General features: G+C 46.4%; 1 protein-coding gene across 7 annotated transcripts; it reads left to right on the top strand.

The window, feature by feature from the left end:
* Window positions 1-55,857: 55,857 nt before the first annotated feature.
* Window positions 55,858-239,538, top strand: ARHGEF7 (Rho guanine nucleotide exchange factor 7). Of its 7 annotated transcripts, none has more exons than XM_021667879.2 (22): window positions 55,858-56,022; window positions 90,732-90,818; window positions 134,202-134,286; window positions 138,164-138,294; window positions 145,844-146,045; window positions 168,012-168,100; window positions 178,544-178,638; window positions 178,875-178,970; window positions 201,337-201,459; window positions 207,472-207,610; window positions 208,423-208,482; window positions 209,224-209,370; window positions 211,261-211,347; window positions 214,017-214,095; window positions 214,288-214,427; window positions 216,846-217,070; window positions 219,918-220,011; window positions 222,188-222,277; window positions 225,956-226,132; window positions 234,516-234,615; window positions 235,227-235,281; window positions 236,667-239,538. In XM_021667879.2, exons 1-22 carry the CDS (start codon window positions 55,858-55,860, stop codon window positions 236,787-236,789), a joined length of 2,589 nt encoding a protein of 862 aa, XP_021523554.1. In that variant the 3' UTR covers window positions 236,790-239,538. The 7 variants fall into 7 exon arrangements, with proteins under 7 accessions (XP_021523554.1, XP_021523557.1, XP_021523561.1 ...); XM_021667886.2 differs by lacking the exon at window positions 55,858-56,022 and adding an exon at window positions 90,472-90,549 and having other exon boundaries at window positions 216,846-217,106; XM_021667882.2 differs by lacking the exon at window positions 225,956-226,132.
* The last annotated feature ends 48,820 nt before the right edge of the window (window positions 239,539-288,358 follow it).

The following is a 288,358-nucleotide window of genomic DNA, read 5'->3' as shown; positions in this document are numbered from 1 at the left end:
GTTTTTTTGTATTTTTAGTAGAGAAGGGGTTTCACCATGTTGGCCAGGCTTGTCTCGAACTCCTGACCTCAAATGATCCACCTGTCTTGGCCTCCCAAAGCGCTGGGATTACAGGCGTGAGCCACCGCACCCGATCCTGGCATGGCATTCTTGAACCTGATTTTTACACACGTGTGTTGACGACATAGTAACAAACAAGCACAGTAAATTAACTAAATGGAATGATTGAATCGAGTGATGAAACCCGTTTATCACTGGCATTTTAGAAACATCCCTACATTCTGCAACGAATCATATTTTGTTGACTTTCTTAAGCCAAGGCACAACTATCTCCGACTCCTTCCAACTGTGAGCCCATTCCATCTAGAGCCAGCACTTCTGGAAAAAGAGAAGAGAGGGGAGAAACACCGTCTCATTGTTGGCGTGTGTTGTGATGAGCCAAGTGATGACCCTGCCCGCTCGGTCCTGCGCTTGCTTCAGGGCTGAGAGGAGTGTTTCTTCTCCCCGAGAAAACACACCCAGTGGTTGACCCCAGTCACCGTCTCCTGGGTTGACCATGAGATGAGGACTACAAAGAAAGCCTGATCAAGGGGTTATGACTTTAAGGCAAAAAAAAAAAAAAAAAATTCTATTTTATTGTTTTTAAATACAGACATTTTATTAAGAAGTTAAGCATGCTGCAAGTTTCAGTCTCACGAATGGATATTAGAGATGTTTAGTTGCTAAAGCACTCATGACATGCTTTAAAATTAAACATCTATCTTTATAAACGAAGTCGAGGTAGTACCATCTAAATGCACGGACTTGGGTTTGGGGAGTGAATGCTGGAGCAGTTTGCAGACTTGCAGCTATACAGTGCGTCAGTTGCAGGCATTTTATAGCCACAAACTCAGGTGTGTCCAAATGAGACTTTACTTCTTCATGATTTGAAAATTTTATTTGACACAAGGTCTCACTCTGTCGCCCAGGCTGAAGTGAGGTGGTGTGATCATAGCTCAGTGCAGGCTTAAACTCCTGGGTTCCTGGGCTCAAGAGATCCTCTCACCCCAGCCTCCCAAGTAGCTGAGACTACAGGTGTGAGCCACCAAACCCAGCTAATTTTTAAAACATTTTTTTGTAGGGACAAGGGTCTTACTGTGTTGCCCAGGCTGGCCTCAAACTCCTGGGCTCAAGTAATCTTCCTGCCTTGGCCTCCAAAGTGCATATATTTAAGTCATAAAGAATTACGATACAGAGGCGCCAACAGTCACCACGCAGGCAAAGAGCAGCCAGGCACCAATGCATGGAGCTCCCCATGTGCCCCTCCCTGACCCCATCCCTGCCTCCCTGACCTCACCAGGGGTAACCCTACCCCAAACTGTGGGTTTGTTATTCCCTTCCTTTTTATTGGAGCTTGACTAATATATCTGAAATGCTAACCAGTATATTGTTTATTTTTTCCTAATTTGACCCCATGTATAACTGGAATTGTATCATATTTTTTCAGCGACGTGGTTGCTTTTGCTCATCTTCTGCCTGAGATTTACACATCTGCTGGTAGAACTGTGTCGTCGTCACATTTCACTGCTTTGCAGCACTCCATTGTGTGGTCATATCACAATTCTTTTCAAATCCATTCCAACTTTCATATTTTATTTTGAAAAAATTTCAAAACTAGAGAAAAGTTGAAAGAATCGCACAAGGAACACCATATGCCTTTCACCGAGTTTCTCAAGTCAGTAACATGTTACCGCATTTGCCTTCTCTCTCTCCAGTAATTTTCTTCTCCTTGAACCACTTGAAATTCTTTGTAGACATCGTTACATTTCACCCGTATTTCAGGGATGCATTTCCTATGAATGAGGATATTCTCCTTCAGAACCACAATGTCGTTATTATACACAAGAAAACTAATTCGATGATAGTTTTCTATCTAATATGCAGTCCATGTTCCAATTTTTTGAGTCATCTCAAAAAAGCATTTCTCTGGCTGTTTTCAATTCTGGAGGCTCTGAGGACTCCCTTGTTGAATGCTGGGTCCGCCTTTCTCAAGTGTGCTCTGAACCCCTCAGGAATTTTACGTTTGGGTGTGGAATGAAGTAGGGGTTGCGTTTTGCTTTTTTCCACATGGACAACCAAGGCCAGCACCATCTGCTAAATGGGCTACCTCCCACTCTGGCCTGGAGTGCTGGCTAAGCCATACCTCGGGGGCCCACCGTGAGTGTGAGCTGAGACCCCACCAGTCCCGCCGGCCTGGGGGCTGCACCCGCACCAGTGCTGCTGTGTTAACCGCCGCAGCTTCGCACTCCGTCCTGACAGCGGTAGAGGCGAGCGCCACGCCCTGCCCTCCCTCCGGCGTCCCGGCTGCTGTCCACCCTTTCCTTTTCCACCTGACTTTGGAATCAATTTGCCAACTGGGATTCTTAGAGGAATTACTTTTAATATGTGGGTCAATTTGGGGAAATGACACTTTTATGGCAGGGTATATCTCCATTTAAGCCTTCTTTAATGTCAACTTATTTTATAGGTTATTCTCCAGAACATTCTTACACATCTCTTACTTACATTTAGTCCTAAGTATATTTTTTCTTTTCTTTTTTTTTTTTTTGAGACAAAGTCTCACTCTGTCACCCAGACTGGAGTGCAATGGTGCGATCTTGGCTCACTGCAACCTCCACCTTTGGGGTTCAAATGATTCTCCTGCCTCAGCCTCTCAAGTAGCTGGGATTACAGGCTACCATGCCCAGCTAATTTTTGTATTTTTAGTAGAGACAGGGCTTCACCATGTTGTCCAGGCTGGTCTCAAACTCCTGATCTTAAGTGATCCACCCAGCTCAGCCTCCCAAAGTGCTGGGATCACAGGCGTGAGCCATGGTGCCTGGCTGTCCTAAGTATTTTTTATCACAATGTAGCTATCTATACCTTTTGACTACACTTAAATCTTTGTTACTGGAATATAAAAATGAAATTGCCCTTTCTTATGTGATTTTCTGTTCCGTAACCTTAGACAGTTTATTGATGCCATTCGGTTACCCCTAGGTTTTTGGATGGCGGAGAACGCTTTTCAAAGTATTCCATGTAATTATCATATCATTTGTAAATGAAACAATTTTCTTCCTTTCAAATCTTATGCGTTCTATTTCCTTTTATTTTTGCCTTTTATACTTGGCTATAATCTCTTGTATATTGTTGAACAGAACTGGAGACAATGGACATTTCGTCTCCCTGTAGATAGGGTACTACTCTCCACTTTCTTCACAGACAGGCGCGATTTTACTGTGGACTCTTACTAGACATCTCCTCTGGTTTGAATGTGTCCCCTCCAAAATCCAGCTGTTATCAGTGTGATGATACCAAGAGGAGATCAGGCCATGAGAGCTCCTTCCTCCTGCAGGGGATTAAAACCCTTGAAAACGAGGCTGCACTCAGCGATTGGCCCCTTGGCCTCATGCCTCCTGCCCCGTGAGGACACGGCGTTCCTCCTCTCCGGAGGATGCAGCCCTCTCCAGACACCAAATTCCAGCACCTTGATCGTGGGCTGGCAGCCCCCAGAGCTGTGAGGAATACTGTCCTCTGTCAATGGCCTGGTCTGAGGTGTTCTGCAATAGCAGCCACAAGCTGAGGGAGGTGACACCCTTTCACATGCGCAGGGAGATTCTTCCCACTCATAATCTGCAGTTGTTATGACGAATGTTGAACGCTAATGATTATTTTTTCACCCACTGAAGTTCATCCTATTAAACTGACCAGGAATTCAAGGGATAAACCTGAATATTTGTGTTTGCCATTTTTGTATACATTGATGGGCAAGTAATTTGTGTACAGTTTTGATGCTCATGTTTGGGAGTGACATGGGCCGGAGAATTTCCCTTCTCACACGATTCGTGCTGGGTTCAGATGACAAAGTGAGACTAGATCCGTCATATGAGTGGGGAGTGTTCCCGTTTTGCACAAGTCTCGGGAGGCCAGACTGCGGGGAGTGCAAATCTTCCCACAGAGAACTTTCTGCCAGACAGACACACGCCCCTGCTCCCTGTGTGAAGTGGTCATCTTAACGCCCCATGATAGTCAGGATCTGTCACCCGGGTCATAACAGGAACCCTGTTCTTCTCCATGGGTTCGTTGGCACGAGGAGCCCAAAGTGGCCAGGGGCCAGCGTCTTCCAATGTGGTGACACATGCAAGTGTGTCCTCCAGTCCAGGAAGGGCGTGTCTTCCTTCTGTGACAGGGAACCAACAGCTTGATGGAGCAGAGCCAAAAGTGGCAGGGATGGAAGTAAAACTCCTGTGAGTGGATCGCGACAGGGAGAGTAAGTGAGAGGGGCCAGTCCTACCTCAGCCCTTGGTTCCCAGACCCACACTTTCTGGCTGCAGGAAAAACAGCACCACCTCCTGGCCATTTTCTTTCTTTCTTTTTTTTTCTTTTTTTACTTTGGGTTTCTTGTGTCCAGGAAAAAGTTTTTATTTCAGTATTCAGTTTTTATTTTACTAAAATGGCACTGTTTTTCCTGCTGTTTGTTTTGTTTTTAGACAGAGTCTCACTATGTTCTCCAGACTGGACTCGAACTCCTGGGCTCAAGAGATCCTCTTATCTCAGCCTCCCGAATAGCTGGGGCTAAGGCATGCGACACCAAGCCTGACTGGTCACGTATCGACTCTGAGTCGTAACAAACCCTCTGGGACTTATCTCCAGCCCTCCTGGATGGCCATCCACCTTCAGTAACTGGGTGTTCACTGAGCCATTTCGCCATTGTATCACTTTAGGTGCTCTCGGGGGATGGAGTCCATGATCAGACCAGTTCCTTGCAGGACATGCACTCATTTTCCCAAAGAATTTACTAGAAAATCAGGCCTTTGTGAATTTGCTGAAAATTCCCTAAGTCCAGGGATGATGTTTTGGTAGAAACAGCCAGGAATGGCAAATCAATATCCACAAAGATGTCTTTCTAGTGAGGGCAGATCACTGCCCATTCCCTCGTGGCCACCCCAGTCCTAGGGCATAGTCCCCCACAGCGGCTGGGCATGAGCGTTCGGTGTTGACAGGTGGCCCCGTCCACAGGGACTGCAGTCAGATGCGCCCTGGGGAAGGCAGGCTTGTGTCATTGAGCTGGTGCATAACCACCCTCCCTGCTACCACAGGCCTTTTTTGTGTGTGTGAACCCACTGAACAAGGACCCAGGGGCTCAAGAGAGAGGCTGATACCCGCAACGTGGATCACCGTGTCCACCTCATCACTGGGCACCTGCCTACTATGGTTGGCTTGGCCTTGGAGACCCTTCACATGGGACACACATATCTCTTTAACACACCCATTCTGTTCTGGAAGAGCCATCTGCATGCCTCTACCTTAGACCTCCCTGTCCTCAAAGTCCCAATCTTATTCCTTTCCAGTTCCCAGGGTCCACATCAGTCCATATTGGAAACGGAGAGGATGCCATCCAATAAAGAAGAAAGGTGGAAAAAGCGGTATGAGGTCATTAATGGAAAGTTGACAAACACAGGGACAGTCAAAGTGCTTCCTCTGCTGGAAACGCCCCTTGTTTCTGGCAGTGCCTACTTTGTGGTGAGTAGAGAGTGTGTGGGGTATGTACTACAGGATGAAAAAATCCAGAAGTTTATGGAGTGGGCACAAGACACATATAGCCCTGACAAGTATCTCCGGGCTACCATCCGGAGGATCCCTGAAGTCCCGACCTCACCCTCTGCCAGCCAGAAGTACGATTTGTCTGACATGCACGTGGTTGCCAGGTTTGTCAAGTGGCAGTACTTTGAGGGTGATGTTTCCAAGGGTGCTCCCTACCCACCCTGCGACGGGGTGCATGTGCGCTCGGTGTGCGTTCTCGGAGCTGGCGACTTGAACTGGATGCTTCGCCACTTGTTTGCCAGTAAGTTTGACTTGGATGTTGACCTCTTTGCCATCCAGTGTTTGGAAGAGCATCTGAGACGTAAAGCTTTGGAGACATTCAAACACTGACCATTACAGGCAATTTTATGAATAATACGAAGGATACACAAAACGTACTCTTCTCTGGTTCCCCTTCCCTGTCAGTAAGCGTCGGGAAGATGGCATGAGGTCCTTTTCGAGGCGGGGACTCTAGGTCTTCTTGTCGGAGATGCTGCATGGCTTCTGCAGAGCATGACTGGCTAGAAAGGTGATAGCATGAAATGTTCATCTAGAGTTAATGATGGGAAGAGCCTTGAGGCCAGAGCAGGTAGCAAGGCATTCTGGGGAGAGGACCAGGGTGGCTGGGGAAGCACCCGATGCATAAGGTCAGCCTGTTCAAAGCACATCAGAAGATGTGACCTGTGCCAAAACTATTTTGAGATTTTAAATGTGACAATTTTTCTGGTATGAATAAACATATAGCAACAGATAATCAAAGAAAAGAAAAGACCCTATCTCTACAAAAAAACAAAACAGAAGAAAATTAGCCAGGCACGGTAGCCTGTGCCTGTGGTCCCAGCCATTCCAGAGGCTGAGGTGGGAGGACTGCTTGAGCCAGGGAGATCAAGGTTTCAGTCAGCTGTTACTGCGCCACTGCACTCCAGCCTGGGTGACAGAGCAAGACCCTGTCTCAAAAGAAAAAGAAATCGGCGAGATCAATAGCTGCTTACTATGGGCTGCGTTTATGTTGTTGAAGAAAGAGACTGTATCTGGAACGTTAGGTACATTTGGGTCAACAGATTATCAATTCAAAATAATCCACTGTCATTTTCTAAGATTCATCTGTCTTTGGCTCAGTCTGGGTAGAATTGATTAAGGTGGGTTAGGAATCAGAGCCCAAGCGTACATCAAATATTTGATGATGGCATTAATCTTTGACATTCCTGAAGGAATGTATTCTTGCCTTCCTTATTATTGAAATTCAGGTATAGTTCACAGATAGTAAAATTCAGCTTTTGTGGTGTAGTCTGAGAATGTTGGCATATGCACACAGGCGTTTAGCCAGCACTGACATCGGGATGTGGGCAGGCCTCTGCAGCCTCTCTAGCCCTGCGTCTCTGTAGCTGACCCCCTGCCTCCCTCAGCTCCCCAACACATCTCTGGTCTGGTTTCTGTTCATAGCTTTTTTCTCTGACTGTCACCCCTTTTTTGGGGGTGAGAGGGGGATCTGGCTTCTATTATTCAGCAAAATGCACTTGAGATTCATGGGTTTGCACGTATCAATACCTCATTATTTCTCGTTGCTGGCTGGTATTCCATTGTATGGATAAAGCAAAGTTTGTTTCAACGCCAGCTGAAAGGCATTTGGGTCATTTCCAGTTAGGGGTGATTAAAGGCCGTTATAAACAATAATGTATGCAGCTGGGCATACTGGCTCACGCCTGTAATCCCGACACTTTTGGAGGCTGCAGTGGGAGGATAGCTTCAAGCCAGGAGTTCTGAGACCAACCTGAGCAACATAGCAGGACCCCAAACCTACAAAAATAAAATTATCTGGGCATAGTTGTGCGCACCTGTAGCCCTAGCTAGCTACCTGGGAGGCTGAGGCAGGAGGATCACTGAAGGCCAAGAGTTTGAAGCTGCAGTGAGCTATGGTGGCACCGCTGCACTCCAGCCTGGGTGACAGAGCAAAACCCTTTCCTAAAAATAATAAATAAATAAAACAAAAGTAAACAAAAAAACCATTCAGGTGTGGTTTTGTGTAGACTTGTATTCATTTCACTATAAACATACCTAGGAGTGATCAGGGACTGTGTGTTTAACTTTGGAAAACACTGTCTGAGTGGTTTCCAAGGAGGCAGCACTGTTTTGCATCCCCGCCGGCAGCGTTTGAGGGCGCTAACCCTGCTCAGCACTGGCACCGTCTGTTTTAAGCCATTCCAATAGGCATGCACTCATCACTCACGGTGCGTTTTCTAATTGACAACTCACTATGGGTTTCTTGTGACAGGTTTATTGAGATGTAATTCCCATATGATAAAAGTCACCCTTTTAAAGTACAGGCAGATCTATGTTGGTTTACTGTGCTTTGCACATATTGTGGGGCTTTTGTTAAAAATAATTTCAACTTTAACTTTAGACTCAGCGTACATGTGCAGATTTGTTGCACGGGTATCTTGCATGTTGTTAAGGTTTGAGGCATGATTTGTCCTGTCACCCAGTGATACGGTTTGGCTGTGTCCCCACCCAAATCTCACCCTGAATTATAATAATCCCCACATGTCAAGGGTGGGGCCAGGTGGAGATAATTGAATCATAGAGTGGTTTGCCCCATACTGTTCTCATGGTACTGAGTAAGTCTCATGAGATCTGATCTGACGGTTTTATGCATGCGAGTTCCCCTGCACAGCCCTCTTGCCTGCTGCCATGTAAGACGTGACTGTGCTCCCCATTCACTTTCTGCCATGCTTGTGAGGCCTCCCCAGTCAGGTGGAACTGTGAGCCAGTGACACTGCTTTCCCTTATAAATTATTCAGTCTCTGGTACTTTTTTATTAGCAGTGTGAGAACAGACTAATACACCAGGTAGTGAGGACGGTACACAATAGGTAGCGCTTGGCCTTTGCCTCCTTCCCTCCCTCCCCACTTCTAGTAGTCCCAGTATTCATTGTTCCCTTCTTTCCCTTTTTTTTTTTTTCCCTTTTGAGACAAGAGTCTCCTCTGTCTCCCAGGCTGGAGTGCAATGGCACGATCTCAGCTCATTGCAACCTCTGCCTCCCGGGTTCAGGCAATTGTCCTGCCTCAGCCTCCCGAGTAGCTGGGATTACAGGTGTACGCCACCATGCCTAGCTAATTTTTGTATTCTTAGTAAAGACGGGGTTTCACTATGATGGTCAGGCTGGTCTCGAACTCCTGACCTCATGATCCACCCACCTCGACCTCCCAAAGTGCTGGGATTACAGGTGTGAGCCACCAAACATGGCCCATTTTTCTTTTCTTTGTGTTCAGATGTACCAATGTTTAGCTCTTCCTTACAAGTAAGAACACACGGTATTTGGTTTTCTGCTCCTGTGTTAATTTGCTTTGGATAATGGCCTTCAGCTGCATCCATGTTGCTACAAAGGACATAATTTCATTCTGTTTTATGGCTGCATCATTGAGGTTTTAGCATGCATTTTCCTTATGATTCTCGGTATTGAATACATGCTTATTTGCCACCCACACATCTTTAGCGAAGTGTCTGTTCAGACTGGGTGTGGTGGCACACACCTGTCTCAGCTACTAGGGAGGCTGAGGAAGGGAGATTGCTTGAATTCAGGAGCTTGTGGTCAGCCTGGGCAACATAGCAAGACCTCATCTCTAAACATACACACCACACACACACACAAACACACCCACACACCACACACGCACACAAACACACCCACACACCACACACGCGCACAAACACACACACACACACACACACAGGCAGCACTGCACTAAGGTCCAGCTTTCATCAGTTTGGCGGTTGTATTTGGGAATATAATTTGAATCACCCAGCTAAATATAAGTGCTCCATTTATTCTCCGATAACTACCCTGAGCAGCTCTCAGTCTCAGCAAGGTTGCCACGAACCTGTGTTGACGCTTCTATTGTTTTTAGTAGTATATTACGGCAAGGTTTTAATAAGAAGTTACCTGGAGGGCAGAACATTAAAAATTAATGAGATGTAAGACACACAGGCATGCCAAGAATAATTATGAAGTGTCAACATAATAAATTAAAAGTCGTACTTTGTTTGTGAATCTGCATTTTGGGCGTGAGTTGCTAATAAATTTCTGATGTAAAAACCTGCATACACATCTTAACGTTGCTATATCCTTGTTATGAAAATTGTCCACAAAGCTTGAGCACGTTCTAACAGCAGCATCACAGAACTGACGCGTAAGCCGTCCCGACGCACTTATCCATTCTGTCAGCTTGTCCAGAATGCTGCGGTGATTGTGATATGGGGAATCCAACAGGAAGTTGATATGCCCGAAAACTGATTCCACTGTGCCTGGACTTGCCCTGCTGCGCCTCTGCCACTGCACTTTCCCTGAAGCCCTCGTCCCCACTGGCCACTGGGCCTCTGAAATCACCAGCCTAGAGGTAGGAGAGAGGTACGTTCATGGCTACAGATGCTGTGGTGGGCTGGAACCGGGAGAGGCCCCTGCTGAGGAAAGCAATGACCCCTGTCTTGATCTCATTTGTGATCCTTAGCCACAAACACCAGTTGTAGTTGAGGCACAAAAGCCAGGTAAATGAGCTCATTGGAAGGAGGAACAGGAGTTGGGTGTTTTCAGCCCAAAGAGGGGCAGTGTCGGGAGGCGTGCGGTTGGGAAGGGTGTCTCTGAGAGGGATGGGATGGGCTGAACTGTGCCCCCTAATTCATCGGGAGGCGTGCGGTTGGGAAGGGTGTCTCTGAGAGGGATGGGATGGGCTGAACTGTGTCCCCTAATTCATCGGGAGGCGTGCGGTTGGGAAGGGTGTCTCTGAGAGGGATGGGATGGGCTGAACTGTGTCCCCTAATTCATCGGGAGGCGTGCGGTTGGGAAGGGTGTCGCTGAGAGGGATGGGATGGCTGAACTGTGTCCCCTAATTCATCGGGAAGTGTGCGGTTGGGAAGGGTGTCTCTGAGAGGGATGGGATGGGCTGAACTGTGTCCCCTAATTCATCGGGAGGCGTGCGGTTGGGAAGGGTGTCTCTGAGAGGGATGGGATGGCTGAACTGTGCCCCCTAATTCATCGGGAGGCATGTGGTTGGGAAGGGTGTCTCTGAGAGGGATGGGATGGGCTGAACTGTGCCCCCTAATTCATCGGGAGGCGTGTGATTGGGAAGGGTGTCTCTGAGAGGGATGGGATGGGCTGAACTGTGCCCCCTAATTCATCGGGAGGCGTGCGGTTGGGAAGGGTGTCTCTGAGAGGGATGGGATGGGCTGAACTGTGTCCCCCTAATTCATCGGGAGGCGTGCGGTTGGGAAGGGTGTCTCTGAGAGGGATGGGATGGGCTGAACTGTGTCCCCCTAATTCATCGGGAGGCGTGCGGTTGGGAAGGGTGTCTCTGAGAGGGATGGGATGGGCTGAACTGTGTCCCCCTAATTCATCGGGAGGCGTGCGGTTGGGAAGGGTGTCTCTGAGAGGGATGGGATGGGCTGAACTGTGTCCCCTAATTCATCGGGAGGCGTGCGGTTGGGAAGGGTGTCTCTGAGAGGGATGGGATGGGCTGAACTGTGTCCCCTAATTCATCGGGAGGCGTGCGGTTAGGAAGGGTGTCTCTGAGAGGGATGGGATGGGCTGAACTGTGTCCCCTAATTCATCGGGAGGCGTGCGGTTGGGAAGGGTGTCGCTGAGAGGGATGGGATGGGCTGAACTGTGTCCCCTAATTCATCGGGAGGTGTGCGGTTGGGAAGGGTGTCTCTGAGAGGGATGGGATGGGCTGAACTGTGTCCCCTAATTCATCGGGAGGCGTGCGGTTGGGAAGGGTGTCTCTGAGAGGGATGGGATGGGCTGAACTGTGTCCCCTAATTCATCGGGAGGCGTGCGGTTGGGAAGGGTGTCTCTGAGAGGGATGGGATGGGCTGAACTGTGCCCCCTAATTCATCGGGAGGCGTGCGGTTGGGAAGGGTGTCTCTGAGAGGGATGGGATGGGCTGAACTGTGTCCCCCTAATTCATCGGGAGGCGTGCGGTTGGGAAGGGTGTCTCTGAGAGGGATGGGATGGGCTGAACTGTGTCCCCTAATTCATCGGGAGGCGTGCGGTTGGGAAGGGTGTCTCTGAGAGGGATGGGATGGGCTGAACTGTGTCCCCCTAATTCATCGGGAGGCGTGCGGTTGGGAAGGGTGTCTCTGAGAGGGATGGGATGGGCTGAACTGTGTCCCCCTAATTCATCGGGAGGCGTGCGGTTGGGAAGGGTGTCTCTGAGAGGGATGGGATGGGCTGAACTGTGTCCCCTAATTCATCGGGAGGCGTGCGGTTGGGAAGGGTGTCTCTGAGAGGGATGGGATGGGCTGAACTGTGTCCCCTAATTCATCGAGAGGCGTGCGGTTGGGAAGGGTGTCTCTGAGAGGGATGGGATGGGCTGAACTGTGTCCCCTAATTCATCGGGAGGTGTGCGGTTCGGAAGGGTGTCTCTGAGAGGGATGGGATGGGCTGAACTGTGCCCCCTAATTCATCGGGAGGCGTGCGTTTGGGAAGGGTGTCTCTGAGAGGGATGGGATGGCTGAACTGTGCCCCCTAATTCATCGGGAGGCATGTGGTTGGGAAGGGTGTCTCTGAGAGGGATGGGATGGGCTGAACTGTGCCCCCTAATTCATCGGGAGGCGTGTGGTTGGGAAGGGTGTCTCTGAGAGGGATGGGATGGGCTGAACTGTGCCCCCTAATTCATCGGGAGGCGTGTGGTTGGGAAGGGTGTCTCTGAGAGGGATGGGATGGGCTGAACTGTGCCCCCTAATTCATCGGGAGGCGTGTGATTGGGAAGGGTGTCTCTGAGAGGGATGGGATGGGCTGAACTGTGCCCCCTAATTCATCGGGAGGCGTGCGGTTGGGAAGGGTGTCTCTGAGAGGGATGGGATGGGCTGAACTGTGTCCCCCTAATTCATCGGGAGGCGTGCGGTTGGGAAGGGTGTCTCTGAGAGGGATGGGATGGGCTGAACTGTGTCCCCTAATTCATCGGGAGGCGTGCGGTTGGGAAGGGTGTCTCTGAGAGGGATGGGATGGGCTGAACTGTGTCCCCTAATTCATCGGGAGGCGTGCGGTTGGGAAGGGTGTCTCTGAGAGGGATGGGATCGGCTGAACTGTGCCCCCTAATTCATCGGGAGGCGTGCGGTTGGGAAGGGTGTCTCTGAGAGGGATGGGATGGCTGAAGTGTGCCCCCTAATTCATCGGGAGGCATGTGGTTCGGAAGGGTGTCTCTGAGAGGGATGGGATGGGCTGAACTGTGCCCCCTAATTCATCGGGAGATGTGTGATTGGGAAGGGTGTCTCTGAGAGGGATGGGATGGGCTGAACTGTGCCCCCTAATTCATCGGGAGGCGTGTGATTGTGAAGGGTGTCTCTGAGAGGAATGGGATGGGCTGAACTGTGCCCCCTAATTCATCGGGAGGCGTGCGGTTGGGAAGGGTGTCTCTGAGAGGGATGGGATGGGCTGAACTGTGTCCCCTAATTCATCGGGAGGCGTGCGGTTGGGAAGGGTGTCTCTGAGAGGGATGGGATGGGCTGAACTGTGTCCCCTAATTCATCGGGAGGCGTGCGGTTGGGAAGGGTGTCTCTGAGAGGGATGGGATGGGCTGAACTGTGCCCCCTAATTCATCGGGAGGCGTGCGGTTGGGAAGGGTGTCTCTGAGAGGGATGGGATGGCTGAACTGTGCCCCCTAATTCATCGGGAGGCATGTGGTTCGGAAGGGTGTCTCTGAGAGGGATGGGATGGGCTGAACTATGCCCCCTAATTCATCGGGAGGCGTGTGATTGGGAAGGGTGTCTCTGAGAGGGATGGGATGGGCTGAACTGTGCCCCCTAATTCATCGGGAGGCGTGTGGTTGGGAAGGGTGTCTCTGAGAGGGATGGGATGGGCTGAACTGTGCCCCCTAATTCATCGGGAGGATTGTGATTGGGAAGGGTGTCTCTGAGAGGGATGGGATGGGCTGAACTCTGCCCCCTAATTCATCGGGAGGCGTGCGGTTGGGAAGGGTGTCTCTGAGAGGGATGGGATGGGCTGAACTGTGTCCCCCTAATTCATCGGGAGGCGTGCGGTTGGGAAGGGTGTCTCTGAGAGGGATGGGATGGGCTGAACTGTGTCCCCTAATTCATCGGGAGGCGTGCGGTTGGGAAGGGTGTCTCTGAGAGGGTTGGGATGGGCTGAACTGTGTCCCCTAATTCATCGGGAGGCGTGCGGTTGGGAAGGGTGTCTCTGAGAGGGATGGGATGGGCTGAACTGTGTCCCCTAATTCATCGGGAGGCGTGCGGTTGGGAAGGGTGTCTCTGAGAGGGATGGGATGGCTGAACTGTGCCCCCTAATTCATCGGGAGGCATGTGGTTGGGAAGGGTGTCTCTGAGAGGGATGGGATGGGCTGAACTGTGCCCCCTAATTCATCGGGAGGCGTGTGATTGGGAAGGGTGTCTCTGAGAGGGATGGGATGGGCTGAACTGTGCCCCCTAATTCATCGGGAGGCGTGCGGTTGGGAAGGGTGTCTCTGAGAGGGATGGGATGGGCTGAACTGTGTCCCCCTAATTCATCGGGAGGCGTGCGGTTGGGAAGGGTGTCTCTGAGAGGGATGGGATGGGCTGAACTGTGTCCCCCTAATTCATCGGGAGGCGTGCGGTTGGGAAGGGTGTCTCTGAGAGGGATGGGATGGGCTGAACTGTGTCCCCCTAATTCATCGGGAGGCGTGCGGTTGGGAAGGGTGTCTCTGAGAGGGATGGGATGGGCTGAACTGTGTCCCCTAATTCATCGGGAGGCGTGCGGTTGGGAAGGGTGTCTCTGAGAGGGATGGGATGGGCTGAACTGTGTCCCCTAATTCATCGGGAGGCGTGCGGTTGGGAAGGGTGTCTCTGAGAGGGATGGGATGGGCTGAACTGTGTCCCCTAATTCATCGAGAGGCGTGCGGTTGGGAAGGGTGTCTCTGAGAGGGATGGGATGGGCTGAACTGTGTCCCCTAATTCATCGGGAGGCGTGCGGTTGGGAAGGGTGTCTCTGAGAGGGATGGGATGGGCTGAACTGTGCCCCCTAATTCATCGGGAGGCGTGCGGTTGGGAAGGGTGTCTCTGAGAGGGATGGGATGGCTGAACTGTGCCCCCTAATTCATCGGGAGGCATGTGGTTGGGAAGGGTGTCTCTGAGAGGGATGGGATGGGCTGAACTGTGCCTCCTAATTCATCGGGAGGCGTGTGATTGGGAAGGGTGTCTCTGAGAGGGATGGGATGGGCTGAACTGTGCCCCCTAATTCATCGGGAGGCGTGTGGTTGGGAAGGGTGTCTCTGAGAGGGATGGGATGGGCTGAACTGTGCCCCCTAATTCATCGGGAGGCGTGTGATTGGGAAGGGTGTCTCTGAGAGGGATGGGATGGGCTGAACTGTGCCCCCTAATTCATCGGGAGGCGTGCGGTTGGGAAGGGTGTCTCTGAGAGGGATGGGATGGGCTGAACTGTGTCCCCCTAATTCATCGGGAGGCGTGCGGTTGGGAAGGGTGTCTCTGAGAGGGATGGGATGGGCTGAACTGTGTCCCCTAATTCATCGGGAGGCGTGCGGTTGGGAAGGGTGTCTCTGAGAGGGATGGGATGGGCTGAACTGTGTCCCCTAATTCATCGGGAGGTGTGCGGTTGGGAAGGGTGTCTCTGAGAGGGATGGGAATGGCTGAACTGTGTCCCCTAATTCATCGAGAGGCGTGCGGTTGGGAAGGGTGTCTCTGAGAGGGATGGGATGGGCTGAACTGTGTCCCCTAATTCATCGGGAGGCGTGCGGTTGGGAAGGGTGTCTCTGAGAGGGATGGGATGGGCTGAACTGTGCCCCCTAATTCATCGGGAGGCGTGTGATTGGGAAGGGTGTCTCTGAGAGGGATGGGATGGGCTGAACTGTGCCCCCTAATTCATCGGGAGGCGTGTGATTGGGAAGGCTGTCTCTGAGAGGGATGGGATGGGCTGAACTGTGCCCCCTAATTCATCGGGAGGCATGTGGTTGGGAAGGGTGTCTCTGAGAGGGATGGGATGGGCTGAACTGTGCCCCCTAATTCATCGGGAGGCGTGTGATTGGGAAGGGTGTCTCTGAGAGGGATGGGATGGGCTGAACTTTGCCCCCTAATTCATCGGGAGGCGTGTGGTTGGGAAGGGTGTCTCTGAGAGGGATGGGATGGGCTGAACTGTGCCCCCTAACTCATCGGGAGGCGTGTGATTGGGAAGGGTGTCTCTGAGAGGGATGGGATGGGCTGAACTGTGCCCCCTAATTCATCGGGAGGCATGTGGTTGGGAAGGGTGTCTCTGAGAGGGATGGGATGGGCTGAACTGTGTCCCCTAATTCATCGGGAGGCGTGTGGTTGGGAAGGGTGTCTCTGAGAGGGATGGGATGGGCTGAACTGTGCCCCCCTAATTCATAGGTTGAATCCACATCCTTCAATGTGATTGTATTTGAAAATGGGGCTTTTAGGAGGTAATTAAGGTTAAATGAGGTTATAAATGTGGGGTCTTAATTCCATGGGATTGGTTGCCATATACTAAGAGGCAAGAGACAGAGAGAAAGTTCCCTCTCTCTTCCTCTTCTTTTAACAGGGCCAATCTCCCTCCCTCTCTCCCCCTCCAGCCCTACCTTTCCCCTCTAGTGAGGACACAGTGAGAAGGTGGCCGTCTGCACCCAGGAAGGAGCCCTCACCAGAACTGCACCATGCAGACACCCAGATCTAGGACTTCCAGCACCCAGAACTGTGTGACGTAAATGCGTGTTGTTTAAGGCTGTGGTATTTGACTGAGACAGGTGGTAACTAATTTGCAGAAATGTTGTTACAAAGCCTAGACCTGAATTTTTCAGGACCAAGAGCTACAACCTGGTAGTGTGTAGGAAGGCGTGGACTCAAATGAACCGAACCTGCATTAGACTGATGTATAAATCAGATCACCAGTTATGTACTAAGAATACAGGGGTCTTGGGGACCAACTAGTGATGGCTTTTGCCAGCACAGTGACACCCACCCCCAGCATCAGCACAGGTGTCACCACAAGCACTGTTGCAGCACCAGGAGTGTGGTCCCCAGTGGGTGCCATCGGGCTCTGAGGGCACGCTCCCATGGGCCGGCCAAGTGGATGGTGGTCTGTGAGCCTGGCCACATCTTCCCCAACCAGTCCTAGTGTCCAAGACGGCTTTTTGCACCTTGGCTCCATTTCCTGCTTCATGCTGACTTCTCCATTTGGTCAGGATGTTCTTTCTACAGAAAAGAGTCTCCAGTTTATTAATAAGCTGCCCTCGATGGGATGAAAACAGAACGTTACTTTATTCTTTCTCTCCAAAGCCCCTTTAAACGAATCTGTTCACTCTTGCTCTGCAGGCGTCCCAGAAATGCTCGGAGCAGATCTAGGGCACAAGCCCTGGCCTTGCTGGTCGCTGTCGGGTGTGAGCTGAGCATCACAGCACTCGGGTATGAAACCGCCCCGTCGTCTGATGCGAAAACTCCACGACTCCTCTCTCCTCCCCCGTCTGGCCCTGACCTTGACTCGGACGCGGTGGGGAGGGGTGCAGCGTGACTGGGCTCTTCAGTCCCATCTTCCACCTCCCTCAGCACACGCCGCCTCTGGCTTCCCCAGGGAGGGAGAGGAGGAGAGAGAGGTGAAGGCAGGAAGGAAGGTTCTCCCTTGCTGTAGAGTTGGCCTCTGGGGTTGGCACAGAGCTTCCGTAGGTTCTCCTGAGACATCCCTTCGGAGATCTCCAGCCTCTGGTTCCCTGATGAGCATGGGGCCTCCTCCAAGCAGCCCTGAAGGCCCCGGGGCCTCTGGGCACCAGGGATGCCTCTACTCTCTTTCTGCAGTTACTGCATCTCTCCCGATGTCCCTTTCAGGAGGACTCAGGTCTGGATCCCTCTCATGGGGTCCACGTCCGGGCCCAGGGAGACAGGAGCACACCTCGTCCCAACACACTCCCAAGGCAACCTCGTGTCTCCCTGCTGCCTGTCCCTGCATTCCTGCAGACCCAGAATATGACATGAAGCTCTGAGGTGTCCCTCAAGCCCCTCCCTTGGCTTGGCGGGGTGAAGCACCCCCTCCTAGTGAGAAGGGAAAGAGCCACAGCTCACCTGCCCTGTGGACCTTGCTCCCCTGACTGTCCCAGCCCCCATGTCGCCTGGAGGTGGGGAAGGAGGGAAAGCTGACCAACCCTTCTCATGGGAGCACCTCAGCACCTTATTTTAGAATGCGGGGTCCCTGAGCACTTGTTCAATAACTCAAGACAGGAAGAGAGTCCTTAACCCTGTATGCATGCAGAAAAAGTGCGTGGAAGGATAAAGAAAAAATATTAGCAGCCATTCTTTCTGGGGAGAGGAGAAGGAAGGGAGGATTTTGATTGTGTGTCCGATTCCTCAGCGTGGTTTGAGTCTCTTGCTTTGTGCTTCATGGTATTCTGATCAATCAGAGCAGTTGTGATCGCATAGACTGCTAGCTGATCAATTAGCACAGTCATGTTTGCATACACTGTTAGCTGATCAATTAGCACAGTCGTGACTCGATAGGCTGTTAGCTGATCAATTAGAGCAGTCGTGATTGCATAGGCTGTTAGCTGATCAATTAGTGTAACTGTGGCTGGATAGACTGCTATCTGATCAATTAGTGTAACTGTGGCTGGATAGACTGCTATCTGATCAATTAGTGTAACTGTGGCTGGATAGACTGCTAGCTGATCAATTAGTGTAACTGTGACTGGATAGACTGCTAGCTGATCCATTAGCACAGTCGTGACTGGATAGACTGTTAGCTGATCAATTAGTACAGTTGTGACTGGAGAGACTGTTAGCTGATCAATTAGAGCAGTTGTGATTGCATTGGCTGTTAGCTGATCAATTAGAGCAGTCCTGATTGCATAGGCTGTTAGCTGATCAATTAGTGTAATTGTGGCTGGATAGACTGCTATCTGATCAATTAGTGTAACTGGCTGGATAGACGGCTAGCTGATCGATTAGCTCAGTCGTGACTCGATAGACTGCTAGCTGATCAATTAGTGCAGTCGTGACTGGAGAGACTGCTAGCTGATCAATTAGAGCAGTCGTGATTGCATAGGCTGTTAGCTGATCAATTAGTGTAACTGGCTGGATAGACGGCTAGCTGATCGATTAGCGCAGTTGTGACTGGAGAGATGGCTAGCACTCTGCACAACCCCTGGTCCTCATGCCATCTCTGTGAGCAATTCTACTCTGTTCTCTCCTTTTCTCTTCCTTGTCTAATAATTTTTCTGGCAAACTGATTACCCTGTTCCACATAACCCTGAGTCCTCCTTCCACTTAACACTTCCTCAGTCTTTGTATCTAACCCAGCCCTTGCCTGGCTTCCGTGGGCTGTTGTCTCCTCAATGCACATGCTGGCCAGGGTCCCCTGGGAAGCGGCATGGTTGTCTGCCAGGCAGGATTGCATCTGAGGAACCAGCTGTTCAATAGAACCCACTGGAGGCCACAGGTGAAGGGAGCTCTGAGTGTCCATGTGGTGACCTGCAAAAGGCCACAGGTGAAGGGAGCTCTGAGTGTCCATGTGGTGACCTGCAAAAGGTCACAGGTGAAGGGGGCTCTGAGCTTCCATGGGGTGACCCACAGGAGGCCACTGCCTACGGTGCTGGCAGGAGGGAAACATGGCCATCAGAATTGAGAGCCGGGGCAGGCCCTGTGGACCTGGAGCTTGGGCTGGACAGGGAGGGACTGACAGGCTTCTGGAGCCCAGGGGGTGCTGGCCAGTCCTTGGGACCAGCCCGGGAGAGCAGGCTGCTGGCTGCTGGTGGAGCCTCTAGTGGCTGCAAAGGGCTCATGTAGGGGAGCAGGGGGTGAACTGAAGAGGGGACAGACAGCTCTGCCAGAGCAGGGTGGCAGGGCAGCAAGCCTGGAGGAGGAGTGTGGCTTTCAGCTCCTCTGGGTGCCACTCTTGATAGCACTTATCAGGGGTGGGTGGGATTGGCGAGGGTGCAGGGGAACAGAGCTGTGAGGCCCCAGCGCAGCGGGATGTGGCAGAGCCCAGAAGGGCGCGTTGGGACCTGAGAGAGAACAGTGCCACAACAGGCATGGCCTGCCTTTTGGGGAATGTGGTAATTCAGATCGGTGTTGGTGTTGAAGAGAGTCATCATCCTGCCACAGGAAACACTGGCATTGTCTTCCAGCCTCCACAGGATGAAGCGCACTCCTGGACCGTGTCCAGATAGAACCTCCCCTGTGCCCAGGGCTTGATGCGGCGACCGGCTGTGTGGGCCTCGGACCCCTGCTTTTCTGGGGTGTGACCATAGTTATAGTATAAGCAGTCCTGCTTATTTTCTAGACACCAGCCTCACGCTCTTCACGTCCATTCTGACCTCGCAACAGTCTGGAAAGGTTCTACCCTATTTACCACGCTCTTTCCCAGTGACACGACTATTTCCAGGCTCCCAGATGAAGTAATAACACTGCCGTGAACACAGGCATGTGTGCTGCCTTTTCTTCATTCGATGTATTTCCTTATCCTAATACTTTACTTCTAAATCACTTTAGCCTTACGCTTGAAACAGTTGGTATCCCACTTTCACATTTTATTAGACCCTCCTGTGCTCGCGTGCTGCCATGAGCCTATTCTCTCTCTCTTCTGTTCTTTCTGCGTTTCTTTCTTAACCCTTTCGATGGATGACTCCTCTGTTGGGCTGGTTGTTCCACTCCTTATATATATTTTTTCCACTCCTTATTTTCTTAACTCCCCTCTGAACCCTCTGTTTCACTTCACTGCCTTCATCTCTATAACCAGTTTCCTGAGCTAAGGGAACCCACTTCACCAGAAGTTGTTTGGTGGGGATGGGGCTTTCTCACCCCAGGCCAGTAAGCTCACACTGTCCAGGCAGACTCTTAAGAAAATTTAGGACCAGGACAAGCTCACAAATCCCTGTTGCTTAAGGGTTTTCTGTATTTTCAATAAGACACGGCTTCTAAAATTGGGTTCCAATTAATCAAACCCATAATTTAATTGATGTACCTTTTTTCCTGGAATAAATAAAAATAAAAACAGCAAACAGGGCAGTTAAAAATGCTTCCCGTTGGAAGTAAAACTTACATTCAAATGGCCAAAAACATATAAAACAAAAAAATTTCACTTAACATTGATTTACTGCCCAGGTGCAAAATGTGGAGACAACTAACCATGCCACCAAATACTTACGTGTGGGCACCTGCTTCTGTTCTGCTTCAGAAACTACTGCTCCAGTGTTTTGAGTTTTGTTTTAAAAGAAGAATCAAAGCACCACCCACTTCTTCTTTATTTTATTTTATTTTTTAGACAGAGTCTCCCTCTGTCGCCAGGTGCCAGGCTGGAGTGCAGTAGCACAATCTCGGCTCACCGCAACCTCCGCCTCCTGGGTTCAAGCGATTCTCCTGCCTCAGTCTCCCGAGTAGCTGGGACTACAGGCGCACGCCACCACGCCCAGCTAATTTTTGTATTTTTTTAGTAGAGACGAGATTTCACCATTTGGGCCAGTATGGTCTTGATCGCTTGACCTTGTGATCCACCTGCCTCGGCCTCCCAAAGTGCTGGGATGACAGGCGTGAGCCACCGACCCCAGCCGGCACCAGCCACTTCTAAGGCAGTGTTTGTTTCAGGCTTCACGACAGATCAGCAGTTTTCACACCCAGTCCTGGATTCGGTCTCTGCTGTTTACGCCCAGGCAAGAGCGCTGAGGACCACACCGGTAAGTCTCTCTTAGGTACATTCACACGGAGAAGAAAACAGATTTCGTTTGTAAAACATTTGGCTTTCCAACAAGCCTTGTCTATGATCGCGTCCTGATGATGTGTATAAACAAGAGCTCACGTGACTGGTTTAATCTTCGAGCGCTGCCGCTTTCTCCGGAGTGGAATTTCTGGGCTGTGGAATCCTTCAGGCTCGTGTGTCCTTCGTTTGCATTTGCTCCCGAGCTAGCTGGCACCTAATGTGAGGCCCATGGCTACACCCCAGGGCATCCCAGTGCCCTCTGAAATGTTCTGCGTTGAAGGAGAGTTTCCTGAGCTTCCACCAGATTCTCAAGAGGCTTCTTGGCCCCACGACCACTAAGAATGAGTGTTAGAATCCTGTTTTGGAGCTTCTTGTTCTTGCCCTTTCTGGAAATAAAATGCTGTGAGAGCCTTTCCTACTTAGACCCCGGGAAGGTTCCGGTACCTGCCAGGTAGTTAGAACGTCCACAAAAAATATGCTTCATTCCTAGTTCCAAGGCTCATTTAGCAAACCAGTGAAGGAATTTTACTCAGTGCAAGCAAGCGTGATTGAGGGGTGAGGAACCAGGAAGGGGAGGGAGAATACACGACATGAACTTGAAGAGAAGATGACAGGGTTGTGGAGAGCTTGTTGAAGGCTGGAAGTGGAGGCAGGGAAGGTGGAGAGCATAGGGGCGGGGAAGGCGAGGGGGGAGAAGAATAGGGGTGGGGAAGGCGAGGTGGGGAGGACAGTAGGGGTGGGGAAGGCGAGGTGGGGAGGACAGTAGGGGTGGGGAAGGCGAGGTGGGGAGGACAGTAGGGGTGAGGAAGGCGAGGTGGGGAGGAGAGTAGGGGTGGGGAAGGCGAGGTGGGGAGAAGAGTAGGGGTGGGGAAGGCGAGGTGGGGAGGACTGGGGAATATTGGTTAGCAGAAGAGGTGAAGGGATCCAATGCAGAGGATGAGGAAGATGGAAAAGGGGTGGGAAAGTCAGCAGAATATCATCCAGAGGACAGGAGCAAGAGTTCTGGTGTGACCAACACACTCACCAAATTAGGGTTGTGTTTTGGAAAGAAGGAAATGAGGAATTGGAGTGTGGGATCTGGGGGGTGGGAGCAGAAATGCTGGGGGCAGCTGTGCTGTGAAATAGGAGAGGGGCTGCCACTTGCCCCAAACCTCCCGAGTCTTTCCCTCTACTTTGGCTGCAAAATAATGGAGCAATTGTTTTAACCACCATGAAACCCTGATTGTGAAAGAGAATTTTTGTTCTTCAAATATACATTTATTCTTGAAATTATAAACACAAGACAAAAATACGCTTAGGTAGTTTTAAGTGCAATGCACACACACACAACTTTCTGAAGCTAAAAGAAAAAATTATTGATGAATTAGAGGAGAAGAACATCCAAATGATTGGACTATCATCTAAAAGAGAAGACAAATCTCAAACCACAAACCTCAGGCAGTTGAGGCAGTGCAACATAATGTGTGTATGCGTGCGCTCTGTCTCTCTCTCTCCAACCCATTCAGACAACATGGGTGTGTGTGTCCACCTGTCACTGCAACATAATGTGTGCACGTGTGCACTCTGTCTCTCTCGCTCTTCAACCCAGACAACACGGGTGTGTGTGTGTCCACCTGTCACTGCAACATAATGTGTGCACGCGTGCACTCTGTCTCTCTCGCTCTTCAATCCAGACAACACGGGTGTGTGTGTGTCCACCTGTCACTGCAACGTAATGTGTGCACGCGTGCACTCTGTCTCTCTCGCTCTTCAATCCATTCAGACAACACGGAAGTGTGTGTGTCCACCTGTCACTGCAACATAATGTGTGCACGCGTGCACTCTGTCTCTCTCGCTCTTCAAACCATTCAGACAACACGCGTGTGTGTGTTCACCTGTCACTGCAACATAATGTGTGCATGCGTGCACTCTCTCTCGCTCTTCAATCCATTCAGACAACACGCGTGTGTGTGTCCACCTGTCACTGCAACATAATGTGTGCACACGTGCACTCTGTCTCTCTCGCTCTTCAATCCATTCAGACAACACGGGTGTGTGTGTGTCCACCTGTCACTGCAACGTAATGTGTGCACGCGTGCACTCTGTCTCTCTCGCTCTTCAATCCATTCAGACAACACGGGTGTGTGTGTGTCCACCTGTCACTGCAACATAATGTGTGCACGCGTGCACTCTGTCTCTCTCGCTCTTCAATCCATTCAGACAACACGGGTGTGTGTGTCCACCTGTCACTGCAACGTAATGTGTGCACGCGTGCACTCTGTCTCTCTCGCTCTTCAATCCATTCAGACAACACGCGTGTGTGTGTCCACCTGTCACTGCAACATAATGTGTGCACGCGTGCACTCTGTCTCTCTCGCTCTTCAATCCATTCAGACAACACGGGTGTGTGTGTGTCCACCTGTCACTGCAACGTAATGTGTGCACGCGTGCACTCTGTCTCTCTCGCTCTTCAATCCATTCAGACAACACGGGTGTGTGTGTGTCCACCTGTCACTGCAACGTAATGTGTGCACGCGTGCACTCTGTCTCTCTCGCTCTTCAATCCATTCAGACAACACGGGTGTGTGTGTCCACCTGTCACTGCAGCATAATGTGTGCACGCGTGCACTCTGTCTCTCTCGCTCTTCAATCCATTCAGACAACACGGGTGTGTGTGTGTCCACCTGTCACTGCAACATAATGTGTGCACGCGTGCACTCTGTCTCTCTCGCTCTTCAATCCATTCAGACAACACGGGTGTGTGTGTCCACCTGTCACTGCAACGTAATGTGTGCACGTGTGCACTCTGTCTCTCTCGCTCTTCAATCCATTCAGACAACACGCGTGTGTGTGTCCACCTGTCACTGCAACGTAATGTGTGCACACGTGCACTCTGTCTCTCTCGCTCTTCAATCCATTCAGACAACACGGGTGTGTGTGTGTCCACCTGTCACTGCAACGTAATGTGTGCACGCGTGCACTCTGTCTCTCTCGCTCTTCAATCCATTCAGACAACACGGGTGTGTGTGTGTCCACCTGTCACTGCAACATAATGTGTGCACGCGTGCACTCTGTCTCTCTCGCTCTTCAATCCATTCAGACAACACGGGTGTGTGTGTCCACCTGTCACTGCAGCATAATGTGTGCACGCGTGCACTCTGTCTCTCTCGCTCTTCAATCCATTCAGACAACACGGGTGTGTGTGTGTCCACCTGTCACTGCAACATAATGTGTGCACGCGTGCACTCTGTCTCTCTCGCTCTTCAATCCATTCAGACAACACGGGTGTGTGTGTGTCCACCTGTCACTGCAACGTAATGTGTGCACGCGTGCACTCTGTCTCTCTCGCTCTTCAATCCATTCAGACAACACGGGTGTGTGTGTGTCCACCTGTCACTGCAACGTAATGTGTGCACGCGTGCACTCTGTCTCTCTCGCTCTTCAATCCATTCAGACAACACGCGTGTGTGTGTCCACCTGTCACTGCAACATAATGTGTGCATGCGTGCACTCTCTCTCGCTCTTCAATCCATTCAGACAACACGCGTGTGTGTGTCCACCTGTCACTGCAACATAATGTGTGCACACGTGCACTCTGTCTCTCTCGCTCTTCAATCCATTCAGACAACAAGGGTGTGTGTGTGTCCACCTGTCACTGCAACATAATGTGTGCACGCGTGCACTCTGTCTCTCTCGCTCTTCAATCCATTCAGACAACACGGAAGTGTGTGTGTCCACCTGTCACTGCAACATAATGTGTGCACGCGTGCACTCTGTCTCTCTCGCTCTTCAATCCATTCAGACAACACGCGTGTGTGTGTCCACCTGTCACTGCAACATAATGTGTGCATGCGTGCACTCTCTCTCGCTCTTCAATCCATTCAGACAACACGCGTGTGTGTGTCCACCTGTCACTGCAACATAATGTGTGCACACGTGCACTCTGTCTCTCTCGCTCTTCAATCCATTCAGACAACACGGGTGTGTGTGTGTCCACCTGTCACTGCAACGTAATGTGTGCACGCGTGCACTCTGTCTCTCTCGCTCTTCAATCCATTCAGACAACACGGGTGTGTGTGTGTCCACCTGTCACTGCAACATAATGTGTGCACGCGTGCACTCTGTCTCTCTTGCTCTTCAATCCATTCAGACAACACGGGTGTGTGTGTCCACCTGTCACTGCAACATAATGTGTGCACGCGTGCACTCTGTCTCTCTCGCTCTTCAATCCATTCAGACAACACGCGTGTGTGTGTCCACCTGTCACTGCAACATAATGTGTGCATGCGTGCACTCTCTCTCGCTCTTCAATCCATTCAGACAACACGCGTGTGTGTGTCCACCTGTCACTGCAACATAATGTGTGCACACGTGCACTCTGTCTCTCTCGCTCTTCAATCCATTCAGACAACACGGGTGTGTGTGTGTCCACCTGTCACTGCAACATAATGTGTGCATGCGTGCACTCTCTCTCGCTCTTCAATCCATTCAGACAACACGCGTGTGTGTGTCCACCTGTCACTGCAACATAATGTGTGCACACGTGCACTCTGTCTCTCTCGCTCTTCAATCCATTCAGACAACACGGGTGTGTGTTTGTCCACCTGTCACTGCAACATAATGTGTGCACGCGTGCACTCTGTCTCTCTCGCTCTTCAATCCATTCAGACAACACGGAAGTGTGTGTGTCCACCTGTCACTGCAACATAATGTGTGCACGCGTGCACTCTGTCTCTCTCGCTCTTCAATCCATTCAGACAACACGCGTGTGTGTGTCCACCTGCCACTGCAACATAATGTGTGCATGCGTGCACTCTCTCTCGCTCTTCAATCCATTCAGACAACACGGGTGTGTGTGTGTCCACCTGTCACTGCAACGTAATGTGTGCACGCGTGCACTCTGTCTCTCTCGCTCTTCAATCCATTCAGACAACACGGGTGTGTGTGTGTCCACCTGTCACTGCAACATAATGTGTGCACGCGTGCACTCTGTCTCTCTCGCTCTTCAATCCATTCAGACAACACGGGTGTGTGTGTCCACCTGTCACTGCAACATAATGTGTGCACGCGTGCACTCTGTCTCTCTCGCTCTTCAATCCATTCAGACAACACGCGTGTGTGTGTCCACCTGTCACTGCAACATAATGTGTGCATGCGTGCACTCTCTCTCGCTCTTCAATCCATTCAGAAAACACGCGTGTGTGTGTCCACCTGTCACTGCAACATAATGTGTGCACACGTGCACTCTGTCTCTCTCGCTCTTCAATCCATTCAGACAACACGCGTGTGTGTGTGTCCACCTGTCACTGCAACGTAATGTGTGCACGCGTGCACTCTGTCTCTCTCGCTCTTCAATCCATTCAGACAACACGGGTGTGTGTGTGTCCACCTGTCACTGCAACATAATGTGTGCACGCGTGCACTCTGTCTCTCTCGCTCTTCAATCCATTCAGACAACACGGGTGTGTGTGTCCACCTGTCACTGCAACGTAATGTGTGCACGCGTGCACTCTGTCTCTCTCGCTCTTCAATCCATTCAGACAACACGCGTGTGTGTGTCCACCTGTCACTGCAACATAATGTGTGCATGCGTGCACTCTCTCTCGCTCTTCAATCCATTCAGACAACACGCGTGTGTGTGTCCACCTGTCACTGCAACATAATGTGTGCACACGTGCACTCTGTCTCTCTCGCTCTTCAATCCATTCAGACAACACGCGTGTGTGTGTGTCCACCTGTCACTGCAACGTAATGTGTGCACGCGTGCACTCTGTCTCTCTCGCTCTTCAATCCATTCAGACAACACGCGTGTGTGTGTCCACCTGTCACTGCAACATAATGTGTGCATGCGTGCACTCTCTCTCGCTCTTCAATCCATTCAGACAACACGCGTGTGTGTGTCCACCTGTCACTGCAACATAATGTGTGCACACGTGCACTCTGTCTCTCTCGCTCTTCAATCCATTCAGACAACACGGGTGTGTGTGTGTCCACCTGTCACTGCAACGTAATGTGTGCACGCGTGCACTCTGTCTCTCTCGCTCTTCAATCCATTCAGACAACACGGGTGTGTTTGTGTCCACCTGTCACTGCAACATAATGTGTGCACGCGTGCACTCTGTCTCTCTCGCTCTTCAATCCATTCAGACAACACGGGTGTGTGTGTGTCCACCTGTCACTGCAACATAATGTGTGCACGCGTGCACTCTGTCTCTCTCGCTCTTCAATCCATTCAGACAACACGCGTGTGTGTGTCCACCTGTCACTGCAACATAATGTGTGCACACGTGCACTCTGTCTCTCTCGCTCTTCAATCCATTCAGACAACACGGGTGTGTGTTTGTCCACCTGTCACTGCAACGTAATGTGTGCACGCGTGCACTCTGTCTCTCTCGCTCTTCAATCCATTCAGACAACACGGGTGTGTGTGTGTCCACCTGTCACTGCAACATAATGTGTGCACGCGTGCACTCTGTCTCTCTCGCTCTTCAATCCATTCAGACAACACGGGTGTGTGTGTCCACCTGTCACTGCAATGTAATGTGTGCACGCGTGCACTCTGTCTCTCTCGCTCTTCAATCCATTCAGACAACACGCGTGTGTGTGTCCACCTGTCACTGCAACATAATGTGTGCACACGTGCACTCTGTCTCTCTCGCTCTTCAATCCATTCAGACAACACGGGTGTGTGTGTGTCCACCTGTCACTGCAACGTAATGTGTGCACGCGTGCACTCTGTCTCTCTCGCTCTTCAATCCATTCAGACAACACGGGTGTGTGTGTGTCCACCTGTCACTGCAACGTAATGTGTGCACGCGTGCACTCTGTCTCTCTCGCTCTTCAATCCATTCAGACAACACGGGTGTGTGTGTGTCCACCTGTCACTGCAACGTAATGTGTGCACACGTGCACTCTGTCTCTCTCGCTCTTCAATCCATTCAGACAACACGGGTGTGTGTGTGTCCACCTGTCACTGCAACATAATGTGTGCACGCGTGCACTCTGTCTCTCTCGCTCTTCAATCCATTCAGACAACACGGAAGTGTGTGTGTCCACCTGTCACTGCAACATAATGTGTGCACGCGTGCACTCTGTCTCTCTCGCTCTTCAACCCATTCAGACAACACGGAAGTGTGTGTGTCCACCTGTCACTGCAACATAATGTGTGCACGCGTGCACTCTGTCTCTCTCGCTCTTCAAACCATTCAGACAACACGCCTGTGTGTGTCCACCTGTCACTGCAACATAATGTGTGCATGCGGGCACTCTCTCGCTCTTCAATCCATTCAGACAACACGCGTGTGTGTGTCCACCTGTCACTGCAACATATTGTGTGCACACGTGCACTCTGTCTCTCTCGCTCTTCAATCCATTCAGACAACACGGGTGTGTGTGTGTCCACCTGTCACTGCAACATAATGTGTGCACGCGTGCACTCTGTCTCTCTCGCTCTTCAATCCATTCAGACAACACGCGTGTGTGTGTCCACCTGTCACTGCAACATAATGTGTGCACACGTGCACTCTGTCTCTCTCGCTCTTCAATCCATTCAGACAACACGGGTGTGTGTTTGTCCACCTGTCACTGCAACATAATGTGTGCACGCGTGCACTCTGTCTCTCTCGCTCTTCAATCCATTCAGACAACACGGGTGTGTGTGTGTCCACCTGTCACTGCAACATAATGTGTGCACGCGTGCACTCTGTCTCTCTCGCTCTTCAATCCATTCAGACAACACGGGTGTGTGTGTCCACCTGTCACTGCAATGTAATGTGTGCACGCGTGCACTCTGTCTCTCTCGCTCTTCAATCCATTCAGACAACACGCGTGTGTGTGTCCACCTGTCACTGCAACATAATGTGTGCACACGTGCACTCTGTCTCTCTCGCTCTTCAATCCATTCAGACAACACGGGTGTGTGTGTGTCCACCTGTCACTGCAACGTAATGTGTGCACGCGTGCACTCTGTCTCTCTCGCTCTTCAATCCATTCAGACAACACGGGTGTGTGTGTGTCCACCTGTCACTGCAACGTAATGTGTGCACGCGTGCACTCTGTCTCTCTCGCTCTTCAATCCATTCAGACAACACGGGTGTGTGTGTGTCCACCTGTCACTGCAACGTAATGTGTGCACACGTGCACTCTGTCTCTCTCGCTCTTCAATCCATTCAGACAACACGGGTGTGTGTGTGTCCACCTGTCACTGCAACATAATGTGTGCACGCGTGCACTCTGTCTCTCTCGCTCTTCAATCCATTCAGACAACACGGAAGTGTGTGTGTCCACCTGTCACTGCAACATAATGTGTGCACGCGTGCACTCTGTCTCTCTCGCTCTTCAACCCATTCAGACAACACGGAAGTGTGTGTGTCCACCTGTCACTGCAACATAATGTGTGCACGCGTGCACTCTGTCTCTCTCGCTCTTCAAACCATTCAGACAACACGCCTGTGTGTGTCCACCTGTCACTGCAACATAATGTGTGCATGCGGGCACTCTCTCGCTCTTCAATCCATTCAGACAACACGCGTGTGTGTGTCCACCTGTCACTGCAACATATTGTGTGCACACGTGCACTCTGTCTCTCTCGCTCTTCAATCCATTCAGACAACACGGGTGTGTGTGTGTCCACCTGTCACTGCAACATAATGTGTGCACGCGTGCACTCTGTCTCTCTCGCTCTTCAATCCATTCAGACAACACGGGTGTGTGTGTCCACCTGTCACTGCAACGTAATGTGTGCACGCGTGCACTCTGTCTCTCTCGCTCTTCAAACCATTCAGACAACACGCCTGTGTGTGTCCACCTGTCACTGCAACATAATGTGTGCATGCGGGCACTCTCTCGCTCTTCAATCCATTCAGACAACACGCGTGTGTGTGTCCACCTGTCACTGCAACATATTGTGTGCACACGTGCACTCTGTCTCTCTCGCTCTTCAATCCATTCAGACAACACGGAAGTGTGTGTGTCCACCTGTCACTGCAACATAATGTGTGCACACGTGCACTCTGTCTCTCTCGCTCTTCAATCCATTCAGACAACACGGAAGTGTGTGTGTCCACCTGTCACTGCAACATAATGTGTGCACGCGTGCACTCTGTCTCTCTCGCTCTTCAATCCATTCAGACAACACGGGTGTGTGTGTCCACCTGTCACTGCAACATAATGTGTGCATGCGTGCACTCTCTCTCGCTCTTCAATCCATTCAGACAACACGCGTGTGTGTGTCCACCTGTCACTGCAACATAATGTGTGCACACGTGCACTCTGTCTCTCTCGCTCTTCAATCCATTCAGACAACACGGGTGTGTGTGTGTCCACCTGTCACTGCAACATAATGTGTGCACGCGTGAACTCTGTCTCTCTCGCTCTTCAATCCATTCAGACAACACGGAAGTGTGTGTGTCCACCTGTCACTGCAACATAATGTGTGCACGCGTGCACTCTGTCTCTCTCGCTCTTCAATCCATTCAGACAACACGCGTGTGTGTGTCCACCTGTCCCTGCAACATAATGTGTGCATGCGTGCACTCTCTCTCGCTCTTCAATCCATTCAGACAACACGCGTGTGTGTGTCCACCTGTCACTGCAACATAATGTGTGCACACGTGCACTCTGTCTCTCTCGCTCTTCAATCCATTCAGACAACACGGGTGTGTGTGTGTCCACCTGTCACTGCAACGTAATGTGTGCACGCGTGCACTCTGTCTCTCTCGCTCTTCAATCCATTCAGACAACACGGGTGTGTGTGTGTCCACCTGTCACTGCAACGTAATGTGTGCACGCGTGCACTCTGTCTCTCTCCCTCTTCAATCCATTCAGACAACACGGGTGTGTGTGTGTCCACCTGTCACTGCAACATAATGTGTGCACGCGTGCACTCTGTCTCTCTCGCTCTTCAATCCATTCAGACAACACGCGTGTGTGTGTCCACCTGTCACTGCAACATAATGTGTGCATGCGTGCACTCTCTCTCGCTCTTCAATCCATTCAGACAACACGCGTGTGTGTGTCCACCTGTCACTGCAACATAATGTGTGCACACGTGCACTCTGTCTCTCTCGCTCTTCAATCCATTCAGACAACACGGGTGTGTGTGTGTCCACCTGTCACTGCAACATAATGTGTGCATGCGTGCAATCTCTCGCTCTTTAATCCATTCAGACAACACGCGTGTGTGTGTCCACCTGTCACTGCAACATAATGTGTGCACACGTGCACTCTGTCTCTCTCGCTCTTCAATCCATTCAGACAACACGGGTGTGTGTGTGTCCACCTGTCACTGCAACATAATGTGTGCACGCGTGCACTCTGTCTCTCTCGCTCTTCAATCCATTCAGACAACACGGAAGTGTGTGTGTCCACCTGTCACTGCAACATAATGTGTGCACGCGTGCACTCTGTCTCTCTCGCTCTTCAATCCATTCAGACAACACGCGTGTGTGTGTCCACCTGTCACTGCAACATAATGTGTGCATGCGTGCACTCTCTCTCGCTCTTCAATCCATTCAGACAACACGCGTGTGTGTGTCCACCTGTCACTGCAACATAATGTGTGCACACGTGCACTCTGTCTCTCTCGCTCTTCAATCCATTCAGACAACACGGGTGTGTGTGTGTCCACCTGTCACTGCAACGTAATGTGTGCACGCATGCACTCTGTCTCTCTCGCTCTTCAATCCATTCAGACAACACGGCTGTGTGTGTGTCCACCTGTCACTGCAACATAATGTGTGCACGCGTGCACTCTGTCTCTCTCGCTCTTCAATCCATTCAGACAACACGGGTGTGTGTGTCCACCTGTCACTGCAACATAATGTGTGCACGCGTGCACTCTGTCTCTCTCGCTCTTCAATCCATTCAGACAACACGCGTGTGTGTGTCCACCTGTCACTGCAACATAATGTGTGCATGCGTGCACTCTCTCTCGCTCTTCAATCCATTCAGACAACACGCGTGTGTGTGTCCACCTGTCACTGCAACATAATGTGTGCACACGTGCACTCTGTCTCTCTCGCTCTTCAATCCATTCAGACAACACGGGTGTGTGTGTGTCCACCTGTCACTGCAACGTAATGTGTGCACGCGTGCACTCTGTCTCTCTCGCTCTTCAATCCATTCAGACAACACGGGTGTGTGTGTGTCCACCTGTCACTGCAACATAATGTGTGCACGCGTGCACTCTGTCTCTCTCGCTCTTCAATCCATTCAGACAACACGGGTGTGTGTGTCCACCTGTCACTGCAACATAATGTGTGCACGCGTGCACTCTGTCTCTCTCGCTCTTCAATCCATTCAGACAACACGCGTGTGTGTGTCCACCTGTCACTGCAACATAATGTGTGCACACTTGCACTCTGTCTCTCTCGCTCTTCAATCCATTCAGACAGCACGGGTGTGTGTGTGTCCACCTGTCACTGCAACGTAATGTGTGCACGCGTACACTCTGTCTCTCTCGCTCTTCAATCCATTCAGACAACACGGGTGTGTGTGTGTCCACCTGTCACTGCAACATAATGTGTGCACGTGTGCACTCTGTCTCTCTCGCTCTTCAATCCATTCAGACAACACGGGTGTGTGTGTCCACCTGTCACTGCAGCATAATGTGTGCACGCGTGCACTCTGTCTCTCTCGCTCTTCAATCCATTCAGACAACACGGGTGTGTGTGTCCACCTGTCACTGCAACATAATGTGTGCACGCGTGCACTCTGTCTCTCTCGCTCTTCAATCCATTCAGACAACACGCGTGTGTGTGTCCACCTGTCACTGCAACATAATGTGTGCACACGTGCACTCTGTCTCTCTCGCTCTTCAATCCATTCAGACAACACGGGTGTGTGTGTGTCCACCTGTCACTGCAACGTAATGTGTGCACGCGTGCACTCTGTCTCTCTCGCTCTTCAATCCATTCAGACAACACGGGTGTGTTTGTGTCCACCTGTCACTGCAACATAATGTGTGCACGCGTGCACTCTGTCTCTCTCGCTCTTCAATCCATTCAGACAACACGGGTGTGTGTGTATCCACCTGTCACTGCAACATAATGTGTGCACGCGTGCACTCTGTCTCTCTCGCTCTTCAATCCATTCAGACAACACGCGTGTGTGTGTCCACCTGTCACTGCAACATAATGTGTGCACACGTGCACTCTGTCTCTCTCGCTCTTCAATCCATTCAGACAACACGGGTGTGTGTGTGTCCACCTGTCACTGCAACGTAATGTGTGCACGCGTGCACTCTGTCTCTCTCGCTCTTCAATCCATTCAGACAACACGGGTGTCTGTGTGTCCACCTGTCACTGCAACATAATGTGTGCATGCGTGCACTCTCTCTCGCTCTTCAATCCATTCAGACAACACGGGTGTGTGTGTGTCCACCTGTCACTGCAACGTAATGTGTGCACGCGTGCACTCTGTCTCTCTCGCTCTTCAATCCATTCAGACAACACGCGTGTGTGTGTCCACCTGTCACTGCAACATAATGTGTGCACACGTGCACTCTGTCTCTCTCGCTCTTCAATCCATTCAGACAACACGGGTGTGTGTGTGTCCACCTGTCACTGCAACGTAATGTGTGCACGCGTGCACTCTGTCTCTCTCGCTCTTCAATCCATTCAGACAACACGGAAGTGTGTGTGTCCACCTGTCACTGCAACATAATGTGTGCACACGTGCACTCTGTCTCTCTCGCTCTTCAATCCATTCAGACAACACGGAAGTCTGTGTGTCCACCTGTCACTGCAACATAATGTGTGCACGCGTGCACTCTGTCTCTCTCGCTCTTCAATCCATTCAGACAACACGGGTGTGTGTGTCCACCTGTCACTGCAACATAATGTGTGCATGCGTGCACTCTCTCTCGCTCTTCAATCCATTCAGACAACACGCGTGTGTGTGTCCACCTGTCACTGCAACATAATGTGTGCACACGTGCACTCTGTCTCTCTCGCTCTTCAATCCATTCAGACAACACGGGTGTGTGTGTGTCCACCTGTCACTGCAACATAATGTGTGCACGCGTGAACTCTGTCTCTCTCGCTCTTCAATCCATTCAGACAACACGGAAGTGTGTGTGTCCACCTGTCACTGCAACATAATGTGTGCACGCGTGCACTCTGTCTCTCTCGCTCTTCAATCCATTCAGACAACACGCGTGTGTGTGTCCACCTGTCCCTGCAACATAATGTGTGCATGCGTGCACTCTCTCTCGCTCTTCAATCCATTCAGACAACACGCGTGTGTGTGTCCACCTGTCACTGCAACATAATGTGTGCACACGTGCACTCTGTCTCTCTCGCTCTTCAATCCATTCAGACAACACGGGTGTGTGTGTCCACCTGTCACTGCAACGTAATGTGTGCACGCGTGCACTCTGTCTCTCTCGCTCTTCAATCCATTCAGACAACACGGGTGTGTGTGTGTCCACCTGTCACTGCAACGTAATGTGTGCACGCGTGCACTCTGTCTCTCTCCCTCTTCAATCCATTCAGACAACACGGGTGTGTGTGTGTCCACCTGTCACTGCAACATAATGTGTGCACGCGTGCACTCTGTCTCTCTCGCTCTTCAATCCATTCAGACAACACGCGTGTGTGTGTCCACCTGTCACTGCAACATAATGTGTGCATGCGTGCACTCTCTCTCGCTCTTCAATCCATTCAGACAACACGCGTGTGTGTGTCCACCTGTCACTGCAACATAATGTGTGCACACGTGCACTCTGTCTCTCTCGCTCTTCAATCCATTCAGACAACACGGGTGTGTGTGTGTCCACCTGTCACTGCAACATAATGTGTGCATGCGTGCAATCTCTCGCTCTTTAATCCATTCAGACAACACGCGTGTGTGTGTCCACCTGTCACTGCAACATAATGTGTGCACACGTGCACTCTGTCTCTCTCGCTCTTCAATCCATTCAGACAACACGGGTGTGTGTGTGTCCACCTGTCACTGCAACATAATGTGTGCACGCGTGCACTCTGTCTCTCTCGCTCTTCAATCCATTCAGACAACACGGAAGTGTGTGTGTCCACCTGTCACTGCAACATAATGTGTGCACGCGTGCACTCTGTCTCTCTCGCTCTTCAATCCATTCAGACAACACGCGTGTGTGTGTCCACCTGTCACTGCAACATAATGTGTGCATGCGTGCACTCTCTCTCGCTCTTCAATCCATTCAGACAACACGCGTGTGTGTGTCCACCTGTCACTGCAACATAATGTGTGCACACGTGCACTCTGTCTCTCTCGCTCTTCAATCCATTCAGACAACACGGGTGTGTGTGTGTCCACCTGTCACTGCAACGTAATGTGTGCACGCATGCACTCTGTCTCTCTCGCTCTTCAATCCATTCAGACAACACGGCTGTGTGTGTGTCCACCTGTCACTGCAACATAATGTGTGCACGCGTGCACTCTGTCTCTCTCGCTCTTCAATCCATTCAGACAACACGGGTGTGTGTGTCCACCTGTCACTGCAACATAATGTGTGCACGCGTGCACTCTGTCTCTCTCGCTCTTCAATCCATTCAGACAACACGCGTGTGTGTGTCCACCTGTCACTGCAACATAATGTGTGCATGCGTGCACTCTCTCTCGCTCTTCAATCCATTCAGACAACACGCGTGTGTGTGTCCACCTGTCACTGCAACATAATGTGTGCACACGTGCACTCTGTCTCTCTCGCTCTTCAATCCATTCAGACAACACGGGTGTGTGTGTGTCCACCTGTCACTGCAACGTAATGTGTGCACGCGTGCACTCTGTCTCTCTCGCTCTTCAATCCATTCAGACAACACGGGTGTGTGTGTGTCCACCTGTCACTGCAACATAATGTGTGCACGCGTGCACTCTGTCTCTCTCGCTCTTCAATCCATTCAGACAACACGGGTGTGTGTGTCCACCTGTCACTGCAACATAATGTGTGCACGCGTGCACTCTGTCTCTCTCGCTCTTCAATCCATTCAGACAACACGCGTGTGTGTGTCCACCTGTCACTGCAACATAATGTGTGCACACTTGCACTCTGTCTCTCTCGCTCTTCAATCCATTCAGACAGCACGGGTGTGTGTGTGTCCACCTGTCACTGCAACGTAATGTGTGCACGCGTACACTCTGTCTCTCTCGCTCTTCAATCCATTCAGACAACACGGGTGTGTGTGTGTCCACCTGTCACTGCAACATAATGTGTGCACGCGTGCACTCTGTCTCTCTCGCTCTTCAATCCATTCAGACAACACGGGTGTGTGTGTCCACCTGTCACTGCAGCATAATGTGTGCACGCGTGCACTCTGTCTCTCTCGCTCTTCAATCCATTCAGACAACACGGGTGTGTGTGTCCACCTGTCACTGCAACATAATGTGTGCACGCGTGCACTCTGTCTCTCTCGCTCTTCAATCCATTCAGACAACACGCGTGTGTGTGTCCACCTGTCACTGCAACATAATGTGTGCACACGTGCACTCTGTCTCTCTCGCTCTTCAATCCATTCAGACAACACGGGTGTGTGTGTGTCCACCTGTCACTGCAACGTAATGTGTGCACGCGTGCACTCTGTCTCTCTCGCTCTTCAATCCATTCAGACAACACGGGTGTGTGTGTGTCCACCTGTCACTGCAACATAATGTGTGCACGCGTGCACTCTGTCTCTCTCGCTCTTCAATCCATTCAGACAACACGGGTGTGTGTGTGTCCACCTGTCACTGCAACATAATGTGTGCACGCGTGCACTCTGTCTCTCTCGCTCTTCAATCCATTCAGACAACACGCGTGTGTGTGTCCACCTGTCACTGCAACATAATGTGTGCACACGTGCACTCTGTCTCTCTCGCTCTTCAATCCATTCAGACAACACGGGTGTGTGTGTGTCCACCTGTCACTGCAACGTAATGTGTGCACGCGTGCACTCTGTCTCTCTCGCTCTTCAATCCATTCAGACAACACGGGTGTCTGTGTGTCCACCTGTCACTGCAACATAATGTGTGCATGCGTGCACTCTCTCTCGCTCTTCAATCCATTCAGACAACACGGGTGTGTGTGTGTCCACCTGTCACTGCAACGTAATGTGTGCACGCGTGCACTCTGTCTCTCTCGCTCTTCAATCCATTCAGACAACACGCGTGTGTGTGTCCACCTGTCACTGCAACATAATGTGTGCACACGTGCACTCTGTCTCTCTCGCTCTTCAATCCATTCAGACAACACGGGTGTGTGTGTGTCCACCTGTCACTGCAACGTAATGTGTGCACGCGTGCACTCTGTCTCTCTCGCTCTTCAATCCATTCAGACAACACGGGTGTGTGTGTGTCCACCTGTCACTGCAACATAATGTGTGCACGCGTGCACTCTGTCTCTCTCGCTCTTCAATCCATTCAGACAACACGGGTGTGTGTGTCCACCTGTCACTGCAACATAATGTGTGCACGCGTGCACTCTGTCTCTCTCGCTCTTCAATCCATTCAGACAACACGCGTGTGTGTGTCCACCTGTCACTGCAACATAATGTGTGCACACGTGCACTCTGTCTCTCTCGCTCTTCAATCCATTCAGACAACACGGGTGTGTGTGTGTCCACCTGTCACTGCAACGTAATGTGTGCACGCGTGCACTCTGTCTCTCTCGCTCTTCAATCCATTCAGACAACACGGGTGTGTGTGTGTCCACCTGTCACTGCAACATAATGTGTGCACGCGTGCACTCTGTCTATCTCGCTCTTCAATCCATTCAGACAACACGCGTGTGTGTGTCCACCTGTCACTGCAACATAATGTGTGCACGCGTGCACTCTGTCTCTCTCGCTCTTCAATCCATTCAGACAACACACGTGTGTGTGTGTGTCCACCTGTCACTGCAACATAATGTGTGCACACGTGCACTCTGTCTCTCTCGCTCTTCAATCCATTCAGACAACACGGGTGTGTGTGTCCACCTGTCACTGCAACATAATGTGTGCACACGTGCACTCTGTCTCTCTCGCTCTTCAATCCATTCAGACAACACGGGTGTGTGTGTGTCCACCTGTCACTGCAACATAATGTGTGCACGCGTGCACTCTGTCTCTCTCGCTCTTCAATCCATTCAGACAACACGTGTGTGTGTGTCCACCTGTCACTGCAACATAATGTGTGCACGCGTGCACTCTGTCTCTCTCGCTCTTCAATCCATTCAGACAACACGCGTGTGTGTGTGTCCACCTGTCACTGCAACATAATGTGTGCACACGTGCACTCTGTCTCTCTCGCTCTTCAATCCATTCAGACAACACGGGTGTGTGTGTCCACCTGTCACTGCTCACAGCTGTTTTTGTTTACTTCATCCCGTCATGCAGCCTCAGGGCCCTGCTCTGGTTTGTGCGTTCTTGGCGTGATGTGTCAGAGATTTACCTCCAGTGGGACATGTGGGTGATGATATAATTTAATCTATCCAATTCCCCATTCACTTCCTCTCAAAACACACATACATTGCCCATCTCAACTGTGGTGCGTGTGTTGGTCACAGAACTCACACCTGTCCTCTGGATGGTATTCTGCTGACTTTCCCATCCTTTTCTGTCTTCTCTGTCCTCTTGATGGGTCCCTTCACCTCTTCTGCTAACAAATATTCCCTGGTTCTTTGACAGTGAGTGAAAATAGGAGAAATCATTAGGAAAAATATCAGAGACGCTGAAAACACGTAAAGAATTCACAGGAAAATAATAAAAGTTCCAAAGTGTTAAAAGAAACAAGACATGGAGCAGAGGTATTAAACAAATAATCAAAGAAGATACGTCTAAACTGAAGAGAGATGGAGTCAGGAATTTGAAAAGACTCATCAACTTTCAGGCAAAGATGAGGATAAACGTGGACATGTGCAAGCGCACACCTGTGTATGCACGTGGAAATCACATCCCCATGAAAGTTCACACACGTGTAAGCGCACACCTGTGTATGCACGTGGAAATCACATCCCCATGAAAGTTCACACATGTGCACGTGCACACCTGTGTGTGCACGTGGTAATCATAGCCCCATGAAAGTTCACACACGTGCACGTGTACACCTGTGTATGCACGTGGAAATCACATCCCCATGAAAGTTCACACACGTGCACATGCACACCTGTGTATGCACGTGGTAATCATAGCCCCATGAAAGTTCACACACGTGCACACGCACACCTGTGTATGCATGTGGTAATCATATCCCCATGAAAGTTCTAATATCTAATGAGAAGGAGAGAATATTACAGATTTCTAGACCAAAATAACCAGCTATTCACAAAGAATAAAAGGATCAAACTAGCATAGGACTTCTTATCTGCAACACCAGAAACTGTGAGACAATGGCATAATATCCTGCGATTACTGAGAAAGACAGACATCCTAGTCATTCCCTACCCAGCCAGGATGGTAGCAATCACTGGTTGAGTGATAAAAACAGTTTTACAAACATGGATGAAATTAAATAGTTCATCACCCACGTGTCCCACTGGAGGTAAATCTCTGAGACATAACACCAACAATACCCAAACCAGAACCAGGGCCTTAGGATGTATGAAAGGATGAGGAAGAAGAAATAGTGTGAGCAGCAATAGACAGACGCATACCTACCCACGCTATTTTACAGATTAGGGGAGAGAGACTGCACATTTTATTAAATTGCCTGAGAATGTGTAATACAATGCTAAATAAAAGCTCCTGGAAAAGAAGGGATATTCTACAAGTGAAACTCTAATAATAATTGAAAACTAAAAAGACTAAACTGATTGCAAAATATAGGCACTGCAGGAGAAGATGAGGGGAGGCCAGAGCTCTCCAGGGGTCTCTCTGGGATGTGGGTGGGGCAGTGCCAGGAGCACAGGCCAGGGCCTTCGGCATGTCTCTTCCTGCTCATGTGGGTGATGAGCTGGAAGAAGAGAGAGCCTATTGGTGGAAAAGCAGTGCATTATGGTATCTCACTTTTAAAACTAGAGGAATATGTGTCTGACTACAAGCCACTAGAGGCTAGATGAGCATTTTCTAAATGGAAAATTATAACGGTATTTTTAACTTTTAACAAAAGGACAAAAACGGAAGTGAAGAGTAATTTGAACAAAGAACTAAAACATGTGGAATGAGAATAGAAAACAATGTAAAATAAATAATAATTTATTAAAATAAAAAGAACAAAGTGAAGTGTGTCAGTCAGTACAGTATGGACTATCAGCACGGACTATTTTTCTCTTAAAAAATACACTATCAAGCAAGTATACAAAATAAGCCTGATTTCATGCTATTTATGCATTCTAACTTGAAGTCTTGAAAAAAGCTTAAAAATAAAGATATGGTCAAAGAATTATCAGGTAAATACAAGTAAAAAGAAAAGAGATAGAAAAATATCAGACAGGCTAAAATTAAGGACAGAAGAATGAGGAAGGGACATCGTGAATTGATTTAAGGCATAACTTATGAGAAAGATATAAAAGTTTTTGGCCAAACATCATATGTAATTTTTAAAATAATTTGGAATTTAGGAAAAATGGCTTAAAACTTTATACCCTTGAGAGGAGGGGCCAAGATGGTGAACTAGAAGCAGCTCACATGCACTGCTCTCACGGAGAGGAAACGAAGGGCTGGTGAACACTGACCCTGCAGGTCCATCATCTGGGAAGCCGTGCTGGGATCCATCAAGACAGCAAGGGGACACAGAGCGCAGACAGGAGCAAAGCCGGGCCCCAGCCAGTCTGGGCTTAGTGAATAGCCAGGAGAACCTCCCCAGTATGGGAGAGGATGAGTGAGTGAGTGGGGACACCTGGAAGATTCACACTTTCCACACGGACCTGTGTAAGATTGGGAATGGGAGAATCCCCTGGCACCCTGCTGCACATCCCCCGTGCTTTTAGACTCAGAGAGCCACCTGGACGTTTTGTGGGGGCAACTCTTGAGTCTAAGGGGACCTCCTCAAGCCTTGGGTCCCAGAGCAGACCAGCACGGGTGCCACGGCTGCATTAGAGCCACAGCTGCAGGACCGAGGAACAGTAAGACTGCACCACCAGCCCGCACTGGACTGGGCTGGGCACTAGCTGCTGGCTTAGCAGCCCTGCTTCTGCCTGAAATCAGTGCAGCAGCAGCCTCCTGCTGTCCTAGGAAGCCCCCGCATGCAGCATGGGAGACCCCACCCATCCCCACCATTGGCAACCACATAAGCAACACTTGCTAGAGCTTGCAGCTCAGTGTTCTCACTTCTATGTGAACTCAGCCAGAGGATGCAGCCTCCCGTTGTCCCAGGAAGACCCAGACAGCAGGGCGGGTGACCCTGTCCAAACCAGCTGCTGGTAGCCAAGTGGGCAAGTCCTGTTAGAGGTTTCAACCCAGCAGTCTCTCTTCTGCCCGAACTCTGCTGGCAAGCACAACCTTGTGTTCCTTTGGGAAACAGACAGCAGATTAGGGCTGATCCAGCAAGGGAACTGCCTGTCTGCCAACTGCCGCCCCTGCCGGAAAGAGCCCCATGGACCAGAACACCCAACAAAAGAAGCAATGGGCATGGAGACAGTGATTAGAGGGGCTTCTCCAAGACCCAATAGTGGACCAGAATTGAAGCCAGGTGGCTGAACCCACCTTATACCACAAACAAACCCCCAAGGGCATCAAAGAAAATAAAAGCAAAACACTCCCTTCAAAGGGCACGAATTTCAAAGATTATAAGAACATCAGCCTACACAGATGAGAAAAGCAAAACAAAACAAAACAAAACAAAAGGGCAAGAACTCTGGCAACTCAAAAAGCCAGAACGTCTTCTTTTCTACAAATGACTGCACTAGTTCCCCAGCAGTGGTTCTTAACAAGGTGAAATGACTGAAAGAGCTAAAATGTCAGAAAAAAGAATTCAGGATATGGATAGGAATGAAGAGCATTGACATTCAGGAGAAAGCTGAAAAACAATTCAAGGAATCTCAGGAATGCAGTAAAATCATGCAGAAGATAACAGACAAAGTGGCCGTTTTAAGAAAGAACTGAACTGAACTGAACTGACAGAACTAAAAAAAAACTCAGTTCAAGAATTACATGGCCAGGCACAGTGGCTCACGCCTATAATCCCAGCACTTTGGGAGGCTGAGGTGGGTGGATCACTTGAGGTTAGGAGTTCGAGACCAGCCTGGCCAACGTGGTGAAACCCTGTTTCTACTAAAAATACAAAAATTAGCCAGGCATGGTGGCACATACCTGTAGTCTCAACTACTCAGTAGGCTGAGGTGGGAGAATCACTTGAACCCAGGAGGCAGAGGTTGCAGTGAGCTGAGATTGTGCCACTACACTCCAGCCTGGGCAACACAGCAAGATACCATCTCAGAAAAAATGATAATAATGCAGGCCTGTCATGGTGGTTCACGCCTATAATCTCAGCACTTTGAGAGGCTAAGGTAGGTGTATCATTTGAGCCCAGGAGTTTGAGACCAGCCTGGGCAACATGGAGAAAACCCATCTCTACAAAAATACAAAAATTAGCCAAGTGTGGTAGCACGTACCTGTAGTCCCAGCTACTCAGGAGGATGAGGTAGGAAAACCACTTGAGCCTGGGAGATGGAGGTTGCAGTGAGCTGAGATCATACCACTGCACTCCAGCCTGAGTGACAGAGTAAGACCCTGTCTCAAACAGCAGAATTGACCAAGCTGAGAAAAGAATTTCAAATCTAAAAGACTGGTTCTCCAAAATAGCTCAGTCAGACAAAAATAACAAAAAAACAACAAAGAAGAATTAACAAAACTTTCAAGAAGTATGGGATTATGGAAAGAGACTAAATCTACAACTCATTGGCATCACAAAGAGAGGGAGAGAAAGGGAGCAACTTGGAAAACTTATTTCAGGATACCATCCATGAAAATTTTCCCAACCTCGCTAGAGAGGCCAACATTCAAATCCAGAAAATTCAGAGAACCCCTGTGAGATACTCTACAGGATGACTATATTAGGTGGTTCTTGCATTGGTATAAAGAAATACTTGAGACTGGGTAATTTATAAGAAAAGAGGACTCATTATGTTTCTGCAGGTGGTACAGGAAGCATAACATTGGCATCTGCTTCTGAGGAGGCCTCAGGAAGCTTTTACTCATGGTGAATAAAATGATCCACCCCATCCAAACATCTCCCACCAAACCCCACCTCCAACATTGGAGATTATATCCTAACATGAGATTTGGGCAGGGACAAATATCTAAATGATATCAATGACCATCCCCAAGACACATAGTCATCAGATTCCCCAGGGTCAAAATGAAAGAAAAAATGTTTAAGGCAGCTAGAGAGAAGGGGCAGGTCACCTACAAAGGGAACTACATCAGGCTAACAGCAAACCTTTCAGTAGAAACCTTATAAGGCAGAAGAGATTAGGGGCCTATATTCAGCATTCTTAAAGAAAATAAATTCCAGCTGAGAATTTCATATCCAGCCAAACTAAGCTTCATAAGTAAAGGACAAATAAGATCCTTTTCAGACAAGCAAATGCTAAGGGAATTTGCCACCACCAGACCTGCCTTATAAGAGGTCCTTAGGGGAATACTAAATATGGAAAGGAAAGACTGTTACCTGCCACCATAAAAACAGAGTTAAGTACGTAGACCATTGCCATAAAGCAACAAGCACACACTCAAGTCTGCGTGATAACCAGCTAACAGCACGATGACAGCATCAAACCTACACATATTAATATTCAATCTTGAATGTAAATGGACTAAATGCCCCAATTGAAAGGCACAGAGTGGTACGTCGAATAAAGAAGCAAGATCCAACTATATGCTGTCTACAAGAGACCTATCTCACATGCATGTCACCCATAGGCTCAAAGTAAAGGGATGAAGAAAAATCTACTTAGCAAATGGAAAACAGAAAAAATCAGGAGTTACATTCTAATTTCAGACAAAATAAACTTTAAACCAACAACAGTCAGCAAAGACAAAGCAGGGCATTAGATAATGACAAAGGATTCAATTCAACAGGAGGACCTAACTATCCTAAATATATATGCACCCAACACAGGAAGACTCAGATTGATAAAGCAAGTTTTTAGAGAACTATGAAGAGACTTAGATGACCACGCAGCAATAGTGGGAGACTTCAACACCCCACTGACAGTACTAGACAGATCACTGAGGGAGAAAATTGACAAAGACATACGGGACTTGAACCTGACTTTGACCAAATAGGCCTAATAGATGTCTACAGAACTCTCCACATCAAAACAGCAGAATATACATTCTTCTCATCTGCACATAACACATACTGAAAAATCAACCACACAATTAGCCATAAACAATCCTCAGAAAATTTTTTAAAAACTAAAATTATATCAAACACACTCTTGGACCACAATGCAATAAAAATAGAAATCAATTCTAAGAAAATCACTCAAACTCATATAATTATTACATGGAAATTGAACAACTTGCTCCTAAATGACTTTTGAGTAAACAATGAAATTAAGTCAGAAATCAAGAAATTATTTTAAACTAATTAGAACAAAGATACAACATACCAGAATCTCTGGGACACAGCTAATGCATTGTTAAACCCCCTCAGAGACTGCTATGAACACCTCCATGCACACAAGCTAGAAAACCCAAAAGAAATGGATACATTCCTGGAAATATACAATCTCCTAAGATTGAACCAGAAAGAAACTGAATCCTCAAATAGACCAATAATGAGTTCTGACTGGATCAATATTAAAAAGCTCATCAACTAGGAAAAACCCAGGACCAGACAGATTCACAGCCAAAATCTACCAGATGTATAAAGAAGAGCTGGTACCATTCTACTGCAACTATTCCAAGAAATTGAGGAAGAGGGACTCCTCCTTAACTCGTTATACAAGGCCAGCATCATCCTGATATAAAAACCTGGCAGAGACACACACACAAAAAGAAAACTTCAGGTCAATATCATTGATGAACACAGATGCAAATTTTGCAGCAAAATACTATCAAACCAAATCCAGTAGCATATCAAAGCTAATCCAATAAAATCAAGTATGCTTTATCACTGAATGCAAGGTCGGTTCAACATATGCAAATCAATGAAAGTGATTCACCCCATAAACAAAGCCAAGAACAAAAACCACCTGGTCATCTCAATAGAAACAGAACAGTGGCTCACACCTGTAATCCCAGCACTTTGGGAGGCTGAGGCGGGCAGATCATGAGGTCAGGAGTTCGAGAGCAGCCTGACAACATGGTGAAACCCCATCTCTACTAAAAATATATAAATTAGCCAGGAGTGGTGGTGCACGCCTGTAATCCCAGCTACTCAGGAGGCTGAGGCAGGAGAATCACTTGAATCTGGGAGGTAGAGTTACAGTGAGCTGAGATAGTGCCACTGCACTCTAGCCTGGGCAACAGAGCAAGACTCCGTCTCAAAAAAAAAAAAAAAGAAAAAAGAAAAAGAAAAAGAAACAGAGACAGAAAGGGCTTTTGATAAAGTCAACATCCCTTCATGTTAAAAACCCTCTACAAACTAGGCATTGAAGGAACATATCTCAAAAGAATAAGAGCCATCTATGACAAACTGACAGCCAAAAGCCTGAAGCATTTCCTTTGAGAACCAGAACAAGACAAGGGTGCCCAGTTTCACCACTCCTATTCAACACAGTACTGGAAGTCCTAGCCAGAGGAATCAGGCAAGAGAAAGAAATAAAAGGCATCCAAATAGGAAGAGAGGAAATCAAACTTTCTCTGCTTGCAGAAATATGATTTTATACCTAGAAACGTCCACAGTCTCTGCCCAAAAGTTCCTAGATCTGCTACACAACTTCAACAGAGTTTCAAGATACAAAGTCAATGTACAAAAATCACTGGCATTTCTATTCACAAACAGTGTCCGAGCTGAGAGCCAAATCAAGAACATGATCAGGCCAGGCGCGCTGGCTCATGCCTGTAATCCCATCACTCTGGGAGGACAAGGTAGGAGGATTGCTCGAGCCCAGGAATTCAAGACCAGCCTGGGCAACAGAGGGAGACCCTATCTTAACAGAATTAAAAATTAGCTGGGTGTGGTGGCTTGTGCCTGTAGTCCCAGCTACGTGAGAGGCTGAAATGGGAGAACTGCTTGAGCCCAGGAGGTTGTGGCTGCCGTAAACCGTGATCACACCACTGCACTCCAGCTTGTGACAGAGTGAAACCCTGTCTCAAAAAAGAAGGGGGGAAAAAAAAAAAGCAAATGCAATCTCACTCACAATAGCCACAAAAAGAATAAAATTCTTAGGAATACAACTAACAAGGGAGGTGAATGAGAATTACAAAATACTGCTCAAAGAAATCAGAGATGACACAAATGGAAAAACATTCCATGCTCATGGGTAGGAAGAATCAACATTGTTAAAATGGCCATATTGCCAAAGGCAATTTATAGATTCTATGCCATTGCTATCAAACTACCAATGACATTCTTCAGAGAACCAGAAAAAACTATTTTAAAATTCATATGGAACCAAAAAGCAGCTCAAATAGCCAAGGAAATCCAAAGCATAAAGAACAAAGCTGGAGGAAACACTTTACCTGACTTCAAACTCTACTACAAGGCTACAATAACCAAAACAGACACCTAGACTAATGGAACAGAATGGAGACCCCAGGAATAACACCACACACTTACAACCATCTAATCTTCAACAAAGTCGACAAAAAACAAGCAATGGTGAAATGACTCCCTATTCAATAAATGAATAGTCATATGCAAAATATTGAAACTAGAACCCTTCCTTACACCATATACAAAAATCAACTCAAGATGAATTAAAGATTTAAATATAAAACCTAAAACTAAAAAACCTTCTGGACACAGCCCTGCCAAAGATTTCATGACAAATATGCCAAAAACAATTGCAACAAAAAGAAAAATTGACAAACAGGACCTAATTAAACTAAAGAGCTTCAGCACAGTAAAAGGAACTCTCAACAGAGTAAACAGACAACTTACAGAATGGGAAAAAATATTTGCAAACTATGCATCTGATAAAAGCCTAATATCCAGAATCTACAAGGAACTTAAACTAATAAGCAAAAACCAGCCCCATTAAAAAGTGGGCAAAGGATGTGAACAGACATTTTTCCAAAAGAAGACATACATATGGCCCAAAGTATTCAAAACGAACGCTCAACGCAGTTAATCATTAGAGAGATGCAAATTAGAACCACAACGAAATAGCATCTCACACCATTCAGAATGGCTATTACTAAAAAACTCAGAAAATAACAGATGCTGGCAAGGCTGTGGAGGACAGGGAGCACTTACACGTCACCGATGGGAATGTGAATTAGTTCAATCATTGCAGAAAGCAGTTTGGTGGTTTCTCAAAGAATTTAAAGTAGACGTCCCATTTGACATATCAATGCCTTTACTGAGTATGTACCCACAGGAATATAAATCATTCTCCCACAAAGCCACATGCACATGTGTGTTCACTGCACCACTATTCACAAGAGCAAAGACATGGAATCAACATAAATGCCCATCAATGGTAGACTGGTTAAAGAAAATGTGGTACACATACACCATGGAATACTATGCAGCCACAAAAAGTGGAGATCACATCCTTTGCAGCAACATGGATGGAGCTGGAGGCCATTATCTAAGTGAAATAATGTGGGAACAGAAAATCAAATACTACACTTGTTCTCCCTTGTAAGTGGGAGCTAAACATGAAATACACATGGACATGAAGAAGGGAACAACAGACACCAGGGCCCACTCGAAGGTGGAAGCGGGGAGGAGGGACAGAAACAAAGGACGGCCTCTCAGATTCTGTGCTAATTACCTGAGGGATGAAACAATCTTACACCAAACCCCCGTGGTGCATAATTTACAGATGAACAAACCTGCACATATACCCCTGAACCTAAAATAAAAGTTAAAAAAAGTCGTCCATGAGAATTGACATTTCTAATAGACAAAAAAGGTGGGAACAGGAAACAATTTAAAAACTCAATTGCCGGCCGGGCGCGGTGGCTCAAGCCTGTAATCCCAGCACTTTGGGAGGCCGAGACGGGTGGATCACGAGGTCAAGAGATCGAGACCGTCCTGGTCAACATGGTGAAACCCCGTCTCTACTAATACAAAAAATTAGCTGGGCACGGTGGTGCGTGCCTGTAATCCCAGCTACTCAGGAGGCTGAGGCAGGAGAATTGCCTGAACCCAGGAGGCGGAGGTTGCGGTGAGCCGAGATCGCGCCATTGCACTCCAGCCTGGGTAACGAGCGAAACTCCGCCTCAAAAAAAAAAAAAAAAAAAAAAAAAAACTCAATTGCCTATTGGGAGGCTAAAGTATTGCTTGAGCCCAGGAGTTTGAGACCAGCCTGGGCAATAAAGCGAAAACTGTCTATCAAACAAAACAAAACAGAACAGAGCAGAACGAAACACAAAAACCCTCAACGGGTGCAGTGTGAGTCTGAAGAAGCAGCTAAAGGTGGTTTTGTTTGTTTTGTTTTTTGTAGTTTTGGAACAGTTCTGTGGCCTGAATGTGGTAGTGGTTCTAAGAATCTACGCATGTGGTCAAATGTATAGAACGACCCACGTACGTTTAGTGCATGTAGAACCTGGTGAAGTCCAAATAACGTCTATAGTTCAACGAATAGTATTGTACCCACATTGGCGTCTTTATTTTGAAAGCGTTCTCTGGTTACGTGAGACATCATCTTCAAAGGAGCTGGGTGAAGGGCACGCGGGAACTCTCTCTACTTTTTGAAATCTATTGTGAGTATAAAATTATTTCAGAATAAAACGTTTTTAAATAAAGTATAAAAACTTTTTGTAATGTAACTGTATATTCCCTTGAACGAAGCATGCAGTTTTGCATAAGTTCATGAAATATTTAAAATTCTAGCAAGTTTTAGGAAGTAGGAATGTATAGGCTTGATTGCCTGATCTCAATCAATGGCCAATGAACTCTGAATTCCTTGGTAATTAAAAAAACATGTTCTAGATAAAGATTGGGTCAAAGAGGGGAGCCCTCATACACTGTTGGTGAGAATGTAATTTAATACCATCACTGTGGAAAACTGTGTGGAGGTTCCGCAAAAAACTAAAAATAGCACCATCATATGATCCAGCAATCCCACTGCCGGGTGTGTATCCAAAAGAAAGGAAATCGGGCCAAGTGCGGTGGCTCATGCCTGTAATCCCAGCACTTTGGGAGGCCAAGGTTGGCGGATCACCTGAGATCAGGAGTTCCACCAGCCTGGGCAACATGGCAAAAACCCATCTCTACAAAAAATACAAAAAATTAGCCAGGCATGGTGGCACATTCCTGTAGTCCCAGCTACTTGGGAGGTGAAGGTGGTAGGATCGCTTGAGCCAAGGGGGTCAAGGCTGCAGTGAGCTGCAATCATGCCACTGCACTCCCGCCTAGGCAACAGAGTGAGACTTTGTCTCAAAACACAACAAAAAAACAGGTGAATGAATTTTTAAAAAGCGGTATATATAAACTATGAAATATTGTTCATCCATGCAAAAGAATGAAATCCTGTCATTTGTTGTAACATGGATGAAACTTGAGGTCATTTTGTTAAGTAATAAGCCAGGCACAGAAAGACAAATATGGCATGTTCTCACTTATATGTGAGAACCAAAAAAGTGGATCTCAGGGAGATAGAGAGAGACTGGTGGTTACCAGAGGACAGGAATGGTGGAGGGGAGTGAGGAACGGAGAGAGGTTGCTTGATGGGTACCAAAATATGGTTTGACAAGAGAAAGAAGACCTAGTTCTGATAGATCAGTGGAGTGACTATAATTTACAATAATCTATTGCATATTTCAAAATAGCTAGGAGAGAATAATTCAAATGTTTCTAGCATAAAGGAAAGACAAATATTTAAGGTTATGGATATTCCAATTACACTGACTTGGTCTTTACAATGAATCTTTACAAGAATGTATTAAATTATTACATGTAACCCCCAAATACATACATCTATTGTGTACCTATTAAAAAAAAAGAATTTGGTCAAAGAGGAAATTGAAAGGGAACTTACAAATCCCCTTGGAAGCAATGAAAAGGAATGTACATTCTAATAAAATTCATGGGACACAGTGAAAGTTATATTTAGAAGGAAAAAGGTAATTGAACATTCGTCTTGAGAAATGAGTGAAGGCACTGTGAAGCACTAGACTGGATCTGAGATTTTACCCTACTCACAAACAAATGCAGTCAGCCATAGTTTCATGGATGCTGGAAGAAGACACTAGACTCCAGGGTCAGAAACGCTCTGGCTGGGCAGGCAGCATGGGCTCCAGGTTCATACTGGGCTCCTTGCTTCCAAGTCCCAGGAGGCCATGCAGAGGTGGCCCAGGGGGAGGCTTCAGGCATGGTGGGCTTGTGTCACAGCTAAGGGACTCCAGACTTAGGCAACTCTAGTCTTTAAAGGCACTGCAAGCAAACCTGCTCAAACTCTCCCAGAGAGAGCTATTTTTTAAATCTACTGGTTGACAAGCAAATTTGTCCTCTGCCAAAAGGGGAACAATATCTCTACTTTCCAAGGCTGTGTGCTTTAAAAGACTTTTGAAAAGATAGTTTGCAAGAAAAGCTGTCATTACCTCTGCTGCTCAGATATTCAGAAGTGGGAGAGACTCAGGGAGAAAGTTCTCCCAAGAAGGCCAAAAAGAGAAATTAGGAAGAGGGAAGTAAGAAATTGAAATGCATCAAATGTGTTTTTCAAAGTCTGTGAATTCATAACAACACTTGAGAAAAATCACTGGCCTCCTCTGAAGGATGCTGGAGCACCCACTTGTGATGCTGAAAAGTGGTAAGCAATGGAAAACGAGTGAGAATTTATCTTCCCTTTCTGTAGGAACTATATTTCAGAGTACCCACAGAGTTGATAAAGAACAGTACCTTTTGCAGAATCTAGCTGAAACATGACTGAAGGACTAGCAAGATATGGCAATTCCAAATGAAAGACTGAATCTGGTAGGAATTATGAATAGCTGCTGAAACAAACAGAGGATGATGGGTGGAATCACAATGGGTGGATCTGGATAATACACCAGAACCCACCAATTGATCCTAGCATCACAGACACCCCAAGACACCACGTGCCTCCTGAGTGATGTGATGGGAAGTTCCACTTCCCCTTCCTCTCATGTATTATTTCTGGGGCAGGCTCCCCATTTCTCAAAGGGCACTATTGTGAATCGATATCCCCCAAAAGATATGTTGAAGTCCTAACTCTGAGCACCTGTGAATGCAACGTTATTTAGAAATAGGGTCTTCACAGATACAATCGAGTCAAGATGAGGTCATCCCGGATCAGAGTAGGCCCTCATCCAGTGACTGGCATGCTTATAAGAAGAGAGAAATTTGGACACTGACATACAAAGGCCATGTGAACAGAGGCAGAGACTAGGGCAATTCGTGCCCAGTCCAAGGAGGGAACCCCACAGGTGGCTGGCTACCCACAGAAGCTGGGAGAGAAAGCTGCAGCAGATTCTCCCTCTGTAGTCCAGAAAGAACCACTCCTGTCCAGACCTTCGCTTCAGACCTCCAAACTTCAGAACTAGGAGAGAATATATTTCTTTTGATTTGAGCTGCCCAGCTCGTGAGACTTTGTTATGGCAGCTCCCAGGAATGCAAAGCCCCCAGTGGGACTGCACCCAGGTGTCTGTAGCAACAACCTGCCATTAAGGCAGCCTGTGTTTAGCTTCCCTCCTTCCCCATCCCATCTTCCCACTTTCTCCTTCCTGCTTTTCACGCTCACTTCCCAGACATGCAGCCTGCACTGAACCCCTGGTTCAGGGTCTGCCTTTGGGGGCTGGAGGGGACAGACCAAGGCAGATGGTATCAGAGGGGACCGTGGAAAGCAGATACCCAGGAAGAGAATCTCAAGGCATGTCTCTTCCTAGCCAGATGGCACGGTCACAGGCAGCTGTCAGTCAGCATTCTCCAGAGAAAAAGAACCAATAGAATCTCTCTCTATTGACCAACTGATCATTCAGGAGAAAGGGAGAGAGAGGGAGGGGAATGAGATCCATAACAGGGAATTGGCTCATGTGACTATGGACGTGGGCACATCTGCTCTGCAGGGGCTCACAGGCTGACAACCCACAGAAAGTCCTCCCTTACTTGGGAAAGGTCAGTCTTGTTTTCTATTCAGGCCTTCAGCTCATTAGATAAAGCTCACCACATTGGAGGAGAGGACCATCTACTTTACTCAAATGTTCATTACACCCCAAACCCCCTCTCACAGACACACCCAGAATAATGTTTAACCAAATGTCTGAGCACCCTGTAGCCTCATCAAGTTAACACATAAAACTCGCTGTCACAGACGCCATTGTTGCGCCATAAGCGGCAATCTCCCATGGCCATTTGGCACCATCACAGCAGCTGGGTCTCTCACCTGTGCAGAACTGGCATGAGAAGCAGGGGCAGTGGAGGCACTGGCTTATGAAACAATGCTAATGCCTGCAGTTGAATTGCCCCCAGAAAGACAGGTTGGGCTCTGCTGAATCTGAAGTCACTGCCGGAGGCAGCCCTCAATCCGAGTCCATGGGTAAAGTCAGCCTTCCTGCCCTCTGGCCAGAAGGTTCTGAGACCTGTTCCATCCTGTTCCATTTCTTTCTCAGCCGCCGCCCCCCCCCGCCCCCCACAAGGGGAACAGAGCCCCAGTGTTCATTTTCACCCCTTGACTCCCTTATCCGCCTCACTCCGTTCCTGGGATCACGCCCTAGCAGGCCACTTGCACCTAATTTGTTGGCTCAGGATCTGTTTCTTGGGGAAACCCTATCAGGATAAGTGTCTTGCTGGCGTCATGTTTCATAATGTACTACACTGGTAAAATGCTTTCTGATCCTGCAAACTCCTCCAGCCGTGTGTGTTGGTGGACTAATTTTTCCTGCATTTCATGTTTTAATTTTAGCATTTGACCATATTTATCCCAAATGAATAGGACCTTGTTTTATACAGTAACACCCAGCAGATACAGTGAGCTGTGTAGAACCCCTTTGCAGTGCATTCTTCAATCTAGACGGGGTCCAGTTGGATAAAAGCAGTGCTACAGGGAGTGATTACTACCCACTCTAGGTAAATGGTCATCTGCTTGTCCAGCTTAAGTTTGGAGCGGATTTTGCCTTATGTTTTAGATCTTGGCATTTTTATAGTGACCCCACACATGCTGAGTTAGCAGAGTTCAGCTGAGCTTTGGGTGGTAACTGGTTTTCAGTTGGGTTTGTGGGTGAATTCCTAACACTGATATGGAAGGGGGTTACAAGGCATTAGCAAGCAGCCATGCTGGGTGTGAAGCCGAATCCTCTTATGAGAAACGAGGGAAGTGAAGACACGGGCTTGCGTGGAAAGCTGTTCTACACTCTTGAGGCAAGTCCAGAGGGCAGCCACAGAAAGGGCTAAACTTCTCCTTAGACAACAGTCTTGACTGGAGCTGACCCAATAGCCCAAAAGTGATGGACGCCAGATTGCAGTCCGTATGGCCTCTGTAATAGGAACTTGGAATAGTGTTAAGAAAAGTTTAACCAAAATGCCCATTTTGGATACTGAAACAACTCAATTAAACACCTAAAAATATCTAGCTTTGAGCAATGTTACTTTCTAAAATCCCTTCCAAAAAACCCTTTTTTGAAATTAATATATACCCAACATAAAAGAATGCAACTAGTAACCATAAAGTGTTTAAAAGTCTGGGCTTCTCCCCACCAAAAAAAGACTAATTGTAATTTCCTCTGGTCTGACAGTAAGTGAGTCTCTGCTTCACTGGCCTCCCAAGGCCACTCCCTAGAGCTGGCATTCTGGAGGACAATTTAATCGAGTCTATTTGAATCTTACTCAAGTCTAGCAGCTTATAAGTACCAGGCCGAATTTAGCAGGATTCGGAATGGTAAGGACTGCCTGTGAAATGACTTCTCTAATTCCACAGTAAGGAGCGTGGACAGGAGTGTCGGTGGGCAACACCCCGGGGTTGACGTCCTTCCTTCCACGGAGACTCTGGGTACCAGCCTTGATGTAGCTGTGGATTGCTCTCCCGTTTCCTAGAAAGCTTACAGGGCAGCAGGAAGAAACGGGTTAGCTATGTCTTTACTGGTAGGAGCCAAGCTTCGGGTGTCACCTCTGCCGTGTGCTCGGCATCTGATCGGTAAAATGGGAACCATGATGGGAGGTGAGGCAGTAGGCAGCTCTTCGTGAGGGTTCCTACTGGTTGCTGCTATCACTGAGCACGTTGTCCTCGTAATCCAGAATTCACACTGCCATTTGAATATTTTGTGTATTTGCAAAGAAAATTTTAAACACTTAAGGCTAGAAATAAATGCAGTTAGTGATTGCAAGAGAAATCCACCGTTAGAGGCAGAGGCAGACGACCTAAGCCTCTGATTATTTTTGGAAGCTTTATATGCTTTCTAGCCTCTGCCATCGAATGGATTAATGGATGTGCCTGGCATAGAGTAAGGGCTTTGCTTGTTCAACTGCCCGCGGGTCGCAGCGAGCAAACTGGGGAGAGCGCTCAGGGGCAGTGGGTGGAGTGAATGGAGACGCGCGTCCTTTTAAGAAAAGGCTCCATTTCTTCCTCGCGTGGAAATGTGCGCGTGTCATCAGGTGCTCGAAGAAGCTCGCGCATGACCCGACAGCTGCCGTCTGGGCTCTCCAGGTTCGGCCTGGCGCGTTCACAGCGCGGTCTCCAGCCCTGCTGTTCCGCGGCGCTGCGCCCCCGACTCGCATCCCGGCTCCCGGCCCGGCCCGGCCCTTCCTCCGCACAGCCCCGCTTCAGGCCGCCCAGTGTCCTTGACCTTCCCCCAGCAGGGTCTGAGGCGTCGCCGTCCGTTTCCAGCGGGGTCGCGCAGGCCCCTTCCCGGCCTGGAAGGTCGGCGCCGCGCGCTGAGCGTCAGTCCCTCCTCACCCCCCGCCCCGGCTCCAAACCCCGCCGGCCGCAGATGTCACCCTCATTCGTGCTCCGCAGTGACCGGAGGGAGCGAAGGGAAACAAACCAACGTCTGGTTTTCAGCCTCTCCCCGCCACCGTGACATAAAACCGGCAAAAATAAAAAGAGCATTCTGGGAAGCACTTCATCATTTCAACGCTCACGAATTCAAAACATAAACAAAGGGCGCCCAGGGCCCCGGCCGGGGGCGCGGGGCGCGCGGCGGGCCCGGGGCAGGTGAGCGCAGGTGCGCGCCCGCCCCCGCCCGGGTCCCCCGGCTCCTTCCCCGCGCGCCCCGCGCCCCCCGCTCCGCTCCCCCTTCCCCGCCCGCTCCCCGCCGCCGCCGCCGCCGCCGCCCCGCGCACGGCCTGGAGCGGAGGCTGCGCAGGGCGCGGGGCGGCGCGGGCCGGGCGCGGGCCGGGCGGACGGCCGCGTCTTTCTTCTCCTGGCGGTGATGTCATTGGGCGACGGCGGCCGAGGCCGGGGGGCGGCGGCGGGCGCCCGCAGGTTCCCGAGCCGCTCCTGAGAAGGCGCCTGACCGCGGGCCGGGGCGCACGGAGGAGCGGGCCGGGCCGGGCCGGAGCTGCTGGGCCGCGCCGAGCCGATCGCCGGCGCCGGCCGCTCCATGGGCGAGGAGGCGGCGGCGGGGGCGGTGGGGGCCGCGGGCCGGGCCGCCGCTCCGAGGTGAAGCAGGCGCGCGCCCCTCCCCGCCCGCCCGCCCGCCTCCCGGGCCGCCGCGATGAATTCCGCCGAGCAGACCGTTACGTGGCTCATCACCCTGGGGGTGCTGGAGTCGCCGAAAAAAACCATCGCGGACCCGGAGGGCTTTCTGCAGGCGTCGCTGAAGGATGGGGTGGTCCTCTGCAGGCTGCTGGAGCGCCTGCTGCCCGGGACCATCGAGAAAGTAAGTCCCGGCCCGCGCCGCCGCCCGCGCCCCCCGGCTCGGCCCGGCCCGCTGCGGCCCTGGATGCGCGCGGAGCACCCGGGGCCGGCCGCGCTCGGGGGACCGCGCGCCCTCCTTTGTGCGCGGAGCGGCGGCGCGGCCGGCGCCAGGACCGTGGCGGGAGCTCGGGGGGCGCCATTGTGAGCGGGGCCGGGGAGGGGGCCGGGGGGGCGGGGGGAGGGGCGCGGGCGGCGGGGTCCCCGGGGAGGAGCGTTCCCCGCGGCGAGGAGACCCGGCTTCTGCGCCGCCGGAACGCCGAGTGGCCCCTCCGCGCTGGGGGTCGGCTCCGCTGCCTCGCCGCGGCCCGATCGGAACCGCGTTCGGACACCGTGCGGCTCTGTCCGCTGGCTTTGTGTGGACAGTTCTTGCCGGTGGCGTTGCGTGAGTTTCGCCTCCCGGTGAATGGACCGGTTGCTCTGCATTTTTGAAGATGCTCGCATCCGTGCCTGAGGGCTGCGCTGGGAAATGATGTACTACTTTCCCCTGGAGAAAATTACCCCCGATCCGAGAGGACGGCGGACACAGGGTTTAAGCCCCGGCACTCTGCAAGGCTTGTTTAAAATTTCAGATTTCGTTCTCAGGTCGCTCCCTGGTTCTGAATAGAACCCAGAGTCCTGCAGGCACTGCCTCTCCTTCCCCGATGGTAGTTCCCAGGCTGGAGCGTGTGAACCCTGACCCGAATCTCTGGAAGTGATTAAAGTTTGTTTTCATCGCCCACAAGCCGGCAGGCCGAGGAGACAGGAGAGCTTCTAAAAATGAGGTCTCCCTGTAGCTCAAAATACCAATCTTATTCCCGGGGTTTTGTTTTTTTTTTTTGGAGCGGGGGATGGTGGTGGGTGGCCAATATACAGCGTTCAGATCAACAATTATTTAAAATGTGTTAAATACAGAAACTGAAGGGTACCATAATTAGGAAGAACGATTTAAGTTTTTAAGTGGGGTGTATTGGCCACCATACAGCATGACAACTTGTAAATAAAATGCCACCTAAGTGACTTGAAAAAGTAAAATGTTTAATCTTATACACGTGCGCATGTTCTGGTGCTACATTTTAAATGAGGTCAGAAAACATTTAATATGAATTTGGCTTGCATTCCAGTTTTAGGTATTTTTCTTACTTGGCACATTTTTGTGAAAACGGAATCTGCATATTAGAGTGAACGGCTGCCTGCCTGTCCATGAAATAAAAACGTTCCTTTAAAATGAACCTGATGTCACAATGACATGATGATTTAGGACAGGAGGACTAAGGAGCAGGATCTGACTTTCAAGGCATTCAAAATACTTTGTTGTCTGGAGACTGGTAACATGGTAATAAAAGACAGATGTCGAAAAGTGTTGACATACCTGCTAAATTCACCAAAATAGGTTTAAATAAAATCCTGTTCCATCTCTAAGAGCAAAGCTTTGAGAAACTTCATATGCTGTGTTGATAAAAATATGTTGCCATCAAAGAATATGTCATTTGGCATATTAACTGCATTAATAATGATTGGCAGACTTCAATAATCATTTTCTTCTGAATTCTAGAAAGATTTTCCTAGAAAACCGTAGCATTCATTTCATCTCTAAAACAACAAAGAGAGGATCGAATAAAATGTTGAGCTTGCAGAAGCCAAGTTAAAACAACTCAACATATTCTAAAACTGTAGTCATTTGGAAATGTCTTAGGTCAAATATGTTTTTCATCCCCCTGAGCTCCAGTTGGTTTGTTTTAAACTGACTCTGTCACAATGAAAGTTTAATGTAAAGCAGCATATTGTAGACACAGTTACTGGTTCTCTGGAGATCAAAGGTAGGTTTTTGGAGCAAAATAGCCATTCTCTGTCTCTAAGATCCCTGCATTTCAGAAGTTTTGTGAGCTTTTTCCAATTTCCTAGGGAGAGTTATCTGGGTTTTTTCTTTCCTTTCTTTCTTTTTATTTTTAAATAGAGATGGGGTCTCGCTATGTTGGCCAGGCTGGTCTTGAACTCCTGGCCTCAAGCAATTGTGTCCCATCTTGGCCTTCCAAAATGCTGGGATTATAGCCATGAGCAATCATGCCCAGCCAGTTATCTGGGTTTTTGATGTTTGCATGCTTACCAGATAATCTATGCCACAAAGCACACATGCTGAATAATTTTTACTTAAATGTGGGAATGTGACTCTGAGGATGTTTTTCCTTAAAAAGAAGCATTTGTAAACTTAACCAAATATTCATGTGGACATGACGGGGCTTCACTTGACCTCTGCCGCAGGGGTGCACTGACAGCCAGTGAGCAGAAGGCAAGTGGCCTGCAGCCTTCGCCTCTGCAAGCTCACAAGCTGGCATGAGCCACGAGGCTGGGGATGAGTGCCGAACTAAGAAATGGGGCTGGGCGCCTCAGCTTTCCCATATGGCTTTTATTAAGAAACCATGTCCTAATGTGTTTCTTCCATTACGCTCATTTGTTCTGTTTCAGATTAGGAAGAGGATGGAGGGAGCAGAGAGGACGTTCATAGAGTGTCAGATTCTTCTGCTCATTTAAAGGAAACTTTCCACCCAGGGTCTCACCTTTCTTTCAAGGTGGAAGGTTAGACGGTGAGAAGATGGAATTATAAACTTTACATGAACAGTTCTGAAAAGAGACGCTTTTCATTATACTGGACAGATGTTTTCTGCTGTAGGGGAGAGGAGAATGGGATTAAAAAGTTTCCCTCGTCTTTGTATCTGGAGATCCTGTGCTTTGGTTTTCCCCAGGAGGGGCCAGGATGTTTGGCTGGGCTGCCCACATCTTTGGCTTCCCGTACTCCTCCCTTGAGCAGAAGCACTCTGAGGCCGTGACGTCTAGGGAGCCCTGGTAGCCCTCTTCTCACAAATTCACTTTAAACATCCCTGGGGTATTTAGTCAAAGGAGGCAAAATCAAGAAAGATGAATTTTAGAGGATGGAAAATTGCTATAAGACTAATACCACACATTAAAATCACGGAAATCATGAAATGCTCTTTTAATTTCACTTATGAATGCAACAGATGAAGTCTCTTAATTCACTATGAAAAACTCAGGGAACTTGGTTGTTTCTCTGTGCGTCCCAGGAGAACAGAACACAGAGAACCTTCCTGTGTAATCCATGTGACGCGCTCCCGGGAGATCCTGGCTAGGTGTTTGTGGAACGTAATTGAAAGTCAGATGCTGCCTGTAGTCTTGGTGCTGGATGTGGGGGCGTCTGTCTCTCAGCTCTGGAGGCCCAAAGTCTGGGATCAAGGTGCTGGCAGGGCCTCATGCCCTCAGAAGGCGCCACAGAAGGGTCTGTCCCACGCCTCTCTGAAGCTTCTGGTAGTTCCTGGCTCATGGCAACACAAGTGCAATCTTCACATGACGTCCCCACTTCTTCTTTGTGTCCAGACTCCCCCTTTTTAGAAGGCCGTCAGTGGGATTGCATTAGGGGCGCCCTACCCCAGTATGGCCTCATCTTAACCATTTACATCTGCCATGACTTCATTTCTGAATAAGGCCCCATTTGAAGTACTGAGGGTTAGGACTTCAAAATATGAATGTTGGAGGAACACAATTCAGCTCATGATGGGTTGTGTTAAACATTTGAACCAGATTTATCTGATTGCATGATGCCAGGTGCTATGGGAGATTACAAAATCTAAATAATAGAGTCTTAGGGGTTCTAGTACAGAAAGCATAACTCTATAGACAAGAACAGGATGAGGCAGAAGGAAGTTGGAAGTTGTCATGTCAGATACGGAATAGAAGGAGCAAAGGAATCAGGGAGCTGAAAAAGACCAGCATTTGAGCATGTCAGACTGAAGACTTTCCTGACGTGTGTGTAAGAATATGGTTTGCATTTTCCCAGACTGTAACCTGGCAGCCCTAGGTGATTTTCCACAGGCTTGCAGAAAATCAGCAAATCTGATGTTGCATAGGAAAAAGAAAATACTTTTTTCCAAGTGAACTCGAGACTCACTTTCTGCTCAGTCTTAGGATTCTGGGGTTGGTTAGGGGCTGGGGTGGGGAGAAGCAGAAGAGCCCACCTGCTAGAAATGTGCCTTTTCTTAGGTCCTTTGGCCCTAAAAAGAATGTGGTCCGTGATCACAGTGTGGTGGTAGGGTGAGGTTCTCACTCAGGCCCATGACCTGTAGCTGTTGTAAAGACTTGTTGATTGGCTAAGTCACTTATAGAGAAAAATTATAATATGGTATCTCCAGACTGTGTTTTTAAGGAGACTTCTTTAAACCTTGCAAACTGAATGATTGGTTATATCAAGTTGCTTCTAACTAAACTACTCTGAATATGGTTTCAGAATAGTGACTTTTGCAATAATAAACATTTACTTTTGAAGCCTGTGACTTTATAGTCCTGTCTCAACCCTGAACCAGTGTGATTCTTGTTTGGGTTTCAGGCCTAGGGAAGAAGGTAGATGGAACTGCATTTGCTGGCTCACTAAAAAGAAAGCAAACAGACTGAAATTCAATTTAAATCAGGAGCACCTGCAGAGATTTCTTGAGAACCAGACTAGAAACTAGTGTTTGTGTTGGCACCATCCAGACACAGGAGCGCACACACACACGCATACACACATGCATACAGGCACACTTGCACATGTATGTGCACACACACATATGCACACCTACATGAACGTGCACACATGTAAACATGGGGGCACACGTGCATGTAAATACACATGAGCACACACACACACGCATGCCTGCACAGATGTGCACACATAAACACGGGACACATGCACGCCTTCACAGATGTGCACACACATAAACACATGGGACACACATGAATGTAAATACACATGCACATGTGCGCACACACATGCATGTCTCCACAAACGTGCACACACATAATCCATGGGAGACACATGTAAATACACATGCACACATGCGCACACACATACATGCCTGCACAGACGTGCACACATGTAAGCATACAGGACACACATGCATGTAAACATGCACACTTGTGCACACACAAACACGGGGCACACATGCATGTAAATACACATGCAGACACATGCACAAACGTGCACACACGGAAACACATGGGGCACACGTGTGTAAAGACACATGCGCACACGCACACACAGACGCGTCTGCCTGGGGCTGAGGGAGAGCTGCCACATGCCATTCCATTTCGTCAGGGGCAGCTGCTCTGTGAATTCCCCGAGCCCATTCCAGCGGGTGCTGCCTCAGGACCTGACCCTCGTTCTATTAATAGAAGTCACTCCAGAATCTGCCTGCTCGCCTCCTTTCTTTAAGCTCTGCCTGCCTTTCTATACATCTTTTTAAAAGACAGTAAAATGTCTGCCCAGCATGGCCGGCAGCATGCTCCCCTCGTTTGCAGGCGCCGTCCCTCGCGATGCCCATGCTGCAGATGAGGACCCTGAGGCCTGGCAGTTAGCTTTGCCCCAGGTCACCTGGCTACACTTGGAGGCGGAAGATTCCAGCCCACGGCTGTGACCTTTCCCATGGAAAACAAGACTGCTTCCACCACCTATATTGAGTTTAGGGGAAATTGGCAACCACTGCCTTCAGGCATTTGCAAACCAGATCAGAAAACGAGACAGAGGCAGCAGTGTAAACTGAGCGCCCAGGCAGGACAGAAGTGAGGACTGAATGGGGTGGCTCAGGTCACCGGCCACGGGCAGAGTAGGAGCCCTCAGGAGTGCCTGGAGCCACTGCCAGTGTCCCACTTCTCAGGACATCTGGAAGCAGCTCTGCCCTGCGGTGTACGTGACCCCAAAGGCACCTGGGGCAGGGCCCCCTGCCCTGGGGGGCACCCGCAGAAGTTCCTGCAGAAGCCTGCAGAAGTCTGTGTCTGGGCCCTTCTCCTGGGCTGCAGAACGTGAGTTCAATGTTCCTGTGCCATCTGATAACTCACTGTGGCTCACGGGCTTCCCTGCTCTGTAGGGCTTACCAGATTTCCACTTATTCCAAGATTTCAAACAGTATGTGCATCTACACCACACACACACATTGAAAAGTCAAGTACTATGTACACACTTAAGGAATCTCTCTCCCTTCAGAGGCCGCTGATCACTCTAAAATATGAAACGTGGAGGCGATGGGGGCTGCGGGGTGGGTGGGGCAGAGCCATTTCTTCTTGTGTAAGGTGGATTTTAGCCGTTTGGATTGGAGTCTTGTGTGGGCTTGACGCCCACGCGTCTGTCACCGCACCAGGGAGGTGGCAGAGGAACGTCATCCCTCGGGCACGCAGCTCTACCACGTGCACTGCCGGGGGCTGGAAGGATTGGCATCCCCCGAAGCTGTGGGTCCCTGCCCAGAGACACTGGGAGACCTGGTCCTCTGTGTGCTTCAGAGTCAGGCACACCTGGCTTTGATGCCGCAGCCATTTGCTCTTTGACTTCCGGTACGTGTCTAACCTTTTGGAGTCTTAGTTTCTTCCTCCTGAAAATGAGATGAATGATATCCACTGGTGGGGGCAGTCAGGTCATTGCCAGGGTAAATGAGTAGGTGTGCTGGGCACAAAGTCATTCCTCAGTACGGGGTAGTTACTGTTTTATTGATTGACACTGAAAACCTTCCCTATCGTGTCCAGAATAAGCCAAGATTTGAACCTTGGAGCTACCCAAATCCAGGAACACTGCTTAATTCTCACAACAGGGCACACTATTGCAACTTTCAGGGGCGGGCGGCAGCCTCTCCATTGCATGCTGGACAGACCACCATTGTCTGGCCTGGTGGGCCCACTGAAGGCGGCTTCCAGGGCCCTCTGGTCTGCGCCAGATCTGGGCGCAGCTGCTGAGTGCACACAGCTGCTGGCTGGGGAGCTGGAGGGCTGAACCAGTGGACTCAGGTTTCGCTTGTATAAAGTTTCATGCATCAGCGGGGCCCAGAGTCACAGATGGGAAGCCAGCCCGCCCCACCCAGTGTCTGTAGAGAGAGGGCTTTGGGGCCAATCCTGGGCCCTCTGCTTCCCGGGTATGGCTTCTGACTTCTCCCCTCCCTTATCAGTTCTATCAAGTTAGGTTAGGAGAATTCATCTCTTGATGTTTTTATGTTTCTAACTTTAGCTCTGAACTCTTAAGGTTTGATGAACCAGACCGGTGGTTCTCAACCCCATTTGTACAGGATGGTGCCATGTCTGCTGGGGTCTCAAAGCGAGGAGGTGAGGGGAACTTAAATGGAATGTGTGCAAAATGTATTTCAAACACATTTCTGTGAATTCATTTAAATCTAATCAGCTTATTGACCCTGTTCCTGTTGTGCGCGTGCTAGTGAGCTACACGACGGGCATGGAGACACATGTACGGATGCCACCCACACCACCTCTCCAGGCGAATCAGAAGAGAAACGCTGGGCTCTTGAGTCTAAAGTGTCTGTGAGTTCTGGGGATGAAGGAGAGTTATCCAGCCCAGATGCCTCGTTTACAGATGGCTTCGCTGAGGGCAGTTGCGTGTGTGTGTAAGCTGCGTTGTGCACAGTCTTGGGAGAACCGTTCACACTGTATTCTAAGTGAATCGCGTGAAGGACTGTGCTGGGAGGTGGTCCTGCGATACCATGTCTAGAGGTCAGCCTCCTAGGACACAAAGCAGAGTGGAGAAGGGTTGGGGTAGATGACAGAAGTGGCCCTAGTTCTCCAACCCTCCCATGCCCCAGGCGAAGTGACCTTGTAGCGCCTCCATCAAGAGGTAGGAGTCTGCTTCCTCCCTTCTTGAGCTGTGACTTGCTTTGACCAGTGGAATCTGGCAGAAGTGACCAGTGTCAGTTCCTAGCCCAGGCCTTGGGAAGCTTGCGCTTTTCTGCCCTCTCTGAGGCCCTGTGTCTACCCCGAGGAGAGCCCAGGGCTTGGGTGCTGGTGGTGTGTGATCACATGGAGGAGAACTCACTTGTCCCTGCCCAGGTCATCCTGGGCCTGTCCACACCCAGCCAGCCTCAAACATTGAAGAGAGCCCAGCCAGGGTCAGCAAGCTGCCTGCCCTGCCCAGAGCAGGCACAGATCAGGCCAGCCACTGAGGTTTACCATGACCACAGATAACAAATCACACACACACACGCCCACACACGCCCACGCCGTTCTTAACTATGTATGTAAATGCATTCTATCCCAGTCGCACGAGTGCTTGTACCTTTGTTTAAAATGCTCTCTATATCCTTTATTTCCAGAAAAAAGTAATGTATTATTTCCTTGATAATTTCCTCTCCAGTATCTTCTCTGTTCTTATTATTTAGAAATCGTATGAAGACTAATCAGAGATGATATCTATTGAGTGCATACTGTATGCCGGCACTGTTCTAAGCACTTTGCCCATAATAACGGATTGAGCCCTCCTAACCACCCTATAAGGGAGGTGCTGACAAGATCGCCCCCATTTTCAGATCAGGAAACGGAGCTCCAGAGCGGCTGGTAACTGGCCGTCGTTGGCTGGTGGGCTCCCCCGGGCCCGCCCCGCCCCTGCGGCTGCCAGGCCTCCTGGGTGGAGCCTCTCATTTGCTGACCTTTCTGCTTGTGTCTTTCTTCTCCTTTTTAAAGACATTTCCTTGACTTTGTCTTCCAATTCGTCTACTCACATTTTTTATTTTGACTCTATTTTTGCTATTCTTTTTTAATTTCTAAAAGCTCTTTCTTTTTTCTAGTTATCTGGCTTCTCTCTCTTTCTTCCCTTTCAGTCAGCGCCTTCCTGTTTCTGGGTGACTCCTCTCTTCCTGTGAACATTCGTTGCAGCTTCCTTGAAGAGAAGGGTGATTCCTCGCCTGCACTCACTGTCTCTGTTTCCTCTGAGTCCTCTTGTGCAATTTTTTTTCCATGTTGGAGATTTTACTCAAACACCAGATGATCTTTCAAGTGTGTGGCCCTCAAAATGGGACCCAGGGACAGGTAGGTCTCCCTCGGGGCGGCCTGGTGATGCCTGCAGGTCTGGACCTGTTAGTCTCTTCTGCAGCGGCCATGAGTCTCTCCAGAGACTCCTCCACCTGCTGCCTGTCAGAGCAGCGTCCATCCTCACCTTGACTCTTGTCTGTGCCGGCCCTCCCCAACTTCCTGGCCTCTTTGGTTCACTTTGCCCCAGAGAATGAGCCTTCCCTGCAAAGATGGCAGGAAGGGTGACTAGCTGTGGTTGGGCTGGGGCCCCTGGGCCTGCGTCTGACTCTCAAGTGGCTTGTCTACCACCTGGGAGAGTGCAGCTGCCTGCACTGGCTACTGGGATGGGACCTTTCTAGTGTCTGCCGAAGCCCCGCCCGTCCTCCCTCTGCTCCCTGCCTCCGTCATGGTGGCTTGGGGATAGGTGTCTTCTAGGTTTTTGTTGTGGTTGTTTGTTTTTGTTTTTTCTGAGACAGAGTCTGGCTCTGTCGCCCAGGCTGGAGTGCAATGGTGCCATCTTGGAGCACTGCAACCTCCGCCTCCCAGGTTCAAGCAATTCTCCTGCCTCAGCCTCCTGAGTAGCTGGGACTACAGGCACCTGCCACCATGCCCAGCTTATTTTTGTATTTTTAGTAGAGATGGGTTTTCACCATGTTAGTCAGGATGGTCTTGATCTCCTGACCTCGTGATACTCCTGCCTTGGCCTCCCAAAGTGCTGGGATTACAGGCATGAGCCACTGTGCCTGACCCAAGCAGTTTTTTTTTTTTTTAAAGAGGTTGCGGTTGTCCTATCTTTTCTCTATAGAAGCTACACAAAATTCAGAATCCCAAAAAATGTATATAAAAGAAATGTAAGCTTCGTCCAGTTTCTATTACATTGCTTTTGTCTAAAATGTGCAGCCGCAGCTCCAAGTGTGGGTGGATTTGCGTGATCTCTCGCCGCGAACGCTTGTTCTGACAGTGCGATCTGTTAGCAACGCTTTCTGTAAATTGGTCTGGTTTTGATTATTCATAAATACCATGGCCAGTCATGGCCTTTCCCCTTCAATTCTGAGTGTCTCACTACTAAGTTCCTCTGCCAGGACACTTTTCCACCAATGTCCTGTCCTTAAAGTAGTTTAAGTTCAGAAGGGACTTTTAAGTACCCATTTCTAGTGAGCAGATTTTTAGATGTCTTTTGTTAGGAATACAGATTTTCTGAAAAAGTTGCTTTCTGAACACATGCCAAAAGATTATGGCTTTGTAATTCACTTTCAGGAAGAATGGTACAGTGATTTTGATAGGAAATTGGGGATTTAGAGAGTATTCCTGATTCTGACTGTCTGTTCTGGCTCCTCAGGAAGAGGGAGAGTCTCACCCGCCCTCTTGGAATCGGTCTGGGCCTGTTTCCCTTGAGCAGCGTCATTGAGGCTTCCTCTCTGGTGCTCAAGGAAGTGCCTTAAGACCTGAGTTTGTCTCATTGATCTCATAAAGCACTGGTGCTGTGACACATTTATTCTGGTGGAGACACAGTTTCTGGTTTTGGTCATCCCTATATGTTAAACATTTTTGTTTCTTTTGAAAATAGGCTTTAAGGCCAGGCACGGTGGCTCACGCCTGTAATCCTAGCACTTTGGGAGGTTGATCACACTCCTGAAGTCAGGAATTCAAGACCAGCCTGGCCAACATGGGGAAACCCTGTCTCTACTAAAATAGAAAAATTAGCCGGGCATGATGGTGGGTGCCTGTAATCCCAGCTACTTGGGAGGCTGAGACCGGAGAATCGCTTGAAGCCCAGAGACGGTGGTTGCGGTGAGCTGAGATCACGCCACTGCACTCCAGCCTGGGCGACTGAGTGAGACTCCGTCTCAAAAAAAAAAAAAAAGAAAAGAACATAGGCTTAAACTAAATAGAATAGAATACAAATAGAATGTAGTCAAATTCTTGACAGACTTGTGACAAAGGTTAAACTTCCAGAAAGTGCTATTGAAGCCATAATTTTCCATGATAACAGACTAGAATGAAATGTCTTTCAGACTTTATAGATTGATGACAAATGGAGAAAAATAAAAGCTCATTTATGGCACTTCTGACGAAGTGCATTTCCCTAGATTGAATCTGAGTAATTGCAATGTCAGCTATCCAAGGTTGGATCTTCAGACGAATAACCGGGAGTCGTACGCACACTGTTCATGAATTACTCAAATGAAGTTCTGGGAGCACGACGCCACTCACCCTGCACATGGTTAAATCTTTTGTTGCCTGTAATGGAGCTTCCACCTGAAGAAACTAGAAAAATAAGGGCAAATTAAACTCAAATTAAGTAGTAGGAGAAAGAGAATAATGAAGAACAGAGTGGAGATTAGAAAATGCCTGGAGAAAACAAAGCTGAAAGCTGGTTAGTTGAGAAGAATCAATACAATTGATCAACCTGTTGGTGGACTGATTAGGAAAAAAGGGGGGAAGACAGAAATTACCAATGTAAGGAATCACCATGGATCTTACAGAAATCAAAAGATAATAAGTGAATATTAAAAACATTTTTATGCCGGCCGGGCGCGGTGGCTCATGCCAGTAATCCCAGCACTTTGGGAGACCGAGGCGGGTGGATCACGAGGTCAAGAGATCGAGACCATCCTGGTCAATGTAGTGAAACCCTGTCTCTACTAAAAATACAAAAAATTAGCTGGGCATGGTGGCGTGTGCCTGTAATCCCAGCTACTCGGGAGGCTGAGGCAGGAGAATTGCCTGAACCCAGGAGGCGGAGGTTGCGGTGAGCCGAGATCACGCCATTGCACTCCAGCCTGGGTAACAAGAGAGAAACTCCGTCTCAAAAAAAAAAAAAAAAAAACATTTTTATATCAACAATTTCTACAACTTAGATGAAATGGATGACTTTCTTGGAAGACACTAAGCTCACTCAAGAAGAAATGGATAACCTTAATAACCCTACATTTATTACAGAAATAAATACGTAGATAAAAAGCTTCTCATAAAATTCCAGGCCATATAGCCTCACTGGTAAATTCTACTAAGCTTTTAAGAAAAAATAATAGTAATTTTACACAAGCTCTTCTAGAAAATTAAAGTTGGGCTAGGTGCAGTGGCTCATTTCTGTAATCCCAACATTTTAGGAGGGAGGATTGCTTGAGGCCAGGAGTTTGAGAACAGCCTGGGCAACACAGTGAGACCTTCATTGCTGCAAAAAATTTAAAAAGTTAGCTGGATGTGCCTGTGGTCCCGGCTACTTAGGAGGCTGACGTGGGAGGATCACCTGAGCCTGGGAGCATGGGAGGTTGATGTTGCAGTGAGCCATGATCACACCACTATACTCCAGCTTGGTCACCAGAGTGAGAACCTGTCTCAGAAAAAAAGAAGAGAGAGAGAGAGTAGAGAGGGTGAGAGGGAGGGAGGGAGAGAGAGAGAGAGAGAGAGAGAGAGAGAGAGAGAGGAAGCAATCAACAAACATACGTTAAAAATGAGGGGCACTTCCCAACCCATTCTAAGTGGTAAGCATTATCCTGATAACAAACCTGACAAAAACATTATAAGAAAAGACTGTAGGCCAGTAACCCTTATGAACATAGATGTAAACCTTCAAAAAAAATTAGCAAATCATTTTCAGCATTACATGTAAAAGGTAAAATACCATAACCAAGAAGTGTTTATCCCAGGAAATAAAAATCAATCAATACAATTCATGATATTAACAAAGTAAAAAAGGAAAAAAACCAAAGGATTATCTCAATGGATGCAGAAAAAGCATCCAGTCCAATCCAATCCAACATACACTCTTGATAAAAAAACTCCCAGTGATCTAGGAATAGAAGGAAACTTCCTCAGCATGATAAGGGGCGTCGGTGAAAACCTACAGCCAATGTCAGACTCAGTGGTGGAAGATTAAAACTTTACCCCTAAGATCAGAAACAAGAGAAGCCCGTCCATTCACCCTTACACTGGAGGTTTCAGCCTGTACAATCAAGCAAGAAAAAGAAACCAAAGCCATCCAGATTGAAACAGAAGAAGTAAAGGTGGCTTTATGTGTAAACTATATGACTGTCTATGTAGAAATTGGATGGGATCTACAAACTAGCTACTAGAACTAGTAAGTCAGCCAGACGTGGTGGCTCACACTTGTAATCCCAGCTATTCAGGAGGCGGAGGCAGGATAATTGGTTGAACCTGGGAGTTGGAGGTTGCAGTGAGCTGAGATTGCACCACTGCACTCCAGCCTGGGTGACAGAGCGAGATTCTATCTCAAAAAAAAAAGGAAGATCTAGTAAGTCAGTTTAGCAAGTTTGAAGGGTGAGTATACAAAATCAGTTATATTTCTATATATTAGCAACAAGGGATCAGAAATTGGAATTTAAAATGCCATTTACAATAGCAAAGAAATGAAAGAAAAGACAAATGCTCAGGGATAAATCTGACAAAAGATAAGAAAAACATGTACACTTTCAGCAACATATATTGCTGAGTGAAGTTAAAGATCTAACTAAATGGGGCTATACATAGCATTCTGAGTCAGAAGTCTTGCTATTAAGCTGTTTTATTCATCCTGGTGTACAGATTCGACAGAATCACAACCAAAATCCCAGAAACTTTTTTTGGTAGAAATTGATAAATGATTCTAAACTATCTCTGGAAAGGTAAAGGGCCTAGAAACAACTTTGAAATGGAAGAAGAAAGTTGGAGTTCTTGGTCTCCAGGGTTTTCATAAAACAACAGTAATAGAGTTAGCACAATGTTGCCATAAAGATGGAGAAATAGATCAGCAGAACAGAATAGAGTCAGAATGAGATCCTTAAAGACATAGACAACTAACTGATTTTCAACAGTGGCGCCAAGACACGTGGCCATCCAAAGGGTACTCTTTTCAATAAATGATTCTGGAACAAGTAGATATCCATATTTTTAAAGATGAACTTTGATCTATACTTCTTAGTATACAAAAATTCACTAAAAATAAGTCATAGATCCAAATGTAAAGCCTAAAACTAAGAAACTCGTAGAAAAAAAAATAGGAGAAAACATTTGTGACTTTGGACTAGGCAATTATTTCTTATATATGACATCAGAAACATGATCCATACAAGAAAGAATTCCATACAAGACAGAGTGGATAAATTGGACTTAATCAAAACAAAAGGAACTTCTATTCTTTGAAAGACGCTGTCAAGAGGATGAAAAGACAGTCTGTATATTGGAAGAAAATATTTGCAAATCACATGTCTGTTTAAGGATTTGTATCCAGACTATATTAAAAAAACTCTCAAAACTTAATAATAAAGAGCCTAATTTAAAAAAATGGGCAAATGGTTTGAATAGACACTTCACCACAAAAGATGTACAAATGGCAAATAAGCACACAAAAAGAAGCTCAACCTCAGGGAAATGGAAATGAGACCTGCCAGGAGACAGATACTGCTCCACTGCAACCTAGCAGAGCGATCCTCCCAAGTGTTAGCACATATGTGAGGGAACCAGAATTCCCATGCGCTGACGGTGGGAAGGTAAAACTGTACAACTGCTTCAGAAAACAGTCCATCAGTTTCTCAAAATAGTAAGCATACATCTACCAAATGTTTTAGCTATTCTACTTCGAGGTGTCTGCCCAAGAAAATGGAGACGATACGGCCATACCACGCCTTGCACACAAGTGTTCATAGCAGCTGTATTTTTAATAGCCATAAACTGGGAATAATGCAGATGTTTTACAGCTGGTGAATGGATAAACAAACTGTGGTATATTCATGCCGTGGAACACGGCTCAGCAATCAAAAGGAATATTCTATGACATGGATGAATCTCAAAATTATGCTGAATAAAAGAAGCCAGACAAGACAGTACTTAATGTATGATTCCATTTATAGAAGATTTCTAGTGACAGAAAGTAAATCAGTGCTCACTTGGGGACAATAGCTGGGGTAGGAGAAAGTGATTGTGCAGCAGCTCAAGGAGACCTCTGCATGAGGGGCAGAGTCATTACCTTGCCTCTCGTGACAGTTCCAAAACTTATCAAATTGCGCAGTTTACACACGAGCAGTTTATTGTATGTCAGTTATACCTCAATACGGCATATGACAGTCTTTACCCTGAGCATAATACATTTGTGTTGTGTGTAATGGAGCTTTAATTCATTTTGTTTGCTGTCCCCTACTTTTGAAACTAATCATGAATTTAGAAAATGTATAGAATTTTAATGTGCACAGGTAAATTGTGTACTTATATTTCGTGGGGGGAAGGGATTTATTGACAGAGAATTCATTTGTCGATTTATTTTCTCATCAGATCTTTACTATGTTCCAAGGGTAGTGCTAGGCACTGGAGATTTGACGATTTGCAGAAATAGACTCACATACTATTTAGTGGGTGAGAATAACATGAAAGGAATTACACGAAATGATTGTATCACACACGAGATACATGCTCTGAAGGCAAGAGACAGATTTCCAAACAGGCAGCAGAAGAATCTATGCCCCTTGGCCGATGGGGCCTAGCGGTGGTTTGGGAAATTCTGTCCTCAAGAAGTGGCACTTGAGTTGCCCTCTGACTGATGCATAGCTGTCATAAGAGGAGGGGCATGCACCCCTAGACAGAGGGGCCCTGCAAGGCCTGGGGCAAGAGGAGGTCTGCTGTCTCTCATGTAGCGAGGAAAGGTCTGGACAGGTAGTGCTGGAACTGAGGGGATGCAGAGAGACAGGCAGAGCCAGGCAGCACAGGGCTGGTGGGCCATTAGTTTGTAAAGGTTTTGATACTTTTCAAATTTTTAAGGGGAGAATGATATGATAAGTTCTGTGTTTTGACAAATGACAGTTCCAAAGGAAAAAAAAAAATTAGCTGGAGGCATCACACTACCTGACTTTAAACTATTCTACAAGTCTACAGTAATCAAAACAGCATGGTAGTGGTACCAAAACAGAGATATACACCAATGGAACAAAACAGAGGCCTCAGAAATAATGCCACACGTCTACAACCATCTGATCTTTGACAAACCTGACAAAAACAAGCAATGGTGAAAGGATTCCGTATTTAATAAATGGTGTTGGGAAAACTGGCTAGCTGTGTGCAGAAAGCTGAAACTGGACCCCTTCCTTACACCTTATACAAAAATTAACTCAAGATGGATTACAGATTTAAACATAAGACCTAACACCATAAAAACCCTAGAAGAAAACCTAGGCAATACCATTCAGGACATAGGCATAGGCAAGGACTTCGTGACTAAAACACCAAAAGCAATGGCAGCAAAAGCCAAAATAGACAAATGGGATTTAATTAAACTAAAGAGCTTCTGCACAGCAAAAGAAACTATCATTAGAGTGAACCGGCAACCAACAGAATGGGAAAAAATGTTTGCAATCTACCCATCTGACAAAGGGCTGATATCCAGAATCTACAGAGAACTTAAACAAATTTACAGGAAAATTTGTTTCCTGTAAACAGGAAACACGAACAGGTTCGTGTTCGTGTTTTTGATATACACGCATCAAAAAATAAGTGAAGGATATGAACAGACACTTCTCAAAAGAAGACATTTATGCAGCCAACAAACATACGAAAAAATGCTCATCATCACTGGTCATTAGAGAAAGTGCAAATCAAAACCACATTGAGATACCATCTCACGCCAGTTAGAATGGCGATCATTAAACAATCAGGAGACAACAGATGCCGGAGAGGATGTGGAGAAATAGGAACACTTTTACACTGTTGGTGGGAGTGTAAATTAGTTCAACCATTGTAGAAGACAATGTGGCCATTCCTCAGGGATCTAGAACTGTGCATGCATCTGTAGCGGCTGGCAGGGGACTGAGTGGGGAGATCAGGGCGCTCATTGATTTTCTTGACTGTTTGGTTAAGAGGAAGTGATCTCCAGCGAGGGTCAGTGTGATTTTCTTCATAAAGGAGGCTCTAGCAAACTGCATCCCTTTCAATAGCTTTAGGGGAGAATGTCTATGATATTTTTTCGTTCTTTTCCCACGATTTAAAGTATGTTTTTTTCCTTCCTGATGGATGCATCTGGTGGTTTAAGGCCAATAAGCGTTGCATTGAGCCTGAACAGTTGCTACTCTGAGAACGTCTAAGACTTTCATATCCAGCTTATAAATGTATTGATGTCAGGTGTTTAATATTTCCCCTTTGATTCATTTGATAGTGAATGGCTTCTGAGGTCAGGATGGGGACATTGCCAAAACCAACTGATCTCTGCTGTGTCTCTGTTTTGCAGGTGACATTTGAAAGTCTAGATTTGGTATCGTTAAGGCATTTTAGGGATGTCAGTGTATAAGTTTTAGAAAGTTCAGGTGCAAACTGAGGACTATTTATGTGATAATGCTATGAACACACTTGTGTCTCTCCTGGGACTTGCTTTCTCTGTCCCTTTAGAAATGCTCATAGTGTGTTACATATCACGCTAAATGGCGGGAGATGAAGCGAATCTAGTGGTGCTTATTGGGATGCAGTTCCTAAATGACTGCAACAAATGTAAGTAATGTCCTGGGGAATTATTTTTCTAATTCAAAGCATTAAAACATGAACAATTCAGTTCTGTCTTCATGTGTGGGAGAAGTAAACTCACCAGTTACTTTTTTCTTTTTAATCCTTTTTCTTTGAGAGGATGGTGGGTAGAGAGTGTTATTGTGGGTAGGGGTAGGGATACTGAGGGAAGGGAGAGTGATTTACACACAAGTACACACACGACTATGCATATACATATAGACATCTATACACATGTATATATGCACATACATCATACATATTCATACAAATGCACACACATATGCATATGCACATATGGATACACACATATATCTATGTCTATACACACATGCATACATACACATATACATACACGCTATATTCACATTATACACATGCTTATGCACATGTGGATACACACATGTACGCACACATATACATATATACACACATGCATACACACATATACATACACACTATTTTGACATTTATACACATGCATATGTACACATGTATACAATGCACACATGATGCATATATATACAGTATATATACACATCTGTATGCACGTATCTATAAACACATATGCCTACACACATGCACAAATGCAGACATATGCACACACATAAACATACATGAACACATGCATATGTATACACAGATACACGTGTGTATATGTGTGCACACAAATACGTACATTTCAGCTGATGGGCTGAAAATATCTGGGTTGGTTTGGTTTTCCTTCTTTTATAGTCAGAAATGGCAGAGCTGCTCAACACGAACTTTGTCCATCACATATGGAAATGTTGGCGGTGTCACTGACATCGGAATTGGCAGTTTGTGTTTTTCAAGCTGTTTTCAAGTAAGATAGTGCCATCTTTTTTTCCTTTGGTCTAGGTGGTCATACGTTTTGTAAATTTGGGTGTGTGTGAGAATGCCCCAAGGACCTGTGGAAATCGAGTGCTGGACACCACCCCCAGAGTTCCTGATTTTGTAGGACTGGGACTGGGGCCGAGAATCTGCGTTTCTAACAAGTTCTCAGGCAGTGCTGATGCTGCTGGTCGTGGGACCATGATTGAGAATCACTGACCTAGCCCACTGAGCTCATTAGCCCAGCAGCACCATGACCTGGACCAGCTGGATGATGTGCATGACCCTTTACGCAGACAGGAGGCCAAGGCATGCTCACCTGGGCGTTTTTTTCCACAGGAGGCACAGGCCGCTTGCTCACCTTGGTGTGTCCTCCCCATCCCCACGCTTGACAAATTTCCTAACTAACTAGTGCCTTCTTAGTTCAAGACAGAGCAGACCTCTAGTGCTGCTTCCTCATGGGCCTTGGAGTATTTAAACATGGAGGCAGAGAGACAGAAAAGACATCCTGCTTGGATTGGAAGGGGACTCAGAATTTATCTGAAAAATTGGAATCCCATTTGTTTCTGTGCATAATTTTTTAAAATAAAATGAATGTGTGTTTTTTTTTCATACATCAGAATAGAAACAATCTCCATTAAGAGGCCAAGCTCAGGAGGTTGTGTAAGATTTGATGAAATATGTTACTTAAATTGAGGCACATAAGGAGACATCAGTGAAATATTCAAAATTACGGTTGGGAAGAACTATAACTAAGTAAGTATTGAGTCACAAAAAAACGACCAGAAGACGAAGTCACACTGTTTTAGGTAACGATGCTCTTTAACGTCCAGGCTTTTAAAGAAAAGTAAATCAACCATGCTGCCTGGTTGTGGGAGTTAGGGGCAGCCTCGGGGAAGAGTCTGTGTTGCCAGTTCAAAAACACAGCTGGGGCTGGGCAGGTGGCTCATGCATGTAATCCTAGCACTTTGAGAGGCTGAGGCAGGTGGATCACTTGAGGTCAGGAGTTGGAGACCAACCTGGCCAACGTGGTGAAACCCCACCTCTACTAAAAATACAAAAATTAGCCAGGCATGGTGGCTTATGCCTGTATTTCCAGCTACTCGGAAGGCTGAGGTGGGAGGATCACTTGAACCTGGGAGGTGGAGGTTGCAGTGAGCATAGATCGCACCACTGCACTCCAGCCTGGGTGACAGAGCAAGACTCTATCTCAAAAAGAAAAACAAAACCCAAAAAAACACAGCTGGGTGAATGGCTTCTCGTCACGGCAGCAGTTCATGTTGTGGAGTTCAGCTGAGCCATAACTCAAAGGGTTTGGTCATCCTTAAATTGGGGATGACCAAATTGTCCTCTGAAGGCCTGAAGCAGCCTGCACGGCTTATACTGTCCTTTCGGCAAAACCAAAGACACGTTGCTCAATTTCACTCCAGCGTATGCTCTGCAATTCAGTGGCCAGTTGAGGATTCATTTGTAAAAACTGAATATGGAGAAAATGATGACAATTTTGACAACACCCCACCCCCAAGTCTGGGCATAGGAGAAAACACTGCATCATGTAGAGAAAGAGCTGGGTCTGGAGAACTGGCTCCAGCTGGCATGGAAGCTCCTTTTCTAGATCTTTCTAGATATAAGGTCTAGGCATGAGCCACCGCACCCACCGTCCTTTTCTAGATGGTTCATTCCCTAGTGACTTTGCTGAAGCCTTTGCTTTCATGAATGGCGCTGGAATGACCTGATGAGGATTTCCAAGCAGCCATCATGAAGAGGCCTTAAAAAGCAATGACAGATTCTCTGGAAATAAATGAAACGATGGAACATCTCAGCAAAGAAATAAAACTATGAAAAGGAAATGAAGATCATGGAATGAACAGAATAATGGAAATAAGACTGGATGGGCTCCAAGGTGCTGTAGAGATGGCAGAAGACTGATTAGTGAACTTGATCGAGGACTCGTCAAGGGAGGGGCTCGATGTGGACAACGGAGGGAAAACAGACCTGAAAGCAAGGGCTGCCCGGGGCTGCACACGCTGTGGGGCAGCGGACAGTATGGGAAGGACGACAGGAGTGCAGATCCCCTGTTTCCCTCGCCGGCTCCTTGTCTCTCCCTCTGCGTCTCTCTGTGTCTGTGACTCTGTCTCTTGTGACTCTGTCTCTCCCCTATTTGTCTTTCTGTATCTGTGACATCCTCCACCTCTCCGTCTCTCCCTCTCTGTGTCTACGTCTCTGTCTCTCTCCTCTCTGAAAGGTCAGAATCACAGGAGGCCTCAGCGCTTGTTTTGTTCCCCTTAGGAGAAGAACGAAGGCCACCCTGTGAAGCCTGTGGCTCTTGTGGATGCCGGCGTGAAGCACAGGTGGTGGACGGGGGCCTGATGCGGGCTGCAGGAGCAGGCCAGCTGCTTAGGGGGAAACCCGATTTGGGACCTGTGATTTTCCTTAGTGATAGGGAGGCAGGAGCTGTAAGCAGAGCTTACAGGCAGCCCTGGCTGAACTGATATCCATGCGCAGAAGAAACTGAGCCTGGACCTGCAGGTGAGCAGTCCTGGGAGACATGGGCAGCTGGCCGCAGGCAGAGCCAGTGGCAACAGGATGCAGCGATCAGTCCCAACAGGGCGGGGTGAAGCTTTTAAGGTAAAACCAAGGCAATCTTTCTATCATTTTGTCTACAGTGCTTATATTCCGAGTCTTTTTTGGGATAGTTCCTGTCTTAAATATCCAGTTCTCACATTAGACCAATTATATCACTTTTTGGTTCTAGATGCTATGTCAGCATCATTCAGCTTCACCTTTGGTCGCCATAATCAAGTGATTTATGGTACTCGAGAGGGTCACAGGCACAGGTCCTTAGTTCATTAATTCACAAATAATATACCGAACACCTGTCTATATATGCCGTCTGTTAAGATACAACCCTCATCCAAACGGACTAAATACGCTGCAGCTGGAGCATGTGTTGTATAGTGCAGAGACAGATTCTGTAACCACCACACAGAAATTAATGAGACAGCACATTTACCAGTGATAGGTGTTATGGAGGAAAACAGCAGGTGGGGGTGGGAAGTGCCAGCACTGGGGCAGTGTTGCAGGCTTACATCAGGTCACCGCGGAGGTGTTACTGAGAAGTGACATGAACAGAGACTTGATGAATGGGAGCGAAGGAAGGAGCGATGTGAAGATCTGGGAGGATAGCGTTGCAGGTAGGGGAACGGCTAGTGCGAGGTCCCGGGGCAGAAGCCTACCTAGGGAGTTCCAGAACAGCACAGGCCAGTGAGAGTGGGGAGGTGGTAGCTGGCTGATTAGGTCAAGGAGGGAACGAGGGAGCAATTGTGTAGAATCTGCTTGGCCATTCAAAGGACTTGGCCTTTTATTGTTAACTTTTTTTTTTTTGCTTTTTTAGACACAGGGTCTTGTTCTGTTGAGCAGGAGGGAGTGCAGTGGCAGATCACAGCTCACTGCAGCCTTGAACTCGTGGGTTCCAGTGATCCTCCCGAGTGGCTGGGACTACAGCATGCATCACCATGCCCAGCTAATTTTTAAATTTTTTGTAGAGTAAGGGTCTTGCTGTGTTGCCCCGGCTGATCTTGAACTCCTGGCTTCAAGCGATTCTCCTGCTTTGGCTTCCCAAAATGTTGGGATTACATATAAGGTCCAGGCATGAGCCACCGCGTCCAGCCTAGACCTTATTTTTTAGAGCAGTTTTAGGTTTCCAGAAGAATGAGCCAAAAGTACAGCGTTCCTATACAGCCCGTCTTTCAGCCTACCCACTCTCCCCCACTACTAACACCCTACATTAGCACGATGCACCTGTTACAACTGATGAGCTGACACTGACACTTTATTATTAACTAAAGGCCATAGTTTCCATTAGGGTTCACTCTGTGTTGTATGTTCTGTGGGTTTTGACAAGTGTATAATGACACGTAGCCACTCTAATATCATGCAGAGTAGGTTCACTGCCCTGAAGTCCTCTATGCTCTGCCTAGTCATCCCTCCCTCGCCTCAACCCCTGGCAACTGTTGATGTTTTTACTGTCTCCATAGTTTTTTTTAAATTTACATTTACTGGTTTATTATAAGAATATTGCAAAGGCTGCAATGAAGAGACATGTAGTGTGGGCTACGGGGGAAGGGGTACGCAGCTTCCATGCCCTCCCTGGGTGCGCCCCCTCCAGGAACCTCTATGCGTTCGGCTGTGTGGAAGCTCCAAAAGTTTTGCATTTTCCAGAATGTCATATAGGTAGAACCACAAATTCTGTAGCCTTTCTGATCGGCTTCTGTCACTTAGCAATATGCATTTAAGGTTCCTCCATATTTTTTTATGGATTGATAGCCCATTTATTTCTATCACTGAATAATCCCATTGTGTGATGTACCACTGTTTTTTCTGCATTCACCTACTGAAGTACATCTTGGTTGCCTCCAAGTAATGGCAATCATGAAGAAAGTTGCTATAAGCAAATGCCTGCAGGTTTTTGTGTGGACACAGGTTTTCAGCTCCGGGTGGGTGAATATAACTCCGAGGAGCACAGTTGCTGGATCATGTGGTCGGCCTCCGTTCAGCTTCGTTGGGGACTGTGCAGCTGCCTTCTGTGGCTGCACCATTTTGCCTTCGCACCAGCAATGAGTGTGAGTTCCACTGTTCTACATGCTTGTCAGCATTTGGTGTTGACAGTCTTGGGCATTTTGGCCATTCTAATAGGTGTGCAGTGGCATCTCCTTGTTTTAATTTGCATTTCCTTCATAGCATATGATATTGGACATCTTTTCATGTACTTATTTACCATCTGTGTATCTTTGTTGGTGTTTTCAGATCTTTTGCCCATTTTTAAAAGGGAGTTGTTTTCTTAATGAGTTTTAAGAGTTCTTTGTATATTCAGAATACAAGTTATTGATTAGATGTGTTTTGCAAATATCCCCTCCCAGTCGGCGGCTTGTCTTCTTGTTCTCTCAAGGACTTTGGCTTTTCCTGAGTGAAATGGGGAGCTTTTAACGGTTTTGAGCAGAGTGACATCACAGGCAAATTATAAATAATGATAGTAGCATGAACCAAATGGAATTCTTGTGTATATATTAGCAGCCTTCTCTTTAAGTAATGAAGATCATTTTTTCTAAGCGGTTTTTAAAAAATGTGTTCCCCAGTACAGATTGTTACACAGCTTGTTCACAGCTATGGCCCTATTTATTTCAGCCCACACTGCTGATACTTGAGTTGTGGGTGATAATGATCTTTTTGTCACCTTTTTATTACTCACAGATAATATGAAAGTCCCAACTGGCCTGTCTTTCATGCAAGAGGCTTTTACAGCCTACAAGTGTCCTTGGCCAACGCTTCCTGCCCTCTCTTCCTACCGTCTCACTCTCTCTCTAGGGCAGGCCCAACTGCTATTTATAGAGAGCTGTGTTTAACTGTGGATGTCCTCAGCTGTTTCCAGTCTCCTCATTTCACTTTCTTCCTCTGAGTGAATGGTTCCCTCCTGCTTCACCATCTCCTCTTCAAAATGAGCCTGCCTCTTTGCATGCCTTCAAATCCTCAAGTTAATTTGGATGAAAACAGATTTCTTCCTAGGTGGTCAGGTTCAATCTTCTCTTAGATGGCTCTGAGGCTTGAACTTGCATTAAATGCGGCTTCTTGGGCAGCGAATGAACCAAAGACAGATTCTTGAGTGGGAAGGGCCAGGAACAAGGCCAGGCACGACTGCGGAGCTCCCGCTGCTGCCCCCTGGCTTCACTGTGTGTGGAGCTGGACAGCAGGGGTAGACTTCAGAAGTAAATCTGAGTAGTGGAGGCAAACAAACGCAGGGCCGCCATCAAAAACCCCAGACATCTGAGAACACCCATGTGAACAGTGGAGTAGCACTGGGGACTGCAGGGACAGGAGCTCTCGTTCTCACGGAGGTGCCTTGGTCAAGGGTAAGATGTCGGGTTATCGGTGAGGCAGAGAGTAGACCTCAGCAGAGAGCAGACTGCTCTGTGCTGAGGATGGACATGACCCTGCCTTGTTTAGAAAGTCACCCAGACAATGACTACACAGCCAGTACCCACCTTGGATTCACTAGCACATTTCCGTCAGAGGCCACAGCCTTCTTCATAGGTGTCTTTAACAATGGGCAATATGAAAATAATCACCAACCATCCTGAAGTGCATTCAGTGGGAGAGGGAACGGGCCAATGAGTCAGAAACAATAGAGCGAAGGCGGCTGATAAGAAAGTCATCGGCAGCTCCAAATTCGCAGAGCGCCATGCCACAATTTACAGTCTGTTTCCATTAGGTCACAAGCATGAAGGTGAAAGAAAAAAGACGATTGTTCCATGTGAACAGGTGAAAGCACCATCTCCGACCCCAAGACTCGACTCCAGTTGTCTTATGAGTCTGTGCTGCTGTCAGTTTTCTTGTTCCCAGCTCCTTCAAGTGCACATGGAATGGCAGCTGCCGATGGAAGTGGCGAGATGTCACCTGTGCCCATTCCAGCTGCACTTGCTTCCTGGGGGTCTGCATCGCCGCAGCCTGACCTTGAGGGGTGGTGGGGCACGTGCTGTTGCCCAGATACACCTGCCATGTTTTCATCTAACAACTGGGAGAACAAAATACGACTCAATGGAGAAATGTATTCTCAGTTATATGATGAAGTTTTCTCCTTAAATATTTTGTTATCCATTTTTGGCATTGGTATGAATTTGGGATCGTTGCCACCAGCTCTGAGGGATTTCAAATGTGCTTTTGGAGTTTGTGAGAACCAAGCCTCAGGGGATGCGTGAGTCAGTTGAAGCACTGCAGTCTTGCTGGTCTCTCTTTGACATTTCATGTCTCTGGCATATCTGAATTTAGGTTGGGAACTGGAGATCTGGTACACTTGTATCTATCACTACCCTTTGTAATCTGGCCAGTTCCATACTCGTGGAGACAATTCCCAGATGGCTGCAGCATTTCATTTAGAGTTGGGCTTTGGGATTTGTTGAAGAAGGAATGCAAAAGAGAAACATGCTTTATTTAAGGTTTAAATTTCTTCCAGTAAACGACTTGCTTATTATGCTAAAGAGTTTTGGGGAGTAGCTTACTTATCTGGTATTTAACAGTCAAATCCTTGAGATTTCTGCCTGTTGCTTCATGTTTTCCCATGGATTTGGAAGAAGAGTTGTCCTGGAGACTTCCAAGTTAGCTCCACTGACCTACATTCTCACTCCATTTAACATTATTGACTGTGGATCGAGCCCAGAGAGCTGTGGAAGAGCATAATTCCTGATCAGAAGACAGCGGCAGTTTAATTAGAATAAAGCAGCGACTACCATGTGATTAAAGATTGGATGAACCACTGAATGCTAAGCAGACTTTTAGAAGGTGAACTTAGGATCTAAAACTTACCACTGCCTCTTGGCATGTCGTGGTGGAGATCTGCCCTACAGAGACCCCAGCACACTGGCAGCCCAGCTGTCCGAGGACTGTTTTCTAACAGGGTAGTCACGCTGGCTTGAGGGGAGGATAATAGATTGGGAATGGTCACCGCCGTCTTCTCTAATGTATTTAATAATACTTGCGCATGGGACAACATTCAAAGGGTACAGTAAGTAGAGAGTGAAAAGCAAATTTCCCTCGTTCCCCTGTCCTCCGTGCCCAACTCCGTCTCCCTGTGGGGAACCCTTGTTAAGTGTCTGGCACATGCTTGCAGAGATGGCTCCCTGCGTTTCTAAACACCTACATACATTTTCTTCTTGCTTTTTTTAAAAAAACACAAAAGGTAGATAGTATCCACACTGTTCCCCATGTTCCCTACCCCTCCAGACATAACTTGGAGATGGTAACATATGAGGATATAGAGCGGCCTCTTTTTTAAAGGCTGTATGGTAATGGCAATAGTCTGTGGAAGCATTAGAATTCATTTAATCTGTCCTCTAGATTGTTTCCAATCATTTGCTATTACCCTGTGTTCCAATTTTAGATGCCACCAGGCAGTTCTCCAGGTTAGGGGCCAGGCAGAAAACAGATAGATGGCATGCTAACCAGAGGTGGTTGATGAGACTATTCATGAAGGGAGTGCGGGAATAAGGACAGCCCACAAGAGATGCAGAAGCGCCCTGAAAAGTCATCCACTCTCCCTGGTCCCGAAGGGAAAGGTCAGGGGAAGCATGGTTACTCCAGCCAGTGAGACCTGTAGCTACAGGAGAGGCTGCCTGACAGGAGCCACGGTCTTCCACCAGTGGTATGTTGGTAAATGTTTCACACCTGGCTGTCTGCCATGGGGGCCCCGACGTGTACTGCTGATTTCTGTGCCGTTAAGTACTTCCACCAGGTTTTCAAGGCACCAGCATGACGGGGTGAGACCCACACGGTCCCCTGTGAACCAGCTCCAGCGTTTACCGCCCTAGGCCCCTGCTTCCTGCCAGGGTCCCCTGTTGGCTCACCCCTACCAGAAGCCAGAGAGCAGGGAAGCCTGGTTGATGCAGTCCTCAGAGGTCAGTACAGTCCTCAGAGGTCAGTGAAACACACAGGCTGTGCAGTTTTGGACCGGTCATTTCAGCTCTCTGAGGCCCTGTTTTCTCATCTGTAAAATACCAGAATTACCTCAAATGTTTTCTATGAACCTTTATTAAGTTTCTTTCTTTCACTCGCTCTGTGATGAGTGAATCTGGTGACCTAAGTGGGTTAGGTCATTTAGTGCACAGTTGCTATTTAATGTGAGATATCTGTGGGCCCTGCAGTTAGGGAGCTTATCTTTAATGAGGGAGATAAGATGTGCACGAGCAGGTCCAGCTATGTTGCTGGTCTAGCTGTGGACAGAACCATATGCCTTCAGAGAAGGAAGTAATCTTTCGTAGCTGGGGTGATGAGGTTGTTGATGGCAAAGACCTGGGGTGACCTTCGCTCTGTGGTTGGGAGTCTGAATGATTCTCCAAGTGGGAAAAAACAGAACACTTCTAGATTCACTCTACATATACACTAGGTTCTCCAAGTATGGTCCTGGAACCATCAACATCTCCAGGGAACTTGTCAGAAATCCAAACCGTTGAGTTCTGCCCACCTACAGAATCTATGTTACTCCAGGTGATTCTGATCCACGTAGATGTTTAAGAAACACTGAGCTATACCATACCAGTGGTTCCCAAACCTGGCTGAAAATCAGAATCAGATGAAGACTTTAAACACGTGCACACTAACACTAGGCTCCTGGGCTGTACTTCAGACCTACGCAGAATCAGAATCTCCCTGGGGAGCTAAATACTTTCCAGATGTGACTGTTTTCTACTGTTGGTCTTAATTGTTGAGGTAACATTGAACCTATTTAATTATTTGCCTTGTTGATACTGCCTGTTCTTCCTTCCCTAGTGTTTTTTTAAAATCACTCTTTCACAGTCTGAGAGTCTTTAAATTCTGAGTGGTGGCAGCTATCTCATTCAGCTCTTTGCTTTGGTTGAGGGTAGAGATGATTGTTTCTGACCTGAGTAGTTGGTAGGGAGCTGAGATGAAAACTGGATAGCTGTGGATGCTTCTGGAGTCTGACCTTAATGCTGCTTTGTGATTAATTTGTAGCAAATTTTCATGATACACACCACTTATCAAATATTAAGTACAAAAGCTGTATTTTGAAGGAAAATTATGATGCTTCTGGGACTGTCTATGCCTCTGCCTGGTTAGAGTTCTTGATGGAAAAGCCTGGAGTTTATTACAGTGGATAATTTGGCACAGGACTTCTAAAAAGTGAACTGGACAGAGTTGCTGGTCATTTGAGGCCTGAGTTTTCCGAATATTCCTAGAGACTACTTGAAAAACGAGACCCCCTACCCCTTTGAATTGTGAAGTCTTTGGTGATTGTAAATAAAGCTCTGAACATCGTTGTACGTGGCTTTCAGTGGACCTGTGCTTTCATCTCTCTTGGGTAAATACCTAGGAAAGGAATTGCTGGTCTTAGGATAGATGTATGTTGAACTTTGCAGGAAACTGCCAGTTTTCCAAGCATACCATTTACACTCCCAGTAGTGTCTGGGAATTCCAATTACTTTACATTGTTGCCAACACTTGATATATTGTTAGCCCTTTCCACTGATCCATTCTGGGGGGATGCGGTGTTATCTGCGGTTTTAATTTGCATTTCCCTAATGACTAAAGAGGTTGAACACTTTTTCACGTGCTCACTGACGATTCATTCCTATAGCTTCTTTAGCGAAATATTAAAGGGACTTTCAACCATCTTGTTTGTATCATAATATTCCAAACATATTTTTCCACCGCAGTTTCACCCATGATCTCAGATGCCCTTCCTTCGCCATCCTTGAGAACACCCTGGACTGCTAAAATGACATACCTTTGAGACGTGGTTCCATCTGCCTCTTCACCCTTCCAGGCCCAACTCAGAGGTCACCTCTCAAGCTGTTTAAGCCTCTGGCCCTGCCCTATCTCTGCAGAATTTAGGTTTCCCTCTGCCGTGCTTCTGTGGTGCTGAGTCTGCATCTGTGTGGCCACACTTGCCATGCTGTGTGCAAGCTTCTGTGCTTCACTGAGGGCAGTTCCTGGTTTCACTCTTAGGATTCACAGTGCTTACGCTATCATCTACCGTGGAGTCTAAGCCCAATATTGCTGGATTAATTTATTACCCATTTCCTCCTCTCAGCTGCTCTATGCAAAAAGGTGTTAGCCTTAAATCAGGGACAAGGGCATAGATCCAAGGGGGTCAAGTGACTTGTCGAATGTGACACAACGTATTTGTTACACAGCCAAGTTTTGACTCTTTGACATTACAGTTTTCCAAAGAGGTATGTTTTAGGTACAGTGTATTTAGACCTAGCTTGCTACCAGTACCCATGTACATGTACAGAAATATTTTCCAAGGGATTTGCAGGCACAGGATGGTTTTAAGGGAATCCATTTCCAGACCCTCAACTTACATACGCACTCACCTAAAACTGACTAGCCTTGGAAGGCGCCTGAAGCAATGGAAGACATGAAGCTGGCTTGGCCACCCCATCTCCACTCTCATAATGGCCATCCTCCCACTTCATACAGAAAGGCAGACTTTTCAGCTGTCATCTTCCTGAGGTGCACTGCTGCAAGATGGAAAACTTCCAGGCTATGTAACAAAGGGACAATTAGAAGTATTCATGGTGTTAAGAAGTCAATGACTTTAACGACTGGAATTTCGCAACTCAGGGGTTTCCATGTCTTAGCTTTCACGAAAATCAAAGGAGACCTAATCAAGTTGTTAATAAATGATTTAAAACTTTTTTTTTTTTTTTTTGAGACGGAGTTTCTCTCTTGTTACCCAGGCTGGAGTGCAATGGCGCGATCTTGGCTCACCGCAACCTCCGCCTCCTGGGTTCAGGCAATTCTCCTGCCTCAGCCTCCTGAGTAGCTGGGATTACAGGCACTCGCCACCATGCCCAGCTAATTTTTTTTTTTTTTGTATTTTTAGTAGAGACAGGGTTTCACCATGTTGACCAGGATGGTCTCAATCTCTTGACCTCGTGATCCACCCGCCTCAGCCTCCCAAAGTGCTGGGATTACAGGCGTGAGCCACCGCGCCCAGCCTGATTTAAAACATTTTTAACTTATGATAGACCATATCTGGACTTTGGCTATGTAACTCAGAAGGCTTCAAAGAGTTAAGTTATATCATAACAAAACTCCTTCCATTTTCATGTATTTATTTTTGTGAACAAAGTTTTTCAGGGTTTGCATAAAAATCCCCCAAGATAGGAAAAGAAGTGATGCTAGGCCATACCTCACAAAAAGTGATAGTCATTCATGGGCAAATGAACAAACTAACAAACAAAAGAAGTCCCATCCATTTCATTAAAAAAATTCATTTCTGGCTGGGTGTGGTGGCTCACGCCTGTAAGCCCAGTACTTTGGGAGGCTGAGGTGGGTGGATTGCTTGAGCCCAGGAGTTCAAGACCATCCTGGGCAACATAGTGGACCACCATCTCTGAAAAAAAAGAAAAAGAAAAAAGAAATACACTTCCAGATAAAATTTTGCTTTTTATATGTAATTAAAAAAAACTGTAACATACTGTTTCCATCATTTGTGTACTCATAATAGTTGTGTTAACTCAGTTCAGAAAAAAAATCAGAGCAATTAAATTCTTACGGTTTAATATTCTTAAAGGTAGAGTCAATTACCATTATTTGTGGTAGTTATGTTCTAGAAAGTTACCTTGATCATCGAATTACTGAGAAATGCAACACTGCTCCTAGGAGGAATAGAGGGTTAGGATCCTTTAAGACTTCGGCCATAACATTTTGCCAACCAGTCAATATATAACCTTGTTTTATGTGTATTTTTGTTTGAAGATAGCTTCTTTAATATGTTTCTTACAATTCATTAATTATATGCAGTATTTCTTTATAATAAAACACTGTGTTTCAGTTACAGCATTATGAACTCCTCTGATGGTACTAGTTCAATTCTCAGTCGTAAGTACATACATGCACACAGTACACATATACAGTACTCACTCACATAGAGTACTGTGAACATACTTTATACTGTATAGTACAGTAATAACAAATAAAGTCCTGAAAAAAGCATTAAGAGTGAGCATTTAAAGTTTTATAAACACACTACCTAAAACCTTACTGTGGATGGAGCTGCAGGATGTGTGATGGTCAGTGCACTGTGGTTTACCCTATCTATCTTAGCTTGCCCTATGAAAATCAGAGGCTGATGGAACTTACTCTGCACAAGAGGAAGATGTCAATAAGGGCAGCACGTTGTGATTTGGCAGAGCTACCTTAGGAGTTTGTGTTTTGCAGCTTGTTGATGGTGTTGGCAACTCTCTCTCAAACTGGCTAAAAAAATTGGTTCAGCCTCGTCTGCCTGGCTTTTCGCCTCAAATCTTTAAGCATATCAGAATAAGGGATAAATGCAGTGGAAGTGAGGTGCTAAAATGTGAGGCTGTGTTCAAGCACAGGGTCATATTCTTCCATGTCATTGAAACTTTTTTCCAAGGCAGAATTCCATTTGGATATTTTGGCCACTGTGAGAGGGACAATTCTTGGAGTCTTAGGGTGACTTTCATTGCTGACTTTGCTGCCATGTTTTGCCATCTCATCCCAATCTTTGTGGTTTCTACTGTCTTCTCGAACAAAATTTCCTCCATGTCTTCTTTCTTCATGTTGCTGAAACCTTCTCCACTTATTTACCGTGCAATATGCATTATGTTTTTGACATTTTAAAAAATATTTTCTGTAACTCTGTCAAAGCCTTGAAGTTTTCACAGTCTGGCAAAACGTTTTTCCAGCAGTTATTGATAATAACCTGCTTGATGCTGTCCCAGGCTGTGCCAACATAATCAATAACATTGCATACAGTGAGTGATTTCCAGTAGTCTATCATGGTGGCTTCTTCATTGGTGTCAAGAACCTCACAAGCTTTACTATAGAGTTCCCTCGTGTAGTGTGCCTTGAAAGTTTTATGCCCTGATTGAGGGGCTAGATGTGAGATGTAGTATTGGGGGCATGAAAAAAACTTCTATGTTGGGATGAGCATTTTCATGTTCTTCATGGAAATGAACTGGGGCATTCATTATCCAAAATTAGTAAGACCCAGAAAGCAAGCTTTTTGCCCTGGAGATACTGTTCAACTTCTGGAATGAAGCAGTGGTGGAACCAATCCCAGAATATTTCAGATGCCATCCATGCTTTTCTGTTCCACCTCCGACGGACTGGCACACAGTTCAGGTTTGTCCCTCTAAGCGCTGTGGGTTTTGGGCTCTGTACACCGTTAGAGGTTTGCACTTAAAGTCACCCTTGGTGTTGGTGCACAATAGCAAGGTTGCATGGTCTCTGAATGCTTTAAAGCCAGGGGCTTGCATGGCCATTTGCATTACATGGGTTTGTTTGCCAACATTTTTATAAAACAAGCCAGTCTCATCAGCATTGAAAACCTGCTCTTCAACATAACCCTTTTCATGTATAACACTTAGCAGGCATTTTAAAAATTCTTCCACAGCCTCCTTATCTGTAGAACCTGCCTTGCCTGCAAGTTTAAAATTTGATTTCATGCTGTACTGCCTTTTGAAATGTGCCAGCCAGCCTGGACCAGCTGAGAAGGGTTTAACATTTTCCTGACCTTGGGTAACATGGCTGTAAATTTCTTTGGCTTTCAGCCTCATAACACTGTCCACTACACTTTTTTTTAATTGATTGTCATCTCATGAATCTACAAATTTAGCTGCTTTTCCATCTTTTCCATAGCTTCATCACGCACTATAGATGTCACTTTAGCACTTTCTGGAGCAGCCTCATGTACAGATCCGTGGATCCCCACTTCCTTTTTGTGGATGTACCATACTGTTGATTCATTAACATTGAACTCATCGCCAACGGCACTAAAACTCATGCCCGAACGAAGCTTATCTAACACATGACACATCACAGCCTTCTTGTGATTAGGGACATTAGCCAGCATTTCAGCACTACGCTTGGGGGCCATTTGAAACAGAGAAATCAATATGGGAAAGCACAGAAGTCTGAAAAATGTGACACTAAGTAGACTGAGAAGGACATATGTTTACACGCTAAGAACTAAAACAAGAAGGCAGAGCATGGCCTTGTTCAAGCTCAGCTGGGAAAATATATACAAGGTGATCCAAAGTTTTCACTGTTCTGCATGTGTCCATATATGACTGAAAGTGCTTCTAGTATTGATTTTTGGTTACACATACTTTTTAGCAAGTAGCTGAGTTCATAGACTCTTTGAATGATGATTGACTACATTTGTAGAGGTCACTTGTCAACAAAGATAGTTTGTTTCAAGCATAGATTATATGAGGATACAACTTTTTGGGTGAAGTGGAATGGAAATGAGTTAAAGGAGAAAGATTTAATGTCTGACTTGTTCGGAAACTTTTTAGATGGAGAAATGGGTATTATGTTCCTATTATATTTAGATTCTACTGGATATGATTTTTATAAAGGATGCAACAGTTTAATTTAAAAATGTCATCAGAATGGCAGAAATTACATCCCCTGCAACTATTTAACACTAAGAAGAAAAAATTTAGGTATTGCCTAGATATGTGATACATAACTTGAAAATTATTTTGAAGCGAAGAGAAAAATGGATTGGGAGGTAGCTTTGCTTTTGCCATTCCACTGAAAAAATGTTCAATTTTGATGGAAACATGTCAGCACTTGGTTGTAGGAATTTTTCAACTGTAGAAAGAAAAAAGCCTCATTTCATCCCTTTTGGCATTTCTGAACACTTGGTTTTGATGTATAATTTTAAAACACCTGAGCACCATGAAATGAAACCACAGTATTCCTGAGAGTAGCCTGGTGAAATGTGATTTTTCTCCTCCAGTACAGAAGGACAAAAATGCCTTTAATGTTCTCAAATGCTAGACTTCTAGATGATGCATTGGTTTAAATGTCAACAATGTCTTCCAACAATAGTTTGGAACAGAAATTTATTAAATGTTCCAACAATAGTTTGGAGCAGAAATTTTCTTACAGTAAAATAATCCTTAGAGTTAAAAAAACAAAACTTTTCGTATGCCTCAGGCTTCTTACAACTTTCTAGTAATCGGTACCGTTCCCGGTTTCCTTAGTTTCTTGCTGTGGGTAAGGTCCAAACACCTTACACGTGTTGCTGGTGGCTCTCCAAATTCTACCTTGGACTAAAGCACCAGGCAGTCCATAGGCAGCTTCCTGCGCTCCTCATTTGTGGTGGAGGCTCCATAGGATACAATTTCTTCTCTGCTGACTTACTGGCTTTCATGTTAGCTGTCTATTTCGGCTAATCATTCATGAAGCACGGGGCTTATATTTGGAAAAAGAAACCACTGCACCTTAATCCCAACAAGCATAATTTATGTTGCTTATTTTAAGTCATCGCATTAGAATAATAACTGCTCTCTCCATGAGCCTTGGCTTGAAAGAAGGGAAGAAATCCCAGGTTCTCTTCCAACAATCAGGGGTTACTCAAGCCATCCGAGTTCTACGGGGCCTCTCTGGGCCGGGCTGCGTCGGGAAAGGCAGAGGACCAGGCGCCGAGAGGCGGCGGCATCTGCGCGCGGGGCCGAGCGGGTGCGCTGTGCCGGAGGGGCGAGGCCAAGAACCTGACACAGGGAGGCGGCCGCCCGCGGGGTCGGGCCTAGTCGGCTCCGTCCGCGGGGCCGGGGCCGAGGCCGAAGACTGGGCAGGAGGAGGCGGCGGTGGCCGCGCGTATGGCCGACTGGCAGGCGCGTACTCCGAAGCCGCCGGGTAAGCGGCAGGGGCTCCATCCGCGGGGAAGAAGACCCGGCGCCAGCCGGAAGACGTCCCGCGCTGGCCGGCGGGGGCGCGGTCTGAAGACGTCACTTCCGGCACCGAGGCTGACTTCCTGGTGCGGGAAGGGGCAGAGATTGGTGCAGCCCAGGAGGAAGAAAAAAGGGTGAGGAGAAGCAGCGGCCAAGCGGGTCGGCGTCGGGGGCGGCGGGCTCGCTCCAGGCCGTCGGGGGTCCCCGCCAGCGTCGCCCGCTGTGTTGGGAGCGCGCGCTGTGGGCGTCGCTCGGCCTTGTGCGCGGCTTCCCCGCCGCCGGCCACGGGGCTCAGCGCTTGTGCTCTGTGTTGCAGGTCTACCCGGAGCCCCGGAGCGAGAGCGAGTGCCTGAGCAACATCCGCGAGTTCCTGCGCGGCTGCGGGGCCTCCCTGCGCCTGGAGGTGAGCGCGGGCGGCCGCGGGCAGAGGGAGGGGCCGGGAAGACAGGGTTGGACCGGGGGTGGGGGCCCGCTCCGGCCCGACATCTCCTCCGCACCCGGGTCCCACCCTCCCCGGCCGCTCGGGGGTTCGGGATGTGTGGAGCGGGGCGTTGCGGGTCCGGGTAACGGCCGGGAGGAGGCGGCGCGCGGGCCTCCCCCAGGGCAGGGTGGAGTCCGCGTGTGGAACCCCAGACCTTGCCCTCGCTCCGGTGAGGAAGAGTGGTTCTGGTCGCTCGTGGTGCAGGTGACCATTTGTCAGGGGTGTGAACCGATTTCTTGGCACCTGCCTCAGCCTGAACTCTGCTTTTAGGGATTGTCATCCAGGGCTCCCATGTAGGTCTGGATCAGGCCTTAGAATCCTCAGCAGGTGATCAGGCAAAGTCGTGCGGAAATAAAATGGGCCAACCCTCCGCCCGCTTCTCCCAGCCGCACTGCTTTCTCTGCTTTTTCTTTCTGAGACCAGAAATTCGGTGGTTTTTTTGTACCCCCAACTTAATGTTTAGGTTAGAGAATTCACATTAACCAGTATCTGAGGTTTAGAAAACATGCTTTCGGGGAACGTACTGGGCGGGGTCTCGATTCCCTGTAGCAAAATGTTATCACTTGTCTAAACATTGTCGTTCCATTCTTTCAGTGGCAGTTTCTGGGAATTTAACTCTCATTTTATTTTACTATTGTGATTCTTCCTACACTTGGGGTGGCACTTTAAATACAGAAATCTAGCTTTGCTTTTCTTGGGATCTGCTTAAGTGGTTGCAGTCAGTCCTGTACTTAAGTCCTGCCTTTTATGTTGCTACTTTGTCACTTTGTCACTCTTAACCTTAGTTTTCTTATCTGTAAACTGAGATGGGCATTATCAAGCTCCCAGATGAGAGTACAGTTGGCCCGTCGTATCCCAGGTTACCCATCCTTGTATTCAGCCAACCTTGGATTGAAAATATTGGAGGAGGGGAAACTAATTAAAAAAAAACCAATACAGTATAACGATTATTTACGTAGCATTTATAATGTACTAGGTAGTGTATGTAACCTAGAGATGATTTAATGTTTACGAGACTATGCCATTTTATATAAAACACTTGAGCATCTGAGGGTTTTGGTGTCCACGGGGATCCTGGAACCAATTCCCTGCTGATAAAATGGGACACCTGTGTATGAAAGCATCTTTGTAAAACCTGTTACATAGGATAACCCAATTGAGGTTTCTCTTCCCGAAGTATAGTCTCTTGCTATATAGGTTTCTCTTCCTGAAGTATAGTCTCTTGTTACAGGTTTCTCGGAAAACCTAGAAGTATGTGAGGGCAGGTTACATGGAAGGCTCATTTAATTGAAATTAGACATGTAGTAATTCATAGATTAAAGTATTAGTGGTGGTGTTAATGATTGTAAACACAAAGAAATTTATTGTTAATATTTCATGTTCGTGAGGAAATTATTACACAAAAGTGGAAGTACTAGGGGAGATTCCAAGAAACTTAGGGCTCTTTGAAAGGGGAAAAAGACGTTGTTTCAATAGTCTTTCTGTTTGTTGTATCAGCTTTGTCGTTTTGTAATCCAGCTGCCTTATTGGCTATGGTAATATGCCTTGCTAGTGGCAAGTTTTACTTTTTCTTGGCCTTCGTTGTGGGATTTTGTTATATTATCCTGTCCTCTTGAAACTACTGAGTTTTGGTTATACTACCATACTTTTGAAACTCAATTTGCACATTTAGGTTATCTGACTTTAGTGTAAGCCTTTTTAAGAAAGTTTTGTTTTAAAGTAAATTGAGGCCAGCACAGTGGCTTACACCTGTAATTCCAGCACTTTGGGAGGCTGAGGGGGACAGATCACATGAGGTCAGGAGTTTGAAACCAGGCTGGCCAACATGGTGAAACCCTGTCTCTACAAAAAAACAAAAAACAAATAGCCCGGCATGTAGCCCGGCATGTAGCGCTCACCTGTAGTCCCAGCTACTCGGGAGGCTGAGGTGGTAGAATCGCTTGAACCCCAGAGGTGGAGGTTGCAGTGAGCTAAGATTGCACCACTGCACTCCAGCCTGGGTGACAGAGCAAGACTCCATCTCAACAACAACAACAACAACAACAAAAATTTATTGTTTTTAGTTTTACAAAGGTTGCTCTTGACATTTCATATAGTAACTTTTTTTATAATTAAGAGTTTATTTAAAGGTTCTCTGGAAGACAGTTTTCACTAACATATGCTAAGCACCTAGAACAGTGCTTGGCACATAACAGGCTTTCAGTAAATATTTGTTACTCATAGAATGAGCTTGAAGTTGTAGTTGATAGCAAGTGTTTCATTTTAAAGAAAAAAAAAATTAGTTTTGACTTACTTTGTGCTATTTTTAAAGAGTAAATATCTCTTCCAGTGAATTTAAACAAGAGGCAAATGTTAGTATTCTTCAAGCTTAGTATGAGTCACACTTGCAATTACCTAGGAGATAATAAAAACAAAAATAGGAAAATAGCACATGAAAAACTTGATAAATCAGTCATTGTGCTTTTTGGGAAGTTGCCCTAAGAAGTCATTCTGTATGGTGTGCATCCAGCTCTGGCTTCCAGCCTTGTAAGGTGGTGTGAAGGGACAGGGCTGGGCCCCAAAGGACTTGGTCATGTCCCATGTGGGCCACATCGCAGCAGTTTCCCGGTGTTTGAGAATTGTTTAGCGAGTGAGGAGGGACGAGCCTTGCACTTGTGAAATGTGTTCTAGGATTTACACATTTAATTTTCACAAAATTCTGAAAGAGGGAAATGGATAAGAAATGTTTTGAAATTACAGACACAAAACTGAAAACTGATAGCTTAAATTCTAGATTAGCTTTCATTCTATAGTTTTTTTTTTTTTTTTTTTTTGAGACAGAGTCTCACTCTGTTGCCAGGCTGGAGTGCAGTGGTGAGATCGCGGCTTACTGCAACTTCTGCCTCCCGGGTTCAAGCGATCCTCTTGCCTCTGCCTCCTGAGTAGCTGGGACTACAGGTGCGTGTCACCATGCCCAGCTAATTTTTGTATTTTTAATAGAGACAGGGAGGGTTTCACATGTTGGTCAGGATGTTCTCAATCTCTTGACCTTGTGGTCCACCCTCCTCGGCCTCGCAGAGTGCCGGGATTACAGGTGTGAGGCACTGGGCCTGCCCAGCCTTTTGTTGTGTAGTTATAAATGTCAAGGTGCTTTTCTTCCAGGGGTTAGACTAAATTGTGTTTGTAACAGATTGTTTTTGGTTATATACTTTCTTACTTACTGTCAGTTTAAGTTTTGCTAAGATTTGTTAAAGGGGAAAAGGAACTAGGTTAATATATCAGCTATTTTGTTGCATGCTGTCCTTAATTACCTGTAGAAAATCAGATATCCGTCAATTGTTCTGATTATGAAAATATTTTTATAAATTGATTTTAAAGGAATATTGTGTGAATTGCATTTATTGGTAAACTTTGAGAAGCACTAGGCTTTAGTTGGAAAACTTTTATATTTGGAAAATAAAAAAAATTTAGTGTTGGAAAGCAGCGCAACTTGGATGACTTCATTTTGTTATAACTTTTTTACTTGGCATGCTTAAAAATTTTTTTTCCTCTTAGGGCACAAAAAAACCTGGGCACACAATTTCTCTATATTTGTGTCTCAAAAGCAACTGAAATAATAATTATTAATAAGAATAATGATGATGATGGCTGGGTGCAGTGGCTCATACCTGTGATCCTAGCACTTTGGGAGGCCGAGGCTGGGGGATCACCTGAGGTCGGGAGTTTGAGAGCAGCCTGGCCAACATGGTGAAACCCCATCTCTGCTAATGGCACCACTGCCCTCCAGCCTGGACAACAGAGCAAAACTCCATCTCAAAAAAAAAAAAAAAAAAAAAAAGAATAATGATGATGTTTGTAGAATTTCACGTAAGGTTATACCTGACCTTACTATCAAAGTTAGTAAACCAAGCAAGTGATAGGACATTTCTTTGCACTTTCTTAAATAGCCATGGAGAAATTAAGAGTGATTTTTGTTTCCAGTTTTCTGCGATGTTAATGTGGAATTCTGATTCAAGTCTTGTAGCTATTGTAGGGTGTGTATGTGTGTGCCTGTGTGTGCACATGCTTGTTTGTTCACTCAGTAGATCACGATGAATTAGCTTCCAAGATACTCCTACCCAATACAACATTATCTGATTAGGTATCTGACAACTATGGAAGCAGATGAAATGTAACTGGCAAAAGCAGATTTTATGTTTCTAGGAGAAAGCTGTGTCTGGTTACAGCCATCACACCTGTAACATGTTTACCACTTTTTTATTTCAAGAGCTGAAAGTTGATGTAAGATTCCAGTTGTTTAAATGGTACATCATTAAGCTCACGTTAATGACGTGGTTTCAGGAATATTAGAAACAATATTATTACTATAATAAAGCTATGGATTTTGACTTAGTTCTGTTTAAAAGAAAGATGTTTATTCTCAATATTTAGTTATATTCATACATAATTGAAAAGTGTAATCCTGATAGATAGTTTGATATTTATGAGGCTTTATTGGTTAACAGTTGACTGTGAACTCACATACAGTGTTACCATCACTGCTTGAAAGGAAAACAAAACATTTCAGATGAAACTGGGTGAGCCTGTTCTCGTATTTGCCAAGAGGGAATAAAGCCAGTTTGTCAAGTGTAAGCAAACCACAGACAGCTCTTTCTTCTCATAGACCATTTCTGGAATAGTTATGTTTGACATGATAGGGATGGAAACCCTAATATATGAATAATTGATCTTTCCAGCTCCTTGGCACACCAACTAATACTAAAATTATCTGCAGGTTTCACAGTTGCTGTTCATTTATTTAACTATTCTTCTGGAAAAGTGGAAATCATCCAAAGGCCCAGGTGGTTCAGAACCGAAATCTGCTCTTTTCTCATCCTCACCCTTGGAAATTTTTGGTTGGTTTTTTGGTCTCTGAGATCAACAGAGCATGAAATGTAGATCAGTAGTCACATAAAGCTTGCCTCACATCCAGTTTCTTTTCTTTAATTCTTATATTTTGTTTTTAAATTGACAACTAATCATGGAGTGCAAGATTATGATACATGAATGCATTGTGGAATGATTGAAGTCAAGGGAATGAACATCTCCATTACCTCACATATTTCTTATAACTAGTCACCTGCTGTACAATAGATCACTAAAATTTATTCCTCCTGTCCAACTGAAATTTTGTGCCCTTTAACTAACATCTTCCCTTTCCCTATCTAGCTCCTTCCTGTTCCCTCATTCCCAAGTCCCTCAGCATCTGGTAACTGGTATTCTCTGCTTCTGTGAGTTCAGCTTTTTTAAACTTCTCATATAGGTGAGATCATGTAGTATTTGTCTTTCTGTGCCCTGCTTTCTCTTAGCATATTGTCCTCCAGATTCATTCACTGTTGTTGCAAATAACAGTATTTCGTTTTTTAAAAAGTCTGCATAATATTCTATTGTGTCTATGTCTCACATTTTCTTTATTCTCTCATCTTTCAGTGGATGCTCAAGTTGGTTTTATGTCTTGGCTGTTGTGAATTGTGCTGCCATGAAAATGGGAATGCAGCCATCTCTTCAACATACTGATTTTAGTTTCTTTGTGTACTCAGTAGTGGGATTGCTGGATCATATGATAATTCTGTTTTTAGATTTTGAGGAATCTCCATACTGTTTTCCAGAATGACTTTATGAATTTACATTCCCACCAACAATGTGCAAGGCTTATCTTTTCTCCACATCCTTGCCAACACCCGTTGGTGGTTTCATCTTTTTGATAATGGCCATTCTAAGCCGTTCTATAGGTGTGAGATGCTGTCATGATTTTAATGTGCACTTATCTGATGATTAGTGATGTTGGGCATTTTCTAATCTATAGGCCATTTGTATGTCTTTTGAGAAATGTCTGTTCAGTTCTGTTGCTCATCATTCTTTAATCAGATTTTCTTTTTGGTTACTGATTTTTTTATATATTTTGTGTATTAACTTCATATCAGATGTATGGTTTGCAAATACTTGTCCATTTTGTGACTTGCATCTTCATTCTGTTGTTTCCTTTGCTGTGCATAAGCCTTTCAGTTTGATGAAATCTCGTTTGTCTATTTTTGCCTTTGTTTTCTGTGCTTTTGGGGTCATAGCCAAGAAATCATTGCCCAGACCAATGTCATGGAGCTTTCCATGGTGCTTACTTCTAGTAGTTTCATAGTTTCAGATCTTAGATTAAGTTTTTAGTCCATTTCGCGTTGATTTTTGTATGTGATGTGAGACTAAGTTCCAATTTAATTCTTTTGCATGTAGATATCCAGTTTTTCCAGCACCGTGTGTTGAAGACTGTCCTTTCCCCATTGGGCGTTCTTGGCACTTTTGTCAGAGATCTGTTGACTGTATTCCGTGAGTTTAATTCTCAGCTCTCTCTTCTGTTCTGTTGGTCTGTGTGTCTGCTTTTATGCTAGTGTCATGCCGTTTTGGCTACTATAGCTTGGTAATACACTTTGAAATAAGGTAGTGTGATGCCTCCAGCTTTGTTCTTTTTACTCAAAATTGCTTTAGCTTTTTTTTTTTTTTTTTGTGATTCCATGTGAATTTCAGGATTGTTTTTCTGTTTCTGTGAAGAATACCATTAGAATTTTGATAGACATTGCGTTGAATCTGTGGATCACCTTGGGCAATATGGGTGTTTTAACAATACGGGTTGAGCTTGCTGATAGGGTTGGCTGTGTACATACCCAAATCTCATCTTGAATTGTAATCCCCATGATCTCCTCAGACATGTATGGATCATGGGGTTTACAATTCAAGATGAGATATGGAGTTAGAGATCAGCCTCTGCAACATGGCCAAACCTCATTTCTGCAAAAAAGGAAAATACAGAATTTTCTATTGCATAGTGCTGGATCCAGTGGAATCCTAGGAGATTGGCTCATACGGGCAATTTCCCCCATGCTGTTATTGTGATAGTGAGTGAATTCTCAGGAGATCCGATGGCTCTATAAGGGGCTTCTCCCCCTTTGCTGCTCACTCTTCTCTCCCCTGCTGCCCTGTGAAGAGATGCTTTTCCCCGTGATTGTAAGTTTCCTGTGGCCTCCCCAGCCATGTGGAACTGCGAGTCATTTAAACCTCCTTTCTTTATAGATTACCCAGTCTTGGGTATGTCTTTTAACAGTGTGAACATGGACTAATGTACGTGCCAAACCTGAAAATCCAAAATGCCCCCTAATCTGAAGCTCTTTGAGCACCAATGTGACACTCAAAGGAAATGCTCATTGTAATCTTTTGGATTTTTGGAATTTGGGATACTCAACTGGTAAGAATAATGAAAATATCCTCAAATCTGAAATACAGAACACTTCTGACCCCAGAAGTGTCACTTCTGAGAATGTACATGATGCTGAGTAGCACAAAGCACGCTTGTGACGTGGGTGCTGGGAGGTCAGCTCAGCACACTCACAGCTAGTAATTGTGACTTTGATCTTCCGCTGATTCTCCTATCTTGACTCTCAGGGTTATTGCTCCCTCCTGGTAGCTGCCCACCATTATCAGGTATTTGTTTTGTGGGGGATGGTGTGGGGGGAAGGAATGTAGTTTCTGGCTTGAACCCATTTGTTGGGTTGCTGTCCTGTGCTGCCACTTGCCGGCTGTGCCATCTGCAAAATGGGAATCACATGTGCTTGCTCTTTGTGTTGGTCATGAGGATTACGTGAATTCATGCAAAACTCTTAGAACAGTGCCTGGTAAGTAGGAGGTGACAAAGAGACATTAGCTGTTATTGTCCTTTTCATTATTCTTTCATGTAGTTGGAGCCATGTGGTATATTTTTAAAAATCTTTACCCAGGGTTCCATAATCATTTTATAATCTTCAGTATTTCTTCAGAGCTAGGTAAGAAGAAAACAGAAAAGTTGTATAATGCTACCATCTAGAGACATCAGTGTTAAAATTAGTATTTCTTTTTTGGTCATCTTTTAAAAGCTATTCCAAGTATGTAAATATAGTTTAAAAATAACCATGACATCATAGATACATAGAACGTTTTATAACATGCTTTAACTTGATACAGTAAGACTTTTCTCATGTTAATTATTTATTTTACTACTGATTTTAATGACTGCCTCTTAGTTCCTGATAATAATCCTCAGTTTTGGATATAGAGGTGGATTCTAAGTTTTCATGGTTGTTAATGGTGAACTAGGTGATGGACATTTCTGTACCACACCCTTAATCTTTGATTTTCTTTGTAGGATAAATTCCCTGATAGGCACTGCATGGCCAAAGGTGGGGACTTTCAAAGGTTTTGAACACCTGCCACTGTACGACCTCCAGAGGACTTTTGCCAATAGGAGTACATAAGAGTTACTCCTTACTGCCCTGTGGCTGTCCTGTGACTGTCTTGTATCTGTTATGTATATTCTTTCTCTTAGGAAGATGGAAAACCGGTTATGGATTAACATTTTGGCTTTTCTTTCTTGTATCTTGCTCAGTCCTTTACATTTCTGGGGACATTGCAAACTAAAATAAATGAAAGGCACTCAATATTTCCTGCATCAGACTTTTGAAAGAGGATATGAAAGAAAAGCTGTTAGAATGGGAAATAAAAGTTGAAAACCCCAGAAACTTGCAGTGTTATCAGCTGTTGCACAAGTAACCTGGCATGGCACTGGGTGGGACATTCTTTGGCCACTCTGTACAAGCTGGAGCTCTGGCTGTAAATGCAGCTTGAGGCTGTCTGCACAGGTGAGAGGGCAGGTTTTCATTTTCTCACTTTACTGTCGAGAGAATTCGAAAGCAGTTCATTCAGGTGGGCAGTCCAGCATTGTAAGGAGCTGCGATAATTTAGTGAATGAGAGGTTTTGGAAAAGAAATTACCTTACCTATATCTAGAACACTTATCTTCCCTGTGTCTTTCTGAAGGACAAATTCTTTTATTATGCTGCTTTGCCTAATGCTTAGTTCTCTTTTAGATTTTTTTTAGCCAAGATTGTGGTTAGGATTTTGTCCACAAGAATAGTGAAAAATATTAATACTTTTGAAAGAATTAAAACATGGGGACCACTTATTGAAACTCAAAGTAAATCTATAGTCTCTTTGTGATGAGATGCCCAACCAAGTGTTGTCTTTGTTCTAGATTCAGAGAGATGAGGAGGTAAACTGTTTACTCAAACTTGGCATTTAAGGTTTGTGAAGCACTGAAGATATGTTTGAGGCATTCTTTTTAGCTGGGCGTCTTCTGTACTGTTGATACTGAGCATGAAATGGTTGTTCACAACCTAGTGTTTATTGACTGATTTATTGAAGAAACTCTTGAAGTCAGTTTATTCCTATGTAGAACTTTAGGAAGTTAAGTAAAAAAATGATTGTTTGGGAGAACAAACATATTCCCTGAACATTTTGTAGGTAGTTTAAAGACAGTTTCATTCGGATACCATAGTTGTGTTTTAATTTTGCCTGGCAAGAAGTATCAGAGGTGGCCCTTTGTCTTGTACCTTAGTGCCTTGCTATACTGTCTGGCTGGGTGAACACAAAGTGTTCCTGTGTATCCAGGCTGCTTTTCTAGCGTACACAACTAGACTTTCCCCTTCATTTCAGATGTTTGGAATGTCTGATTGTCTAGATCAGCACTATTCAGTAGAAATATATTGGGAGCCACAGATGTGATTTTAAATTTTTTAGTAACTGTATTTAAAAAGTGAAATCAAGTTAATTTTTTTTTTTTTTTTTGAGACGGAGTTTCGCTCTTGTTACCAAGGCTGGAGTGCGATGGCACAATCTCGGCTCAGCGCAACCTCCACCTCCTGGGTTCAAGCAATTCTCCCACCTCAGCCTCCTGAGTAGCTGGGACTACAGGTGTGCACCACCATGCCCAGCTAATTTTTGTATTTTTAGTAGAGACGGGGTTTCACCATGTTGACCAGGATGGTCTCGATCTCTTGACCTTGTGATCCACCCACCTCGGCCTCCCAAAGTGCTGGGATTATAGGCATAAGCCACTGCACCCAGCCAAAATCAAGTTAACTTATTTTTCATTTGTAAACTTTTATTTATTTATTTATGTATTTTTGAGACAGGGTTTTGCTCTGTTACCCAGACTGGAGTACAGTGGTGTGATCACAGCTCACTGCAGCCCCCACCTCCTGAGTAGCTGAGACTACAGGCATGTGCCACCATGCCTGGCTAATTTTTATATTTTTTTATAGAGATGAGATTTTGCCATGTTGCCCAGGCTGATCTCTAACTCGTGGGCTCAAGCAGTCTACCCACCTTTGCCTCCCAGAGTGCTGGGATTATAGGCATGAGCTGCTGTGCCTGGCCTAAAGTTAATTTTAAATAATGCATTCTATTTAACCCAGTGTATCCATAAAATTATTTCAACAAGTAGTTGATACATACATATTAATGATATATTTTAGTTTCTTCACATTGAGTCTGTAAATCTGGTTGGAATTCGTTATGGCCACAGCACATCTCGGTTTGTGTTAGCACACTTCAGTTGCTCAGCAGCCTGCCTGTGAGTGGCTCCTGTATTGCATGTTGCATTGAGATTATTTAAGTGGCTGGAGAAATACAATCATCTTTGAAATGAAATGGAACCAACATTTGTTGAGAGCAAATTGTGTGCCTAGGCATTTTGCATGTACTGTTTTGTTTACACCTCACAATTCCCTGCAGAGAAGGTGGCAGTTTCCCACTTAGCAGATGAGGAGGCTGAGACTTGAAGTCATTCAGAGGTCCCAGTCCCATCTCAGCCAGTGAAGAGTCGGAATTTGGACTCAGATTCACCTGCTCCACTGGCTGGGTTCTTCATACAAGCATGCTGCTGCATGGCTTGGCATTAGGTGAGGTATTTAACAACAGCAAGGCAATACTCTTAGGCTGATTCCTGGCAAGGCCCATGGGCAAGTTCTCAGGAAAACTTACCTGGTGACAGGGTCTGCCTTGTGAGCATGTGACTAGTGTTGTCACACAGGGTTTTGTGCTTGGTTTCGTGCTCTGCTGTTTTCACCAGAAACTCTTAACAATTTTTTGACAAGGAGCTTTGCATTCAATTCATGCTGGACCCTGCACTTGTGTACTTGGTCCAGCCTGCTGCTGCTGTTCTTAGAGGTCTGATCAATAACAGCATTAAGCAGCATTTTCTGAGTGCTTATTATGGCCTAGGCCCTGTTGTGAAGTGTGTGTTAACCCAGTCTAAAAGCAGCTGTCTCAAGTTGGTATCATCATTTTCCTCACACAACTGCGTCCCTGACCCCAAGCGAGCGGAACTGAGATAAGAATAACCCTCAGCAATCCTTGCTATTAAACAATTGTTTGCTTAAGTACATCCTCCTGATAGGAAGTTAAAATAATTTGTCATGTCTTACGCATTAAAAATTACCACAGCTTCCAAGGCGGCCACCATTTCACTTGTCGGTAATAAAGACCCGTGATAATACTGGCTGTGAGTTTTGTTATTCTGAAGGATCCTTTTGGGAATCCCATGTTGGCATGGTAAAAGGATGGGAAGTCAGAGTCAGTTTGAACTTACTGGTCAGAGAACATGTTGGTGGTGAATGGAGGGGAAGAGCCTCTCCGAGGAATTGGAGAGGACTTTCTACTCACGTTACATCTAACTAGCCAGAGGATGGGCGTGGGGACCGTATCCTTGTAAGGTTCCTTCAAAACCTGAGTTGTGTGAGTCAGTGATGCTGCTACTTCCTAGAGAAGCTACCAGTTTAAGAATAGGACTTAGCCCCAGATTCTGATCTGGCTTTTTGGCCCTTGATGTGGGGCACAGATCCCTTAGTAGGTGTTCATGCCTGGCCCAGGTGGGCAGCTGTGTAAGTCCTTCCAGTGCAGCTAGTCAGTCGGTCTCACCCAAGGGTTGTGTCGCTGGTATCTCAGCTAGTTGTTCAGCAAGAACTGCCAGCACTTCACACATAGTAGTGAGGCTGTTTTGCCGCCATGAAAATGCAGTTCAGTTTTGCCTAATGTGAAAATATTAAGTTTCTGTGTACTCTCTGCTACCCACAAAGAGAAGACTTGGAGGAAAATGTGTGACATGAGATCCCTGAGGGTGTTTGGGCAGATGGGGGAAGGGATGTGATGTGAGTTTTAACAGGATTATTTTGGCTGCTGTTTTGAGTATAGACTGCGAGACTCAAGGGCAAAAGCACGGAAACCAAAGAGGACAGAATGGCAGCAATCTAGGTGACCTCCCAGGTGCTGGTGGCTCGAGCCACAGTCCAGTCAGCATAGGTAGCAGGAGAGGTTGAATTCTAGTTTTATCAAGAAGATAGAGATGAGATGATTTACAGATGGACCAGATGGGGTATGCAGGAGAGGAGTCAAGGAGGACCAAGGGTTTGGCCTGAGCAGTTAGGAGAAGTTGCCTTTCGGATGGGGAAGTCTGGCAGGGCCAGGTGTGTGCACTCAGCTTCAGACATGCTCCATCAGGGTGTCCGTGAGATGCCTCCATGAAGATCCATGTGCAGGTCCGGAGTTAGGGATATGGCCTGGGCTGGAAACACCAGTTTCAAAGTTCTGCAGAAGTAGGTTCTGATTGTTTAGAATGATATTCCTGTTAGTCTGTGTCATGTGGAAGGGTGTCTTAAACATGTAATGTGTGCGGGTGCTGCAGAGAGGAGGACGTTCATGACTCAGAGAGAGTGAAGGAATACCTGGTGAAGGGGTGGCGGAGGAAGTGAGGAGGTGTTAGTCCCAGAACGTCCAAGCCCGCTACACATGCGTGCCACGTTGCTCATTTCCTGGCTGAGCTGTAAGCACCTGAGCAAACGGTTGGCTTGTTCTTGGGTCAGGTGTATCCACAGCAGTCACTCAGTGCCAGGGTAGTTAGGTCCTCTTTATTATCAGAAAATCACGGAGAAGCACCATGAGAAAATAGGTTTGCAGTCATGTAATATGAAAGTTAGCAAAGATACGAGCTCTGGGCTGTTTGTATATGAGTTTAGAGGAAGCCAAGGACGCAGTGTCATCAAGTTGTATTTTATAATTCTTTTATCCAGTAAGACTTGTACATAGCTTAAAAGATAAGTGGTACTTAGGGCCTCAAAAGGAAGCAGTCCTCCCACAGTCTCCTTATCCCAGAAACAAACTCTCAGCTGGTGTTTCTTCTTTGTCTTTACTTCCTCCTTTCCATATTGTATTCTGGCACTGTTGTTTCTTATCAGTTTTAGTTAATAACTGTCTAAGATGAGGGTAGCTCTGTTAATCTCCTCGCATCACTCCCTGTTCCCCAGTTCAGGAGCATACTTCTTTGCTCCTGCGTGTATGACATGAGATCCATTGATGCAGTGTCAATTGTTTTGGCCAGCGTTTTTTCTTACTTATAAATGACAAGTGTGCATTATGAGCAAAGAGTGTTACAGGCATACATAAAGGGAAATGTCCACTCACTCCCCTCTCTCCCTCCTAACCCGCCTAACCCTGCTTCTCGCAGCAGCCACTGTTGAATGCTGATGCACGTATGGGCTCTACTTTTTCAGGAATTGAGGCCAAACTAGGTATGCTCTTGTGCAGTTTGCCTCTTTCCACTGAGACTGTAGCACCATCCCTGTGGGCACCACTGTGGTGGGCACCACACAGGAGTCAGATAGTCCCATAAGGCACATTCCAGGATTGGGGGCCCCCGCAGGACAGAATGCCAGAGCCGCCCTTTCCTCACAGGACACTTGAAGAGTAAAACCAAACCTTCTCAGTGTGACAGTGTGCAGTTCTGGTAGCAGAACAGGGCGATTGTCCAGCCTCCATAATGTTCCCTCCTTGGCAGAGTGATTTCCTTCTGCCCAGTTCGCCTCTTGGGGAGTTGGGCACCAGGAGCCTGAGGAGAGGGTCCTGGTTTACCTCGGTTTTTGTTCTCTTGTCCAGGTCGTAGGGAGTCTGTCAGGGTTGAGATGGCCAGGGTGGCTCAGGTGGAAGGTGCCAGCCCTTGCCTGTGCTGGCTTCTGTGCCTCGCTTGGTCTCATCCACTCTGTCTCTGCGGTGGGTGACAGCTGTGCGAGGCCCCGCTGGGCAGGGGTGTGGGTCACCTCCTGCCCTGCCCAGCCACCTAGCAGCTGTTGCTGTTCCAGGCTCAGAGTTCCCTCCTCCTGCAGATTTCTTCAAGCTCTTCATGCTGCCTCGAGGATAAACACGAGTGGAGAGTTGACACTTTTCCTTCCATGTCTTTATGTTCTCAGAATGCGCCAAGAACTTGGAATATTAACAGAGGTTTCTGCATAAAGGTGGATAAAATAGACAAGAATTGGTCAGGTTCAGTCTTGAAAGGTAATGATTGAAAAGAGATATCTTATAGATTATGCAGTTTTGAAGATTGTGAAATGGTTTTCCCCAGAACCAAATCACAGAATCCCAAAACTTGGGTTTAATTTTTTGAAGCTTGAGAGATGATTTTTGAAAATAAACGAAGGAAGTATTAAAGGTGTAAAAATGGCATACTTTTGTAGTCTTGATGTGTTAACGTCCAAGAAAGTGGTACTGTGTTGAGAGAATAGGTTCCTTAGTGGCTGGTCTTCAGTGAATTGTTGACGGAAACCAGGAGTATAGGTGATGTGAGGATGGTAGGTGACAGTGCTGCTTCAGTATGTTCTTTGGTACCTGTGCCGGAGATGATGCAGACAGCAACTCACTGTTCACAATTGGAAGCAGACCTTATCATTTCTCTTTAAGTCAGTAGTTCTGAACTTTTGGGTGTTCAGTAATTTGGGAAGTTGTCTTAGGTAACAAATAATGACAATAGTGGTTAAGTTTGGGGGTGCTTACCATGGGGATGTGCCAGGCAGTGGTGTATCTGTTTGACATGTGCTAGTTTATTTAATCCTTAACGAAAGTCACCTCGTGTTGTTGGGAAGAGAAGAAAGTCACGTGTTAGGAGAGCACTGGTTACTGCCACTGTCTATTCTCACATTGCTATAAATACCCAAGGCTGGGTAATTTATAAAGAAAAGAGGGTTAATTGGCTCATGGTTCCACAGGCTGTACAGGAAGCATGATGTTGTCATCTACTGTTTCTGGAGAGGCCTCAGGAAACTTACAATCATGGTGGAAGGCAAAGGGGAAACAGGCTGGTCTTACCTGGCTGGAGCAGGAGCAAGAGAAGGGGAGGTGCCACACACCTTGAAACAAGCAGATCTCACAAGCACACACACGCCATCATGGGAGCAGCACAAGGGGAAATCTGCCCCCATGATCCAGCCACCTCCCAGCAGGTGCCACCTCCGACATTGGGGATTATGCTTTGACGTGAGATTTGGATGGGGACAGGACCGATCTGTGTCAGCCACAGAGGCGTCTTCCTCGTCCGTGCATTGGTAACCAGTACGCTGCTGGAGCTATGGGGACCTTGTTTGTGAGACGTTTGGAAGGTTTTTTTTTTGTGGAATTATATTCTTTGGAGTCTTCGTTTTTACTGTAAAATTCTATTTATATGCTGTTAAATTGATGAACATGTAATGATCACCTCTGTTTGCTAGACACCATTCTAATTGCTGGAGGTGGCTCGATGAGTAAGGGAGGAGGGGCCCTGCCCTCAGGGAGTATAATTCTAGTTGGGGGAAACTCTTAAGCAAAGGAATGACTGAACAAATAAAAATACTGTGGGAACAACTGCAGAATATTACAGGGTGAGGCAAAAGAGTGCCTGAGTGCTGACAGATTGGGTTGTCAGAGAAGGCCACGACGCTTTTTAGGATTTACTCTCACAGCCAACGTGATAAAAGCTAGCCAATCTTCTTCTTCTTTCTTCTTCTTCTCCTCCTTCTCCTTCTCCTTCTCCTTCTCCTTCTTTTTTTTGGAGACAGAGTCTTGCTCTGTTCTGGAGTGCAGTGGTGGCTCTCTGTAACCTCTGCCTCCTGGGTTCAAGCAATTCTCATGCTTCAGCCTCTCAAGTAGCCAGGATTACAGGCATGTGCCACCAAGCCTGGCTAACTTTTGTGATTTTTAGTAGAGACAGGGTCTTGCCATGTTGTCCAGCCTGGCCTTGAACTCCTGGCCTCAAGTGATCTACCACCTCAGCCTCCTGAAGTGCTGGGATTATAGGCATGAGCCACTGTGAGGAAGATTGAACATGGATGTCAAAATTGCTCTTCTGTTGATCATTTTCTTCCTCCTAACCGAATTCTTTTCTGTTTTATATCTGATACAGGGAAGCTGGGTGAGAATTGATCATGTTACCTGTGTCATCAGTGGCCTTGCACGAGGCTGCTCAAGTCTTCCTGCCTTTACTGAATGCAGTGCTGAGTGGCCGGGGAAAGTGCTGTGTGTTAGCCTTAGGCCAGATTCACTTTCTCAGTGGAAGGTTCCTTGCTGGGAGATGATGGTGACCGGCCCGAGGGTCTGGCTCCGCTCCGAGAGGACTAGTGAGAACCCTGCCGACTGATGGCGCCCAGGCCCCTGCGAGTAGAGCCTGCTGCTGTGTGTTTGAGGTGAAAATGGGAGACCTGCTTCTTAGGTACTTGGGACAAGAAGTTTGATTTGGGAATTTAATTTATGGCAGATAACAGATAATTGGTCTCAGTTTTTTCTGTTGCCGATATAAAAAGCAGCAGTGGTAATCTTTAATTTTTAAAAGCATTTTATCATTTTTCTGTTTGTATTCCTAAGAAAAATAAATGCATACTAAATGTCCATCATAAAATAGGGAACTAAGAATTTTGTGTGCACTGGATTTTCTTTTTTTAAAATTATTGTTTGAAATCTATTAAGCAAGGGCTTGAACAAAAATGAAAGAACTGGCCTTTACTTTAAGCTCACCAGTGCACTCCTAGAGTGACTTTTTCTTCAGGGGTCTGTATCACCACATTGAATTAACCTGAGGAAGGTACACATGCTTCTCTTGGGTTTGTTTTTTCACAGCATTTTGTTTGTGATAAGGAGGCTAAGATATTTTAAACTGTGGGTTGGCACTGCTGTTAGCATGAAGATGTGATATATTTGGGTTTTGGTTGTAGCCAAGCCTTGCTTGGGGAGCTGTGTGTGCAGGAATACTGGTGTCTGAGTAGAGTGTGGCTGCTCAGTGCTGGATGAGGCTCGTTGGTGGCAGTTTTTGAAAGCAAATTAAAAAATAGGGTGAAAAATGTTAAGAATAATCTCTTTGTTTATAGAGTTACACTTTCATATTGCTCCAGGTTACATACTTGAATCTACGAGTCCCTTCCCTTCATGCTTTGCTCTTTTAGCTGAGGAAGTTGTTTCACGGGGCATGTGTTCAGTTTTCATGCACAGTTTTTACGTGATTGAGTAAACATCAGTATGATCTGTGAAGTTAGCTTGGTGAATGCTTTCCTAATTGGGGAAAGGCTGTTAAAGTTTGATTTCAAGAGAAAAAGGAAGAGATAAGTCAATGAGGCTCTAAAAGCAAAGCTCTTAGGTGGCTGCCATGGTCTGAATGTTTGTGTGCCCCTCTGTAAATTCCTGTGTTGAAATCCTAACCCCTAAGGTGACAGTATTAGGAGACGGGTCTTTTGGAGGTGACCAGGCTCACCAATGTGGTTAGCGCTCATATGAAGGAGGCCTTGGAGAGAGCCCTCTCCCCTCATGCCATGTGAGTTTGCAGTGAGTCCAGTTGTGAGGAAGCAGGCCCTCACCAAATACTGAATCAGTCCATGCCTTGACCTTGGACTTCCCACTTCCAGAACTGTGCAAATACATTTCTGTGGCTTATGAGCTGCTCAAGTTATGGTAATTTTGTTACAGCAGCCTGAATGACCCAAGGCAGTGGCAGAGAGCATCAACGTGTGGTACACTGAGAAGAACACGTTCAGAACCGTGATGACGGGCTGGTGTTCTAAACACATAAACAGCTCTTAGAAGCCAATTAAGGGAGATTATAACGAAATAAATTCAGGTCTATAAATGGAAGCAGTAACTGAACCAGTGCTCTAGGAGGCCTTTCGAGCATAGTCTCGGAAATGCGGTCCTGGAAGTGTATATTCTCTTAATATCCCTGAAGTCATGACAGTCTCCAGTTCCAAGTCACATGGTGGTTTTGTTCTCTAAGGCTGCAAGGAAGTTTGTGATCACCTCATCCTGTCACAGTGTCACATCCTCTCTGACTGCTTCTCACCTTCACACTTTTTGGGAACCATTTCCTCAAAGGTACCTCAAGCCATGATAAAACTTGTATTTAAAAAACCAGCCTTGTTTTCTTTGCAGTAGATTTGAACTGTCATTTGCACATTTTGTGAAAGCACCCTGCTGCAGACTGGGTTAATAGAAGAGAGAGAGGTCCTGGTGCTGTTAACCAAGGCTTGGCAAAGTTTTTTGAAAAAAGCTAGATAGTAACTATCTTGTGTGGGGGAGGGGGCGGCGGGGGGGACAGGGCAGACCTCTGTTGCCATTATTCTGCCATTGTTGTGTGACAGCAGCAAGAGTTGACGTGTGCAAACTAGGCATAGCTGTTTTCCAGTCAGACGTTATTGATGCTACCTTCTTCTCTGGATTATAGTAGCTATGTGTGTAGACACGTTGAGCATCCAAAATCTGAAATGCTCCTGGTCCAAGCATTTCAGATGAGGGATACTCAACCTGTATATGGAAATAAAAACTGTGGAAAGCATTTGAAAAAATCATCATTCCACTTGTATCAATAAGTTACCTTTATTAGCAAGTTGCCGTATTTCCTTCCAGCATTTTTTAATGCCACAGGCTCACTCTCAACCCACACCTTTTTTTTTTCTTTTCACAGAGTTGGGGGTCAGAATGCAGACAGATCCCGCTGGTTACTCCCCCCAGAATGTGTTTTGTTTCTGGGCAGAAACAGCCTAGGCAGGGTTGGGGTGAAATGCATGCTGCCTGGGAGGGCTGGCTGGTCTCAGAGCCTGGCAGTCTGGAGGGGTGGTGTGCTTGGCTAACTTGTCTTGACGTTTTGCCCCCTTTTAAAGGCTTCCTGTCACTTTTATCTTCACAGAGTAGCAGGGTCAGACTGGGGAGTCAGAACCAGGAAAAGATTCAGGAGTTTGACAAGTTCTCCAGGCCTCTGTGTCTGTCTTGGGAGGATGCTCCACCTTCGTACCCACTTTGTGGCATCAGTTGGAGATGCTCTGGATGTGGAGGGACAGGGCAGAGTGGAATCAGAGTGCTCGCTGGGGGCACGGTGCCTGTGAAGTTTCATCCACAGATTGCTTTCCCAGGAGGTTGGCAATTTGGAAAGCACATTTCGGGTATGCTGTTAGGGTCAGCTTTAAGCCGGCTTGTGTTTGGTGGCTGTCAAGTGAGCGTGGAGACCACTGCCTCTCTCCACATTGAATGGAGCTGTCTCGTGTTAGAGGATGTCATTTGCTGCCTGCAGCACATGGTCTGGAGTGTTGGGAGGTCGGGGGTGGTGGGGTGTGCCCGTGAGTCAGGTGCATGTGTCTGTAGAGCGATGTAGGTGCCATTCAGTTTTATCAGGCTGTTTAACTGCTTGTGGTGATGTTTGCATTGCAGTGACTGGGTCCACATTGTATACTGTTTACTTTGATAAAAAATTTACTTAATTAATTTTCAAGACAAATTTGTAATCTCAGATTGGTATTAATAATTCATAAAGTAAATTTCTATCCTGTGTCTCCCCTCCCTCTGTACTGTTCGGATGAGTAAATGAAGCGCCTGAGGTAAACAAGGTAGAATCAGCATTAGCTTATTTCCATGTAAAAGGTTTGTTTTGAAGAAAGAGTGATATTTACTGCTATTTAAAATCTAGGTAATGTTTTATAGAGACTACTGAGCTATTTTGGGATTGGATGATTAAAATTGGTTACTATTTTATTTCTCCGAGCTTATGCTGTAAGACCATTTACTGATTTTTACATTTAACTACACTTAGAATGTCCAGACGGTCGTGCCCGTGGACTCCCTCTGTTGGTACCTGTTGTGTATCGGCATCTTCATCTCTTCCGGATTCTCGGAAGGCTTTATTCTCCCACTTTGGTCCTTAAGAGATTTCTGTCCACCCAGCGAGGAAGAGGCCCTTGTGCAGTCTTCTGTCATCTCCTTGTCTGGCTCCCTTTCTTGCTCTTCCTTCACCTTTTCTGCAGTCTTGCCCTTGCATGTCAGATTTCCTGGTCATTAGGAGGAGCTGGGAATGCCATGTGTTATCTGGGCTTTAGTGGCTTAGTTCACTAAGTTTTCCTGTAGTGCTATTTTGAGTTCATTGTCTTACCTTAGTGAAAGTGGACGTCTGGAGGTCCGGAGGTCCACTTTCCTCCAGCTTTGTGAAGATACACCTTCTGGGTTTGCCCTGCTCCGTGTCCACACACACTGTACCTGGTGGTCCTAGGCAGAAAGGATTGGAAATGTCTGGAGGTCCTTGCAGCTCCTAGGAAGCAGTTTGCTGACACCTCATCTGGGTGTGCAAGGCCTGGAGGTTGCTGGCAGTCTTTGGGTTGGTTTTGTGTAGCACACCTGCTTGTGTGTGTTGGGTGAAACTTAAAGGATCCATCCATTGCGTGTGTCTTGAGATCTTACTACTGTCTCCTCTTTAACTGTCCTCCTCTCTTGGGATCATAGAGCAGTGTGAGTTTGACTCTTCCCAGTTTTAAGTTGAATTAAATAGATTACGGCCTTTCACAAGGTAGATCTGCCTTCTGGGAGGGGGACCAGTTTCTCTAAATTGAATATTTGTTTGTGGTAAGCTGCTTATTTATATTCAGAATAGTTCACTGAAATAACCACTAAGGAGTTGATGGGATAATTCAGCAGCTGTGCACCGAGTGCCACTGTGGGTCTCACACTGTCTTAGAAGCTGTAGAGACAAGGCCCACACTTGTATGGTTCAGAATGTGCAGAGGACAGACATGTTCACGACAGAATTCCTGGTGCTGACGGAAGCCATGAAGAAGACAGAGTGGGGGAGAGCGAGGGAATGGGAGAGGATAGGAGGGCAGGACTGCTGTGTGAGACTGAAAGCCTGGGAGCACCTCTCCCGGAGCCATTTCAGCTGAGGGTGCTGCCCTGTGAGTGTGGGGAAGGACACCCACACAGAAGAGTGGCTGGGCAAAGGCTCTGAGATGGCATTGAGCTTGCCTGCCACAGAGTGGAGCCTGCAGTGTCTGAGTGAGCATATAGGGGAAGGACTGGAAGCCCCAGGGGTGGGTCTCCTGAGCTGCTGGCTCCTTACTGGGCTTCCTCTGTTCCAGGCACTTTGAAAGGTATTGCCTCGGACATCCTCACAGCAGCCCTGGGGAATGGGACTGCCCACTTCTCTTTATGGATAGGGAAACTGAGGCATAGCAGTTGAGTCCTTGTGAATGTTTTAGTCCGTTCTCACACTGCTATAGAAAACTGGCTGAGACTGGGTAATTTATAAAGAAAAAAGCTTTCATCTACTCACAGTTCCACAGGAGGTCTCAGGAAACTTAATAGTCGTGGCAAAAGGGGAAGCAAACATGTCCTTCTTCACATGGCATCAGGAAGGAGAAATGCAGAGTGAAGAGCAGGGAAAATCGTCTTAATAAACTGTCAGATCTCGTGAGAACTCACTCACTGCCATGAGAAGACCATGGAAGTAACCACCCCCATGATTCAGTTATCCCCATGACATGTGGGCATTATGGGAACTACAAGTCAAGATAAGAGTTGGGTGGGGACACAGCCAAACCTTTCAGCTACACAGGTAATCTGACACCAGCACGGTGCTCTTCCCAGGACTCTGAGCCCCACTCTGTAGGCTGATGGAAGTGTGGATTTTAGTCTAATGATGGCCAGAAGCTGCTGGAGGATTTTAAGCATGATCTTTTACCCATAGAAAATATTCCTATTGTTTCTGTGTGGAGAATGACTGTAGGCGAGCAGAGATGCTTTCTGCTGTCAAACTGCGGTGTTTGAGGTCTGTAAGGCAGTTTCTATTTGCTGAGAATTGTGCAGTTTCTATTTGCTGAGAATTGTGCGTGATGTGCCCCTCCCGCTCTGGTGTTGGTCGCCATTTGCGTGGTGGATATGGTTAGATGGCCATCCCTGGATTCCTGCTTTGCTTCCTCCCCAGTTTCTTCCCAGGTCATTGACTCTGCCTGCTGCCTCCCCAGTCTTTCCTTTCTCTTCACCGAGTTCTGTGCCCTGTGTGGTGATCACGCAGCCCCCGTCCGGTGTCCCGCCTGCCTGCCACCTGTCACTGCCTGAACACTCCCCTGGGAAGGTGCCCATCAGGTAGGGTCATGTCCGGAAGCCTAATCACGAAGAGTGGGACCCCTGTGTGGGGACCTCTGTCCTCCATCTGTGCTCTTGGGCTTTCTGTTCCAGGTGTGTCACATGATCTGAGATGTCCCTGTGTAGTATTTGCTGATTGGCTCATTTGATAAGTAAGTGGCACGTATTCTATGCTAGGCGTGGTTCCGGTGGCTTCACAGAATTCTCTCATTTAAACCTCTAACAGTGCTGAGGAAGTGGGCATTGCTTTAGGGGAGAAATGGAGGTATTGAGAGGTCTGGGAATTGGGCCAGGGCCACACAGCTGGTGCGTTGTGGCCGAGGATGAGCCTGGGCCTGTTGTGATGCACTTCCTGTCTCTGTGCCTGTGTGCCTATTGAAGAAACACACGTGATTTTGTATTCTTATCCTTTTGTCCCTCTACCCTCAAAGGAGTCCACATTTTTCCTGTTGCAAACTGATCAAGGGCCATTGGTCATTTTAGGAGCTGAGCTCAGACGGGGGTATGAGATATGCTATCAGTGGAGTCTGTGTGTTCTGCATGCAGCTGGAATCTAAGGACCGGCTCTGTGCTTACTGAGAAGGGGAGGGTCACACCCCTTGAGAACATGTGCTCAGTACCCCTGAGCCTTGTCGGTGAGTTTGCAGGTTCTCACATGGTACTGCTGGCGGTCCTGTTAGGCACTGCTGCCTCGGTGCCGCTTGTCTGGACTAAATCAGCTAGCCACGTTTGTCCCTGGGACTGTCACTGGGAAGGCCTCTCACTAGCCTCTGACAGAGTGGCCTAGAGTGGGTAAAAGACATATCTTTCTGGGCTGTCTTGAATTTATTAGGTCACGTGCATTTTTCAACATGCTATTGAACAAGGATGTTTGATATTGGCCAGATGGTGGGGAAAAAAGTGTTAAGAGGGTACTTGTTTTTATTTTCTGAAAGTCCTTGTGAAAAGTGAAGCAGAGACAGTCTTGACCAGTGAGTGGGAGCAGTGTGAAGCTTGAACTTGCATGCAGTGTGGTCCTGAGAACCCTAGAAGAGCACACCGCCTCTTCTCCACGCAGAGGGAATTCTGCGTTCTCTCAGTGCCTGTCCTTTGACCTCCTTCCCCTTTGAAACTTCCTGTTTCTCAGTTTGACTAAGGCTAGTAAAGCAGGGTTCTTTGATCATCTTTTAGTCATCGCTTTTATATTTTCATTTAAAAATAAGGAAAATGCCAGCTGATCTTGTAGGGGTGGGAAGTCCCCCTCTCTTTTTCTTGACAGGCACTTGCCCTGAAGCACTCTGAGTTCCTGAGGAGTTCTCTTACGTCCTGGGAACCAGCAAGAGAACAGGTTCCCAGTGAGTAATTATAAAAATACAAAACCCTGAGTCCTTTTCAGACCATATTTAGAAGTGCAGTCTACATTTAATGTTTTAAAAAATAACTTCCCTATCTAGAATATATATTTTGGGCCAGATTTTTTACCTTGGGTATTTTCTCTGATAGTTTAGAGAAATGGGGTGGTCTTCAGTCAGAAGTGATACAGTATTCAGATGGAATGTTAACTCTTGCCCTTTAGGGAAGGTTTCAAGGTTAGATTGGGTGGTATCCACTTGGGATTCTGAGTATGGGAGTGTTTTTTAAAAATGCTGACCCTAGCGTCTCCCTGGAGAGTTTCTGACTGAGTTAGCTTGGTACTTAGCGCTGTCCAGCCGGGCTTGGTGAGGAGTGCCAGCCATCTGTCAGGGAGGCAGCCGCCTTTACCCACCCAGGCGGGGGGCGGGGTGGGGGGTTGTGGAGCCACTCTTTTCTCTCTTGTTGCAGAACCGGGCCAGCCCAGCTGTGCTGAGAGTTTGAGGGGAAGATTAGTGTGGCAGCAGCGGCTGAGATTTTTAAGAAATGTTGGGCCTGCCAGAAGGATTGTTCATGTGGGTGCTTGTTTGCACGAAAGGCCCGCAGATGATGAGTGAAGTGCTTTTGTTTTCCTCCTAGGCTGGGGATGGTGAGCGGATGCTAGAGAGAGCCACTTAATGTGCTGTTCCCTTTTTTTTTTTAAGTTTTGAAAAGTTTAAAAGTAACAGAAAGGTTGGGAGACTAGAGTGTGGTAAACATCTGTGTGCCTTTCTCACAGATCACCAGGATTCTGAGTTTAAATGCCTGTTTCTTCTTCTTCTTCTTTTTTTTTTTTTTTTGAAGCAGAGCCTGCTTTTGTCGCCCAGGCTGGAGTGCAGTAGTGCCGTCTCAGCTCACTGCAGACTCTGCCTCTTAGGTTCAAGCAAGTCTCATGCCTCAGTCACCCTAGAAGCTGGGATTACAGGCTTGTGCCATCACGCCCAGCTAATTTTTTTGTGTTTTTAGTAGAGATAGCATTTCACTATGTTGACCAGGCTGGTCTCGAACTCCTGAGATTATAGGCGTGAACCACCACACTCGGCCTCAAACGTCTGTTTCTATTTTATTTGGCCAACTATTCAAGTCATGTTGTAGACCCCATGATCCTTACCTCTGAATACTTCAGCATGTGTATCTTAAAAATACGAACATTCTCTTATGTAACCATGGTGTTATCACACCCAAAAATGTAACATTGTTGTATTTCCATATGCTGTATCCCATAGTGTTAGCGCTTATGCAGTCCATATTGAGATATCTGTGGTGGTCTCAAAGTGACGTTTATGGCTTTTCTCTTTTTTAAATGTAGGATCTGAACAAGGGTCGGGCATTACATCTGGTTTATCTCTGTAGTTTCTTTTCTGTAGGATTGTTTTTCTGCCTTCATCACTTTAATGTTAGGCTTTGACGCTTTTGAAGAATCTAGACTTGTTAGCGTGTAGCGTGCCTCACAGTCTGGACATGATTTGGTTCAGGTTAGACATTTCTGGCAAGGATTCTGCATAGGTGATGCTCTTGTACTTCCCATTGGGTCCCTGCTGAAGGCACTTACTGTTAGCAGGCTCTGTCACTGCTGATCACTAAAGTGATGTCCACCAGGTCTCTGTTAAAAGGATGCCTTTCCCTTGTGCTGATCTGTGGGTGATACTTTAAAACATGTGGCTCTTCTGCCCCCCAAGCCTTTCGCTGATGCTTCTTGCGTCCACTGCCGATCCTTGCCTGAATTACTTCCTGCTGTGGTTTTTGCCAGGTGGTTCTCAGGCCATTCTCACGCCATTTGATGTGAGGCTGCCTTTAGGGCCTCAGGCTCCTGTTGGTAGGGCACTGGAGTGTGGTGGTGGGCATCTAAGCCAGGAAGTTATGGGATGTGAAAGAGGAGAAAATGTTAGTTTGCGTTCAAGAATCCAAAGATTCTGTATCATTTGTGAACTTAGTAATTTACTTCTGAGGTCTGTTTTACTTCCCTTACAAGCTTTTCATTACCAAGCAAAAAAAATCAATCTTTGACTCAGACTGAAGCCATGAACTGAATTTTATCCATGTGAGCTTCAGGAGTGAATAGAAAGAAGTTGTTTGACAAGAAAGGAACACATACAGATAGGATGCTTTCCATTTTGTGAAAAGTAATGGTGGAAATAGAGAGGAGATAGAAATGTCAGATTCTTTAAAAAATGCATAGCAGCAGCTTAGTAGTAACAGCTACTGCTTCCAGAGGAGCTTCTCAGTACCAGAAGCCCCACAAGGCAGTGTTGCAGGGCAGAGGCAGCGATCACATTACAGGAAGCAGAAACAGAGATGTAGAGAGATCGAGGAATATGCCCAGTGTCTCACAGTGACTAGGTGACAGAGCTGGGATTTGAATCTAGGTTTACAGTGATTTCAAAACTTCCAGATTGAGAATTAAAGATCAGCCCCAGCAAGAGCATGCACATTTGGTGGAAATTATAGACACCTGGAAATTTAATCTTTATGGGGAACTATGTAATGTAGTGTCCATAATGTTCTGCATTTTGAGTTTTTCATATGCATATTTATATAGATAGCTTACCTCATCTGCAGCATGCAACTGGAAGGACATTTAATTAAGATTCAAAGATGTCTAATTGCAAAAATGTTAGTTTTCAACATGTGTCCCATCATTTTGGGCACGATGGGTAGCTCAGTGAAGGCCATTGAGTATAGTGAAAGACTTACTACTTGGGAAATAAATTGGAGCAGGTGAATGGCAGCTTGAAAGTTTGAGTAGTACCTACCCTTGTGGTATTTGCTGTTTATCTCTTAGTGGTGAATTTATTTAAAACTCAAACTGTTCAGCAACTTTATGGATTCTCTGTGTCTTAGTTATAATGTGAAATGCATTTTGTATTGTGGATCGTGCTCAAGAGTTTGAACGTTGATCACATGAAAGTCCAAGAAGGATTGGGACAACAATGTTGGGATTGGTAAATTTGTATATTAAAAGTGTTTCAAGTTGTCCCAACTTCAAATTGTACATCTCTTTGCTGAAAGAAGACCTGGAAACTTCCTTTTGTCTTGTTTATGGCAGTTTATTGGAATCTTGGTTTAGAACCGGCCCCTGGAAGAGGTGGAGGTCATGTCATAGGACTTGGAGCATGCCCAGAAAGAGATAGGACGAGGTCATGAGATCTTTTGACTGGGGCATTTCTTGGATAGATTGTGTTAAAAACAACAACAACAGAAAAAAAACAACTGGGGAGCAGAGTCTAGATTTCATTGTGGTGAACTTGGAGTACTTCTCCAGGTGCTGTTCATCAGTTTGCACTCAATTCTGAGGAAATGTCTTGAGCTGTGTGCCTTGCCCTGAGTGAGTGTACAGGTGAAGCAGATATTTGAAGCATTGTGGAGCCGTGCATTGAAGTGGAAGGAACCCCTGTGACCGGAATAGGGGGCAGCAGCTGTAAGTACTTTAAGAGAGGCACAGCTGTCATGGGGTTGGGATTCAGAGAGGGGAAGAAACATTCCAGGTGGAAACAGAAAGATCTTCAGGGAGGAAGCAGCCTTTGAAGGGGCAGGGGCTCACGCCTGTAATCCCAGCACTTTGGGAGGCCGAGGCAGGCGGATCATGAGGTCAAGAGATCGAGACCATCCTGGACAACATGGTGAAACCCCATCTCTACTAAAAATAACAAAAAAATTAGCTGGGCGTGGTGGCACGCACCTGTAGTCCCAGCTACTCGGGAGGCTGAGGCAGGAGAATTGCTTGAACCCGGGAGGCGGAGGTTGCAGTGAGCTGAGGTCGCGCCACTGCACTCCAGCCTGGCGCCTGGTGACAGAGTGAGACTCTGTCTCCAAAAAAAAAAAAGAAAAGGCAGGGGGCCAGATATCATGCTGCTGTTTGGTTGGCCTGTGGGCTTCTCAGTTTGATGTGTTGAACTGAACCAGCAAAGCGTTGCGGATTTGGTGAGCTGTCCTAAATGTGGATTCAAGGGAAATCTTAAGCGCCTCAGCATTGTGCATCCTGACTGCTAGGGGACGGGATAACTTGAACCTGATGTTTGTTCAGAGGAAACCGGAGGGATTCATTCACAAGAGTGACCTTAATTCACAAGCATTGGAGACCGGGAGGGTGGGAACACCACCCTCTGGATCGCAGAGGTCTTGTTGGTCTTCATGGTGTTGAGCATGCTGGTGTGCTGCTTCCACGTGACAGGTCCCTGTTCTTGGAAGGGGTCAGGACTTCTTTAGGAAGCATTTCTGAGACTGTTTTCCTCCTTACCTAATGGAGCCCCCATGTTCTCTGGCCAGCTTCCTTCTGCGGGGTGCTGAGTTATTATTGCCCTGTGTGTCATACAGTGGACCTTCAAGCTGCCTTTGGTGGTAAAAGCGTGTCCACACGTGTTGCACACGAAAGGTTTTTCTCCAGTGTCAGTCTGTCCACCTGTAAATCTGAGGAGCCTGAGAGGATGAGAAGGTCTTCCCACACCTTGTGCATCTCTGTCGCTTGGCTTATGGGCATGGCTGGGCTTCTTAACTAAGGTGTCATGCCCAGGGGGCAGGGGGAGCATGACCTGGGGTCTGACGAATGTGCCAGGAACTTCAGCTCTGATAAACTTGGAGACTGCTCCCACCTTCCATCTCAGTGTGGCGGCTCTCAGCTCTGCCCCTGCCATTGGGAGACTTGGACTTGATGTTTAGAATGCAGTTCTAGGGTTTGGATAAATTGGGCCTCGCATCAATGGGCTCACACAAATATGGTTCATGACCTCCGTGGTTCAACTTACATGATTTTTTTGACTTTTCCATGGTGCAAAAGTGATACACATTCAGTAGAAACAGTGCTTTGAGTCCCCATTCAGCCAGTTTTTCAGTACGGTATTCAGTATATCACATGGACTGTTCAACGCTGTGTTATAAAATAGGCTCTGTATGAGATGATTTTGCCCAACAGTAAGCTAATGTGAGTGTTCTGAGCACATTTAAGGTAGCTAGGCTGAGCTGTGATGTGTAGGTTAGGCGTGTTAAATGCATTTTCAGCTTAACGATGTTTTTTAGCTTACAATGGGCTTAACAGGATGTACCCATCGTAAGTTGAGGAGCATCTGGATGGCCCTACATGGTAGAAGCAAGGTGTAAATAGGAGTCACGCACGCTATGTCATTGTACTCGTGCTAGCAAGTTTTGTTAAATGGTGCTTATTTTGAAATACATGCGGTGAGCACGTACTGGGTATTAGAAATTAAATGGAGAAGGCAGACAGATGGAGCATTCTATACCGTTAGTTGGGAGTATTGGCGTGTATTTTTTTAAATAATGTTCTCAGTGAAAATGTGGTTATAAGCTTATTTTTTTCAATTTCTCTCAGAAGCTGTCTGGCAGATGTTTTGATTTTCTGGGTTTTTTGATGGGGTCTCATCTCCAGCATCATCTGCGGCTTTGTCTTTTCTAATCACTCAAACCTCCTTTGAACTTTTCATGTTGTCTGCTGAAAGTTACATTTGCATAGCATCAAATAGTGCATAAACTATGTGTACTTTCTCATTTTATCAGTTATTACAAAGTCTTGTGAATGTTTACCTATAAACCCTCTTCTAATCCATTTCTTCTTCCCATTATGGCTTCCTGTGAGGGAGGGAACTTAATACACTTGCCCAGTCTCTCACCTTGCCCACACCCCCTCTGAATCCCTGTTTTTGCTACTGTTTTTGTTTTACTGTTCTGTGGTTTTCAGTTTTCTAGTAGTCACCTTTAAACCTGTTTCTTGACTTGTCATCATAGACTTCTCTCCTGTGTAAAAGATGAGGAGCTCTGTGAGTCTTCACCAGGCCTGTGGGGAAGGGTTGAGGGGGGTCTCTTGCTTATGGCTGGGTGGGACTGCATTTTTAAACCCTCCCTGTGTGATTGGGGTAGGATGGTGATATGGTGTGACTCTATCTCCACCCAAATCTCACCTTAAATTGTAATAATCCCCACCTGTCAAAGGCAGGACCAGGTGGAGATAATTGAATCATGACAGTTTCCCCAGTGCTGTTCTCATGATAATGAATTAGTCTCATGAGATCTGATGGTTTTATAAGGGGCTTCCCCCTTTGCTTGGCACGCATTCTTGCCTGCTGCCCTGTAAAGAGGTGCCTTCCCGCATGCTTGTAAGTTCCCTGAGACCTCCCCAGCTATGTGGAACTGCGAGTCAGTTAAACCTCTTTGCTTAATAAATTACCCAGTCTTGGGAATTTCTTCATAGCAGCGTGAGAACGGACTAACACAGGTGGTTATTGTTGAAGTCTTTGACCTACCAGGCTGCCCTGTCCTGTTCTTTTGGCTATAGAGGATAGGTTTTTCTTGAGGCATTTTGTCTGTACATGTTGGTGTTTCTGGGTTGCAGTTTGGGGCATTTGAGGCAAAAAGAAAACAGAGAACCTGTTGGCGTGGTTCCCGGCCTTGAAGCCCTTAACTAGTCTGCCTTCTCTCTAACGTTCAGAGGCTGACGTCTGTTTTATAGGCAGCATCCAGTGCTTTTAGCTGCACTCAGCTGGGGGGAGGGGAGATGCATCTTCTCCATCTTTCTGGGAGTCATAGGTCAGTTCTCTTTGTGCTGTGCTGTTACTTCCTGTCGAATGTGGCCTTGATGGGTTCTTCCTGTTTGTGAATAAAAGCCCAGTTGACTGGCATCAGAGTGGAGGGGACTGTGCAATCCTATGTGTGGGTTACTGGCCCTGAGGGCTTCACTGTGGGGCTGGTGTGTCTGGGAGCAGGCGGGGAGAACTGGATGGAAGGCTCTAGAAGCAGCTCCATGAGCAGAGCTGAGGGAGACACCTCTGAACCTCTTTCCTGTGTCACACTTCAGATAGGGGACAGCCTAGGCTGGCGGTGGAGCTCCCAGGGGATCTCACTTCTGGGTAGAATTGCTTTTTTTTTTTTTTCCTCTGTTGTGTGGGTCTAGTGGCACCTCAAGTTCACCTCCCGTTAGAATGCAGTGCAGGCAGCAGCTTCTCCCTAGAGAATGGTCTGGGTGCTGGGCTTCCCATCCAGGAAAAAGAGGCTGTTGTGCTGAAGTCCCTGAGGTGTGTCATATGTTGTCTTCCTGTGTTAGAAAACTGTCTCTGGTTCTCCTGGGGCTCCCCCACAGTGCTGCTCTGAACTGTTAGGTCATTCAGAGTCCACCTGTGTCCTGTCCCCAGGAATTTCCTCAGACCCTATTTAGACTGCTGATACCTTCCCCTTCCTTTTTAGCACTACAGTGGGTTTTTTCTTTGTTCATTTTTTAAAGCTTTTTCTTTCTGTTATTTTCGTGGCACCTTGGGAGGGATGGGAGTTAGAGAGGTGTTTTCAGTTGGCCGTCTTGAGAAACGTCTCAAAACTGGAGTCTTACAACTGCTTGAGTTTTAAAGTTAATGCGCTTTGGGGGCCTGTGGAGGCTGTATGGGGTGCTGTGTGTGCCGTGGGTTGTGTTTGAGACTGCCCCTCCTCCCTTGGGTGCTGTGTGGTCTGTCTGCCTGACCACTGTGGGACACCACTGTCCCCTGGTGCCCTCTCCTGGCTGGCAGTGTGGTGTGGTGGGCAAAGCCAGCCGGTGGGCTCAGATCTTGGCTCTGCCTTTGTAACCTTTGTCACAGTGGCTTTTGGTAGCTCATTTTTTTTCTTCCTGTAAGATGTACTGGCATGCCGTCTACACTGTGAAGTAGGAACTGTGTTCGAGCCAGCACAGCATGCTGTGGTTCTAAGCAGGGAGGTGTCCTTAGTTTCCCTTGCCTGGCAGGGCTGTGCTTCCCTGCCTTGCATACAGGTTGCTCCTGGACTGCAGAAGGAAGAGAGCATCTTGGCGAAATGAGTCCTGCCTGTGTTCCCACTGTTGCGCGCCTGCCTCCCCGCTCTGCTCGTCCCGCCCCTTCTTGGAAGCTACCTAAAATATTTGGTTACCTCTTTTTTGAAGATGTGTTCTCTGTCCTAGTGTTTGGGTGTTAATACAGTGGAATCCACTGTACTAACAAGAATTGAACAAGATTTGATTCTCATTTTAAAGTGAAATAAGTCATCTGGGTGCATGTTGGGCGAGAGTGCCATAATTGATAGCATCCATCATCAGACTTTAATTTTATCCCTGGGGTGTAGGAGTAGGTGGGATTAAGTCAAAATCTACAGAGCCAGGAAGGCAAAAACCTAGTGCTGGATTTCTATTTCTCACATGTCCCCAACAATATGGACCATTTGCATTAAACTTAAATAGCACCACTTATTTAAGATTCACTTTTTACTCGTGATCTGAAATCATGAATTCCATTTGACAGAGTGATAGGACAAAATTATATTTTAAACTTTGCAAACTACACTTCAGAGCTGTGCTAAAAATAACAATGTCTTGTGTCAAAAATACCTTCCTCATCAAGTCATTGGAGGAGCTGAGCTGAGGCATGTAGACCACTAAAGCTTCAGTGAGCTGAGAAAGTGTGCGCTCGATCCCACATTGCAGAGGCCTCTCCGTTGGTATTGAAATGGTGGAAAGTGAGGAGAAGCAAAAAGAAGACTTGTCCTTTTTCCATTCTGTGGTCTTTTTGGGGTCTACGTAGAGGTGTATCTGCCAGCGCCACCCTGGAGGCAGGAGGCATTCTTCCTGCTCTCCTATCAGTACTGACGGGTGATGAAGGTCACTGTGCTTGTTGGTGAGAGTATCGGGAGGGTGGTGCGAAAGCAGCTGGGCTGGAACAGAGCCGATCACAGTGCGTCCTGTGGCCTGGGATCCCCTTTGTTTGAATTTGTGTGGCCCTAGTGCTGCAGTGATGTCACTTAGCTCCCGGGACTGTCTGAATTTTTGTGCTCTTAAGTTATTAATACATGTTTATGTGTGGGTTTGCCAGAATGCTGTGTCCATCATTGTCGGCTCCTGGGACAGATCTCCTTGTTCTGCCTCACTGACTCTGGAATTGGTTCACGTGGTGGGCTCTGGGGCCAGTGAGATGCATCTGAGGTGTTGAGGCATCTGGTGGTGCGGGCTTGGACTGCCAGTGGTCCTGCTGCCTGATGAAGGAGACCATTCCTGAAACCGCAGCGCACACAGGGGAGAGCAAGAAAGAGTGTGGAGAAAGCCCCTGATTCTGAGCCTGTGGCTCTTGTTACCCAGGCTGGAGTGCAGTGGCGCGATCTCAGCTCACCGCAACCTCCGCCTCCTGGGTTCAGGTAATTCTCCTGCCTCAGCCTCCTGAGTAGCTGGGATTACAGGCGCGTGCCACCATGCCCAGCTAATTTTTTGTATTTTTTAGTAGAGACGGGGTTTCACCTTGTTGACCAGGATGGTCTCGATCTCTTGACCTCGTGATCCACCCGCCTCGGCCTCCCAAAGTGCTGGGATTACAGGCGTGAGCCACCGCGCCCAGCCCTGCTCTTGCCATTCTTGATGTATTCATTGTGCGAACCAGTAATTTCCTTTTTTTGTTTAAGCCAGTTTGAGTTGGGTTTACTTGCTTGCAGTGAAAAGATTCTGACACAGGATCTTTATTATATGAAGTGTTATTCACAATGTGTATTGTGTTATACATTGTGACGTATCACATGATCTATTTTGCGATGTAGTTTGCTATTTTTATTATGTGGAAGATACTCCTGAATTGCTACACTTCCTGTGAATTTGGAAGCCGGGGTGAGGCAAAGTCACTAATATAAGGGTATCAGTAGAGGAGCCTTTCAGATCTCAAACATTGGAGTGTCCTGTGATCCATTTCTTTGTCAAGTTGCGTCCGCTCTGCAGAGTGGCTGTAACAATCTGGCATCCAGTAAGAAGGTGTGGTCACTCAGCTGGAAGAGAAAAACCTAGGACCCTGAGAGTGGGTGGATTCGCTGGGGAGTTTCAACCAGTGTCATCCCCTTTTTTGGATGCTCTTCCCTTCTGTAGGTAGAGCCTTGTTCTCTTTCCCTTGAGTACAGATGGGCTGGTGACTCATTTCTAATGAACAGCACGGCCTGCACAACTGGAGGCCCTGGCTTCCTTCCTGCATGTGCTCTGGGGTCACTCACTCTGTGGAGTTCATTGTCCATGCTCTGAGGCCTCAGAAACCGAGGCCTCCTGTCACAGCCATGCCATGGAGTTGTGGTAGCACCTCCTCAGTCTCAGCAAGGCCTCAGGCTGCCAGAATCTTGCAGTTCCAGCTGACATCTTGATGACCTCCCTGTGAAACCCAGAGCCACACTTCACCCAGCTAAGTGGCCCTGAACGCTGACATGCAGAAACTGAGATAACAGATGCTTGTTGTTTGAGCCACTGAGTTTTAGAGTGAGTTGTCTGTAGAAATGGATGACCAGTGTCTGTGCCCGGAGGTTAAGGGTGGAGCCAAGCGCGTGTCTCTCAGAGCCCGCTGCCATCCCTCCCTTCCCTGCCTGCCTTCCTCCACACTGTGCTGGATCAGCTGAGAGGAACAGCCGCCGAGAGTCTTCTGTGAAAGGATGTGCTCCTTCAGGGCCGACTTGTATTTGTGTTTTTTTTCTTGGAAGCTTCTGTAAAACAGCCGTTAGCAGTTACTTGATTACTTGGTTTAGGATTTGGGAAGAAAGGGAAAACCTTGTTTGCCATGGAGTGATAAGTACTCTATTGACAAGTGTTTCTTACTTTGAATAATTGAGACTTCTGTATGTGTCTTAGCCAGCTAAGAGTTACTGTTATCATGTATTAAAATGATAAAAGCTACTCTCAGTGCCCTAACTGCTTCACTTAATGAGTTTTGTTTTTGTTCTTGCCAGAAGTACTTCCTCTCTTCAAGATTAAGTTCTGTTGGGGAAAATACGGAATTATTGGATGTTGCCACCTCCTGCTAGATGATGCCGTGCAGTTCCCACATCTCAGCGCTTTACGGCCCCAAAGGTTTACTATGTCAGTTACATGTTAGCTGCAGATAAGCTGTTGCTCTGCGCCAAGTGTCGTCTTTTTCAGCATCCAGGCTGAAGAGCAGCTCCATTTTGAGCCTTGCCTTTCTCATTTAAGGGAAAAGGCAGGAGGTTGGCTGAAACACCCAAAGGCTCCCAAGGCTTCTGCTTAAACCACTGTGCATCCTTTCTGCTCGCAGAGCTGGTGTCTGCCTCTTCTGTCACATCTCATTGGCCAGAGTCATGTGGCCAGGCCTGCCCTGCCTGTGGGAAGCTGATGGGCATCACTGGGCCGGATGCAGACTCCTCCTCGGGAGGCCAGGGGAGTGAACGAAAGCAGCCTTACTGTCTGCTGCAGTGAGCCTGGGTTAGAGAGACAGAGGAAGTTGGCACATAGTATATGGGATGTGAACATTTTAGGTTGGGTCAACGTCCACTCTTAGAACTTGTGCCTGTTGAAGCCTTTTTATTTTACAATAATCTTTTTGGTTGAAGCCGTCCTGCAAACCACTGTGGATATTTCTGCTGATAGTCATCCTCTGGCCAAAGGTTTTCATATTTGGGAGCACAGGTGACTTTAAGCTCCCTGATTTTGCCTGTGCGTACATGTAAGGTCACCCTAAGGGACTTAGCCTGCCAGATGGATGCTGGTGACCAGCTGAGTCCCATCTTCCTCACATCCAGATGAGTCCTCCTCTTGTCAGGTGTTAGTTCAGGAACTAAATAATAAATGTGGCTGCTATAGTGTAACCATAAATTGAGGAATATGCCAAAATAGAATTCCTTTGGAGGCATGGCATAAATTAAGGCTGGAAGTTGAGTCTGGGCCAGATTGTAGAGCCTGCAATGGCCGGTTCCAGCAGGTTTGGCTTCAGTTTCTTCTGTGGGGTTTGGAGTTGGAATGGAGGGTGCCCAGGAACAATCAGCCTGGGCCTGGAGACTGGACAGCAGTGGGGAGGGGACACCAGACAGCGACCTCCTGCTATGCCTGTTACGGATGGTGGCTTTAGGTCCACATTTGCATGGTCTTGCCCCGCTTCCTTTTTTCTGCTCTAAAGTCTGTATCCCCATTGGGAGTACACACAGTTGTCACCCTCTCTGTGAAGCCCTTTCTGACTCGTGTTACAGGTGCTTGCTTTCTGCCACCCTGGACTACTTGGCGACTACTTCTCTTCCTCGACACCCAGGGCGACTTTCCCCCACCGTCTTTCTGTGCCTGTGGATGTCACTTCTCTGGGCCCCTAGGTGGGAGGGGTCCTGACCAGCCTTGGGCAGCAGCCTCTCTGGGGAGATCTCAGAGCCTTCCCTGCTGTGTCTTTCGTCTTCCTTCCAGTCATCTCCAAGCCGAGCCTCCTTTCTCTGGAACCAAGTGTGGGAGATGCAGTTGCGGTACAGAGGAATGAATGCTCACTTGCCTTCTGTGGATTTTCACTCATTTTTTTTCCTCTGGTTATCCTATAGCTAGCTACTGAATCCCCCACTGCTCACCTTCACCCTTCTCTCGTTTTCTGTTCAGCCAGCTCTCTTGACCCTGGTCCTTCCTTGCTCAAAGTCATGTTTTTTTGTTTTTGTTTTTTTTTTTTGTTTAATTTTTAAAACACGCTGTATCAGAGGAATCCATGAGTTTTACAACTGGAAGTGACTTTGGAGGTTAGCTGATTCAGCTAGATCTCTCCCTTCCCAGGTGAGGAACAGGACACACGCAGCTCTGTGGAGATTTGTCCACCCCGCAGTGCCAGCTGCGTAGGGGCAGGGGTCCCTCTTGGGTACCGAGTGGCCACATGCCCACGTTTGTCTGGGATGGTCTTGCTCTGCATCCGTGGTCCCAGGTTAATGTCTAACAGTGCTCCCTTCTTCTCTCAGCAGTGATCTGGATGGCTGGAAAACTGCATGAGCGTCCTACATGGACTGCCATCGTCCTGTGGGCTTTAGACCTTATGGTGTCTTCTGTGCTGTCCTTGTGTCAAAACTCTTTTTTTTCCCATCAAGTTTGTCTTCAAAAAGACTGGCCCGTGTTATTAAAAACAAACCAGCCCAGATGAAACAACTGAGTCTTCATTAGTATCTCCTGGTATTGGCTGGGTTATTGATGCATTCATTCTCTTGTCTGAAGGTAATTTTAACTGTCTCTGTGGATTAGGTAATTCTAGGGTTTTTCTCTAAGCTGAGGAATAGGATGTATATGGTTGTAAGGAAAACTGGTTTGCGAGTTCCTCGTGGGTGTTGAGTGTAAGTCACTCAGGACAGTGTCATTAGTGGACTGCCTGTGCCCTGCCTTGAATTTAGTGATGCCGCAAAAGGAAAAATGCTGTGAAACTTTAGGAAGATGCTAGCAGTCCTTGCTTTGATTGATTCAAGGGGAACGGCATACCGTTTATCAGAGTTCATTCCCACAGGCTGCAGGCATAAGGGCCCTCCTTCAGTCTGCAGAAGTGGAGGGAGTCTGGAGGATCCCACGGTTGGTGCCCAGGAGCTAGACAAGAGCTGTGTGTGGGTGGCCTGTCTGCTGTTGCCTCCACTGTGCCTCTGAGTTAGAGTGCACCTGGGAGAGGCAGGACCCTCTGTGCTGAGTCTGAGATTGACATTTCTTTCCCTCCAGTTGCTGGTAGGCCCAGTTTACGCAGTCAGGACCTTCAGGAGGAAGGGTGTTGGTGATGTGTTCAGGCAGCACCCCTTCCTGCCGCTCTGAGATCCATGTGGTTTCTGTCTGCCGTGCACTAGCCCCCCGGCCAGGCCTGCTATTGAGGCTCACGTAGTTCTTGACACTCAGCTTCGAGGGCAGTGCTGTTTGATTTTGTGATTATGCATGGACCATACTAGATTAACAATGGGCTTGAGCTGGCCGTGATTACCACTAGAGGGTACAGTGCGAAATGGTGCTCGGCTGTTCAGTGTTGTGTGGACAGTGTGGGGAGTGACAGTTGTGCATCCGTGGCCTGAGAATTCGGGTGAGGGAGGGGCAGGACCGTCGGGGTGCCAGCACAGCTCACCAGAATCCCGAGTGAACTCTCAGAGCGGGCTGGGAAGGCTGCCCTCCTCTTTTGTGTTGGTGTCTGCAGTCCTGCTGTGAGTCTCGGATGGTGAGGACAGTTCAGGCTCTCGTGACTGAAAGGTGAAGTCAGTCATTTAGTGTGCACCGGGCAGGAGTTTGTGACAGAAGCAACTGCTTCAAGACTGTGGCTTCTGGATGGAGTGAGGTGATCTCCGGGGGTGTGAGTTGGAAGCTTATTGATGGAGATCTGTGGAAGGATGGTGCCTGCTTGACATTGGTGTCTGTAGAGCAGTGAAGTCATGTGCATGCGCAGTGTTTGCAGTGCATGGGTGTGCAGACGTGGCCCATTCTTGTGCAGTGGGACCGGGAGGTGTGTGGGTTCAGGAAAGAGCACTGGATTAGGATTGAAGAGTCTCCTGGGACCCTGGATGAGCTACTGCACTACTGTGGCCTTGGCTTACCTGTGCCTGATCACCCTGTCTGTGGAGGAAGCTGCCATGTACCGGAGCCATCTTTTTGTCCAAGAAATGTCCATAGCTGCAAGAAAAGCCTTAGCAGCTCCCCATACCTTCTGTTGCTTTCCCCCTTGCCTGGAGCACCATCCCCTCACCTGGCCAAGTCCTACACACCTTTCCAGACTTGACTACTCCTTGCCCTGCACTGCCTTAGCCCTGTGGCCCCATTCCCTCTCTGCGTTCCCACTCAGCTGGAAGACCACAGCCTCCTACATCTGCTTTCTCTCTTGAAAGCCCAGTTTTTTTTTTGTTTTTTTTTTTTGATAAAAAGTCCAGGCTGGAGTGCAGTGGTGTGATCTTGGCTCACCACAACCTTGGCCTCCTGGGCTCAAGTGTTTCTCTTGCCTCAGCCTCCTGAGTAGCTGGGACTACAGGTGTGTGCCACCATGCCCGACTAATTTTTTGTATTTTTAGTAGAGATGGGATTTCACTATGTTGTCCAGGCTGGTCTCGAACTCCTGACCTCATGATCTGCCCAACTTGGCCTCCCAAAGTGCTAGGATTACAGGTGTGAGCCACTGTGCCCAGCAAAGCCCAACTTTTTTTAAAAAACTTATTTTGTATCTTTGAATATGCTGACATATTTTAACCTGGGTTATATTCATCATGACATACCCCTAAATCCTTCAAAATGATCTCTCCAAAAATAGCTCCATGTTCCAACATAGCGTAAATTGTAATGTCTGTTATACCTGACAGTGTTAGTGATGTCTCAACACCATCTGATACGTGGTCTGTGTTCACATTTCCCCAGGTGTGCCCAGGTACGCTTTGTAGATGGTTTATCCAAAACGGCCCAGTGCAGGGTCATGTATGGCACCTAGAGTCTCTCCTGATCCAGAGCAGTCTTGTTTTCCATGGCCCAGAGTTGTGGACAGACGTAGTGTTTGGCTTTTATAGGTGCTCAGGAGCTGCTGATTCAGTGAAGACACAGTGAAGTCGATGGCGATGAGATACTGAAGATATTTTTTTTCTTCTTTGGCTCAGGGGAGGGATTTCCCTCAGTTTTAAATACTAATGATGCTCAGTGTTCAATTAAAAAACCATGCCCTTGGTCCTCCTCCATGCCGTTGTCTTCTGGACCTAGAACTTGATCTCCAGGCTTGTGGCTCCTCTGAGTCTCTCCACAGCGTTTGTTGAAATCCCCCTCGTCCCCTGGTCCCTGAGGCTGAAGTTCTCTGACCTTCAATTGTGGAAGTCTTCCTCAGGTGGTTTCTCTGTGCCTCACTCCTTTCTTTTACGGTCTGATAGTCTAGCACCTTCTAGCCATTCTTTTTTATGCCCAAATTGCTTTATATATGGCCTGTGTATTTCATAGAAGGCAAGATAATTTTCCTAAACAATACCAGCTACAATTCAGCTTCCTAAGAAGCAGTTTTTGCAAAGCATTGCAGGAGAAGTGAGGTCTAACAAATGTACTTTAATTTTTTATTAATGAGATTGACAACCAAAGACTGTCAATCTTAGTGACTCAGAGTACACTTGAGAAAGTCGTATTTTGGGGCTTCATTTTTATCTCTGAATGAGACGGTTGACCTGTAAGTGATGTAGATGATTCTTCTCTCTGTTCACTGGGCTTTTTCTTGTGGTTATTTTGCATTTTTAAAAGTAAGAGTTTTCCTTGGCAGAATGGAGTTATCTGTAGGTCTGTTTTGATAAGCGGGATTCAGCTGCCCTTTCTTTTCAAAGGTGTGGGGCATTCCAGTTGCTGCTTCCTGTTCTTAAATGTGTTCCCCTTTACCTGGTAAGGATGAGAAGTCTGAGGCCTGAGGGGCCCGGGGCAGGGCTGTAGCAAGCAGGTGGCCATGCTTCACCCAGGGAGGCTCTGCTCTAGAAGACTGCATTCTTTTCCTCCTTCCAGCACCTCTGCCTCCTTCTCACACCGTGCTGCCTGTGTTGTGCCGTTTTGTGTTGTGCCGTTTTGTGTTCGACCATGGGAACCTTTTTTCCTTTTTTAAAAAACAAAAAAAACAAAACAAAAAACTTTAAGACTGAAAACTCAGAGAGAATGGTAACTTTTAAGAAAGTATTTTTCTATCCTTATTTGAATACTCTGGGTTTTCTTAAGTCCCTGGTTTGATATTTATTGTATTTCATTATGTGCTTTGTATTGAAAGTAAAATATCAAAAATAAACACTAAATTTTAATATTTTCTGGTGGAAAACTGGTAGGATGATTTCATTTTGGGAATATCAGATCATTCCACTGCACATTTAATGCACTTAAATGTTAAAGTAAGGCTGAGTGTTTTAAATACGCCTTTCCAAATGGATAGATCCTAAAGTGTATCATGGGGCGAAATGTGTCTGTGCAGCCACCCTCTTCCCAGCATGATGCCTGTGTGGGGTGGTCCAGGTGGCAGGAAATGTGCCTGTGCCAGTGTTATGAGCCTTTCGCTGGGCAGGATTCCCAGTGACCTTCCTTACCTCACCAGGAGCATCTCACCCTTGGCTGCACATTGGAGTCACCGGGAGAGTGTTAGCATTTTGATTTCAGAGTCTCTCCCTTAGAGACTCCAGAACAGGACTGGAGTATCCTGCCCTTTTACGGCCCCTCAGGAGGTCCTAGTGTGCAGCTCCTACTGAGAATCACTGCTCCCGAGGCTGAGCCTGGAAACAATGGAATACCGTTTTAACTTCCTTCCCTCCTGCTGCTCCTTGCCCTTGCCAAGAGTGGAAGTACTGCTTTTTAAAGCACCCAGCAGGTCGTGGTGGGGAATGAATGAATCCTGTCTAAGACGACCTGCCAACATAACCCTGGGGAACAATTTAGTGTGTTAAATGCCATGGTAATTCTTAGATACACACTGATTTACTTTTCACAGAGATATTTCTATCAAAGTTGAGACTTTCCTCTTATTCCCATAGTACAAAATTTCTCTGTATTCAGATTTTGTTTGTTTTTTTGTTGAATAGATGTTTATTTTAGGAAATAGTCTGCTATTTTTCTCTATAGAAGCACTTCAATCTAAACATTCTGTTGGCTGAGAATGTGCATTTTCCCCTCTCAGTAGTAAGGATTTGCCTCATCTCATTGTCTAGCTTCCTGTTGAGAAGTGTGGTGTGTGTATTCACTTAAGCTCTGATGTCATATTGAAGCCCATTGGTGGGCAGTTTCAGCCAATCAGGTGCTTCCTGGTATCCAAGTAAGAAAGATATATAGTTCTGGAATAACAGGAAACTTCACGTTTTTCACATCCTGTTATTCTGGGTTTTGTGACTTGCTGCCTTGCCAATATGAAGGTTAGTAGAAATTTATATATGTATTTCTTTTTGTAGTATACCATGACTTTAATTTTTCAAGCTCTCAAATTAAATCTCTAGTGCTGAAAGACAATGAGATCTCTCATTGAAACATTTTATGATGAATAGAAATTTTATGTTTTGCATATAAGGAAGCTGAGGCCTATTTAATTCTTTTTTAAAAATGCAACTTAACCCGTATTTATTATAGATGGTATGTCAGCCTAGATGATGCTCTCATTTGAGTTGGAATTTCTTCTTAAATAATAAATATTACAACAAATGTATTCTGTGTTAAAGATGATTCTAAGGACTTTTATGAGGAAGGATTTAGCTTCATGAAGTCAGTTATATTTTGTGCTTTATGTTAGAAATGGTGTCAGTAAGCACATAGAATGTTTAGATGTATTCACAGCTTTCCTTTTACATTTTGTGGTTTCATTTCACATTTTCTTGTAAACTTTAAGAAAGTGACCTCTGGTTTTCAGCTCCTTTCTTGACTCTCTTAGTGGTTTAATGGCTTTTTTCTTGAGGTAGTTTTTCAACTTCTGATTTTTCTTTTTTTATTTATGTTTAAAGAAGCATGACTATTTTTACTTATTTCAAAAATTATAGACAGAAGGCCTTTGACTGGAGATGAATTTTGAATAATACAGGACTTTTCATATTTGGCGTCACTTTTCTTAGCTTCTCTTGGCGTGAGCTTCGTCACGGCAGCATGCGGCGCCTGCAGGGTGGGTGGCTGGTTGGAGGTTGGTGCACGTCTCCATTCTGCTGCCTTGTCACTGTGTACCAGCCTCTGTGCTGGGTGTTGGGAGATGTACAGTCTGCCTTTGCAGCTTTTTTAGCCCAGGGAGGCCTGTAGACATCCACCATTAGACTATCATGACACATGTTCTCGGGGAGCCTGGCTGGGGACCTGACTGGGTGTGGTGGGGGCAGCAAGGCTGTCAAGGCGGGGCTCTGTCAGGAAGCAGGATGAATAAGGATTAGCCAGGAAAGGGAGGGGACCGAAGGAAGGAAGAGCTGGAGAAGTGGGGCTTCTGGTAGGGCGTGCTAGAGGTGTGGGGGGAGGACAGCCCTGGGGAGAAGGCGGGCCCTTGCCCACGGATGCCCATTTCTGGTAACCTCAGTTAGAACATATGGCAACAGGATACACGTTTTGGTATTTAAATACATCTTTCTGTTATTTGCACCTCTGAAAAATTTTTTCTTAATTTTTCTGGAACACAGTTGTAGATGATTTGACTGTTAAGTTTATTTTTGCTTGAGGTTATTTGGTGGTCAGAAGCCATATGTAGTCTTCGAGGTATCTGAGATGAGAGCTTTTTCTTTTTTTTTTTCAGGAAGTGATTTATTTAGGCAGAGAGAAAGAGAGAAAGATGAGAGAGAGAAAGCTTCCATGATGATTGTGGAAGGGGACCCAAGTGTGGAATCCCGGAGAGGAAAGCAGCTTCCACACTGAGTGGAAGGGTTCCCCAGAGGGGGAAATCCCGGAGAGAGAGCAAGCTTCCACGAGGATGGTGGAAGGGGAGCCAAAGATGGAATCCCGAGCTCTTTGACATGGCTGTGTGTGTGCATGCCTTCTAGACTCTAGTTGCAACATAGCTAGGCGAACCAATGTGCTTCATCTTTCCAACCTCCAGGGTGGATGGTGGGAAGTGCCCACTAGTGGCAATGTGACCAACTCCACCATGGTCCCAGGTCTCCGGACGGCCCTGGATTGGAGGGGATGCGGTCTGGGGCTTGCCTGGTCCTGGCCTCAGAGCTCTGAGGTGATGGTGGTCTCTTGTCCCTATCCCTTTCCTATCTGGGATCTGCTTCTCCTGTCTTTCCTCCTTTTACCCTCATATCCACTCTGTTTTCTGATGTCTGCATTTTCTTTTGCTGCTGTTGGCTTTGGAATCGACTGTCATTTTCCCTTCTTTTCTGTGACCAGGAAAGAATGTGTAGCATGCCTTGCCCTGAGGCCTCTGCGTTAATTAAGGAGAGGAGGATTGCACAGGCAGGCTGCGTGCTTGCCGGATGCCAGCAGCCTGCTCCCCTCCCTGTGAATGAGCTCACACCCCAGCGTGTAAAAAGGGGTGGGGCAGTGTTGGGCAGAGAACTGGTCTAATGCCGTGGGGGTACCCTACCCCTAAGTAAGAGAATTCTGATTGGATTCTTACCCCAGGACTTGGAGATGAGCACGCTGGTCTCCCTGTTGCAGGTTTTGTGGCCGCCTTAGGATTTCAGGCAGAGCATCATCACATTGCTGGGAGAACTTAGTTCAACCTGCACCCAACTAAGACTCTACTAATTTTGCTTGTTTAATTTTTCCTTTCAGACGTTTGATGCAAATGATTTGTATCAGGGGCAGAATTTTAACAAGGTCCTCAGTTCCTTAGTGACTCTAAATAAAGTAACAGCAGGTAAGACTCTTTTTTATTGAACTCGAGGGGGTGGGAAGACATAAGGGCGGACATTTTGGTTTTCCTGTTTTTCCGAGGCCAGGGGAGCATTATTACATTTAAAAAATAAGCTTCTGTTGCATTACATTTCGATTGTTCCTTTTGCTGTGATATTTTATTTTCCTTATTAGAACAGAATCTTCTTTAAATGTTCTGGTATGTATCAGGTGCTTTCCCTTCTGTGGGTGGAGAGATTTCTCACCTGAAGGTATAGCAGGAGAAAAGTGTCTAGTTCTCATGGGAAGTCTTGGAGCTAGAAGCACCTTTCTCTGGGTTTTTATTGAGTGTGTGCTGATTAAAGTTTGTATCTAGTGAGCAGAAATTTTCAGCTGTGACCATAAGGGAGTGGCTTGTGGATTGGCCTGTAAAGTCGTCACCACCTGTCCAGGGCTCCTGAGGGCTGTGGCACCCAGGTACATGGTTTGTGGGGTCTTAGCCCCCGTTAGTACTGAAATGGAGAGGAGGTTTTGGGGACATGGTGTGCCCCTCTCATGGGCCACAGTGAGGGCAGGAGTTGTTTAGGCAAGGACCTTTGAGGGAAGGCGCATGTTGTCCATGATGCCAAGGTCCCCGGAGTAAATGTTCCATGAGCCCTGAGGAGCTCTTTCTTGGATCTCGGCATGGCTCGAAAGGAAGGAACTTTTTAGTTGTGTATTTTTGTTTTAGAGTAATTTTTTTTTCTGTTTACCTTGACAGATTTAAGTTAAATACCAGATTTGTAGGGGAAAGTGACATGTCCTTTTTGAAAAGGAAACCTCTTGAGTTTATTTTGTCAGGGTCACTTCTCAGTTTCGTCTGGCCCTTCAGACTGGGATGTACTTGCCTCACTGCATATGAGGGAGGCACTGACTGGGTCACTAACACTTTGGGCTGCAGTTCCTGGCTCTGGGAGACTTCATCGGTGGCGCAGGGGCTGCCCTTGGTGCTGCCTCCCAGCGCACGTGTGCTCTGACTGCTCTCTGGGAGCTGCCGCTGCTGCTGCTGCTGCTGGTGCCCGGGCGAGAGGCACTGGTCCCCATTCCAGGGATCAGGGGCAGACCCCAGGCAGAGGTGTGGACTTGGCTGAATGTTCACAGCTTGACTTCTGAGGTTTAAAGGACTGTTCAGATGAAAGCATCTAGGAAAAAATTTCAGTGGCAGGATTATGAAGATGGGTATAACTAATTAAAATTGTTGCTTAGAATGCCTTCTGTCTCTACAATATAAAAATGATACTTTTAATATGAACAAACAGTAAGAAAATCACTTATAGAAAGGGACATACATTTAGAGTGGATCACTGGAATTTAATAGAAGGAATACTGCAACAGATCACGCACAGAAGGTGGCATATTCCGCCTGTCCTGACCGCATGGGGGATCTGTCTGCAGACTGATATTTATCCATGCCTCAAAGTTTTGCATGATTTTTTTTATGGGGACAGAGTCTTGCCTAGGCTGGAGCGCAGTAGCGTGATCTCAGCTCGTTGAAGCCTCAGCCTCCTGAGGCGATCAGGCGATCCTCCCACCTAAGCCTCCTGAGCAGCTGGATCTATAGGTGTGTGCCTCTGTGCCCGGCTAATTTTTGTATATTTTGTAGAGACGGGATTTTGCTGTGTTGCCCCAGCTGGTCTTGACCTCCTGAGCTCAAGCTGTCTGGAAACCTTGGCCTCCCAAAGTGCTGGGATTACAGGCATGTGCCACCTTGCCTGGCCTAAATGCTGTGTCTTATAATTAGCATAGGTCTCTGTGACAGATGGGGCAATAGCACAGATAAATAAAATCTACAAGTAATTTTGAATTTGATTCCTCTGTTCCCATTGAATACTTTTGTAGAGGTTGCTCATAGGAGCAGAAGATAGTAACTTTGAATTTCACTATAGACGTTTTCTCTGCCTATGTTGTCAGTGGGGGCTGCTAATTAGGAAGCCGTGGCTTTAGAGGATGGGTTTAATTTGTACACTCGGCCTTGGGATTGTCAACCATCAGGGTTTGAGATGGTAGGATTTACAAGTAAATAATAGAAGTCAGAACCCAATCACTCTGGGGCTACTGGTTTTTATTCCACCTTATGGAAATATGGAATTGTATTTCTTATATGTTCTTGGTATCATTGACTATGTGTTGGATGTAAAATAGGTAGCTTTGTTCTTTACAAAGACAAATGTGGGCGTTATGAGGTAAACTTGGTACTTTTTAGCTTTTAAACTATAGAAATGACCCCTCCCAGGTGGAAGGAGTGTTTTGCTTTTCTGTTTGTTGGCTAATTGCCCTTTGTTTTTGTTTTTGAAGTCAGTGTGCAGGCAGTGTTCGTATCTTTCTAGACTTCAACTTTTCTTGATTGGCGAACAGTAAGACGGCTGCAGCAGCCACAGTTACCATGGATATTCTTGGGAAATTGTCATTGTCTTTCTGCTTTTGTCACTTAAAACCCTATGTGTTCTCAAGGCATTTAGGTGACTGTAACTGGCCTTTTAACCGGATAGAAGAAAGCTTGGTGATGGGGAAGTACAGAATATCTTCAGGATGCCCTCCTTGTTCGAGAATTCCCTGAGGGCCAGGGCCAGCAGAGCACTGCAGCTCATGGCAGGGAGCCCGGTAGAATTTGCTGGAAATACTCTATTAGCTGGTTTTGTGCTGCAGGTTGCCTGACACCCCAGTGTTCTCAAGTAGCATGCTCTAGAGATTACTTGTAACCTGCCCTCAGCAGATCCTTGGAAGTATAGGGTGCTTGGGTGACCTGAGAAGAATTTAAGACTGTTGGGATGGTAAGCCCATGTCTTCAGGGTCAAGCGGGTGGCGTGAATGGAGGAGCTGGGCAGAAGGGCATGGACGCTGGGTCCTTTGGGGATAGCCCCTGTCCAGCTCTGAGCCACCTTTACCTGAGGGGATATAGACCTGGTGTGGCCGCATCCTAAATGTGTCAGGAGCAGTGGAGAATCTGGGTTTTTGGTGATAACTTCAGACTTTTAGACGTTGACAGTTAATTCAGAATTTTACCAGATACTGCGTAAGCCAATCCAGACATCTGCTGGGAAGCTGGGACCTGGAGACTTAGGTATTCTGTTTTGGAAGGCTCCTTTGAGCTTTAGGACATTGCCGGGCACGTGCTTCTCAGAATAGCGATTTTCCCAGCAAACTTTTTCACAGCCCCCCCCTTTTTTTTTAAATTGAGTCACTTTTAAGAGTAATTTGCTGTTATTTATTTGCTGCTTGGTCTTTGTGGAGTGTCTTACCACGAAAGGGGATCCAGGGAATAGAACTAATAGAACCTTTTAATATCTGTTTACTCTGATCCTCTCAACAACTGCATGAGGTGAGTACAGCGTGTGCTGCCTTAGTTTTGAGGAAATAATCTTCACGAGGTTCGCTCTGGCTGAAAAAGACACCGGGATTTTCTATTTTTAATAAGAGTCTTTCCCTTTTGTTGCAAAATAATTCCTGTTGCTTACTGCATGATGCATCGTCCTGGAAAAGTGGACACATGGTGATGATGCGTTGGAGAATCAGTGCTTGTTTGTTCTCTGCTCCATAATCGAAGTTGAGAGGCTCTTTTTTCCAGGTGAAGGGAAAATCTTAAGAACGGTGATAATACATTTCACAGACTTCTGAAAAATTATACCAGAGAAGAACTGATTAATGGTTATCTCCAGATAATTTCTGGAAAGGTAGTTGGGGAATGAATGCAAGGCATTTATGTAAAAAGAATTTGTTCTTTGTTTTCTGCATAAATGGGCTGCTTTGTTGTGGTCTTTGGTGTGTCCCTCTGTGCTGGCCTAGTTTTCAAGTCGAGTGTGTAGTGTGGGTGCGTGGTATCAGGCGCTCTCAGCTCTCTTTTTCTGTGTGCACGCCCTTTGCAGACATCGGTCTGGGGAGTGACTCCGTGTGTGCCCGGCCCTCATCTCACCGCATAAAGTCTTTCGACTCCCTTGGATCACAGTCTTTGCACTCTCGGACTTCAAAGCTATTCCAGGGCCAGTATCGGAGTTTGGTAAGTTTGAGAGATTTTGTTACTTAAATATGTTTGGGAGGATATGAGTGTGTATGGAGGTATCTGGAAAGATACATGTGCCTCATTAATTATGTTAAGCAGGCTGAAGGTAGCGGGACTTTGCCTCCATTGCTCCTGGAATCTGGTCTGGTGTTTGTTCATTACCAGATTATCCAGATATTATACTTAATGAGTGCTTTTGCGAAACTTCATTTGTTCTTAGGTTGTATTGCAAGACTTGTAACTCCGTTGACACCTGGAGTGATGCGTGCTTTTAAAATGCATCCTTCTTCACCTGCATGGCATTATCAGCTATGCGCATGTACAGAAATATGAGGATAAGAAATTCGTATGTAAAAGTACTCAGCTCTGCAGAGAAGACATGATTCAAACTAAAGAATCTAAAGAATCTGGCTTTTTTCCCTCTTCATGAAAGCATGGCTTAGTGTGCTTTACTAAGTCAGGATTTAGTTTATTGAAGAGGGAACCCCTAAGAATGGATGATTGGGAAGCAGAGAAAGAAACTTAGATGATGGAGCAGTCTTCTTGGAGAGCGAAGAAATACTTGTTTGTTAATGCTCAGGATACGGGCTTTGAGTAAAGCCCCTGGAATGTAACAGTGAAGCTGGAAGTGAGAAATTCAAGCAGGGTTGAGACAGGGCTGCCTGGAGAATGTTGGGGCAGAGCTGGGGCTGCCACTCTGCAGTCTGTACCCTTCTCTGAGCTTCAGGCTGGCGGGCAGTGACTTGGATTGGCCGATGGGGATGCCACTGTTTTCTCGTGACATCTTAGTACATTACTTTATTAGAAACATAGTGATCTTGTAATGTGAATGTAGAGAGAACCCTATTCTAGAGTTACTAAGGGTCCATGGATTTTCCTCTGCCTTAACGTGGAATGTTGCTAAGTAAGCTGATGGCGATCCTCAAGAAATAAAAGTTAACTTAGGTAGAGTCATGTTTTGTAAATTTGAGTGGTTTATGAAGCATGTGTTAAAAATGGAACGATAGGCAAGGAATATGATTTTTATGTTTCTGAACTTGTTGAACTTGAGCTTGCTCTCAATGCTGTGTCTCCTCTCAGAGGAGCCCTGAGGAGTCTCACTGCTCCCGGCGCTGTGTGTGGTGTGCGGTGCGGGCTGCGTGGGCTGAGTGCTGCAGTCCTCTCAGTGCCCCCTGAGCCCTGGCTGTTGCCATTTCCTGCTTTGCAGGAGTCTCTGCTGGAGGAGTTTTGTGGACTATCACTGAGAGCGTTAGGATTCTAAGTTAAGGAGAACTAAACAAACCACTTTAAACATACCTGAAGTTAGCTCTATAAAACATGAGGAAAATGTAAGAGAAATGAGCACGCCTTGGACAAAGCGGTGATTGGCTGTCTCACCCATTCACCGGTGACAATTTTCATGTGATTTTTTTCCTTTTTGAGTAGAGGAAGACTGGATTACAAATGTATAATTTTAAGTAAAATAAAGTTAAATGTAATGTAGGGATTGTTACTGCGATCATAATAAGTATAGGATTAATTTTTCATTAGCTACAGAAATTTCGTTACACTAGAAATAAAGACTTGAGCTCTCTGAGCTGTGTGAAGTCTTTCTGGGGCTGACTGATGTTTTGATTGGGTGCTAGTGAGCTGCCTTCTCTTTTATGGAACGTGCCAAGACCTCTCTCAGCCATGCTAAGTAAGAATGAGTGTTTCTTTACCCTTAGGTTTTTCTGTGTATAGCTTATCAGTAGTACTTTGAGGTAGTTTTTTTTGGATTAAAAATTTATCTTGAAACAAGAATGGCCAAACATTCCCTTGAAGCTGGCTGGTGGGCGCGTGGAGGCCCACCTGTCACTCTCTCCTTTTGTGTATATTTGAATGTTTCTATGATAAAAAGTTGAGCTAAAGGCAACTTGGTTTCTTGAATGTCAGTTTTGAGATTTATATTAAAGCTAAGCTTTGAGATTGTGTAAGATGCTTCCATCCCCCGGCGAGGATGCGTGTTCTGAGGGGCTGCTGCTCTTTACGCCCCTGTGCTCTCACGTTGCTCCTTCATCACCTGCCTGCCTTTCAGTGTAAGAATGTCTCCCTCAGCCACCACTGCAGTTGCTGGGTGTTTTTATAAGCTTGTTTTTCATCTGTGAAACTGTCAGCCCCCTGCCCCAGGACAGATTTCCTGCCTCAGGATATAGGCAGGCTTCAACAGTTCTGATGTTGCATTTTCTGCTTTTCACTGAGGTGGAGGTTTTAACTTGCCTCTCCACCTTTCCCTGACTCTTCTTTCCTTGGGAGAGTTCTTCTTACCCACTTCCAGAGGCTGAGCTAAATCAAGCTTTTTGTCCAGTTCGGCTCTGTGGTGGGACTCTGTGGTGGGCCTCCGTGGTTAAGAATGTAGAATGGTTTTCCTCATAGATAAGGCGTGCATTGACATTTCGTTCTTAAGAACGTTGATCGACACTGCTGGAATTACTGGTATCTCTGCTGGCTGCTGATAGGTACAGCCTTGAGTGCTGGATGCTGTTCTCAGAGTTTGGGGACAGCATTATGAGATGGTTGTTTCCATCATCCCTCATTTCTGGGAGAGGTGACTTGATTTTTTAAAGTGATTCTTCTGCTGCTTCTGGAAACCAGGGACCTGGATGCTTGGCACAGTCCTGATGGTGGCAGGTAACTTTGCTTTGTACCAGTCACCAAGTGTATTTCCAAGACATGCAAGAAATTATATCCAAATGTATCTCACACATTGTTAAATATTTTTAACTTCCCTATTTAGTAAACACAGATAATGTTGTGCTTTAATATACCATGTTTTGTCGATTCAAAGACTTCTCTTTTTAAGTCATTTTAACACATCTGGAAGTACATGTATCTTACAGTGATGATATGACATAATTTGACAGTATTTAGTGGAATATAAAGGCATCGTCTAATTTTTGGCATCTTATATTGGATGACATATATTATAAGGAAACTGAAGCTTAGAGAAGATATTCACACAAGATCACAGCACTCAGAAATAGTAAAGTTGGAGTAAAAATTGTGTCTCACCCTGACAAGCCTTTCTTCTTCTGAAAAGGAAATCACAGGTGCTCTTAGTAGAGAGTAGAGGAGAGGGTAGAGTTGGTGTGAAGCAGCACTCCAGAGTGTCCTTGTTTTGGACTGGTAGGATAATTTCAGAACATGGGATACAATAAAGCAATCAAGTGATGAAGTTTAATATGCCAAGATACTGACGGGTGGTGCTTCAGCTCTAGGCGTCAGAAAGAGGTTGTTACGGAGCTTGGTGGGCATAGGTGACCGTGCCGGCCAGGGTCACGTATGCCTGCATAGAGCTCTTTTCCCTTTGGGTTAGGGCAGTTAGGGCAGCCGGGGAACTGTCTTCACTCCCCTCCAGTTACTTTTATTGACATGTAATGTACATAGAAAAACAGTTCATGTGTTGCGCGCATACAGCGTGATGTACAGCATGATGAAGTTTTACACGTGGAACGTTCCTGTGTAAGCAGCACCCAGATAAGGAGGCAGAGCATGACTAGCCTCCCAGCTCCTCAACAGGACTCGTGTTCCCCAAGGCATCTACTGTCCTGTCAGATGGTAAAGATGAGTTTTATCCATTTTTGTATTTTTTAGAAATGGGATTCTGTGGCATAACCCCCCCCTTTTTTTTAACGATTGGCTTGTTTTTCTCAGCCCAGTATGATTTAGACTCCCTTAGTCTTGTTGAGTCTAGACAGGTGACAAGCTGCAGTTTCAGGAGAGCTTTTAAAAAAAGGGAAAAACCCACGATGATAAAATAGTGATGGAACACCTCTCTTCCCGCTTCCTGTAACACTGTCGATAGTGAACGGAGCCCTCACCCAGCTGCTGTGATGTTAGGCTGAACTTGGTGGTGCAGAGTGTGTAGTTGGAATGTAGCCTTTTTAGGACACCCTCGTCTAGCTTGTCCCGTGCCTCTTGCGCTCTGATGGAGCACCTCTTGGCACGTGCTGTCTGAGCAATCTGTCTTGAGAGTAATAGTGCAGAAAGAGACATTCTAGAAGCCTGCATGTCCTTCTGTGTAATGACTGCTGAAGAATGAAGATAGGCTGCATTGGGATGTTTCACCTGGATACCTGGATCTGAAATGGCTGCCTGCCCCCTGCACCTCTCCTCGAGCTCTCCCCGCCTTAGACTCCACCCTTCCTTTCTGGTATGTTACACTGATGAAGTAATGTCAATAGGGGTGCCTCCCTCACCTGTGCCTTGAGTGTAGAGTGCGCCTGCATTTGCACAGTCATGACCATGAGGTGGAACGCTGCTGCTTCTTGATCATCCCTTATCTCCCTTCTGCTTCCGTTCAGGCTCAGCCCTGGTGTTGGCTGGAGCTTCAGGGCTGGCCGATGGTGACCCTGGGCACCTGACCTAGGGATGGGCCTGCTGCACCTGTGTTGCTTTGCTCACCACAGTTGTGTTCTGGTGTTGGAGCTGATCACCAGCGTGCTTGCACCGTGAGCCTGTTTTCCACAAGGCCAGGGTGCCCAGGTGACGTTGGACTGCTTGCAGGAGAGCGTGTTGGCGATCTCAGCAGACAACTGGTGAGTGGAGATGGTGGTTTGCAAAAAGAGAACTTGACATAGCATGGTGAGATCAGGTCATGTTTCACCACACAAGAGCAAGGACCACGTGACAGTTTCTGGATGCAAGCTTCAGTGGCAGTGGCAAACTTGACCCTGCTCCTTGTGGGTCATAGGGGCCAGAGAGCTTTGTGTCTGCGCTGGTAATTGTCTGCTGGTGCTTTTGTTGCCAAACACTGAAGAGAGGTTTGTTGATGAAATACGAAATATGCATTAAATATTTAACTTACGAATTTGAATTGCTAAATACATATTTGTAATTAATGCTTAATCTGTAAACACATTTAAATAGATAAGTATTAAATATTTTTGGAATAATATAGCCACTCCGTATTGAGGATCTGCTGTGGCCTGTTTGCTTTGATGCTTTACCTTTAAAAACTTTTTTTTTTTCAGTGATTTATACATGCACTTAAAGTCAAGTAATTCTCTGAGACCTGCTATTAGGAAAAAACAGTAGAGACAGAGCCACTTTCCATTTTTCCCACCTTTTTTTTGTTTTCATTTTTATGGTACCTAGTACATATATATACATTTATAGGGTACATGAGCTGTTTTGATACAGGCATACAATGCGTTATAATCGTCTCACGGTAACTGGGGGCATCCGTCCCCACTAGCAGCCATCACTTCTGAGTGCTGGTTCTTAAGGAGGTACGTTCTAGTGTGGATAGTTTGGTGTCCCGTGGGGCTGAGGGGGCAGTCGCTGGAGGGTTCTCTTTGGCTGTCTTGCTTTGCCTCCAAGGCTCTATTGGTTCTTTGTAGGTGTTTGCCTGTGTGTCTCTAAATAAAGCGCCTTTTCTTTTTATTAATTTGAAGTGATATCAAGGTGGACTCCCATGGAGGAAGAGGGGCTGGTGCTGTTTTCCTCCCCTGACTCCCTTACCTGCATAAACACCTGGGTCTGTCTTCCCCATGGCTGAGTTCCGCCATGCTTTCACTGAAATTGGGGTTCAGGGGAACGTTATGACAAGGTGAATAGTGTTCAGAGCAGAGCCACGTTGTAGACTGTGACTATTCTTAACTTCCTAGTAACTTTTTTTTGGGGGGGGAATTGGTAATTCTCATTTCTTTGTTTAGTTTTCTGTATACGTTTTGCACGTTGCAGATCTAGTCTTTTGCATGTTTCTAAGGATCTCTTCTTTGACATTCAAGTACGTTATTTTTCCTCATTTCCTGATAAACGCTCTTGGAGCCTGTGCTGTATTTTAAACTCTCTTGGTTGTGAGCCAGGCTGGCTGCGCAGCTGCTGCCTCTGAGCCGCCCTCCATCGTAACCTGGGACACTCCCCTGACAGCGCAGATCTCCTCTGCCTCTTTCTCTTCAGTTTTTTCCTTTAATTCCCCTGTTTTGGAGAAGCACATTTTTAACTCCTTGAAGGGGTGCATGGCAGGTAAATTTTTGAGATCTTGTATATCTGTAGGTGTCTGTTTTATCCTATAAAGAACTTTTTTGGCTTCAGTTTTCAGAAGTTTAATTATGGTATGACTTGGTTTGAATTTCTTTAGGTTTTTACTATTTGAGGTTCAAGCAGGTTCGTGGATTTGTATATTTATGTCTTTTGCCAAACTTGGGATATTCTGGGCCATATTTCTTACATTGCTTTTCAGCCCTGCCCTCTTTCTCAAACTCTGCTTCTGAGACTGATGTTAGATAGCAGTGTTCGACATTCTCTTATTTCCCACACATCCCTGGGACGGACTGTTGCTGGATGCGGGGGTGATGATGGGCCTACTAGTGGTAGAGTGGGGCTGTATGTCAGCCAGTTTGAGTGGTTTCAGGCCTTCCCTGTGGCTGGCTGGAGGGCAGGGAGAAGTGTGGGCAGATGGAATCGCCTACTGCCACCTGGTGGGGATAGAGGCCTGGACTCTGCTGAGGTCAGTGGTGGTCTCTGGAGCTCTAGACGTTCTGTACAGTCTGTGTGGACACTGTTACAGGTGGGCTGGGCTCGCCTGCTGTCAGTGGTAGGGAAGTGAGGTGGGCCAGGGCTGGGGTCTGCTGGGTGGCCGTTTCCTTGAGCCGTTGCTGGTGCGAGCAGGCTTCTGGGGTTGTCAGGCTGCGCCCTTTGGTGGTTCTGTGTCGCCAGCCTCTCCAGAGCTCCGTCCAGGGCAGATGGAAATCAAAGAGGCCCTGGCCACTCTGCCTTCCTCTTTCTACCTTTCAGAAATCTGAAAATATGCACAGTTTCTGTGAAAAATGCAAATTAAAATATGAGGCACTATTTTTTCCTGTCAGACAAAAATAGAAAAGTTTGGCAATGTTGAGTGTTAAAGGTTGATGAAATAAGAACTTTTAGGTACTGTTGGTGGGGATATCGCTTGGTGTAGTTTGTAGAAACTTCTTGGAGGACAATTTAGAAAGATGTATTAAAAAGTTAACTGTAATAAGTATGTCTTCTGACCAGAATTTAATTTATAGGCTCATTTACAAGTGTATTCAAAGACAGATGTACAAGCATTTTTAATGCAGCCTTGACTACACAAGGAAAGTACAGTGTATGGTGTATGGAACTACACTGGAAATAATGTAAAAGTCCACTGGTGGAGCGTGGATTCAGTGATGAATGGCATAGTCATGTGGCGTAACATTAAGCGGTATGTAAGCACTGGCCAGTACTGCCAGAGAAATGACCATGCCGTCCTCACTTCTGTGACTTGTGGAGAAGTGCGTGTAGTGTGACTCCGTCTCCACGTACACGGACGTGTCTGATTACATAGGTGTCACAGTGGCAGAGCAGGACCTGTGTGTGCTATGGAGAGGGTGTCCTCTGGGGCTGGAGTGGTGCTGGGGTTGGTCACGGTGCACTGCAAGGGAGGAAGCTGACGTTTCTGTGAACGTTTTTCTGCTCTTGGGTAATTACGCTGCCTTTGTATTAGTAAAGTATAATCTGTTTTATAATGAAGTAGACTGTTGTTGGTATAATTTTTCTCCCACCCTTCTTCCCCTTTTAGGACATGACCGATAATAGCAACAATCAACTGGTAGTAAGAGCAAAGTTTAACTTCCAGCAGAACAATGAGGACGAGCTTTCCTTCTCAAAAGGAGATGTCATCCATGTTACCCGCGTGGAAGAGGGAGGCTGGTGGGAGGGCACACTCAACGGCCGGACCGGCTGGTTCCCCAGCAACTACGTGCGCGAGATCAAGGCCAGCGGTAAGAGGCCGAGCCTGGCCTGTATGTGGCTTTTCTTTGCGATGAGGAGCAGAAAGAAGTAAATGTACTTTACATAGTGTTTACTCTCCAGGTGAACCTGTGCACATGACCTGGTCTTAAGATACAGTTTTTTGTTCGATGTAAAAGGATTTTCACCTCAGCCTCACATTGGGGCCTTGGGATCAGGGGCTCTGTAGTGACCAGCCAGCATTTCCTTTCATCCTGGCATTTTCCAAGCATGAAGAGAAGTATCTCAGTTTTACTGTGATAGAGTTGATCCCTTTTTTAGAGCTAGTGTCAGGACTTGGAGTTGGTGATCCGCAGACTGTATTTAATTTTTGTGACTAGGGTACTTTTGGCAGTGATGAGCAGTTAAGTAATTTCTGTCATTTTCTTTGTGCTAGTGATGGTATTTTACAAACGCATCACTTCCTTATGTTTTGTAGTTGTTCAGCATTATTTCATGGACTTTCCCATTTTGAGGCTTGTGTTCTTATGAGAGAACAGTGGTCCTCGGCACATGGCTGTGGCTGCTCAGCTGTCGTGCTTGTCATGGAGTTGAAAGTTCTCTCAGAAGCTTAGTGGTTGTGATTTACGTCATGTGTGTATGGCTGTGAAAATTCTGTAAAGCTAGTGATTTGAGTGCCCAGCAGGCGTTCTGTATTCAGGGAATATGTGTATTATGGAATATTTACTGTGCATATTCCTGAACACAGGTGTTACTTAGCCATTCTTCATTCCATCAGTTAGCCTTATTGAGAAGAGAGTACTAGGTTTTCTGAATACAACCATGTAGTTCTTGCCTCCAAGGCACATATCATAAATTCAGGTGTGTGTGTGTGTGTATATATGCGCGCTGGCACACATCAGTGGATTTATATATATGCACACACACACGTATACACACAACAGATTCACATATATGCACACAGACATGTACATACACCTGGTGTACATGGATATTTAAATACACATGTACACATGCTCATGTACATAAACAATGGATTCATATATGCACACATGTACAATGAATTTTATAAGTATACACACAGTGGATTTATGTATATACATACGCATATGCACACATACACAGGTACACAATGGATTCATATATACATACATACACATACAGTGGATTCATTATCACACATGCACATACACAATGGATTAACATAAATATGCACACACAGTGGATTCATGTATCTGCATATGCATACACATGTACACAATGGATTCATATATATGTACATACACATGCACACAATGGATTCATATATGCACACATGTACGCACAGTGGATTCATGTATATACATGTGCACACACATGTACACATAATGGATTCATATATGCACACATATACACAATGGATTTATTTATATATGCACACACAATGGATTCATACCTATGCACACATATATAGTGGATTCATTTGCATATGCACACACATTGGATTTACATACACGTACACGCGATAGATTAATATGTATGCACATGCATATACACACAATAGATTCATATATGTGCACATATACACACACAGTGGATTCTTCTATGCATACACAGGCATGCATATCCACTCACAATGGATTTTTATTTTTTCTCTTCTCTTTTTTTTTTTTTTTTTTACCACTATACTAATGAGTATGCACAATGGATTTTTATATGTATCTACACAAAGTGGATTCATATATATGTGTATATAATGTTCAGATTTGCATTTGTATTGACCTTGGTTGTAGGTGCTCTGAGATGTAAAAGAAGATTTCAGAAATTGAGTCATAAAGGTGAAGTGTGTGGGTGGATGACAGAGGCCAGGGCAGGATTTGTTAAGGGAGCATCACTTATGTAACTTTACTTGCATCCTGCCTCCGTAGTTGAAAAGCACCATTATATAATACAGTTTCTCTGATTCTGCTGGGGAGAGTGATTTATAGAGAATAGCTGATACATAGCGAGGTGTCGAAAGAGCATGAGGTGAAATTATAGCTGTGCTCTGGGGCTTGGGTGACTGAGCCTCAGAGCCACAGGTGTTTCAGATGGAAAATAAGGATGATAGTCCTCCGTTGTGAGGTCTCTTGGGATTAGGTCGTTGAGGTTTGTACCATGTGTATGGAGTCTGGCAGAGTAGGAGCTCAGGGAATGTGAATGGCTGCTATTGTTTTTCTAAGGTAGCAAGAAAAAATTTATAAATGGGAATATGACAATTTTGGTGTAAAAATATTTTCTCGGCAGCGACCTCAGAAAGTAAGTATTTTAATAAAGCAGCAGGCAGCCCCTATTTGTAAACTTCTCTGCTGTTGGAATTTTTAGGAACAACACACACCTGTTCTCTTTTTTATTGTATATATACATATATGTAAAAAGCAGTTTACCATTTTTACCATTTTTAGATGTACTGTTCAGTGCACTGAATACACTCACAGTTTTATAATCGTCGCCACTGTTCACCTCCAGAACGTTTTCTTCTTCTCAAACTGAATTCTGTTCCAATTATGCAGTCCCCATTCTCCTCCCCAGCCCCTGGCCTCTGCCGTTCGTGCCTCATGTAAGTGTAATCGTTTTGTCTTTTGACTGGCTTATTTCACTCAGCATAAAGTTCTCAAGGGTTTTCCACGCTGTAGCATGTGGCAGAATTACCTTCCTTTTTAAGGCTGAGTAATATTGTATGTATTTACAACATTTTATTTATGTGTTGATGGGAACTTGGGTTACCTTCACCTCTTGGCTGTTGTGAATGATGCGGCTAAGAGCATGGTTGCTAAGTATTTGAGTCCTTGCTTTTGAGTTCTTTTCTGTATATACTCAGAAATGGAATTGCTGGGTAAAATGGTAATTTTGTGATTAAGTCTTGAGGAACTGCCACGCGGTTTTCCCCACGGCTGCGCCACATCACATTCCCACCAGCAGCACACAAGGGTGCTGCTGCTTCCACATTCTTGCCAACTCGTTTTCTGTGTGTTTTGTTTTTTTTTAAATAACAGTCATCCTGTTGGATGCAAAGTTGTTGCTATTTTTTTGTAGTTGTTAGTAGTGATAATTTAAAAGGCAGTAATTTTATTATTATAATAAAATCGACTTGGGTAGGATTTTTTTGTTGGCTGTTTGTTATGTTCCGATTACTGTAGAAAGTACTTTCCATTTGCGACCTCAGTTCTCCCTGTAACGTTGAAGACAAGCATTGCTGGGATATTAAGAAGTGGGTAGGTTACAAATACATGACATCCTTTAAAAAAAAGTCTGTCCCTGTGTAGAGCCCACTGAGAGCATGGCACTGGCACCATGCTGAGGGGTGGAAATGTCAACTTGATAGACATAACTGTTAGGAAATGCACTTTAGTCTGTGACTCACTTGGATGGCGCTGGCCTGCATGAGCCTGCCTGAAGACGAGGGCTAGGGCAGGCCCCGTCCATGCTGTGAATCCATCTCTAGGCCAGCCCTGCCAGTTGTAGTGCTCTTTCTCCTGGGGACCAGTGAGAGCAGCCTTGGGCCAAGAGGCCTGAGGTGGCGCCAGTGGACTTCCAGGAGAACACTTAAGCCAGGTCAGAGGAGGAGGGCCTCGTTGCTCACCTTTGTGAAAGAGTGTTGAGGTTACAGAGCTGCTAAGTGGGGCACACCTTTGGAATGGGGACAGACACTTGTTCCAGCTGGTCTTTCTGACAGTCCTCTGGTTTTCTTTAATTCTTACGTGAACTCCTCTAAGTGTGAATCCTGGACTGAGTCTGAGCCACCACAGTAAGAGTTCAGCTGAGTGTGTTTTTTTTTTTTTTCCTGTATTTCTCCTTCTGGATTTTTTAGAAGTAACCCAGCATAAGGCAATTAACACTGAAAAGATAGGGTTTGTGGATCTCAAAATCCACTGTGAGTGGCTTCTAGAAGTGATTTTCAGACACATTTGAAGTTGTCAGTGTCATCTGCTGTGGGAGTTTGTTTTGCAGCATGCTGTTACCCCTGGTAGCCCACAGGAAGGTATCGTGAGCCCCCTCTTTGGAGTGGATTGTGGGCCCTTGAGCCAGCAGCAGCAGAGGACGCTCTCCAAAGGACCAGCGGAGCGTGTTTAGAAACAAGGCTTTCATGAGGAATAGTGCCCTCACTTTGTTCTACCAGAAGCCCCCACTCTTGTTTTATGCGTGTCTGAGAATGTGTGCGTGCCGAGTTTAAATGTGTGTGCATGTACATGGTGTGTTGCCATCAAGGAGCTCTTTGCAGGGGACACACTGAATCCATAGGTGTATTAGTCAGGGTCTCTAGAGAGACAGAACTAATAGGGGAGCTATGTATAAAGGGGAGTTTATTAAGTATTAATGATCACAAGGTCCCACAGTAGGCTGTCTGCAAGCATGAGGAGAAAGGAGAGCCAGTTAAGTCTCAAAACTGAAGCACTTGGAGTCTGATGTTCGAGGGCAAGGAAGCATCCAGCATGGGAGAAAGACGCAGGCTGGGAGGCTATAGTCTCGCCTTTTCACGTGTTTCTGCCTGTGTTATATTAGCTGGCAGCTGATTAGACTGTGCCCATCAGATTAAGGTGGCTCTGCCTTCCCCAGCCCCCTGACTCAAATGGTAGTCTCCTTTGGCACCACCCTCACAGACACACCCAGGATTAATACTTTGTATCCTTCAATCCAATCAAGTTGACACTTAGTATTAACCACCACAAGTCCATTCCTTGTCAACTTGAACCCATACACATGTCCTGAGATCATACATAGTATTCAAATAAAGACAATAATAAGGTCATAATTATTATGCACCAATCCCCAACCCAGATTGTTATTGTATAACAGAAAGTTAACTATACTTAAATGCTGATATGAAGACAGTAAATCTTATGTTACATGATAAAGGAAAAGGAAATAAAATGAAGATATTTTCTTAGTACAAGTGTATACATGCACATACATGTTTTTAACAAAAGAAGGAGGAAATACTCATGACAGTTACAGACCTCGTTTCTGCAGCTGGTCACGTGGTCACAACTGGTGTTGATGACTACCTTCTACTACCCATTCTGTATTCCTTTTGCCTTTAGCAAGCACCTCAGCAGTTCATGGTTTTTTTTTCCTTTGTGTTGGAGCGACCCAAACCTTCATTTGTGAGGGGTCTGGACCATTTGTAGTCCTGCCTGTCTTGGGCTGTTGTAGTTTCCCATTGATCTTAGTTACAGGACACGGCAGTGATAAGAGACGCTCTAAGGGATCTCCTGTGTTCCAGGCATACTCTTCCTTACCTCCATTATCAAGTAGTAGACTGATTTCATCTTGGTAGTCTGGATCAGTCACCCCAGCCAACACTGTAACTCTTTCTTAGCCTGTTGACTTAAATGTAGGAGGATCCCAAAGTGTCCAGGTGGCAATCTTAAATTCCAGTTTAATGGAATTGCTGTTGTATCCTGGTGGCAGCATTTCTCCCTCTGAAATTAAGACATCTAGGCCAGCAGAACGTAATGTCACGGGAACAGAAAGCAAAAATTTTGCTAGTGGGTCACTAGGTGTGGTGGTGAGTGTACCATCTCCATCCCTTGATTCATACACCCGTGAATCCTGGCTGTGGGAGAAACAGTACCATATATTGGACACTGATTCAGGTAATACATGGCCTTCTGGAGAACTTTGCCCCAGCCCTGCAAAGTATTGTCATCTAGTTGGCATTGTAATTGTATCACAAAAGGCCATTCCACCGTTCTGTGAATCCAGCTGCTTCAGGATGGGGAACATGGTAAGAGCAGTCAATTCCATGAGCACGAGCCCACTGCCATACTGCTTTAGCCTCAAAGTGAGTGCCTTGGTCAGAGGCAGTGCTGTGTGGAATACCATGACGGTGGATAAGGCATTTTGTGAGTCCACGGATGGTAGTCTTGGCAGAAGTATTGAGGTATGGGATAGGCAAACCCATATCTGGAGTTACTGTCTATTTCAGTGAGGGGAAGCTTCTACCCTTTCTGTGATGGAAGAGGCCCAATATAATCAATCTCTGCCACCAGGTAGCTGGCTGGTCACCCCGAGGAATGGTGCCATATCGAGGGTTCAGTGTTGGCCTCTGCTCCTGGCAAATTGGTTTGTTCTGATAAGTTGATGATAATGCAGCAACTTATCCTTTACCTTAGAAGGAATATCTCGTTCCTTTCACTGCTGTCCTTCAGGCCACTCAGTAGTGGCTGTAGCCAGGTCAGCCTTGGTGAGTGCAAGTCCATATTGCTGAGCCCATGCATAACCTCCATCCTTGCCACCATGGCCACTTTGTTCATGGGACCATTGGGCAGTGACAGGGGTGACTGGGGAAAGAGGCTGAGTGGTGGTCATCCAAGCCAGTTGATTATTAAATGGGTCATCCTATCCACTTGATTTTTAAAATCCTTCTCTGCTGAGGCCACCCATTGCTGAGAACTCACATGGGATACAGATACCTTCACAGTTTTTGACCACTCAGGTCCATCCACATATCTCTTCTCAAAATTTCTTTGTCACTAATTTTCCAGTCATTCTTCTAAGTCCTTGACCATCCAGCCAAACCATTGGCTACAGCCCATGAATCAGCATATAATCGCACATCTGGCCATTTCTCCTTCCATGTAAAGTACACAACCAGGTGCACTGCTTGAAATTCTGCCCACTGGGAAGATTTTCCCTTCACTGCTGTCCTTCAGGGATGTTCTAGAAAGGGGCGGTAGTGCTGCAGCTGTCCACTTTCGGGGGGTGCCTGCATACCGTGCAGAACCATGTGAACCAGGCCCTAGTCTTCTCTTATGTTCAACTGATCATAGGGAACTCCCCATGAGGCCATCGGTGCAGGCTGGGGGAGAGAAGGGAGGGTGGCAGGAGTGGAGACTGTGGGCATTTGAGCCACTTCCTCATGTAACTTACTTGTGCCTTCAGGACCTGCTCTAGCCCCATCACATATATACCACTTCCATTTGATGATGGAATGCTGCTGTGCTACTTTATGGCTAGATTGGTCAGAAAATCCGCTTTATGGCTAGATTGGTCAGAAAGCACCCAGTTCATGATAGGTAGTTCAGGTCACATGGTGACTTGATGACCCTTGGTCAAGCGTTGAGTTTCCACCAAAGCCCATTAACAGCTGTCTCTCAAAAGGAGAGTAGTTATCTGTAGAAGATGGCAGGGCCTTGCTCCCAAATCCTGGAGGCCTCCACTATAATTCACCTGCGAGGGCCTGCCAAAGGCTCCAAACAGCATCCCTATCTGCCACTGACACTTCAAGCACCATTGGATCTGCTGGGTCATATGGCCAAAGTGGCAGAGCAGCTTGCACAGCAGCCTGGACCCGTTGCAGAGCCTTCTCCTGTTCCGGACCCCACTAAAAACTGCAGCTTTTTGGGTCACTTGGTAAATGGATTGGAGTAACACACCCAAATGAGGAATGTGTTGCCTCCAAAATCCAAATAGGACCACTAGGCATTGTGCCTCTTTCTTGGTTGTAGGAGGGGCCAAATCCAGCAACTTATCCTTCACCTTAGAAGGAATATCTCGTGAGGCCCCACACCACTGGACCCCTAGAAATTTTACTGAGATAGAAGTTCCCTAAATTTCAGTCGGATTTATTTCCCATCCTCTGGCATGCACGTGTCTCACCAATAAGTCCAGTGTGTTTCCTGCTTCTCGCCCACTGAATCCAATCAGCATAATGTCATCAATGTGATGAACCAGTGTGATATCTTGCAGAAGTGAAAAGTTATGAAGGTCTCTCTGAATAAGATTATGACACAAAGCCGGAGAGTTAATACACCTCTGAGGTAGGACAGTAAAGGTGTATTGCTGGCCTTGCCAGATGAAGGCAGATTGCTTCTGGTGGGCCTTACGGACAGGAATGGAGAAAAAGACATTTGCTAAGGCAATGATTGCATACCAGGTACCAGGAGATGTCTTAATTTGCTAAAGCAATGAAACTACATCTGGTGCTGCAGCTGCAATTGGAGTCACCACTTGGTTAAGCTTACGATAATCCACCGTCATTTTCCAAGATCCATTTGAATCTGCACAGAACAAATGGGGAGAGTTGGACCGGGACGTGATGGGAATCGCCACCCCTGCGTCTTTCAAGTCCTTGATGGTGGCACTAATCTCTGCAATCCCTCCAGGGATTCGATACTGTTTTTGATTTATCATTTTTCTAGGTAGAGGCAGCTCTAATGGCTTCCATTTGGCTTTTCCCACCATAATAGCAATCACCCTACCAGTCAGGGACCCAACGTGGGGGTTCTGCCAGCTGCTAAGTATGTCTTTAGCACTTATGCATTCTGGGATGGGGAAATGACCACAAGATGAGTCCAGGGACCCACTGGACCCACTGTAAGTCAGACCTGAGCTAAAACTCCATTAATTACTTGACCTCTATAAGCCCCTACTTTAACTAGAGGACCACAATGACATTTTGGGTCCCCTGGAATCAGTGTCAGCTCAGAACCAGTGTCCAGTAGTCCTCAAAATATCTGATCATTTCCCTTTTCCCAGTGCACATTTACCCTGGTAAAAGGCTGGAGGTCTCCTTGGGGAAGGATGGGAGGAAAATTGATGACATGAATTGTCGGTAATGTAGCAGGGTCCTTCCTCAAGGGGACCTGGCCTCCCCTTCATTCAAGGGGTTCTGGGTCTGTAATCTGGCTGAAGTCTGGAAATTGAGGGGCCATGATTTTTTTTATAATTCAAATTAGTCTTGTCCATTCGACCTAGAAGTTTTCCCCTTACATAAATTAAGTAGGAATGCAGTAGGCTTCCTGTCAGTTTCACTTCTCGGAACACTGATTAGCCAATGCTAGAGCTTTAGACGAATCAGACTATTCTGATTGCCACTTTGTCTCTGCTGTCCATTCTGGTAGCTATGCCAACCTTGCCTTTGATAGATGGTTGAGTGCTGCCACTTGGCCCCGGCCACCTTGGGATCCAATTATTTCCATTGTATTTAAATTTTGTAGTTGAGCGACTACAATTCCCACTGTTAGATCTGACATACAGAGAAGAGCAATTACAGGCCTTCTTCAAAGATGCGTGTGCTGTCCTCACAAATCTATTTCACAAGGCATTGGTCAAGGGTATATCTTCTGGACCTTCTCAAGTGGAATGAGTAGGTCTAGTGACTCCTCCACTCCACCATCCCAATCTCCCTAAGCCTTTGGATCCCTTCCTCTACATTAAACTGAAGGAGATCAGGCATTTCCCCTCACTCACAGTGGGCCATCTTTTAATTCATATTTTAGCAAACCAAGCAAATAAACCATTTGAACGGTTTTTAACTCCCAGAAGTGCAATAATAAAAGCAGAGTCCCTACTTAGTGGGTCTAAATCAGTAAATTCAGCCTGCTCCAACTCTGTGTTCCTTCCACCGTTATCCCACACCCTTAATACCCATTCCTATGCCTGTTCTCCAGATTTCTGTTTCTGTAAATTAGAGAACTCAGTTCTTTTTGAGTGTAGTGCACCTCCTTATGGGTCACACTCTCAACCTCATCTCTAGAGGCCCGCCAGGACTTTAGTTATAGGTCTTGAAGCAAACAGGGGTGTTGGGGGTGTCTTCTGAGGAGAATCAACATGATTATGCCTGGCCACTGCCTCAGGCAGTGCAGGGTTTATCTCATCAAAGGTGGAAAGGCTGATGGCAGCATGGTTCAGAGAGGAGATGTTGCCGCTACTGGCAATGGGGAAGCTGTTCCTTTGGCAAAAAAGGTTCACCCTAGTTTACAAACTCAGTGCCCGCAGCTTCATCAGGGTCCTCCCACATGTCCCCATTCCAAGTTGCAGGGTCCCATTCTTTTCCTGTCAGTGCCCTCACTCTAACAGTAGACACCTGACAAGGCTGTGCATGCACGTTTCATTGCAGGTCAACCACTCGCATGATAAGAGCTTGTGTCCGTTTTTCCACAATTTCAGCTCTTTCTCTACAGCAGATAAGACTCACTCAGGGCAATCTTAGCAGATCTGAGGCTCAGTATCTGCCTCTGAAGCCAAGACATAGAATCCCTGAATTCATCATTTTCTTTCATCATTTTGTCCACTGAACTTAGGAGCAACCAACCAGCTTCATTATGCTCCTTGGTTCTCCACATGTGGTCGAAGGTATTATGTATAGAGTCACTGAACTCCTTGCCTCTTATGAGCGATGAATCAGGAATGTCAAATGCATTTACTTTACATAATTCTCTAGTTTATGCCAAGGACAATCAGTGTTCTCCATACTAAGAAGTAGAGTCCTATTTTTGGATCTGTTCATACTAAGCAGCCACCTCCAGAAGCCCCCAAACCAACAAAAGAACTCCATCCTTAATGTTGCTTCTCTAAAGCCACTCCTGCTACCAGAATCTGTATTAGGGTTCTCTAGAGGGACAGAACTAATAGGATATATATATGTATACATATATGTGTGTGTGTGCATGTACATGTATACACACATACACACGTGTATACATATATAGAGAGGGTCTATACAAACGTGTGTGTGTATATATACATACACATACGTACGTAATTATATAGAGAGAGGGGGTCTCGCCTTGATATGGGTGACTGTGTATATGTGTGTGTATATATATATACATACACACACATACATATATATGTATATGTATATGGGTGTTTACTAAGTATTAACTTACACGATCACAAGGTCCCACAATAGGCCATCTGCAAGCTTGAGGACCAAAGAGAGCCAATCTGAGTCTCAAAACCGAAGAAGTTGGAGTCTGTTGTTCAAGGGCAGGAAGCATCCAGCACAGGAGAAAGATGTAGGGTGGGAGGTTAGGCCAGTCTCGCCTTTTCACATTTTTCTGCCTGCTTTATATTTGCTGGAAGCTGACTAGATGGTGCCCACCAGATTAAGGGTGGGTCTGCCTCCCCCTCAGCCCTGACTCAAATGTTAGTCTCCTTTGGCTACACCCTCACAGACACACGCAGGATTAGTACTTTGTATCCTTCAATCCAATCAAGTTGACACTCAGTATTAACCATCACAATAGGTTTTGTGCCAAACTGAGACCTAAGTAACTTTGGAAAATTGCCCTTTTTTTCTGTTTATTTTTTAAAATTGAAGAAATATCATTTTTGAGCATGTTAGTGATTCATGCTAAACTTTATCTGATGGTTGAACCAAGGGAATAACCTTCTATCCCTGGTGTTCTCTAATTACCTGAACATACTGTATGGAAAGTCATGCTAGTATTATTTTATTTTATTTTGTGAGATGGAGTTCCACTCTTGTTGCCCAGGCTGGAGTGCAGTGGCACGATCTCCGCTTGCTGCAACCTTTGCCTCCCGGGTTCAAACGATTCTCCTGCCTCAGCCTCCCGAGTAGTAGCTGGGATTAAAGGCATGCACCACCATGCCCAGCTAATTTTTGTATTTTTAGTAGAGATGGGGTGTCACCATGTTGTCCAGGCTGGTCTCAAACTTCTAACCTCAAGTGATCCACCCACCTCGTACCTCCCAAAGCACTGGGATTACAGGCATGAGCCACCATGCCCAGCCTGGTCTGATTTTAAATGTGGGCATTTGAGACAGGTGTGAAATCACATTTTTTCCTGTGTCACTATAGAGCAGTTGAGAATAAAACTCTAGGATCACAATTACATTTCAGTACAGTATACCTCCTTCCCACCTCTGGCTTTGCTTAATGTGGTTACAGTTACCTGCGATCAATCATGGTTCAAAATAGGTGAGAACAATACCGTAAGATATTTCGAGCCAGAGAGACCACGTTCACATAACTTTAGTTATAGTATATTATAATTGTTCTGTTTCATTATTAGTTGTTGTTAATCTATTATGGTGCCTAATTTCCAGATTAAACTCACATAGGTGTGTATGTATAGGAAAACATAGTATATAGGAACTGCAGATATGTACAGAGATATGTCTGCAGTTTCAGACATCCAGTGGGTAGTCCTGAGGGAACCCCCATGATTAGGGAGGGAGCGGCTGTATTGCATTTTTTCCAGCAGTTTACGTGACTTTCTGATTTTGGAATAGGTTTCCTTTTTTGAAGAGTGTGTTTAATGTATTTTAATTTATAGTTAATTAGTGTTTGATTTTTCTGAAAACAAAATTGTGCCAGGTTCCAAAGTTAGAGACTTCTCTGACCATCATGTTAGGACCATTTCTTTATTCATGAAAATACTGACTTCCTTTAAATTGAGGGTTTGTCTTCTGCATTATATTTTAATTTGATGTATGAATATTTTTACTGAATAAATAGGGACTGAAATTTTTCTCTAAATGACATTTTTTAGACTGTTTATCTCCAGATAAATTGACCAGATGGTCCAGTTCACCTCTCCTGCTTCGCTGGGGAAGTGTACATAGCCGCTGGTTGTTTGCCCTCTTGTGGTTGGAGATGGAATTGTTCTTGTTAAGATTCACCGTTTCTTGTTTGAATAGTTCCTCTTTGAAGACAGACTATTCTCCAGGATTCTGTAATAAGGATCTTTCTAATGCTTGCATCAAAAGCTTTGTGTATTATTCCTAATTTGTACAGTCTTATGGAAGGTACATAGTTGTTACTTGGCATTTATTTTCTGTGCACCTTTTTTGGTTATGTAAGACCCATGGATTTCTACAGCAGTTTTTACACACTGATTGGTATGTATTTGTGTTTTACACACACCCACCCTCTTTCTTGCTTCAGAATTTCCTAAATTCAAGGGAGAAGATAAGGAGAGAAGCAGCAAGGTCCATTCTGGACGCGAGTGGTGATGGTGGTTGCTGTGATTAAATAGAAGTGGAGGCACTCAGGGTCGCACTGGCCAGCATGGTGTGGCGTGGTGCACACGGTTAGCAGCTGTGAGAACACAGCTTGTGTTGTGTGTGCTTCCAAGTGCAGCTTTCTGTGTATGCTTGTGGACTCAGGCTTTTTTAGATGATGATTTCTAATGTGCTGACTTTAGTAATTCTCCGTTTCTGGACGGCTCATTATCTATTGTACATTAAAGACATTTCTTTTAAATGCTGTTTTGCAGGCTGGTTAGCTTGAGGTGATGACTAACAATCTGTGTTTAGGAGTGATGTGAGAACTTAAATGGGACTGTCATTTGCTGATCACAGATTTTTAATGAGTGTTCTTAAATATTTTGTATTTATTTTTGACATAAAGCAACATAACATGCAGCTGAATTTTGGATGTTGTTATTAATTTAACTGTGGAGGAACAGAGTTTGGTATAAGTGTAATCTGTGCAGGGAAAAGGACAAAAGTAACACAGAAGCTTGCTTTCCTTTGTGCCCCTGGACGTGTTTGTCCTTCCCCTTCTCTGGTGAGGACTGGGTTTGGATGGGGTGCATAAGGCTGTATTGGAGGATGGGCCTCTCAGCACTATTGTTTCTGTGTCCATCCATCCATCTATCTATCTGTCTATGTTTATATATACATATATATATGTTTTATCGTGTTTTAGGTTTTGGGGTACATGTGAAGAACATGCAGGATTGTTACATAGGTGCATACATGGCAGTGTGGTTTGCTGCCTTCCTTCCCATCACCTATATCTGGCATTTCTCCCCATGTTATCCCTCCCCAGCTCCCCACCCCGCACTGTCCCTCCCCTAGTTCTCCCCCACAGACCCCAGTGTGTGATATTTTTTTAAACAATAGGGAAGAACATAAATTGGAAGATACGGGCCCCCTGAGGCAGGTGTAGGGAGCGTCTTACAGCATTATGTACAAAGCGGTCTTGGACTAAATGGTTTGGAAGTTTTTCTGGCATGTGAAAGTGAATATTCTCCTAGATTGGTATACCATGCATGTCCTCACTCAAATGTGGCCGTCTCCCGTTGTCAGTGGGAGATTACACATCTTCCATTTCAAGGGCACAGCCCATAGATCAACTGACTTAGTTAGAGTAATTTGGGGTCAGATTGTTAGTCTTCCAGTATTAGAGAGTCTCTTTTTTAAAAAAAAGTTTTATTTACATTTATGCTTGAGTAATTGTATTACTTACATGCCATGTGCTTGTAGCATGTGATAAGCCAGTAGACGGAAGAGCTTATATGGGGAAGAGCAGAGGCCTCTCACTCCCACAGGCCTGATCCAGGAAGAGCCTTGACTTACCTGCTGTCCTCCTCTAAGTAGCCGCCTTGCAACTCTTCACAGTATACAGAGACTTCTCTGCTTGATTTATAGGGCACACCTTGCTTTATTGCGCCTCGCTTGTGTTTTTTTTTTCCTCTTAGAAATGGAAGGTTTGCTGCAACCCTGTGTTGGGCAGCACTGTTGGCACCATTTTTCCAGCAGCTTTTGCCCGCTTCCTGTCCCTGTGCTGCATTCGGGTAATTCTTGCACTATTTCTCACTTTTTCATTATTGTATCCATTATGGTGATCTGTGATTAGTGATCTTTGGTGTTACTGTTATAATTGTTTTGCGGTGCCATGAACCGTGCCCTTGTAAGATGGCAGACTTAATCAATAAATGTTGTGTGTGTTCTGACTGCTCTACTGACTGGGAATTCCCCATCTCTTTTTCTTTCCTCAGGCCACCCATCCCCTGAGACACAAAAATACTGAAATTAGACCAATTTGTAACCCTACTATGGCCTCTGAGTGTTCAAGTGAAAGGAAGAGTTGCATGTCTCTCACTTTAAATCAAAAGCTAGAAATGATTACACTTAGGAAGACATGTGTAAAGGTGAGATAGGCTGAAATCTAGGCCTGTTGCGCCAGCCAGTCAAGTTGGGAATACAAAGAAAAAGCTTTTGAAGGAAATTATAAGTGCTACTCCAGTGACCACATGAATGATAAGCAGTGAAACCACCTTATTGCTGATACGGATAAAGTTTGAGTGGTCTGGATGGAAGATCAAACCAGCCACAACATTCCTTAAGGCAAAGCCTAATCTCTTCAATTCTGTGAAGACTCAGAGGGAGGAGGCTTCAGAAGAAGACTTTGAAGCTAGTGGTGGTTGGTGCATGAGGTTGAAGGAAAGAAGCCGTCTCCAGAACATAAAAGTGTGAGGTGGAGCAGCGCGTGCTGACGGAGAAGCCGCAGCAAGTCATCCAGAAGATCCAGCCAAGATCATCAGAGAAGGTGGCCACATGAACAGGCTGACTCTGGGTCTGGGGCTAATGTAGTGAGTGACTGAGTTGAAGCCAGTTCTCATTTACTGTTCTCAGAATCCTAGTACCCTTAAGAATTATGTTCACCCAACTTTGCCTCTCTGTTCTGTAAGTTGGAACATGAAGCCTGGGTGATGACACAGCTGCTTGTATCATGGTTTGCTGAATATTTTAAGCCCACTGTAGAGACCTCCCACTCAGGAAAAAAAAAAGATTCCTGTTAGCCTGTTACTGCTCATTGACAGTGTACCCAGTCACCCAAGAACTCTGAGGGAGATGTACAAAGAAGTTAATGTGATTTCCGTGCTGCCAACACAGCATCCATTCTGCAGCTCGTGGGTCAAGGGTTAATTTAGGTTTTCGGGTCTTGGCATTTAAGAAATACATTTTGTAAGACCATGAACAGTGATTCCTTTACTGGATCTACGCAAAGTAATTTGAAAACCTTCTGGAAAGGATTTACTGCTTTGGATGCTGTTAAGAACATTTGTGATTTATGGGAGGAGGTTAAAATATCAACATTAACAGGCTGAAAGGTGTTGATTATAACCCTGATGGATGACCTGAGGGCTTCAGGACTTCAGGGGAGGAAGGAACTACCTGTGTGGTGGGAACATCAAGAGAACTAAAATTCGAAGTGGAGCCTGGAGATGTGACAACTGCTGCAGTCTCATGAGAAAATTTGACTGGATGAGGAGTTGCTCCTTATGGCTGAGCAGAGAAAGTGGGTTCTTGAAATAGAGTCTACCCTTGCTGAAGTGCCGTGAACATTGTTGAAATTACAAAAGATTTAGACCATTGCATAAAGTTAGTTGATAAAGCATTAGCAGAGTTTCTGACTATTGACTCTAACTTTGTAAGAAGTTATATGTGTGTAAAATGCTGTCAAACAGCATCTCGTGCTCCAGAGAAATCTCTCATGAAAGCAAGTCAGTTGACATGGTACACTTCATTGTTGTCTTGTTTCAGGAAGTGTCTGTGGCCACCGAACTTTCTGCAGCCACTGATCAGTCAGCAGCCGCCCATATTGAGGCAAGACCCTCTACGGGCAAAGAGGTTACAGCTTGTTGAAGGCTCAGATGATTGTCAGCATTTTTAAGACACATTTATTCTTTAACTAAGAAATGTGCTTTTTTTAGACAGTGTAATTGCGCACTGAAAATTCTACAGTACAGTGTAAATACAGCTTCTGTACGCGGTAGGAAACATATTGGTGTGACTTGCTGTATTGCCATGGTCTGAAACCAAGCCCTCAGCATCTTCAGGGTCTGCCTGTGTACCCCGTAGATAGCACCTGTTGACTTGTCTTCCTCCTCCTCCTTCCTTTCTTCTGGGTTTGTTCTTTGTTATTAATTTGTTCTTCTGTCGGTTTCCGTTATTGGTACACTAAATGAGAGGCTTTGTACCATGAAGATTGACCTTGACCCTTTTCCCTATCCTCTTACGTTTTGCCTTTGCTCAGCTACAGCTTTATATTGCATTGTCAAGGCTGTTCACAATTACACCAATTACGTTTGCTTCTAAAACCACAACCAACATCCATTCCACAAATACTTTGGTGACCACCAGTGTGGAAAGTGAGAAACAGAGCAGTGGGAAACCCAAGAGTTTCTTCCCAGAAGTTTCGATGCATGGCCCATTATGTAAGGGTAAAGGTGCTGTGCCCCCTGCTCTCCACTGGCATCCAAAAAAGAGGAGGCGTGCCTTTATAGAATGAGAGGCTTAGCGGCTCAGCGGCCGGATGTGCTCTGCAGACTTTATTTGGTTCCTGATTCAAATAAACTGACTTCAGAAAGCCTTTGTTTGGACAAACAGGGAGATCTGAATATAGACAAGGCATTAGATGCTATTTAAAAATCATTAATGTTGTCAGGTGTGTGATCATGGTCTGATGTTAGGATTTTGAGTTTAAAGAAGAAAGACTTCTTTACTAACACTGAAGTTTGGTGGGTGGAGATGATGACGTCATCTCTGAGACTTGCCGGTCGAGCTTCTAGCAGAGAACAAGGCGCAAGTGAATGAGGCCGGCTCAATGCTGAGGACAGCTAACGCTGTTAAGAGTGTACATGGTCGTTCTCTGTATGTTTATGTATATTTATGCGTTTCTATCTTAAAGTTTGGGAAAAAACAGTGATGGCACAATTATTTTCAGACAAAGATTGAGAGTATTAGTAAGTCATCCCTTGAACACTAGGAGGACGTCACGTGACAGGAGGGCGCATGTGGTTCAGGAAATGGCAGGCAGACTCTGGTGGGCACAGGCAGACGCACACCGGCATTGAGTGTGTGAGGAACACTCCAGCAAACCACTCTCAGCGCTCCGGTGCAGGAGGTCAGAGGAGGAAGTGGGAATTCCCAGTTGCTTTCGGGGCCACGTCTGCTCTGGTGGTTGAAGCCAGCGCTGATGATTAACTCTAGACTTTGTCGGGTCACTGGTACATCACAAATGAAAGCGTAACCACTAAAACAGAGAGAAGTGGCTGGGTAACTTTCAGTCAAGTAGAAGAGGCAAGTAAAGACTCACAGAAGTGTATTCTCACAAGAGGCGGAAATACGCAGCCCTGTGGTGGTGGAGCTGCCTCCGGGTGGAGGAGGGCATCGCACCTGGCTCTCCAGAGCTGGCCCTTGCCGGGCTGTGCAGCATTCCCGTGTCTCGGTGGACTCTGGTTTGCTCGGGGCTGGCTGTACTTCCTCAGCCCAAGGATTCCAGAGCTCTTCAGCTCCGGAAGGTACCTTCTCAAGGACTGTTGCCTGCTCATTCCCTGTGTTTTCTCCTGAATATCTTACTGAATGTCTTGTTTTGCCCTCCGTTGCTTCTAGTCTCCTTTGTGTATTTGTTTCACTGTGCTACGTTAATTGTAGTCCATTCCTCTGCCTGTCCTTCATCAGTTCCCTCCTCACGATGATACTAACCTGTTTGTGAAGATTTCCCTTTAGTGACCATATTATTTATTTCTAGAAGTTTTGCTGCTGCTTCAGATGTTTTTAATCTTTATGATGCCTTTTCTATTCATTGTGGTTGGTCCTAATTGCGTTTTTTTCCTGTCATTTTATTTTTTTTTAATTTTTATTTTTTTTTGAAATGGAGTCTCACTCTGTTGCCAGGCTGGAGGACAGTGATGGGATATTGGCTCACTGCAACCTCTGCCTTCTAGGTTTAAGTGATTCTCCTGCGTCAGACTCCCAAGTAACTGGGACTACAGGCGCGCACCACGGCGCCCAGCTAATATTTGTATATTTAGTAGAGACGGGGTTTCACCATGTTGGCCAGGATGGTCTAAATCTCCTGACCTTGTGATCTGCCCTCCTCGGCCTCCCAGAGTGCTGGGATTACAGGTGTGAGCCACCGTACCCGGCCTTTCATGTCATTTTAAACAATAGATTGCATTAGGTCTTGACTTTCCTCTTATTTCCACCTTGGGGAGCCTGGCCCTTATATTGCCACATCTGCTCACACTCTCCTGGCAGCTCAGTCCCATCTGTGGCTGATAGTGTTTAATGGTGGGTTCATTCCTGATGATGGGTTCCTGTGTGCCCTGGGTTGTAGAAATATTTCTGCAGAGAGCAGTAACATTTGCTTCTTCAGGGACTCCCAGGGACTTTTTTGTCCCAGGCTGGTCCTGGTAGTCCTGCAAGAGGAGAGCATAGGCTGGAGTGGTGCTGCCAGGCAGGTGCGGCCCCTGGATCTCGGTTTCTTCTAGGCTGTGTCCCCATCTGTGTCTGTGAGCAGCCCGCACACTTCCTTGCTGTTTCTCTAGACAAGTGCACAGAAGCTTCCAGACGACTTTGTATCAGCTGTGCAGGTTACTAAGGGATCCAGTTTTATTTGCTTAGGTCAGAGCAGGTCTCTTTTCTCCAGCCGCTGGGGCCTCGCGGCAGGCCTGCCTCCCCTCCCCTAGTGAGAGGGTTTCCTCTTTGCTTTTTGGCACTTCGTTTTTTCCTTTTCTTTTGCTCGTCTATATTTGAACTCTCTTGTTTTCAGCATTTTTCTAGTTTACGGTAAGAAAGAGCAGACTTGCTGCCCCAGCCAGCCCTGGAGAGGTAGCACGGAACTGCATTTTCTTGGTTCCCCACACCTCAGTACCAGTGAATTTTATTTTTAGCTACCAGATGGGCCAAAAAATGCTGCTCTTCTTGGGATAGTAGGATGGTTGAGTATTTTCTAACTCTTTACCTGCTATGTGCTCTTCTGTTATGAATGGCCATAATTTAGCCTCTCTTAGGTTAATTTCAATGCTTTTTTTTTGATAGATGCTACTAGAAGGCTTCCTAGGTTGCCTGGGAGTTACCTGTGCCCCTGCTGCCCCTTGCCTCTCCTGTTGGAGCCTGGACAGTGGTGGGGTGAGCAAGGAGCCTCGCGTCGGAAGCCAGGAGTGGCCTGGCTAGAGTCTGGCAGCCAGGGGCTTCCCGTCCCCCCAGCAGGGTCTCCTGACAGCAGGCCCGCCTTGGGTGTTTGTGGAAGTTATGCTTCCTAATTGGAAGCAAGGGCATGTTGTGGGTGGCACACCTCAGCAGCACCCTCTTGTTGGAAACTAACCACAGGGTATTTTGGGGAACTTGATCTTGAGACCCCCCATTCAGCACCCACAGAATTGGGAGCTCTTTTTTCCTAAGGGAGAAAAGGCAACCTGTCTGGAGTTAACTTGATTTGTCTGGGTTTCTTCTGCCTGTTTCTTATTTTTATATAATGTTAGTAACTTGAAACTTTTTCTTTTGAAAACTCTTTTTTTTGTTTCCTGACAGTTCTCATAGTAAATTAATGGAATTTTATTAACTGTGGTGTTGAGCTGTGAGGTGTGTCTTAAGTTTAAAATAACATAGCTGGCAAATTCATTACTTTTAAAATAATTCAAAGCAGATTCAGGGTCACTGTTAGGAAGCTCAGTTCCCTGGCACGCATGCTGGCATGTGGTTGTAACTTAGTTATGGGCAGTCTCCCCTGTGCTGTTAGTTTCTATCCTGCCTCCAAATTGCAGATATTAAAGATGAAAAAGTGTTATTTTTCCTCAAATGAAAACATTTCATGGTTTTTTTCCTATAATTAAATTCTTAGCGGCAGATAAGAGATGGAGTAGGAAAGTGTGCTAGCAAGAATAGATTGGTTTTCCTCCTCGTAGCTCTTACAGTGTAGAGGTGATTTGTTTCCTGTGGAGTGTGTTTTCCATCCTGTGGGCAGAGAGAATTTTGGCAATGGCACCTTCTTTTATTCTTGTTTTCAACCACCATGAAAAACCTGACAGTGAGGCATTGAAGGAAGATTTAGGTAAACAGCTCCACAGAAGGAGGATGCAAGGTTCAAGAGCGTGAGGTTGGTTTGGGGCATTCTGGGTTTCTGTTGCTAGAAGATGTTGCAGGTCCTGAGGAGGCAGTTGGCGTTAGGGACCTGAACCTGGGAGTGTTTGGGGTTGCAGGCACTGCTCAGGGATATACCACCTCAAACCCCAGGACACTGAGATTGCTGATGGGGGATGTATGGCAGGAGAGGAGAGCGGAAGGGATGGACTGTGGACAGGTGCTGCTCACACACCAGAGGAAAGGGGTGTGTTTCCACCCAGTGAGGGGGTTCACACGGCAGGATTCTTGCAGTGGAGGTGAGCTTGAGGGAGAACTGGGAGGAATTAAGTTCCCTAGAAAATGCTCATCAGAGTTTCTTGGGGAAGAATGTGGGAAAAAAACCTCTCCCTTTCGTCTGTCCCCACTAGCTGCAATTTGATACACTGCCCCTGTAGCCCTGGAAAGCCAGTGGTAGACAGAATCCATAGAACCAGTGTTAAATGTACAGAACCCATAGAATCAATGTTAGACCTATCTGCCCACCCCATAGGATTGCTGAGAGATATACCTGCTGGAACTGCAATAGACAGACACACACACCTGGCCATTGAAAGACTCACCCCATAGAATTGTAATAGACACACACTCTGTCCATCCAGCCATTAGTAGAGATACACACCAATAAAACCATTGAGTGACAGAGGGACCCACCCACCCCATAGAACCAGTGATATAGACAGAGTGCACTGTCAGTAGAACTAATGGTAAAGACACGGACACTGTCCTTAGAACTGAGAATAGACACACACACACACACGCACACACACATACAGAACTATTGAAAGACAGACTCACCCTGCAGAACCAGTAATAGACACGCCCACACCTTTCATAGGACCAGTGATAGAGACCCCCTCCCGTAGAGCCGATGACAGGCATGCACGACGTCATGTTTTTGTTTGGCAGATGTTTCGTCAGCATCTGTTAGCTGAGTAAATATGTGTTGAATGGATGTGGAGCAAAAGCGGTGCTGTTTTAAAACATCGAATCCTTGCTGGAATCAGGACTGCTTTAACAGTTTCGGCTGGTATGGAAGTGAAGACGGTGCGGGTTTTTCTTGGTTTTGCCCCTGTTTGAGGTGACTTTTGTTTCTCCTCCTTGTCTCCTGTGAGTGATGGTTATTTCAAGCCCTGAGGCAGATCCTACTTGTTTAAAGAGACTTTTCCATTCTGAGGGATCTGAATCCCTAACATTTAGCCCTGATGTTGTAATATTGTTGCATTTCTGCCAAAGCGGCTCTTATTTGGGTGATGCTTTATATTTACCACACTGTTAAACCGTCCTTGTAGCTGAACTGCTTCGGTTTTGGCTGACGCTCGTGGAGCACAGTCTCGCAGACGTCTTCACCTTGAAACTGGGAGAGCAGAGTGGGGATGGGGTGCGGAGATTGGCCTTGGTGAGCTGAGCCTGAGGGACTGGGTTTCTGGGATGCTGAGGGTCACTGTGGAAGGCCTTTTCCTCGGCTTTCCTTTTGGCTTGTTAATTCGGTGGGGCTGCTGGGTGAGTATCCTTGGGCAGCGTGAGGGGCTGGAACTTCTGTCATCTTTAGTATTGATCAGTAAAACTATGTTACATTTTTATTTCAGAGAAGCCTGTGTCTCCCAAATCAGGAACATTGAAGAGCCCTCCCAAAGGATTTGATACAACTGCCATAAACAAAAGCTATTACAATGTGGTGAGTAACTGCAAAAGATTTTTGTAACTAACTGATTTTTTGACTGTCTCTAAAACTCAGCAATGTAGAATATAGGTAAAGTACCTAGAATAGGAAGAAGGAAATAAACTTCGTTCATCTGCCACACAGTTTCCTTCTAATCTCAGCATTTTGATAACAGTATGTTTCTGTTTTAATGCTGTGTATATGGAAACATCCGTTGCTCTTGTCCCGTAACACGGTAATGTCACTATTTCCCCATGTTACTGCCAGACTTCAAAAATGGTATTTTAAAAGGTATATGATGATATTTGAAAATTTTATATGCATTGAGTGCCATTCTGTTTGTATTCGGAGTAGGGCGTCAGTACTTTACACACAGGGTTTCTAATTTATTTTTCCTCTTAATACAGTCTTTCCCAGGATTGATGTGTACCTGTCACATGGCTTGGAATTAGGGGAGCACGTCTAAATGCTATACCTGTTAAAGACAGGTGTTTCTGCATCCTAAAATGTGCTGCTTAATATGTTCAGTATGTGGTATTAAATCTGTACAGCCTAATGGTGTTAAATCTGTGTGGTCTGATGCTATTGTCTGTATAGTCTAATGCTATTAAATCAATGTATAGTCTTATGGTATTAAGTCTGTATTGTCTAAACCTTCTTTGTATCTAAGCTTATGCAGCAATTGCATGCACTATAGAAATGGAAAATAATTTTTTATTTTAAAGAATTTATTAAAATTTTAAATTCCTAGTATATGTCTACTCAACATAATAGCAAAGCAAACCCTCTAAACATGTATGTTTTGAATTCTGGGGAAAATGTGCATTTATTTTGTTATTTCTTTCCCTACTCCCAGTCTTTTTTATTTTCTTGGTGAGGAGATATAAATATAAACCTCTCATATAAATATGAACCTTTGAGCTGTTGGTATGAAGTAGCAGTTGATTGGTGTTTCTGTGCAGCTGCCGTTTTGTTGTGAGCGTTTCATTTTCTGCACCTATGTTGAGAAATGGTGAAAAGTTGTGGTGAAATGGAGTCTGAACAGCTCCAGCACGTGGACCTATGCCACCGTTTTGTGCTGGAGAACATAGGTTCTCCTGAGTGCCCGCTTTCCATCTGCTCCGGCATCTTTCTGCAGGACAGACTGGCCTGGGGACCCACTCGTTAATAAGTTTATTTGGTGCCTGCTCTGTGCAGCTCTGTTAAAGGCACTAGGTACATGGTGAACAGACTGGCGGGTGCCTCTCCGCTTGCTGAGCTCTCACTTGGGTACGGGAACACAATGGTCTTCTCTTGCCTCCACTTTTACTGATAATTTTTCATAGTTTGACATTTCTGCATCTTCTTGGGAACAAGTCTCTCTTCATGCATCATGCCATTTCTCTTACCTCAGTGGTAGTCTTTGACTTCTTTTTCTTGGATTTGGTCAACTCCAGATCCTTTTCTCCTTGGAAACACTTTTTTCTGCTTCCGCTCTTTCTTCCCTTTTTTTCACTCGTCTTCATTTGGCTGCTTGGGCTCTGCCTTCCATCTCAACTTCGTCGACTTTCATAAGGTCAGACTCCTTTTAGCCCGTTGCGTGGCCCACGTTCCCTGGGATACCTGCTTTATGTCGTCTCCTAGTGCTCTGCATCACCTTCATCTCTTGGCCTGCTGGGCATTTGCTCCCAGAATGTGGCTCTACTAACTTATTTGCTTTTTAGTGTGTAGTGTAGTTTATGTGTAGTTTTGTGTACATAGCTACAAAATCAGTAGATATGTTTTGTGGGTTGTAGGAGAACTTGATTTTAATGCCTGGTGCTGCAATTTCCTCTTGCATTCTTGTATAAGACATTGCTTTCCTTGTGACTGCTTCATGTAGTGAACAGCCACAATCCACAGTGAGGTTCCAAATACGGTGTTACCCTCTATTACTGTTCAGGTCCAAGTAATTGTATTAGAAAAAATTGTATCAGAAAACAATTTAGCAGTGTCTGAATTGGTGCCAAGGGCATTCTTTAATTTCTCCATGAATCTTGCTTCCATTAGGCACTTTATGAAACCAGGCAACCATGCTTTTTTAGAAATCCTGGTGGGTTTTTCTTTGCATTATATATTCTGTAATACTTTTCAGATTGAAGCATAGTCGATACCTTCTTTTCCTTCTCTAACTGTCCTTTTACAGAGAGAATAGCCTGGTTATTATAAGTGCTCTTTTCTTCAAATCAGCCAACTTTTTCATACAGAATGATGGAAAATACCTTGACCTCAAAATCACATCTAAATTGTTGTCTGTATAAAGCTGCATTCATAAATAGTGCATGGTTAAATTACAGTTGTTACGGAAATAAACTCATAGAATTCATAGAGAATCATCTTTTGATGTAGTACTCTCATCTTACAGTAAAGAAAACAGAAGTTAAATGCCTTGTCCAAGATTATACACTGGTTAGTGACTAAGCCGGGAATCAATTTCAGCTTTCCTAATTGTATATTTATAAATTGTGCGTAAAAATAAAGAACAGAATACAACACAGAACAAAATACAATAGGTAATGTGTTAGGCATTTCCACAGCCCCTTTAGTAGTTTTGTTTTCACAGAAAACTATAAGGTCTAGGTGTTTTTAACCCCACTGAGGGTTGAAAACTTACTAAAGGGTAAGTCCAGTGTGGACCAGTGGCGTTAAAGTTACATGAATGACTTGTCTTAACTTGGGATCCGTTTAATGGAGTGAGAGAAGAGTATTCCACATGAAAGTACCAACATTTTGAAATTAAGAGACAATGAGACAGGTATGAATGGGATGGATATGTGTCTTCTGCTGTTGTGTAATGGTTAAGATGAACACCAAAAAGAGACTGGGAAGTGAAAAAAATAACTCTTAGTAATTATGGTCCATTCAGTAACTGTTTCTTTCTCTTCTCCCTCTGGGATTCCTGTTGTGCAATTAGTCAAATATAGACAATATTTGAACCGCTGTCTTCATATTGTCCTTTAATTTTTAAGCAGAGTTTCCTTTAGTTCGTTGGACATATTTATAATAGGTGCTTTGAAACCTTTACCTCCTAAGTCCAATATTTGTGCCCCTCAGAGACAGTTTCCATTGACTGGTTCTTTTTATTGTGCACATGTGTGTGTGCACATGCACGGTCACACTTTGTTGCATGTCTTATAATGTTTAAAATTGAAAACTGGACACCTTAGACCTAGTTCAGCAGCTCTGGATGCTTGAGCTCCCCTGCCCTGGGAGTTGCTGCTGCCGTGTCTCGCTCGTGACTCAGAGCGCTTCTGTAGTTTCTCTCCCCACAGCCACTGATGTCTGTGTTTAGTTTTGTGTCTGTTTTTAAGTCTGTCTTTCTAGGATTCACATTTGGGTAGCATAATTTAGTATTCAGCCAAAGACTGACCAAAGATTGTGCTTACACACCTTTAACAGTCTAGGTATTACGGCTCACACCTGTAATCCCAACACTTTGGGAGGCCTAGTTGTGAGGATTGCTTGAGGCTAGGAGTTTGACACCAGCCTGTGCAGCATAAGAAGACCAAAGTTAGCTAGTGGCAAGTGCCTGTAGTCCGAGCTACTCGGGAGGCTGAGGCGGGAGGATTGCTTGAACCCTGGAGTTTGACGCTGCAGTGAGCTATGGTTGCACCACTGCACTTCTAGCCTGAGCTACAGAACAACACTGTCTCTCTAAAAAATACAAAAAACCTCTAACGGTTAGGTTTCACTCTTTGCCAGTGATCTGTATGGGGTTGGGAATGCATTCAAAGATGGGGCTGGGGAGCAGCATGACTTTTTAAAACTTAAAGGCCGTGGATGAAATGACAAAGGAAAAGATAAATCTCTTAGGCTACATAATGAGAGTTTAATAAATTATTTGCCTCAAATAATAGAAGCCAGATTACAAGTTATTTGGAATCTTATTTGCATCAGGTATAATGCAAGTTTATCCTTAAGGCCTGAAGAGCTCATTAAGACAAATACATTAAGATTAATAGATAAATAGGAAAGGACATGAGCAGTTTAAAAAATGGTAAACACTAGACTTTGGAAAAAAAATAAACTTACCATAAAAATTTAATAGTCATACTTGCTGTATTCAGTGAGCAGAGATTTAAAGAGAAATTTTTAGTTCTAATGGTGGAAATGAAAATCCATATAGAGTTTCTCCAAAGTAATATGGCAGTTATATATAGAATTCCGAAAGTGATCATGGTCTTTAATTTAGGGCTTTCTTTTTAATTTCTACTTCTTAAAATCCACTCCAGAGAATTAACCTGAAATATATTCAGAGATGCTTATATAAAGGCATTTTCAGAGGATTATTTGTTACAGTAATAAATTGCAAGCAATCTACAATAGACAGCATGAGATAAGCCGTACCAGAATCGTGAAGCGATCAGTGGTTTGTCTATTCGTAATCATTAAAATGTACATGAGCCTTTAAAAATACCAAAAACATACATTTTCATGTTAAGTGCATTGACAGTATGAAATTATATAGGTGATAGGATCTAATGGTATTACAGAGTTGGCATAGAAATAGAGAAGGGTTTCTTTTGAGTGGAGGAATTTTAGCTTCCCACTAATGTAAGGGATAGTCATTATGGGGAAGTGTTTGACACCACAGTCCCGAATGTGTTGGAGACAGAAACGGGCCTCTGAGGCTAGGGAGGAGGCAAGTGTGGAACGTGGCAGGCCCAGGGCCTTGGGCTTGGAGAGTGACGGGGAAGGAAGAGGACATCAAGATCTTTCATATGCAGCTCTTTTCATTTCAGTTAGTTTTTGTGACTAAGCCAGCCACTGCTCTTGCCTTTATTTTCTCACGTATGTACGGTTTGAAATCAGTCTGTTAGCCATGTCTTCTTAGGGTGCCACAAAGTAGGTAGCTGAACTGATCAGGGTGGCTTGATGCAGTGGAAGGTGTACAGCCTTTGTGTTGAATTGTCCATGCTGCTTAGCCTGGGTGGCCAGGAGGTTTGCCCCTGGCTTCCTGAGCCCAGTTGCCTCATTTGTAGAATGAGGTTGGTAATGCTGGCCATGACCTGGTAGTGTGTTAAGTGGACTGGCAGTTGACCTTAAGGGCTTCAGCAGAGTGCTGGACCTTAGAGGTTTTTGTGTTTATTAAGAAGAGTATTTAAGAGCATTGGGAACAGAAGGCATCACTGAGGCCACCATACCATTCTGTTTGTAAACTGGAATCCCAGTAGCTTTTGAGGGTGACGCGTGAAAGCTGTAGCCAAGGTGGCCTGATCATATAATTAAAGGGGACAGGTTTGTGACCTGACGTGCCTGAGCTTGGTGGATTTGACAGTGAAAGCACGCTCGTTGGTGACCAACATCTTTCCTGATAGGGACCAAAGGAAGGGGTTGGATTCCTAGGCTGAAGAGAATGATAGTGTGGAGTCTCCTCTTGTAGGGATGAGGAGCACCCCCCTCCATCATTAGAGAATGGGGTTTCTTAAGTTGCTGACTGGGAAGACACGGTCCTTATGACCTTCCCTGTTCAGTGATACACACTACGATTTTATTTTGTAGGCTTTCTGTATTAGTCCGTTCTCACGGTGCTATGAAGAAATACCTGAGACTGGGTAATTTATGAAGAAAAGAGGTTTAATGGACTCACAGTTCCACATGGCTGGAGAGGCTTCAGGAATCTTATAATCATGATGGAAGGCGCCTCTTCACAGAGCAGTGGGAGAGAGAAGAGTGCCAACAGGGAAATGCTAGATGTTTATAAAACCACCAGATCTTATGAGAACTCACTATCATGCCATCATGAGAACAGCATGGGGAATGCCCCACCCCCTGTCCCCCGCCATGATTCAGTTACTTCCACCAGTCCTGCCCTGGACATATGGGGATTATGACAGTTCAAGGTGAGATTTGGGTAACACAGAACAAAACCACGTCCCTTTTCCTGTTATTTAGTGCACGATGGTAATACTGTGACTATAACAGGTAGCAGTCACTCATTTTAATCTGTAAGTGTACAAAAACGGTTCCGTATCCTTGGATGTCATGGCACACTTCCACGGGCCTTTCCTGTGCTCCAGAGAAGCCCCACAGCTGTCTTTTTCTTCCTGCTCCTTCAGTTTCTGGGGGCCTCCAGATGCCGGTCCAAGGAGGAAAACCTGGTGTCCTCTGTCTCCGTGTGTTGGCGCTGACCCTGAACCCTGGAGTTGCTTCATCTCTTCATCTTCTGCTTTTCCCCTGGCTTTTTTCCACCTTAACCAAGATTTCTTCTAAATCTTGTGACTCTCCGAAGTCTCTGCTTGGAACTTGTAGGTGGAGATGGTTAATTATGAGGGGCCCTGAGGCATCAGGGAGGGTGGGCAGCTTGTGGGGTTCCCTCCTTGGCTGAGCGGTGAGGCTTCTGCTGGCCTCTTTCACACTTGGCTCCCATTGTTTTTCATGGATTTCCTTGCTGTATCTGGACGAAGATGATACAGATGAAGATTGTCAGGTAGGCAGTAGTGGAAGGCTGACACAGAGAAGAGCTGAGTGTTTGGGAGAATTGAGTCGGTTAATTGGAAGAAAGGCTGACCTGTGAAGTCATTGCCTTCGGACTGAAGGAGTCATTCAAGAAGCAGCTCCAAGTAAGACTCCAGATTGGGCTGAAAGTTTGAAAGGTGGCTGGCTAGATGCCTTCCTGCTGTAAGCCAAGGACTGGCACTCTTGAGTAACCATCATAACCCAGTAAAACCCCTTTTTGTGAAAAAGAGAAACAGACTGATAGACTTGTCCAGCTGCAGGCAGCCAGTGGCAGAGTGCAGCTGTGAGCCCAGGTCTGCCTGGCTGCAGACGCCAACTGTTTACCTGTCGTCATGCTGCTGTGCAGGTGCCGTTGCGGGCATCCGCATCCCCCTGTGGGCTGGGAGGCTTTGCAGGAGCTGTTGCCTGTAAACCTTTAACATTTACGAGAAACATACCCCAAGACCTGTGAATCTCCACATTTAAAAATAATATAATAACATATTTTCTTTCAAAAGATACAGTGTCATAAAAGAAAAGCATGATATGGTCCCTCCAAACTTTTTTTGAGAGCTAATGTTCCTAGGCATTAGTAAGGACCAGCAGCCCTAGCATGCTGCATTAAATTAGTAACTGTGTGTGGTGGGGGAGCCACTGACTGCCTGATGTCATTGTGACCTGTGGATGAGCCAGCAGGGGCTTTGGGGATTGCTTGTCAGCACTCCTTCCTCCTCCTCCTTTCCCTGCAGTCAGATGTTTATTAGAGGCTACACTGGGTGGTGAACTACTGTCTTGTAATTTACTTTTTGAAAACTCAAATACTTGAAGTATAAATAAACTGGAAGGGAGAAACTTAAATGATAGTCGTGTTTCTTTGTAGCAGTGGACAGGGGGGAGCTGATCTACCCTACCAGGTAGAAGTAGGTTTTTGAATAATTGTGCCATTTTTTAGGTTTTCTTCTCCGACTTCAGGATTGGGTTATGGAAATTTGGTTGTATGATGATAAAAATCTTTTATCCAAATGAAATTTTAAAAATCGATGTTCTTTGTTCTCTTATGTAAATCAGTTATTTATTTTTAAAAGGCTATTGATGACATATGAACATAAAACACCTACCAATGTTGGCAGTGAAAGTTGTAACCCATTTGTAAAATCAGAAATTCTAAGTATTCTTTTAATGAAGTAATGAATAAAGTCAGTGTCAGTGTCTGTGTCTGCGAGGCGCAGAAGTGAGTCGTCTTTGTTTTGCGGGCAGTGGAGGGATTGTGTGGCACCAGTGTTTGACTGTGCTGCACGCCTCATGACCCCCGGGAAGCTGGTGCTGGCTGAGCTCAGCTCTCTGGGCCTTTCTTCAGCACTGTGAGTTGTAAAAGCTGCTTTTTCTCTGAAAACTGCGTGTGTCCTCTGGGTTTCCAGTGTTGGTGGGATGGAGCTGTGGTGGCCAGGCTGTGAGGTCTTATGGGGTCCTGCAGCAGCCAGATCGTACAGAAGACAAGGAGGGGAAGAAAGGTGGTGAGTGGCACCCAGGGATGCGCTCAAGGTCAGGAAGGCCAGCAGCCTCCTGGCAGAGGGAGTGGGCACCCCAGCCGGAGCCAGGGAGCCAGGCCTGGCTGTGTGTTAGAGGAAAAGTTAAGTGTAACTTGCAGTGTTTGGTTGGGAGTAGTAACAGGAATTGTGTTTAGCACCCTATTTGAAAATAGTGTTTAAGACTATTAGTTGAATTAACCAACTTAACTGTTTTAATGAATGTAGCTTTTTGTCAGAGGGCTTTTTGGAGTAGTTTTTGGTACTTATGGGAGGCTTTCATTTCTACATCCAGTGCTTAGTGCTGTGATGGACAAAAGGTCATTGTGTTTTCTTCTCATATTCCTGCCAGTTATAGTTGCTAGTGGCTGTTTTCTTGTCTCACATAGGAACGTTTTTCTGTTTGAAATAAGTGTGTAGGTTTTCAGGCATGCACTGAGCAGTATTAAGTTGGTATCCAACATTTGTAATTATGCTAAATCGTATTTTGTATCTTTAACATTGGAAAAGGACTTTTCTTACATATCGGTAACAGATCTTATTTTATCTTATTTAGCTTGAGATCCCGTTATGCTTGGCTGGCTTCTCCTGATGTTGGGGAGAACAGGCCTGGTTTAGGGTGGTGTTTCTGGGGTGTGGCGCATGGCATCACTGTATGCCTCTGTTCACTGGGCCTTTGACATTTGTGTTCAACGGGAATGTCATAGAAGGAAGACATTGTGGTTGTGGGGGCCCCGAACAGCCAGCTCCCTGCAGGGCCCCTCGCTCTGGCTCTCACACAGTTGTCTCCCATGAATAGACCTCTTCAGGGATGAGCCGGAGTTTCTTGTCACTAGTGGAAGAGCCTCTGTTTTTTTATTCGCCCAAGTAGTTTAGAAAGTGATTTAGTTAGATTTGCATTTACTCAGGATGACTATTTACTCAGGAATGTACTCTTTCTCAGAGTTTCCAGTCAACTGTAGCAAACAGAATAATGGTCCAGGTCATCTTTACTAAGGCTGAAAGTTAAATTTAACTTGATGACTTTTTTCTTAAATGTTTAAATTTACATTTGTATTATCAAAAATTACAGGGAGAAAACTGAGCATGTTTACTTAATATCGTTATTACTTTGGTACAGTTTCTTTTGTATGAGTAATTTAAAATGTGTCGTGAGCTCTGGGAGACAAATAGCACACCTTAATGCATGTACTAGATGCACCGAAGACACATGTAAGGTCATTTCCTGATGGAAAAAGCACTAGCTCTCCAACAGAGTCGGGTGAAGAGGCATGGAGGCAAGGATTCCACTTTTTTCACTTAGGTCAGGCCCTCAGTCTGATGCCAAAGAGGGCAGTGTGGTGCGGTGCAGTGGCAGGAGGACCTGGGGCCGCTCTCTGGCTCTGCTACTGTCAGCTGTTTGAGTTGGGAGAAGTAGCTTCCTCGTCTATGCGGAGAGGTTGTGTGTGCAGAGCACCTTGCTCGGTGCCAGGAGTGCAGGGAGCACCTGCAGTTCACATCCAGTGCCTTCTGGTCCCGCCCTGGGCCAGGCCTTTGCTGTGGTGATAGCTGGTGGAAAGCATTCCTGCTTGGTTTCACCAGCTTTGCACTTTATATTTATCTGTCAGTTTTTGAGACTTATTTTTGGCTAAATTTGCTACACTAATCCAGGGTATCAGGAAACATTTTAATTTTAAGGTTAATTTGTAATTATTCTGCTATCTTTAAAGGAAGTGGTAAAGATGGTTTACATTGATAAACCTTTAATAAATGTGGTAATAAGGTGGTCTGAGACTGTTCATATTCACTAGGGAAAATCTATAGTTCCCAGAAATTGGTTTCAGTTTTTAGATGCAATCTAAAAACTAAACTATTTTTTTAGTTGAGATAAATTTTACATATATTAAAATGCATGGATTTTAAAGGTACAGTCCAATGAGCTTTGACAATGTATATATCTGTTGTAACCGGTTCCCAAATCAAAATACAGAACCTATTTATCACCGTAGAAATTTACCTCATTCGCCTTTCCCTGTTGGCCTCCCCATCCTACCCGTCACCTCTTCTCTGATTTCTGTCACCATAGATTAGTTTTGCCATCTCTTAGACTTCATATAAATGGAATTATGCAGGTGTTTGGGGGATGGCTTCTTTTGCACCGCACAGTGTTGTTGAGATTTGTCTGTGCTGTTGTGATTATAGGCGGCTCTCCTTTTTATGTAAACAGACATGGTATCTGATGATGGAATTCATGCCAGGTGTATCTGTATCAGATGTGGTTGGCAGGAAGATAAAGTCAGTTGTGTGGCCTTCGTAATCATTCGTTACGTGGGTTTAGTAGTCAGTGTCGCAAGGAATGATGATACTCAACGCTTTAGTGTTATGTAGAAGTAACAGTATGAATTGAACAATGGTGATGAACTGTCCAAAGTGTATACATCTTAGTGTCAAATAGCAATTGAAATGTCAAATAACACGTATTCATCATTTATTATAGGTGCTACAGAATATTTTAGAAACAGAAAATGAATATTCTAAAGAACTTCAGACTGTGCTTTCAACCTACCTACGGCCATTGCAGACCAGTGAGAAGTAAGTTAGATGATAAATTGCATTAACTGTAAAATAGTCTAAACCTTAGGTTGTTCTCTTGTGTTTTCAGAGAATAGAGGGTTAAATAGTGGAACAGAATTTAGTGTACCAGTTGGCCTTAGACATCAGCAATTTGTTTATTAGGTTAAGACTTCAGTATGACATTGGGATGGCAAAGGAGAAGAATATAAGTAAAACTGTTTACATATTTTTACTGTTATTTTTCTTGGCTCTAGGTTAAGTTCAGCAAACATTTCATATTTAATGGGAAATCTAGAAGAAATATGTTCTTTCCAGCAAATGCTCGTACAGTCTTTAGAAGAATGCACCAAGTAAGTAAGATGCTAAAAGTTTGCAACACTCAGGTCGGTATAATTGGTATTTAAAGGATTAAGTGTGGCATAATTTTAGAATTCATATTTCTAAAGATGCAAACTGAAGTTATTTTAAATCTTTGGGGTAAATCAGCTTTTATAGTCAAAGCTTTATTTTAGACTGTCTAGTTTATACAGCAGGAATCTGCAGAGAAATACTTGACAGGAATGGTGGTTTTTAAGGTGTTCCATAGAGGACTAGGAGGGATGAAGAGCCTCTGGGAGAGACAGAGAATGGCCTGACGTCAAGAGCACTGAGGGCACAAGTGGCTCTGCCTTGTGTGCCCCGGGTGCTGTACAGGCGGCCTTGAAGGCCAGGTCTTTCCAGCAGCGTCCTCTAGCTTGCCTGCTGTTTCGTGCCTTCCAGAAGCAGATACGGTGCTTCTTGAAATAACATATTAGGTTGGTGCAAAAGTAAGTGTGGTGTTGGACTGTGAATTTTAAATCATAACTAGGCTCAGACACATCTTTATTAATCAAGAACCATTCCAATCAACACATTTTTTGCCAGTGAGAAATAAGTTTTATTCCTGGAGTGTAAAAATCCGTGCTTCAGGATTCAACAAACTTGGAAAGCATTTTCTGCATCCTGCTGGTTGCGGAAGCATTTTCCCTGCAAAAAGTTGTTGAAATGCCTGAAGAAGTGGTGGTTGGTGAGAGGTCAGGTGAATATGGCGGATGAGGCAAAACTTGGTAGCCCAGTTTGTTCCACTTCTGAAGTGTTGGTTGTGTGACGTGTGGTCGGGTGCTGTCCTGGAGAAGAACTGGGCCCTTCCTGTTGACCAATGCCGGCTGCGGGCGTTGCCGTTTTCAGTGCCTCTCATCGACTTGCCGAGCCTACTTCTCAGGTGTAATGGTTCTGCTGAGATTCAGACAGCTGTAGCGGGTCAGACCAGCAGCAGACCACCACACAGCCACCGTGATTTTTTTTGGTGCAAGTTTGGCTTTGGGAAGTGCTTTGGAGCTTCTTCCCAGTCCAACCACTGAGCTGGTCCAACCACTATAACATTTTGTCGTATCAGATCCACTTTTCTGCGCACATCACAATCGGATCAAGAAGTCTTTCATTGTTATGTAGAATAACAGAAGATGACACTTGAAAATGACAATTTTTAAAAAATTTTTGCTCAGCTCATAAGGCACCCACTTGAGCTTTTTCCACCTTTTAAATTTGCTTCAAATGCCGATCAACTGTAGAATGGTCGATGTTGAGTTCTTCAGCAGCTCCTCGTGTAGTCGTAAGAGGATCGGCTTCGATGGTTGCTCTCCGTTGGTGGTTGTCAGCTTCTGATGGCCGGCCACTGCGCTCCTCATCCTCCAGGCTCTCGTCTCCTCTGCAAAACTTCTTGACCCACCGCTGCACTGCACGTTCATTAGCAGTTCCTGGGCCAATGCGTTGTTGATGTTGCAAATTGTCTCCACTGCATAACAACCCATTTTGGACTGCAATAAGAAAATTGCTCAAATTTACCTTTTGTCTAATATCATTTCCATAGTCTAAAACATAAACAGCAAGTAACAGATCATTAGCAAAAAACCATAAAGCTACTTAATGCGCATTAAAATGATGTCTAATCACATTTATTTAAGAACGTATTCCAGTATCTAATGGCAAATTTCAACACTGCAAAAACCATGAAAATGTTTGCATCAGCCTAATATAACATGCTGTGCTGATAAACTATGGCTTTGAGATTTTGTCGCTTTTCTGAAATTTTCGTTTGGAGGGACAGAGGCCTGTTCTGGATGATCAGCCATCAGTTTTTTTCTGTGTGACTATTTTATGTTCTTTGTTTACATCAGACATTAAAGGATATTTATTAATTTCCTGCTAGGTGACTTAAAACAGTTGTGTGCATGGAAAGTTTTAGGTTTTAGTAGTCTTCCAGGTGATCTTTACCTGTGGATTTGATGAAGGTGACAGTTTTTTTTGTAATTATCTTTGATTTTCATTTATGTAACCCTCAGAAAAGACCGCAGTACACGATTCCCTTGGATTCTGGTTGGTCTCTGTTTTTTCATTCAGCTTGTGTCTTTTTAGGTTTGGAACTTGGTGACGGAGTGGCATTCCTTTTCTGCCACTAGTTCTTTCAATTTGTTACAGTTTACCAACCATGGTGAAAATACTTTGTTCCCTTAACTTTTTGGCTGTGCTTTGAGGTTTTTTCAAGGCATTTTATACTGGACTGTCGATATGGCAAGGAACACTGAATGCCAGAGGAACAGAATATTTTAGAAACAGAAAATGAATATTCTGTAGAACTTCAGACTATAGTTTTAGCCCATCTGTAGGCCATTGTTTTTACTTTTATAGCATTTTTGGTTTACATAAAGTGGCATTATTTACATGACCATGAAAGAATAGTTTTGGAATCACTTTGATTTCATTTGCTAATAATTTGAAGTCTTTTTAAGAGTTCATATTGTGCAAAAAGTGGAAGTAAATGCTTGCCTCTATTTTTCTTGTTAGCTGTAGATAATGTCTAAAAGTTGTTACAGTACATTTAAAAAGTACAGTTTGCAGTACCTCTTTTGGGCATTATATTAGCGCTGTGAATTATTATCCTCACATTTCTGGTTAAAAAGCTGAAATAAAGGGCAGTAAAGTAATAGGCTTGAAGCCATGTGTTTACTAAGGCTAAGAGTCCTTATGTTATCTCAGAATTCATTATGGCTTAGGTATTATTCTGATCAAGTTTCTCAAATTTATACTACATGTATGCGAGGTGTTAGAGTTCCACAGGGAAATGGAACGTACAAGACACAGTTTTCCTTCTCAGCTCTTTCTCTTCTTTTTTATTGTGAATATTCTGACATTTCCATTGTTCCCATTTTTAAGACAATTTCGTCTTTTTGTTCTATATGTGAAATTTCTGTACCACTTTACAGTTTACCAAATGCCATATATATATATATTTGTGTGTGTATAGCAGTTTCATATTCATTCATTTTTTTTTTTTTTTTTGGTATGCAGAGTCTTGTTCTTTCACCCAGGCTGGAGTGCAGTGTCACGATCTCAGCTCACTGAAACCTCTGCCTTCTGAGTTCAAGCTATTGTCCTGCCTCAGCCTCCTAAGTAGCTAGGATTACAGGAGTGCGCCACCACACCCGGCTAATTTTTTTTTTTTTTTTTAATTTCTTATAGAGATGGGGTTTCACCATGTTGGTCAGGCTGGTCTTGAACTCCTAACCCCAAATGAACCCACCCACTTCAGCCTCCCAAAGTGTTGGGATTACAGGCATGAGCCACCACGCCCAGCCTTCATATTAATTATTTCTTTTGATTTTCTCATCTCTACACAGACTTGATTCCTAGATGTCCAGCCCCTTTCACAGCTGTCTGTTGGTCAGACCCAGGAGGTGACAACCTATAGGCTGCGTCACATCCCGCCTGCCACCTGTTTCTGTAGTTTCACCGGCACATGCTGTACTTGTTCATTCACACATTGTTAGTGGCTGTGTTTGTACTACAGTGGCAGCACTGGAGTTGCGATACAAACTGTGGCTCACGTACCGCAAATATTTACTCCTTTGCTTTTTATAGGCAGTTGGCCGACCCCGCCTGAGATGTGCTTTCTCCCTTGGGACCTCGGCCTAGCCCTAACCTCTCCATTCCCTGTGTGTTCTGAGGCCTGTGTTTGTTTTCTTGGTATTTTTGCCACGTAGGATGTCTGTCTTCCCTCCTGAAAATTGAAGTTTCTAACTGTTCTCATTTTTTTTCAGGCAGAGGAACACTTTATTTTATTTTTTTTGTAATTCAGATCTGTTACGGACAAAAATGATCATGGAGTTTGTTGTCTGAAAATTGCTGCCTTCATTCCTGAAGATTTTTTTTTTCTGGATACTGAACTCTAGGTGACAGATTTTTTGTTTCAGCACTTGAAGGGTATTGCTCCATTGTCTTTCGGCCTTCACTGTATCTGGTGGCGACCTTCATTATATTCTGATCAGTACAATTTCAGATGGTTGTTCCCCTGCCCGTTTTCTAGAGTTGAGTTTAGTTTTTAGGTTTTTGGCATTTTGATGGTGATTATCTCGGGTGTGGTTTTCTGACTTCTCAAACTTGAAAATTTATGTCTTTTTACCGAATGTGGGGAATTTGGGGACATTATTTCTTTAAATATGTTTCTGCTTTGCTGTTTCTACTCTCCTTTGGGACTCTAGCTACGTGTATGTAGACCTTTTACACCGGAGTGTAAAGTCCCGGAGGCTTTGCTTACTGCTTTCTAACGGGTCTCCCTCTGTTCTTCAGGTGCAATGGTGTCTGCCGTGTCCTCAGGTTCACTGCCTGCCTCTCTACTCTCTCGTTCATCCCGTGCAACAAATCTTTAGTTTGAGAATTGTTTTTTCAGTTCTAGAATTTGTTTCACTTAAAAATTTTAGTTCTCTGCTAAGATTTTATATTTGTTCATTCACTACAAGAATATTTGTCTTTATATCTTTTAGCAAGAATTAGACTCCTTTAAGGTCCCATCTGCTAATTGTCTTTTGTTGTGAGGATGGGTTATGTTGTCTTGATTCTTTTTATTTCTAGCGACTCTGAATTGTGTCCTGTTTACTGTGGATTGTAGACTCTTGGTCATGTTCAGTTTCCCTGAAGAGTATTGATTTGTTTGTTTGTTTGACAGGCATTTAACTTGGTCAGAATTGCCAACTCTCCCTTGGCAGATGCTCAGATCTCAGTCCACTTATTTGAGATTCAGCTGATCTGTAGCTGGCCTTGTGCAAGTTCGTTCTGCCATCAGCCAGAGATTTGGGCAGGATTTAGAGACAGAATTCTGGGTCACGCTCACTGTGGTTTTCTCCCAACTTGCAGCAGCTCCAGTTGAACCAAACCCTGTGGATTTTTGTTGGAGTTTTAACCGTTCCACACAACAGAGTTGGCTGCCATTAGCTTAAAAGTTGAGATAGCAAGAGGTGCCCTGCCCATTCTTTTTTCAAAATGTCCATTCTTTTCCAGAGTATACCTGATGCTAACTAACAAGTGATTGAGGCAGGTCTCAATCGTTAGAGGTTTATGTAGCTGCAGTTGAGGATGTGCCAGGTAACAGGAGCATTTGTGCTTTTTCCAAAGGGGGCTTTGAGAACTTCAGTATTTAAAGGGGAAGGAGCAGGCGGGAGGGGAAAAAGGGAGACTGGGGAGGCAGTGAGGCAGATGCTTACATTCTTGAGCCTCCAGTTAGCCTCAGTAGGCCTGTGTTTTACCTGTGAAAGAGGGAGTAGAGGAAAGTCAGTTGTGCGTTTGTCTCAGGGTTCTCTCTCACAGGAAGAATGATTTCTTCTCCTTCTGTCCTTGTCTGTACCTGTGAAGACAAGCTGGTAATTGACATTACCAGGGTGAGATACAATAGAACTCGGTTTTTGGGCTAGTTTATAGTGGGGGTGTATGTTCGGATAGATTTAGGGGATCACAAGAAATCTGCTGTGAGCACTTTGTGAGGAAGGCCATCTGGGGAGTTATGTGGCCTTCTGTAGTTGTGGGAACCTGGCTTGTGGATGAGGCCATGACACAGGGTTGTGGAATGACAGCTGTCTGTTTGGCAACAAAAGGCAGGCAGTGTTGCACAGCTCAGTTCCCAAGCTTCACTTTCCCCCAGCGCAGTGAGTTTGGGTCCCAAGATTCTGTTATCTTTCATGTTACTTTGGAGCGCCTCTAGGTAGTCACTTTCTATTTATTTTTGTAAATTTTCGATGTTACTGTAGGCGAGTCAGCTTGATGGGAGTAACTTGACTATAGCCAGATTTAGAGAACCCATTTCCTTTCATAGTTTTTCAAATCACAGTTCTTGCTTCCATCAGCTGTGGAGGGCTCCTTGAAATCATGCTTTGTCTCGGCTCTCGATTCAAAATGAAACTACAGTCTGCCTTATGTATCCTCATGCAGTTTGCTGCTTTAGTAGCGGCACACTGTTGTTTGTGTTGTGAGGTTGTGATTGCTGGAAGGTCCCAGCTCGCCCAGAGTGCCTTTCTCAGGCGTGCATTCAGTGCTGCGTACACGCTGCCACCACATGCCTGACACTGGCGGGCTGCCGACAGACCCTGTCCTAGTGGAGCTTATCGTATGGTGTGGGAGCCAGATAATTGAAAATTGTATGAATAGTTAGAAAGCTACAATTTCGGAAATGCTTATGAAAGAAATCATGTCAGGTGCCAAAGGCAAACTTGAGGGAAAGATCATTGAGCACTGAGGGGTGAATGGGAGGTAACCAGGCAAAAAACGGGAGAAGGTTTTTTCTCACATCAGCACTTCTTTGATTCTCTGACACTGAGTTTCCAGGGTTCATTTCTATTCTGACATTTGTCTCCCACAGAATTGCCACATTTTAAACCCAACTGCATATGGGGTGCCCAAGCTATTCATACCCCTACCTGACCATCTACAGATTTGAGGGTTCCCATGACTCCCCTCAGATTTGATAATTTACTAGAGTGATCCATGTAACTTGGGAAAGTGCTTTACTTCCTGGTACCAGTTTATTATGAAGGATGCAACTCAGAATGTGATGGATAGAACAAAGGCATAAGGTGAGGGATGAGAGCAGAGCTTCCAGTCCCCCTGGGTACAGCACCTCCCAGTACCTCCATGCGCAGTAGCCTCAGATCTCTCCAAGCCCCTGTCCTTGGTGGTTTCTAACGTAGGCTCTGTTAAGTAGGCATGATTGACTAGATCACTGGATGTTCCTGATTATCGCGATCTCCAGCTCCCTTGTCCTCCCTGCAGGTTGTCGGGTAGGGCCGAAAGTTCCTCTGATCATGGTGGTCTTTGCGGCACCCAGCCTACGCCCTGTAAGCTGTCTGGGGTCTGACCCAGAGTACCTTGTTTTAGCATAGACTCAGGTATGACAGAAAGGGGTTCATGATAGGTAACAAAAGACCTTTCTGTCACTCAGGAAATTCCAGTGGCTTTGGGAGCTGTTTGCCAGGAACTGGGGACATTTTATCTAATACCACAGTAGAGAGTGCCCTGTGGTGGGCATTGGCTGTGGCTGAGCCTGTGGTCATAGAGCAGTGGAACAATAGGAGCGCAGATGGGCAGTGAGATCAGGGCCTGGAGACCTTTGATTGGATCTAGGTGACTGTCAAGAGTAGTTGGAAGGCATTGATGGATTTGAGGCTTGGCAATATTACAGTCAGCATTCTTCTGTAAAAGGAACTGTCTGCTCTGTGAAGAGTGGTCTGGGTGAGACGGAGGGCAGAAGGCACAGAGACTCCAGAAAGGAGGATATTGAGTTTTGTTGGGATTCTTTTCCATGTTGAAGAAATATATATGACCTTAAAAGTCACTGACTGATAACCACTTGGTAGTTATTTTGTGAAAGTGTTTATGAAAGTGAGTTAGTGAGTCTTTTTTGCTTAGGCGTTGTAGTCAGTGCTTCTGGGATACATGGCAGGTTTAGGCAGCGACTTCTCCCGGAACCACCCTGAACCAGGAAGTGGGTTGCCACTTTCACATACACTCATGCATGCATGCATTCATTCATTCTCCTGTTTTCTTTTTTTCCCCTAGAATGACCCTATGCCTAGAATTATTTTGTAGCTTATATGACTTTTTCCAATATATAAATGACTTATATTCTTTTATCCCAAAAAGGAATCTCTTTGTTCTGTGGTTGCCATTGCAGTTGATACTTCCAAAGTGGGAGGAGTGCCCTGGGGCCTTGCCCTCCCGAGGTCCTCGTGTGGTCCTGGAAGGTCCACAGCGGGTGACTTGCTCAGCATTGGGGGAGAGGCCTAGATGGCATAAAAGTCTCATTATGAAATACCCAGAAACTATAGGACAGATTGAAAAGCCACCAAGAAGCTTTTCACCCAGACGTAATTATTGTTGATGGTGCCTTCTGCATCTCTAAGCTTTCGTGTTTGGGAGAACACATGCATAATTAGGGCCAGGATTGAGAGCCTGCCTGTTGCATTTGGGCAGCGAGGTAACCTGATTTGACCTCAGTATGGGGTAGGTGTGAGTAGCACAGGCAGAGGCTCCTCCTTCCTGGATGTCCAGTACAGAAGACATTGTTTGTTGCTGCAAATTAAATAATTGCAGATGTGTAAAAAAGGTATCACAGAAGAGAGCTATGGAAGAATTCCGACCACTTTAACGTCACTAGGAGAGGTTTTTAAATATTACTTTAATGGCAGCTCATGTCTGAACTGATGGCTGTCTTCTTCTAAATATGTTCAGTGAACTTCCATGTACAGACCTACTATTTATTGAATTCTTAGTATTCCTGGTACTTCTCTGTTATTAACTCATATCCTTAAGGACCCCATGAGGCAGGTGTTTAAGGATAAGAAAGTTAGAACATTAAGAGGCTGAGGGACTTGCCCAAGGTCATACCACTGGTAACTGGGGACTCAGATTTGGAGACAGGTTGTCTTCGTTCAAGGTATGTGAGGTTGATTCTGTGAGTCTCTGATAATTCCACCTCTTTGAGTTGGCAGTGCTTTTCCCAGGCCTGGCGGCTTCTCACCCCACCCTCTGCTGCCCTAAGGCAACCCTAGTGAGACCCCCCCCAGCCAGTTAGGTTCCTCTCCCAGGGCCAGGCCCCCTTCTCCTGTTGGGGACAGGGCCCCTGCCTCACTTGGGGAGAGGAAAACATATAGTAGAGAGAGAGAAGATAGTGAGTGCTCTCTCAGGATAGCATTTGAAATGCAGTTTTCCTTCACGCTGTTATTCTAAGTGTTGGAGAATTCCCTGTACTAAATGATTTACTATAGACCCTATTACAGTGTGATTTAAAGAGTTTGGACTAGTCTGGGAATGTGGAACAGTGGCTCGTAAAAAATTGCTTCTGTGGGAAAATGAATTCTTGAAATCTACTGGTATCTTTTAAACAAGTTTTTAAAATAAAACTCGTATGTTGGGAATTTGCTTCTAGTTTATGATTAAAAAGAAGGTTGAATTCTGTTGAAAATAGGACCTCAGAAGTTCTCTCATGGAACATCCTTGTTGTTGTACCAGATTTTATTCTTATTTATTTTGATGATGACTCAGTGGTCTTCTAATACTTCCCCTAAAGAAATACTAAAATACCCAGTAACTCTCCGGCTCTGTTTTGACGTCAGCACATGGGCTGGCGAACAGTGGAGATGACAGGATCTGCCTTGTTGTTGTCTCAGATGGGCAGCTCTTGAAATAGTGAGGGTGCCTGGATCACTGTACCCCAGAGTCTCCGCTAAGCCTGGGGCGCTAAGTCATGCTGTTTGTCGTGTTTTAAGTGTTGCTTGGGGCCTCCGCGACCCATTTCTCCATTCCTCCTTGAGTGTTCTGGGCACTTTCCCCACCTAATTCTCCAGCCTCTGCTGATCCAGGTGCTTTGTGCTACTTTGGCCCCGCTTTGGTGATGTTCAGGGCCACCTGCTGACCTCCTGCAACCCAGTTATCATAGTTAAAATGTCTCAAAGCATCCTGGCTCTGCTTTAAGCCACTGTGGGATACATGGGACGCCTTTTCTCGTGGAGTTTCACATAGGCTTTTGATGGTTCTGCTGTGTTCTCTGGCTGTCTGGGAGATTACATAATGCCACACCTGTGGAGGACTGCAAGGGAAACCTGCCCTTTTTGTAGCTAAAGTTGAACCATGGTAATGCTGGTTCATGGGAGCTGTGAGATTGGAGGGCAAGGTGGTGAGTCTGTCTCCAGTCCTTTACTCATGTAGTTCTAATATGTTGTGAATTTTCTGTAAGGTGATAGAGGAGACAGTACATCAAGAGAAAGATTTTCTTCTCTAGAGACTTAAATTCTTAGCATATTTGTTTGAACTGTTTTTTAATCTGTTAACTACTATGTTTGTAATTTTCAGTTTCTATTCTGGTGACAGTTTTTAAAAAATGTGATTTTGAGTCAAGTTGAGAGGATATGGGTGCCACTAACATATGAAGCCTAGCTCAGAAGGGGGTTCGGGATAAGGCGCTGAGTTCCATTTGGGGTTGCTCTGAGTCTCCGTTGGAGATGTCTAATGGGCGGTTGGCCAGCCCTGGGGTCACAGGGGAGGTTGGCAGCAGACACTGGGAGCCGCAGACTTCCCACCCGGCTGCTGCATGTGTGGGAGAGGCGTTGCCCAGCTAAGGGTTAGGTTTGGTTTGACAGCTCTGCTGCTCGCCTGCCTCGTGTTACTTGCCCACGTCTGTCTAGTGTCTTTAAAGCACGGGGGCTGGTGTCACCCACCCAGACTCTCACAGGAGTGGCCTGGTACTTACAGAGTCATCTGCAAATGCTCAGGGCCCTGCTTGGTATGCCTGGAGCCAAGGTCCTCCAGCCTCTGATCCTCCGGGGCCCTTCCTGTGCACCATGTGTAACTTCTATGGTGAATATGTTACTTCACGCTGGCTTTGGAGGGCCCTAAGTGAGCTTGGCCGGTGTTGTTGAGAGAACATCTGTTTTCTCTCATGTTAGTGAGGGACTTCTTTTTCCTCACATCACGCCCCTTCTCTCCACTTCTGCAGCTTTGCCTTCACTTAATTTCACTCTGCCGTTAGACTGAGGGACATTTTATGACTGTCTTTAACGGGGGGACTTTTTTTTGTGGAAGGTGGGGTAATGGTGCTTTCTTCTCAGTGCTGCTTTTCTCTTGGCTGAAGTGTTGGGGATGTCTGGCAGGCAGTTGGCTGGCTATGGAATCAGGTTGGAAGTAGGAAATGACTTTGGAAGTAGGGAATGACTTAATGAACTTCATGAATGGTGTAATGCATTGGTATGATATTTCATTCATCATTTGGATGTTATTTTTAACGTGGATATTTTAATTATTATTTTTTTCCTAAAATAGCTGGAGGCTATTTAGCTGGAGACCACTTATTTTTAACCACCAGCTAGTTAAGCCCACCAATACCTATATTTGGAATGGTAGGAAACAGCAAAATGTGTGCTTAATCTTGTTCTTAACCCACACTAACCAGTTACCTGACTGGCAGGTTATAGCTGTGGAGGAGGCTGTAGCTACAGCATAAATGAAAAAAGGCAGGAAGGTTTCACTTGGAAGGTGATGGAGAGATGGAGTAAACATTCAGGAAAGAAATGTTTTCGACGATTAAGGACGCTTTATAAATGGCATGTGGGGAGGCCCAGGGATTGGAAGTGTGGGTGGGCGCTTTGATGTTTTTAGCCACCATGCCTCCTTTTGTAGATGGTTCCCTCTGACACGTTCTCCCTGCCCACACTCAGGTTCTGTCCTGAGCCTGCTCTGCTTCTCACTTGATGCAGTGTGGTCTCTACCATCCCTGGTCTTTTAGGATCACGGTCAGTCGTTGGCTCCTGCCTCTGAACTCGGCCTTTCCGGATCAGATCTTTTTTGATCGTTCCGTTTGTCTTTTCGTGTTCGTGCCGATCTCTGTGGAGACCTTGAGTCAGCGTGCTTCAGGAATCCAGTGGCGTCTCCTCCTCCTCCTCTTCCCTGCTCACTCTCTCTCTTCTTGTCACTCACCTGTTGATTCTCTCCTTTTCATCTACCTCGAATCACTTGCTGAGCTACCTGTTCTGTGCTTGACCCGTCCTGAATGCTGTCATTCAGGTCTCCTGGGTTTTCATGGTGTCTTTGTGCTAACCTAACTGGACTCTGACTTCTAGTTGGTTCCTGTTCTGTCCAACTTCTCCACCAGCACTGGCTCTCCTGAAGTGGTTCATCCCAGAAACTGTGGGTGACACCACTTTATTCATTTATTTGTATACAGCACTGCTTCACCAGCTGATCTTTGAGACTTTTGGATAGGACCTGCTAAAATTGTGGCAATTTTTACTTCTTGAAAACAGCTAATATAGATTGGTTCCAAAGTTGTAATAATCTACAGCTGTCCCTCTGCAGATTGGACATCCTTTTTTAGCCTCTGTCCTCAGGCCTTGGATCATGAGCCTTTCTTGCTGTTCCCTGGTGGGGCTGAAAAGTAGGATTTCCCTCCCACCGAGCTCTCCTTAACTATTCCCTTTGTTTGGATTCACTTCTTCTTATCTTCTTAACTAAAATCCTACTTAATCCTTCAGTCCCAGTAACATACCAGTTCTTAGTACAGCCTTCCCTTTGTCTTTTGCGTTTTGTTTGCATTTATGTCTTGATTCTGTTTCAGTGGTAAATGCCTTTCAGTGTCATTACAGACGTCAGTAGAGTGAGTTCCCATTTGTTGCCTTGTATATGATAGGACTTCAGTGTATCAAAGAAAATATCCAGTGTGTTTATAAGTATTTAATGTAACTGTTACATTAGTTAAATGTTATGTAATGATTTGTTCAAAAGTTAATTATAAAGCCTAAGATACGAGTAATAGGGAGGAGGTGTGGAGCAAGATAGCTGAGTAGAGATGTCCAGCGATTGTCCTCCCCACAGGAACACCAAATCGAACAACTGTCCACACAAAGAAACGCCTTCGTAAGAACTGGAACTCAGGTGAGTGATCATAGTGCCTGGTTCTAACTTTCTGTCACTGAAGGAGACACTGAAGAGGGTAGGAAAGACAGTCTTCAATTCCTGGTAGTGCCTCTCCCTAAACTTCAGCAGGAGCTGTGTAGCAGAGACAAAACCTGTGCGCTTTGGAGAGGTAGGGCTCCGTGTTTGTGGGACTTTTTGTTGGAACTCAGTGCTGCCCTGTCACAGTGGAAAGCAACATGGGGCAGAACTTGGCCGGCTCCCACAGAGGTAGCATTTAGACCAGTCCTAGCGAGAAGCCTAGTTACCCGTCCCAGCAGTTGGAACCTGAATTCTGGCAAGCACCGCCACTGAGGGCTAAAATGCTCTGGGGTTCTAAATAAACTTGAAAGACTGTCTAGGCCACAAGGACTGCGGTTCCTTGCTAAGACCTGGTGTAGTGCTGGGGCTCTGAGCCAGTGGCCCTGGGGGCGCTCGACCTAGTGAGTCATCCTCTGGGGCAGCCAAGGGAGGCCTTGCGCCACCCTCCTCCAACCACAGGCAGTGCAGCCTGTAGCTCCCGTAGAGACTCTTTCCTTCTGCTGGAGAGGAGGGGAGAGTAAAGAGGACATTGTCTTGCAGCTTGGGTACCAGCTGAGCCACAGTAGGAGAGGGCATCAGGCAGAGCGCCCCGAGGCTCCCGGATGACGTTTCTAGACATACCCACTGCTTTGAAGGGAAGCACCCAGTTCCTGCCAGGATTCATCATCTGCCGACTAAAGAACCCTCGGGCCCTGAGTAATCAGTGGTGGTACCCAGGCAGAGCTCACCATGGGCCTTGGGCGAGACTCAAAGACGAGCTGGCTTCAGGTGTTACCCAGCATATTCCCAGTTGTGGTGGCTACAGGAAGGGACTCCTGCTTGAGAAAAGGAGAGGGGACTTTGTCTTGCAGCTTAAGTACCTGCCTAGCCACAGTGAGGTAGAGCATCAAGTGGGCTCTTGCAGGCCCCCAATTTCAGGCCTTGGCTCTTAGATGGCATTTCGGGACCTGCCCTGGGCTAGAGGGCAGCCCACTGCCCTGACAGGAGAGTCTTGGGCCTAGCAGCATTTACCACAAACACTGAAGAGCCCTTGGGCCTTGAATGAACATCAGCGATAAACAGGCAGCACTTGCTGCAGGCCTGGGGGCGGTGTGGCCACAGGGAGAGGTTCTTGCTAGTGGAAAAGGGGAGCAAAGAGTGGGAAGGACTTTTTCTTGTGGCTTGGGTGCCACAAGAAATACTCAACTGCAGTAGAATAGTGCACAGGCTAGATTCCTGATGTTTCAGATTCCAGGCTCTGGCTCCCAGGTGGCCTGTCTAGACCTGCCCAGAACCGAGGGGAACTCGCCGTCCTGAAGGAAAGGACACATGCCTGTCTGGCTTTGCCACCTGCAGATTGTGTAGTGCCCCAGGGCCTTGAGCAAACATAGGCGGTAGCTAGGAAGTGGTTACCGCGGGCTTTGGGTGCAGTCCAGTGCTTTGCTGGCTTCAGGTATGAACCAGTGCAGTCCTAGTGGTGGTGACTACAGGGGTGCTAGTGTCTTCCTCCTCTAGCTCCAGACTACTGTCTCTCTCTCTCTCTCTCTCTCTCTCTCTCTCTCTCTCTCTCTCTCACTCTCACTCTCTCTCTCTCTCTCTCTCACACACACACACACACACACACACACACACACACACCCCTCTCTCTTTGTCTCTCCCCCTCTTTGTCTCTCTCTTTCTCTCTTTGGGAGAAAGTAAGGGAAGAGAACAAAAAATCTCTGCCTGGTAATTGAAAATACTTTGGGATTTTTTTATTCAGGAACGCCACGGTGGTACCTGTGTGAGTCAGCAAGAGTCACAGCATTACTGGGCTTGGGGTGCCCCAATTTGGTCTCAATGCAGATATAACTGCAGTGAGAACAAAAACTTAAATCACAACACCCAAGTCCCTTTGAAAACCTGGAAAGCCTTCCCAAGTAGGATGGGTACAAACAAGCCTAGGCTGTGAAGACTCCAATAAATACGTAACTCTTCAATGCCTAATGCTGCCCAGACGCAGATAGACATCCACAAGCATGAAGTCCATCCAGGAAAGCATGAACTCACCAAAGAAAGGTGCCAGTAAATGATCCTGGAGAGACAGATGTGTGACCTTTCAGACAGAGTTCAAAAATAGCTATTCTGAGGAAACAGTGAGATTCAAGATGACACAGAGAAGGAAATCAGAATACTATCAGATAAATTTAAAGAGATTGAAATAATATAAAAGAATCAAGCAGAAATTCTGGAGTTGAAAAATGTAGTTGACATGCTGAAAAATGCATCAAAGTCTCTTCACAGAATTGATCAAGCAGAGGAAAGAATTAGGTAAGTTTCAGACAGTCTATCTGAAAATACACAGGGGAGACAAAGAATAAAAAACGATGAAGCATGCCTACAAAATAATAGAAAATCGCCCCAAAAAGGGCAAATCCAAGAGTTACTGGCCTTAAGGAGGAAGTAAAGAGAGACATGGGGTAGAAAGTGTATTCTAAGGGATAATAACAGATAACTTCCCAAACCGAGAGAAAGGTATGAATACTCAAGTACAGGAAGGTTATATTAATAAAACACTGAGTAGATTTAACCCACTGAAGACTACCTTAAGGCATTTAATGAACACTCCCATAGGTCAGGGATGAAGAAAGGATCCTAAAAGCAGAGAGAGAGGGAGAAAAAAAATACCATACAAAGATGCTCCAATACATCTGGCAGCAGACTTTTCAGTGGAAAGTTTCCAGGCCAGGAGAGAGTGGGTGTGACTTTTAAATTTCTGAAAGCAAAAACCTTTTATCCTAGCATAGTATATCCAGCAAAAATATCCTTCAGACATGAAGGAGAAATCCCAAATGAAAGTTGAGGGATTTTATTAACACCAGTCCTGTTCTACAAGAAATGCTAAAGGGAGTTCTTCAGTTTGAAAGAAAAAGACATCAGTGAGCTACAAGAAGTCATCTGAAGGTCCAAAACTCACTGGTAATAGTAAGTACACAGAACAACAAAGAATAGTATCACACTAATGGTGGTGTGTAAACTCGTATCTTGAGTAGAAAGATTAAAAGATGAACTGATCAAAAACTACAGCTTTTGAAGACATAGTACAGTAAGATATGAATGGAAACAATTTAAAAGCATGAGGATGAAGTGTAGAACTTTTATTAATTTTCTCTTTCCTTGTTTGTTATATTATTTATGCAATCATGTTGTCATCATTTTAAAATAATGGGTTGTAAGGTATTATTTGCAAGTCCACGGTAACCTCAAGTTAAACATACTATAGATCCATAAAAAATAAAAAGCAAGAAATTAAAACCAGAGAGAATCACCCTTACGAAAAGGAAGACAGGAAGGAAAAGGAAAAGATTACGCAACAAGAAGACAAATGACAAAATGTCAATAGTAAGGCCATAGTTATGAATAATAACATTGAACTTAAATGAACTAAACTCTGCAATTAAAAGCTGCAGAGTGGCTGAATGGATTAAAAAAAAAAAAAGACCCAGTGATCTGTTGCCTACAAGAAACACACTTCACCTCTATTAAAGATACCTGTAGACTGGAAATAAAGGAATGGAAAAATATATTTCATGCAAATGGAACCAGAAAAGAGCAGGAGCAGCTGTACTTAGAGCAAACAAAGTAGATTTCAAGACAAAAGCTAGAGACAAAGAAGGTCATTATATAATAAAGGGGTGGATTCAGCAAGAGGCTATAGCAGTTGTAAATACACATCCAACACTGGAGCATCCGGATAGTATAAAGCAGATATTATTAGAACTAAAGAGAAAGATAAACCCCAATTCAATAATAGGTAGAGACTTCAACACACCACTTTCAGCACTGGACAGATTATTCATACATAAAAGCAACAAAAAGATGTTTGACTTTATCTGCACTTTTGAACAAATCAATCTGATAGATATTTACAGAACATTTCCTCTAGTGGCTTCTAAATACACATTCTTTTCTTCAGTACATAGATTATTCTCAAGGATAGACCATAAATATTAAACACAAAGCAAGTCTTAAAAAATGATATTCATTTCTTAAAAATCAAAAATAATTTTATCAAGCATCTTCTCTGACTGCAATGGAATAAAACTCAATAGTGAGGAATTTTGGAAACTATACAGACACATGGAAATTAAACAGTATGCTCCTGAATGACCAGTGGGCCAATGAAGAAATTAAGAAAATTTAATAATTTCTTCAAACAAATGATTATGAAAACATAACATACCAAAAGCTATGGGTTTAGTGCAGCAAAAGCTGTACTAAGAGGAAGTTTATAGCTATAAGCACCTACGTCAAAAAGTAGAAAAACTTCAAATAAACAACTTTGATGATACCTTTGAATAAGAAAAGCAAGAGCAAACCAAACCCAAAATTAGTAGAAGGAAAGTAATAAAGATTAGAGTAGAAATAAATGAAATTGAAATATTACAAAAGATCAACAAAACTAAAAGTTGGTTTTCTGAAAAAATAAAATTGATAAACCTTTAGCCAGAGTAAGAAAAAAGAGAGAAAACCGAAATAAATAATGTTTTCTTTTTCATCTCTGATTTTAAAACTGACAGTGCAGAAGTTCAAAGGCTACCGTGAACAGCTGTATGCCAATAAATTGGAAAACTTAGAAGCTTTTTGGTAGTCAGCAGGAGAGGACCTACCAGAGGTCATGTGGCTACAGGGGCTCTGTCTGTGTGTGTCTGTGTGTCTGTATCTGCCTGTCTGTTTCTACCCTGAGTGCTCTGTGTGTGGTGTGTGTCTGCCTGCCTGCCTGCCTGCTTACCCTGAGTGGGAACAGGAGGCTACTTGTGAAGAGTGTCTGTCTGTCTGTCTGTCTGTCTGTCTCCACCCTGAGTGGGACAGGAGGCTACTTGTGAAGAGTGTGTGTGTGTCTGTCTGTCTGTCTCCACCCTGAGTGGGACAGGAGGCTACTTGTGAAGAATGTGTGTGTGTGTGTGTGTGTGTGTGTGTGTGTGTGTGTGTCTGTCTGTCTGTCTGTCTGTCTCCACCCTGAGTGGGACAAGAGGCTGCTTGTGAAGTCTTGTCTGTGAAGGCCATCTGTCGATCATGGACAGATTGCTGGGTTTTTGTGGCTGGAGATGTCTGTGGAGGTTCCCCCAGCACTTGGCTCTGTCTTCATATGCATCTCAGTTTCCATCTGAAATCACTTGTTACTGAAATGAGAACCTTTCCTGTCTAGTTAGTAATACCACTAGGAGTGAGTGTGTTGTGGAGGAAACCGCTTAGCATTTCTTTGATTTCTCAAATGTTTTGCTGAGACCCAGTCATCTTTACTCTGGCTAAGGCGGGGGGGAACCCTTGGGTACCCCCTTTTACCTTGTGCTGTTGCTGTTACTGTGAAGATGTAGAGAATAGAGTATGTGTGACTATAGCTGTCATCAGATGTTGGAACATTGATGGACACAGTGCTACACCACACCTGTAGATCATAGCTTTGCTTCTGCCAGGAGGCCTGGTGGAAGCACCTGGCATGATGCGTGGCACCTCTAGTGACCCACGTGCACCTTCCTGCTGCCCATGGCCTTGATGTAGCCCCCGTGGTGTGCTCTCCTGCACATTATCACACTCTGAAGAACAGTCTATGGAGCACAAGAGAGAACCAGGGCGAATATCCTCTCCTTTAACTCTGAACTCATATTCTGTGCTGGTGATTTCTGTGAGTCTGGTTGGTTGTCGTGTGAATTCCGGTGCCTCGGCGGCGTTACGTGTGGTGTATGTTGGCACGTTATGCTCGAGTCCTGGGACTCGGCTGACTTTTATGAGCTTCAGCTGCTACTGAATTAATGATTACAAGGGCTTTATCAGCCATGAAACTGGGGGTGGCAGTGACAGAAAATTCTTGGAGAATTGGTTTGAGACTGAAAGAGGTAATAAAAATCTAGGGCCTCGGCTCCGGGGGGGTGAATGAAATAGGAAAAGACACTTGTACATTGAAGTAATTGTTCCTTTATAAGCTGTACTGAAATATGACTTAATTTTCAATAATTGATGAAGTATCAGAAATGAAAATCGGTTTATCTCAGTTTTCATTTCTGAATGGATCGGGACTGTGGCACTGGACCAGATAGGAGTTGAAATCTTAGCATACTTTGTGGCCCAGCACTGAGCAGTATTTCTGCAGTATAAGAATTTAACCCATTTTAGGTAACACATATCCGATAATTTTCCTGTGCTGCTTCTCTGGCAGTGTTCTTTTTTGTTCATCCAACTTTGGCCTTCCATCATTACTCAGTTATCTTCAGTCCTCCCAATGAGGCACGCAGGGTTCTGTCATCCTAGAAGCTAGCCTCTTCCAGTGCTGTACTGTGTCCCTGAGCATCAACATCACCTGCTCAGATGTCAGTATGTAATATTCTCAAAACCTGTGTGCCTTCAGTACCTGGATTAAGGGGACGGGTCCTTCCTTGTCTGTAGGCTGGCCGCAGTTTGTAGCCCGTGTCATTGAGACTGCAGATTGTCTTAGATTCAGTTTACTTTTGTACTGGTTCCATAGTCCCCAGAATGATAGCAGTCACTTTAAGGAAGAGACTGTTTCTGATCTGCTCCCAGTGCCTTGTAATGGTGCTGCATACTTACAGTAGTTGAAATTAATTTGTGAGTCAGTGACTATCCTGCCAATGTAGACAGAACTGTGGCTAATCCCCGAAGGCTATTCAAACCCCACTGAACTGTTCACAGTTGGAAATGGGTCTGCAGCAGTGCAAATGCTAGCTTGCTTTGCCTTCAGTTGTGCTTTAATAAACTAAACAGTAAAGCTCTGTAATAAATGCATGACACATTCAGGATTTGGAAACATGGCTTAGATGAGTTAGTGTTGTTCAGAGCTTGCACTGATGGAAACGTGCTGTATCTATTATATGAGTTTCAGTAGGCTCTAGCCACTTGGGGTTGTGAAGCTCTTGAAATGAGGTTAACACAACTGAAGAACTGAACTTTCATTTTTTAGAAAATTTTAATTAACCTTACTTGAAATAGCTGCAGGTGGCTAGTGGCTATTGAATTCGAGGGCAAAGAAGCATGGCAGAGAAGGCAGGTGGGGCAGCTTCCCATCTGTGCAGAGGTATGTTTGTCACTGCCACCGCCAGGAGGACTTCTGCATCCTCACCCTTAGCCCCCTTGTGTTGTAGGAGAGGTCCTGGCTGTTGCAGACCTCACTGAACTCGCTGTCCCTGCAGGTACCTGTTGTGCTTCTGTGAGCCTCCTCCATTACACAGGGTGGGGACATGTTTTGCTCGGACAGAGATCAAAGGAGAGCTAAGAGAGGCAGAGAGATGGAAAGTTAAATATTGAAAGAGGGTGTTGGTCTTTTTTTACCCAGCACAGAGAAGAGACTGGTAAGTGGAGGGAGCACTTACATTTGGTATGTTCTTACACAGATCAGCCGCCTGAACCTGTGTGGGATATTTGTATTGTCTACATTTTACATTTCTACTCATTTCTATCGTATTATTTACATTAACTACATTTGGCACCTACGTTATTGCTGCGTTTTAGAAGCAGAGGTATGTTATCGCCTCTTTTCCAAAGCCCATGTTTTATAAAACTGACATTTATCTAGTCTGGAAGGGAAGGCCCACGGTACTGGGAATGACTGAGAGTCTGAGGAGAGAAGGCGGCGGCGGTGGGATTCGGAACTCTCACAGCGTTACTTCCTTGTGCTTTCTGTCTCCACAGCTCTTACTGTAGGACGTACTGATAACAGCTCAGTAAACTTTCTTACATTGATTAGAACTGGAACAGTCTTTTTTAGCCTCAGTTAACAGTTAATAAGGAATGAATGAAAAATTGTTGCAAAACAGGGAGAAGACCAAGTTAGCACGTTTTGAACATGAGAATTTTCCTAATACTTGTGCCTTGCTGATTCTCCTGACTATGACTTTTTGCAGCCACTACTTAGCAGCTGCAGAGTGGAAAGCAGTGCTGAGGAGACACGCCCGGAGACTGGATGGGAGGGAAGTGAACTAGGAATTCTGGGCCTGAGGTCCTGCCTGCAGAGTTGAAAGGCATGTTGGGAGCCAGGGTGTGCTGTGGTCTGAATGTGTTGCCCAGATCATCTTGAAAACTTAGTCACCAGCTGGATGGTACTAAATGGTAGGGCTTGGAGACAGTTAGGTTGTGAGGATGGAGCCCTCAGGAATGGGATCAGCTCCCTTGTAACAGCTGTGAGGGAGCTGTTTTGCCCCTTGCCCCTGTGAGGATGCATAGGAAACCACCTGCGGCTGCCTTGATCTTGGGCTTCCCGCCTCCAGAGCTGTAGGCAGTGCATTTCTGTTGTTGGTACGTTACCCAGTCCGAGGTGTTCTGTTACCAGCAGGGGTGGACCGAGGCCACGTGCTTATCGGAGGGGATGGCAGAGCAGAAGCAGCGTCCCCACGAGGTCCTGGGCTCTGTCCACCTTTGTGCTGGATGCTGCTGTCTTTCCCTTCTTTTGCATTCCTCTGTCATTTAGGTTAAGTACCTGCTCTGGGAGATTCCTGAGGAGCAGTGCATGTTGGGCAGTTAATCCACGTGAGTGTTCACTGTTGCCTGAGATGGAGACAGTTAGGGGCAGGGATTTCCACCCCTCATTTCAAGGGGTGCTTCAGTGTCTCTAGGCTCTGGTACTGAGGAGCCCGGTACTGTTCTGTCTTCTTGGTGTGAAACGTGTTTCTCACTCAGACCTCTTCCTATCTTTGTTTCTGGGCTTTGGAATGACTGCACTGTTGTCTGGGGCCTCGGTCTTTCAGCCCATGCTGACAGTCTTTGGACAGCTTTGACCTTGTGCCTTGCACTCTTTTTGCTTAGTCATGTGATGATTTCTTTGACTTCTGCTTATGTTTTTGGCTTTATGTATCAGGAACTTTTATTCTGATGTGCAATGACTATGATATTTCCTTTTTCCCCTTTGCTCCTTCATGTCCCCCCTTTTTTAGGCAAATGTGTTTGTGGTCCTTTCATGCTTGAAGACACTTTGACAGTGCTGTCCAGGAGCTGGGACTAGTGACTCTTGTTTTTTGGAGGAATCCATGGTGTTAGTGTTTTGGTCATGTTTTTTCTGGCTTCTATTCCCTGGGCAGGAGGATGTAATCCTTTTGGGAATATTGTGGGTGTCTGGGGAGCAAAGATGCCCTGGGGTGCAGGGAAGGTGGTAAGAGTTCGCATGGGCCTCCTGTTTTTAGCACATGTGCCCTTGCTCCGGGTTGCTGCTGGTGTCCTCACCCCAGAAACCCTGAGGTCTGGAGAGGTGAGCATGTAGTACCCTGTTAGGCACAACCCCCCGCTGAGGCGGCACTGCCCGGGGCCCTGATGCCCGCAGCTTGTGCTGACTCGCCACCCTTCGTATCTGTTTTGCAGCTTCCATTGCTCCTTCTGGTCATCTCTTCCTCATTCTTTTTGTTCTCTTGAGTTTATGCTTTTTGGAAAAGCCTGTTAACTGTCGGGATGGTGTGGGTGTAGGGAGGAGAGGCACCTGCTAGGTGGGCTCGCTTTTCAGTCTCTAACCTGAAGGGAAATACCAGTTTTTGTATTTTTTGTTAGTCTTGATGCTACTCTGGTAGAAAACTTGCAGACCAAATAACCACATTCAGCAATTCTCCTTATTTTATGCAAAACTGAAGGCTTTGTGACATCTGTTTTTCTCACTGCCCAAAGAGCTTGGGCCTGAGGGTTGGTCCTGATGCAGCACGCAGTCCTGGCAGTCTGGACCCTGCAAGGGAGGACCTGGCAGCAGAGCTGTTTGCTGGGTGCCCCTTCTCTGCTGGACTCAAGGCAGCAACACGTGTATGCTGGGATCAGGGCATCTCGTTTTCACAGATAGGGTGCAGAGGAAGGTTTTCCTCACTCAGAGGTATGCTATCTTTGTCATTAGCAGTTGTCCTTTTGTCTGTAAAACTGATGACGATTTCCCTTTGTGTCGCATTTCCCCAGGTTGCCCGAAGCTCAGCAGAGAGTCGGAGGCTGCTTTTTAAACCTGATGCCACAGATGAAAACCCTGTACCTCACGTACTGTGCCAATCACCCTTCTGCAGTGAACGTCCTCACGGAACACAGGTTCGCTCACTAGGCACCTGGGCAGTAGGGAAGGCGGGCAGCTCTGTGTCCTTCATATGGTGCAAGGATATGAATTTTAATTACCCCTCAGAATTAGTGCTTGAGAAGTACTGGAGAGAAGTCTTTGAAATGATGGTTAGTATTGTATAAAAAGACAGATTTTTTTTGATGTCTCCCCTACAGCGTGGAGCCCTTTGGCTAATAGGTTGAAGGAGTCGGTAAATGTTGAGGGGTGTAGCCACAAGCTTAGTCAAAGGTCCTGGAATCATATTTCTCTCAGTTCTTAAAAGTGGAAGTATACGAGCTCGAATTACATCAGGTGTAAAAGAAAGGATTAAATTTCAAATTAGGATCAGGTTTTGTATATAAAACATAAAATTGGAGACCGTTAGCTTTAGCTTTTCGACCTGAAACTACAAACAAGTGCCACAGAGACTGTACAGGTTGTATTGCTAATTTTATGAGACATGGCAGTGTCTGCTTCCTGCAAATTGGAGGAAGATGTTTCTCAGCTGTTTCAGTTATTGAGGAGGATCTCGGTCCTTAGAGAGTGTTAAGAATAGATTTGTTTGAGGATTGGCTTGGAGGAGACCACACGTGGGCTTAGAGAGCTCAGAGGCTCACTTTCTGCTTCTAAAAGAGGCCAAAGAATTATATTAATGTTTTAAAAAAATTTTCATAATTTCTTTTGAAAATAGTTCACGTTTTCAAAACCATAAATGGAAAACGTATTGTTTTAGTAGTATCAAGATAAATGCCATTGTCTTTCTAACTGAAATATTTAACTTCAGCATACTCTTCACCAAACATTTCAACTCAGAACTTAGAAAGCCTCTTCAGTGAGCAGGTGTTCCTCGCCTCTTGAGAAGCACATTTGGGGCTCAGGTTTGGCCCTGCGTGAGTGTCCTACAACAGACTAGACCTGGTAGCAGGGTAGACTCGGCTCTGGCTGTGACTGCTGCTGCAGGCTGTGCAGCCATGGGCAGGCTTCCTCCTGTCTCTGGGTTTCAGCATCCTTTCCTGAAAGAACTCATTCACAGGGATATTATCAGCATTCAGAAAAACTGTCAGCAGATCATGTCAGGGTGAACACGCTACATGTTCAGTGGATGTTTTGTTGTCTTCTATTGTTTAAAAAAATAAAAAAGACCCTGGATAGTTACTGTTTCCTGGGTGTGCTCCAATATTAAAGGATTAAGATTTTGTGAACTTCCTATTTGTTATTAAAGCATCTGCAGCCCTGGAAGGAAACAGCAGCCTTTAACAATGCAGTGAAAGGAAAGGAAGTTAGAACTCACAGCAGTCACAGAAAAGGAGAACCCAAAGAAACCCTCCCTCCGTGAGGTCCTACTTGGGAGTGTGGGCTGTGTCAGCAGTGTCTCTAAGCATCCCACGTGCTTTCAGTTACGCGCTATCCCCTCCGCTCCACCCCTGGGGATTTATACATCGAATGAGATTTCCACAGAAGTGCAATGCAGGTATTACATTTGTATCTCCGGAAGTTCTTCAGGAATGATTGATGGAGTGATGAGGAAGAGGAACAGAAAGCAAGTGGAATGTGAGGGGAACATTAGAAAGCCTTGCTTTTTCCTCCCCATCCCCTTTGCCGGGGGAAAGGAGTTGACCCTAGATGGTGGGGTTGGGAATATACATAGGGGTAGGATGGACCATTTTGGGGGGAAGAGAGTCTTAACTCAGTATTTTCCTCCCAAAATCGAGGAGCTGTCCTAAAGATGACTTTGAAAGTCACTGAGACTGTAAGTTTCCTAAAACTCGAAGGCATTGAAGAGCAGTGCATGTGGGCGAGTGCTGCGTTTAACCTCTTCTCTGTGATTACGTTAATGACTGTGTTTGTTGGGTCTGAAATGTACATGTATTGTTTTCCTGAAGTAACCAGATGAAAGAATACAGGAGGGTTTTTAGTCAGGAGGGTCTTTGTGCCTCCTCCCCAGGGCTGCCCAGAGAGTGAAGGGGCCGGCTGAGGCCCGCTCTGGACAGCAACCCTGGGGCATGTCACTTGCTTCCATACTGGGAGTCAGAGCCGCAGCAAGAGGAAGGTCTCCTGAGCCAGCAGGTGCCACCACTGTGGAACGTGACGTTGCATGCCCTCCTGAGGTCCCTGAGCCCTAAGAGCTCCTGCTTTGTTGGCCACAGATCCCTCCCTGCCCCAAAGGGCAGGACAGTGAATTGGGGCCATGCCTCCCTGTGCCAAGGCTCCTTCCTACTTCCTACCTTTGTGCTTGGATTCTTACTTGTCCCTCTTGCCGGCTTTTCCACGTGTGTGAAGGTCTTTAAGCTGACATGCCTGTGGACGCGTATCTGCTCATGCTGTAGAGTCATTTTTAAGGACTGGTTCAAGTGTAGTGGGTTGAAATTTGAAAGTCTGATTTGCATCCTCACAGTCCTTACATTGCTTGGGTTTCAGTTCTAAGTGTGAGCCCAGTGAGTGCAGAATGCCACCTCCCAGCATTTTAGCAGCTTTGACCTTCCTCAGCGTCCTGTGATGGAGGCGGCGCTTGTCTGTGCCCGGCTATTTTGAATGAACTATGGGTGTCGTAATTTAGTCTGTGAAAACGATTTTTTCCCCAGCAGTTTGTTCCTTTGTGCTTGGCTTCATGCTTTCGTGTGTTTTGTGGCTGCTGGCAGCCCACGCCGCTGTGTCAGTAAGGACCCAGGAGACCCACGTGCACGGGCTGCTGGCATCAGCAGAGTGAGGCTGAGAGAGCCATCTTTGGTCAGAGTAGCTGTAACTAGCTGTTTCATTTAATTATGGCACGAATTTTTTTTTTTTTAACTTCAAACTGAAACAAAAACGATCCACAAAAATTTATAAAATTCTATTTCCTTTTTTAGCTGTATTTGCTCCGGCATTGTAAGAGTGTCTTGTGGATATTAAAAGAAATTAGTTTTGCTTGCACACGTTTTCCTTTTTTGGCTTCAGGGCTTTTTTCGAGGGCGTGGTGATGAGGGTAACTGTTTAGTTTTGTCAGTTTTTCTCTGCTGTACCGTAGTTAGGAAATTTCACAGGTAACCTCGAAATACAAATAATGATCTGAATGGATTTTTCCTTGATTACTGTTTTGGTAGAAAAGGCCCTTATGTGGATTACATTTAAAGGAGTTAAAATATATATCATAAAGTTTGAATTTCATGGGACTGCCTGATAAATTCTCCAACACCTAGAGAATTGTTAGTAAAATATAAATTGCTCCTGTCTAAAGCCCTGTGTCACTCTATTTGTGCTTTATGGATGGAGTGAGTGATGGGAAGAAAGGAGCTGTTCCGAGTAAGAATTGGGTGGAGGGGAGGGACGCGTGTGTGAGGAACAGGCTGCCCAGGGTCGGAGGGACCGGGCATGCCATCCACACAGTGGGGGTCCACCTTGGGTGCAGAGCGTCAGCTGTTCCACCGACAGGGATGGCTTGGGCAGAGGCCTACATGCAGGCTGTCCTCTGTATCGCTTGCGTAATTGTATGTCTGCTGTGCCCCGAGTGATGTTTGGGGCATTGACGTCTATGGGTGCTTGTTCTGGTGTCCAGCATGGCGAGCGCTCCTGTGACTGCCCCTCTGTCCTTGTTCTCCTGCTGTCTGCAGTGCTCAGTGTTGCCCCAGCTGAGAAGAGGGCAGGGGACAATGGCTGTAGTGGCTGCAGTGGAGGGGAGTCTGTCCTGGACCCTCCTCAGTTCCCCACCCACCTCCCGGGGGAAGGGGGATGCTAAGGAAAGAAGGCAGATGATGTGTCCATGTTTAGAAGTGACAGGAACATGTGCAGTGTGCCCATGGGCTCATGTCAGTGCAGCCTGCACGCTGATCAGGACACTTGATGTGCAAGTGTTACCCACAGCAGGGCCCTGAAGTTGGCACTGCACTTGATTCCAGTCGTCCCAAGCCTGGGAGTTTCTCAAGGAATTGATTTTGGAAAAGCACTAAGTTACAGACAAAGGATGTTGAGTTGTCTCTTGTCTACAAAAGTGCACTTGCTCTCTTGCGTGTTTGCTCTCCCTCGCACGCCCACATGCGCGCTCTCATACACAGACACGCTCTCTCTCATACACTCTCTCTCTCATTCTCTCTCTCTCTCTCAAGTACTCTGACAGTTTCTGTGCTACTAATTTTTAAAACTGCATCAGCATGGTGGGCTGCCTTACAGAAATAAAATAATTATGAAGCCTTATATATGGAGTTGAGAAAATGTTTATTGTCTCAATTTTTTTTTTAATTTTTACGGAGATGGAGTCTCACTCTCTCGCCCAGGCTGGAGTGCAGTAGCAAGATTTCGGCTCACTGCAACCTCTGCCTCCCGGGTTCAAGCAATTGTCCTACTACATCCTCCTGAATAGCTGGGACTGCAGGCACACGCCACCACACCCGGCTAATGTTTTTTGTATTTTAGTAGAGACGAGGTTTCACCATGTTGCCCAGGCTGGTCTCAAGTTCCTGAGCTCAGGCAGTATGTCCCGCTCCATGCTAGGATTACAGGCATGAGCTGCTGGAGACCCACGCAGCCTAAAGCCGTGCTTAGGTTGAACTGTCTGAAACTGTTAATATTCACCGTTGGTGGACTCGGTGTCCTCCGGGTTGACCTAAACACTGTCTGTCTTTTCACCGGGAGCCCTTGGTGGGTCAGGTGTCCCCAGACCTCTGGCAGTGGCCGGCCTGGCTGGGGTGGTGCAGTGGGAGGCTCCTGTGAGACCAGAACTGGAAATTGGCTGTTTCTCGGTTTTGCTATTAGGATTTTCACATTTATTTTAGGATGTTGTTTACAAAATAAGGATATAAGTATCTTTTCCTTTTAAGGGAAAACCTCTAGACCAGGGAAAGTTGTTCCTAGGATGAGTGCCATGGGTATCATTTGAACCCAGCTCTGCTGACTAGAGACCCTGGTCTCCTAGGACAGGTGTGGTGATGAAGGGGTCACCGGGGTCTCCTGGATGTGGCATTGGCTGCCGGCGCTGGTGCTGCCTCCCCTCTTTCTGTGGGCTGCACGCCGTCAGATGTGTGGACTGATGGCACATGCAGCATGAGGGACAGCAGATCCAGGGCCTGGCAGAGACCTCAGAGGTCACCAGTGAAGGGACGTCGCCGTCAGGTGACTGTCAGCCATAACAGACATGTGGGTGAAGAGCTGGACCACCCATCGGCCTGCCTGTGTCCTCTGCCATAGCTGTGGGAACGCATGAGGACCTGCTGTAGGGAAGGCTAGGCGAAGCACCTCGAAGGAGGATGATAGATCGACAACTTGTTTCTCACCCTTTAATTTTGAGATGTGCACTCGGTTTCCTCGTCTGCACACAGGGACACCGTCGTTCCTCGTGTGTTGTGGGGGATGGATGTAACTGCTTCTGAAGTTCTGAAGCATAAACCCGCATTCGCTATCTGCACACAAGGACACCTTCCTTCCTCACGTATTGTGAGGGTTAAATGTAACAAAGCTTTTGAAGTTCTGAAACCTAAAGCAGCGTTTGCTCTCTTCTCTTGCTGCTTCTCACGCTCCTCACCCCAAGAGCCATTGCCTACTCCCGGCTGAGTGCTGGCAGCACATAGGTGGGGCCTGTTTGCTGGATGAAGCCACATCTGGGGGTGACCACCATCAGCGTGCTCTAGCTCTTAACTGGAGCAACTCGTTCCTTGTTCTCACCACCTTGAGACTCTGAGATGATTGGAATCTGTTCCGGCTCTGAGCGTGCACGTTTCCATTGGCCACGTCTGCATGGCACTGAAGTGCCGGAGGGCCTCGCCATCAGAAGGATCTCATGGAGACCCACACATCCTATGCCGTGCACAATTACTGTTGCTCATAGGAGAGCAGCAACGGGACCCCTCGGGTGGTGGGAGTCCCATTTGGCATTTCCAGATAAGCAGTGCAGATTTGGGATAAAAGCTGGAGCCTTCCCGATGTTAAAAGCAACATTCATATTGCATGAATCCTGCTGTTGCTCATGGAGATCAGAGAGCCACCATGGTCTCTCATTACTAACCACAACGTCTTCTCTCTTGCCACTTGCTGCGCAGTGAGGAGTTGGGGGAGTTTATGGAGACCAAAGGTGCCAGCAGCCCTGGGATTCTTGTGCTGACCACGGGCCTGAGCAAACCCTTCATGCGCCTGGATAAATACCCTACGCTGCTCAAAGAGCTGGAGAGACACATGGAGGTACTGCGCTTTCATTCTCTTCCCCAAAGTCCTTACCAAGGGTTAGTGCCTGGTCAGACTTACTGTGAAAGAAGCCAGAACTAACAGAGTTTACAGAGTTTTAACTCAGTGGATTGTCAGAATGATTTTGTTAAATATTATGTTTGTCTCATTACTCAGCTCTGTTAAAAAACATTTACCCCTTATCTGTTTTACCCACTGCTGCTGAGAAGAGGGCAGGGGACAATGGCTGTGAAAAGTTTCCAGAAGCTGAAACATGAGAACTGATTTTCAGATAGTGTTAAGATGTCTTACTTGGATCATCCAGCTACAGACAATATGTGCCTAAGTTATAGGGCAGTGCTGTACTAATCATTTAATGAATGATTATGCTCTTTTAATTTTGAATAACAGGTTGCAGCCTAGCAGACATTTGGGTAAACGTTACTCTCTTGGCTTGGGTTGGCAAACCTTTTCCATAAGGGGGCAGACTCTAGTGTCTTCATCACAGCTACACAGCTCTGCTGTTCTAGTGCAAAAGCAGCTGGAGTACTGCATGTGGGCCGTAGTGGTGTTCCAGGAAGACTTAATGACAAAGCCAGCATTGGCTTGCCCACCCCTGCTGCTTGTGACTATTCTGTTCCAACTTATGTTTCCCCTAAGTCCAATGGCTTCATGACTTTCTGAAAGACTGACACTTTAATGCTGAGGGAAAAGAGGGAATGTGAAGGGTTGAAAAGTATTAGAAAAGTTTCAAGCTGGTCTTTAGAAAGTACCTTTTTAAGAAAAGCTTTTCCTTGTGAAAGCTAATTGTATGTTTCTTTTACTCAAAGGATTATCATACAGATAGACAAGATATTCAAAAATCTATGGCTGCCTTCAAAAACCTTTCAGTAAGTGATTACGCATATTGTTTTTTCCCCCCAGACGTTATTGTGGAAAATGAATGTAAAAGAATTATCAACTGAAAAAGTCAAATGATTAAAAAATGTCTTGTACTGACATGAAAGAAAAACAGAGTCGGCATTCTGTGGCTGGTAAACTCCTTTTAGTGGACTGTGATAGAATAATTATTTAAATTTTTTAAAAGCACAGTATAATTGATGTTAGATCTACTTTAAAATTACTTAAAACATTTTTTTACCCTCCATTCATGTTGTATTTAGTGCTTTACTGCGAAACAGAACAGCGGTGGTTCCATTGTCTCTGCTGTTGTGTTGTCTTATCCACTGCGGTTTCGAAGTATGTGCCTTATTTTATAGCACAAGTGACACTTTTTGTTTTCTCTTTTCAGTCTTCTATATTGGCGAACACTAACAAAACCAGAATGAAAATACAGTTCTTGTCCTGTCCACATTTCTTCTTCATACAAGTGTCAAAATCTGCTATAGTTTTTCTAAACTAACACTTAGTATTCCAGAGCAGTTGTGTACGTTGCCTCTCTTGACTTGATTTCATACTTTTAAGCAAATACTTTCAATTCCATGTAATTAAGCAAATTGTTCAATAGATTATCTATCTGAAGAAATAAGATATAAAGCAATAATTGTCTTAAGGATGATACAAAGCAGTGTGGCCAGAACACAAAGATTCTGGAAGTTTGTCTTCTAACAGTGTTGTTCTGTGTCTGTCAGGCCCAATGTCAAGAAGTCCGGAAAAGGAAAGAGCTTGAGCTGCAGATCCTGACAGAAGCCATCCGGAACTGGGAGGGCGATGACATTAAAACTCTGGGCAACGTCACTTACATGTCCCAGGTCCTGATTCAGTGTGCGGGAAGTGAGGTACTGTCGTCCGTGCGCACACGCGTCAGGGTTTCTGTCCCACTCGTGGGATCTCGTAGCAGAAGATTTTAAAGAAATCTCAAGCAATGAAAACCTTCTGATAGAAGCTCTATCTTATAATTTGTGAGCTACTTTTTATTTTTGACACATGAAAGAGGCTTATGGCATGTTAGAGAGGCTTAGAGCTAAGTGTGGACTTGTTGACCAGTTAGATCCAGCTGAGGTGAGCGTGGCCCAAAGCCCGTGTGGACGGAAGGATAATGTACAGAAAGACTTGCAGGAGTCCTGTACACACATCTGCAGTGGAGCCGTGTGCTTATCTGGCCAACAACTTTGTCCCAAGGCTCTCACGCACAGGGGCCGGCTGCTCTCAATGGTTGGGTCACTCTACTTTCCTGTGAAAGAATGTTAGCTGACATATGCTATGGGAGTCACAGTTTTCTTATGGGTTTGGTTTAAGTGAGAGATCAACCCAGATTTTGTGACATACCCACTCACACAGTGAAAATCAAGCAGTTTGTTTCATGATTCACATAGATGTGCGTTCAGTGGGTTACTAAACAGGCACTTCTGAATTTTATTCTACTTTTGCAAAAATCACATGATCGTAACATGCTAAATGACTCCTTTTTGAACACAAGACTCTAAGGAGAATAAGAAAACTAAAACTTAAAACTTTTACAGTGTGTTTTCCTGTCCACCTATGAAATACCGGCCCTTCTACGTAGTCTTGTAGTTTGGGTGCCTTAAGAAACTGATCATATAAACCTCAGATCTTTTCAGAAGCAGTTTCTTTTTTAATCATGCTCTTTTAAACTTTAAAATAATCTGTGGAAACATTACCCAAAGTGTGTTTGTAATATTAGATCTCCACAACATTGGTGGGTATTACTCCAAAATGCTTCCGAGTGGTTCTGATCATGACTGAACGTAATCAGTGGTAAAGATTCTTGATGACAGAGCTCCTCAGACTTGTCTCTGTGTGTTCCCAGTGTATGGCGTGACTCTTCAAGAGGGAAATATAGCAAGTCATTCTCAGTGGCCTCTTTCAAGTGTGGAAGAGTCTTTTCCAGGTGCTTTGCATAGGCCTGCTGTTCTGAGGAATGTACTTGGGGAAACTGCTTCCTAGGGCTTTTTCACTCTTGGGGGCAGTAGTTTAAATGTCAGCATGTGAAAAGGACTGTCTGACATTTCTGTGTCTGTTTTTGGATTCTTAGGAACTTTTGTCTTACACTTATGGTCTTTGGCTTTTATCTTACTGAAGCAAATGATTTTTAATACAAAAGTAATACTTTTAAGTCTTTGTTGTAAACCAGGTGAAGTTTATGGGGTGGGTGAAAACAACACTGAGTTTACATTTGGGAGGATTGGGGAAGTTCCAGGGATTATTAGTAGACCAAAATTGATTTTTACATTTTACCATATCCTTTCTTTAGCTTAAAGACTCCACCTATTCCCCCGATCCCACTAAAATTTATAGGTTCTCTCCTTTTTCTCTGAACCACCAAAAGAAAATTTTAGCTTACCTGAAAATGGTTAATCACAGAGCTGAACTCCTTAACCAAATATTTTTTCAAGATGTTACACAGGCTGATTGTGAGTCCTGGATCTTTTAATCATTCCGTTTACTTTCTTACCTTTTGGTTTTTGAAGAATTTAGAAATCTTTCTATGTTAAAGCTCTCTTAATCATATTTTAGGACTTAGTACATAATTTATCATAATTTTGTTTCCATTTAATTTACCTGATAAAATTTGATAGAAATACCTAAACAAGAAATTCATGTAATATTTCATAGGGCCTAGTATAAATAAGTATTTGTGCTCACATTTGTAAATAGATGTTTTTTAAAGAAATTTTTTGGATTTTTTTTTTTTTTTTTTGTATTAGGAAAAGAATGAAAGATATCTTCTACTCTTCCCAAATGTTTTGCTAATGTTGTCTGCCAGTCCTAGGATGAGTGGCTTTATCTATCAGGTAAAACACAATTTAAATTTGTATTTTGTTGTGTATTGTGGATCTGAGGGTAATTTCAGGCTGGCTTTGAATTTTGTGTTAAATATTAACATTTATCTGTCTGTGTATGTGCTGTGTGTGTAGTGCTGTATATTCAGAGATGGATGTACAGCTTCTGTGTGTTTTGTAACTATGCAAGCACATCCTATGTTAATTTAAAAAAAGGAACGAATTGTAAATTTGTAGAGCAACCTCATAAGGGTACAGACTGCTGTGGTACAGGTCAGTCTCTGTCATTGCCTTACGTCATTTCAGGCAGAGTACCTTGCTCCTCCCAGCTCTAGTTTTGTTCTGTGAAATGGGTTCAGCTAGGGCTTGTGGGGTAGTGGGGTGGGGTAGTGTAGGCTGAGATCTTCTGTCAGTGGCACAGTGCTCCCCAAATGCATCAGCAAATAGGAAGTGATGTAAGTAGCATGTGCGATCATTGAACCGTTTTCATTTTTGTTTCCCTGCTTTTCTTTGAGAAAATGTGAGAGCTGATTTGAGAAGGAGGTGCGAGGGCGAGCAAGGCCTTTTCTGTTGCGACAGTGGTTTCTAGTGGGTGATATGTGAAGGAGCTGGTGTCTTTTCTGTATGTCTAGTAGATGCACTTGGCAGGTTTCATTCTTTTTTTGTGTGTGACGTTACAGAGGTTCATATCCTTCCATCACCTTTCTGAGGACTGGCCAGTCACCACATAACCACTGCAGCAGAAGTCACTGCTTCGTGTTCTCTCGTTGCGTTTCATTATAGCATGTGTTGTTTTGTGTTGTCCCAGCAGGGACGTTAGAGAACCTGAGTAGACACTGTGCCTTCACAGAGGCTTTGTTGACCTCCCGGGGAGGACTTGTTGTCATACGCTCACTCTGAAACGGGTGCATTAGAATTGGTGAATTACGTATATAGGAACAGACTCAGGAAAATAAGGCTGTAGTTTGTAAGGTCACTGCTGAAGAGAGGTGATCTGTGGCTGAGATAGTGCCCACTAGAGTTTTCCCCCAAACTGGCAGCTACTTCTTTGTTAAATGACCTTGATAAACCTAAATCTCTGTCCTTTCTGGTCAGCACTGTCTGGCTCCCTGTTTTATATCCCCAGAGTCTCATTTTAGTGGCTGGAGACAGGGGCCTTCTCTAACCTAAGGGAGAAGAGGTACCACTCATGGCAGGCTTGAGTCCCTGCCTGTGAAGCTGGTGCGCACACTGGCTTTGCCCTTGTTGTGTTGACAGGCTGCTGGAGACCTCATCTCAACGACTGGATTTTATTTTCCATTCTCAGCACAGTGGTGACCCACTGTGCTCTGTATCATCAGTATCCATTTCTACTATTAGAATACTGGCTTTGGGGGATGCTAAAAAGCGTTTGAAATGGTCTCTGTATCATCAATATCCATTTCTACTATTAGAATACTGGCTTTGGGGGATGCTGAAAAGCGTTTGATCCAGCCGTAGTCATAGTGGTCTACACACTGATGCTCAGATGGGCTAGGTTAAACACAGTTGTGCGGTTTTATTTTCCGTAGGACTCACAGCTGTTGAAGTACTTATGTGCATTATGAATCTTGGAAAGGAGTTCACAGTGTGTAGCATTTTTGAAATACGCTTGGCCACAGAAATGTCCAGCAGTCTCCTCTTCCACCTGCTATGCTTTAGGATGGGATTTCTCCACCTGGGCACTGCTGACATTTTGGACTGGGTCATTCGTGGCCTAGGGCTGGGGGCTCAGGGAGACTGTCCTGGGCACTGTAGGGTATCAGCAGCCTCTCTGGCCTCTTACTTGCTGGACGTCTGAGCCCTTACCAGGTTGCGGCACTGCCATCCGTTCTCTGTGGGGGGCACGCCCCCCACACCGGTTGAGCAGCACTCCCTCTGGAGGTGCTCTCGCAGAATCCTGCTCCGAAGCCGACCGAGTGCTCCCAGGGAGCATGGCCCAGATACCCACGGACTCTCCCTGAGGATTTGGTGGGCCACCGTGCACTGTTGGCTTCTATGAGCTGCGCCACGGGTTTTGTGTTCACTTCGGCCTTGCTTGTAATGACTGCTTTGTTCCCCATTCTGACGTCTCTCCATTGACATCTCCTGTTGCAGTTACGATTTCTTCCGTGTTCAGGGAGGATTGGGTTGCCACGCATTTTCTGCATTGTGCACAGCATTTAGCACAACTGCTTATTTTCTATTTGATGGATTACAAAGGAGAATGTTATGCAATTATTGTTCTTGGCTCAATTTCCCACCCTTATTTTGACTTTAAACTTGGAGCGTCCTCTGCATTTCTTTATGAGGCAAATACATGCTGCTTTTCTGCAAAAATGTCATTTTAAACAACTGTTACACACGGTAATTTTTAAAAATCATAACGTGTCATGTTTTGTGTCCTGGTGCCTGTGTTTAGTAGCAGCTCGTCAGATACAGTGTGTGTTCGGGCACTCTGTCCCATTGCCAGTTGAGTTTCTCACTTACAGTACAGTATTAGGCTTTATTATTTGAGATAAAGATTTTTGTATTATGCATGTATCTGCTACAAATGAGCTTTTTTTGGTTCACAAACACAGTTCCTCTGCCAATTCTAAAATCATTTAATATTTACTTTAATAATGGTACCTTTTTCTAGAAAAGCACTAATTGTTTTTTTTTTGTGGGGGGGTCTTTTTTAGGGAAAGCTTCCAACGACAGGAATGACAATCACAAAGCTTGAGGACAGTGAAAATCATAGAAATGCATTTGAAATATCAGGTGATAGGCACAAGCTGTGTGAGTGCTGTGTCGCGGGGAGGAGAGGCAGCTTGTCCCGCGCGCACATTCTTGCTTGCATATTTCAGAAGGTGGTGTTTAAGTGCTGAGTAGAATTCGGGGGTGTGTGTGTGCATGCATGTGCTTTTTACCTGTGTTTCCACTTGGCCTATTTTTTTTCCTTCTCTCTTCTAGGGAGCATGATTGAGCGGATATTAGTGTCCTGCAACAACCAGCAGGATCTGCAGGAGTGGGTGGACCACCTACAGAAGCAAACGAAAGTCACGTCTGTGGGAAACCCCACCATCAAGCCTCATTCGGTGCCATCTCATACCGTAAGGACTTAGCGCTTTTTCTCCTTCCAGACTCTAAACGGTGGCACCCGTGGCTGAGCTGTCAGCACGTTATCAAGTGCATTAAAACCTAATCAATATTTGGATTAAAAAAGGCAAAACACTTGCTTCATATTTCTCTGCAAATATTTGGTCCTCTTTGGGCTGTAGTGAATTGTTTCCCAGTGAGTGTTCTTGAGAAACCACCCAGAGTTGTGCTGCCTCACACACAGTTCAGAGGCGCTTGGGTGGGAAGCTGCTTCTGCTCAGTGTGGCCCTGGAAGACCCATTTAGGGGAGTTTTACATGAAACTATAGATGATTTTCCTCAGAATTTTAACTGTTTATCATGCTTCATTTAAGAGAGCAAAAAATAAATGATTATGATGATGAGAAGGGCCAGATTCATGTTGAAGGCATTAAAATAGAACTTATGACACACTGTTTTGGTTTTAAGAAATTGAGGTATCTTTTACTTAGAAAGGCTCAACAACTCTTTGTGTTTTTAGAGAATTACCACTTTTCAAAATGATAAGCACTGAAGTTGCAGTGTTTAAACCTCTCCTGGTGTTTTGTGCTCAAGAAGTTGGTACTGGGTTAACAGTCGTCATCTTTATCAAGTAATACTGAACAACTAGGCAGAGCTTTTAAAGAATGAATTCTGATGACACAGGCATTTTCAGCTTGCGGATGTCTTTGCATCCTTACTAGGTTGTTAGGGACAGTTCTGTCATGTGGCTCACTTTCCATGCTTTATTCTTCCTGTTAAGGTTGTAGCTCAAGAAGGATTGCTGTATTCTGATATTCTCATTAGAGTTTCATAGTCCGTCTGATTTCTCTCCACAGGATGGAGATTATAACTACTCACTGGCTTTTAGCTAGCATTTCATTTTTAATGGTTCTGCCATTTTAAAATTCTCCATTCTTTCATGGAGATCCGTTTATCCCAGGGACATCTGTGTACACATGTGTTTATAAAGAACAGTGGGGATGAGCTGCTTCACTCAGGTTTTCAACAGCAGCCTGGAAGTCGACTTCTTAAAATTTTATATCAAGTCAGCTTTTCGCTGTGGCCAGATCCTCCGTCTTAGTGTTTCTCTCACTGGCAGCTGGGAAGGCGTCCCTTCAGCGTGGAACGCACTCGCCTCACAGTTCTCCCACCAAGTTTCTTTTGTGGGATGACGTATTCTCCTGGGATCCAACTCTGTTCAGCTGAAATCATATTCTAATTTTAGCATAAAGCATACCTCCTTTGATTAAAGGAGAAACAGAACCAGACATTACTTAACTCTGACGTTGTTGCTAGAAGGGACGTCTTTCATAACTGTATCCATCTATGCTTTATTTCCTATGGAAAGATTACCTTCCGTGGCTTCCTAGCATGACCTCCATCTTAACCCATGTCCCTCCCCCATGCAGGGAGTAGAATGTGATCCTCGTAGTAAGTTGATTGCGTCTGTTCTTGAAATCATGCGTCAGCTCCTGTGGGGCCTGCCCTCGCAGCCTGTGTTTTGAATGTCGTGCATGTCTTCGGAATGCCAACCCCACTGAGGTTTCCAGTTCACAGCGCCCTGCAGCTCATTCTCCCATTAAACATGCCTTACTATTATTGGCTAATTTGAGGTCATTAACTGATTGTGAGAATTACTTATTTTATTTAACTTTTCTCATTTAACTGCCATTGTGATGGGATATTTTGGGTTTTCCAGGAATATAAAATTTATTAAAAGCACACCCCTCTAAGAAGTTAATTTTTGATTAACTTTGATTTGATTAAAGTTGCGTTTTCTAAGAAAATAGCTTGTTTTATACCAGGGTTTGGCAGTTAAAGAGCCAAATGGTAAACATTCTCTGCTTTACAGTTTCGGGTCTCTTGTGACTGTACTTTGCCCTCGGAACAGAAAAGCAGCTGTAGACAGGAGCTGGCCTGCTTGTGTGCCAGGAAAACTTTTTTTAAAAAACTAGGCGATCAGGCCTTAGTTTTGCCCAGTCCTTTATCACCAGGTGAAGAATAATACGTGACTGGGGAGAATCACCTTCCTTCTTACAGCCACATGCCCTGTGTTCTTTTTTAAATTCTGATCTTTGTACTAGATAAAGTAGCTTTTTTCTATTATTAAATGTTACTGCATAGCCAATTAATGTGGCTAGTGGATGCCTGAGTGGTGGGTCCCCAGCTTGAGCCGCCCCTCCTGCCTGGAGAAGAGGCCATGGGGAGCTCCACGCTCAGCCCAGGTGGCGCCAGGTGGTTGGCCCCAAAATCTGACTGCTGAGAGTCAGAGATTCGAACGAAATGATAAATCCTGGGGTTTATTTCGCATGGAGTGTTTAAAAACGGAAGGAAGTGCATGATAACTGCCCTTTCACAGTGAGCACATGAGTTTCAGGTTCTCTCTGCCCTTCCCACTCTGTGCCTTGGCAGCTCCCCTCCCACCCGGTCACTCCGTCCAGCAAGCACGCAGACAGCAAGCCCGCGCCGCTGACGCCTGCCTACCACACGCTCCCCCACCCCTCCCACCATGGCACCCCACACACCACCATCAACTGGGGACCCTTGGAGCCTCCGAAAACACCCAAGCCTTGGAGCCTGAGCTGCCTGCGGCCTGCGCCTCCCCTCCGGCCCTCAGCTGCTCTCTGCTACAAGGAGGTGAGGTCCCTTGACCACTCAAACAGCCAGACAACGGTGAGCATGCCTCGGGCCCCGGGGATGCCGGGCTGGTCCTTCTGTACACAGCAGAATGCACCCCGACTCCTAGAGAATGAAGAAGGGGGTCTGCCTGGGTTCCCTGGTTATCTGCTCTGCTGCTGGGAGGCCCATGGTTACCCTGTGTGGGAAGGGTGTGTAGCGCCCCCTCCTGTCTTGGTACCCTGGGTATCTGCTCTGCTGCTTTGAGACCCGTGATCACCCTGTGTGGGAAGAGTGTGTGCAGTGCCCCTTCTTTCTGTGCCATGCACAGAGGGGCCTTTCCTGTGCTTGCCAGAGGAGTGTACCCCTGGGGGCCAGGAGCTGGAAAGGGGCTGATTCCTAGGTGGCTTTCCCTCCTCGTGCGTGAGGCCGCCGCTCTGCACCTGCACGCTGTCTGTTGTGTCTAACGACCCCTCCTCTAGGTTGGGGATCCTGTCCAGGAGCCCTGCTAGTCTGTCACCCAGTACCATTTGAGATGAAGAGAACACTTACTGATACAAATGAAAAAAACAATTACTTAAGGCAGTTCCCTGCTTTGATGTGTAAGAAATCATAGTGCAGTCTTTGCTCATCTCCCTTCTGATCCAGCATTTTTTATTTGCTAGGTGCAAAGTACGATTCTAATTAATAAATATAAGTATTAACACGTTCTTACACTTTTACCTAAACCAGCTTGGGTGTGAGGAAAGGAAGTGTCTTGAGAAGTGTGTTCTGAGAAGTATTTTCACCTGAGGAAGCTGATAATTGAGATGAGTCTTGTTTTCATAAGCAGTTGAGCATGTTCATTGGTGAGGTATAAGGAGTGGCTGTGAGCTGGGCATGCACGTGGCTGCGAGGGTAAGGGTATCGTGCCTCTGAATGTGAGCAGCAGTGTCATTGGTGGGTGTGAGCGTGAGGGTGGTGACGCGCTCTTGCCTGGCATTGTGCCTGTGTCTGATCAAGGCCACATTTGCCAGGGGAGCTAGAGCAGACCTTTTCTGCATTCTTGCCAGCAGCCTTGAGGGTTTTAAGGTCCATAGAAAAGTACTGTGTAAGAACTTACGATCACTGCTTTTCACTTTTTGTTCTTACCGAGTCGCATTTTATGATACCTTGCAGGTAGTCATGTGTGCAAGTCAGAATTTTTTCTATCGTGGGAAGTTACTTGAAGAACGCTGGTGTTCCTTGTATACTTTAGTATGCACAGTCTAAAGAAAAAGGGAACTATTGCAATAACTGGTGGAGATTGAATTACTAGAGAAGATTGGGATAAAACTGTTGGGCAAAGAAGTAGAAAGGGCAAGGGAAGGGGTATTGAAGTGAAGATAAACAATTCGGTTTTGCCAAATCTGGCTGCACTTGCTTTGCCAGCTCCACGCTGAGAGAGAAGGGCTCACACCACCAGGTAGCCGCTGTCTAGTGTTGTCTAGCACCGCACCGCATTGGTGTGGAGAGTGACCCTGCAGAGCGTGGGAAGAGGACGCGGAGGCTCGTGGAGGCCGCTCTGCTGCCTGCTCTGCCTGGCTCTGGGCATTGGGTGTGCTGTGTGCTCCGTGACCCTCTGCGCCTGCAGGTGTCCTTGGAGCACGCGTTGGGTGGGCGTTGCCTCTTCAGGGCTCTTCATCTCAATTTGCTTTGAATTAGGGAAGCCAGGGAGCACATGTATAAATGTTTCTTCTGGAACTGATTGCTGCTGCATTTCTAAGAGCTTTGAAATTTTTATTTTTATAGGAAGATTTTTGTTTTTTAAATGTCATTTTAGATTCAGAGTTTGTGACGTGGCTGTATTGGGTGGTGCTGGGGTTTGGGCTTCTAGGGTACCTGTTACCCAAAGAGGAAACATGGTACCCAATGGGTAGTTTTTCCAAACTCGCCCCCATCACCCTCCCGCTGTTGGAGTCTCCAGGGTCTGTCATTTCCATGGTCGTGTCCTTGTGTACCCATTGTTTAGCTCCCAAGAAAAGACTTTTAAAGATAACTTTAAAAACCCAGCTTTGTTCCCTCTGGTTGCAGCCTGGTTCCTTCCATAGCACAGCTTACTTCTGAGTCTTGGTTTCGCATGTTAACATTCGTGATGGTTTATGTCATTGGGATGATGCAGAAACCAGCCTTTTTTGATATTGGTATTTAACACGTGATTGACACTTGACACCTTACCTGCTCTGCTGGACTTGGCTTTGTTCACTTTGTTTTTTGCTGTCGTCTTCTGTGCTTGTTTGAAGAGGAGGTAAGGGGTGGGCCGTTCTGTTGTGAACACCCTCTGAGCTGTGTGCCTGTGGGCCCCGCAGAGCAGCCCTGGCCGAGCTTGGCTGTGCTCCCGGCACTCAGAGCCAGGTAGCTGAGCACTTGCTCTCTTCTTCTCCGTGAGACTTCAAGTGTTTTTTTAAAGCAATTATTTTTTACTTATCTATCATTAATGATAACTTTAGTCTCCTTCCCTCTTTCCAGTTATGGGGAGTGGGTGGGTCTCCCCCAGGGAGTGGCTGCCCCTCCTCCCTCAGGAGCGTGCAGGATGTCTGTGCACACCATCACCACCGCCAGCCTGCCTCCTGGCGACACTTCTCATCACAGAACTGAGAGGACCCAAATGGCACCAGGGGTTTTATCAGATTGAAGAAAATATATTAGCCAGTGACTAATACTGAAAATGCCCTATTGATTTTTAAATTAATATTCAGAAGCTAGTAAAGAAAACTCAAAGTAGGAAAAAGCGAGAGGCTCTTATCAGTGGCTGTAATAATTTGGGGTATTGCACCTTTACAGCAGCCTTTCTGATTCGCGAGTGAAAATGATTGGAGTATGTCAGCATTTTCTTTTCTATTTCCCTAGGATCTTAGTAAGAGTCCCAAGACCATGAAAAAGCTGCTACCTAAGCGCAAACCTGAACGGAAGCCTTCAGATGAAGAGTTCGCGTCGCGGAAAAGTGAGTGCCTGCGGTCCGTGTGGAGGAGGACGTGGCCTGCTGGTCGCACAGGCTGTGGCGTTCAAGCAATAGAGGGAAGCATTGGTGGCTTTCTGAAGACTGTAAACAAAAGTAGGGTCTGCCTCTTGAGGCACTGATAGGAATAAGCTGGGTAGCGTTTACCCAGGCAAGCAGGAGAAGCGCCTCTGTGTCAGCAACGAAGCCTCCGTCAGTCCCAGCACCACTGCCTCATAGCCCTGTCCTCATCTAGTGCGGGGGCCAGGCCTGGAGGACTCTCCTGCTCTTCCGCATCTCCCTCTTGCCCGAAAGATATTCCACCCACACTTCCTCAAGTGCCATCGTCTCCCAAAGCACGCTCCATCCGTTAGAAGCGTGACCCGCTGTGTGGGTTGCCCCCACCGCGCTGTTCTCTTGCTGTCGTTGGTCTCTCTGCGGTTGGATGTACATGTGTACCCATCCCATCTGCTCCTCAGGGCTAGGCGTCCGACTCAGCTCTGGGTTCCTACGTGGCCTCTCAGCAAGCACCTGGCACCTATTAGGTGCTCAGTAGATAGCTTTTGAATAAGTGGAGCTCTTTTCAGAAGCAAGTGATTTTCCTCGGGGTGACTGCTGGGAAGGGGTGCACCTGAACAGATTGCTGTGGACTGATGGGTGTAACCTGGAGAGGGTGAGCCAGCCCTGGGGAAGTTGCAGGGTCTGTCCTCCAGGGCTCTGCCCTGTCCCGCCCCTGCGTCTGAGCTTGGTCTGTGCTGGTCCTGTGCCTTTACTGCTCACCTCCCCCAGCCTCAAGAGGAGGCCCAGCAGCCATTTGACACACACACACACACACACACACACACACACACACACACACACACACACACACTGTGCTGTGCCACCGGCTGGCCTCTGTCACCCCCATCTCATCATCAGTCAGCCCTGTGAGATGACTGTGCTGGACTGTGTATTCTTTTCTTGTCCTTGTCACCTGATGTCCATGGCAGTGTAAGTCACCATCCTGACTGTCCTTCTCTTCAGGTAGCCCAGATCCCTCATGAGATGGTGAAGCCCTGGGTCTAGTGATAGAACTGGAGCTGGTGCTGGCCGCCTGCTCTGCTGTTCACTGGCTGTGCCACGGCTTCTGTGAGAGGCTGTTCTGTGGGCCCCTTCTTTCAGCAGGTCCAGGAGCAGCACTGAGCTGGGCATGGGGCTGGCTGCAGCTGAGACCATCATTCATGGACATGTGCTTTGTCAGCACCTTCGTGGGCTGGGTGCAAGGGACAAGATGTGGCCGAAGGAGCTCCCTGTTTGCACAGAGCCACGTTTTAGTAGAAGGATGCAGACAAGACACAAAACGAGTGAACAGTAGAGTGTGTGCTGGGCCGTGGAATGGTACAGACACCCAGTGGGTGGGGGGGGGACTTGGTGCCAGGGCGCCATGTGAGCCACCTGCTGGGCTGAGGAAGCAGGCCAAGCAGGTGTCTGGGGAGGAGCTCTCCAGGCCTGGTCACAGAGACCCTGGGCAGGACCCCAGACTATGTTCAAGGAACAGCATGCTCTGTGGGCCGGAGCTCCCCTGGCAGAGCGGGAGGTGACACAGCGCCCTGAGCAACAGGCAGCCAGAGTCTGGTTCCGCAGAGCAGATGACAGGACCTGGGTTTTCACAGGACCAGGGGCTGCCGTGTGGGGAACAGACAGGCTAGAGAGGGTGATGGGACCTGGGCTGCCGTGTGGGGAACAGACAGGCAGAGATGCCCTCATGACACTGAGAGTTGTTGGCTGTTTGTTTTTGTCTGGCTGGCATGTGGAAACACGAAGATGTTTTAATTTTCATTTCTTGTTTCAGTGAGATCAGACATTTTTTCCTACAGCTCTTCTTGTTTTGTGAGTTGCTTATTTTTACCTCCGGCCCCTTTCGCAGTTTGAGAGTAGGGATACTAATTTTCTCAGGGGTTGGTAGGACAGTCATAAAGTTAGGATATTTGCCTTTTTCCAAATGCGTTGCCGATAAAATATTTTTTAAAAACTGAAAACCTTTTTTAATATAACTTTTGTAAATATTTAGAAAACAGTTATCTGACAAGAAAATAAAGGGCGGATTCTTTTCACTTTGGTTGAGTTGATGTCTGCGTTCATCACGCCGGTTGCACTGGAGGCCTTCCAGTTTGATGCTGACCTGCTGTGCGTCTCTCGACAGGCACAGCTGCTTTGGAAGAAGATGCTCAGATTCTGAAAGTCATCGAGGCTTACTGCACCAGCGCCAAAACAAGGCAAACACTCAATTCAAGTAAGTTTCACAGTAATTTAGGCCTGGGGCTTGTGGTGGTCTCTTGTGTTTAGTTTCAAATTGCAGTCCGAAGAAGCCCGTTGTGGTGGGCCCCTTGCAGGACCCACCCGCCTGACCTCCCAGTGAGTGAGGTTTCAGTGTGGGGGGTGGCCGGCAGGACATCAGCTGAGCTTCTGGTCCCTAAATTCAGGGAGCTGGGTCTGAGCTGCGGGCAAAATTGCTGTGTGATTTTCTAGATAAAATTATACTAGGAAATATTTAAATATAAGGTATTTCCAGAATTCATAATGCTTTTGCTAAGAGAAGACGTGTTTAGAAGATAGTGGAAGATTAGTTCAGTTATTTCAGCTATTTAAACTATTGGTATGGTACTTGAATTCTTGGATATTTTGTTATATTTTTAGCTGCTTAGAGATGTCCAAAATACAAACCGTTAAGCAAGGCTTCTTTTAGCCTTTTTAAAAAATAATTGCTTTTAAAATTTTTTTTGTAAATTCACTACAAATTTATTCAGTAGATTTCAGAACCGCAGGATTTATCTGTGTCTGATGTATGGTGTCTTAAATGAAAAAATTTTTTCTATTAAGGTGGCTTTTTTCTTTTTTTGAAGACGGAGTCTCTCTCTGTCACCCAGGTTGGAGTGCAATGGCGTGATCTTGGCTCACTGCAACCTTCGCCTCCCGGGTTCAAGTGATTCTCCTGTCTCAGCCTCCCAAGTTACTGGGATTACAGGTGCCCGCCACCATGCCTGGCTAATTTTTTTGTGTTTTAGTAGAGACGGGGTCTCACTGTTTTGGCCAGGCTGATGTCGAACTCCTGACCTCAGGTGATCGACCTGCCTTGGCCTCCCAGAATGCTGGGATTACGGGTGTGAGACACAGTGCTTGGTCCTAAGGTGGCTTTGTTTTCTTTAAAATTCTCCTTCAGTGTTATGAGTGAAGTGGAGCAGGGTGGCAGCTGACGCAGCGTGCCTATCCTTTACTCTGCTGGCATCTGTGTGCCCGGGACAGCTGACGTGTGGGCACATGGTGCTGGGGCCTCGGACACCACAGGTTGTCCTTCTGAGAACTGGATGATTTCTGTATTACCTCAGCATAGAAACTGATCTCTTTTCCATTTTAGGCCTTGGTGTCCTTTCCAGCTTGACTGTGGGCAGGTCACTTACCTCACTTTGTTCATCACCCGTGGTGTGGTGGTTCCAGTTAGTGTCATGTATTGTTTAACACTGAGAAAAGGAAAAAGAAGGAAGAGAACTTTTCAGCTGCTTTAGCTTTTGTCAAAGACAGGTACAGCTGTGAAGACAGGGGAAGCAGGGTCAGTCCTTCATGGAATCTCCATTACCTAGAAGCTGCTTTTTTTTTTTTTTTTTTTTAACCATTTCCAGTATTTTGCTGGTATTGTACTATGTTCCGCCTATGACATTAAGACTTTTTGCCAAGGGTCAACACTGTTGGTTTTTTGGTCCATACTTGGATGAAAAATACCCATTTGTAGTGACTACTCATCGGAATAGGAGAGAAATAGAGAAATGGAAAGGCCTGGGTAACCTATCAAAATGTGGAATGAATATGTATATAGTCACACAATAATGTGTAAGTACACATTGTTGTAATGAAAGTATTACATTTTCATAATTTGATACTGATCGTGTTCTAGGTAATAGGCTATAAAATGGGGCCATAACATTTTGGATTTTGAATTTGAAATTTCTTTGTCATCTGAATTTCAGTTACTTGAAATACAATTTTAATCCAGTAGTCTCAGATGAACAGACCAAGTTCGGTTGGCCATTCGAGTCTCTGAGTTCTGCATTTGTAAATTTAACCAACTGCAGATCAAAAAATACTCAGAAGAAAAAGAAACAGTAAAAAGAAACAATATAACAGTAAAAAAAATAAATAAAAAGTATGCTATAACAGCTATTTCTATGGCATTTACGTTTTATTAGGTATTACAAATAATTTGGAAATGACTCAAAGTATATGGGAAGTTGTGTGTAGTTGAAATGCAAACACCATGCCATCTTATACTGGGGACTGGAACGTCTGAGGATTTTGGTATCTGAGGGGAGTCCTGGACCCAATCCTCGGTGGTTACTGAGGCGCCCGGCTGAGGGTTGAGCTTTGTATATGTTATTGTGCATGCCATGTTTCTTCTGCCCAGGACCCCATGACATGCTGTGGCGTCACTGCCTCTGGCTGCCTAAGGGGAATGACCCATGATTACCTTTTTCTTGTCACATTGCCTGTATTCTGTATTTCCATTTCTCCTGTGAAAGAAAAGCGTTCAGTGATACATTGATTTTTGTTTTTAATTCATACTATGGGCAAATCACTCTGGGGCTTCAGGGAGCTTATCTTCATATATGGCCTTAAACCTTACACTCAGAACTAGGGAGTAATAGGAGAAATTGCTCATTTGTGCTGGAAAGGTGTTATACTTAAGATGTTTGGAAATGGGATTGTAGTGAAAGCAGCTCTTTTTACGTTAAATGCTTAGTAAAATGGTTTTTAGAAGAATAATATATTTTACCTAAAATGCAGCTCTGTTCACACATTTGGATGCCAAGAAGACTTTGTAAACCAAACTTCTTGGTGTTAATTTCTAACTCCAGGAAGTAATGGCCCTCACAGCCTGTTATGACATAGTTCTTGCAATCTGGGAACAGAGGTCAGTTTGAGAGAAGCAGGAGCGGCGGGGGGGCCGGGGCTGCTGTGGTTTGCCTTCACTCAGCAAGGGACCCCCGCCGGCTCTGCATGGAGGGAGGCCTGGCAGCCCGGCCTGCCTCTCAGCCCAGGGGCCTGGCCGTAGGCAGTGCTCAGAGTTGCCAGCCACTTGTGATATTTCTCTCCTGCCATGCTGTGCCACTTCCTCTGTCATTCTCCTTTTAACACCGGGCATTTCCACTTCACGTCTCTCTTCCTGCCAGCAGAGGGTCTGCATTGGGGTGGCCTGCATGGCCAGCAGACCCAGCTTCCCACTGCACCCTGCCTGTGGGCTAAGATCGAGTGCACCCTGGGAGCAGGTGGTGGGTTCTGGGGCTGTGGGCCCTGGCCAGGCCTTTTCTGTCCTCTTGAGTTCTCACAGTGGTTATTGATTGATCAGGTAAGTCCAGACTCCCTCTGGGATTTATGGTCTTGACAAAGAGACAGCTGAAGAAGCCTGTAAGAAATCCTTTGAAATTATTTTGCATTTGATCCATCTGTTTATTGATAGGAAACAGTTTTTAATTAGTCACATAAATGGTACCTTTTGCAAATGATGTCTTAAATGAGACTATTTGTTGATTGAATGTGGAATAGAATTGGTTAATTGCCACATGTCTATAGACTCATCTTTTGGACATGGGTGTAATTTGTAAAAGATTTTCTTAAAGGAGGGCTTTAGAGCAATGTCTTTTTTTTTTTTTTAAAGGGAGCAATTTTGAAGCATTTTGTGTTAGGTTTAATTAGATAATAATTGATCTAGTTTTATTCTAAGGGTTTTGCTAACGTTCATTATTGAAACCCAGCCGTATATAAGGAGAAATATGCATTGTTGCCAATTTTTAACAATGTTTTCTCTTTTCCTTCTCTTCCCGTCACCTTTTGCTTTTGTTCCATGTTTTGGTTGTGGCTCTTCCTGTCGTTCTCCTCACCCCCTGCCTGTCGCGCCTGTCCCTCCGCCCGCCCGTCTTAGCATGGCAAGGCACTGACCTGATGCATAATCACGTCTTGGCTGATGATGACCAACCAAGCCTAGACTCCTTGGGTCGTCGCAGTAGCCTTTCTCGTTTGGAGCCTTCAGACCTCTCGGAAGACTCTGACTATGACAGTATATGGACAGCCCATAGTTACAGAATGGGTTCTACATCTCGTAAGAGCTGTTGCTCATATATCTCTCACCAGAACTAATGCACTTCTGAGCTTTTCTTAACAAATGCTTGTTGTATCGCAGCCTGCTTTTCTTAGATGTTTTCTTGCTGTTCCTTGTCTCTTTTATGTGATATTTTAACAACTTTTGAGAGTGTTCCTGATATTTCCCATTGTACTTTGTGGAGGCTTAACTGCCGATGCGAGTATACATTCGAATGACTGACTATTGGAGGGAGGTGGTGTGTTCATGTGAGCCTACACCCGAGGGTGCTCTTCGTAATGGGTAGTCGTTGTTTTATAGCTCCAAATGGTTTTTTTTTAATTCTCAGTGTAGCAACTGTTTGATTTCTTTCTGCATATAGCCGTATGAACAGTTTTTTATTTTATACTGAAATCACACAGGTTTGTGATCTAAGTGCCAGAACCATGGGAGGAGACTCTGGCCTTATCTGTAGGGACCTAAATTTTTTAAGTATAATGAACACTGATCAAATAGTTGTGGAGAGATGAGAAGAATACAAGCAGCAAAGGTGCTGTGAGCCCAGTTCCAAGGGCTATGTTCTGGTAATCATGCAGAACGGCGTGTGGGCTCTGGGCCTTGGCAGCTGCGCAGACGGGCGGGCGTCACGTGTGTTCAGAGCTTGTCTCCACCTCACGGCTCTGTGCTCTTCCGTGTACTGCGTTGTGGCCGTGAAGTGGGAGCTCTCCTTTCCAAAGGCAGAGCTTACTGTCATGGCTCAGATGTTCACTCTCATCTTCACCCCAAACTTGCCTGAATTGAAATGATTTCTGTTATATGGCACTTAGCAAGCCTGTACCACTCTACAGGAAAATCTCTATACTAAAAGTTTGAAGTCCGAAATCTGATGAAACATTCAGCCTCTGCAAGTGTAGACTACTAGCCTGTATCTGGAGAGGCATTTGGAATACTTAAAAAGTCAAGTGCTGTGGCTTCAGTCCCCGCCGGCTCCCCACCCCTGACATCCATACATACGTTGTCTGGAAGAGCCATGGACACATCATTGTTTTCAGCAACCAGCTGCAGTGAAACTCCGTTTACAGCAACCCCATAGTGTAAAATGGCAATGCCTCATTGTAATGGGATATTGAAGTTTGTTGAAGATTTACTAGGTTGCCATGTTGCTCACTTAAAAAAAAATCTCCCCCATTTTCCTGGGATTTGTTGTAAGGAGTTTTCACTGGCCTCACTCAGACCAGTTTCTGCTTCAGAAAGAACTGAATGTGACCTGTTGCATTCAGTTGCAGCATCAAATCCACAGCTAGTCATTGCTTGAGGGGCCAACTGTGTTCTTTCCCATGCACGCTCTACTTGGTGTTAAAATGGAACCTTACAGATGTGTTTTAAGTATTCATTGAAACCAGCTTCAGAAAACAAGGTGCCATCATAAATTGAGAATAACATTTCTTCCTTCTTTAGGGTGGCTGTAATTCCAGGTGGCCGTGATTTCTTTCTTCCCCCACCGCCCACTCCTTCGCCAGACCCACGTATTCAGTGTTCTGATCTTGTGTGTGCAGCGTGAACTCTGATGCAATATCAGTCTTGTCCTGGGAGCCAGGTCCTGCTGCTCACAAGCCCAGAGCTGCCGGGGAGCTCCTGGCAGTAGCAGCTTGTTTAGAAAGTTGGGTGGCTTCATTCAGGATGGACCCAACTGATGGCACAGGAGGCATCAGGGCAGCTCTTAATTCCAAATATTGGTCTGTTGCAAAGTAGCTACTGAACTGCTCATACCACAGAAGATTTTGTATTTTTATACCAACTAATAAAAATAAGGAAGTTGAGCAGTCTTCTAAAATTAATCAAATCCCAGTGTTAACTCTCCGGCAGAGATGGGGTTTATATATGTTCAGCCAGATAGTAAATGGAATTTTTGGAGAAATAAGATAACCACAAAGTTTCTATACTTACTATGAGTGGATTTAGAAGTGACTGTGGTTTTGTATCACGTACAGTAGTCCTCCGCGTCAGGGAGTACCTTTTTGTTTGCCTCGAGATGAATAATTAGCACATTGGCTTAGCTGCCTTTGCCTTCTCTCAGAGGTTGCCCATGTCATGGGCTGTGTAGACCACAACACTCACAGTTGCTGCACTTGGGTTTTCCTTTAATACCAAGTATCATTTGGTTATCTTACCAGGACATTTTCATTGATACTCTGTACACCAAAGTTGTGACAGTTTCCCATCATTCCATTTTGTACCAGTTCAAGGCATTTTGATGATGCTTTTTGTTGATGCCAAGATCCCTGCATAATAATAACCTGACCTTTTCTTTGTTTGCATTTGTTTTGAATGTCTAACACCATTAGCTTTTGTGACCTGGTTAAGAAATATTAATACCACAGGCCCGAAAAGACAGTTCTCTGTGGCAGTGGTGATATGGCATCCAGAGGGCCAGTGTTTCTACTTTTGTGGGACTTGAGTCATGCGGATAATAGTATCTTCTGTTCATGCAATTCTCTAATATCTATGTGTACAGTTAGTATTCTAATGAAAGGATGAAGAGTCTGAACTAGAAGGTAGGTTTAAGCCATCACCAGGCCTTTGCAAATGGCCTCAAGGGTGTTCCCTTTGAAGTAACACTTGCCACAAGTATATAATAAGCTATATTAATTGTGTTTTGCATAAAATTGCCAAAACACAGTAATGTGTATATAGTGGTATAAGATCTTGAAAAAAATCTATTTAATTGTGCTCTTTATCTGTGAATGGGAAAAGCCATTTTTAGTAGGTGACTACCATTTGAAAAACTCAATTGGATGTATATCTGAATGTTGCATTGTATTGTACAGTATGCATATTATTGTTTGTGGTTGCATATGGCAATGAAGTGTTTGTTTTATAAAAAATCTGTTATGTACAGTCGAAATAAATTTTGGATTTGCTAGCCCGTGGCTTTTAATATTTGTCACATGGGGGAGGGGAGTAGCAGAGTTTGCAGTTTAGTGTGATTTGGCTGCTCTACCTGAACGGAACGTCTTCCAGAGGCAGGCGGGTGACAGATAGAACACTTCTGCCTGCCCTGATAGAAGAGGACGCTTGCACTTCCTTAAGTTAGCTATGTTCTGGACAAGACAAAGTCACTCCTTTTACATTTTTTATTTCATCTATTTCCCTTTACTTAAAACGTTTTCAATCACTGATCAGTTTGTCTTCAGAAAGAAGCATTATTTTTGTGTGTGCGCATACATGAGAAACAGCACAATTTAAAAATTTTTAATTTAAGGCCGGTTTTTAATTTTTGTTTAATAAAGTGCTTGTCCAGCCAAGAGGAGAGTAATGAAACAAAATAAAGGGGAAGGAAAGAAGTTCTTGGTGGCAGGTGTAGTGTTAGCACAAGGTGCGGACAGTAAATGCAGAGAACTCTCTCAGCGTGAGATGGGAGTTTTCTTTTCCTAAGAAAAGGAAATTAGACTCCTAGAGCCATAAATAACAAAATGATTTTTGGAGAGATCTTATTAAATCATTTTTCTTTAAGTGTAGTCATATTTTGCTCCACTGTGAATGTTACTTGATTTTTAGTTGACTCTAGGTGCAGATTTTAGAAAGATAATGAATTTAAGGTGAATTTTCCTGTAAATGTCCTAGATCACTGGCCAGATAGACAGATGTTCTGTTCTGATTAACTTAAACTATCTTTAGGCTTTTGGTATAGGCAGACATACACATGCATGCGTGCACACCACACCGGTGCCTGGACTGGACAGTGGACGCTGCGTTGTTCTGAAGCAGTTAGTTGTGTGTTGTCAGACAAGGCCCCAGAATGGTGTCTAACAGCCAAGCATGGCGGCCATGAGTCAATATTGGAGCCCCAGGGGTTGATCACCACTGTGTTGCTGATGTGGCAAGTCATCTCATCTATGAAATGGAAAGACTGGATTAGATCTGTGTTTCTTAAACGAAGCTCTATAGTTCTCTAGAGATACGTGAATATTTGGGGTGGAGAAGGGGCAGGGTTCTCAGACATCTCTAAAATTTTAACTTTTGTGCTCATGTTAACACACGTGTACTAGGCTTCTCTGGATCACACCTCTGAGTGAGTGTTGCTGTGGGGTCCCGGTGCCTTCCGGGGTTTCCAGCCACATGGTGCACAGCAACCCGAGTGGAATGGTTGCTGCAGGATTTTTCAGCACTTGGTGGGTAGACACTGAGCATCTACAGGCACATTCTTGGAGTCCTTGAGGTTGAGAAGTACTGGATTGGTGTTAAATATGAATCATTTCATTATATTCGTATTTTTCTTATTCCCACCTCCATATGGAAGTAATAACCAACCAGTTTTGTGTATGTGGTTATCAAAACAGATTATAAGCTGATCTAGCACTTCTCAAAATGTTAGCCACAAAACCACAAGATGTTAATAATGATTTGTAAAAGAAAAAAAAGTTCAGTACTCAAATGCATTTCAGAAATGCTGAATTAAGATTAACCGAGTATTTTTATGGCAGACTTCATCAAAGCTTCTGTTGCACTACACTGTGAATCTCCAGGAAATGTAGCACCCAACATTTCCTGAAATGATATGTTGTGGAACCCTTCTCATCTCCTAGAAACAGAAACGTTTGGGAAACACAGATCTTGACTGTGCTAGAACCGTCATGAATGTGTTCACCTATGTCTGAGCCTCTGTTATGGATTTTAAATAAAGTAACAGAAAATTCTCTGATAATTCTGTTAAAATTGTTTTTCCAACCTAGGTAACTTGGGGAAAATGTGCCATGATGCCTCTAAAAACACTTTAATCTTGTTAAATCTGCTTTCTAAAACATTGTTCTTTAAAGAAATAGTCAACTCACATTGTAAACTTAGCTGGGCATTTCTTTGTTGATTTTTGAAAGACTGTAAAAATTTTCCTTTTAGAAAAATTGTATGTTGAAAACTAGGCAGATTATTTGAATTGTGTGATTTCTAGGCATGTTAATAATCCTCATTTACAAGCGGCCTTGGCATTTTTAAGATCCATAAATGGCATTTTTCACGTTAGTACATTTCAGGAATCAAGCAGTTAGTACATCCTGTCTGTAACACCACATTTTCCAACTTATATTTGTATATCACTAAATCCTTCTTGCATGCTCTAAGTGTAGCTGTAGAAGTGAGACCTGTGCCATGCAAATGCAGTAACTGTACCAGTTCTTACAGGCTTAGATGCTACATAATGGAGTGACTTTTATCTTTATGAGTTTATCTGTTAAAAGATACTTAACAAAATGTAATATTTAAATCCTCGGAACAGCTCTAGAGAAGTAGTTTGGTTGTTCTGCTTTATAAAGAATGAAATTGAGACTCAGTGCTTAAGTGATGTGCCCAGGTTAAGACTCACCACAAGGGGCGTCCCAGCTCTGGCTGGAGGCAGCGGACACACGGCTCATGCCCTCACGACTCCTGTATGGAAGTTGACGCTATGTCTGACCCATTTCTTTAAAGTTGACATTCTTCGTGATCCCATTTTATATGTCACTTGAAAATGTTAATGCTGGAAACAGGTGATGTAAACAGGTTGTCTAGGAAGGTAGAAGACACAAAAATAATTGAAATACGGAACTTAATCTGCCTGATGCGCAGTTACATAACTTTTTCCAGTGTCTCGTTAGCGACTCCATTTGAAGAAATGTATTGCAGACCTGAATGTGAGATACACGAGTAATACCTTCCGTGGATTTGACTCTAACACAGTCATCAACTGTCTGGGCTCAAAGCAGGACAAATGGGTAAATGGTGGGAAGATTAGGAGTTGACTGAAATGTGCAATGTTGCCTGTTTACTTCACTTTGCAGGGAAGAGTAAGTGAAGTCATTTGATTTCTTCACATGTGGTATAAATATCCGAATCTTTACGAATATTCTGGATTTTCAATGTTTATTTCCTTTTTTATTTTCTATGAAATTATTTTCTATATCTTCTGGGCAAATAGCACATGAATTAATGTTTTCTTGAAGGAACATGGGCACCCTTTGCATTTGTATGAGAAGCTCTGGCAGCTTCTCCACCTGGCTAGCACCCCACACTTCTGCTGTAATCTCCTTCACATACCAGTTTCCATCCTAAGCAGTGTCTTCTCGTGTGGCTCATGTCTCTCAGCAGCATTACCCGTTAGCCTGGAAGGGCCTACCAGAAGGCAGCCCAGAGCCTGCCGCCCTCAGGGTCCTCTCCTGTGGCCTCTGGGAGCATGGGCACCTGGAACCATGGGAGCCCTTGCAACCTGAAGGGCTGTCTCTGTCCCTGTCTCCTGGGCCTGTAGAGATTCTTTGGGCTGATACTATCAGCCTCACGTTTTTAAAAACATCTTTCTGAAATCCGGCCTCAATGTTCTGTCCAAAAAGTTACTCCTGAGACATAGGTCACTGTGCATGGGTGGGTAGACTGTCGCCCCAGGGATGCATGTGAGGAGCTGTGCCCCCGCCTGCCTTCCTTCCTTCCCTGACAGTGCGAGGTCTGCCGCTGCCAGCTGGTAGCACAGTGAGGTTACGACAGTGTGAGCGGGAGGGAGGGTCGCCTTTAAAGGGGCATTTGACCCACTCTGGCAGACGCAGGTGTGCCAGCCATGGCTTGTGATGGAATTTTAAGTGCTGCATTTGATCCTAAGATCCTGCAGTTATCCTTATTTCCCATTATTGATGTGACAAGTGTCTCCTGAAGCTTGTGCTGCGTGACATAGGGTGGCACTTGGTTGCTTTCCCGGGACTTACTCTTATCTTATGCCTGAGAGGATGAAGGAACACAATGTTTTGATTTTGTTCAGTCCCTGGATTTCCAGTTTCCCAGGGGTGCCATTCTGAGGGGTAGAGCAGGTTTTGCAGATGCATGAGGGGCAGCACGTGGCCAGTGAGTGCCAGTCCTGGCCCCTGTTGTGTACTGCTATGGAAGTAGCAGTGGTACCCTCACGTGTCAGGAACGTCTTGTGAGCCATCTTACCAAGCTTTGGCATCATGGTTAACTGTGTTCCGCTCAGGAGCATAAGCATGCAGCGAAATGCTGGTGAAGCCATTCTTTAAAATCCTGTCTTCATAACACATGCTCATTGTACTGAGCTTTCCCGTGACTGAGGCCACACAGCAAGTGCCTTTCTTATGATCTGACAAACTTCTAGGAACAAGGAAAGACGAGCCAGAAGAAAGACCCAGCAGGTGGAAGCACTGTTTCCATAGTTAGCATGTCTCGAGCACGAGTGTGCTTTCTTCACGGAGAAATATCACAGTACCACTTGCAGGCGTTCGTGTTCTGTGATAGATTATAGCTCTCCTCTGATTTGCATCGGGTATAATTTTTCAAAAATATAAATGGTACACGTTATCATACTATATAATCTTCAAGAAAATACTATTTAAGATTTTCTCCCTTGCATTGTTAAATAGAATTTGAATTCTCTTCCTCACCTTTTTTTTTTTGAGACGGAGTTTCGCTCTTGTTACCCAGGCTGGAGTGCAATGGCACGATCTCGGCTCACCGCAACCTCCGCCTCCTGGGTTCAGGCAATTCTCCTGCCTCAGCCTCCTGAGTAGCTGGGATCACAGGCACGCGCCACCATGCCCAGCTAATTTTTTTTGTATTAGTAGAAACGGAGTTTCACCATGTTGACCAGGATGTTCTCGATCTCTTGACCTCGTGATCCACCCGCCTCGGCCTCCCAAAGTGCTGGGATTACAGGCTTGAGCCACTGCGCCCGGCCCACCTTTTAAAATGAGTATTTTGATTTCCTCATTTCTGAAGTACATATTTTGCAGCATTTATTGAGGGCCTGTCCCATATAAGCTCTTGTGTGAGTGTTGGTTATATGACACAAATGCTTCTCTGACGTGAGCAGTTTATTTCCTTTCATTAAGAAAAATGTTTATATTCCAGAAATATAAAGTTTTCATAAAGGACTAAATAATAAATTTTGCTTTTTGTAAACCATATGCTATGATGCTGTAATATCTTGATTATTAAATGTTGCTGTAGTGTGAAATGTTTTTATTGCCAGATCTTTGATTTATAAACACTGTATATGTTCTGCTTGGTCTCATATGTCTTTCTGAGACTCTTAGAATAATAGGTCAAAATGGGATGAATATCCCGAGCCGTACAGTCACAACCTTTAACTTCCTCCCTGTTGAAAATGTTAGGGTTGAAACCATTCATACTTCAGATTTTTGAAAGGCTCCAGGTTCCTTTCCTCTGTATGGCTTTGGTCACGAGGCCTGGGCTCAGTGGACAGAGGGGAAGAAAACTGATAAAAGATGCCCTCCTTTAGCTTGCCTGGATGAACATTTTTAAATGCATAGTTGCTAGAATTTAATATTTAAGTGATGTTGTATAGTCAAGTTATTTTTCTTCATTCTGCCATGGTATTCGCCTGAGGTTTATTTATTATGTTTCATGATCCTAGGTTCACGCAAAGAATCTGCTCCACAAGTTTTGCTTCCAGAAGAAGAGAAAATTATAGTCGAAGAAACTAAAAGTAACGGTCAGACAGTGATTGAAGAAAAGTAAGATTTCTTCCAGTATTCTCAAGCAGGCATTTGACCTCTGCAGTGGGACAGTAGGGTCTGAACAACTCCCTGAGGGTGGGGGTATGACTTCAGAAGCTTCTTTTTTTTTTGAGACAGAGAGTCACTCTAGTCACCCAGGCTGGAGTGCAATGGCGCGATCTTGGCTCACTGCAACCTCCACCTCCTGGGTTCAAGTGATTCTCCTGCCTCAGCCTCCTGAGTAACTGGGATTACAGGTCCACGCCACCACACCCAGCTAACTTTTGTATTTTTAGCAGAGATGGGTTTTCACCCTGTTGGCCAGGCTGGTCTCAAACTCCTGGCTTCAGGTGATCCACCCGCCTCAGCCTCCCAAAATGTTGGGATTACAGGCTTGAGCCACGGCACCTGGCCAGAACATTCACTCTTAAAATGTCATCATAGACTGAAGCTCCCTTGATTAGGCTTGAACCTGCCATCCACAGAGGGCGGCGGTGTTTAGTTGTGAATGCAGACAGTCCGCAGGCTAGGGCAGAGCAGCCCCGTGTACTCCACTCAGCCTCGTAAGTTTCCATGTGTCCTCTCCAGGCCTCACCCTGTTTATGTGTGTGCTCTGTTTCCTGTTTCAGGAGTCTTGTGGATACCGTATATGCATTAAAGGATGAAGTGCAAGAATTAAGACAGGTACGTCATAATCCATCTTTCAGTTTTTTTTTTTTCAAATGGGGAAAAAAACCCACATATTAAAAAGAAGCTGGCCAGGTGTGGTGCCTCACGCCTATAATCCCAGCACTTTAGGAGGCTGAGGTAGGCAGATCACCTGAGGTCAGGAGTTTGAGACTAACCTGACCAACATGGCAAAAACCCATCTCTACTGAAAATACAAAAATTAGCTGGACATGGTGGCAGGTGCCTGTAATCCCAGCTACTCAGGAGGCTGAGGCTAGAGAGTCACTTGAACCCAGGAGGCAGAGATTGCATTGAGCTGAGATCATGCCATTGCACTCCAGCCTGGGCGACAGAGCGAGACTCTGTCTCAAAAAAAATTACATATAAATAAAAATAAGCTGATTGTCTATAAGCAAAAACTAAAAGGAGGTCATGTCTTTCAGAAGTCCAGCAGATAAACAATTGGTTGTGTGTAAAGTGACTTGTTTAAACTCTTTTTTTTAACAACACTGATTTTGATGTCATAAACCATTACAAATTCTGTTGGAAGATTAATTTTAAAATATCGAAAGTTCTGTCTGGTGACAAATCCTGCGGGGTGCCCCTGAGATTAGCCTCTGCCACTGGATGGTCCTTGGCTTCCGAAGCCAGGTCAGCGAGCCAGATGTGGCGACTCACCAGGGGTGTTCTGGACATTGGCATGTAATATGAGTATGAGTGGCTTTGGCCCCCTGTCCAGTGAGACAGGGGAAGGTTGGGATGTTGCTTTGGCCGAGGAGCGGCCTGAGGTGTGTGGCCTGGATAGAGAGCTGAGAGCAGGTTTCCGTGTGGGACTGCACAGTTCTCCACCATTCTACGCAGTGTCCGCTGGGCTTCCAGGTACACCTCTGGCTGGTGGGTGGGCTCCCATGTTCACGCTTTGCCCCTAGCAGCAGCACGCATCCCAGTGCGTGTGCCTCCTCATCCCGAGACGTGCCCGGGTTCAGCTGTGCAGAGCAGGTGCTCACTCCCTCGCTCCTGCACCCGTCTGTTGCTGTTACTTCTAGTCCTTTCTGTAACTCTGGAAGGTGGTTATAAATGCACAGAAAGGCTGGGTAGGAGCTATCCTATCTGCAATTTCCAGCCATTTTCTTACGGTATGTTCTATAGAGATTCATTTGTGGACTTCATAAGAGCCATTAGGACCGTTTCCATCCCGGGAGCAGCTGCAGAGTCAGGAGCACCGCCACCCTGTCCAGGTGGTTAAGCTTCACGGACCCCCATGACCTCACAGTCCACAGGCAGCTCACGCAGGATTTCATGAATTGAGGCCTTAGCTCCTCGAGGATGCGCATTTGGGGAAAGGAAGCCCTACGCAGTACCAGAGATAGTGAGCATACTGTGGTCTGCTTAATTTACAGGACAACAAAAAGATGAAGAAGTCTCTAGAGGAAGAGCAGAGAGCCCGAAAAGACTTAGAGAAGCTGGTGAGGAAGGTCCTGAAGAACATGAACGATCCTGCCTGGGACGAGACCAATCTATAAGGGACGTCCTTAGTTCTTTCTGTGCAAGACCAGTTCTGAAGGGTGCGCTCAGGACCGCAGGGCAGAGCTGGGTGGGGCGCCACCTTGCTCTCTGTACATAGAAAAGCTGGAGCTTATTCTGCGAATGGAGACGATCAAACCATCACTGAAGAATCCAGACGGGAGGGATCAACTCTGAGGACCTGAGCTGCGTCAATCCCACTGCGAACCTCTCAGTTACCTCATTCTGCAATAAGTTCAGAGACTTGACTAAAAGGCTTGGTTGTCCAGGCTTTTAATTGAATATATAAATATTATATATACATGTTTCTTGTAAATATCCCAGTTTGAATGCATACCCATGGTGGTTCTGTCAGGGCTAATCCCTGTGCTAGAATGTCCTTTCCAGCTACATGAATGACAAGCCCCACGTCCACACCCACCGGAAGCAAAAGCCTGGTGGGTGTCTGGTTCGTCCTTCACCATCATGGCCTCCTCCGTGCTGTGACAGTACTTCCCGTATCGGTATTTCTAAATAACCTTATTTATACCTGCAAAGGTACACGTCAGTCCCATTCAGAAGTCTTAAAGCAGCGTGACAGTCCCAGACCTGCAGAGTTCTGAGGGCAGCTTGCTGGCTGACAGACTCAGTCTTGACCTCGAGGAAGGCCCACGCGGCCCCGCTGCATCCACCTAGAGGTGTTCGCTCTTGTCCGCTGAGTACCGTGATTCTCAGATGAGTCCGCTGCGTTCTGGGAGGTGACACACGTTTCTGTATAGGCTAGTTCAGTAATAACAGACAGTTTTGTCCTCCCTTAAAGAGAGGTCTTATTAGAACCTGTAAATAGAATGTATTATTTATTGTAAGTCACTGCAGCTGATGAAAGCAGATGGAGGTCATGCTGCAGGCTGGTGCTGATGGGTGGAGTTTTGCTGTCAGGTCAGACTCCCCCTGAGGTCCGCTTCACCATCGGCTGCAGCCAGCAGGTTTCAGTGCTCACCGAAAGTAAACTCCCCTCTTTCAGCAAGAGTAAAGCAATATACATCTTAGGTTCACTAAGTAATGCAGACATAAACAGGGAACATTTCCCCCACTGTGTCCCAGTGCAGAGGAGATGGGCGAAGGAAGCCTGTCCGCGCTGTGGCTTGCTGGACCCGGGCTGGCTCTTCAAAGCCCATGCTGTCCTCACGGCAGCTTGCTGGGCCCGGGCTGGCTCTTCAAAGCCCGTGCTGTCCTCACGGCGGCTTGCTGGACCCAGGCTGGCTCTGCAAAGCCCGTGCTGTCCTCACGGCGGCTTGCTGGACCCGGGCTGGCTCTTCAAAGCCCGTGCTGTCCTCACGGCGGCTTGCTGGACCCGGGCTGGCTCTGCAAAGCCCATGCTGTCCTCACGGCGGCTTGCTGGACCCGGGCTGGCTCTGCAAAGCTCGTGCAGCCCAGGGCAGGTTTTCATTCTGCTGCAGCAATAAATCTTGGTGATCACAGGACCTTTGCTTATGGTTTCCCCTCCTGTGAAGAGGTTGGTTTGAAAGTGAGATACACTTTTCCATAGAACAAGCGTTCTATCTTTAAAAGCCAAAATTGCAGCACCGTGGATTACTGGTCTCAGAACAACTCACTTGGCATCAGATTTAACTTTCTGATTTTCAATCTGTTGGCCAAATTGCCCTTTAACTGCACCTGAATCCTTGGTCTTCGATGCCTTTGAGCCGGACACCCTGGGAGAGGGTTCTGTTGCTGTTTACGGTTCTTCCTTGTCTTCTAGCTTCCTGCCCTGACTCTGGCCATAGGGTCTGTCTGGGCTCAGCATGGACCTGGCCCATGCTGCAGAATCTGGCCTCACTTGGACTTTTCATTAGAATTGCCAGCTTCCTAAACTTGGCATATTCCTCACTCATGCTGGCACAAGCAAAGATCAACACTTCCTGTTTTGGTAAGCTTGAGTTTGGAAGTTATTTTTTGGTGATGCGTAAGACATTGCAGTGGGAAACCATTTAACCTGAGTGTGTTGAAGTTTGCTGTTGTAGCAGGTGTTAACTCAGGAACAACTCCGATCTCTCCGCCCCTCTGCCGGGAGGCGACATTCATGTCCTCTCGGAGCAGGTAGCGTTGCTGTCCGATCTGCAGACCTGCCTTAACGCTCAGATTGAAGTATTTCACAAGAATACTTGTGTTTTTAACAGCCTTTCCCCTGGACGGTGTGGCCACAATGGCCTCATGTTACTGCATTGCCTTTTCTTTCTGTGGATCCAGTATCTTCCTCGGTTTTTTAGGGAGCAGAAAAAATGCGTCTGAGAGCAACTCTTTTTAAAAACCTGCCCTGTTGTATATAACTGTATCTGTTTCACCATGTGACCTCCCAAGGGGGTGGGAACTTGCTATAAACGTTTAAAGGGGCCACGATTTGCCCGAGGGTTACTCCTTTGCTCTCACCTTGTCTGGATGAGGAGATGAAGCCATTTCTTATCCTGTAGATGTGAAGCACTTTGAGTTTTCAGTGACGTTGGGATGCAGCATCCGAAGCTCGTTCCATCACACTCGGTGGCGTCTGTACTCGTCCACATGCTCTGGGCGTCTGGGACCTCCAGCGCCTGTCCTGGTCCTGTGGACTTCTTCATGCCAATCATTTCTTCACCTCTCTGGGACACCCAGGGCGCCCGTTGACAAGTGTGAAGAAACTCCTAATTTAACTGTCATAGACAATGTCCTAGTGTTGACTACTACAATGTTGATGCTACACTGTTGTAATTATTAAACTGGTTATTTTTCTTATGTCACAGAATGTGCCACTTCATCCTCTTTGATGCGTTTTCCGTGTGCTTGATGGCTTTACAGTTTCTTTGGGCTTTAGATTTTAAAATCCTGTATGTTTTTGATACTGGAAGTTTTCATGTTTCTTTTCAAGTCTAGAGTTTGCGAAAATGTGAAGATTTTTAAAGACAAGGAAGGAACACTGGAAGTCGTAGGAAGAAAACCTGCAGTAACGGGTCACGCCGGTAGGCACAGCGCCCAGGTCCTCACCTGTGCCTGGAAAGATGACTTCATTCTGGAGGGCGCTCAGGACACTGTTGTGTGGGATCAAGTAAGCGAAAACTTTCTCGAAGGTATCTGTGGGATCCCTTTTAGGAGCTGTCATAAGACAAAAGGAAATTGCTCGTGTGTGTCCTCGTGTGGCTTTGGTGTCAACAAGGGTGTCTGTCTTCTGGAAGGGTGTCTGGGAGAACCGAGTGGGGTCTCCTGTCCGTGGACCTGGCTGAGGCGTGTCCACACCTCCACTGCACGTCATGTCAGCCAGCCAGAGGTCAGGCAGCCACGCGCAGCACCCAGGCAACTGTGGCTTATTGTAGGAGCTCAAAGGAAGTCAGGATCTAAGCTTTCAAGGACTTTAATCATTTCAGCCTAAAACAAGTAGACGTTCAAAACTTCATTTCTGTTGATCTGCATTGTGACAAGAGTGTGTGGTGTATAAGTCACCTAATTTGAATTGTTATCTTATGGGTGGAGTAAGTAGGTATTTGTGCTCAGTACCTCACCAATAATGAAAAACTAGCATGTGTGTGAGCCGTGTGTACTGTTTTAACTGTCTACTGTTTTTAAAGGTATACTGAGCCATGTATACTTTTTACTTTATTTTCTTGCATAACTATTTCTATTTTTCCCAAAAGCAGGTATTATTTTCCTAATTTAAAAACTAGCGTGTACTTGAGTTTTTAATTGTGAAAATAATACCTGTTTATGGGGAAAAGAGAAACAACATGCCAAGATATAAAGTGAAAAGCATGTATTCTGCCACCCAGTGCCCTGCCCTGCTCTCCAGGAGTAGCTGCGCCTAGGTTCTTCTCTTCATTCTTCTGAGCAAATGGCAGTGTGCAGTGTCTGTGTTGAACTTCTTTCCCAGCAAGTGAGATTGTGTTAAATTCAGTATTTCCTAATTTGCCTCTTTGAACCTTATCTTAGGTGTCTTTCCATATGGGTATATGTAGTTCAGCCCTTTCATTGTTTCTGACCACGGCATAAATATTCTGCTGATGGAAGGCGCTGCAGCCACCTCTGAGTAGATACTTGGGAGGGGCAGTCGCTGTTGCAGAAATGATCTACTGAATAACCTTATGTGTACAGCTGCGCACAGATAGCTCAGTGATTAACTTCTGGAAACGTTTGTGCGTTTTTAACTTTGATAGAATTTGCCAAATTTTTACGCGGTGTTTTGGAAATTACAATCTTGTCAATGACACAGTTCCGGTTTCTCAGGGAAGTAATGGAGCCACAATGCCAGGGGAAACCTGTCTTCATTGCCGACGGCTTCTCATGGAAGCCGCTGACTCCGCGCGAGCCTGGCTTTGGAAGTGGGGAAGTTTGGGGTGGGTGGTTCTTACCTGTCCCAGGCTCCTTGCTCATCTTTCCGAAGTGTATCAAACTCGCCCTTGTCTAGGATTATAAGCTCCTCCCTAGCTTGGCCCCTTCCACTCCACACTGCTCTAAAGCACACAGAGAGTGGGCAGGGCCTTCCTGCCAGCACCTGGGGGCTATCGGAAAATGTCAGTTCCTGCCCGCCCTCCCCACCTAAGGAGCAGGAATCTGCATTTTGAACACAGCCCAGTGCTGTTACTGCCTGTAGTAACTTGTACTGATGCTCATCTAGGCGGGCTGCTCAGTCAGATGGTCTTTTGGATTTCTGTGTGCGATGGTTATTTAGTGTCTGGGCAGCCACAGGAGGAGGATGTGTGACCGGCCCATGTGCAGGAATGAGCCCGACGTCCCCAGCACTGCCGCATCCTAGTCAGTCAGGAGGCCACGCTGTTCTTTGCCGTATCACTAAGAAAGAGCCAGTGATGCCTGTCATCATTGGAGAGGATTCTCCATTCTAAAACAAGTTCAGGTTTTACAAGTGTTAAAGAGCTTTGGGAATTGGGGGAGATGAGATGAACTATGGCTTTGGGGGTCAGTCCTGTCTCCAGCTCTCCACAGTGGCCATAGAGGGTCTCGCAAATGCAACCCCACTTCCTCCCTGGCCCTAAGCAGATGTTGGACCGCTTACAGAAAGATGCAAGCCGCTGGGAGGGAACTGTCTCCACCCCTTACCACACCTAGAACCTGCCTGGACTTGCCTGGCTGCTCTGTCTTGTTTCAGTGGAAGAACTCGCCCACGCCCCCAGCCCCGGGGCTTCCTCGCTGGCTTGGGAGACTGCCTCTCCTCTCCTGCCTTCCCGAAAGCCAGACCTTTCTCTTGGCCGCTGTGTCTGTTGTATTTGTTTCTTATGGAAAATGTCAACTTACATAGAAGTAGGATAATGAGTGACGATTGCTCTCTGACATTTACAAACATTCCACGCTCTGTGACCCCTGGTCTGTTCTGGAATGAAGGGAAATAGCTGTGCAGTCCCAGGAGGAAAACACTATGATGGTATGATTAGATTCATACATTTAGTTACAGTTCACTATCGATTTGTGGAGATGAAACCATTTCCAGTCCAGGAATAAAAGGGAAGTTCTTTAGTCTGATTGAGAGCATTTACCAAAAAACCTATCTATATAAGAAGGCTAGTAACCCTCACCCTCTTCTCCCCAGGGCTTGAGGGTGGAGCAAGGCAAGGGAGAGGGGGAGGGGAGCAGGTCGTAAAGAAATAACTACCACAATTATACTGTTTTTTATGTAGAAAATACAAAAGTACCTGCAGTTAAATTATTAGAATTAATAATGCTGCCAGATACAAGATCTTATATAGAAATTTTCTATAAATCAGGAACAAATCGACAAGATATTAAATAGGAATAAAGTGAAAAATAGGCAAGACCTTCATGTAGAAAACTACAAAACATGCTTGAAAGAATTTAGAGCAGGTCTAAATTAACGGAACGACGTGTTGATGGCTTAGAGGGCTGCGTGGGAGGCGTCAGTCCTCCCGTTGCTTGGCGGATTCCGTGCCATGGCATTCAAGTCCTGTGAGTTTTTTCCCCCCTTTCCTGCATCTTGAAAAACAATTTATGTGGAAATGCAGAGTGCCAAGAACAGCCGAGAGCCACGCGCCGGCGCAGAGCGAGGCGGGAAGACGTGGTGCAGGACGACGAGGCTTAGGCGTCCAACCTGGGGGTAGTGCCCTGGGAGGGATGGTGAAGGTTACTTCAGGGGTCTGGCTGCAGAGCAGTGGGGAAAGGACAGCCTTTCCAGTCGGTAGTTCTTTTTGGCCAGCAGTTTTTCCATGGGGACAAATGTGAACCTTGACGCCTCCCTCACACTGTGTCCATTAATCCGAGGTGGATTTTAAATTTAAATGTGCAGGGGACACCGAGCATGGTGGCTCATGCCTGTAATCCCAACACTTTAGGAGACTGAGGCAGGTGGATTGCTTCAGCTCAGGGGTTCGAGACCCCATCTCTAGTGAAAATACACAGAAAAAAAGCCAGGTGTGGTGGTGCATGCCTGTGGTCTCAGCTACTTGGGAGGCTGACCTGAAAGGATTTCTTGAGCTCCCTGGGCAGAGGTTGCAGTCAGCCAAGATCACGCCACCGCAGTCCAGCCTGGGCGACAGAGTCAGACCCTGCCTCAAAAAATAAAAATGTTTAGGGGAAGTATGAACCCTTTAGAAAACAATGTGGGAGAACATCCTCATGACCTTAGAGTTAGGAAAGATTTTTAACAGGACACACAAAGCTCCGATCACAAAGATGAATAACTTTGACTACATTAAAATAAACATGACCAGTGATAACCTGCTCATCAAGACATCACTGAGAAGATGCAGCAGCGCTGTGGGGAGTGAGAGCAGCACACGCCCAGGGCCACGCCCAGGGCCACACCCCTATGCAGCAAATCAGCTTAGACAAGGCAAAAGAGTTGAAAGAGATTTCACAGAGTATCCACAATGGCCAGTCAGCATAAAAGTGTGCTGGCTCATGCCTGTAATGCCAACACTTTAGGAGGCAGAGGCAGGCAGACTGCTTGAGCTCAGGGGTTCAAGACCCCATTTCTATTGAAAATACACAGAAAAAACGCCAAGTATGGTGGTGCATGACATCAAGGTCTCAGAGGGACCAAGTTCCCCTCTAAGCTCAGGGGTCTCTTCTGGGCACTCATGCAGGTGACTGGCAGCATCTGCTCCTTGTGGTGGAGGGATGGAGGCCCATTTTCTGGCTGACCATTGGCCAGAGGTTGCTTGCTCCTTGGCTGCTAGTCACTCTCTCTAGTTCCCACCCCCTGGACCCCTCACACACTCCAAAGCCAGCAGGAGAATCTCTGACTTCAGCCAGGACAGAATGCCGCATTTCGTGCCATAATTACAGGAGCCAGGATCACACCAACTTTGCCCTATGATGCAGCTGGATCCTGGGGGGTGACCCCGTCCTAGTCACGGATCCCGGGGGTGACCGCGTCCTAGTCATAGATCCCAGGGGTGACAGCATCCTGTTCACAAATCCCAGGGGTGGCCCTGCCATATTCACAGATCCTGGGGGTGACCCTGTCCTAGTCACAGATCCCGGGGGTGACCGCATCCTAGTCACGGATCCTAGGGGGGTGACAGCATCCTGTTCACAAATCCCAGGGGTGGCCCCGCCATATTCACAGATCCCGGGGTGACCGCATCCTAGTCACGGATCCTGTGGGTGACCCCGTCCTAGTCACAGATCCCGGGGTGACCGTGTCCTAGTCATGGATCCTGGGGGTGACCCCATCCTAGTCACAGATCCTGGGGTGACCGTGTCCTAGTCAACGGATCCTGGGGTGACCCCGTCCTAGTCACGGATCCTGGGGGTGACAACATCCTGTTCACAGATCCTGGGGGTAACAGCGTCCTGATCCTGCCTGGACCTCACAGGGTGGGGGTCGACACCAGGGGCAGGAATCTTGTGGCACCTTTGAATTCTGTCCACATACTATGCAGTGCCGCTCCTAGGAGTACGCCGGACAGAAATGACCCAGATGGTTTGAATGGATAAGTAGTGAAAATGTGCATGTCAAACCAAAGCTCTGCTCAGCAACATGGGTGAGGCTATGAACATAACATTGAAGGAATTGAGGCCAGATGTAGAAATAACACCCAGTGATTCAGTTTATGTGAAGTTAAAACGTTGAACCATAGGATATAGTGATACAAGCTTAGGTGGCAAAAGTGTACAGAAAAACAAGAATGTGATTCCCCTAAACACCAGGCCTGCTTTGAGCTGGTGGAAAATGCCCTTGGGATGGAGTTTTCTGACTTAGAGTGGTGAGGGGACCTGGCAGAACCAGGGTTCATGGGCCTTCCCTGTGAGGAACCTTAAACTTTTCAAGAAGGTGGGCATGTCTCCAGTGCCATTCTTTGAGTGAGGAGCACACTGGCAGAAGGGGGTTGCCCAGATATAATCAAGGCAGGCGTTGAAATGGACCTTCTGACGGGAAGTCTTTCCTGGAGGGGGGTCAGCTCCCAGGCAAGAACTCACTTTGCCTGTCCATGGTACTGACCTGCCCAGGGCCTCAGCTGCCTCGAATGTGGACGCAGGGGAACTTTGATTCTGGGAATGATGCTGTCAAGGCCAGAGCATTGCTTTTGTTGACGGATTTGGGGAGAGCGTGGGAATCTGAAACTACACACGAGAGCCTCCTAGAGCGTCTATGGCCCCACAGGAGCCACGTGAATCTGTGGAAGGGTGGAGAGGACACTGGGGCTCCTCTGGCCGAGACGGCAGAACAAGAAATGGGGAGAACAATCTCAGATTTGTTTGTTTGTTGTTTGAGATGGCGTCTTACTCTGTCGCCCAGGCTGGAGTGCGGTGGCACGATCTCGGCTCACTGCAACCTCTGCCTCCCAGGTTCAAGGGATTCTCTTGCCTCAGCCTCCCAAGTAGCTGGGACTACAGGCAGTCGCCACCATGCCTAGCTAATTTTTTAATTTTTAGTAGAGATGGGCTTTTGCCACATTGGCCAGGCTGGTCTCGAACTCGGGACAGCAGATGATCCACCCACCTCGGCCCCTCAGTGCTAGGATTACAGGCATGAGACACTACACCCAGCCCAATCTCAGATTTAGCTTGCAGACTTCAATTTTTCCACAACTTCATCAGGAAGGAGTTCATATGAGGATGTGTGGCATCCACGTGTTGCTGACACTGCGTCATCAGGACATCTGAGTCTACGCTGTCAAGTCCTTGTAGTTGGAAAGGGCCCCACACACATGCCGAGTGTCCTATATTTGCCCCTAAGAATGAAAGTGGGTTACCTTGTTCCTTGGTGTGTGTCATGATTTTTGTTGAATACTGGACATTTTACATCATGACAGCAACTCTGGATTCCAGAGGGCAGTTATTGGAGTTTTGTTCATTAGGTAACGTGTCTGGATGAAATCTGTGAAGTCTGCTCCCCGTCAGTGTGGGCACCTGCGTCGACACTCAGTTTTTCCTGGGTGTCGGGGGGATTGTTTTCATTCTGAGTTTTGGTGGGTTTTGCACTTTGCCTGCATGATTGAGCTGGAGGTTGGGCTGAGGTTTGGAGCTGGTGCTCCCACAGCTGGGGCCAACATGGCCTTCCCTCTGCTAGGGCTCTGTGGGTGGGCTGGGAGCACAGGCACCTCTTCCTCCAGCTCTCTGAGTGTGCCCTCTGGGCATGTCCCGGATGTCCCAGCAGCACCTGGCCAGGGAGGCAGGCCTAGACCCTCCAGTGCACCCGCCTCCGGCCTCCCCCGGCCTCTCTCCCTGGCCCACCATGCTGAGTCCTGCAGCGGGTCCCCACCTCTGGCCTCCCCCGGCCCCTCTCCCTGGCCCACCATGCTGAGTCCTGCAGCGGGTCCCCACCTCTGGCCTGGCAGGGCCCCTGTGCTGTGCCAGCCCTGCTTTTGGACACTCCGCAGGGAAGCAGCCCCAGTGGAGAGCTGGGCTCCACTTTGTTTCCTCCTCTCAGAGACCTCAGCTGTGCTGTCTGCTCTTCAGTGCCTAGAAGCAAGAGCCATGCTCCTTCCCTGGGGAAGCCCCAGCAAAGCCCCGCAGACTGGGTGGCCTTAACTGCAGAAATGTGTCGTCTTCCAGCCTGGAGCCCAGAGCCCGAGCTCAGGGTGTCAGCAGGGCCGGTCCCCTCTGAGGCTGTGCAGGAGAATCTGCCTGGGCCTCTCCTCCAGTTCCTTGGTTCGCTGCTGTCTTTGGGGTTCCTTGGACTGTAGATGCCTCAGCCCTCTGCATCCTATGGGGTGGGCCCAAATTGCCCCCTTCATAAGGACACCAGTCACATTGGATCAGGGTTCTGCCATCTGACCTCACCTCAACGCAGCACGTCTGCAAAACCCACTTTCCAGACAAGGCCACGCGGAGGCACAGAGATCAGAGCTCCAGCGTATTTTTGTGGGAGCAGATGTAACTCAACTGGTAACACCAGCCTCATGCATTTGCCCAGTTTTACAGTCGGGTTCACCTGGAGGAAGAACCTGATGCCCGACATCTGTCAAGGAAGATGGGAAGTAACAGTGCAGGCTCAGTAAGTATCTGTTGGATGAATAAAGGAAATCGGGGATGACATCCTAAAACCTGGGGAAGGCATGGGGCACGCACGTGCCTCCCACCGCCCACACCACCCTCTGCTGCCTTGAGGAGCCCACGCTGTCTGCCCTGAGGCTGTCGCGTGTGCAGCTCCTGGAAGGAGCTCTGTGCACTGTGGGCTGTGCCGTTGCTACAAGAGGGTGCTGTTCCCGGGCACTTGTGAGTTAGAAAGTGTTTCCCAGACATTGCTGGAATTCTACGAGCAAAGTGCGAGGGCGTCAAAAAGTGCCATCCACGGTGGCTGAGAAGAGAGAGAAACCAGTGGTACCCCATGTGCAGAATCCTGCAAGGACGCTTTTCCCTTTTCCAAACACGGATGCAAATCGTCTGGGCTCTGCCTGGGCTGAAACTGGTGCTGTTTTAATTTCTTTCTTAATTGTATTAGTCCGTTTCACACTGCTATAAAGATACTATTGAGACTGGGTAATTTATGAAGGAAAGAGGTTTAATTGACTCATAGTTCCACATGGCTGGGGAAGCCTCAGGAAACTTATAATCATGGCAGAAGTGGAAGGGGAAGCAGCCTTCACGAGGGGGTGAGAGGGTAAGGAAGTGCCACACTTTAAAACCATGAGCTCTCCTGGGAACTCACTATCATGAGAACAGCCTGGGGGAAACCGCCCCCACGATCCAGTCACCTCCCACCAGGTCCCTCTCTCGACATGTGGGGATCACAGTTTGACGTGAGATTTGGGTGGTGACGCGGAGCCAAAGCAGGTCACTTACTTAGACGCAGATTTCCTTGTTTCATTTGTAAACGAAGGTGGCTGGCATCTAGTGGCTGGGAGGACGCCTGTGGGTGGTGACGCTGCCGTGTAAAATTCACTGCCAACAGCTTCACGGAGTAAAGAAATCTATCAGCTGGGGAGCCGCCCACTCTGAGACCGTGGGTGTGAGGATCTGTGAAGTCCCTGCTGTCACCCTGTGCCGTGGCGAAGGATCTGGGCGTCAGTTAAATGGGCTGTCTTGCACAGCTGGCAGCAGCACGCGGGGAGGGCGGGAAAGCTGGGCCTGAGACCGCATTGCCCTGTGTGCTCGGGTGCTCAGGGTGGGGCCACAGGTCTGGTCTGACCCCAGGCCCGCCTCCAATCTACTATGTGATGGACCTGGTGTGCTCCTCAAGCCTCCGTGTCGTTTCCTTTGGGGCTGTTTTCTAATGGGAACAGTGGACAAGGGGTTGAAGATTTGGAAGTATCTTTGCTCTGTTTATTGTCCCAACAAAGTTGTCAACACGGGCGTGTTTGCTTCCTGCGGCTGCCTTCACACAGCAGCACCAATGTGGCGCCGAGAGCAGAGCTGTCTTCTCGCTGGCTCTGTGGCCGCAATCTGAAGTCAGGATGTGGGTAAGGCCCCGCTCCCCCGAGGGCTCCGGGGAGGGCCCTCCTGCCTCTCCTGCCCTGGGGCCGCTGGCAGTCCTCCATGTTCCTGGGCTCGCAGGCGTCTTGCCTCACCTCTAGCTATGCAGCTGTCTGTCCCCTCCCCGGGCCTCTGTGCCTGCATGTGACACCCTCCCGGTGTCTCTGTCTTCTCATCTGAATGGGACACCGGTCCTATTGGACTGGGTCACGCTCAGGACCTCAACTCGATTACATCGGAAAAGACCCTATTTCCAAATAAGCCACATCCTTAGGTCCCAGGGGTTAGGACTTCAACCTCTTTTTTGAGGGAACACAGTTCAGCCTGTAGCAATCGGGAAACTGGGCTCACACCCCTGTCGAGGAGCCCCCGGAATCCCCTGCCCTCAGCCTGGAGAGTTGCCCTGCCGGGAGTCAGGTCTGAGTGCTCTGCTCAAGTTGTTAGCCAAGTCCGTTTCAGGGTGAATAACAGCTTCATAGTTAGGCGTCCTTAGAGGTTGTAATGGGTCCCAGTGGCACTTGTCCTATTTCCAAAGAACTCCCACACATTCCCGTGGGAAGACTGCACAGTCTATCTACCCTGCAGACATCTTGCTCTTAGCTAAAATTGTGTCTGTCAGTGTAGTCACTGATTACGATGTGGGAACGGATCTCAGGACCGATACAGACAGAGCTGAGTCCATCCTGTGGCCCGCTGGGTTCCACTCCTCCATTATGTAGTCTCTCCCTAGAAGCCTTTGGTGAACGCCCCTCTCCCTGCAAACCTGGAGCAGTCCCCACCGCAGCCAGCCAGTGGCTTCCACAGCTTCCCGGTGCTCGCTCAATCCTGGCAATAATCCTGGCAGTGATCCTGGCAATGATCCTGGCTCAATCCTGGCAGTGATCCTGGCAATGATCCTGGCTCAATCCTGGCAGTGATCCTGGCGGTGATCCTGGCTCAATCCTGGTTCTGATCCTGACTATGATCCTGGCAGTGATCCTGGTGGTGATCCTGGCAATATTGGCAATAATCCTAGCAATGACCACACTGCATCCTCATGTGTCTCCATGCCTTCCCCAGAAGCTTGTTGATGGCGTGGTTCTCCAGCCGACTGCTGCCCAGATTGGTGCCTGCTGTAGGCGACAGTTCCCAGGAGATAGAAGCAGTGCCCCTGCTTGGCGGGAATGTGAAATGGTGCAGCCACTTTGCACAATAGCCTGGCAGGTCCTCAGAGGATGAAACAGTTCCCACATGTCACAGTCCATCCGGGCTGCCGTATGGAATGCCATAGCCTGGGCGACTTCTAAACAACACACACTTCTCGCTCACAGTTCTGGGGCTGGAAGTCTAGATGGAGGTGCGGCAGATTTGCTGTCTGGCATGCAGGCCCCTTCCTGGCTCATAGTTGGCGCCTCTTCACTGCGTCCTCACCTGCAGGAAGGGGCAAGGGAACTCTCTGGGGCCTCTTTTATGGGGGCACGATTCCCATTCATGAGGCTCTACCCTCGAGACTTCATCACCTCCCAAGGCCTCACCTCCTAATCCCATCACCTTGAGGGTTGGGATTCTGACTCGTCAATTTTGGGGGTACACAAACATTGAGTTCTTTGCACCGCGTGACCCAGCAATTCCGCTCCTAGGGATGCACCAAAGAGAAGTGAATATATACGTCCACACAGAGGCTTCCACTGAGTGTTCCCAACAGCATTGCTCATAAAAGCTGAAATGTTGGCCCAACCCGGATAAGTGAAAGTGGCATGTTCCTGCAGTCCCTGCGGTGGAATATTACTCAGCCGTGAAAAGGAGCAAAGCTCTCACACATGCTACATGGTGGATGAACCTTATGCAACAGGAAAAATCTAGACACAAACCTACGTCGCGTGTGATTCCATGAATGTAAAGTGGCAGCGAAGGCAGATCTGGAGAGACGGAAGGTGGACCGGGGATTGCCTAGGTTAGGAGCGTGTGGCTGCCTGAGGGCCAGGCTTCCTTTGGGAGGATGAAAGGTTCCAGTGTGGACCATGACGGCTCACATCGTGGACACACTAAACAGCAGGGAACCGCATGTTAGGTGGGTGAGTTCCTGGTGCATGAAGTAGATTTTGACAAAGCCATCATAAACACGAAACAGAAAGGCAACCTCGTGTCCTGTGCACGGGTGAAGTTTGCCGCATGGTGGATGGTGACAGCCCTGCCCAGGGCACTCCTGTAAACCCTCTGTGGCCATCATAGTCCCCTGGCCACGGGCACAGCTGTGTGCTGGGCATTGAGTCTGAGGGGGCTCTTGCCGGGAGGGCTGCATCGTTACCCTCCTTTAACAGCTGGGGAGGGTTGGTCCCAAGGGGGAGGTCACAGCACTAGTGAGGTGGGGGCCAGAGCCCAGCCTGTCTCGTTGTACACAGGAGTAGGGACCTGAGACCCCCCTCTGGCCTGGAGGTGGGGACTCCCAACTCCGACTCCGACTCCACATGGCCTGGTTCCTTGATCCCCCTTCTGCCGACCTCAGCTGCTTGTTCCCAGGGATGGAGCCTTGACTTTGTCCTCATCCAGAACAGAGCGTGTGCAGCCACCTCACCCTTAGGACCCCCACTCTGACTGCGGCTTTGTGTCCAGCTCGCTCGGTCCACCGGGGGCCAAGTGTCCCATGCCCTCTCCTCTCCCCAGGATGTCCTCGTACTGTTTCCCAGCTTAGAGTCCATCAGCACCACCACCCCCTGCAAGCCTCGGCCCTCTTAAATCCAGCACCCTAACCCTGCCTCCTGGGCCGCCAGGTGTGACAGGCAGCAGGTCACCCCACAGCACGCTGGCACCTGGCCTCCGAGTCACACCTCTGCCTTTGCTCTGGTGAACGCCAGGTCCGGCTGGGCAGCCCCTCTCCACTCACCCTCCTGACGGCACCAGCCCCACCTCCACTTCGCTCCTCAAAGCTCCTCCGTTTTTGCAGGCTCACCTGGGTGGCCCCCACTGCCTCCACATCGACACGACATTCACTGCCCCACACGGCGCCCACTGCCCCACACGGCGCCCACTGCCCCCACGCAACATTCACTGCCCCACACGGCGCCCACTGCCCCCACGCAACATTCACTGCCCCACACGGCGCCCACTGCCCCCACACAACATTCACTGCCCCACACGGTGCCCACTGCCCCCACACGGCGCCCACTGCCCCCACACGGCCCCCCTGGCCTCTGTGGCACCACGGCTACTGGACTCCGGTCACCTCCTGCTCCTGTCACGGGCCCTGGGCTCCTTCTCTGACTGGGGCTCCCCGGGGTGCTCAAGCACGTGCTGGTGGCTTTCACTACCAGCTGCTGGCGTCCTCACCTGCGGAGCCCTGAGCCTGCACCACCTCCTGGGTGTGCCCCCTGGATGCCTGTCTGCCTGATCCCCACGGCACCGGCCTCCAGCCCCCAAGCAGCGTCCTCGGCTCACCATCGACTGTTCCTTTTGCTCTCCACATCCAAGCTGCCTGCCACTCTTAATGATTGATTGGTTGATGGATGCCGTGTCTCCCTCTGCTGCCCAGGCTGGGGTGCGGTGGTGCAGTCACAGCCCACCACGACCCTGACCTCCCAGTCTCAAGCACTTCTCCTGCCTTGGCCTACCAGAGTTCTGGGATTACAGGGGCGCACCACTATGCCCGGCCCACCCCTTCAACTCCAGCGACAAAAGGCAGCCCCTCCGGCAGCTGCGTTCCTTCTTCCTCCCGGGCCTCCCGACCCTCCGTCCCTCCCATCCTTCCTGCTCACTCACCTCCCGAGAGCCATTGCCAGCTCAGCGGAGTGATGCTGGGAAAAAGATCCCATTTCTCTGCACAAAATCCGCTCCCGGCTCCCTGCTTTGCTCAGAATAAAGCCCACCATCCTCACCGCGACCCACGCAGTTCTGTGACCTGCCGTCCCTCGGTATCTCAGCTTCTGTGTCTCCCAAGTCACCACACCAGCCTCTCCCCAGGACCTCTGAGTGCTCCCTCGTCAGCCCCAGATGCACCTTCCTCCCTGGAGGCTGCCCCCCACCCACCCCATGGCAAGGGGCATCCCCTGCCCCGAGCTTCCTTTCTCCCCACAGCCCAGGTCTGGTCCAAGGCAGCTGTGTCACTCTGCCCCCTCCCCACCAAGGAAGGGACTTGGTTTTGTTCCCTGCTGCACCCAGTGCTGGCTGGCAGAGAGGGGTGTCCCAGGGAGGACTCGGGCAGGAAGGAAGGGAGGGGAGGACTCAAGCGCCTGTGCCCACAGCTGGGCTTGGTGGGCAAGAGGCAGGGGTGTCCCGCAGGGAAGGTGGGACCCAGCCCGCGGTGTCCCCAGCAGCGTCTTGCACCTGGAACTCCCTCCCCACATCTGTCCATCTGAGTGGCCTTCATCCTTGATGCAGCCAGCATTAAGGTGGACACGCGCATGGCTCCGAAGTCCTGTGTGACACCCAGGTGACCTCATGGGGCTGTGTGATGTCACCGCGGGTGGGGTGGGGTGTGCCCAGCCTGGGCCCACAGAGTCCACAGTGAGTGGACGGAGGGGTGGCCAGTTTGTTGTTTTACCTAAAGGCGTTTTCCACTTGGAGTAGGACTGAGAGGCACAGGTGGCTGAGGGGACCCGCCTGGGACGTGAGGCGCAGGTGAGTCGCCGAGCGCTCCCTCCTGGTGTGACCCGTCCACTGCCCAGACGACGTCCTTGGGGCTGCTGACCGCTGCTGCATTCCAGGTCTGCTCGGCCCCCGCATCTGTCTGTCAGCAGCGACAGTGAAATATGTGCCGGAAGTGAAGACGTCCCCGCCGCACCTCCTGAAGCAATTCACAGGTATGGAGGGAAACCGCCCGGGCTGGGCTGCGGGGAGGAGCTGCTTCAGCCCCAGGCCTGGCTAGGAGGGCGAGGCAGAGAAATGTGTGTTCAGAAAATAACCAGCGTTCAGAAAAAACGCTGTGAAGTCTTCATTGTTGAAAATGTTATTACAAAATCCACCTGAACCTGAGGTTTTCTAGATGAAGAACTATGTTTAACTATTTCAAGGGGGTTAACGAGTCAAAGGCATTTTGCCCATGAGGTGCTGAAGAGCCGCTTCAACTGCTTCATAATGTCTATTGCAAGAGAGACTTTTTTTTAGGGAAAAATGTTTCTCAGCAATGAAGAAGCTCCTTGTTCCCTTTCCCCACCCGGCAACCAACCCTGAAACAGACCCTCGCCACTCTATGTGGGGTGTGGCTTTCTCCCACGTGAGCTATTAGTGTGCACAGATGGGGGATGGCAGTAACTTAAAGCCAGGAAAAGGAAGATTCTGGAAGTTGTCGCCTCCCTGGGAGTGGCAGGAGATGCCACTTTCCATGACTCAGGTTTACCTGCTACTTAGACTGTTTTTTTTCTTAATTGAGCTTGTATTTATGCACTGCTTTTATAATAACAAAAAAAGAAAAACAAGAAAATGCGCCTGCGCGGTGGCTCATGCCTCTAATCCCAGCACTTTGAGAAGCCGAGGTGGGTGAATCACCTGAGGTCAGGAGTTAGAGATCAGCCTGGCCAAAGTGGCAAAACCTCATCTCTACTAAAGTACAAAAATTAGCCGAGTGTGGTGGTGGGCACCTGTAATCCCAGCTACTCCGGAGGCTGAAGCAGGAGAATCACTTGAACCCAGGAGGCAGATGTTGTAATGAGCTGAGATTGTGCCACTGCACTCCAGCCTGGGTGACAGAGCGAGACTCCATCTCAAAAACAAACAAACAAAAAACCAGAAAATGGAAGAAAAAGAAAATGAATTGGGTTGTTTTGGGTCGTTTCCTTTGCTGGAAAGGTAGACTCGGGAGCACTTGACAGGCCAGCGGAGCTGCTGGCAGCCACTGACCACCTGCCCACAGCCGCACGCGGCCCTGCAGCTCTCACAGCAGGAGAGGGCAGCCTGGGTGCCAGGAATGTGTGGCATCTGCCAGCCTGCCAGGCTTTCCAAGGCCAGCCAGCCACCACGCTTCGTCACACCAGAGGGGCAGCTGCCTCTTTGGACACAAGAGGGATCTTTGCAGTTCCTGACCCTGACACACTCAAGGCGGAGTGGGAGGCCTGCATCTGGGCCCCAAGGGAGCGGGTGCTCTCGTGGCTGGCTGGGGTGGCCTCTCTCGTCTCCTGGCAAGATGGCCCTGTAGCCAGGGAAAGCCAATGGGGAGAGAGCCGTCCCTTCTCCAGCCCTTGGGGGCCACCCTCCTGGTCTCTGCTTCAGGGCTGCAAGCATGGCAGCTGTTATGGGTACAAGCTGCTGCTACTGGGCCTGGCCACTCCTGTTTGAGGGGCCACTGGGGGCTGCTGGAGGCTGGCGCCCCTTCTTAGGGTGCGTGGGACTGGTGGGGGTCATCTCAGGTGTGCCAGGTCACCCAGGACACTGCCCAAGCTGCCCCCGGGCTGGAGTCCTCTCACCTTGCCATGGCCATGCCCAGCCCCCGGCTCCTGGCATCTGCAGGCGATGCCCCTGTGTGCTCCTGCATGGCCTGTCCTTGTGGACTGGAAGACGAATGCAGGGAGTCGACGCTGTCTTTGTCATCCTTTGCAGACCTTGGCGTGGCTGTTCTGCGAGTGTTTCTATTCCTTTAGGGGCATAGGGAGGCTGTGAAATGAATGACAAGGCCGGCATTGTCCCAGCTTGGAGCTGGCTTAGGTGTCTGTACCACTGGTGGCCTCAGTGGGCAGGTGGGGAGCCAGAACCTTTAACTGCAGCGGCTGGCCCTGAGGCTCCTTTAACTGCAGTGGCTGGCCCTGAGGCTCCTGCAGCTCAGGCCCTCTCTGCCACCCAACCCTGGGTCTGAGCCCAAGAAGCAGCCAATTCCTCCTGTCCTTCTCTGCACAACCTTCCAGATGCAGAAGAGGCTCTGTGGCCAGTGCGGGGTAGACTCTGGCCTCCAAGCCCACCTGCTCTGCAGCCTCTCCCCATGTGGTGCCGAGTCCTGCCCACGTTCCCTTCCACGCATGCTGGGCTTCCCCATGTCCACACTCACTCACCGGGACAGGAGGCAGCTGGGCCTCCAGGCAGCCCCCTAGCAGGTGGTGGCCTGAGACTGGCTCCCGGGGTGCCAGGTTCACGTGGCCCAGGGCAGTGGGTGACCTGGGGTTACGGGAGCAGTAATGAGCCGTGTGTGGGACACTCAGCCCTGGCCAGAGGCTGTGCCTGCACTGGGGTGCTGCAGCCTCAGCTGCTGCCTAAAGACAGATGTCAACTCCTTCCCTAAATAAAATAGTTTTTGCAAAAGTGTTTCTACACTCTTTCCACACCAGTGTGTTCTCCTCTGCGTGGCTTGTATGAAAGAGTGGGGACTTGAAGCCACTGGCCTCTGCGCTGTCACCACAGGCTCTGGGGTCCATGGACATGTCTCGGGGGTCTCTGTGTCTGAATCCCAGGGATCCGTGGCCCTGCACGCCTCAGACCGCCATCCACATTCACACATGTGCCAGGTAGGAATGACCATACGCACGACCCTCTGCACACCTGCCCGCTCCCCAAACCCACCGTGATCCCTGCCCAGCCGCCGCCTCCTCCTCCTCACCTCTCCTTCCTTGTTCTGATGCTCAAACTCTCAAAGAACTGGCATCTTCTGTCCTAAGATAACTTGATATGCAGCTTCAAGCTCAGTGTCAAGAAAATGGGTCTCCAGTTTCAGAGATTTTTACGTTATGACATTTGCTGTGAAGACACATTCAGCCGAATTCCAGGTGGCGTCACAGCTCAAAGTCAGAAAGGGGTGTGCGGGCCAGGCCCCTGATGGTCTCTGGGGTGCTGGTGGCAGCCGTGATCCCGGCACGTCTCCCGAGAGCCTGGCCACATTTTCTGTTGCCATTGTACTCAGAAGGTTGTCTTCTCTTTCTGCCTGGATTGTCTTCGGAAACCTCTCTGTGGTCGGATCTGGCTGTCCATAGCTGCGCTGCCAGGAACCCTGAGCTGGGACATTCTTGGGGGCTGTGGGGCAATGTGGCTTGGAGGTGTGCCCTGGAGGCCAACCTGATGCCTGCCTTTCCGGGGGAGCAGCTCCCAACAGCCAGGCTAAGCTTCAGGAGTGCCGGGGGGCCTCAGGAGTGCTGCGAGCCTCCGCGGTGCTGTGAGGTCATGGCGCTGAGTCTGCCACTGCTCCTCCAGGCGGTGACCATGGTCTGTCCCCTGCTAACCAACCAACTGCCTCATCACGGGAGCAAATGAGGTGGCAGAGGGACTTGGATGGGTTGTCAGACGGAGGACCTGGTGCTGCTCCTGCAAGAATCTCTGGGCTCAGCTCCTCCTCTGGGAAGAATTCCTGCAAGTGTGCATTTCACAGAGAGAGGCGAAGGGAGGAGGATGGAGCACAGGAAGGAGAAACGCCACGGAATGGTCAGCCACGTTTAAAATGGTGATGCCTCCCTGCCTGGCTCAGAGAGCCCTGGCCTCAGATCTGCGCCTCTCTGGCACCATCTCCCTCCTCAACCTTCCTCTCCTGCTGCAGAAGCAGCAAAATGTGCAGTGAAGAGACTGTCAAACAATCAGACATTTGCCACCATGCAGGCATAGGCATGTTAGGAGCCCCAGGTGGTGGCAGGCTGGGGGATGTGGGACGAGCGAGGAGTGATGGGAGCCCCACTGTCCCCAGGGAGCGGCGGCTTCCCTGGGCTTGCCCTCTCTGTGGACGAGGTGATGCCACAGACTCATGGGACCAGCTTAGAAGCCTCAGTCCACAGGCCCCACCTCACCCGGCCCCCCTGAGCCAGGGTGGCTCCTTCCAGGAGGCACTCAGCTCATTTTAGATGGACAGACTTTTCGTCCCAGCCTCATTTCAGCAGATCAGGAGGAACGTGGTTACCCTGCCATCCTGAGGCAGCGCCTCCCCTCCCATAGCCTGGCCCAGCCAACGGCTCCTTCTCTCCTTCCCAGCCACGCTGTCGCGACTCTGGGGGAGCACAGGAGAGAGCCAGGTGGTGAGCCCCACGCTTGGGCTGCCCTGGCTGTGTTGCGGGGGGTGTGGAGGGTCTGCTGGAGACCTGCTGCCAGTGCCATGGCTGGGCGTCCAGAGCCTGTGCAGGGGGCAAGCTGCCCGTGATGTTCTAGAGGGAGCAGGGAGCTGCGTCAGCCTTGCCGACCAACCACCACATGGGAAGCCCACCTCGGCCCCCTCGGCGGCTGTGTGACCCCCTGCCAACCCTCTACCATGTGGGAAGCCCACCTCGGCCCCCTTGGCGGCTCTGTGACCCACTGCCAACCCTCTACCATGTGGAAAGCCCACCTCGGCCCCCTTGGCGGCTCTGTGACCCACTGCCAACGCCCTACCATGTGGGAAGCCCACCTCGGCCCCCTCGGCGGCTCTGTGACCCACTGCCAATGCCCTACCATGTGGAAAGCCCACCTCGGCCCCCTTGGCGGCTGTGTGACCCACTACCAACACCCTACCATGTGGGAAGCCCACCTCGGCCCCCTCGGCGGCTCTGTGACCCACTGCCAACCCTCTACCATGTGGAAAGCCCACCTCAGCCCCCTTGGCGGCTGTGTGACCCACTACCAACACCCTACCATGTGGGAAGCCCACCTCGGCCCCCTCGGCGGCTCTGTGACCCCCTGCCAACCCTCTACCATGTGGGAAGCTCACCTCGGCCCCCTCGGCGGGCAGCTGTGACCTGTATCCACCCAGAAAGCTCACCTTACTCCAATCTCACCGCCTATTACAGGTTGTGGAGGAGGGTGGATGTGAGGCTAGGAATGGAAATGTTTGAGAGACTTTTCAGGGTCCAGTGGATTTTAAAAATGCATGGCGGCGGCGTGGAGGTTCGGGAGGAGGACGGTGGTTGTGGAGGGAAGGAAAATGGGATGCGGGAAGAGGCGGGAGGACCGGCCGGATTCCACGGCTGGGCGGTCACATGCGATGGGACTGAATTTTTAAAATGAGGCAGGAAAGCAACTACTATTTTAAAATATAAAACCTTCAAAAGGAGAAACAAGGCATGAATGTTTGTGTAGTGATGTTGAAGAGAATCACTTTATGAATGAAAATGATGCTTGGTTCAGTGGCGTATTTCCTGCCCAGCCTCTTCACTGAAATTAAACATCCGCTGTCACTGGAGCAAGTCTCTGGAAACCTTTGTTCTCTTGGCTTTGTGAGCAGCTGCCTCTGCACCACTGGGGCTTCTCCTCCCACATCTGGGGATGATGGGGAGGGCACCTGGCACCACGGACAGAGCAGGACCCTGAAGCCAGAGGTCACTGTGGGTCCCAGCCCTGCTGTGTCCAAGTTCGTGGGATCTTGAGTTTCGTCTGAATCTTCCCAGATGGGCGGAAGAGCCTGCAGTCATCAAGAGCTGGGCACTGGGGGGTGTCTGATGGGTGGAGGTGCCTGCAGTATCCTGAGCTGGGCACTGGGGGGTGTCTGATGGGTGGAGGTGCCTGCAGTATCCTGAGCTGGGCACTGGGGGGTGTCTGATGGGTGGAGGCACCTGCAGCATCCTGAGCTGGGCACTATTGGTGTCTGATGGGTGGAGGCGCCTGCAGCATCCTGAGCTGGGCACTGGGGGGTGTCTGATGGGTGGAGGCGCCTGCAGTATCCTGAGCTGGGCACTGGTGGTGTCTTATGGGTGGAGGCGCCTGCAGCATCCTCAGCTGGGCACTGGTGGTGTCTGATGGGTGGAGGCGCCTGCAGCATCCTGAGCTGGCACCTACCTGATGGGGTGAAGGAGCCTGCGGGCAGCACGAGCCGGGCGCTGGCGGGTGTTTGCTGTGCTGTTGCTGTCATCATGCGCATTGGAAAGTGGAGGCAGTGGTGGACTCTGAATTCTCCGGGAGCTGCCTCTGGGTAGTGTCGGTGAAATTCTGGCGCTGTGTCCACCCTGGGATTGCACTCCAGGAAAAAGGCCCTGGTGCCTGGACGCCCTGGGAGCAAAGCCCTCCTAGTCGCCTGCTGTAGACACATGGGCTGCTGCGTGGAGCATGGGGGACTGTCTGTCCAGCCACAGCTTGTGACTGACCTCCCATCGCAGGCACCTCTGAGCCTGGCTGTGCGGGACCTGCTGTGGGGTTTCTTCCCGGCTCCCCCAGCCGCTCCCCATGTGGGAGGTCAGCTCAAGCCACACACAGCCACCCTGTGCAGCTGAGGGAGGAGAGGGTGGTGGCAGCGGTGACTTCAGCCTGCCCTGGGCACTGTGCTGTGGCAGGTAGGGCATCACCTCGGCAAGGCTCCCGGGTACATGGTGCATCTGACGGGGTGAGGCTGCAGCCGTGGCATTTGCAAACCTGAAATGAGGGTGTCTGGGGAAGGGGATTAGGAATGGCAGGCTCCACGGGCAGCCCTTTAATACGAAAGACGAAATCAACCCTAAGGAACACAAATGGGGTTCCTCAAGGGTCAGAAGGCCAGACAGCTCCCCTCCCAGCCCCTGACCCCATAGAACAACTTACAGAGGGGCCGGGGAAGACCTCCAGTGGCTTGGGCAAAGCTGTGGCCAGGGGCACGGAGCTCGGCTTTGTGGGACTGCGGTTCACCCAGCAAAGGCCTCTGCGGCACTCTGGGCCCTCACCTGCAGGAATGCCCTGCAGCAGCCACCCCCGGTGGCCCATGCCCAAAGGAGGGAGCCACATCCCTCGGGGCTGAACATGTGTGAGGCTGCCAAAGTCCACGGCAGAGGGGCGGCTGCCAGGAGCTGTCCCCGCTTGCTTCCTTCTGCCTCCCGCGGCCCGCCGCACACTCACTGTCTTTCCCTCCTCTCCCTTCGGGTCAAAGCTGGCATTAAACTTTCTGTCCTTTTGATGCAAGTTTTAAAATTCTGAAATAATCCTCAGCCCATGCTGCTAATTCTAACTCCTGTGAATTAATCACACGTTCCCTCCCGAACTCCCAAGTCCCCATTGTGTGAGCCCGTTGCCTTCTGTGGGCTCTGTCGCTGCTGTGCAGAGATGTATTATCTCCTAATCATTAGCGGGCCCTGCATTATTCTGTGTAATTAATGTGACATTATTTTGCTCAGAAATTTAATTCACTCTGGGTCTTAGTTTCAAATAAAGATTTGCATGATGCATAATTTAGAAAATAACAAAACCACAACACAAACCCGCAGCGGCTCCCCCCACCGGGTCCCAGGTTCTTCAGCGGAGAGCGGAGAGGCTTTGTATTTGGGGGTGACACTTGTGTGTGTCTGTGCTTTTGCAGTGTGTGACATTCCTCTGTGTGACATTTGTGACTACAGCGTCTCCAGGAACCAATGCAGGGAGCTCGGGTGCTGCTTCTACAAAGGCGTCTGCTACGAGAAAGTGGTTCCCAGTGAGTAGCTGCCCCGGCCACCGCAAGGCAGAAGCCGAGGTAGCCAGCGTCCATGCTGACCGCCGCCCTGCCCATCTCCCTTTCCCGGGGTCTCTGTTTTCTGGAAACGCCTTTGTGGTGTTCTCTGGCCACACTCTCCTCTCTGTGTTAGTGGGGGCAGTAGACTCTGAGTGGGGCTTGAGCTGGAGGGCCTGTGAATGTGATGTAAGCTACCAGAGAGCTTTCATTCCCACACGGGCTGGGCAGGGCATGCATGGGGACTGATAGAGGAATCTGGCCATTCTGGGTGTTGCAAAGGCCGGATTTGAGGAACCAGTGCTGCAGAAACCTGCGGGGCAGGCAGGGCCCGGGCCAGTGGCCGACTGCGCGGTGAGCCCATCAGGTGGAGCGGACCTTGTCCACTACTGGCGCCGTGAGGACAGCAGAGACTCCTGGTCCTGAGTGGGGTACGTGTGCTGCTTCAATGTTGCACTAGAAGCCAGAGCAGACCTGAGGATCTGCCAGCAGCCCCTCCAGCCCCTCAAGCAGCGCGGCGGGTGAATGAGGACAACGGGCGCCCGGCGGGTGGCATGCGGGGGCTGGAGGGGCTGCCACTCCCCATCCCATGAAGGCTTCCGGAGGGAGGTGCGCCCTTCAGAGCCCACGTCTAGGTGTCAAATGTATTCAAAGGGAAGGGGGAGGAAGGTGAGAAACCAGGATGCCATGCGTGTGAAGGACATTGGGATCCCACCTCCTGCGAGGCTCTGGCCTTCTGCACCGTGGAGATCTTTGAATTTCCAAGCCCTCATCACGCACCACAGGAGGCTTCATGCGTTTCCTTGTCCTGTGAGGGCCCTTCTGCAAATGAAGGTGAAGGGTCTCTTTGCACTGTGTGGGGAGGGGGACAGGAGCACAGATGGGAGCAGCCGGCACAGCAGCCCTCAGGAGGGAGCAGTGCGGCCCTTACGGGTAGAGGCGCTGGATGGCGACGCCCGCTCACAGCTCCAGGCTTATTTAGAGCCGACTTCCGAACCCTCCCTGTCCCCCTTCTCTACCCTCAGCTCCTCAAAGTGAGGAGCGGCGCCCTGGCTTTGTGTCCCTCAGGGCCGTTTCTTCTTCCTCCTTTACTTCTTTCTCCTGCGTTTCCCGCTAGACTCAGCCCTCAGAGACCAGGCGCCAGGTCTTCGTTCCCTGCACCTAGTAGGGCTTAGAAAGTCAGAGACAGTGACTGATGGGAATGAGTGACTGCTGGAAATCACTGAGTAGTGGCCTGCTGGTGTAACCAGCGTGAGCTCAGCCGTTCACCGCTCACCTCTTGCAAAGCCAGTAACACGTGGAGGGAAAGTGACTTTATTTCCAAAGCGAGCAGCAGGGAGGTGCTGACTTGTGCTTCCAACTGCAGGCTGGGGAGAGAGGCTTCAAACTGGGAACTTAGAATGGGAGGCACGTGGGAGGGGTTCTGCTCTGAGGGCTGAGGCTCTTGCCCTGGTGGCTGTCTCTAGTTGCGGCCTGCCTGGAGTGCAGGCTGGCGCCATCTCTGTGGCTGGTCGCAGACTCACCACCTCCAGGTGACCTCTGGCATTGTGCAGCTCGGTCTCCATGCTTGGTGTATCTCAGGACGAGCCCCTAGAACTTCTAAGTAAGCCCATAATTAAAGGCCAGCACACAGATAAATGTGCATGGGCTGGGGGTGTGTGGTGAGAAAGGGAGACTGTGGTGTTGCAAAGGAAGTACATTTCAAGGCTATATATATATATATTTTTTTTTTTTCTTTTCTTTTTTGAGGCAGAGTCTTGCTTTGTTGCCAGACTGTAGTGCAGTGGTGCAATCTTGGCTCACTGCAACCTCTGCCGCCTTGGTTCAAGTGATTCCGCTGCCCCAGCCTCCAGAGTAGCTGGGACTACAGGCACGCGCCGCCACGCCCAGCTTTTTGTATTTGTTTGGTAGAGATGGGGTTTCACCATGTTGGCCAGGATGGTTGCTTGTGCATTGGTGTCACGTCTGAGAAACCGTTGCCTAATCCAAGGTTGCAAAGATTTATACCTGTAATATCTTCTAAGAGTTTCATAGTTATAACTCTCATATTTAGGTCTTTTGATCCTTTTTGAGTTAACTTTTGTGTGTGGTGCAAGGAAGGTTTCCAACTTCATTATTTTGTGTGTGGATATCCAGTTGTCGCAACATCATTTGTTGAAAAGATTCTTCTTTCCCCATTAAATTGATACTGTTGTGGAGAATCATTTGCCCATAAAAGGGAGAGTTTATTTCTAGATTCTCAGTTCTATTCTGTTCATCTGTATGTCCATCCTTAGCCAGTACCACAGTTTTTATTACTGTAGCTTTGCAGTGAATTTTGAAATCAGAATGTGTGAGTGCTTCAACTTCGTTCTTCTTTTTCAAGATTATTTTGGCCATTATGGGTCCCTTACATTTCCATATCAAATTTAGCTTGTCAATTTCTGCAAAAAAGAGGTCCTTTGGCAATTTGATTGGGGTTGTGTTGAATCTGTGTATAATTTGGGGAGTACTGACATCTTAACACATATTAAGTGTTCTGGTCCATGAACAGGAGATGTCTTTCCATTTATTCAGGTCTTTAATTTTTTTTCAATGTTTTATAGTTTTCAGTGTACTGAGCTTTTTAAATTAAATTTATTCCCAAGTATTTTACCCTTTTTAATGCTATTATAAATGGAATTGTTTTCTTAATTTCATTTTCAAATTGTCTATTGCTAGCATCTAGAAATATAATTGATTTTTATATGCTGATTTTGCATCAGCCAACCTTGTTGAACCTGCTCATTTTGTTAGTTTTCTAGTTTATTCCTTAGGATTTTTTTGCATACAAGATCATGGCATCTGAAAATATAGTTTTACTTCTTTCTTCCTAACATGGATGGCTTTTAGCTCATTTTCTTGCCTAGTTTCTGACTAAAACCTCCAGTTCAATGATGAAAAGAATTAGAAAGAGCGGAAGCCTTGTCTTGTTCCTGATCTTAAGGAGAAGCTTCAGTGTTTCACCACTAAGTACAGTGTTAACTGTGGGTTTTACTAGATGCCGTGTATCTATTGATAGTAAATGTAAGAAACAACTTGGAAACACATGAGTTGAGAAAACCCCCTTCTCTTCCCGCTTTGCTGACTGTTTTTATTGTGAAAGGGTGTTGAATTTTATCAGACTACTTTTCTGCATCTACTGAGCACCTTAATGGTGCTCTTTGTTACTTCATGTGGATTTGACTTACTGTCTACTCTTCTTTCATTTAATCCTACAGGGCCCCCATTGGCATTTCTTATAAAGAAGCTCTGCCAGTGATGAATATTCTTAGTTTATCTAGGATGTCTAAATTTACCCTTCATTTTTGAAGCATAGAGTTGCTATATATAAAATTGCTAGTTGACAGTCTTTCTGTCAGCTCTTTGAATGTTTTATGTCATTGCCTTCTGGCCTCCCATGGTTTCTGATGAGAAACTGCTGTAAATCCTAAGGCTCCTTTGTATATAATGTGTCACTTCTCTCATGCTGTTTTCAAGATTCTCTCTTTGTCTTTTGCAGTTCGCCAAGTGTCTGGGTGTGGATCTCTCTGAGTTTATCCTACTCAGAGTTCACTGAGCTTCTTGGCTGTGTATATTAATGTTAATCAAACTTAGGAAGTTTTTACCATTATTTCTTCAAATATTCTTTCTGTTTTTTTATCTGCCTTCTCTCCCTCTGGACTTTCATTATGTGCATTTGGTAGACTTTATGGTATCCCACAGACCTCTAATGCTGTATTAATTTTTCTTGATTATATTTTCTTTCTGTTACTTAAACTGGATAATCTCATTGACGTGTCTTCAAGTTTACTGATTCTTTTGCCTGCTCAAATCTGCTGTTGAGCATCTCTAGTGAATTTTTCATTTCTATTATTGTATTTTCAACTCCAGAATTTCTTTTTAGTTTTTTCTTAATGATGTCTATATTTCTGTTGATATTTTCGATTTGATGAACGTATTAGTCATTTTTTTACGCTGCTATAAAGAACTACCTAAGACTGGGTAATTTATAAAGGAAAGAGGTTTATTTGACTCAGAATTCTGCACGGCTGGGGAGGCCTCAGGAAATTTACAATCATGGCAGAAGGTGAAGGGGGGAAGCAAGGCATGTCTTACATGGCAGCAAGGCTGTGGGGAGGGAACTGCCAAACACTTTAAGCCCTTGGATCTCATAAGAACTCCCTCGCTACCATGAGAACGTGATGGAGTAAACTGCCCTCATGAGCCAATCGTCTCCCACCAGGTCCCTCCCTTGACATGTGTGGATTACAATTCAGCATGAGATTTGGGTGGGTCAAAGAGCTAAACCATATCAATGAAGTATTATTCTTATACTTTTATTTTGTTTTTTAGACATGATTTCTTTTGGTTCTTTGAATATGCTTATAGTGGTTGATTTAAAGTCTTTGTCAAGTAAGTCCAATGTCTGTGCTTCCTCAGTGATGATTTCTAGTAATGGCATTTTTTATGTGTATGGCCACACATCTTCATTTCCTTGTATGTTTAACATTTTTCTTTCTTGAGAATTGGACATTTTAGGAAAGATAATACAGCAACTCTGAGAGTCAGATTCTTTCACCTCCCCAGGTTTTATTGTTGCTGCTGTTTGTTGTTGTGGTTGTTTGATGACTTTCCTGAACTAATTCAGTATAGTCTTTATTCTTTGTGATGTGCGACCACTAAAAACTCATCTTGGATAGCTACTAGTTAGCTAATGACTAGACAAAAATCTTTTTAGAAGCCTGGAAGCACAAGCCTCTCAGACTTTGCAGAGGGGTTCTGTGTGCATGCTGAGCCATACCTTCCACAAAGGCAGAACATTTCTAGCTCTGCCTTAGCCTTCACTTCCTGCTTATGCAGATCCTCAAGTCAGCCAGAGGTGAAATCCCAGGGCCATAGTAGGTCTTGCCTTGAAAAGCCCACAGCACTGGACATGTCCATGGCCCTGTAGATTCCCAGGAATGTGTCAGAGCTTTTCAAAGCTCTCTATGCACATCTTATTTCCCAGATTTTTTATGATAAACTTTTTGGTTAGCCTTTTGTTTTCCCCCAACTGGTATTCACCACTTTAGCCAGTGAAATGATTTTCAATTGCTTCTGATTGTTTCTAACAGATGCCTGGAGAAAAAGCTGTTCTCACTAAATGAACTCAGTTCAAATAAAGATGATATTCCAAGGAAGCACCAGACAGATCAAGTAATGCCAATTCTCTGGGCATGGGGCTTTGAAGGAGCTCCCACCCTGTTCTACCCCCACAGTGGCTGCCAGGCTGCTGGCTTTACCATGATTTTAGGCTGTTGATTTTTAAGCTACATGGAGGGTAGGCAGGAGAGATGGGAGCCAGGCTAGATAAAAGGTCCAAGCTTGCTCCTTTACTGAGATTCAGTTGTTTGCCTCAAATAAACAGATTTCTGCAAGATTTCGGTTAATTTATGGATTTCTAGAAAACTTTCCTCTGATGATTTTGCTAGTGTTCTCATTGCTTTTATGGAGGAAGAAATTGGTGGTGGGGGACTTCACTCTGCTATTTTTGCCGATATCACCCTGAAAGTTAATTATGGGCTTTGCTGAAGCCCTAGTCCAGTACATAATCGGTTCGTGAGAGTTACAACAAGATGTAGTGCTTTTTCCCAAAGCACTTTCCCATTATCCTTCACCTGTCTCACTTATCTCATCCTAAAACCTATGCCCTTTAGCCAGAATCTTACTTGAGAGATCGTTTTGGGTTCCAGGCCTTTCAGTGTTGAACGACCTCTCACATGGCTTCATTCCAGCAGCTCGTCCTCTGGGGCGTGTGCCAGTGCTCCTGAAGCCGAGCTCATGGCAGTGGGTGCTGACTTGGCCATGATTTGCTGCATTGGCACTTGTCATCATTTTGTTTTTGTTTTGTGGAATGGGGGTTTGCTGCTCACATTTCACATGCAGAGAGCAGCAGATGCTCACAGTCACGCTCAATTCATTTCCATCATGGAGTTGGACTTCTTACAGAACTCCAGTTTCCAAGGCACTTATACAACTTAGTTTTTCTGAGAAGGTTACCATTTAAGGCTCCTAAAAGCAGCAAACATTAGCATCTAAAAGGTATTTAAGTTCATTCTTTCAATCTTCTCCATATAATGATTATTGATTCCAATTTCCTTATATCCCAATGAAACAGAGATCCAACCATGTAAAGTGGTGTAAATGCATCATTCCAGGAAGATCACAGCTAGGAAGGGAACTCACATCCAAGCTGCTACTGCTGCTGCTTTTGCCACTTCTCCTATCCCCTGAGCACCTTTTTATCAGAGTACTGTGCAGGTGCTGGCCAATTTGTAAGTGTTGGTATGTATGTCAAACATGGCTTAAGTTAGAACAATCACTGCATGCCTGTCATTCATTTTGAAAGTGAGCCTTATTCTCTATAGCAGCTTCATGACTGGTGTTACAAGGAACCCAGAAGAGAATACAACCTCTCAAGAACGGTTTTGACTTGGAGAGGGCTCACTGTTTTGCAAGAGGGTATATCATTTTTGCATAGAAGCAACCATTAAGCTCTTTCCATCATTCCAACTTTAATAGCTGGGTTGCATGGCTGTGCTTTTCTTGACTCCTGACTTCTTCCAGGCCTACGGGGTCTGCAGGAAGAGCCTGGGCAGTGGGCCCTGCCTTGGGGCTCTCACTGTGCCCCCACGTTACTTTTCATTTCTTTGACATCTTTCTCATTCAAAATGACGAATGAACCTTTGTGCTGTGCAGGTTGTAGTATTCAGTGACAGGGTAGTGTGAGCTCTTTGTGCACGTAATTCCATGTTATGAAAACCTTTCACCAACTTCTTAAATTGGCTGCTTTGAAGTGCACATTGTGTTATGGCATAATCTGTATTATTAAGAATATGAATTGGGGAATTAGCATTAGATCTTTCAGAAAGAATTGGGAATTCAAAGAGAAAGACTTGCCTTCATTCTTCAGTCTTGATTTAGGGTATGTTATTTAACATGTCATTTCTTCTAAGTATCTGACTTCAGTTTCTTCATGGGACTTGCTGAGACGATTTCAAAACTTTTGTTTAACTATATTTGGGGAAAATTTACCGAGATATTTCTTAAAGAAAATGATCCTTTCTTCAATTGCTGCTATTTCTGAAAGATCAACCAGAGTTTGTGGTTTATGATAAGCCATGGATATGGTCTGTGTTGCGAGACAGACGCTGTACAGAAAACGTCATTGAGGCTGAGTCTCTGTCTTTAGGAGCTTGGCGTCAAGGACAAAGAACGTGAGCACATGTGAAGATGTGAGGAGATGTTCTGACGGTAGAACACGAAGACGCTGACTGTGTGTGTTTGTGTGGTTTTCTCTTTTTTTTTTTTTTTTTTTTTTTGAGATGGATTTTCCTCTGTCACCCAGGCTGGAGTGCAGTGACGCAATCTTGGCTCACTACCACCTCTGCTTCCTGGGTTCAAGTAATTCTCCTCCCTCAGCCTCCTGAATAGCTGGCATTACAGGCGCACACCACCATGCTCAGGCAATCTTTGTATTTTTAGTACAGGCGGAGTTTCACTATTTTGACCAGGCTGGTCTCGAACTTCTGACCTCAGGTGATCCACCAGCTTCGGCCTCCCAAAGTGCTGGGATTACAGATGTGAGCCACTGTGCATGGCACCTATGTGTGTCTCTCACTCATATCATTTTGAATTAATTCCATGAGCTAAGACACAAAGTCATACTAAGAAATAAAGCATTTCCTGGAGTTCAAGAATTTCAGGGTTACCTTCTTCACTCACAGAAGCTCTTTTTTTTTTTTTTTTGAGACAGAGTCTCACTCTGTCGCCAGGCACCAGGCTGGAGTGCAGTGGCACAATCTTGGCTCACTGCAACCCCCGCCTCCCTGGTTCAAGCAATTCTCCTGCCTCAGTCTCCCAAGTAGCTGGGAATACAGGCGCACACCACCACACCCAGCTAATTTTTGTATTTTTAGTAGAGACGAGGTTTTACCATATTGGCCAAGATGGTCTCGATCTCTTGATCTTGTGATCTGCCCGCCTCGGCCTCCCAAAGTGCTGGGATTATAGGCGTGAGCCACCACGCCCGGCCGGACTCATGGAAGCTCTTAATTCACCCTTTCACTTTGTTTGTGCATTTCAATTCAATAAATTGTTTGTTCAACAGCATTTAAGTGCAGGCTCTCTGGGCAAGCTCTGTGCTACCTCTCAGATCCATCTTCTATTGCTGTGTGACAGATTACCCCAAAACTTAGTGGCTTAAAGCAACTTAGAGGCTTTGCTGGGTGGATTGAGCTTGGGTGTCTCATGAGATTGCAGTCAGGATGCTGAACGAGGTTGCAGTCACCTGAAGGCTTGGCGTCCCAGATGACTCACGTTGCTGAGAAGTTGATACCAGGTGTTATAGGAGGCCTCTTCTCCTCACCATAAGGCCTGCAGTCTTTCCCAGAGCAGATGGCCCAAGAGAGAACAGGGCAGAAGCTTCAGTGTCTTTTTCACGTGGCCTTGGGTGTTAGACTCTGGGGTCTCCTTTGGCTCCAAGGATCAGCGCTGTTCAGTGTGGAAACATCTATCTAGGGTGTAAATCCCGGGAGGTGAAACTCGGGAGGCCATCCTGGAAGCTGGTTATGGTGGCCCTGGAAATTTGGAGGTGAGTCTGCCCCACCGTTCCCCCTCCTCAGGTAAGCAAGTTTCCACAGGACAGTCTTTGCTTAAAGATATAAGCCAACTGATTGGAAGAACCTTTGACAAGCCGTTTCCCAGTGTGCTCCTTGGTACATGCACACTCCTGTTATCCGAGAGAACACAACCCCAAGCCTCGTTCCCTTCTTCAGCCTCTCCACAAGTAACTCTCCTGGAGTGCCCATTGTGTACTTCACCGTTCCTTGCCAAGGTCACCTCGGTAGGAGAAAAATTGAGGCTCTGGGTTACCCCCACGAGCTGGCTTTAACCCCCTCTCATTTCGACTTCAATCCCCATGGAAAGAATCCTGGGTGCCTCATCCATTGCTGGAGGCCCTGTGATTAGTCCAGGGAGCCTGGATCCCGCCCGAAGCTGGCTTGTGTGCCCGGGAGGCCGCCTTCTCTGCCCCTGCAGCCTCGCTTCTGGGGTGGTTGTATACACCTAACGCATATGTTGAAGTTCAGATACCTGGTACCTGTGACTGCAACCTGATTTAGAAAAAGGGTCTTTGTGGGTGTAATTAGGTAAAATGAGATCACAATGGAGTAGCTTGAGCCCTCCAACCAAAATGACTGGTGCCCTTGTCAAACGAGAAGAGACACAGAGACAGAGGAACACAGAGGAAAGACAGACATGTGACAACGGCGGCAGAGACTGCTGTGACGCATCTGCAAACAGATTGCCCAGATTGCCAGCCACCCCAGAGCTAGGAAGAGGCCAGGGAGGACCCTTTCCAGGAGGCTTTGAAAAGAACATGGCGCTGCCAACACTCTGTTCCTGGACTTCTGGCCTCCAGAACTGTGAGACAATCAGTTTCTATTGTTTGAAGTCCCTCGGTACATGGTACTTTCTTACAGCAGCCCTGGGAACCCGATGCGCCGTCCAGGGAAATCACATCCGATTACTGTGTGTATGTGATCTGCCAGGCACTTAAGAACTTTACTTGAATTCATTAAAAAATTCCTTACATCAGCCAAATGGAAGGAACACAGCAGAACAAACACTAGGTGAGGATATTATTTGACCAAGGACTCCGCGAGGAGTGATGCTCGTATAAGTGTCAGGACTTGAGGAGGTCAAGGCCTGAACCAATGAGCCGGCAGAGATCCAGATATCAGCGCTCAGTGCTGGGCAGTGCTGCGCCCCGCAGGCCTCTTGCACAGACAAGGCCCTGTCTCTGAGCAGCAGGCAGTCCCCAGGAGGCGGCTCAGGGGGCTGAGTGGTTCCTCCTCCCCATCAACCCTGCCTGGGAGAGGCTGGGAATGTACTCACCTGGGCTGCCCCTCAGGGCCACCTGGGAGGCTCTGACTTTTGCTGAGGGTGGGTTGGAGAAGGCACGAGAAACTTGGGGACTGCAGGAGCCCCTTTTAATGCAGAAAAGCCCAGTCAAAACCATTTGTCTATGATCCAGTAAGCATTTTCCTTGTATTCAATGTAGAGGAGGAATTGGCCTGGGCATTGAGGAACCATTTCCAGGGAGCTGGGGGCACAGGAGGAACAGAGGAGCCAGCGCCATCTCTCCACGCACCCCCGGGGATCGGGGTGGTCACAAGGTGTCCTCACGGTGGTGCCGACCACCACCCGGAGCTGCCTCTCACAGGGAGCCCTCGTCTACCGGCGGGGGCCTTTGGAGATGTCTCCAGGAGCTGAGATGTCTTTGCGGGGGCCTTTGGAGACGTCTCCAGGAGCTGAGATGTCTTTGCAGGGGCCTTTGGAGATGTCCAGGGAGCTGAGTCTCCAGGAGACGCTGGGGAGGGTGGGTGAGGAGGGCTGACCACAGGCAGGCCACGGGAGGGCCGCACCCGACTCGGGTGGGGGCCGGCTTTTATTCTCCTTCCTTTTCTATTTACTTGGATCTAAATGACTTCGAATCCCTCCGTTTTTCAGTTTACGCGCAAGTGTTCCCCACCTTGATTGTGATCATCGCTGCAGCCTTCATCATCATCATCATCTACAGGTCGGTCCCTTTGTTCTTTCACCGCGAGGGTAGGGAGGAGGGGACTCGCCTCTCACAGCCACAGCCTCCTGCCTGCCTGGGCCCCTTCGGGCTTGGTGCTGCTGGGGTGACCGGGAGCAGCGCTCCGTGAGCCTGGGGAAGGTTGCTGGGCAGGCAGGGAGGGCCCCACAGATTTTCCCAGAGAGCTTGTTGATGAAAATCATAACCCACATTTAGTGAGCACCTTTCTCAAGTCCTCTGCTCAGCCTGTTCAGCTCTCGCAGCCACTGATGGCATAAGTGCCATTACTGTCCCTGGATCGGGATGATGGATGCAGCATTGAGGGGCCCCCAAGGCTGATGGATGGGGCAGCGAGGCGCTAACCAAGGCCCCCATTTGTCTCAGAGCCCCTGAAGCCAGGGCTGCCTGCGCCTCTTGGCCTCGGCCTCTGTCCTTGTGCAGGGTGTCAGGGTTTGGAGGTGTCTCAGAGATGAGTCTGCTTTCTCTCATTTTAATGGTGAGGCAATGCAGACATGGGGAAGCAAGGCAGCCCATGGCTGTCCCCAGGGCAGACTGGAATCCGGCATCTCACTCCCCGGCCAGGCACCTTCGCCACGAGCCCGCTCTGTGACTTGCACACAAGCCCCTGAGTATTTGAGTCCCTTTGTCCAGGAACGAGTAAAGCTATTTTCCTGATGTGAGTGGTGCTATATGCCATCTTATGTGTGGTCATCATGAAGATGAAGCCTCAGTAACCTGCAGTGCAGCACACACCCCAACCCCCGGCCCGGAGCTGTCTTTGGGAGTCTAGCTGCCTCATACAGTCATCTGTTTGGAGCCTGCATAAGAAACTAATATAAGCCTGGATGTGGTGGCTGCTGCTTGTATCTCCCAGCACTTTGGGAGGCTGAGGTGGGAGGATCGCTTGAGCCCAGGAGGTGGTGGCTGCAGGGAGCCATGTTTGTGCCAGTGCACTCCAGCCTGGGTGACAGGGCATCGCCGTCTCCAAAAAACAAACAAAAAAAAAGAGAAACGAAATGAGAACTATTACATGAAAGCATTTACCTTAAAAAATAGATATGCGTGATCATGAACCAATGTTTTCAGAGGGATGTGTGGGTGGGCGAGTGAGGGGACTACAGAGTTTCTCCTCTTAACTTCTCTGACTGTGATAAAACCCTCTTCCCACCAGAGTTGTTCAGAGAGCAGGAGAGAAAGGGCCATCCTAACGGACGCCAAGCTGTACAGAAGTCCAGTGAAAAGGCGGAGATGGCCTCATCCAGCAGCAAGCCAGGGCTGAAACCCCCGGGTGCTGGGCCCTCACTTGGTGAAGGTGACAAGGTGAAGAGTGACGAGGCCAAGGATGATGGTGAGAAGCTTCTGGAATGATCCTCAGCTTAGGGTCGAGGGCATGGCTCTGTTCCCTCAGGAGACCTTCCCCTGAAAGGCGCTCAGCACCTGCCCCGGCCATTCAGTCTCTGATCAGTGTTGTAGCTTGTGCAAAATTCTAATTTACCCGACTGTGAAGGCTCAGGTTTGCAGGGTGGGCGTCGCTGTCAGAGAGTTTCCCTTCTGAGTGTTGTCCTCCCCTTTCCCGTCCCCTTCTGTCTCCCTGTCATTTCACCCTCTGGTGGGGCCCTCAGTGTTAGTAGGGGAGGCTCCCAGGGAGGGGATGAGGTCCAGCAGAGCCTGAGCATTTGATCGAGTGACTTCCTGTGGGAGGCTGCAGGTCCGCCATGGCTACGCTCTGTGGCAGCCTGACCACGTGGACGATCACTCTATGCCTGCCTCGGTTTCCAGGAAGGGAAGTTGCTCATATGTTGGTTTATCCGCTTCGAAGGCCCTTGGAGGTTGCTGGTTGCTTTTCCTAGATTAGCGACTTAGCAGATTAGGGAAAGAAACATCTCAAATGGTAAGCTTTATCTTCAGAGATGTTTGTACAGGATCGTGAATGGCCTGGCCTTTTCCATTGCTAACAAGTAGACTTGGTTTTACAGGGACCATCAGGAAAAGCAGGAGGCAGGGGAAGAGGGTGACTCACGCTTGATTTCGGATCTGGAATGCCTGGCCCCTAACTGCGGCTGTGTCTGTGGAATGAGGCTTTCCTGCAGGATGGGTGTTGGCCCGGTGAAGGGAGCCTCCTGTGTAGTGCGACTGTGGGAGGAAGACTGTTTCACTGCCTTAAAAAGATGCTCCTCCCTGGAATGCACTGAGAAACACAGGGCAGCTATGGCCACCCCCCAAACTGGCTTTTGAGTCAATCATTGCCAATCGGACGCCATGTAGATGTGTTCAAAGACCCTGATGAAATATTTTCGGGACTGCTGAATATTCCATTTGAAAAACAATTCTTCTTTTCTAAAAATCTAGTAACAGTGACAGTAACAGAAGCCGAAGAAACTGAGGACTGACTGAAATACATGAAGATGTGAGGTTGGCAGAATTACCCAAAGGAAATGGCACAGCAGGTGGACTGTTAACTGTGTGATGGAATGAACACCCAGTGAGAAAAAGGTAAAGGTATTTTGAAAATTGCTTCTCGTCTGATGTTGCGTATTCATTGCTATATTTTTATCTTAGGAGAGAGAAGGCCTGTGGGGTAGGAGAGTGGGAACCTGAACTCTTAGTTTTTAATGGCACCACTTGTCACGAACATTGACGCCACGGGGGCTCACAGCATGGGCACAGGGTGGTGTCGCCGAGGTCTCTGCACTTTCACCAAGAGTGGGCTGCCGCACGGACACAGGCAGCTCAAGTGTCTGGCGTTTGGCTTTGGGACTTAGTCACTCTGCGAGGGAGGAGCAGTGTCCAGATCTGGATCTGAGAGGCCCCAAAGCATCGGCCGCAGCTTCCTGAGAGCCCCTCATCCAAGGCAGAGTGTGCTCAGTCCCAGAGTGGCCGACGGACACTCACAGGCTGGCCCAGGGCAGCCCACAGAGCTCGGAGGCTCCATTTTTTCACGTCAGAAACATGCATCTGCACAGCAGCTGTGGCCCTCATGTCCACGAGTTGCAGTTTTAAAAAGGAAGGATGATCAACAATCCAGATAGACCAGACACATCCTGCTCCAAGGATTATTTAGGTGAGAAATTAGTTTGCAGGAGCCCCGAGAATCCCTGTCTTGGTTTTCTGGCTGGTAAACCCCATCCGCTGCTGATGGGCTTGGCCCTGGGACTGCACCTGAGCTTGAGCTTGGCTCGGGGTCTGCCCTGCTCTGGGGCTTCCTGCAGGGGGAGGTTATGGGTCTGTGTTAGCCCTTTTCTTCTATGGGCACCTCGCTGGCCTTTGGCCTGTCGGGCTCTTTTATTGGTGTCGATCAGGCATCAGCACACTTTTTGTGAAGGGCCAGAGAGCCAGTATTTGAGGCTTCACATCCTGAAATACTGGCTCTCTGGTGTGATTTCCCTGGTGGGGTGACCCCAAGCTCCATTCTGGTCGAATCTGAGTTCTCGGATGTGGCCTTTATTTAGTTGTCATAATTTCCCTTTGATTGGGACTATTTGGCAAGGACGTCCCAGGTTTCCCGGCGGGTTCCCTGGGTTCTAGGCAAACTTCTTGCACCTCCTCTGGTGAGTGTACAACTTCCCCTGCCCTGGCTCTTGGTTCAGAGGATGAAGAGTTGCAAATGGGCAGTGGCGGTCTTGGCTTCCAATCCTTAGAAGCAGGACCGTGTTCTCCGGTAGAAGCGCTCCTCCCTTGGCCCCAGAGCCTCCTACTCACCACTGTTTCGGTTTCTATCTCTCCTTAACACACCTCCTAATACCTAGACTGGCTGAAAACACCACCGATCATGCATGTGCTCAAGATGATCAATTTGGGTGGGGCTTGATGGGGAAACTTGTGTCTGCTCCACATGGTATCAGGTGGAGCATCCCAGCTGGGGCCGGGCATCCACCTCTCATGTTGAAATGTGATACTTCCAAAAAGGCTCCCACTTGGTGCTGGTTGTCAGCTGGGAGGCGGTAGCCAGGGCTTTGAGTTTTCCTCCATCTGGCCTCTCTATGTGGCCCACTGGGCTTCTACAGCACCACTGCTGGGTCTGGGAAAGAATATCCCAAGAGTGACCATTCTGCAAATAAGGGGACGAACCCCAAAGGGCAAATACTAACCAAGTGCCGGCACCATGTTTCCTAATGTTCCGTCGGACACAGCTGGTCGTGGCCAAGCTCAGAGTCAGTTTGGGAGCGTACAACCCAGAGACGTGAACACGCAGGCATGGTTTGTTGGCGTCACCAGATAGGCTACCGTAGCCATAAAATATGCCCCTTGGTTAGAGGTGACTTTGCTGGTGTCAGCAGAAGTGCTGTGAGCAGGGAAGGCAAATACACACCTGGGACATCGGCTATGGCCGCAAAGATACAGTGTTGTCCCCTTCATGATGGAAGGGCCCAATGTACTCAACCTGCTAACGGGTGGTATCTGGCCACCCTGAAAAATGGCGCCCCATTGGTCTCTGGTTTTGGCAAAGGTAGGTGGTTGAGTGATCAGCCCTGGTCAGAGGAAGGTTGGGCCGCTGAGCCCATGCACAGCTTCCATCCCTGCTGCTGCAGCTGCTCTGTGCATGAGCCCTTTGAGCAAGCCTCAGGGTAGCCGAGGAAGGGCTGGTTGACATTCACGGGGTATCAGATTGTTCGTGTAATTTTTAAATGCCTCCCTGCAGTGGGTGTCTTGTGGTGGACATAGGTTCTGAGAGGTTCACACATGTGTTTCTCACCTTGACCCCTGATAGAGTTTGGATACTTGTCCTCAGCCAAATCTCATGTTGAAATGTGATACCCAGCACTGGAGGTGGGACCTGGTGGGAGGTGTGTGGATCATGGGGGCAGATCCGTCATGAGCAGCCTGAGCCATCCTCTTGGTGACAAGTGAGCTCTCTGAGCTCACACGAAATCTGGTCATTTAAAAGTGTGGGGCACCTCCCCCCACACCCTCCCTCCTTCTCCTGCTTTCAACATGTGATGCACCTGCTCCCCCTTCTCCTCCTGCCCTGAGTGGAAGCTTCCTGAGGCCTCACCAGAAGCTGAGCAGATGCTGGCACCATGCCTGTGCAGCCTGCAGAGCCGTGAGCCAACTGAACCTCTTTTCTTTATAATCCTTTGTAGCAGTGCAAGAACAGCCTAATACAACCCCCTTAACACCAATTTCCCAGTCTTATCCTCTCCAAGCCCGTGGCCAGCTGGTCAACCCATGAGTCAGCACCCCAGGCCATGTCTTCTTCCACAGAAAGTGGATGGTGGATCATGCCACACACTTTGCTTACTGGGAGGGTCTCCCTTCATCACTGGGTTTTGTGTGAGGCTGCAGCACAGGATCTGCCTACTTGCTGCAGGGCTGGGGTGCTGTACAGGTCCACCCATGAACCTACACTTGAAAGAACTGGTTTCTGCCAGAGCCTAATAGCAAGCCAATAGCTGCTTTTGAAAAGGAGATTTTCCAACAGAATGGGGGATAACCTGACTCAAACTTTCAGAGATTGGTGCAGTGATTCTCCTATTAGAACTTGCCAGATGAGTCCCTACAGTTTCTCAGTATGATTCAACTCAGACTCTTTTTGAGGTCTTAGGCCTCCAGAGCCATGCAGGACAATGCAGAAGACTTGGCTTTGTCCTGAATAAGGTGATTGTATAGTTTATAAACCAAACCTGGACTTTTGAAAATGAAAGAAGTGCTATTGATAATTCTGCCAGAATAACAGGTGTACCTGGGCCTTGGCAATGAGGCAACTCATTAAAGGGATACTGCCGTTGCTGCTATGTGAAGGCAGTTTCTCATTTTTCTTTATGAATGCACTGAAATAAAATATTTTTCAAATTGACAGCTGCTAACTGGTTGCATACCAGCTGATTTATTCTAGTAAAGGGAAATGTGTAATTGTACCTGCCATTGTTATCAACACCTCACGAAATCTGCGTGATTTGCTGTTACTCTCCAAGACCCATGTGGCTATTTCATTTGCTAAACAAGTGAGATAAATGAAGATTGTGGCAGGAATCATCACTATATTAGTCCATTTTCACACTGCTGTGAAGAACTACCCGAGACTGGGTGATTTATTAAGAAAAGCGTTTAATGGACTCACAGTTCTGCAGGCCTAATGGGATGCATGACTGGAGGCCTCAGGAAACTTACAATCATGGTGGAAAGTGAAGGGGAAGCAAAGACTTTCTTTACATGGTGGCAGGAGAGAGAGAGAGAGAGAGAGAGAGAGAGAGAGAGAGAGAAGGGGGAAGTTCCATATACTTCTAAATCATCAGATCTCGTGAGAACTCACTGTGATGAGAACAGCAAGGAAGAAATCTGCCCCCATAATCCAGTCACCTCCCACCAGGGCCCTCCTCCAATTTGACATGAGATTTGGGTGGGGTCACAAATCTAAGCCATATCAGTCACCCAGGCACCAGGTCTTTGGTGGAGGCTCTAATATTTGAAGTCTCCTTGGGGTATTATATTACTTTTTCTTAACATCTTTATTGAGGTGTTATTAGCATATACTAAAGTGCACATATTTAAAGTGCACAATTTTGTAAGTTGTGGCATTTGAATCCATCCATGAAGTCATGACTACAATCAAGTTAATGAACACATCCATCACTCAAAAGTAGAGTCAGCTTCCTTTGTGATCTCTCACACCTGCCCTTCTTCATCCTTACTGTTGTGCTCAGCAACCATGGATCTGCTCATTGATACCAGAGATTAATTTTCATTTTCTATAAATGGAATCATACAGTGTGCATTTTTTTGTCTGATTTATTTCACTTAGCACAGGGTTTTTTTTTTAATTGCATTTTAGGTTTTGGGGTACATGTGAAAAACATGCAAGATTGTTGCATAGGTACACACATGGCAGTATGATTTACTGCTTTCCTCCCCTTCACCCATATGTGGCGTTTCTCCCCATGCTATCACTCCCCAACTCCCCACCCCCCGCTGTCCCCCCAACTCCCCGCAACAGACACCAGTGTATAGTGCTCCCCTCCCTGTGTCCATGTGTTCCCGTTGTTCAACACTCATCTATGAGTGAGAACATGCGATGTTTGATTTTGTGTTCTTGTGTCAGTTTGCTGAGAATGATGGTTTCCAGGTTCATCCATGTCCCTACAAAGGACACGAACTCATCGTTTTTGATGGATGCATAATATTCCATGGTGTATATGTGCCACATTTTTCCTGTCCAGTCTATCATCGATGGGCATTTGGGTTGGTTCCAGGTCTTTGCTATTGTAAACTGTGCTGCAATGAACATTCGTGTGCATGTGTCCTTATAGTAGAACGATTTATAATCCTTTGGATATGTACCCAGTAATGGGATTGCTGGGTCAAATGGAATTTCTATTTCTAGGTCCTTGAGGAATCGCCACACTGTCTTCCACAATGGTTGAACTAATTTACACTCCCAACAACAGTGTAAAAGTGTTCCTATTTCTCCACATCCTCTCCAGCATCTGTTGTCTCCAGATTTTTTAATGATTGCCATTCTAACTGGCGTGAGATGGTATCTCAATGTAGTTTTGATTTGCATTTCTCTAATGACCAGTGATGATGAGCATTTTTTCATATGCTTGTTGGCCTCATATATGTCTTCTTTTGTAAAGTATCTGTTCATATCCTTTGCCCATTTTTGAATGGGCTTGTTTGTTTTTTTCTTGTAAATCTGTTTTAGTTCGTTGTAAATTCTGGATATCAGCCCTTTGTCAGATGGGTAGGCTGCAAAAATTTTTTCCCATTCTGTTGGTTGCCGATTCACTCTATTGACTGTTTCTTTCACCGTAGCACAGGTATTTTGATATTCAGCCATGTTAATGTATTTATCAATGGTGCATTGCTTTTTATTGCTAAGTAGTATTCCTTCATCTGCGTATTCCACATTTGTTTATTCAGTTACTTGTTGATTGGCATTTAGATTGTTTCTAGTTTTTGCTTATTATGGATAAATCTTCCATGAATATTCACATGCAAGTTTTGTGTGGATATATGTTTTCATTTCTTTTGGGTAAATACCTAGGAGTGAAATGGCTGGGTCACATGGTAGATGTATATTTAATTTGTTTTCTTTGAGATGGAGTCTTGCTCTGTTGCCAGGCTGGGGTACAGTGGTGTGATCTTGGCTCACTGCAACCTCTGCTTCCTGGGTTGAAGCAATTCTCCTGCCTCAGCCTCCCAAGTAGCTGGGACTACAGGCATGTGCCACCATGCCCAGCTAATTTTTGTGTTTTTAGTAGAGATGGAATTTCACCATGTTGGCCAGAATGGTCTCGATCTCTTGATCTTGTGATTTGCCCACCTCAGCCTCCCGAAGTGCTGGGATTCCAGGTGTGAGCCACTGTGCCTGGCCGTATATTTAGCTTTTTAAGAAACCGACAACCTGTTTTCCATTTTCAATTCCTAGCAGCAGCTGAGAGTTCCAGTTGCTCCACACCCTTACTGAGACTTGTCTGGCCAGTGTTTTCAATGTTAGCGCTTCTAGCAGGTGCACACAATCATCACATGGTGATTTTAATTCAAAGTTCCCTAATTACTAATGATATTGAACTTATGTGCATATGGTTTGTTTGCTTTTGTTGGCGAAGTGTCTGTTGAAATCTTTTGCCTATTTTTTATTGAGCTGTTTTCTTATTATTGAGTTTTGAGGATTCTGTACATATTTAGGTGCAAGTCATTTTTTTCAGACAAATGACTTGCATTTTTTTTTCAGTATGTACCCTGTGTTTTCATTCTATTAACAGTGTTCTTCAAAGAGAAGTTCATAATTTGGATGAAATCCAATATACTCATTTTTCATTTTATAGATCATGCTTTTCTCTCTCTCTCTCTTTTTCTCGTAGTCTAAGTCATCCTTGCCTAATCCAAGTTCATAAAGACGTTTGTCCTTTGTCTAATTCTATGTATTTTATAGTTTTGCATTTTATATTTAGGTCTATGATTCATCTGGAGTTAATTTGTCCATTGGCTATAAGGTGTGAATTGAAGTATAATAGTTGCATGTGGATATCCAGTTGTTCTGGCACTACTGAAAAGTCCATTATTTCTTCACTGAATTCCCTCTGCACCTGTGTTTAAAATCAATTGACCATCTATATGTGGGTTTATTTCTGGACTCTGTTATGTTTCATTATTTTGTCTCTGTCTTGATGATGCCATCCCATGCTCTCCTTCTTACTGTAGCTTCATGATAAATCTCGAAGTCAGGTAGTACAAGCCTTTGTGAATGTTTTTCAAAGAGCTTTTGGCTACTCAAGGTTTTTGCATTTTCATATGAAATTTAGAACCAGTTTGTCTGTCCTGACAAAAATCCTGCTGAGATTTTGATTAAGTTTGCATAGAATTGATTGCATTGTGCATTGATTTGGGGAGAAATGGTATCTCAACAATACCAAGTCTCTAATCTATGAATGCAACATAGCCCATTTATTTAGCTTCTCCTTATCTAAGCAATGTTTTAAGCTTTCAGTATATGTATCTTGAACATTTATTTGTACATACGTTTTATATTTTTGATGCTATTATAAATTACATTGTTGTATATTTTTGATGCGATTATAAATTTTTCTGATTTTTTATTGCTAATGTATAAAAATTGATTTTTGTATAGTGATTTGAACTCACAACTTTGCTAAACTCACTTGTTAGTTCTAGTAGCTTTTTCTTGTAGATTTTACTGATTTTTCTACAGAGACAATAATGTCATCTGAATACAGATTCATGTCATCTGAATAAAGACACCAATATGAGTGTCTCTCATTTCTTCTTCATGCCTTAATGTGCTGGCTGGACCTTCCAGTAAATTATTGAATAAAATGGTGAGAGTGGGCATTCTGCCTTGTTCTAAATCTTAGCAGAAAGTCACTCAGTCTTTAATCATTACGTATACTATTAGTTGCTCTTTATCAGGGTAAGAATGTTTCTATTCCTAGTTTTCTCAATATATGTGAGAATAGAATGTTTCTATTCCTAGTTTGTCAGAAATAGATGTTGGCAATCTGAAAGAGTGTAACAAGGAAAAACCTCAATGGTAAAAGTGAGTATACAGGCAAATTTGGAATACTCTATTACTGTCATTGTGGTGTGTAAACCACTTACATCATTAGTATAAAGACTAAAAGACAAAACTGTGAAAGACAATCATAACTCCAATAATTGGTTAATAGATAGGCGATATAAAAATATATAAATGGAGACATCATAAAGTTAAAATGTGGGAGGGGAATGGTGTTAAATTGCAAAGTTTGTTTTTGTTTCTTTTCTTCACAATCGAAATTAAGTTATCATCAGTTTAAAAGAACTTGTTGTAACTATAAGATGATTTTTGTAAGCCTCATAGTAACCACAAAGCAAAAACCTATAATAGAGACACTAAAAATAAATAGCGCAGAATCAGAACGTTTACTACGGAAAATAACAACAAAGGAAGATGGTAAGAGAGGGGAAAAGAAGAAGAAAGGCTTTAAAAAAAAAACCAGAAAACAAATAACAAAATGGAAGTAATAAATTTTTACCTCAATAATAACCTAGAATGTAAACAGATTTAATCTGTTCTCCAATTAAAAGACATAGAGTGACTGAATAAAAAAAAGAAACCCAACTATAGGTGCTGCCTACAGGAAACTCACGTCACCTGTAAAGACAGGGATAGACTGAAAGCAAAGCTATAAAGACAGACATAGACTGAAAGTAAAGGGACAGAAGACATTCAAATGGAAATCAAGAAAGGGTAGGAGTGGCTCCACTTCTATCAGATAAAATGGACTTTAAATCAAGAACAGTTAAAAAAAAGACAAGCCCGAGGAATTCTGCCAAGATGGCTGAATAGGAACAGCTCTGGAGCACAGTTCCCAGTGAGAATGATACAGAAGGCGAGTGATCTCCGCCTTTCCCACCGAGGTACTAGGTTCATCTCAACGAGACTGGTGAGACAGTGGATGTAGCCCAAGTACGGCAAACTGAAACAGGGCGGGGCGTTGTCTCACCCAGGAAGTGCAAGGGGCTGGAGAACTCCCCACTTCTAGCCAAGGGAAGCCATTAGGGACGTTTCTGGACATTCTGGCACTTTGGCTGAGATACTGAGCTTTTCCCACGGTCTTTACAACTCGCAGACCAGAAGATTCTCACCGGTGTCTACACCACCAGTGCCTTGACTTTCCAGCACAAAATACTGGGTGGTCATTTCAGCCAGCACCTGGAATGCCAGTGAGACAGAACCACTCATTCCCCTGGAAAAAAAAAAATGGAGCTGAAGGCAGGGAGTCAAGTGATCTGGCTCAGCGTGTCCCACCTCCACAAAGACCAGCAAGCTAAGACCCACTGGCTTGAAATTCTTGCAGCCAGCACAGCAGTGTGAGCTCGACCTGGGATGGTTGAGCTCAGTGTAGGGAGTGGCGTCTGCCATTACTGAGGTGGTTCTAACCTTGCCTGTGTAAACAAAGTTGCAGGGAAGTTTATACAGCAGTGGGGTGGAGCCTGCGGCAGCTCAGCAAAACCTCTGCAGGCAGACTGTGACTTGACTCCCTTCTTTCTGGGCAGGGCATCTCTGAAAAAAGGCAGCAGCCTCTCAGGGACTTATAAATAAAGCCCCACCTTCCTGGGACAGAGCACCTGGGAAAAGGGGTGGTTGTGAATTCCACTTCAGCAGACTTACATGTCCCTACCCAGCAGCTCTGAAGGGAGCAACGGAGCTCCCAGCACAGCCCTTGAGCTCTGATAAGGGACAGACTGCCTCCTGAAGTGGCTCCCTGACCCCTGTATATCCTAAGAGACACCTCATACAGGACAGCTCTGGCTGACATCTGGCAGGTACCCTTCTAGGACAAAGCTACCAGAGGAAGGAACAGGCAGAAATCTTGGCTGTTTTGCAGCCCCTGTGGGTGATTCCCAGGCAAGCAGGGTCTGGAGTGGACCACCAGCAGTCCTGCAGCAGAGGGGCCTGACTGCTAGAAGGAAAATTGGAAAGAAATAGCCTTAACAGCAACAGAAAGGACGTCCACTCAGAGACCCCATCCAAAAATCACCAACTTCAAAGACCAAAGGTAGATAAATCCATGAAGATGGGAAGAAACCTGCACATAAAGGCTGAAATCGCCAAAACCCAGAATGCCTCTTCTCCTCAAAGGGATCACAACTCCTCACCAGAAAGAGAACAAAACTGTATGGAGAATGAGTTTGATGAATTAGGCTTCAGAAGGTGGGTAATAACAAACTTCTCCAAGCTAAAGGAGCATGTTCTAACCCAATGCAAAGAAACTAAGAACTTTGAAAAAAGGTTAGACCAAATACTAACTAGAATAACCAGCTTAGAGAAGAACATAATGACTTGATGGAGCTGAAAAACACAGCACGAGAACTTCGTGAAGCACACACACATTTTAATGGCTGAATCGATCAAGTGGAAAAAAGGATATCAAAGATTGAAGATCAACTCAATGAAATAAAACGAGAAGACAAGACTAGAGAAAAAAGAATGGAAATAAATCAACAAAGCCTCCAAGAAATATGGGATTATGTGAAAAGACCAAATCTATGTTTGATAGGTGTACCTGAATGTGACAGGGAGAATGAAACTAAGTTGGAAAACACTCTTCAGGATATTATCCAGGAGAACTTTCCCAACCTAGCAAGGCAGGCCAACATTCAAATTCAGGAAATACAGAGAACACCACAAAGATATACCTCAAGAAGAGCAATCCCAAGACACAAAATTGTCAGATTCATCAGGGTTGAAATGAAGGAAAAAAATGCTAAGGGCAGCCAGACAGAAAGGCTGGGTTATGCACAAAAGGAAGCCCATCAGACTCACAGTGGAGCTCTCAGCAGAAACCCTACAAGCCAGAAGAGAGTGGTGGCAATATTCGACCTCCTTAAAGAAAATGATTTTCAACCCAGAATTTCAAATCCAGCCAAACTAAGCTTTATAAGTGAAGGAGAAATAAAATCCTTTACTGACAAGCATTTACTGAGAGATTTCATCACCACCAGGCCAGCCTTATAAGAGCTCCTGAAGGAAGCACTAAACACAGACTGGCAAGTTGGATAAAGAGTCAAGACCCCTCGGTGTGCTGTATTCAGGAGATGCATCTCATGTGCAAAGGCACACGTAGGCTCATAATAAAGGGATGGAGGAAATGTACCAAGCAAATGGAGAGAAAAACCAAAAACAGGAGTTGCAATCCTGGCCTTTGATAAAACAGACTTTAAACCAACAAAGATCAAAAGAGACAAAGAATGCCATTACATAATGCTAAAGGGATCAATGCAACAAGAAGAGCTAACTATTCTAAATATATATGCACCCAATACAGGAGCACCCAGATACATAAAGCAACTTCTTAATGACCTACAAAGAGACTTAGACTCAACACAATAATAGTGGGAGACTTTAACACTCCACTCTCAATCTTAGACAGATCAATGAGACAGAAAATTAACAAGAATACCCAGGACTTGAACTCAGATCTGGACCAAGCAGACCTAATAGACATCTACAGAACTCTCCACCCCAAATCCACAGAATATACATTCTTCTCAGCATTCTTCTCACATCACACTTACTCTAAAATTGACCACATAATTGGAAGTAAATCACTCCTCAGCAGATGCAAAAGAATGGAAATAATAACAGTCTCTGTGACCACAGTGCAATCAAATTAGAAGTCAGGATTAAGAAACTCACTCAAAACCACACAATTACATGGAAACTGAACAATCTGCTCCTAAATGACTACTGAATAAATAATGAAATGAAGACAGAAATGAAGATGTTCTTTGAAATGAATGAGAATGAAGATACAACATACCAGAATCTCTGGGACACATTTAAAGCAGTGTCTAGAGGGAAATTTATAGCAATAAATGCCCACTGGAGAAGCGAGGAAAGAACTAAAATTGACACCCTAATGTCATAATTAAAAGAACTGGAGGAGCAAGATCAAACAAAATCAAAAACTAGCAGAAGACAAGAAATACCTAAGATCAGAGCAGAACTGAAGAAGATAGAGACACAAAAAACTCTTCAAAAGATCAGTAAGACCAAGAGCTGTTTTTTTGAAAAGATCAACAAAATAGATAGACCACTAGCCAGACTAGTAAAAACGAAAAGAGAGAATAATTGAATAGATGCAATAAAAAATGATAAAGAGGATATCACCACCGTTTCCACAGAAATACAAACTTATCAGAGATTACTATAAACACCTCTATGCACATAAACCAGTAAATCTAGAAGAAATGGATAAATTTCTGGACACTTACACACTCCCAAGACTAAACCAAGAAGAAGTTGAATCCCTGAATAGACCAATAACAAGGTCTGAAGTTGAGGCAGCAAAGCAATTAATAGCCTACCAACCAAAAAAAGTTCAGAACCAGATGAGTTCACAGTCGAATTCTACCAGAAATACAGAGGAGCTGGTACCATTCCTTCTGAAACTATTCCAAACAATACAAAAAGAGGAATCCTCCTAACTCATTTTATGAGACCAACATCATACCAAAACCTTGCAGAGACACAACTAAAAAAGAAAATTCCAGGCCAATATTCATGATGAACATTGATGCAAAAATCCTTAATAAAATACTGGCAAACTGAATCCAACAGCGCATCAAAAAGCTTATCCATCACGATCAAGTCAGCTTCATCCCTGGGATGCAAGACTGGTTTAACATATGCAAATCTATAAATGTAATCCATCACATAAACAGAACCAAAGACAACAACCACATGATTATCTCAATAGATGCAGAGAAGGCCTTTGACAAAATTCAACAGCGCTTTATGCTATAAACTCTCAATAAAATAGGTATTGATGGAATGTATCTCAAAGTAATAAAAGCTATTTATGACAGATCCACAGCCAATATCATACTGAATGGGCAAAAACTGGAAGCATTCCCTCTGAAAACTGGCACAAGACAAGGGTGTCCTCTCTCACCACTCCTATTCAACATAGTATTGGAAGTTCTGGCCAGAGCAATCAGGCAAGAAAAAGAAATAAAGTGTATTCAATTAGGAAAAGAGGAAGTCAAATTGTCTCTATTTGCAGATGACATGATTGTTTATTTAGAAGACTCCATCACCTCAGCCCCAAATCTCCTTAAGCTGATAAGCAACTTCAGCAAAGTCTCAGGATACAAAATCAGTGTGCAGAAATCACAAGCATTCCTATACACCAATAACAGACAAACAGAGAGCTGAATCACGAGGGAACTCCCATTCAGATTTGCTACAAAGAGAATAAAATACCTACGAATACAACTAAAATGGGATGTGAAGGAACTCTTCAAGGAGAACTACAAACCACTGTTCAAGGAAATAAGAGAGAACACAAACAGAAGGAAAAACATTCCATGCTCATGGTTAGGAAGAATCAATATTGTCAAAATGGCCATACTGCCCAAAGTCATTTATAGATTCAATGCTGTCCTCATCAAGCTACCATTGACCTGATTCACAGAACTGGAAAAACCACCTTAAACTTTTACGGAACCAAAAAAGAGCCCACAGAGCCAAGACAATCCTAAGCAAAACAAACTAAAAACAAAAAAAGCTGGTGGCATCACGCTACCTGACTTCAAACTATACTACAAGGCTACAGTAATCAAAACAGCATGGTACTAGTACCAAAACAGAGATGTAGACCAGTGGAACAGAATAGAGGCCTCAGAAGTAATGTCACACATGTACAACCATCTGATCTTTGACAAACCTGACAAAAACAAGCAATGGGGAAAGAATTCCCTATTTAACAAATGGTGTTGGGAAAACTGGCTAGCCATATGCAGAAAGCTGAAACTGGACCCCTTCCTTACACCTTATACAAAAACTAACTCAAGATGGATTATGGATTTAAACATAAGACCTAACACCATAAAAACCCTAGAAGAAAACCTAGGCAATACCATTCAGGACATAGGCATAGGCAAGGACTTCGTGACTAAAACACCAAAAGCATTAGCAACAAAAGCCAAAATAGACAAATGGGATCCAATTAACTGAAGAGCTTCTGCACAGCAAAAGAAACTATCATTAGAGTGAACCAGCAACCAACAGAATGGTAAAAAATGTTTGCAATCTACCCATCTGACAAAGGCTAATACCCAGAATCTACAAAGAACTTAAACAAATTTACAAGAAGAAAACAACCCCATCAAAAAATGGACATAGAATATGAACAGACACTTCTTAAAAGAAGACATTTATGCGGCCAACAAACATAAAAATATTCATCATTACTGGTCATTAGAGAAATGCAAATCATAACCACATTGAGATACCATCTCATGCCAGTTAGAATGGTGATCATTAAAAAATCTGGAGCCAACAGGTGCTGGAGAGGATGTGGAGAAATAGGAACACTTTTACACTCTTGGTGGGAGTGTAAATTAGTTCAATCATTGTGGAGGACAGTGTGGAGATTCCTCAAGCATCTAGAAATAGAGATATCATTTGACCCAGCAATCCCATTACTGGGTATATACCCAAAGGATTATAAATTGTTCTGTTATAAAGACACATGCACATATATGTTCATTGCAGCACTGTTTACAATAGCAAAGACTTGGAACTAACCAAAATGCCTATCAGTGATAGACTGGGTAAAGAAAATGTGGCACATATACACCACGGAATACTATGCAGCCATAAAAAAGGATGAGTTCACATCCTTTGCAGGGACATGGATGAAGCTGGAAATCATCATTCTCAGCAAACTGACACAAGAACAGAAAACCAAACACCACATGTTCTCACTCATAAGTGGGTGTGGAATAATGAGAATATATGGACACAGGGAGGGGACCATCACACACCAGGGCCTGTTGGAGGGCAAGGGGGCTAGGGGAGGGATGGCAGGGGATGGGGGGATTGGGGAGGGATAACATTAGGAGAAATACTTAATGTAGATGATGAGGGGATGTATGCA

This window comes from Aotus nancymaae, unplaced genomic scaffold (genome assembly GCF_030222135.1).
Source record: "Aotus nancymaae isolate 86718 unplaced genomic scaffold, 86718_ANA_hifiasm-v0.15.2.pri h1tg000044l, whole genome shotgun sequence".
NCBI lineage: Eukaryota > Metazoa > Chordata > Mammalia > Primates > Aotidae > Aotus > Aotus nancymaae.
This window is presented reverse-complemented; position numbering and strand designations above follow the sequence as displayed.

What these genes read in the sequence shown, in the direction of transcription:
- ARHGEF7 (XM_021667879.2), top strand. Translation starts at nt 55,858, where the DNA reads ATGAATTCCGCCGAGCAGACCGTTACGTGGCTCATCACCCTGGGGGTG. An exon ending in ATTCGGTGCCATCTCATACC is followed by an intron (nt 214,428 to 216,845) that starts GTAAGGACTTAG and finishes GTGCCTTGGCAG; the next exon opens with CTCCCCTCCCACCCGGTCAC. An exon ending in AGAGTTCGCGTCGCGGAAAA is followed by an intron (nt 220,012 to 222,187) that starts GTGAGTGCCTGC and finishes GTCTCTCGACAG; the next exon opens with GCACAGCTGCTTTGGAAGAA.